At 39.5% G+C, this 277,664-nt stretch overlaps 4 protein-coding genes across 19 annotated transcripts; 2 read left to right on the forward strand and 2 right to left on the reverse strand.

Moving 5' to 3' along the window:
- Positions 1-7,879: 7,879 nt before the first annotated feature.
- TMEM200A (transmembrane protein 200A) lies at positions 7,880-67,284 on the reverse strand. The gene is made up of 2 exons (XM_080388076.1): positions 66,411-67,284; positions 7,880-10,835 (listed from the first exon to the last, which is right to left on the reverse strand). Exon 2 carries the CDS (start codon positions 10,817-10,819, stop codon positions 9,344-9,346), a length of 1,476 nt encoding a protein of 491 aa, XP_080244202.1. The 5' UTR covers positions 10,820-10,835; positions 66,411-67,284; the 3' UTR covers positions 7,880-9,343.
- A 31,308-nt stretch (positions 67,285-98,592) lies between these two features.
- Positions 98,593-146,877, forward strand: SAMD3 (sterile alpha motif domain containing 3). 3 transcript variants are annotated; one of them, XM_080390435.1, is made up of 12 exons: positions 98,593-104,195; positions 105,249-105,344; positions 106,084-106,270; positions 111,005-111,112; positions 121,399-121,584; positions 121,892-121,976; positions 129,124-129,291; positions 131,238-131,297; positions 143,532-143,735; positions 144,128-144,299; positions 145,998-146,080; positions 146,331-146,877. In XM_080390435.1, the coding sequence occupies exons 2-12, from the start codon at positions 105,266-105,268 to the stop codon at positions 146,613-146,615; spliced, it is 1,617 nt and encodes a 538-aa protein (XP_080246561.1). In that variant the 5' UTR covers positions 98,593-104,195; positions 105,249-105,265; the 3' UTR covers positions 146,616-146,877. The 3 variants fall into 3 exon arrangements, with proteins under 3 accessions (XP_080246561.1, XP_080246560.1, XP_080246562.1); XM_080390434.1 differs by lacking the exons at positions 98,593-104,195; positions 131,238-131,297 and adding an exon at positions 104,842-105,072; XM_080390436.1 differs by lacking the exons at positions 98,593-104,195; positions 129,124-129,291; positions 131,238-131,297 and adding an exon at positions 104,842-105,072.
- Positions 146,878-148,623: 1,746 nt separating this feature from the next.
- On the reverse strand, positions 148,624-232,829 carry L3MBTL3 (L3MBTL histone methyl-lysine binding protein 3). Of its 13 annotated transcripts, none has more exons than XM_080390406.1 (22): positions 232,721-232,829; positions 222,710-222,821; positions 209,941-210,052; positions 207,584-207,743; positions 206,446-206,584; positions 205,078-205,162; positions 202,677-202,768; positions 198,793-198,897; positions 197,026-197,161; positions 191,732-191,823; positions 191,028-191,179; positions 181,012-181,088; positions 179,526-179,611; positions 177,094-177,204; positions 175,516-175,630; positions 172,892-173,000; positions 164,943-165,089; positions 163,421-163,585; positions 159,363-159,454; positions 154,030-154,193; positions 152,939-153,001; positions 148,624-150,522 (listed from the first exon to the last, which is right to left on the reverse strand). In XM_080390406.1, exons 1-22 carry the CDS (start codon positions 232,798-232,800, stop codon positions 150,379-150,381), a joined length of 2,538 nt encoding a protein of 845 aa, XP_080246532.1. In that variant the 5' UTR covers positions 232,801-232,829; the 3' UTR covers positions 148,624-150,378. The 13 variants fall into 13 exon arrangements, with proteins under 13 accessions (XP_080246532.1, XP_080246537.1, XP_080246536.1 ...); XM_080390411.1 differs by having other exon boundaries at positions 172,898-173,000; positions 232,721-232,825; XM_080390410.1 differs by lacking the exon at positions 232,721-232,829 and adding an exon at positions 232,631-232,650 and having other exon boundaries at positions 172,898-173,000.
- Positions 232,830-253,914: 21,085 nt separating this feature from the next.
- On the forward strand, positions 253,915-273,529 carry TMEM244 (transmembrane protein 244). Of its 2 annotated transcripts, XM_080390455.1 has the most exons (7): positions 253,915-258,130; positions 262,147-262,242; positions 262,958-263,043; positions 263,586-263,659; positions 267,216-267,341; positions 269,146-269,190; positions 270,035-273,529. In XM_080390455.1, exons 2-7 carry the CDS (start codon positions 262,222-262,224, stop codon positions 270,127-270,129), a joined length of 447 nt encoding a protein of 148 aa, XP_080246581.1. In that variant the 5' UTR covers positions 253,915-258,130; positions 262,147-262,221; the 3' UTR covers positions 270,130-273,529. The 2 variants fall into 2 exon arrangements, with proteins under 2 accessions (XP_080246581.1, XP_080246580.1); XM_080390454.1 differs by lacking the exon at positions 262,147-262,242.
- The last annotated feature ends 4,135 nt before the right edge of the window (positions 273,530-277,664 follow it).

Consider the following 277,664-nt stretch of genomic DNA (forward strand, 5'->3'; position numbering starts at 1 on the left):
TTCCTACTGAAAATAGCCATAGTTTGAAAAGGATGGACAAAGTCAGGAGAAAAACTCAGTTAATTTAAGGATAGAAATTGGAACGGCAAGTGGCTGAAATAGGAAGTATTTAGACAGTCTGCTGGGCAAAATTATTCCCTTTTATTTTCTTATCTGTTAAAGCCAACATACACTGTGACAGGAAACACAGAGTGGTAACAGGGCTAAAAGAAAAGGCAGTATAAACCTCAATTCCTACCAATAGAAAATTGAATTTTTGTTACTATAACTAGTTAATTTCTGCTATATCCTACCACATACATGCTGTGGATGTTCATATACTTTTCAATATGTTATTTATGTTCTTTGGAGGAAGCAAATGTTGTTTTCCTTTTAGATAATGTTACAGCAGTTATATATGTCCTTTGTCAGTATTACTTGTGTAGGAGAAAAAACAGATGGTTCCTTCATACTGAAAAAGGCAAGTACTACATTCTGAGCTTTAGAATGATGCCCACAGGCTTGAGCAATGAAAGAATCCTGACGGAAATTATTGTAAATTGAACTAACGGGATTCAAAGAGAGAGACAAGCTTAAGTGGAAACTTACTGATAATTTCAGGGTCTGGATCCTGCTAGTCCTATTGTTGATTGCCTTTTCTGATACTGTTCATCTTTTCCCATGTTATTAGCTAGAAGTCCAGAAACTGACATTTCCATCAATTCCGCTAGACACTAAACATCACTTTAAAATAACTGAATCATTTGTAGTATAAGCTACCGGATTTGCAGGAGATATAGCTGACTACATGAAGACCTGTACCCAATACTGATGCAAACCTTATTATCAAAAAAACTGATACTGAATAGAAGCTTCTTTCACCTTGGCAAAGTTCCCAATGTATCTAATGTTCCTAAGATAATGCAACATTATTACACCTTGCAGTTTAGCAGCATATATGAAATAACTAAGGGGTCTTCAATCTGGTTTAGACTCTTATCACAGTGATGTTACCCCTAACCTCAGTTATTAATGTTTTTTCTACTATTAGAGAGGCATTAAAAAACCCAGAATACTTCAGTTGGTTTTATATTCTGGGGATACTTTCTTTTAAATAGAGCAGATGTCTGTTGAACAGATATGGAGAGGTCTACACTTTATGAAGAGATACTGCCATTATAACTCTTCTGACCAGCCCCAAAAATCTACAAAGAAATATATTCCTGGCAGCTGTATGCAGCAAAGAGCTGGCCAGGACACGTTTCTTCAACAGTTTCTGTTCTATAAATAGAAAAAGGAGAAAAATCATTATTTCAAACTTGTCCATATACTTTATCCAGTCTCTAAACCAGCATGGATCTAATTCTGTCAGCTGGTGATATTTACATCTTTCCACAATACCCAATCTATTCAGAGTTCGTTCAGGTTTGTGGCTTTTGACAGAAGGCGAGAGTCTTTCAAAACCATTTTCATTCAGTTTCTACAGGTTCTGTGACAGAGCTTTATCACAGAGAAGCTGGTTTTGAAAGTTACTTAATTTTTATTCCTATATGACATCATTTGCTTCTACACCCTTGAAAAAGTAAGACAAAAGACTACAGTAGTTTAAGGGGAGAAATTAGGAAAGGCAATGAAAAAAATGACTATGTTTGTCTTCCAAATGTCTACACTTTTAAATTGACTGATAACTTACCTTTTTATACTAGCAGACACTGTTATTCATTCACGAAGAAAGCCGTCTATAGACAACAAAACCACAGGCCCTGGGCTGCTTAGGGGAACATTCAGGTAAACATTTTTGCAGTTATAGCTGAGCTGAGCTTTCTGGATTCCTAGAAATTACCTGTCATGCTTCTCATTGCACTCAACCTGGATGATCTTAAGTAGCTGCAGAGATCTATCAACTTCAGCAGACCCAATTTCCCCTTTCAAGAAAGTCAGTATCCTCTTCACATCTTGCTGTGCCCAGGGTTTAAATAACACGTGTCCTTTTGTCTCCCACTGCATGTGCTTCTTTATGCTGAATCTGTATTTTATGAAATATAAAAGCTTTTCTGAGATAACATGAAGAACTCTAAGCTGAATGAAAGGTAGGTGGCTTTTTTTCTGAAGATGCTTAATTTGAAAATTAAGGTTAGCTGGGCTGTGGTCATGATCTGTGTATGTGTTTGCCACAAGTACTCATGCATTGCTTATCCTGGCACTTCTGGTGAAAGCAATTTTAAGCATTGATATTACCAAAATCAGATGTGAATAATATCCTTGCAAATAAGGTTAACTATATTAATTAATCATTTGTTCAGTTCAGTGCATAGCACAGTCTTTCTTTCCCCAAACCAAGTTTGTAGCTGTGATGCAGGCTACTATACTGCATGTCACAGAGTTTTGCAAGCAACCTACCTGGCCTGTGTCAGGTGAAGCTGATACCTCGTCCTTACCTGATGCTTTTCATCTGGCAAATCACATTTGAAAGCAAGAACTACACCTGAGGCTTACATGGCTACTTCTTACATAAATACCAATTTTTATGTTGCAAATCATTGTTCTATTATAATATATGTGCATTTAAATGCCTTTCAAGCTGCAGAAGACTGATTATCAGCATATCTGAAAATACAGAACTTCTTCACTGTTATACGCTTTCCTGACGTCTGGCTTTTGTTAAGTAGTGTGTGTGCCATAGATAAGATGCTCCTAGAAACTCAAGTGCTCATGAGCTGAACCAATGAACTTCACACAAAAAGGATAAACTACAGTAGCACTCCAAGTAAAGTGCTGAATTCATACCTGAACAAAAAGTAGTTATTGACATTGACCAAGCAAGATGGCTGGTGATTTCACTTTCAGGTACGGCAGACCTTTTTTATAAACCAAAGCACAAAAACGTGTACCTCGACTGTATGAAGCTTCTGGAGATAATTTCAGACCCAGCTGGATTAATGACAGCATCACCAAAACAAAATTAAAAACCCCCACAAACGAGGCAACATTGTGGGGAATCATATGTAATGGAGCAGAGAGTGAATGTGGGAACACACTGAGAAGTGTGGTGTCACGTTCAGCTCCCTTTAACCCATTTTAAAATTAAACACCCCCCTGAAACCCACTAAAAGTGACAGGGTCATTCCAGATTAAGCCTGTATACTAAGTGAATACTTTGCCTCATTTTTCAGCTAAGTTAACTATATTAGAAACAGGGGAAAGGTAAGGTGACTAGTAGAAAAAGAAAAAAATCTGGAAATGGGAGATAAAGTGTGGAAAATGAAAGAAAGAAAGTGTGAAAATGGAAGCTGTAAATCCTCGCCAATGAAAAAACTAAATCCAAGCCCTTAATGCTGTCACAGCATGGGGGCACATAATCTCCGTTATAGTAACCTGAAAATATTGGCATGTGGAACACATCATAGCAAGGCATCTCGATAAATCTACTGAGCTGACAGAGAGAGGGAAGGCAATGAGTATTAAGAGTAGTGACCGCAGGATCACAGAATGGTGAGGGTTGGAAGGCACCTCTGGAGATCACCTAGTCCAACCCCCTGCCAAAGCAGGTGCACCTACAGCAGGTTGCACAGAGTCACATTCAGGCAGGTTTTGAATGTCTCCAGAGAAGTAGGAACCACAGCCTCTCTGGGCAGCCTGTGCCAGGGCTCTGCCACCCTCAAAGTAAAGAAGTTTTTCCTCCTATTCAGGTGGAACTTTCTGTGTTTTCCATTTTGTGCCCATTGCCCATTTTTCTGTTGCTGGGCATCACTGAAAAGAGTCCAGACACATCCTCCTGACACTCACCCCCAAGATATTTGTGTGCATTGATAAGGTCCCCTCTCAATCTTCTCTTCTCCAGGCTAAGGAGGCCCGGCTCTCTCAGCCTTTCCTCATAAGGGAGATGCTCCATTTCCCTCATCATCTCTGTAGCCCTCCACTGGACCCTCTCCAGCAGTTCCCCGTCTCTCTGGAACTGGAGAGCCCAGAACTGGACACAGCACTCCAGATGCAGCCCCAGCAGGGCAGAGTAGCAGGGGAGGATCACCTCCCTCGACCTGCTGGCCACAGTCCTCCTAATGCACCCCAGGATCCCACCGGACTTCTTGGCCACCAGGACACACTGCTGGCTCATGGGCAACTTGCTGTGCCCACCAGAACTCTCAGCTCCTCCGCAGAGCTGCCTCCCAGCAGGTCAGCCCCCAGCCTGTACTGGTGTGTGGGGCTGTCCCTCCCCAGGTGCAGGACCCTGCACGTGCCTTTATGGAACTTCAAGAGGTTCCTTATCCCCAGCTCTCCAGCCTGTCCAGGTCTCGCTGAATGGCAGCACAGCCTTCTGCTGCATCAGCCACTCCTCCCAGCTTTGTAATCTTTTAAACTGTATTTTTGAAATGCCAGAAAGAAGGAAAGAAGGAATTACCTGTCCACTTGAATCATGTCAGTAAGATCCAGGTAATATGGAAAACTTCAGAAGAAAAAAAAATTTCAAGGCACTAAAGACAAGAATGGAAATGGGAAACAGGATAAGCTGCTGAGTAGATGTGGCAAAGACAGATCACACCACACTGAACTGACATGTCTTTTTGAAATAATAATTTTCTAGACAAAATATGCATTAGATCTCATCTGCTCTGACTTCAGCAAAGTTATTTCATACAGTAGCACATGTGCAATTATTAGCCAAGCTGGAGAAGAGAATCAGGAGGAAATATATGCTGATTTTTAACCATCAAATGAAGAGGTGACAAGTTGGGCTGGTAGGGGATGTATAAGGCTTCAGATTAGTAGAGTTTTTCAAGGATCTGACATGAAACTAATCTTACCAAATAGCATTTATTATCAGGTTTAAGAAAAATGTACATTTATGCTGATGCAATTCTCAGAAATCACTACAGGTGTTGCTAAAGAAGCACCTTTTTTCCAGGTCGGAGGTGTTCCTTTGAAACAAACCAGGTCAGCTTTGTGTACCACACTTCAGTTCATGTCAAAGAGCAATCTCATAGCACACACTGGACTCCTTTCAGAGGAAAATAAAAGGGGAGTTGTCCTCCAGGAGCATATAACACATTCTAGTTGCCCGTGGATGTTCAGTCCAACTGGCCCAGGTGGGACCTAGTCAAATAAACCTTCTGAAATGCAACCAGTATGGGAAACAGGCCCTTGGCACCAAGCACAGACCTACTCCTGTTGAGTTGCTCTGTTTGCCCATAAGCTGGAGTAGGTAAGTATTACCAGTATGAAAGAGATCAGAAGGAAAACTGAATTGTCTTAATAGGCTGGAATGAAATCGCATTTAATATTAAAAGTAAAAACCCATGTAATTGGAGCCCAAACCAAACACAGTATTGCCTACAGTGTAGGAACCTATTCTGAGAACAAAAAGATCCAAGTGCTAAACCAGCTGTACAGTGAATCACAGGATAACTCTGAGCAACTAGTGATGAATTTCTTTGAAAATATGAAAAACAAACCCCCAGAAATACCAATATATTTACAAAAGATACCAAGTTATTCCCGGTGCGTTTTTTTAATTGGAGAGCAGTTGGCTGTTGCAATGAAATTAAAGTCCTGATAAGAATTTCCAGCAGATAAGGGAAATATATTTATTGGCAACTCACAACTAATCTGCAGTAGTTTGCAAAAACAGCCTTAGTAACAGGGCTTAGTGGGATTCAGAAATGGATTAGATGTTTCTGTGAATGCTATCCTGAATAATTACACTAGCTGGAATAAAAACTGATAAGGAACAACATTTATGATTCTTCCTATGGACAATTCACAATGATTGTAAATTACCCTCCTCTAAAGCGTTATCCACCTGAATTAGAACCAAGACAACAGATCAGATATACAGCTTTTTGTTTAATACAGTGGGTTCTTTTTAAATTTCAACAAACTATTCTACAATAGAAGTATTGTAACTATCAGATTTACATTCTTTACAAGACTCAGGGTTGCAATTCTGCCTGCTGTCATTCAGGTAAGTAATACTATTAAACCCTGGGCTTTACTGAATGTGTAAAATACTCCAGTGAGGTTAATTTGAAATACTGTGTCCTAAAATACAAAACAACTCAACATCACTACCCATAGAATACTGATGAAAGGGTTAATAAATATGCCCTAAAGGTTAAACATATGATAGCTGTGATAACTGCAATTAATTTGCTCCTAAGTTTAATTTGAAAAGGTTTAAACAAAGGGCATGAACTTGCCCTTGAGTAGCTAAATCACACTAATTGAAGCATTCCTACATTGTAATAGACAATTTATTCCATTTGCTTTCTCATGCATACATGCATACAGTCTTGCTAAAATATTTCTACTTGCTCATCTTAATGCCATATTTGGTAGGAAAATTAACAAAAAAAAAAAAAAAAGGTAGTGCTGGGAAGATGAACGCAGAAGTTACTGGAGAGGGTCAGAGAAAGAAAAGGAAGGAAAGGAAGGAAGGAATTAAGAGCATAAGACTAAAGCAATCCAGGAACTCTACAAGATGCCTGAAAAGCATTTCAGAGAGAAAACTGCTGTAGTAGGTTAAAACTATTTCCCAAATTTCACTCAGCAGAAACTAAAGGACTAGTAATGCTATATATTGAAGACAAGTAAAATCAGCTCTAGGTCTGAGAAAGGCACTGTGATATGGTTGCAGAAAAATTATTTAGCTAATATATGAAGTGGGACAGATGTAGATGTCTACCTCCAGATTTGGGAGCCCTAAAACTTCTGCTCAGTTTTAAAATAAAATTTCTTTTTCTTTCAAAACCAGACTTGGTGGTGCCGTCTTTTCTGTCCTTTTACATGCCTTAGAGCATCCATCAAGGATGGGTAACACCACGCCAAAGTCCTTTTGCTGCTGAGGAAACCCATCCCTTCCCATCCATTAAGCCATGTGCAGTTGAGCAGCTGGAGCACTTGCCAGTCCCTCCTGCTGAGTTCTGTGCTGCTCTGTGTGGAAGGGTTGGGTTCATTGGCCCACAGGGAGAGTAAACTGGGCTCCCCAGAGGAGTGGTTAAAATATTAACCTGGCAAGAATCCAGTCCCTGTTTCGAGGATTTTATCCAGTGACCATTTCATGTAAAATATAGAAGCAATCCTGGAAGAAACAATGTAATCCAGCATTTCTGCTCTATCACTGCAGTCATGCTCTTTATTTCTTGATGAAAGATGCCCCATAAATGAGCAGAGTGAAACAGCTTTGCCCAGGAGGCAGGGACAGACCATCAGTCTAATCCATAGGTTGTGATTCAGATGCTTACCTGAGACATAGAAAATGTGCACTTACACAAGGACCGCTATTCCCACGTACAATGGTACCCAAAACCCAGTCTTTTAAGCTATGATTTAATGTTGCTATTAAGGAAATAAAAGCTTAAATCATTTATGTCTTTAATAGTGTTTTCCATTTTTATAAGAATACTTACTGCTAAACTGAAAAGAACAGGATGTTCTTTTTATACAAAAATTCCTTATATCAAAATCACTTTGAATACATTTCACATTACATGGGGAAAAAACCATATTCATCCTTTACATGTGTAGGGATGTCACTGAAATCAATTAGTCATAGCCAAATATCTAGTGGCAGGCTAATACATCAAGCATAATGCTATATACAATGTTATGATACCTAATTATACTTTGATAAGGAAGATTTGATATCATAGAGGAAAAATATGTCTTACAACGGATATATGTAGATAGACATTTTATTTTTTTTATTTTTTCAAAAAATAGCAAATGTCTTAAGAACACAAACCAGAAAGTTATTAAAAGCTTCATAGCAAAATATTTAGCCAACTCTGTTACAATATATAGGCTTGAGGTTCTAACAGTTAGCACTATGCCTCAGCTCACTGAGCAAGTAATGCTCCTGATACATAAACATCACTCAGTTGAAATATGAAGCTGAATATTAAAAAAAAAAGAGGGTATTTTTATCTTTGATCATTCAGCATCAAAGTAATCAAAGAACAACGACATTTTAACAGGTTTGATTCTTTTGGGGAAAAGCCATTAAAAATAATTCCTGAGTATTTAGGTTAAGTGAATATATAAAAAATGACCAATTAAGACCAACATCCTGTTAGGTGAGCCTTGCAGCTTGAAGTGACATTCTCTAGCATGGCTGTCATGGCAGGATCACAGCCTAAATACCTTAATGAAATACATGAAAAACCTGTACGCACATTCAAATTCTCACTTTCTTCAGCAATAGCCCTCAACTGTCAAATGTGAAGCTTGCTTTGCTGAGAAAAACATTGTTTTAAATGTCACTTCCTTTTGCAAAACCTTGTAATGCAAATTGCCACAGCTAAGCCTCCACTGAACCACCACACCAATAATTATGTGAAATATATAAATCCAAATTTAGGCAAGGGGCTTTCATGCTATGTTAGTATACATATTGAATTGTATGCTTTGTATCAGTATTTTGAACACGGAGATCTAGTTATTTAGCTTCTCGCTATTGTAATGAGAGGCAATATATTAATTTTCCATTATTCTCTTCAGATGCATGTCACAATAACATCTGATTATACACCATGTTTCTAAAATCCTGTTGGCATTCATCATGTTCCTATGATTTTAATTGAATCTGTATATCTTGATTGTAAAACTGCTGCCAATCAAAGTGGTTTAGAGAACTAATCTCAGAAGAATTTCAGATTTCTTGCTTTGTATATGTTTTCCCAGAATTACAGGATTAAATTACAATGGACGTAGAAAGATTATTGTACAAAGCATAGTTAATAATTCACAACACTGGTATTCAACTCGACCAATTACAATGAAATCACAAAAATTGTTTTAATTATACCCACTCTTTTCTACCCACCCACCCCAATATGTAAACAAGTTTCTCACAATGACAATGGCAAGACTCTAGTTACCGAGATGTACTGTATGTGAAAAATAATACCTAGGATAAAGGCCTGGATTTGACAATTCCAGTATGTGCTCCTGCTTAATTCCCATTCTAGACCACAAGCACCGTTTTCAGACTCTTGCAGTCATTAAATAAACAGAACTTATAGGTAAATGTAGCTTTTTTTCCAATGCAGGCTTCTGGACTCAAACTGATAAAAGTAACATGCTTATATAGAACAAAAGTAATAATGATTTGGGAAAAATTGGAATCAGTCATACCAAAACTCTCTGAGCAATGATAATGTACAGTATTGCAGCTGTATGTTACTAAGACAAAAAACTCTTGGCATTACAAAGATGAAGATCTCTGTTCACACAAGCCAATTTTAATGGGCTATTAAGCATCTGGTAAAAACAGGCTTGTACTAGTCTCACTGAAAAGGAAACACTTGTCAAAATGTTTGAGTATTTTTTAAAAATACTATATGACATCTTCTAAATTGCAATTTAAATATTAAAACCTTGTTTCAGAAGTTCCTCGCTTCAGGTTGTTACTCAAAAACTCGTCATGTTCAAAACTCAAATTATTATGAGATCTTGATATCATAAGAAGCTTTTCCTTATTAGTAAAGTCTTTCTTGACTGCTGCTTGTGGCACAAGTAACCTATCCATTGGGTCCTCTTTGTTTTCTAGTTTCATATATCCTTTACTGTTGCTCCGATCCAGTCTGGGCCAGCTGGGGTGTTTCCTTTGTTCAGCTTGGACAGTGAGTGTAGATGGACCCCTGTCCAAGTCCAGGGACTTCGAATGTGAAGACAGAAGATGCAGAGATGTGTTGGACCCGAACTGTTTCCTGGCAGCGCCAGGGGATAAAAGCTTTCCTGTGCTTGGCCCAAGAGTCATAGAAGATTTGAACTGATCAGATGGAGTGTCCACAAATGAATTGTGTCGTGGCAGCATGGCAGCAGCTGGTCTGCAGGATTCATTGGTATCAGTTAATGGAATGGCCAGAGAATCCATCGACAGATTTCTAGACTGACTCCTAGTGATCTCCGAGTCCTCAGTTATGTTGTCTATACTGGGCTCATCAATAACACAGTTATTCAGTTTAATTACTGGCAGTGTGAAAGCACTAATAGAAGATGATACAATGGATTTTGTTTCACACTTTATAGAGCCAGGGTTCTTGTCATCTGAAGCCTTGCTGGAGGGAGGGTAAATTCCAAAAACTGAGCCAGATTGCTCAGTCAGCAGAGGTGGCAGGAGGCTACCAGTGGTCCTGTCTTCGTTTAGGGTAATCTCATCTTCTTCAGCAGAACTATCCATTCTAAAATTACCCTTGAAGCCAGAGAATGTTGCAACTGTGTTCGCAGCCAGCCGCGATGCACACGAGCTCCCACTGTGCCGGAGTTCTCCTTCCCCCAACAAGCCAGTGTAGGCACCACTCAGCTGCTTTTGTTCCTTGATCCTCAGGGTGTGGATGTCTATTACAGTGGAATATATGTCTCTCATGTGTATGATTTTTGTTTCCTTATCACGGTTTTCGTGCAGAACGGCATTTGCACAAATAAAAATGAAGATTCCAATGCCCATAGTAAAAGGGCCCAGCATTTTCATCTTATCCGAGTGCACATGTTGTTCAAAGAAACGAAGTAAAATGCTTCCTTGGCTTCTCAGGACCTGGGTTTCATTTACAGATAGATTATCTTCAGATCCTAAAAGCTGTTCCTTTTGGGGCCAATATCCAAGAATGGCCATTGCAATCCCAAAGAATGCTATTAGCACTCCCAAAACAAGGAAGAATCCCGATGGAGAATAGAGACGGATTTTGCCCCTAACAATTACTACATCTGCCCTGGGCCGGCGTCTAACTGGTTTCTTCTCCTCAGAAGCTGGAGCTGTGGCAAGATTTACATGTTGCTGAGATCTGGCAGAGTCTTGCCTTTTTAAGGCAGCCAGTCCTGTTATGACTCCTCCGGTTGCTATCATAGTTCTGTATTGTGCGCTGAGAGAAAGAAAAAAAAAATAATAAAAGAAATATTGAGGCAAGCAAAGGCTGTGTCTGCAAATATAAACAGCACTTTGTTAATCTGTAGATATATCTTGATAATCAAAATATTCATGACTTTTTAAAAGCTACTATATTTTAACACAGTTATGAAATAGTAGCAGTTTTCAGATTCACATGACATCTTAAAAAAAAATTTCCAGAAGTCTTTCATTGCTGTAAATATAGGTAATAGATCTTCAATCAGTGATACAGACAGTAGCAGAAAGCTAGTGCTCTTAGTAGCGATATATCAGGATTAAAGGTTAAAATATTCAGAAGTCTTAACAGATGATTTATCTCTGGACTGGGCTGCAGCAAAGTCAATAATATATTATTACCTTGTAGGTGTTTTAGATAATTTTAGCACTTTAGCAAATAGTTCTTTTAAAAATTTCTATGACACACAGTGACTATGAATACAGCTCATTCTACATATCCCCTTTAAGAATCCTTTCTTACAGACTTCAGCACATATTAATACATATTTATTCCATAATTTTAAGTGGGTTTTATTAAACCTATTCAGATCACCCAAGTCTCTACTACAGAAACATTTCTGCCTTTCCCAATAAAACTGACTCTCTTTTATGCAAAGCTAGATCTTTTTTCTCCTCTTCTTGGTTCCTTGTGGACTACAAATCAAATAGCTCACTTTAGCTTACCAGATCAGAAATATTCATAAATTTCAAGTTCATCAATTCAAAGCTTCATCACTTATGAGGATTTTTTTTTCATTTTTCACACCTGGCTGTCTATTACATGAGAAACATTAACAGGCATGGGTTTAAAAAGAGAAAGCCATATTTGACAGTTTTGTGTAAGTAAGAGTAACAAATGAAACAAGCCAGTTCAGGATAATTCTATTTTCTTTTACAAGGCTTCTTATAATCAGACTCAGAAATACTTTCTGAGTTTAATTAATGAGTTTTAGAATTAATACTAGATAACATTATAGATTAAAATTAAGATGCTATAAGCCAGGTATGAAAAAGTTGTGATCTCTTTGGTGGCTTTACTAGGCTCAGAAATAAAGAAAGGCTGATGGTCTGTTGCAGAGGAGAAGGCTACATGTCAAAGCTGGGGATGATTTAACACGCAAAGCTAAAGTTGGGCTGGGTGAATAATGTGAGAGGCTAAAAAGCAGAGGCAAAGCAAACCAGTGACTGCTTGCAATTTACAGGCGGTAATTTTCATCACGGATCTCTTAAAATATTTCTGTTTTTAAAAAAATCTTAGCAGTGCACCCATGGGGAAAAAAAATATTGTATCTCTCATGGTACGAGAAACAAACAGGCTACATTTGGATACTATCACAGATCTCCAACACTGCAAGCAGGCGTCACATAAGCATGTCTATAAACAGAAATCAGTCCAACCCACCAATTATAAACATGATTATGAAATTAATAGGGAATTTGAGACAGCTGTCTAAGTGGAAGGACTAATCCAGAAAAAGTATGCAGCCAGTGTTCACTATTATCTGTTCAGCAGCAATTCAGGTAACAGACAGAGCAACAAACTGAACTCCCTCCCTGCACCATCACTACTAAAGGACAGAGGGCTTCCTCTCTCTCTGTGAGAAACCTTTTCTTTTGCAAAGGAAAGAACTGAAAAAAGGCCTAGGGTGCTAAGTACACAATTTCTGAAAGAGAAGTAAGTCCATAGCATTATTCAAAAAAATCTCAGAAATTTCACATATAGTATTACGTTTCACGTTCCAAATATCTCTGGAAATTCTCATCCTTTGCAATTCACTTCCTTTTTTATGCTATCTGGGCAATTTCCATATAATCATAGAATCATTTAGGTTGGAAAAGACCTTTAAGATCACCAAGTACAACCAAACCATTAATCCAAGACTGCCAAGTCCACCACTAAACCATGTCCCTAAGTGCCACATCTACATGCTTTTTAAACATTTCCAGGGATGGTGATTCTACCACATCCCTGGGCAGCCTGTTCCAATGCTTGACCACCACTTCAGTGAAGAAATTTTTCCTAATACTCAACCCAATCCTCCCCTGGCACAACTTCCCTCTCATCCTATCACTTGTTGCTTGGGCAAAGAGACCAACACCCACCTCGCTACAACCTCCTTCCAGGTCGTAGATGTACCTTTCAGAAAGAGATCAGTAAGGTCTCCTCTGAGCCTCCTTTTCTCTGGGCTGAACAACCCCAGTCCCCTCAGACACTCCTCATAAGACTTGTGCTCTAGATCCTTCACCAGTTTTGTTGTCCTTTGGACCACGCTGCTGAACCTCAATGCGTGCCTTGTAACGACGGGCCCAAAACTGAACACAGTGTTTGAGGTGCAGCTTCATCAGTGCCGAGTACAGCAGGGGTAATCACTGCCCTGGTCCTGCTGGTGACACTATTTCTGATACAGTCCAGGATGCTGTTGGCCTTCTTGGCCACCTGTGCACACTGCTGGCTCATATTCAGCCGGCTGTCAACCAGCACCCCCAGGTCCTTTTCCACCAGGCAGCTTTCCAGCCACCCTTCCCCACGCCCGTAGCGCTGCGTGGGGTTGTTGTGACCCAAGTGCAGGGCCTGGCACTTCTCCTTGTTGAACCTCATACAACTGGCCTTGGCCCATCGGTCCAGCCTGTCCAGATCCCTCTGCAGAGCCTTCCTGCCCTCCAGTAGATCAACACTCCCCTGCAACTTGGTGTCATCTGCAAACTTACTGAGGGTGCACTTGGTCCCCTCATCCAGATCGTTGATACTGATATTAAACAGAACTGGCCCCCAATACCACTTGTGACTGGACATCAATAGTTCAATGCCAGTTAATTTCATGATGGCTTCATGAAAAGCCCCTTTTTATTTTAAATGTAACAATTTTAAAAACCCCCAAAGTTATTTGACATTGATAGTCTTTAAAAATTAAAACTTTCTCATATGCCTATGTGATTAAGCATTTCTGCCAAAACAAAAGAACATTATTCTGTAAAACAAGGTTTTGAATCTCTAAACAGAAATAAATAGGACTTATCCATTACAAAAGCTGTTGTATTTTATCATGACTCAATTAAATGCAATTAGTTTTCTCTATGAAATAAATTAAGAGAATTATGGCATGTCTTTACTGAAATGAACAATCATTTAGCTATAATCTAGTTTGTTCCATTATTCTCTTCCAGATTCCAGACCTTTGGGGGCAGGACAAGGAGTTTCCATATTCATGTGGTATTTTACAGGCACACATCAACCCACTCTGTCCATTCTCAAGGCTCCAAGAAACTCACAGGCATGGCAGGTTAGTGCTAAATCCACACTCTGTTGGCAGGATTTCTTACTGCGCTTACCACAGCTACCTGGATTGCACCAAATGGTGAATGGAGTAAACTCACATCTGCTTGCAAAATATTTTAAACATATTCCTAGCAAAACCTCCTCTCTAACTCTGAATAGCAGAGCCAATAAAAACGTTCTTAAAAATTACATCTGCGGGGTGTCTTTCTACAGAAAGTTTCCATTTGCAGATTTTGCAAAATTTGCAGGAAAACCACATGTCAATTTCTTTTTTAACTGGTCTCTGGTAACTTGGAGGACAGACAGAAATGGAGATCTTTTAAAGTGAAAGTGAGAGAGAAAGCAAGATCTCTCAAGAGTCGTCCTACCATTTCAGGGGAACACTTTGTTCTCTGTTCACTTTACCTGCATCAGAACTTGGGTGTGGGGACAGAAAGTCTCGCTGCAACAAGATACAACTACATTTTATACAAATAAAAAGTCTCATTCCTATTTCTTGAGTTCACATCAATATTATTAAATCCTCTTTCATGGAAAAAATCACAACCAGGTTGGTAAATAATAATTTGTAATGAACCACAGTGTTGGTAAGGCTTATAAGCTACTTAATGGCTGAATTTTTATCTCTTCCACATTTAACAAAATCAATGGTATTAACAGACATACTGGTATAAAATGATTTCACTTCGTACAGACAGCTTTTCAGAAACCAATTAGAACGAAGTGCATATTAAGATTGAAACCTTTTTTTAGAAAATATTATAATTAGAATGAAATAACACTGTAGATACATTTGATTTATTCTGCAAATCTGTTTAGTACACATAAAAGCCATAATAAGTGGCAGTGACAAATGCTGCTTCTCTTATTTAACTTAGTACAGTGATTACATTTAGTTTTAGCCTGAAGTCTGAATTCAAACTTCTGAACAAGCAAAGACATAGAAGACTTTGACTCAGGGTTAAATGCAGATTACGCAAAGAACTCAGACAGCATCCCTTTGGTGGCACTGTGAATGACACAACCCGGTTCTAAAACAAATAGAATAATAGTAAAATGGATGTGGAATACAGAATAAAAAGAAAGGAACAGGTCTATAATTCATTTTATAGAACACAACTGTCTTGCTGGTACAAAAGCACCACAGCTGCCAAGCTCCTTTTTAAAGAGCAAATGCTGAGTGACTCTCTAACCTTGTAATGTTCTGTTTGTTTCACCTTCACCGAGAACATCAGGTCCAAAGGCCTGGACAGGTTGGGGTTTTAGTCTTGAAAGAAGCAGTGGCCCAGAGTTACCTCTACATTTAGCTTCACCTTGCATTGTGCTGTTGTTACAGAGTGGCCCTGCCACCACCCTTGTCAGCCACTCAACAATCACCCAAGAAAAGCCTGTCTTGTTAGAGATCCTGTAGAGCAGCTCCTGCTCACTCTTGCTCTTGCTCTCTCTCTGCATTGCTCATACAGAGGATGACGATTCAGGCTCCTGACACTCCAGTTCTAACCTCTTCAATGGCCATTAGCAAGATGTACTTCACCTTTCATCCAGGCTGTGGGCAAAGCCCGGTTCTTTGCATCTGGTGTGCTCTCTAGGAGATGCCTTTAAAAGAAAGAAACAGCAGCCAACGGAGTAACAGGTTATGTGCCTCCTTAGCACGAAGATACCCCTCAGCAGATACTACTGGTAGTTATCTCAAGTGATGTAGCCTCAGAAGGGCCTTCAAAAAGCCATGTGACAAGGACAGAGAAATGGGGACGAAGGGCTGTAGCCCATCTAAGAACAGAATACTAGAACCAGAAGAATAAATTCATGCAGAAAACATTTCCAGACATGATGCAAAATGCATAATGATAGAAGAAACATCATTCTGTGATGTGGAGTGGCATCTGCTTTTTCCTTACATTAAACTGGCTACCCCAGCCAAGGCTGCCAGAGAGGCTGGAAGGGATTCTCCTTTATCACCTTTCCATATGGGGAAAGGTTGCACAGATGCTCAAGGAAGGGCTGTCATAAAGGAAACTTTGGTAAAAACAGCTTTCACAGAACAGTTTGTTGTGAGAAACCACTAGACTTGCATTTGCCAAGCAAAGAATGAAGTATTTTCCTAATCAAGTCAGGGGGGCAAACAACTCAAATAAACAAAGAAACAGTAGATTCACTAAGTGATACAAAGGTAAGCCAAATTATCATATAAAAACCATAAATTATTCACAAACTAATTTAGCACAGGTGGATGAAGATCCCTCTTTTCTAACAGGACATCAGGTTATCACTGATGATCAGACAGAAACACAGTGCATTTATGCAGCAAGCATAACCCATCTCTGACTTTGCCAGCATAGAGAAAGGCAGGGATGCAGGAGGCAGGTGACCTGGGGACTCACTAGAGTAGCTGCAGAGCACAGAGCAACTTAAACAGCCTGGACACATCTACAGGGAGGTGTGGCAGATAAGAGGAGTGACTCAGAGCCTTTCTGATGCTAGCAACTGTCTGTCTACACAAGTAATACCCAGTTATCCTTTGGAAGCTAAGCAAATGACAAAATGAGTGGGATAGGATTTCATGGAATTTGAGCCCAGTTGGCTCAGTGATTGATTATCCCAGATATAAGAGATGTATCAACTGCAAGAACCTATCGCAGACTGCACATTCCTGTTTTAACAGCAATTACAGCAAGAGCTGCTATTTAGACAATGGCTCTAATGCTAGGCAGCCTAGGAAAATCTGAAATACATGTGTGCAAGAGCACAGCTTCAATGGAAGGAATTGCCTTCATAGTATGTTCTAGTTGCACCAGATAACTTCTCCAGGTTCCACAAACTATAAACTGTTTACTTCTCTCTTTTACCTAAGAGGCCACCACCTTAATACCCCTCTTTCCTCCCTGATGACTAGCATCACCTTAACTGTACTGCTGCCAACTAACTTCTTTCCAGAGCTGGTCTAACTATTAAGCAATTGTTCTCAACTTGTAGCAAGCTTTAACATTTGGGGCTTTTATTTTACATGCCTGAAAGCTTATCTAATTTTTTCAACTCTTTTGGTAATATAAAAGTTATTACTTCTACCTACAACTTAGTCTTTTGAATACATACATAGTTATTTGAATTACACTGAGATCATACACTTAATTTTAAATGTATACTAGCAGCATAGATGGGAAGCAAACTAAAGAATGCTAGAATTGTATTTCTTTAATATTATTTGTTTTATTCTAGATATATTTCAGTGTCACTTACCACTTATCTTTGTTATTTGCATAAATATTTTTTCTCATTTACTGTTTGAAAAATGATTCAAACTGAATGATGTAAAATTATCAGAACTATACGTGCTATATCCCTGTAGTTTAATGTTATGCTAAACTTTTGAAAATACAGCTCTTGTGTTTCAGAAAGAATTAAACATCACTGCAGTAAGTATGGTGTGACAGAACCTTATTTATATTACCGTAACATTTCTGATCTTACTGTTTCAGCTGATAAGGAAATTTATTTCCCATTAGTATTTGATTCTTTATCATTTAAGTGACTCACTTTCAAATTCTAACACAAGGACAAATTTTACATCAAGGAAAGTTTCTTTGAATTTTGATAAACCTCAGGTCCTAGAAATGAAGGAGGTATCAGACAGACTGTTTAGTCATAAAATATTTCTCAAAATCAAGAATGCAAATACTAAAGTAATAAGAGAGCTGCTAACATAACTGAGTAAACAAATCAATAGTAAGCATTAATTAAGCATTAAACATCTAAATTTTCTCCTAATGTACAATATGTACATATCAATGTTATCTATGCATTGAGGTTGTCACTGGTACAAACTGTTCTATTCCAAAGGTAAAAATATGCAACTTTTTAGGCCCAACGGGATTAATCATTCTGGTAGAGACAATACAGCAATAGCCAAACACAGGGTAGTTCTACAAGAAGTAGAAAAAATAATCTCAAATTACACGTTGATCTAGCAGCTCCCTCCAAGTGACGAGCACACCAATGGGACTACCCAATGATGCACCCCTCTCCTCATATCAGTTCCTCAAAATCTGACCTGATGGAACAGATTAAAGAAGAAAAGCAAGCAAGCAGAAGACATCTTTTGTATTTATGATTATGGGGTATTTAAAATGTACTTTGACAAAAAACGTGAAATGTGGAATTAAAAATCTTCATAACCTCAGCTAGGATTTTAGAGTCATGATAGAAAAGCCAAGGATAGGAAATTGCAAGCCTATTTAAAACATTAAAGCTTTGAAATTTCCAGGGGAAACAAACTCTTCGTGTTCAAATTGCCTTTAGTGGTGCCTCTTTTAGGCTGAAAGGGATCAGCTTAGGGACTAATCATGTTCTTTTAACCTCCAGTCAGATTATGGAAGCAGGCCAAATTCTGCAAGCAGTTAGTTCCACAGCATAAAAAGGAAAAGGCAAGCCACACATGGGTCAGGCAATGCAAAAGCACCAGTGGGTCTGAGTGGCTGCAGGTAGTCCATTGCAGAGATTAAAAACAGGTTCCCTGGATATTGGTAGATCACACAGCTCTATCAGATGGTCTGTACTTGCTTTACAATAGTACCATGTTAAATAGTAATATCTTTGCACTCATAAGTGGAAAATAAAAGCTTGGTATTAAGGACATGTCCAAATCTGTTGGGAAATTTGCAGTCCGACACCAACCCATTCACTTAAAAACATCTAGATCTAGCAGTGTGTTTCAAATCTGCACTGTACCAGTCCAAGCAAGACCAACCAGTTGTCTCATGTCCTAGCATCATGTGGCACTGTGAAGAGCCTGGTCCATCTTCTTGATCACCCCCTTGTAGGTACTGGGGGGCTGTAGTTAGGTCCTCCCAGAGCCATCCCTTCTCCAGGGCTGAACCAGCCCCACTTGCTTGCTCAGTCTGCTGGCAGGGCAAGAGCTTCAGTCCCCAACCACCTGGGGCCCCCATGCTGAGCTTGCTCCAGTCTGTTAATGCCTTTCTTCACATGTTACTAATAGGAAATTCCTTTTTAGAAATCACCCGGATTTTATTTGGCTCTAAACTAACTTGAAATAATCAACCAGTAACTAGGGAATGTGAACTACAAATTACAAACCCAGAAATATTGAAAAATGTAATTGTAAGCCTGTTACCCAATTTGGGGAATGCCATAACTTCATTCTTTAAATCACATCAAACAAAAATCCCTTCTGAATGCCTTCATCACTTACAGTATCTGCCATATACATTAATTATTTCAACTATTACGCCAAGGTCAAAAGTAAGGTGAACACCCAGCAATACTGCACAAAGATGAATGCCTGAGCTGCTTATCCTCTTTGCTATTACTTCTTCTTCAGCTTAATCCTTTCAGTGGGTCATATATTGTAATTCTGTGCAAAATCAGCAACATTCACTATTGGCAGCATTACACAGAGCTTGTTAGCCACTCACAAAAACACAGAGCACACATCAAAGAGAGAAAGAAGGAACCTGAGTTTTGCTTTCAAGACGCTGCTCTATGGCTTGGCCTAGATTTGGTCTACAAGTGTTTGTCTGGCCCAGTTGCACTCACTTTTAAATTTGTTCTACCCTCAACTACATCTGCATACCGCAGTAAATCGGGTGTGAGGCTACAGAAGTTCATGGATTTTACCAATGTAAAACTCACGTAACAAGACGTTGGCACCAGGTATCTTATGTCTAGAAAAGCTTCCCAGTCATCAGCAGAGTCCTGCTCTCTGTGGCTGTACCACCTTAGCTCAGGTCCTAGGTGACAGACTAAAGAAACATCTCAGGCACTGGATGTATTTGTTTGTGGAATGCCTACTGTAATCTCTATATTCACTGTATTAAATTATTTATAAATTGAGAGCTGTGACTTGATTTCAGAAGTCTGTACCGATAACTTCTTTACTTATGCAGAGAAATTTTCACTTCTTATATACAGATACATCATGTCTTGTTCCAAAACAACAATAGGCAAGAGGGAACTAAAAAACAAAGTGGGAAAACAAATATGGGAAGAAGCTTTGTAAGATTTGAAGAAAAAGTGTTTAAAATGTGACTGACTAATAAACTTTTTTCTGTTTTCTTCTTAGAAGAAAAATTAGAATATGCACACAGGAAAATAAAAGCTGGATATACTAGGCTTTATTTTTGCTTTTACTTGCTTTCATTCTCCAGTTTGTCTGAGTTTTTCTACTAAAAAACAGCTACAGTTTTTTTAACCTAAATCAAGTAAGGTGGTAACTGACCTTTATGACTAAAGTGACAAAATCTGTTTCTAAGCTATTTTAGCACCTCAGTTTGTGTAAAACCATTTTGTAGTGAAAATCAGTACTACAAATGGAAGCAGATATTGGCTATTTGGCCAAATATTCATAATTATTTTAGACACATTTGTACATTCATATTATTAAGTGTTCATATTCAGTAATTAGAAAAGATCCTGGGTTATCTATGTTTACAGGTGAAATAAGTAGACTATTTAGATCTTTTATGCCATGCAATAAAACAATCACTTTATGAGCACAATCTAAATTAAGACATGTAAAAGAAACATGTGGATCTTTAAGCATTTGTTCTAGTTTGCTTTTTTTTTTTTTAGTTTTTATCTTTTAGGCATTACAAGGAATAAAAAAGGAATTTCACATTCTTTTAGAAGAAAGTGAAAACTGTGAGATAATACTATTGCCCAGCAATCCTAGAACTGAAATCCAAAGTGCACAGAACTAATGGGAATTCTGAAGCAAGCTCTCACAATGCAGATCAGCTATCAACCACAAGTCATGAAACATATTTTATAAAGGTCTCTAGATGTTTCCGAAAGACTGAATGTGTAAAAGCAGAGTAAGAGGTATGTTCTCTGTCATCTGCTTCAAAGGAAAGGCACGACTAAGGACTCCAGGGCTCAGTGTGCCAGATAAATTCAGTCTCCTAATATAACCCAAACATGAAACCAGATTGAAAATGTTAGGAAATGTCTTCATTGACAAGCACAAGGATTGCTGGTTCTTCAGTTCTTAGGTGCAAAATTTCACATGAAACAGTGGCAGGCACTTGATGTGGAGATAAATAAACACAACCAGTGCTGGAGTGCTTTGGCTATCATTTATACTCTCATCACCTAGCTTAACTAGCAATCTGTTACCTGATTTAGTCAGAGGCGAAATCTCCAGCCTAGACACACACTTCATGTAAGCAGTGACCAGCTGTTAAGAGACCAAACAAATGTCCTTATCTGCACTACATACTCAGTTAATCATGTTAATTAGCAGGTTCTAACAACTGTAGTTTCCCACTGTACACAAGTCCAATGATTGCAAGATCAAATAATATCAGGAACAAAATGAAGTAAGAATTTCAAAGAAGGCTTAAGTAATATACATATTAGATATGAATTAAAATCTATTTGCTCCCAACTACAATGTCTGAGCAAAGCTTTCCTTCTGACCTAGAAAATACTTCTTGTTCTATAAAACACGCACACTCAAAGGAGATAGCGTCCCCTGTTTACTGTCAGAGACCTAGGATCAATTTTTCCAAAACCCTCAAATCATGCAAGAGCCTAACTCTAAAAGTACTTGGGTATCTACACTATGTAACTGTATTTGAAAATCCCAGTGCATGACAGAGGTACTGTATTTGAAAAATCCCAGTGCATGACAGAGGTACAAAAAAGAAGTTAAGTGCCTAGCTTAGCAGAACTTAAGGACGTAGGACCAAAAAGTAACCATGAAAGACACAGACTTAACCCTGCTACCTGTTCATTAACCCTGGCAGCATAGTTTTAAGCTAGTGGCCAGGACACTTGCCTGGAAAGTGCAGCATCCTGGGTGCCAGGATCCTCCATCAGTAGGAGTCTTTTCTCCTTGTCATTATAAAAGTCCATGCAAGGGGTTTTTGGAAGAAGAATTTGAATGTGGGTTTCCTGAGTACTCCAGTCACAAAGTGAGTGTTTATATGGCCAACAGGAACAGCTGCTTCAGCAAAGCTGCGGCTCTATGCTATTGTTATGCTCATCTGGTCTGTCATTGCCTTCTGAAATCTTCTCTGACAACTATGATCTAAAGAACACTAAAAAAACATGGGTCAGCATCAGGATGTCTTTTACACTGAAGACCTCTGTGCGAGTTAACTTACCCTGCCAAGAAGCAAGACAAATCAGCCCCTCCTAAGGTCTCTGTTGTTGTAACTAGCAAGGCCACAGTATTTAAGCTGTCACATTTAAAGACAGTTCCAGCACCTCTACTCTAACTTTCAGTGACTCAGGGGTGCAGGTAGACTCTCGAATAGTTATAATTATATCCATCCACAGGGGCAGAAAAATCAGTGTATGAGGTTTAGATTATTCTATGTTGGCAAACCAATTAGGCCATCATTATATCATAGCTATTATTAGGACATTAGTAATGGAATGAAAATTTTCTTGGGTCTCAGGAATCCCACAAAAATAAGTAAACTGGTTAGTGTGATGCTACTCCTAATATGTCAACAATAGTTTCAAATGCGAGATACAAAAAAGGGTCAGTCAAGCACTATTTCATAAAGAATGGAAAGCATAGTTCAAAAATACTGTTGGTATCCCAAACAGTCAAACTTTTTTCCCCATTAATGGATGTCACAGAAAAAAAGTTACTATTAAATTAACGGTAAAAAGTCAACCGTGTCTTCAACTGCAGACTAGCATGACCCAGCCAGACATCCACATGGGGGCATCAGCAGAACCTGTAAGCATCCACACTGGTACTCGGCTTGCTGACAGGTAAACACAAGTTACAAAGTACACATAAAAGCAACAGTTTCAGGGAAAAAAATATTTCACATGTATAAAATGATATAACTACCAATATGAAGGCTTAAGATAATTCCCATTATGTAAATTATCCCTTACAAACAATTTCTTCTGTACTTTTAATCAACTCCATTATCACTTGCATTACAATAACCACTCTCTTTGTGCCAAAACTAAGGATACTGCAAATGGGAAGAATCCATAGGGAGCTAAGAAACCTATGAATAGTGAGATGTTAAGAGGAAGACATGCTGAAATACTGTGGGTCACATTTATGGAATTGCATTTTATGCTTTGGAAGCAGAATTCACTTACAGAAATACAGGATTTGTTTGGTAAATCCCTTTTTTCTTTTATTATGAATGATCTGTGAACAGCATTAGGGGCCAACACCAAACAATTCCTTGGTAGTACTCAAGTAAGGCAAACTAAACAGAGCAGAACAACTGCTACCTCCTCGCTTCTGCTTGCTTCCAGAATGTCCAGATGTTGTTCACCCAGGGGACTTCACATCTAGCACAAAATTTTCTCTCGTGACCCTTAAAAGGTCTGCCTCCCTCATCTCAGACATCTACACTCCATCCTGTTGCCCTGCATTTCAAATATGGGATCAAGGCCTCTGAAATACGGCAGAATTGCTGTTACTTCATTTTGCATGTATTAATCAGCATATGCCTATCCCGCTATTCTGCAGAAAACCAGCTCCACCCAGTTGTTACAGTTACATTGAGTCCCTAATAGAGAGTCTGTGGAACAGTAGGTTGCCAGGCCTGAGAAAAATGAGAATATTCCTAATACATGAGGAATGATAAGTAGTACTGCCAGCTAAAGCATGGTGCCCTAGTTAAAGACCTATTAATGGATGCATTGCAGATAGCGTGCTAGCTTATTTAGCGTGTTGCACAGTTTCCATCCCTCCATTCATAAAGTCTACATATCTGTGTTTCAACGCACTTGAGTTACCCTTTGTAATTTAAAACATGATCTCAGCTGGCCTGTGTGATCAGGACAGATGTCAACACTATTAGGTAGTATTTTAATTTTAGCAGGTGATGACAAATTTTATTAGAACATATTAAAGGTTGCAATTTATTCACAAATGACTTGCAGTTTGTTTTTTTTTTAGCTCCCTGAGGTCTGCACTTACATTGCTATTGCTACATCATCTTACGTTATTAATATTTTACTTACTTTTCTTTAGTCTGGATATGGTCACTATTGACTACAAAGGTAAGCATCAGTTTATTTTAATGAATATCCTCCTGCCTTACACAAAGCCAGCATAATGTTCAGAATCAAGCACTTAAAAGTAAGACACATTTAAACTACAATGAATGCATTACCAAAGTTATTTGAGGCAACTTGAAAACTGTTGGTTGATCTGTGATGCAAATATAGACAGCATGCACAACTAAGAGATTATTTCAATAAGGACTTAAAAGTCAAGAAAACAGAAAATAGTGTCAAGTTCTTCCACTTAATGTAAAATGTACATGTATGTCTTACGGATTTAGGGTCTTCTCAGCTCACCACAGAGCACTTGCAGGTATCAGTGAGTCTGGTATGTCTAAACCTTTAGCCAATTTCTAAATGAATTGCTGCGAAGAGAGGTAGGTCAGCAAAACTCAGCAGACTACCGAGTACCAACAGATACAGTGTGGGTTACTTTTTTTTGTTTTAAGAAAGTGCTGTAAAATTACCAGCTCTGTGTAAGAAAAGCAGGATGAAGAAATGGGGAGAGAGAGGTAAGCTGAAAATGTAGTTACAGGTTGAGTAGCAGGAAGCTGCCAGCAGTCTGCCACAAATTTTTCAGTTCGGAGTGTAGGGGAAAGAGTGAAATACAATGTCACCAGTTAATTATTTTTTCAGTAAAAGGCTAGCAATGTGTTACCACATTACTTGAAATAGATTTATTTAGACAGCTAAAGCAACAAGCAAAAACAAAACTAAAATTATCCATGCATAATTGAAGGTATTCACTAAAATTCATAAAAAATATACAGAATACTTTTTAACAATTGTTTATTTATGATTCCTCTCCTTTCTCAGTTGTGTTCAAAAGTCACTGCTCAATGCTTGTTCCTCCTAATGGAAGACAGCAGCAACACCCATGTAAGTATGGAGTAAGAGGCAACAGACATTAAAATACAACAGACATTACGGAGCAGTTGGGACTATTCACAAGCATGCCTGGAGCATTACCAGCCTCTGGTTTTCTAAGATACTGTCTTAATGCATCGGTTCTGAAGATGGGTACAAAGTTTGCTCATTCACTTCTGTGTTGAAGCCTTAAAGGCTTTGGTTCTGCAGAAAAGGCACTTCCTAGAAAACCATGGATAAAGTAAATGGGTTAGAAAGTTGGATTAATCTATACACACACAAGTTCACGTTCATTATGAGACTAAAATGTTGAATAAGGTAATTACTAGTTTTTCAAGTCAATGAAAGTACTGCAGCAATACCACAGTAAGCCAGGCACATGAGAACGTAAAAGGACAACTGTTAATTTTTTTAAAAATGTGACCAAGAATTAGCAGAGCAAATATCAGAAGGCAAAAGTTCTGTACAATGTGAACTGAACTTGACATTTGAAATAGTGGCTGATAGAGCTGCAAACACTGAGGACCACCCAGAGTGAATAAAGAGGTAGAGAAGCATGCAGAGAGATGAGCCAGATCGTGCGACTATGTGCAAACAGCCTGGAATGTCAGGGATAGAATGTAATTTAACTAATGCAAATGCCAAAAAAAATGAAGATAACAAATGGGAGCATGCTGGGAGGCAAGGAAAAACCAGGTCAACAAAGAGACCTGCACAAGCAATGAAAAAACACGACAGATGAAACCAAAAGCAAAGGTAAAAGAAGCAGCTGGTTATGAGAACTGTATGATTTGTAGGAAATGTGTAGCGTCTGTGGGAGTTAACTAGTCATATACACTTGCAGCTGCTAGCAGATTTGGAAGCTGATCACATCCTCCGGGTTCAGCTGGAGGATAAGATTTTACAGAACAAGAACCTCCTTCTCCTTTCACATCACACTTGTTTTTCCTCTACAGAAAGGCTCAACCATCACCTGCCCAGAGGTTGAAATGACCACATCACAGGTGCTTCATTTAGGCTTCTCATCCACTCTTCAGTATTCCTTATCCTAGGAGCATCACTAAGACATCAACAAGAAACAAGAAAACTCGCTACAGTCCTCACAGATGTCAAGGACTGCTCTATGCTCATTCAGTACAGCCAGCTAGCATAGCCACCATGGGACAGAGCAGTACGCAATACCCTGGGCAGTTATAAGCACCTAAGCCTCAGACACTTATGCCAGCTGGCTCCCTTGGAAATGTGCCTGCATTGCCCTCGTACACGCATGTGGCTTCTCATGCTGCCTTGGCATCCCAGGGTGCAGTTCTTAGTGAGGCACATCCCAGCTGAGAGTGTTCCGAATTCCAGCCAACTCTGATGCTTCTGCTTTTCAAATAGCTGTGGATTTGAGAAAAGGTTTAACACAAGCCTTCTGCAATTTTTCACAGCTGAGTTGCTGAGTGGGTGAAAGAATGGGTCAGAACATTGGGCACTCACAACATCCCTGCTGTAGCCCTCAAAAGCTAATTTCAGACGAGAAAGATCCAAAGATAAGATGCCTACTACATAATTAGAAATACAATTTCTGTACTATCAGAAAATAGGATAGATCATGGTTATTTTTGTTGTTTTTCTTGCTAGCAAATTTCTATTTGTTGTAGTGTTTATTCAGGATCTTTGAAGGAGTTCTGGTGCTGCAGATTGCAACCATGAATATCCCCAGGATTTCAGATAGGCTGAAAGCTGGGTTCAGATTTTTCACTTGAGCAGTCCATCTCCATACACTTCCAAGTCACATTTTCCAAGCCATGGAGAGATGCTTGTATAGTAATCCTCTATTACATGCTTATTGCTAACGTGGAAGCCTTTCTGTGCCATTTACACAGAAGCCTTCCATACACCTAGGACAGTCAGTGACAATACTGAACCTGATGGTTCCCAAGGGCTGTTACTACATGCCTTTGCCACAACAGGAGCACAACGTTCAGCTCATTGCTGCCAGACATGGTGAAAGCAGGGACATTGTATTAGGATCTTGGCACTTGATACTGCCTGCTTTATTCAAGCTGACTTAAATCTGCAAACTGAAGCCTAGCTGTGCACACTTTTCCTAACTTTTCAGTTCATAACCCATACGTAGATCCAAAAATCTAGCCTGAAAACTCCACATCTAAAAAGCAAAAAAATGACCCATTTTACAGGAAGCTTGTGTGCGGACATTAAAGAGAGCCAGGGCAGAACCTTGGCAGATTATGAAACAGGAAAAATTCAGATGAGTCAGCCTGCTTTGGGACCAGTGGGACAGATTCCTAAATAATCCCTAAATTAGCCTGGAAGGAATTACTGCTTCCCCGGTTCATAGATCTTACCAAAGAAGACTAACCTGCGTCCAGTCTAAGTGCAGAATCTTTCTTGATGAAATATTCTCACTTATACTAAAATCATTATAGAAATGTCAGTAAAGAGTGCTAGTGTTAATGACATCATTATCCATTGGTGCCATAAATAACACCTCATGCGATCCTGCTCACAGAGGATTAGGATATGTAAGGAGATTCTAATTTTCTTTCCATTTGGGGTATGATACAGATCACACAATTCCTAAAGCAGGACCATGGTGTCACCTAAACTGCGTTCAGAACTGCTGGGACACCTGTGTCACTAATAGCCTCAAGTCCTGTGAGCTCTGAGGGATGGCCAAAAGCTGAGATACCAATGTGCCATCTTTTTCTAGCTTGGAAATTCACAACCCAGGCACGATGCAGCACCCTACTCCTCCCCTATTCTATTCTACTGTTGTTATACTTATGAATATGCATAGTGACACCTGTCCTTGGTGAGTGTCATACAGTCCTAATTGCATTACACCACCGTGTAGTACTTGTTCTGAAAAAGCATTACCAAAGAACATTGATGAAGTGCAGTACAGCCAACAGAATATTTCTATGAAACCTCCAATTTTCCAGCACTTCCTGATTATCTTCTGATTTGAGCTGTGTGACCCAGCTGAGCATTAACATTGATTTTTGAATTTAATTACAGACACTCTGGCTTGGAGAGCTGGGACATGCTAAAATGTAATTGAATCGGGCTTGCCCTGGCCTCCTCTTAATACACACTGTGCTGATTAATCCAATCCTGTTCTGATTTTCTGCAGTGCAGGCTACATTTATCTGTTCCTATTCCTTCCCAATGAATGCTGTCCACCATTTGCATCCCTGATTCAGCACTGATTAACCATATGCCCCACATCAGCTTCTTGCACTTTACTGAAACAGTTGTCACAGAAACCTATTGCTTTAAAAAGAACAGGGGCAATAAGAACAAGACAAAGGAAGGGCAAACAGGAATTCAACATGTGTTTTGGGGAGGGATTTACAGATTTAGATTTGTGTAGGCTGCAATAGGCATATATTATTCAGAACATCTTTATTCCTATCCTTTCCTTTTGTCAGCACATGTGGTTGTATTACAGCTCAGTTTTTAAGAATCTTTATTTCACCAATAATGCAGATAGATTACAGCCACCCAGTGCCAACTCTTGAGAACCAATGTTAGCCATGGGATAATGACAAATACTGGTTGATTCTACTGGCTCATCGAATGGTTAAGGAAGAGATGCTGTTCTGAGCTAAGAAGTCGTGATTCGTGTTTCTTGCCTATAAAACCATAACTAGACCCCCCCACACATACCAGAACCTACTCTCAGTCAGTATCACAATAGTCATGTTTCAGGATGTCCAGAGTATAGCTATAAAAATAATGTCATCAGGAGATTATCACCAGTACAATTTAAAACACTTTAAAAAGTTTAATATCTATTTCCTCTTAATGGAACAACTAATGCATAAAAAAGCCTACACAAGATTTTACAGAGGGATTTAAAATCTCTTTCACAAATTACCTGGGAATCTCCATTCAAAATAGAAATTGAGTTCCCAAATTACTTAGGTTTTGACACTTTTACCTTTAGGGTCTGAACCTGCAATTATAGAAAAGTTCATCTTTAAGCATTTGAGCATTAGAATTTCCCAGTTTTCATCTGTTACCTGGGCCACGGCTCTTTTTCTCTGACCCTACAACACCCTCTTCAAATTCCTATTTACTAATCACCAAGTAATTAAGTTACAACTGTTTCCCTAGAAAACCACTCCTTCCTCATTTCTGCCTTATTTTCCACATATGCCAACCTCATAAAGAATTGGGGTTTAAGAATTTCAGGCAAGCATTCAACGGATGAATTCAAATCTTCCCGTCTGTAGGTCCATGTATTTGTAGGGCTTTACTGTTGAATGTTCTTTTTTAATGGGAAAAGGAGAAAAAACATTTAAAACAAGAATACACAGTCCATATGTTCATTTCCCTCATGTGTTTATAAAGTAGTGTCTCTCATTCTTTTGAGACAAAAATCTGTGTATTTTCCACTTTCATTTCAGCAGTCCAGTCTGCTTGAGGTTTTGAGTTGCACACAAAAAGTAGATTTAAAATATGTTAAATGATACCCAAATTCAGAAATTCCTCCTTTAAATTACAGCAGGCTTTATATAACAAAATATAGGACGTATGTTTGTGTGCATTAAAAAAAACATAACTGCCAATTCAGAAGGCGTTAGCAAAGTTATTCTCAAAAATTGACCAGTCTTTTGCTGAAAGGACCTTTATAAAGTCTTTCAATTTTGCTTTTTGAAAACCTGCTTCCTTGTAGTTCACAGCCCACCTGTGAACTCCTGAAGAGCTCTCCTGTAGAAAATTACAGGGGAAGGGATAAAAGAGTATCATATATGCACATAGAAAACATCATGTACTATAAAATATTACTGTGACATATGGGCAGCAGCAGTAGTTTCTTCAAAAGCTCTCTGTCAGCTGGGTATTTAACCTGGGGACTTTGCATCAGTACTATTAACATGCTTAGTAACGCAAATGCTGAAATACATCTAAATTCAAAATCGTGCATTTCTGTTGTACAAATGCTAACACAACCGTTGCATTACTGAATATACCACACATTCAAAATTGATTGTTTACACAAACAGAAAACAAACACATTAACAGAATAAACAAGTTATATAAGGCTTTGTTTATTTTGCCCTATACAGTCTGCCTTGCTGAAATATTGAAGCTGGCCCCTAGACAGAGTCTTCTGTGTGGGATCATTTCACATTTCATATTTAATATTCAACTGCTTAGTAAATATTAATTGTGTTCTTTCTCTACACAAAAAAGAAACCCATGCTTTATCCCATGCCAACTAGAGCACTTTCACATTCAGAATAACTTCTATAAATTTAAACACTTGCCAATTAGGTGGAAATGTTTCTTCAATTATTTTTTCTTAAATACTCTTTTCAATGCTGCTCTTAAAGGCAAACTAAAATCTAGGGACAAAACAAATAGTTTAGTCCCTTTACCAACAGCAAAGATAGCACCAGATAGTGTGCTAAAAATACAAGACTGGAAAACATGTCTGGTTCATTATTTTACAATCAAAACCCATTTATAATCTCTTTCATCAAATCTACAGCCCCCACTTTAAAAGGGAAGTATGTGTTCCCACCCTCCCACTGGGATCACTTTACCCCAATGTCTAGAAATATTCTTCTCACTTTTAGCTCCATTTTATTCCTGGATTATGCTCATTATATCCTCATTTGGTTTCCTGCCACATATTCTGAGATAGTTGAAGACAACCACATTTTTGAGTTAAGCTGCATCTCTGCTGTTGGAACAACCCACTGCTATTTCTCTCTCTAATGAAGCAATTTGTTGTGTACCTTCAGAATTCCCAGTAGTATTAAGCAGAATAGTTTCACCACTTTTTACATTCTCAGAGCACTTGTTTGATCCACTAGTACGTTTAAATATATGCTAAAGTTTATGGATATAAATATTGCAGCTGACCTTGACAGCATTACAAGTGTGCTTCACATTTTTTAAGCTAAAATGCTTTGTTCATTGATGGGTTGAAGCAGTATGCTTCACAAGTTGTAGATTGAGGCCAAAGGAGCAAGAGATCAGGACCTGAGGTATCCGATACAAAGAACAGGCACAAAAGCAGGTGTAGTGCCAACAAGCTTATGCATCAAGAAATAATAACCTAGGGTCAAACATTTCAAGGGGTTACTGTTCACTTTTAATGCAGTAATTCTTGTTTCTTTAAGACTGTACCTATTAACACTAACAATCTATACCATATTCACATATGATGCATATGATGAATTAGAAATCAAAGAATAAAGAAGTACTCTGTATCAGTGATTGAGGGTTTCTTTTTGTAAAGTAGCTAAAATGTTTCAAACCAAACTATTTTTAAGCTTAAGTCTATTACAAGGAATAAACGTAAAAATATTATTTGTGAAACATCAACATATATTACAGATTTTAAAATCCTATATTCTACAGTTCAGATCTTAAGTATTAAACTCTATTTGTTCAGTCATGCAATACAAAGCCAATATTCAAGCATCACGCTGTCTGGTCCTTCTCCTGCTTTCCCAGATTCTAAACCTAGGCTTCCCTCTTTCTGAAATTCAGTAACGGGAGCAAGAGGTGGGCTGTAGTTTTTGCTGTCATCAACCGCTGTGAGGAAACACAGAAATTTAACTGAATTTCTGACAAACAAATGCAGGATCGAACACTCAGTGTGGCAAGGTGGTGGACGTTTCTCAGTTGTACAAACTGTGGTTAGCTCCTCACACCTTCCTCTTCCTCCAGTTTTTTCCTGAGCTGTAATCCTGCTGAAGTTTTTAGGTAAAAGATTCATACAGAGATACTGAAAAGTTCACACAAGGAAGTGCTGCTGGATCAGGGTGGTTCTTTTAAGTGGACTATAGGCTTTATGATTTCTACAGGTTCAGTCCTGTCTTTTGACTTGCTAGCTGTTTCAGAAGAACCTGCAGTTTACCTTTTTACTGATAGGTAACTTTAATCCATACAAAAACATTTGTGCAAATCCCTGTTACTGATCTTGCAATGTACAGTTGAAGAAGAGGTGTATTTTTCATACTTTTTTTCCTTTGTTTGCTTCTGGGTTGTTTGAGGTTTTGATTATTCATTTTTTTTCCCATGCTGCTGTGTCTTCCTCATTGTCACCCCAATTGATTTTCTCAAACTATTCAAAACTATCACGTTTGACAATTGTGAAGGAAATACAAAATAAATTAAAAAATTAGATTGTTCTTCCCAGATCCTGAAGACATTGTTACCCAGCTAACATAAGCTGAAGGGAGAATATACTGGTGTCTTCAGCAAATGCTAAGGGGTTTGAAGTCTTTTTCTAACCATAAAGGGCTGATTCCTTAGTAACAGTGAATATGCAACATTTTATATTCCAGACTATCAGTTGGTAATAATATGATGAAAAGCACGATCACTGTATAAAAAGACATTTAAAATCTGGCTTCAGAACAGAATTATCCAGTTATAACAGTGAAGGCAGTAGTAACTACCCAACTTTACTATAATGCAGAGAATCTTGATCATTTCCCCAAACTTTATTTGTAAAAACCATTCTGGTGAATTGTGGCAGTGGAGCACCTACCCTGGCATCTTCTCTGTGCCTGGCAACACATGCAAGAAGCCCTGTGTTACCAGTTGAAAGCCATACCAACCACAGAAAAAAAAAATTCTCCCTAATTACTTTTGTTATAACAAAAAGATACTTTGTTTTAATTTTCATTACTATTGCCCAAAATATTGTCAGCAAATATTTAATCCTTTGCAGCTTAGAAAGCTTTTGATTTCAAATATGAAATGTGAAGTCTTGTTTCCTTTGATTAGTTTTTTTTGTTTGTTGAATGCAGTCCAGCTCTCTTGTGGGTGAAGAGTAAACGCCCCCCGCTCATTATCAATTTGTACAACTTCATCTTGTCTACCACTGTATGTTCCTTACCTGTGGTCCAACCCTTTCAGTCTAGTTTCTTCCAATAATTATGTCCTTTATGAGAACACTTACTGTCACTTTAAATCCTGTTTCTCATAGTCCTCTATATTTTTCTCATAGTCTTCTACTCCCAGCTGCCACCCATCAGCATGAATGAAGAGTAGCTGAAGGTGTACATATTAGACTATAAATCTATGGGCCAGGCACACTGAACCTGATTCTTTGTTGTCTTCCAAGATGCGCAGGAGTTCACATCTACACACATCAGGTTTTGTACAGCACTACCACTTCAGCATGGTGGGGTATCCCTTCCCACTTTGCATTCCCTCAAGTTGATAGCAAAAAGCTAACTCAATTAAATTTTTAATCCTTTTTTAATTAACAGGTGATTTTTTAAGTGTTTTCTGTTGCTAGAAACATTTCAGAAATTAAAGCAAATACTCAGAATGAAGTTTGCTTTGGCACTAATTAATGAAATCCTTTAAAAACATAGAAAGCACAATTTTTGTTTCAGTTCTATTGTCCTCATTGGAACCATCCTGACCAGAGACACTCACAAAATTGTGAGATCAGATTGTGTATTATACTTCTCAGGGGAATGTCATTAAAACAAAGATAAACTTGAAGCCAGTAGGATTTAGATGGACTGTTTGTACTAAGCATAAACACAGATGTTTTCTTGAGTCACTGCCTGAATCTAGGCACCCTAGATACACAAAAATTAAATTCTACTATCACATAGACAAAATACAGATAAAGAACCTACTGTGTATGCTCACAGAGCAAACATCATATACTTAAAAAGAGTATCTGTTGCATAACAACAGTGAATTTAATTATTTTGTTTCAACAGTGAATTTAATTATTTTGTTTATCTACATTATTCGAAGATATATATCTTTGCATTTGCATCTTGACATGACTAATGAAAGTACAATGTTTTGCTTGCAACTAATTCGTTCTCATTTACTATGGCAATGACTGATTAATTTCATTTTCTGGTGTGGAGGACATCTTGTAACACAGTCAGTGTTACTTTAGAACCTCTGAACTTAATAATCTCCAAATAGAAAGCAGAATAATAGATACGATTTTTCTCTTTCTTTATCTTTGAAATTACCTGCTGTGCATCAGAAGATTTATGGTTAAGAAAATGCTACCCATATTGGTGCCTAATTCTCAACAGGAACTTTGCATTAGTAAGGTAAGTAAAATTTGATCTGGAAATGTCTGTTAGGATTACGCTTAGTATAATTCATATAAATTAAACTAGATTAAACTAGAAAAAAAAGTCATCTACAGCTAGAGGCCTGGTCCTACTTTTCTAAGTGCATATAAAATTATGATTGGCTTTTATGGAAGTTTGAATGTGCAAGGACTACAAAATAATATTAAAGGACACTAAATTACTCATCTAACATGAAATAGGATTATGAATAACAAATAACTACACTGTGGTCAAAAGACACTTGTGATGAGATCTCTTGAGTTTCAAGAACACAAATTTACAAATGTGCCTTCTCAATCTAGAACAAAGTCAGGTGTTTTAGTTCAACTTCTAATTGTTTTAAACAGCATTCAGAGACTTCTCACATCACTGCCTAAGTGTTTTTCCATTCCACATTTGCAGAACAGAATCCTGAATTCTGAGATATTATTGAAAAATAATATATCAGGTTTTATGGCTGAGTCACAAAAATCAAGATGGCCACAACACTACTGGGTGAAATCCTAATTATTAACATCAGCCACAAAATTTGCATTGACTTAAACAAGGACAGACCTTCACTCGTGAACTAGTTTATTTTGTGGATATTCTGAAGCTGGTGGGTGAGCCAGCTAGGGAAGGCACCCCACTGGTCTTGTTTGTGAACAGAGGACTTGGTGATGTGATGGTTGGAGGCTGTCTTGGGCATAGCAATCCTGAAATGGTAAGTTTTCAATTCTCAGAGAAATAACAGGGGGAGGGTGTCAGAAGAACTGCTGCCTTGGACTTCAGGAGGGCAAACTTTGGCCTGCTTAGGAGAGCCTGGTTGACAAAGTCCCTTGGAAACAGTCCTGAAGGGCAAAGAAGTCCAGGAAGGCTAGATATTCTTCAAGATCTTGAAGGCACAGCAACAAGCTGTCCCTATGAGCTAAAAGACAAGCTGGTGGGGAAGAAGACAGGCCTGGCTGAACAGCGAGCTTTGGCTGGAACTCAGGGTAAAAAGGAGAGTTTACCACCTTTGGAAGAAGGGGCAGGCAACTCAGGAGGACTACAAGGATGTCGTGAGGTTATGCAGGGAGAAAATTAGAAGGGCCAAAGCCCAACAAAAATTTAATCTGGCTACTGCTGTAAAAGACAATAAAAAATGTTTCTATAAATTAGCAACAAAAGGAGGACTAAGGAGAATCTCCATGCTTTATTGGATGTGGAAGGAAATATAGTGACAAAAGATAGGGAACAGGCTTGTTTGTCTCAGTCTTTAATAGTAAGGCCAGTTGTACTCAAGGTACCCAGCCCCAAATTGTCAGCAACATGGTACACCGCTTAGACACACACAAGCCAATGGGGCCAGATGGGATCCACCCAAGGGTACTTAGGGGAGTAGCAGAAGCGCTCAATGACCAACTTTCAATCATTTATCAGCAGTCCTGGCTAACCGGGGAAGTCGCAGCTGACTGGAAGTTAGCAAATGTGATGCTTATCTACAAGGAGATCCAGAAGGCACATCCAGGGAACTATCAGCCTGTCAGCCTGACCTCAGTGCTGGGGAAGGTTGTGGAGCAGATCATCTTGAGTGCCGTTATGAGGGACATACAGGACAACCAGGGGATCAGGCCTACTCAGCACAGGTTTATGAAAGGCAGGTCCTGCTTGACTAACCTATGAGAAGGTGACCCACTTAGTGGATGAGGGAAAGGCTGTGGATGTTGTCCATCTAGACTTCACTAAAGCCTTTGACATCGTTTCTCACAGCTTACTCTGTGCTGCTATGCACGGCATATTCTTTGCTGGGTAAAAAAATGGCTGGATGGCCAGGCCCAAAGAATGGTGGTGAATAGAGTTAAATCCAGTTGGCAGCCAGTCACAAGTGGTGTTCCCCAGGGATCAGTACTGGGCCCAGTCCTGTTTAATATCTTAACCAATGATCTGAATGAGGGGATCGAGTGCAACCTCAGTTAAGTTTGCAGATGACACCAAGCCTGGGGGGAGTGTTGATCTGGAGAGGGATCTGGACAAGCTGGATCAATGGGCTGAGGCCAACTGTAAGAGGTTGAACAAGGAGAAGTGCCGGGTCCTGCACTTGGGTCACAACAACCACACACAGTGCTTCAGCCTTGGGGAAGAGTGGCTGGAAAGCTGCCTAGTGGAAAAGGACCTGGGGGTGCTGGTCAACAGCCGGCTGAATATGAGCCCACAGCATCCTGGCATGTATCAGAAACAGTGTGGCCAGCAGGGCTAGGGAAGGGATCATCCCCCTGTACCCAGCAACGGTGAGGTCACAATTTGAATAACCATGTTCAGTTTTGGGCCCGTCATTACAAGGCACACATTGAGGTTCAGCAGTGTGGTCCAAAGAAGGACAATGAAGCTGGTGAAGGGTCTGGAGCACAAGTCTTATGAGGAGCGGCTGAGGGGACTGGGGTTCTTTAGCCTGGAGAAAAGGAGACTATGAGGAGACCTTATCACTCTCTACAAATACCTGAAAGCAGGTTGGAGCAAGGTGGTTATCAGTCTCTTCTCCCAAGTAACAAGCAATAAGACTAGAGGAAACAGCCTCAAGTTTTGCCAGGAGAAGTTTAGATTGGATGTTAGGAAATATTTTCTCACTGAAAGGGTTGTCAAGCATTGGAACAGGCTACTCAGGGATGTGGTCGAATCACCATCTATGGAAGTATTTTAAAAATGTATAGATGTGGCACTTAGGGCCATGGTTTAGCGGTAGACTTGGCAGTGCTAAGTTAATGGCTGGACTTGGTGGTCTTAAAGGTCTTTTCCAACCTAAATGACTCTATGATTCTAAGCATTCCTTTCACACACACTATCATAATTTGGTAACTACACAAATGCGGGCAACACCACAGAGGAAAGGAAAAACACAGCATCCCAGAATGAAAGTTTCTAACAGTTCTAGTTTTTCAAAAACAAAATATAATTATTTCTAGAGCGTATTCAGCAACATATGCACCAACCCAGCATTCTGAATTTTTAGTTGCCCATATGCTGGGAAATCTTAGGCCCAGTACCCCTGCAGCGATCCTAAAAATGGAATGATATGGAAAATTGTTTGGGCATGAACATAAATAGCTTTTAGCTTTCTTAGCAAAATCCTAACCAAGCAAAACTAGTTCTGGGTCAAACAACATCCTTTTTCTGTTTGTCATGACTGGTTTAAAAATAGTTATTTTTAGGGTGAATCTCAACTAAAAATATTCTTTTGAGAGGAAAAAAAAAAGGCTTCACTTTTAAACAAAACATATTTTGACTGCTTCAGCTTTTGTTTTCAACTGTTATTATTTTAAGCCAAAATTACCTGCTGAATGTAGTATGGATGCCCATACAGCATTTGTTTTTTTAATCTACACTGCATTTTTGGCAAACAGATTCAATTAGTAAAAATGCTGTTCTGATATACATGTAGTGTATCCTCAATTTTAGCTCCATTCTATTTACAGGTTTTGACAATGATTAAATAAAAAAGATGATGAAAAGAAACTTTACAGCAGGTCTTCTTTCATATTATTGTCAACACTGAGTCAGAGTGAAATGTTTCACACGTAAAAGTGATCTTTTTTAACCAAAATATTGCATGTACAGAATGACTCATATTATAAATCACACAACTTCTGTCAAAAGAACACTTCGCATAGAACTGACATTCATCTGATTAAAAAAAATTCCCTGTTTTTATGAACCATGATTTTGATCTCCACAACTCGCTGCTCACAAGAAACTTTTATACAATACGCACACCATTTTCAGATTCATTCATGACCAGCTGTCACAGACTGCAGCCAGGCTTGCCCCCTGAAGTTTTCCAAATTCTTGTCTTTGCTATGGAACGTCCTACAAGCTTGCAAAGATCTGAAGAGATGCTGCCCAAATACAGTAGATTTGTCAGAAGATCTGAAGATGTTTACAGCAATGACCAGTTATTTAGCTATTTTCCCTTAATGGATGCCATTGTTCTCTCACTGAAAGCTACTCTTGATTGCCAAGATTTTTACATATTCCCCTTTGCTGGGGTTTATGAAGAATGGCATTTTAAACTGTACCTGCAGAACTACTTTAAATCAGGAAGCTCCATCAAATGGATGTTCTCTAAGGGTGATTGACTTTCTGATTTTATTTTCACTACAGTTTTTTGTCACACAACATACTAACATCCTAGATAGAAGCTCAGTCAGGAAAACTTCCTTGCAGGGTATTAATCACATTTGTGGCTGCTCTGTTGCATCTTTCTCTCTGACAAGCAAAAGACAGAACTTATCCGCAGAAGCTCCAATTGCTACCTGGGGACTTCAAAGCAGCATTCATGGAACTTTCATTAAAGTGTCTCTTTGTCCCCTTTTTTGGGCTCCCAGCTTGGTATCATACGTGGGAAGATAAGCAGAGAAGTAGAACAGATGGTGGCAACAGATGCCATCTCTCGACACAGGTGAAAGGCCGTGGTTAAATTCACAGTCCCACAACTTCCCTCTTTCCTTCAGCCCTCTTCCAATATATTGTCAGAAATACGCTTCAGCACTGGCAGTAGTCCTCTGTAGCAACCCCAGTTATAACTGCTAACTTCCATGCAGTTCCATTTCCCAATTTTAACACTGGTTACAATATTCAACTAAATATTAAGACATAAAATACCATTTAGAATTGAGGCATCATTCACTGGTAAGGCCCCTATATGACCTCCAACTGAATGCACTAGCAAAATTACTACAACCTTTGGTGTGGGATCAGCCTATAAATTGCCAGGAATCAATACTGCAAGGTACTGAGCACTCTGGCTCTCAGTACTCTGAAATAAATTCTTAGCCTGAGACACATCGACAGGACAGGAAGTTGGGTACCCCGCATCCTCAGACCCACACAGCAATCTTCCACATCCAAGCAAGGCCAACACCTTGATGAGGCCTTGACTCCATGCTTAAAATTTAAACATAGCTTATTAAAATAAAAACAAACTTTAAATATTTTGTTTTACTTGTTGCAGTAAGAATTGAGAGCAACTAGAAAAATAGTATGTTTTAACTTTCTTAATTTTGTGTATTTTCCAATATTTTTTGTATAGTGAGTTTCTCTTATGTGGTCATTTAGATTGTTAACTCACAAATGAGTTTTTTACATGACAATATAGAAAAAATAAAGTGTTAACATTTTCAGGTGCACTAAGAAGTCTATCGTTTGAAACATATTAGGTATAGATTTCTAATGCATGTTGTCTCCTTTAATATTCTCTAATACACAAATAATACATAGTCAAGCTAGAAGCACTTTAGCATTATTTGCACTGGTCCTAACACCCAGCCATAAAATTGGCAATGGAAAATAAAATGTGTATGTCTTTCAGGAAAAGACTTCAAAATAACTGCATGATGCCACCAGCCAATAGGAAAATGCCAAATCCCAATTTCTAGAGCCAAAACGCTAGGAAAGACTAAAAGCAGAGGGCAAGCCTTAGCACCTGCAATTCAGCTAGCAAAATATTCATATTCTAGATCAGTGATTTTCAAACTTCTGATGTTTGTAGATATCTAAAAAATTTCCAGTGCAACCTTCTGTAGAATGTTAATTTTTTTCCTCAGTCATCTTCCATGTCTTACTCAACCCCTTCTACTCTCCATTGAGTCCAAAGATCACATGCTGAAAGCCACAATTAGAAATCCAGCAGCCAAATGAACCACTTATTAAACAAATAAAAATAATTACTTTCCAAAGACAAGTTTGTGAAGAAAAATTAAAGGGAAAAAAACCAAAACAAAACACATATATAAAATTTCTTTATTGTATTTCAGAAAGATTCCATAGAGGTGTCAGATATTGTAGCAAACTTCTTAACTTTCTAACTTCTCAAGGCCAAATTCTATTGTCCTCATCTCACAGTAAACTCAGATCTCCTATCTTTTAGGGCCTTAATGGACTGCTACTGAAAGTCAGTGGCCAAGTCTCATGTCAACTGACTTTCACATGGCAGAACTGGAGAGTGATCAGATCTCTCTCCATGTTACATCTCCACTGAGTAACTCCTGAAATCTTCATGGCAAACTGTTAACTTTAACAGCCAGATGTCTTAAACAGGCACACTTGCACTATGAAGATCTTCCACACAGATGGGTGCAGGTCCTCCATGCTGACTGACTGAATTGTGCGCTCCCTACACTCACTGCTATGAAGCCCTTGGCAGTTTCTGAGACAGCCAATTTCCTTCAGCTAGAAGGCGTTTCATACACAAAAAAAATGAGATAAAGCCTGTCTCTAAAAAGATTAGTTTTCCTGGTGTTCATGGAATTTTAGAAATATAAAAATATACAGTTACTTTTGCACAAATGTTCACATTGGTTGCTTATTATTTAATTCATCTGTGTTAGTGATTAAGCCATCATAACTGATTTGTCTTTTTCAATAGTCTCAGAATTCAACATTCCACTCCACAAATGCCGAATGGAAAAACACTTAGCCAACAAAGCAAAAAGTCCCTAAATGCTGTTTATCAATGTAGTAACATTTGAAGATGAATTCAAATAAAGAACATCTGCCACCCTGTTACAAAAATCTACAGCTCCATTATAGGCCACATACGTTCTCTCAGGGTATCTGCTGAGGTGGGGAAAAAGAAACCTAACCCTGCAAAGGAAGAGGGGCAAAAAAACCCTTCCCCCTGTAATAAAGACAGACACGGCATCAACACAGAGCTGAAATTCAGTCATACTCTTGAAGACAGGATAGAGATATACTGCCTATAGTAGCAGCCATTCTTGCAACAATCAGTATTTGCTGGTGGGGCTGGAGACTGTTGCCATGACTCACGCAGGATATCACCACACCACAGGAGAAATCCTGCTGTGATCTACAGTCTGTTCAATGTAGGAGTATTACAGTAGCTCACAGAAATCATTCTGTGGCTCATACCTTACTTCTATTAAAAATAGTTCAAGTGGAACTGACTAGGGCTGCTCATTTGAGTAAGATTTTTACTGTTGGTACAGATGCTGGGCCTTTACATTTCTTAGGAAAACTGGATTTTGTAACACATAGTATATAATGCAGACTATACTTGCAGATTATAAAATCCCTGAGGAGGCTTAAGAACAGGTCATACAACTAGTACACTTCCAACCTTTCTTTTGAATGCTTTTGGTGCTTCTGTAGAAGGTGGCATCTCCTTACTCCACTCCCAGTCCCAAACTTTCCTGTGTACCACTTTTTCATTAGGGCCTGCCAACACCTCCCTCCTTCCTCAGGCAGGATCTCACTGTTTCTCACTCGGTCACCGAGGATCCCTCAAATCATACTACCAGGCTTCTTTGCCTTACCCTTGCAGGACAGCTGGGGGTCTACACATCTCCCCTTTCCCCACAACTCTGTACTTGGGTCTGTGTGCTTCTAGCTCTTCTCCATCCTATCTGCACTACATGCTTTCTTCATTCCCTTCATTCAACCTTCCTCATTTTTTTTCCTATTTAGGAGATTAACATTCAGGATGTCAATTTTACTGGAAAGACTGTGAGATCTGAGATAGAGATCTGTTATGCTAAAAATGCTAGAAGCTGGCACCAACCAGCTCTTTGACCTACTGTAATATTTCCCACACTCCAATCTGCACACAATGGGTGTGTGGAGATCCAGGAAACAGAACAAAAACATTAAACACCACCCCCCCCAAAATTTAGCAAGATAAAACTCTAATGAAAATTTAAGAAACAGGTTACTAAAACAGTGACTGTAGCTCTTATCAATTAAACTGGGCCAGCTTCAGCTCAGCAAGGTTGGGTGCTGCCACCAGGGAAGGGCCTGGATACAAGAAGTCCAGTGGATTAAGCACTCTCTTCTGCTGCATCCAACCCCAGAACTTCTCAGTTCAGTCTTGCAGTGCCCTTGTGGAACAGCAGAATCAGATGTGCCAGGGTGAAAATTAGTACAAGTTGCAATGGAATGTATGAACTTTGTTATTCTTCATTAATGATTCATGCTAATATGCTAAAATATGAACTGTAGCAACTGAGGAGTTGCCCTGTGTTACACCTGCTGCTCAGCAACAGAGGAAGCCTTTGATAAGCACTGGGATGGACAGTTGTAGAAGTAACATCTTAAACCACCACAGCTAAACCTGCCACTGAACTGGGGTCAGAGGCCAGACGGCTGCACAGCATTTGGATAGGTTGAGTACAGGTTACTGAGCTCAAGTTGTCACCCCTACCAATGCCAAAACCTGTTTGTGTAAGAGCATGTGGAAGGTAAGAGTATCTGCTTCATTAACTTTATCCAATCAAGGACCTTTTCAATACAGAAGGGGATAATAAGCAAAGACAGAAGCAATAAAAAAAAAAGCACACAGACTGATAGACAACTAATAAGCAGAGAATGCCAAAGACCTCCAGTTACTAATTAATAAGCCATTAAGAAACTAACTGGGCATGCATGGGGTACACCTGTGTATTCACTCACACTCCTCAAGTTGAACGAGCCAGTGAGTAGCAGGCTCCAGGACCAGGCAGGGGTTTCAGGTGGGCAGAGGATTCGTGCTGGTCCTTAAGGGGGCCCACAAATGTGGGATGCCTGTGGGACAAGCGTGTAAGTGTGTGTGTCCGTTTGCAGCAAGCACCAAGTTGGACCAGCTGCCCACTAGGGGACCCATGAGGTGGATAAGGGGGTCCAGCATCCGGGCAGGGGTGCTGGGCAGACAAAGCAGCCATACTGGTGCTTGGGAGATCCACAAATGAGAGTGTGCTTTCGCTAGTGAACATCAATCCTTACCAGCCCAAGATGAGGAAGGGGACTTGGCTGTTACATCACTCCTGGAGGCGTTACATGTGAGTGCTGTTGAAGGAAGCACCTTGCCTGTGGCAGTCTGCATAGCCAGCTGTGCATCTGTCCTCTGTATGCGTGTGTGTTTCTGGGGTACCTGTTTAGCCTTGCTACTGTTTGAACCTGTAAATGGGAAAGCAGCAGTTGTCTCCATCAGTCTGGGATGGAGACCTCTAGGTTTCAGGACATGCCAGACTGGGCTCAAGCAGCCATGTAGGAGGAACTACCAGAGTCTGGAGCTGCTGGAGGCAATGGCTGCTATAATACATCGTAACTGTTTGCTTAAGGCTGACATATAGATGGCCTTCAATCCTACAATCATATCAACGTATGTAACAGTAAGGTCTTCTTTACATGCCCCACACACTACAACCTCCCATTGAAATAAAAATTGTAATCCTTGCTGATAGGTCTTAGCTCACTGCTCCTGGAAGGATTTTGGAACAGAATACAAAAGCAATCCATCTTATCCATCCCAGTAGAAAGACAGCAGCAAGTAAAGGTATGCCATAAAGATGAAGATAAGCCCACACTCTGTTTAGCCATTTCATTACAGGACTATTATATGCATTAACCTTTAGTTGAGAAAAAAGTATAGTGAGGAAGAGGTATAGAAGCCAGCAAATACTAGGGTTAACTTTCTTCTCCAGGTTTTCTGTCTATCCTTCATCTATATTCCCCATGTTGTCTGCATAATTTTCAAGTCATTTGTCCTATCAATTACATATCTGAATGTCCACATATGTGCTTTGAAAGCGTGTAACAAGACAAAAGGCCAAATCTGAGGTTCTAGCAACAGGAGGTTGCCATTAGTTTAAATGGAATCAGAATGTTATACGTGATTCAGAATTCTTTTTTTTCTTCTCAGTCATTCTTCATGTGCACCTTGCTGCCTTTTCAAAATAATTGCTACCATGGTTTATTATTTATATGCTTAGGAGTCTTTGGAGGCTGTCCATCTCAAATCTTAAGAGATCTGATCTTGTTATACGTTCTTAAACATTCATGCTTCAGCATTAAATTGGCTTATTAAACAATATGATGATAATTACTGTGGAACTTGCTGATCTTTTCATAACCCTAAAAAGTAAAAGACTCATTTTAATGTGCCCACAGGAATTATGGGAACTTAAATTATTATTTATATAGTGACAAAAGTATGCTTTATGTTTACAAAATTGGCATAAACTTCTACAGAGAGCCTGATTTGCAAACAACTGCTTACCTGCACCTACTTCCTTCTTTTTAAGGTAGCAAAACTTTTACAGTAAATTCTTCAGAGTTATTGCATCTTGTATGCAAAGTAACATTATACTCTTATAAGCTGAATGTGGAATTTTTTCAGCGAGAAAATGCCATTAGTGAACCTAAATCCTGGAATTCCCTCCACTAAAATCAGTGTGATTTTTCACGCAACTAACGGCTGCTAGAACTGACAATAGCCTTGAGGCCAGAGTACTACAGCTTTTCATTTTGCGGCTTGGCAGGTGGGGAAAAATTCTGTCTTTCCACAGAAACCGGCAGATCTAATCATATGAGTAATTTCGTATGTGTTTGCTTATCAATGGAACACAAGCTGTATGATTTTTCTAAGCTTGTATTTTAGTTTGTTTGCAGGATTGACACTGACCAGTCAGAATGAATTAATAGGAGACACATGGCCAGAAAGCTGAAAAACTGTTTTTAAAAGAAGTTCTGCTGTGTGAAGTTTCTTCCATCTTTAACTTACGAAAATAGTTCACCTCTTAAGTTACTAGCATCAGGTCATACACAGTAACAGCAGCACCTACAAGCTCCTTCACCAGCCAAGACCTTTCAGCACCACATACTATCTAAAAAAAACACAGTAGTCCACATCTCAAAGAGAAATACTGGTTTCTTACACCTAAAATGCATTAAATTTCCTCACTTCTTTATACTCTTTATTTTCCTAATAAGTTCAACTAAGAAAACCCAAACAAACAACCCAAAAACCACAAAAGAAGACAAAGACCTTCCCATTGCCTTTGCCTCACTTATCTGGTGACTGCAGAAAATAAGCCCTTCCCTCCTGAAGGCACATTTGTGTATATGCTTCTACCAAATGTACTATTACTGTAGCTCCCTTGAACTCCCCCTAGATTTTCACTTTCTATTACAGCACCATCAACTATCCTGAGTAGTTCTTCCTCATATTAAAATTAATTGAAAGGTGCATTCTATAGTCTATCTTCATACTCAGCAAGTTGACTGCAGTTAAGTATGGTATGACCACAGAGAAAAATATTTGCTCTGAATCTCTCCTTAATCTAGGCTTGTCATATGCTTCTGTACACCAAAAGCCTAATCTTGGCTTGCTCCCAGCCTTCTCTTGAAACAAAGCCTGGTCTCTGGTAGATTACTTGTCAGTATGTTAGCATACATGTTCAGATCCTAGAAGTAGGGCTGGTTAGTCCCTGGCTTCTATAGAGGAATCAAGAAAACTCACGTGCTAGTTCTTTATCAAAGTCACTCCAAAACGATACTCCCATATTTCTAGTGAATGCCTACCACTGCCTTATCCTCCTTCAGAAACACTTTCTGTTTCAGACTGACAGTAAAGGCCTCATCCAAAGCAATCTTAAGGCAAAGGAACCACTGAAGTCCACTACATGTGTGCAGTATAAAGTAGACCACATGAAACAAATATGACCAAGTAAAAGGAGATTACATTACAGGGAGAACAAGGACTTAATGAAAATACTAGCCCAGTTTGTATTCTCATTGTTCTCCTTAGCCCTCCCTGCTTCTCTTTGTCTTTCATTTCACTCACTCATTTGTTCCAAGACCTTAAAGAGTTTCACTCAGTGCACCACTGGACAGATCTTTTTGGTAAAGATAAATCATAACCATTAGCACCTTTAAATCACAAAGAAGCTATACCAAACTAATGCATGCTGTAAGTGTGCAGTGGTATAGCTTTTACAGAAGTGGAAATAACGAAAATGTACTTTATGTTTAGTGTACATGTACCAATGTACATGTATACATGTACATCAGTACAAACACAGTAATATTCAGTGAATGTGGAAGTCGCAATGAATTAAAAAAAGTGACTAAATTATTACTTTCGGATAAAACCAGAAGCTTTACAGGTAAAGCTAACATATATTACAAAATATTTGGTTTTACAACAATCATTGGATACTCTTTATTGTCTGGCCTTTGAATAGAGGATCTTTCGAGCAGACCATAAAGAGTCTTTCCTACTTTCATTATCAGCCAGAATTGCAGCCACTGGGCATACTTACACCATGCAACGAAGTGCAGTAAACGGAACTCAGCTACCATTAACAAAATCCAAAACAAAGCACCGTGCAATGGTGCTAGCTTGGGTCTTGAAAGCAGAGAAGTGAATCCTACTGCCTTTGTTGCAACATCACTTTTCTATTTCTTTTTGCAGAGGTGCTATTTTCTCCAGATGGTGTGGTGCTAGTTAAGCAGGTAACAAAATTTCTGACATTTCAATGTGTAGACACAACCAATCTTGTTTTGAACTGCTAGTGTTTAGCTGAAGGGCTCTCTGAAAACTGATAGCCCTGCCCTTCATGCGCTGGTATCAAGGTTTGCCGTTTGAGGAAGCTGCTTCCTAAAGAAAGTTCAAGAGAAAATTAGTCCTTATGCCTGTCTGTCCTCACATTTTGAGAGACAGTGTTTCTCCCTCTCCACACACATCATTGTGAGTTATCTATTAGCATGGCTTTGTGTGATTGACAGAGGTTAATTCCTTATAAACACATATGATCAAGTTGAATATGAAATGAACAGTTTTAGGGGAAGATCTTCATGGAAGCTCCACTGCAGACCACTTACTATCTTGTAATGATTTGGCATTAACTCAGATTTTGGGCAAGTGTATTAAGTCAGAATATCTCTCCAAAGCCTTGTTAATTCACTAACAAATAAGTGAAGGACTAGAGGATACAATTGTCAAAATATTTAAATTATGTGCATTAAACATAAATTCTTAGATATTCAGGAAACCTACATAAAAGCAGACCTCAAATATCTATTTTTAAACTATTATGAAAAACTTGGCAGTCTCCATAGTAAGGCTGCCTGATGTCCTCTCTGTAAAATCTCCTGCTTTCTCTGCTATGAGCATCCCAATTTAAAATGCAACCATTGTTAACGATCACTACACTTAGATACAGTCCAGATTAACAGCTTTTGCAGTTAAAGTCAAACTGAGCATAATCAAACTCTCATAGCTCACTGGAAAAAAAAAAAAAAAAAAAAACAAAAAAACAAACCCCAACAAACATACAAAGTATGACTCACCTGCCTTTCCCTGACCATTATAATGAAGAAACCGTTATGAAAGACTGTCATTCTTTGGCAATTCTTGTCTTCTGCCTGCTGACAGTTTTCAAGAATAGCCACTAAAGATATTGTGCTTCCTCAGTGTTTTTCTTGTACCTCACTCTGCACCTTTGGTTTGCAAGAAAGGTGAAATTTGGAACCAACTTAAATAGCTGTAGATCTAAATTATTTTCAAGTATTTTGCTTCAAAAGATAATCTAAGCCTGCAATTTCTAATGCTTAAAACTGCACCGGTCTTTTAACTATGTGCTGGGTATGAGAATGAAACATGATGGCTTGACAGTATCAGGTCTAGTAGTTCCAGCTGATTCTCCCACAGACCACAATAAATTATGAAATTAACATTCTCAATGGCCTTTCCTGTCTGATTTTCTGTAATACATTACATTTTGTATCATTGCAAAGGAAATGGTTTCCTCTTCCAAAGTCCATTTAAAATGCCGCCAATTTAACCAGTTGCCTGGTTATTTTCTTTGTAAATTCTTGTTTGTAACTTTGCCAGAATTTAATAGCTTGGGGCTTTCATGAAATAGGGTGGTCTTGCATCTGATGTTTTTGTGAAAACTCCACTTAAAACCTGTTCTCTTGACTTCTAAATGAGATTGGGGAAAAATACATAGCAATGATGATCATATTTTCACTCAGGGGTCCTCAAACTTTTTAAACAGGGGCCGGCGCACAGATGCAGTGGCAGGCAGCCATCTGCAGCTGCTTGGTTTCCCCCCCCAACCCCCAGCGAGGGGGGGGGGGGCGGTGTCTGTAAATACGGGGGGCCGGATTGAGGACCCTGGAGGGCTGTATCCGGCCCGTGGGCCGTAGTTTGAGGACCCCTGTTTTAACTGGTTATTTGAAAATCTGCAACTCCTTACATACATATAAATACTACGCAGACTGTTGGTATAACTGGGACATCAGTTCTGTGATTACAAGACTGCAATAACATAAAAAACAGGATACACACAAAAGAAGAATAATGATCTGTTCTGCTCAACAGATTGCAAAATACCATTTCAAGGAAAAAAAAGGTCACAAAACCTCTCTTTATACAACACAGATTTTGCACGCTAACACCTAAGTTCTCCATTATTAACCAACCCTCCTAAATAAGAATGGGGCTAATTTTTAATGTTTCACATAACATTCTGTCAACTTTTCTGATACAGATGATTTTTCTTCTAAAGAAAAATATTTCAGAAAAAATTTGTTCAATCATATTCAATCGTATGAATCTGAACAATAACAAAGTTTGATTTTCATGATTTAATATGAGCAGACCTTGGGCTGACCGTAGACTCTTTGCAAATGCAAAGGCTTTGGTGATGTCCCTGAGAGTTCTGGGTAGCAAATGAAAATTTTGCAATGAACAAATCATTCATGAAATTTAATTAGGCACATGCAATTGTGGTCCCACTGAAATTAACAGGCAAACTCCCAACAATTCTTTGAGACCACCACATCACATGTTGCTTTGTGACATGAATGAATATTAAATGACAGCTATTACCCATGCTTTGGTCTAGTCTTGCAAAAATATGCAAGCAACAGTAATTCTCCTTCATAGTACTATCAGCAGGTACTAGCTGCGAACTTTTTCAACCTCTTAATTATCCCATAAACATGTCAAATGAATTCTTCACAAGCACTGTGGCTTGTACTTTTTACGTTCTTTGTAAAAATAGCCAAAGCATTATTTCACTTATGAAAGTACATATTTCTCTTTAAACTAAGTATTTATTTGAGATAGCATCTGTATGAGATACTAGAGGAATTAAATATGTTTTAAAATAATACTTCGTTTATAGTTATCCAGACCATGTTGTCATCTAATTTGTTGTTGTTTCAGAAAAACTGGCATGACTAACCTTCCTTCTCCCAAGTCTTCCAATGGGAACAATACAATCCCTCAGCAAGAACAAACCCCAGATTTCTTAATGCCCCTCTTCCAAAGATATGATACATTGCCATCAGTGCCTTGGCCAGAATCTCCAACTACTACACATGAGGCTTACCAGGAGATCAAGCTAACCATGACTCTGCCAACAGAAGCTGCCCCTAAGAAGAACAAGCAGGAGGAAAGGCAGTCTCTTATGGTGACGTTTCTTCCTTCTGGTTGCTCTTCCAGCCGCAGAGCCATCAAGGGTGCTAGCCAACTCAGAGGGCAATTTCCACAAGGAAGGAAATAGCCTCCTCACTGACTGGCCTGCATGTGCCATCCTCCCCTCCAGGGCAAGCTTCCCATCTAGCCCTACAGTAGACAGGGTGTCTCCTTGCCTCCCCAGTCAGACTTGTCCCCAAAATTTCATGAAAATACAGGACCTTGTCACCCAAAATCTCTGACACTTGATACCGTGATGATAAAATATACTCTTAAACATCACAGATTTATTTCATTAAAAGCTAGCCTAGGAGTTAGTCATGCAATGGTCCCAGTACTAGTAAGCAACTGCTTCCCTGAAGAGTATGGTTTTCTAAACAAGACAAGCAGTTAGCTATTGCCTCTTACTGGCAGATATCTCCTGACAGTCAGAAGTCAAGACAGAATACAGAATTAATACAAAGACCACACATGATGCTCCATTTGTGTAAAAATCCATTGGAAAGGTAGCCCTGATGGACTTCTTGCAATATTAGGCAACACTGGGCATGAAAGAAATCATATTCCACTAATAAGGGGGTTTAAGACACAAAAGGAGTGCCCACCTTTGGGCTATTGTTCCTTCAGTTTCCAGGAGAAGTAAAGCTCAGGCTTTCCAGGTGAACTGCTGAGCCAATGCACAACCAGGAAATCAGGCTGGGAACTTCACAGGGCAAAAGTCAGAACCTTCACAGAAGCGTCATACAGACTGCGGACCTCATCTCCACAGTCAATAAAGGTGTCTTACAGACTCCTTCACATCTGCAGTGGCTCCAGCTATATGTATCTGCCCAACTACGTGGCCTTGAAGTGTGCAGATTCATGCTTACATGCATACAAAGCAAAAACATTTATTCTTACATCACAGAACTATAGAATAATTTAGGCTGGGAGAGACCTCCACAACTCCAAAGTTAGAACAGCAATTCACATTTATTTTCCTATAAACTGCAAAGGAAGACAAAAGAAAGACTGTTGTTTCAACTTAGAAACAGTTCAGAAAGTGCTGAAATGATCTAGTCATGTGATGTGTGCCACATAAGATAATTCAATTCTTTGTTTAACCCGTCACAAACATTACCAAACTGCTTGTATGCAGTATTGTAGATTAAACCTTGCTCCTTACAACTTGTAGTATGACAACTGCTCCTGAGCTCACAGGCTTTGTGTAAATTATCCACTCCTACATGGAAGCATCTGGACCAGCTTATCTGGAGCACACGTGTAATAGCCATGCCTGGCGCTCATACCAGCTCATGCACACCAAGTTACTGATTTTTGTTAGGCAGGCTTACCGATACCAACCCTACTTTTGCCACACACAAATAATGCACTAAAGGCATGGTGTGTCCACAGAATTTTACTCCTACTTAGACATGTTTGTTCCATTCACTACACTGAACACGTGCAAGTGCAATCTAAATTTCATCCAAGGAGCTGCATGCTGGAGAACCACATCCAATCTCTCATATTTATCAATACAGCTGGAGAGCGTTGCCTAAAATAAACATCTAGGCCATTATGTTTGTCTAAATAATGAGCTTACATTATACATTTCAAAGTAATAGCTTTGACGGAATTTAAATCCCTCTAGAGAAGGGCACTGTTTAGCTACTAACATATGACTGTTCCACCAAAAAATATACATGCCTGGATATTTTAGGCTAGAAAAGATTGTTGCCATCTGCATGCTGCATACATAACCAAAGAAATTTACCTCTGATTTCTGCATCAAGCCTGAAACTCCTCCTTGAGTTAGGTATTTCAGAAAGATAGCCTTGATTTTAAGAAAGACAACTCAGCTCTTAGAGGCCACTTCCAAGAATTAATTCTTCTCACTGTTAGGAATGTTTCCAATTTCAACTCCTTTTATTTTCAGTTTCAGCATTTTAATGCCCAATAACCTTTTGATGCATTAAGATGCCTTCTACTATTAATGAGTCTGCTCAGGCACCAACATTCACAGAGCTCTTTTCACTCAGGGTATATAATTCTGATTTGATTTTGCATAGCACCTTTCATTTAAATATTTCAAAAATTCCTCATGAGTATTTATGAGTGTTAGGGATATTTCTATATGAGGCTTATTTTGCACATAGGCAAACTGAAGGAAAAGATACTGAGGATCATATTCTCCAAAGGGATGAAAATAACATGGGAACAAGGTGTCTATGCATGTCTGGAAAGGCAAGGTCAGGCAAGATCTCCAAAGTCACAGACTACCTCTGGCAAAGCCAAGAACAAAACCTTCATTGTCAGATTCTTATGCCTGTGCTTCTATAGCAAAACCATTATGATTTGAATACATTATTTTTAGATACTGTTGTGTAAAATTTAGGTGTATTACTCTGCATTTTAAACATCTCAGAAACACACTACAAATTTCATACTGATGCTTCAACTGCATTAACAATACGAACGAACTGCTCAGCACAGGAATGCAACAGTTTTTATGCTGCTTAAGCAACTGGCTGTTCTCACCATTTCATACAACTAGACACTTTAAGTGTAAAGAATCACAAACACCAATATTCGCAGCAAGCCAAAATTTGCCTTGGCAGCTGCTAAAACTCTGACCTCTGGCAGATAAAATGAAGACTTCAGCCCAGCAGTACAGTCCCCAGTGACTGTGTCAATGGAAGCGTGCGCATTCAGTCACTTCTTTTTTCACACCTGAACCCAGAAGGAAGGGTTTTTTTCTGGATCAATGAACACTAAATGAATAGATGAAAGAACTTAATAGGTTTTCTCCAAAATGCAGCTAACAGCTATCGAAGTGTATTCTGAGAAGAGCCGCCTCAAGCACAGACTTCTTACTCTCACAGCTTCATGTAATACAAAGCTGCAAGTCAGCAGAGAAACTCACAGAAAGATGCAGAAGATTACAGTGTTTCCCATCCCAGCAAATGGGATTGCAGAACCAGAACAGCATTAAGTAAATTCGCAGTGCATTTATATAACCTTCCCCACAACTCCAATCTTATTGCTAAAGTACACTGGGACATAAAGGTTACTGAGATTTTACCATTTTTGAAGTGAGAGATATGGGCTTTCACGAATGGCCAGCTTTTTGCAAAATGAACATCTGGCCTCCTGAGATTTACTGGCCTCAAAGTCTTTCATATCTAAAAGTTCTCTAAAAGTGTTTCTCCTGGACTGGAAGAGACATCTTCCCCATTATGTTTCCATAAAGAGTTGCAATATTACTACTAAGAAAACTTAACATCTACTCCATATCTGGGTTAACTTAATTAACCTACCATATGCTTTCATAATACTCTAATCAAAGAAATTACGTGGAAAAAATTCTCCTACTTCCAAAGTTCATTCAACTCAGGCATGCTAGATATATAATTTAGAAATCTAGAGAGACATTTTAAAATCCAAATGATAAAAATGTATGTTTAGGGATGTTAAAACAACAATAAAAACCCTACCTTAACATGACTTAGATAAACTATAAAGTGTTCTTTGCAGAAAGCAGATTCTGGAAGGCTTTGGGGGTTTCCAGGATGGCAGCTTATTAGCTGAAACTGATTGTCATGGCTTTGAACTAAAACCTTTCCAGCTCCTGAGAGTTGTTTTGGCTTGCTTGTGTACTGAAGGCGTAATTCACAGAAAACGTCTCTGACATTTTTGGGCCACATAAGAACCAGCACTAGGTCCATGACTACCTAACATATTGAATGAAATCCTAACCTTGTTGAAATACACAGGAATTCTGCCTTTGATTTCACACACTCAGGATCCCACCACACTACCAGAGCAAGAGTAAGCAAACAAGAATAACTGAATCTTTTTACAGTGTTCTTGAGATCACAGGAAGGAAAGACTATTTTTTACTTGTGTCATCAAATCCTCAATCTGTAATATCTAACCCTCCACCTGTTTTGTGACATATATTAAAACTTCCATTAAAATCAAGGATTTATTTTGATGTAAAATGTGAGTAGCGACAGCAGAGAATCCAAATTCTTATGTCTTTGCTGACCTGTGTAATTTATACAACTCCAAAAATTAACTTTGCAGGAGTAATTCAGTGGTCCAATATGTAGTTTCTGACTGTGTGCACCCTAGATATAAGCCAATCTAAATACCATTTGCTTCCCAAAGCATTTGCCACTCCGATGTAGGAAAAAAGCAACAAGGGAGAAGCAAAGCAAAGGAAAAGATGGATCTCCTATGACATAAATAGAGGAGAGAGCATTGGAGGAACACAAAAAAACTCAAGTATTTAAAGGCCTGTTTCAGAGATGAACCGAGTTAAGTCAGCTGTTATCAAACCTTTCACATAACATCATGTCCACAAGATTCTTACTTGTTGTACCACACTCTGGTACCTTGTCTCTATCTACACAATACAGAGGTGGCTTGGGTTCACACCATAAAGTAGGACTACAGCATTAAGGTGCTTCTACTGCTATCCTTTGAAGCACACAACAAAACTAGGGCCTACAAGCCTCCATATGAGGCAAATCCACTACTTAATTATTTTTTTCCACAAAAAGAGGGAAAAGTTTCATAAACTTCCTGCTCTCCTCCCTATTGTTTTTATATATATATATACACACCCCTATATGGAAAAGACAGGTTTGCTTGAGAAAACTAGAAATTACTGGCAGATCTGCCAGAAGATCGATAGTGGATTCAGATAAACATTCAAATAACACAATACTAGCTTGGCTGCATAGCCATGCTTTTTTCGTGCTCCCTCTTCATGAACTATCCAGACAGAATGGAGAGTTGCTGCGCTATAAATACACAGTCTGTCTCAGTAAAAACAAACAAAACCCATACTGAGAATGAACAATAAAAAAGTTTGACAGTAAAGTGTCCTTGAAAACAAAAACATGCCAAATATAAAATTATGAACACAATCCATTTATCAGCTTCAATTCTATCATTCTCCCAAAGCTATGTCTCGGAGTCATATAATCTTTTCATTTTTGATGAAATCCAGGATGGTTTCTCTGGCTGTTCTTCAGATCTCTGCCATGGCTCATATTTTCTGGTTTTACAGTTTGATCATTATGACTGATAGTTCTGTAAAATCTGTGTAAAGCAAGTTATACTCAGCAACAGTCATCCTCTAGCTACTGCACACAATGATCTTGTTTAATCACAGATGCATGGGTTTACACATGATGTATGTGAAAGTGATTTTAAATGCTCTGTAAACAATATTGTTTTGACCGTACCTCAATTTTTTTAGGGTGTTTTGGGTTGGTTTTTTTTTTTTTTTAGGAAAACCTCACTGCATCTGCAACAGTAAGAAACGTATAAAGTAGGTTCTGTAGACAATTTCTGGCTCATTCATCTCCTTGATATTTCCATCCGAGAAGATAATTTCCTATCAAGATGGGATTTTAGGCACAGAAATTGTAGAAACCTGCCCAGCGCCTTAACTTCAAGGTCCACGTGATTACATGGTCAAAACCTCAGCTTCTGACAACAAACTGCCTCAAGATCTAGGGGAAAAAAAATCTTGAAAACCTGAACTTTGTGCTCATCTCAACAACCTCTGCAAATACCCCTTCCTCCTCTGTCTGCCTTCCATATTGTGAGCTAGCATATATGGCCTGGAGCTCGGCTGGAACACACTACCCACAGCACATCACAGAGTACATCACAGTCTAAAAGGCTGAAGTATGGTCAAAAGGCAGACAAGAAGCAGTACAAACACGCATATGACCATACTAAGGGCAGTCTTTCAGCGCAATGCAGTTGTTGCTAGAGAAGCTTTTAAGTTGAGTGTTTGGAAAGAATTAAAAGTCACAAACTTCTGGAGAATAGCAGAGACAAAAGCAGATTTCACCACTTTTCTAGGGTCCTTTTACTGCTCTGTGTCAAAGTCTCTTTTACAGCAGTGGTGCCACTGCTGAAGACCTGAGTGTCACCACTACCCTACCATGTCTTTTCTAAATTGCTAAACATGGCAAACGCCTGGCCTCATCATTCCTTGTGGACTCAGTGAAAAACAAGAAGGAAAAGAGTGCTATGATATTAACGTTGTGTCACTTCCTAGTCATGCTACATGCTAAGACCCACTTCTCATACTTCCAGTTATTCAGGTAAGAGTCTTCCCACTACTTGTCTAAGACATTATTTACAAAAATACAGTCTTGTCCCTATAGAATAATTGATGTCTATGGTTGCTGCTATACTACTGACCTATCTTCCCCTCCATCTACATTCTGCCTTCATAATATCATTATATTCACGGTCCTGCAGTTGTCAAGGAGTGAACTGTGTTTGCCTACATTTTTTTACAGAAGTGTAATAATAATTGAATGTGCCTGAATAAATGGCTCTGCTTATCTAATAAAATAATAAAAATGTAATAAATTGTGTTAAGAGTTTCTGTGCATTTTCTGTATAGCACAAAGCTACTGAATGTGTGCAACTAATTCAAATGCAGGCAGTTAGACACAACACAAGATTATTAATATAAAGCAATAGAATAATCCACACAATCATTACCCAGACTTCCAAGCACCACATCTAACCTAAGAAGCCCTAAACCCGAGTACTAGACAGGTTTCGGCCACATGCTCTTGAAAATACGGGTATTCCCAGACACAGTCTCACTGTCAAAGTGCAATATCCTCAACAAACTCCAGAGCAAATGAATCATCAGAAAAATCTTCCAATCCAAATTTCCATAATATCGTCACCCTCTCCATCAGCCATCTCTGTTCCAGACTATTTTAACCAGCCTCTCTCTGTCTCTCTCCCTCTGAATTCATAGCTTGCTGTAGTGGACCTCCCTTCTTTGCTTTTTCCTCCCCATTTGCTCCAGTAGATGCTTCTTCAACTGTAAAGTGAGAATAGCTAGATTAGGAAAGAAAGCTTGGAACTGAATTCTGAAGTCTATCTCTTTAGCCATAAGGTTTAACAAAAGCATATTGGAACCTGACGGTGATGCTGATACTGGCTTCTCAAGGAGTTTTAAGCAATGTGTTAGGTCTGTTTCCAAAGCACTCTATATTCTGGGCTGAAAATTACCTCCTAAACTCAAGCCTGAAAACCACCCATGACAAGCTTTACTCAAAATGAAACTGTGTTGAGTAACAATCAGAATATTCTGTAGAAGAGTTAGAGAGTCTTCCCTGAGACTACCACTAAACTCTGGAAGGAAGGACTACAGAAACTAAGTATCACACAGACCATTATTTATTCCAGGTTCTTTGTTTGAACTTTGCCTTCCCTAAAACAGGGTAAATACCTAGTAACATGTACACTGACAAAAATTACAAAAGCAAAGATTATTCTCAAAACTCTTTGAAGAAAGTAGGAAAAACACTGAACTTCACACGTCGTGAAGTCATGTCACAAAGCACAATAATAATGCACTTGTATTCTATGAAGGCACCGCAACAATACATTGGTAAAAGTACCTAGCAAACATTAAGAGAAAGCTATACAACATCATCTGAGCCCAGCCCCTCGTTCTAACTCTGACTCTGTGATAATCTTACCGTTTTTACAGGAATTATATAACATATACAATGCCATCTAGTCATACTCTCCAAATTCCAATGTACTGGGTTGGCATGGCAAGGTTTTGGTAGCAGGGGACTACAGCGGTGGCTTCTGTGAAAAGATGGTAGAAGCTTCCCCCATGTCCAATGCAGCCAATGCCAGCCAGCTCCAAGACCGACCTGCCACTGCCCAAGGCCATCAACAAGGGTAACAGCACCTCTGTGATAGCATATTAAGAAGAAAAGAAAAAAAATCTGCACCAGCAGGAGAGAAGAGCACGTGAGAGCAACAACTCTACAGCCACCAAAGTCAGTGAAGAAGGAACAGAAGGTGTTCCAGGCACCGGAGCAGAGATGCCACTCCAGCCTCTAGTGAAAACCATGGTGAGGCAGGCTGTTCCTTTGCAGCCCATGGAGGTCCACGGTGGAGCAGATAGTCACCTGCAGCCCATGGACAACTGCATGCCAGAGCAGGTGGACAACCAAAAGAGGCTGTGACCCTGCGGGAAACCTGTGCTGAAGCAGGTTTGCTGTCAGGACCTGCGGACCCACAGAGAGAAAAGCCCACACTGGAACAGGTTTGCTGGCAGAAATTGTGACCCTGCTGGTGACCCACACTGGAGCAGTCTGGTCCTGACAGATCACAGCCCATGGAAGGGACTGACACTGGCACAATGTGTGAAGAACTGCAGCCTGTAGGAAGGACTCATGTTGGAGAAGTTTGTGGAAAGCTGCTTCCCATGGGAGGGACCCCACACTGGAGCAGAGAGAGAGCGTGAGGAGTCCTTCCCATGATGAGGAAGGAGCGGCAGAGACAACATGTGATGAACTGACCAGAACCCCCATTCCCCATCCCCCTGTGCTGCTTGGGGGGAGAAGGGAAAGAAATCAGGAATTATGTTAAGCCCAGGAAGAAGGGAGTGGTGGGGGTAATATATATAATGTATATATAAAATAATACCATTTGAATGGTAATAAATTAAACTAATTTTCCCCAAGTCAAGTTTGTTTTGCCTGTGACGGTAATTGCTAAGTGATCAGCGCTGCCCTTATCTCGACCCATGAGCCTTTCATTGTATTTTCTCTCCCCTGTGTAGTTGAGGAGGGGAGTGATAATGGTGCTTTGGTGGGCACCTGGCATTCAGCCAGGGCCAAATCACCACACCCACAGAAAACTAAAAAAAAAACCCCCAACACCTAGCTTAATTTAAAAATTTGCAGCATTAAGAACTAAAATAAAAAGAACCATAGTCTCAGCTACAACCTATTTTCCATTACCATTTCAACTCTACAGTCAACAGAACAATAGAAAAATTTATAAACCAAAGTTCTGCAAAACACGACATTGCTTGTCCTTAACCAGTAAATACTTCTGTGTGTAATTTCATCGGTATGCATATTGTTTGCAGGCTTGGGTTGGAAAACAGTGCCTTGTGTCTTTATAATATAATATAGCCTATTGAACTATGTTCCAGCAATGTATGTAGGACCTTGCAGATATTCCACCACACGCACCAGTTAATGAGGCCATGTCCCAGGAGAATAAAACTGAATTACAAGAAGAACAGCAATAAATTCAGAACAGGCATCTGCAAAGTAATTTGAAAAGAAATTTCTTCCTGGCAAAAAGCAAAGCAAATACTTCATAGGGGTCATAAGAAGGGTTTGGGGAAAGCACTTTGGCACTGGATTAATGCAAAGTGATTCTATTGCTATAAAGTCTATAAACCGCATTAATAGCCAAGCTATTCCCAAGAAGAGTGTGTTAGGCCTCTGGAGGTTTATTATTAATATTTGCTAGCCTTTTTTGTACCAGGCTATTATTAACAGGCCAATAATTGTAACAGTAAGGAACTGCCAGCTAGAGATTTATTTTGTGAGCAAGTTTGTACTTGTTTGGTAAACCTCTTATAATTCATTCGGGAGTATGGTGGCCCAGTATGTTCCACCAATTCCACGTATTTTGTGTATCCAAACATAATGTTCCAAATTCCAGTTTCCATAATACCAGAGTTACTACTGTGATAGCAAGCGGACATCAGATTTCTTTTAATGTAATTAGAGCAGACTGTGACCTCCAAAGATAACTTAATATCTTATTTCTGCTTCAAATCCATGAATATTAGGATTGTTGTAATAAGATTGTTTAGGTTAAGATGGAAGAACACTTTAACAAGTCATGGATGTAGTGCCCAGTACCAGCTGTTATGCCTGGGCATGGCCCAGGCAGTGGTACTCCACCACATCTCTTTCATGCTACCAGAAGGATGCCGGGGCACTTGTGGCCAAAGTCAGCTTGTACCCCCTCAGGCTGAACTTAGCTAGTTCAGTCCAGAAGCAAATTCCAACCAGGCAGTTTGGATGCAACCATCGCAAAGACAGTTTAACATCTGCATGTAGGCAGACCACTCTAGCCAGCCTCATGGCCAGAGAACAGTTCTTTGCCTCATTAGTTTCCTAACACAGCCACAGCAAAAACACACAAGAAAGAAAAATCTATGCAAGTATGACAGCTAAGTATTTACTTAATAAACACCATCTAATTATTCACCTTTTTGAAGAAAGTCCCTGTTGTGCTTACTGTGCTCACTAGTCTTCTGTGAGACAATAAGAGATTACATAGATCTGCATGGTGGTAACTTTTGGGTTCAGAGTATTAATATGTTTGCAAAGAGAAACAACAGTTCACCTAATTTGCAAGTACTTCGAAATGCAGTTTCTATCTTGGTAAGCAAACTATACTCCATAGTTCCCTTTCCTTTCATACGTCTGTTTGAACTGATTTGGTTACAGTACATTTTCTGTAAGAAGTGTTTAACATCATTTTTACAGAGCATCATACTTTGATGACAACAAAGACATACCATTTTAAAGGCATCTTAAGGAGACAAGAATTAATATCTTCATTTTCCAGAGTCAGAAGATGGGAGTGCTTCAAAAAAGAAATACCACCGTATCTTTTGGTCTTACTATTATGTTCATTATTTGAGTTTATTTCTGTTTCATAACACTGAATGCAGCACCATTCATCTTTAAAAAAATGCAACTTTATCTTATCCTTTTTCTTTCTTCAATATTTTTCTTCTTTCATTTGCTCTTTTTTCACTTTCCTTTCTCCCCTGCTTTCCTCCTTGCTCTTTTTTATCTGTTATCTGTCATTTAACTTCTCCTTCCTACAGAAATATAGCCATGCCTCAGGTGAAACAAGCCAACTGTTAAATACACAGTAATTTAGAGCAAGAAGTACACACCTCCCAGGTCTCAGACACTGTATCAGGTTTATTCAGTTGACCTCCAACAACCCTGTGGCATCCACATGTCCAGGAGAGCATAGTTCCATGGCGCATCTCTTTTTCCAAGTCCAGCAAGCTGCCTCATACATTATGCCCCAAGTCTGTCTAGCACAAGATCATGCAAAAGAGAAGCTATAGCACCTAAGTTACATACACTTCGTGTGCTGCAAGCAACGCTTCCTTAGGAAAGCTTGTTTGCTGTAGCAAAATGCTGCCCCAAGACACAATGCTGCTTTTATCCCTCTTCATTAAGTGATACATTAAACGTACATCTCATTACAATGTCAATAAATGCCAATTATCACATTTGAGCAAGAGAAACATATACTGTCTGTGCAGAGAGAGGATGTATCTAGAAATAGAGGTAACAGGATCAAGTCAACTGCTAGGCTGGAATATGCTTCCCTTGACAATCCTACCAACTTGTATGAAGGGCAAGCACTACCAATACAACGTAATTATTAGGAGTTTTCCAGTACACAGGGAAACAACTTAATAGCCTAACAACTCAGAGCTAGTAATTTATCTGTAGTTTCTCACATGCTGAATCCTAAAAAATCATAAGTAGTTTTTCAGAAACAGCAAACAGAACTTGAGTAACTGGAGCTTTTTTTAATTACAAAATACTTTTTTGTATATTTCCTCTGTATTTTAGTATGCGATATGCCTTTGTTACTTTTGAGTTATAGAAAGCAGAGTGGAAACTCCAGTGCTTTGAGCTGCAATTTTACACATGCAACTAGACAGATGTACAAGAATTGGCACTTCTTTCATTCAATACATAGTGAAATGTAAGTGATAACATCAATTAGATACAAACTTGTTCTTCAATAGGCAACTGATTACAGATAAGCAGAGCCATTTATTCAGACACATTCAAATGGAGTATGTGGGGAAAAAAATAATCATATTCTATTAGCGTTACCACTATCACACCAAACTCAACTAGTAAGTGAACTTTTTTAACTGCTTCCCAATTAATCTGCTTTGAGAGTGGTTTAAATCAAGAAAATTTAAAATTACTTTTGAAATTCCCCCTATCATCGGAATAAAGTAGTCCAACTATCATTGGAAAGCTCTAAAAAGCTTGTTTTGATATCATAACCACTCTCTGAGTTTACGCTACAGATCCCAGCATAGGTCAGAGGCATCAAAGCACAAACCTCTACTATTTAAGAATTAAGTGCCACTAACCAACTGCCAGATCTCATAGGCCATTGGCACTCAACGCTTTGTTGAAAATGTCCTTCCCATTTTACAGCTAGAGTGAATTACAGGAGTATGGTGCTTTACCAGGCTCAAATTTTAGCACTTTGTATTGATGGGTTGTAAAACCATAGCACTGGGATGCCCAGTCCAACTGTCTTTGTGAAACAGCAAAGACAAAACAAATCCATATAAAAAGATATTTTTCCTCTCTAGTTTCTACAAAAAGTAACCTATGCTATACTTCATATCTCTTGTGATTATTAATATCTGTTTGATTACTGTATGTATCTAAGCATATTTCATTGAAGAGACAAAATCCCAGTTTCTCTGACTAAGAGTTTCATCATTTAGCTTTGTGGGGTAGCATTAAAAAAAATATGTAGAAAAATATGTCCTTTGTTTCTACTTATTTTAATTAGAGGAAAATGGTCACACTTCCAACAAAAGAAACAATTGACTAAAATTCCAGTGGGATATATATAATAATGAGATGTTGATATAAATGAACACAAGAGTAGTGACAAATGTCTTACAGTCCACATAAGACTTTTCAGAGACTTTATACACAAAAAAGGTAGTTAGTTCATTGCTTCATTTTCCACAACTCTGTTTTCCTGGAAAACTCAGTTGCATCATCACATCTCATTGACAATGTTCCTCAGATATCTAGTTTTGGTTAGGTGACCCTGCACCTCCCTGTCACACTAAGTAGTGAAACATGGAGCAAAAAGAAAAATAACCCTCCCCAACATGAGACACAGAAGAACAGAGAAGACTGAGGAAAATAATCCTTGTTTCTCAGGTCTTATGGTCACTGAACTATTTTCAAAAAACACCAAGTGCTCTTTGGAATATTTCTGTCACCAAAAAGACCAAAGAAGGAACTGAGTGGTAAGAAAACAGTGACACCAACATGTTCTGCTACTGCTGCAGATAGAAGGCTTCAAGTAGCTTTGTATTACAGGATATCCATCTCATCTGGCTGGCTGTGCAAAAAAAGAGAAGAAAAAGGAAAGGCACCCAGGCAAAATCATGGAGTTGAAAATCACTGATCCTGTATTAAGATTCAGGAAGCAGAACATAATTTCATTTATATTAAGAACCACTATGACCTGACTATTTCAGTACTAAGTTCAGCCATCAGGTCCACTTGAGCTGCTCCTACAAAGATTCATCTATATGAAAAGCCGTTACAGATATACACTAAGAACTGAATTGTGTTATGTGGAAATGGTTTCTTAATGAATTTCCACAAGCCAAATGGGTTCCTCTAGGTTTGCTTTAATCACAACTCAGAGTTGAGCCACCATTTCAGTGAGTGGCAACTTGAAGTTTTTAATTTTACATCTTATATAGGTTTCTTAAAACAATTACATAATCCCTAAAGTCTAATCATAAGAGTCCACCTAAAGTTTCACCTTTTCGATTCTTCTATTCTTCTTAGTCAGCTGGAAAGTACTTCGAATTCTCATCCATCAGCTGATTCTCATCATTCAATCAGATTGTCAACCACATAGATCATGCTATTCTCGACTCAAAAATCATAGAAGTTATTTATATCTTACAGTAATCATTTGACAGGCCTATTAGATTATTACTTAGTGTTTAACGTATACATTTATTTTCATATACTGACTAACTCTGTTGAAGGCTAAACCAGTCATGGAAAGTCATACAATGAACTTGGTTATATTGTTATTGCTGCACCTGTGTTTTCACTGCTGCTAACAAATAGTCAACTAACTTACTATTTTAACCTACACAATAGTGATATTAATCTATGATTAGTCTTTAACAGGTTAATGGTGGAATAGAGTAACATCTTCTTGCTGTACAGACAGACTGAAGTCCCAATATGGAAGTTTAGAACAGCGCTTATTCTTACAAACTCCACAAAAGACGGACACCCAGGAACCCGTAAAACTAGTGGGTGGGATAACAGCTGTGTAAAACATCTGTTCAGTAGGTTAATTCACTGATATTGTCAGCATTTCACCTTTCCATGCAATTGACAGTCCACTGGCTAACAGCCTAATTACCCAGAGATGGTGGGGGTATCTATTATCCAGTAAAGAAGAAAACCAAACTTTTCCTTAACATATTTTTATTTTAAAAGTAAAGTACTAACTAAAACTAAAGCACCAACTCAAGCACTATCTGCAATTGCATTTTATTTCTAGTGGGCTTGGAGAGTGTACACAGCTCTGTTTTAAAATGTGTATTAAACTTCTAAGGATTAGAAATATTCTTAAGCTGTTGATTAGCATCTTCAAGTAACTCAAAGGCAGTCACCAGTTAGCACAGGAAGAAATACAAAGATTCTCCTGGTACACAGGCATCAAGAATGGACCTCCCTAAATTCTGATAGTAAGGTCATATTTGGGATTGTCTTCCCATATACATCATACCACATCAGAAATCATAACATGGTTTTGGAGAACAGATTCAAGTCCTCTTAAAGGCTTTTATGTAGAACTGTAGTACAAATATTACCTAATAGAATATTCTACCTCCTCTTCAGCTGCCTTTCTAGAAGTGTTCAGGTTCTCCTTAGATCCCGTTTGCCAGCTTCACAGAGGTCTGAAACAACTTAGAGTGTCTAAACCGGACAAGATGCCTACATTTGTCAAGTAGTCAAGTAATTAATCTGTCAAGTAATTAATCTGTTTATAAAGCATAATAGCACCAAGTCAAATGGACACCATCATCACTAGCAAGAATATCAAGTTCCTTTTATCTCCACATTTTCTACCACTATCACAGACAGGACTGACAGCATTCTTCTGTTAAAAAAACCCCACTATTCACAACAGCAACCTTTAAGTTCCATATTTTTTATAGCATAACTTTTTCTGGCTTCAATAATTTTAGTGGGAGTTTTCACTGATTTTCAGCATTTCAGATTTTTGGCTGCTAAAATATACTGAACAAGGCACAAGAAGTAGCAGTCTCCTCCTGCTGTTCCATACACATGCTTTACTCCTTAACCAATTTCCACTTTTCACTTTCCCCTTCTGCCCTCAGAGAGGTACAAATCAATCAAGAATATACAACCTGTGACAATGTGGCTGAGGTAAGCACCTGCATATGGCAGAGGTACTTTGTGTCATATGCTCAGCATTCAAGGAAATGGATGCAGACCACACTGTGGGAGGGCTTCGTCCAGGAAAGATCCAGCAATGCAGTTAAGCTGCTGAACAGTTTCATTGGAGTTACTTGGACCTATCGCTGTGTGCAATGAACTCATAATGTACCTCATCATTAGGGATGGAAGTTGGAACTACTGACCTACTTGAGGGTCAGTGTAGGTGTCAGTGCTTTGTCAGAGAAGGGCTTACTTAGTCCATACTTCACAGGATTAAATTCAGGCAGTCCACCTTTCCTAATTTGAGTACAGAGTTTCCCTAAAAGTGAAGCTCTGTTTCTAACTCCAGTGAGGCTGCATTGGGCCAACCCATTTCCGTACAGGAAATAAAATAATTGTAGCATTCTGAACTCCTGCATTAGTACTCCTTTTCCAACTTTCACTTGCATCATTGTTGCTATCCAACTGAGGAGCAACAAACAAAATATGTTTCTATGCCAACAAAATATAAATTATATATGATTTTATTTTCAAAATTACTATTAAGTACTACATATCTTCTTCCATGAGGGTGTCTTTCTGTGCTCAGGACAAAAATCTAATTGTAACTCATGTTTCAAATTACTAAAAATTGTCTTGTAATTATCTTCTAACAAGTATTTTGCTAGAAGTACATTTCCTGGCAACACGAGTACATTAAAATGTTCCAAACTTGGAAGACCCTTTGGCTTCATTATTAAGTAATCTAAGTTATATTCAATGGAAATATAATTTCCTATTTTAAAAGCGCTTTTCTTGCCTGCTTTCTACAAAGCAGCACAGAAACAATTGAAGGAAAAAAAAAAAGAAAGTTTCTTTCTAACTGGGCACTTACTTGGTTTCCATCACATGGACTGGATGCACCATCTACTTATAGAAAAATAACAGAATAGTTGCTAGTGTATTGATCTAGCACCAGGGTAAGTCAGGAAAGACAAAGCCTTTGCTGACAGAATTTTATTGAACAATACACTCCTTACGTCCTAAAACCATTAGGAAGTGCAAGTCCACTATATTGCTACAGGTTATTTTGTGGTTCATGTTACACAGAATGCTACACTAAAAGGAATACTTTTGTCTGAATACTTTTGTCTTTAAACAGTAAAACCCATTTTATTTCTCATAATCACTGCATAAATTAGACTAGCAGTGGTTAATGACAATTAGTTTTAAGTGTCAAACAGATACAGCTATTGCCATTCCAGATCTGCAGAACAGCTGCACACGTACTGAATTCAAGCACAATCACTAACAATGGTTATGTTAATAAGATACGAGGAGTATCTACCGTGCACCCAAGCTGTTGCAGTACTTTTGTTCCAAAGTCTACCTCACCAGTAAGCTTATGTCTACCTGAGGAGCGATTTATTTAGCAGCGAGTTATCTTTGCACATAAGGGAACAGGGCTACCCTCTCGCCGTCCCCATCTGCCTCTCATCCTTCCAGATAACCAGCTCACCACCATTTTTCCCCTCAAACAAAGGTTAAGGAAAACCCAACTTGCGTGAAAATGAAGGCAAAGGGGGAACGTGCCGGGGCTGGTGCGGCGAGGGGGGCGAAGCCCGGGGGCAGCCGCTCGGCAGGGCAGGGCAGGGCAGGGCTCCCCGCCGCGGGGCAGGCGATGGCAGCACGTCAAGTGCCTCGGACCCGCGAGCAGACAAAAGAGGGTGTGTAGCAGCTGCGCGGCCGGCACGCCAGCCCGCTCCGCTCGGGCGGCGCAAAGTCCGTTTCTGGCAGGGAAAAACCCACCGACCCGTCCCCGCTCCCACCCTGCCCCTCGCCGCCGAGGGCATGGGCGCGTCCCCCCGTCCCCGCCGGCAGGAACGGCCACGGCCACGGCCACGGCCCGGCCCCTCCGCTCCCGAGGGGGGATAACGGCTGCGGGCGGGCCGAAGTTCGGGGCCGAAGGGCAGACCCCCGCCACACGCGCTACCCCCGCCCCGCCGCTTACCTGTGGGGAGGTGCGAGGCGGCCGCAGCGCTCAGGGCGCAGCGAGCTGCGGGGCCGCGCGGCGCCCGGAAGACATGGGGCTTCTCCGGTGAGGCGGCGGCTGGCTCAGGGAGCGACAGGGCGGCGGCTCCCCTCGCCCTTCCCCGGCACCGTCCTCGGCGAGACGCGGGCGGAGGGAGGCATGGCGAGCGGGCGGGCAGCGGGGCCGGGGCGGTCACTGCCGGCCGGGGGAGGACGCCCGCCGACTAGGGGCTGCGCGCCCCCCCGCCGCACGGCCAGCCGGAGGCGGCCTCCCGCTGCTCGCCCCGCGGCGACGGGCGGGTGCCATAGCAGCGGGCTCCGCGGACCGCCGAGAGCGGTGAGGGGGGAAACGGCCGCCAGGCAGCCGCCGAGGGGGGCGTGGGCGGGCGGCGGCTCCGCGGCGCAAAACTTTGTCGGCTCCTCAGCGAGGTGCCCGGCGCCGCCCCGGGGGGAACTCCGGCCCTCCCGCTCCCCTCGGGGCTGCTGGGGCTCGGTAGCCCCGCGCGGCCCCGGCGGCAAAGTTTCACTCCGAAACCTCCCGGCCGCGGCCCCGTCTCCGTGGAAACGACCCCCCCATTTCCCGCCGCTCCCCACGGGACGCGGCCGAGAGCAGGCGAAGGAAGGCGGCAGCCGGGACGACGGTCGCCCGCGGAGGCGGCAGCCAGAGAGCGGGCGCTAGGCAGGTCTAGCCGGAGGCAGCGGCCGGGACGCGGGGCCTCGCAGCGGGACGGGACGGCGGCCGGGAAAAGGAGCAGGCGCCGCCGCGGCACCGGGACGCGGCTCGCTCGCTCGCTCCCGCCTGCCGGGGAAGCGGCCCCTCGCCCCAGGGCAGAAGGGCGGCGAGCCGCCGGGAGCCGGACCGACCACCCGGCCAGCACCCCTCCCTGTGCCGCTCTGCCCCAGCCCTGCCGCAGCGGCGGATTTGTAGGGCGCCCGGTTCCGCCCCAGCGGGCTGAGGGGCCGCGGCCGCGAGGGAGGAGTCATCGGCGGGGGCGGCGGGGGGAGCCGGGGGGGGGGCGGCAGCGCGGACGTGCCGGTGCCGTTGCAGCGGCGGGGGGACAGTGTTCCCCGCGGGCAGGGGGCGGCAGGGGCCCCGGGGCGCGGGGCTGTGTGCCTGCCCCCCTTCCCCCGTGTGAGAGCCGGACGGGAACCGTGGGAGCGCTCAGTGATTCACCTAAATGGGGGGGGGGGGGGACACGACGACCTCAGATGCAATTACACTTTCATGATTCAGCTCTTCCTTTTTCCGCTTATTTTGGGGGCTGGTTTTGCGGCGCTCGCCCACCCGTCGTGCCCAGCCCGGGTCGGCGGCGCTGCGGTCCCTGCTGCTCGCACCTCCCCGGCAGGCGGGGTAACCCCGCAGGTGGGTTGGGAGAGGGGGAGACTCCAGCCTGCGTATGAGCTTTCCACAGCTGTAAATCGAAGGTATCTTTTGGGGGGGGTGGAACAACCCTGCACTTATTTTCAGTTGGTGGCAGATTTTATTTCATTTTCATAAATTTATTGGACTTGAGTGTTGCCGTTGCCTTTTATGTGACTTAGTGTAATTCTATTTAATGCATCTGCCAAAATGAGAAGAATGCTGAACTTGTCATAAGCATATCTAGATTTATCTCAGGTCGTGCTCTCTTCAACACAGACTTAGGAGCTTCCATCCGCCCTGCAACAGGACTTCAAATCCTAAGTGCATACAGTTTCTTTGTGGTTGTCAGTTCTCAGTGTACACTTTATAGTGATTATACTCCTGCCTGATGGCTGCGGTGGCTTCCACATTAAATATGTCCTCCGTTACCACCTTATTCCAGCAAGGAGACATACATGCCAGCAACTCTGGATGCTATCAAACAGAAAAGTAACATTCCTTAGAAGTTTGAAACATTGCATTTCCAGCTGTTCAGCCTGTCTTGATTCAAGGAGTGAAAAATCACTTTCAGGTGTCAGATTTCTGTCTGTTCATTCAGATGTTACTGGATCTGTAATTTGCTTTGTGCATGACGTAACATGTATTTGATGTCTGGTCGTGAGAGGACAGGTCTGCAGGAAGGTGTGTATTTCAGAGATGTCAAATTCTGTAAGACACAGAAGGAATGAATACAAGGATTACATATGCCTACCAAATCCCTTTTAGATGCAACGTCTCTACAAGTAAAAATTTGGAAATTTTTTTCTAGAATTTATGGAAAATGTCACTGTGGATGAGATACAGAAACTTCACCCTCCTGTGCTGATGAAGTGTGGGCCAAGGGTGTGATGTGAACTAGCACCAATTTCACCACTGCTCTTGTACTCTCTCTGGAAAGGCTGGGGCTTGTAAATCTGCAAGGAAAATTATTTGTTCAGTTCTTGCTAGTGTCCTCTGTTTTCCCTGCAACACTGGGCCAGGTACAGTATCACCGTATCTTTCTTGTCTATTCATATTTTCATGCTATAAGATGCTACTCGGATACTTTTCATCCTTTTGAAAGTGCTGGCATTTAAAATAAATCCTCAGGTGATTTATGCTGTCAAACAGGACCCCCAGAAAAAGACCCTAGGCAGGTGACAGTAAGAGCCGGTGTGGTTTTTGGAGGCAGAGTTAATAGGCGGGAGGACTAGTATCAGTAGCGCTACTAGGTGAGAAACATCTCCTAGGATAGATGTACCCTTGCATTTGCTGTGTGTGCAAAACCCACACTGCCACTGAACCACCCACAGGATTCTTGTTTTTATGTACAGCCCATACGTTATATGTAGGAAAATGTGACAATCAATTGTGGGCAACACATTCTGTGGGACATTGCTGTGGATCATAGTACAAGAACTGCCCATCCTAGCAGGAGACATCTGGGAGATGTGTCTTGCAAGCAGATGACATTCAGCTTTGCTTCTTACCTGTGGCGACTGGATTATTCTAAAATTCTGTCAGTGCATTCTTAAAGAGGGGTAGTGCTTGCTCCTTTTCCTACTTAAAACAGTTTTACACTGATCTTAAGACCACTGATTTAAGGAATTTACTCCTGATCTGCAGTAGGAAGGAAAGAAGAGAATAAGGCCCTGAGGCTCTTCAAATCGATGTCATCTGCACATCTCTGGAGAGTCAGCCAGTGACAAGACCAATATTCTAGGATTTAAAAGTCAGCACTGATATTGCTAATGCCCAGTAAAACAAACATTTTTATGCATTAATTATGAAGGTGGTTGCTCCTGAGATTATAGCAAGAATCTGTAATTAGCCTCATGAGTGAGATCCTTCCTATTAATTCTTTTGAAGGCACAGAATACTTTCATTTGAAACTTGGGATGTATCAGTCTTACAGTTATTTCCCTTCGCACCTACACCTTTCAGTTCATAGTATGAAAAGTCATTCATTTGCTGTAATAAGCAAGGCAGTGGGTGGATTAAACTGTAAGCATATCTTCTGTAAATTTAATGCAGTTTAAAGAGAAGGCTGGCCATTTTCTTAGTTCTCACCTTTGGACAGGAACTTTTTCTAAGATCCAGACTCCTTTCTACTTTGACTTTGGCTAGAATTTGGCTAGCATTTGTGACACTTTAACTGTCCTGTGCAATAAGGAGAAAAGTGTGAAATACCCTGAATTTGGAACATGAATGAAATTGAAGGTTGCAAGGATCCTCACTAGAGGTGAAGAGCTGTAGTCAAATCTGGACCATTACAGTGAGAATAAACCACACTGTAAGTTTTTAGTTTTTGCTAAGACAATGTAAATAGTACAGTGAATGATACAATTATCTTACATAGCTTACCTTCCACATCATATTAAACTAAAAAATTAGCCTAAATCTGTTAGCCCTTTAATTCTGATTAAGACATAAAATAAATCTTCAATTCATCATTTGTTCATACTGATTTGTTCATACTCATTTTTTTTACAGTGTAATCAGTGAGTCTCCGTAATCAGTGAATAAGGGTATCAAGAGTTCCTTCATGACAATAAATGATGTGTTAGGCAATAAATAATAAACATGTAACTTGCAAAATATGCCTAGATCTCTGGCTTAATGGCTGGTTTCTGCCCTTAGAAATACAAATTCTAAGATCTTTAATCTGCACATGGGAAAATGTTTAAGCAAAGACCTAAATAGTGTCTAAATATTAAATCACAAGCCTGTCATGTGTAATCATGTGAAATCAATTCAGTCATAAAAGACCTAGTCATCCTGATGTTTTACAGCAGGAAATGGAGTTAACAGTGTAGATATTTCTATAACATACTTTTAGAGCACACAAAATGGCCTTGCATGCTCTGCTGTATTTTCCCTTGAACTGAGACAGTGAAACTATTATTAGAGAGGAATGGTGCTACAAAGGCTGTTGTTTTAACTTGTGACTCTATCGCTGCCTCCCACTGTCTGTCTTTTCAAACAAAAGTCACCTTTCCTCACCGTCAGAGGTCTAGAAGACGTGTCTTTACCTCCTTTTCTTATTCCACACTGTACTGATATAGAAAGTCAGTTTATGTATGCCAGCATCCACTATCCAACTGCCAAGATGCTTAACAAGCAATTAAATCTTTTTTTCTGTGGTGCCTTGCACACTAATCCTACCAGGAGCTCATCTAAGTATCAGTAAAGCTACTTCACTGGTTTCCTTGCACCACCAATGTGAAACTCCTTTCTATATTGCCTAGAAAAATCTTAAAAGTGGCTAGGCTGCTGCAATGGTGAAACCACTGACTCTCAGGCTGACCAGTTCAACTCCTGGCACTCACCTGTTACACAGCATCTTTACTCAGCTGGAAGCTTTTCATGTAAGCATCTTTTTGGTTTGCATATGTATGCCACCAAGGGAAATCAGTGAGATCCAGTTCAGCAGAATTATGGTGCAAATATTTGGTAACAGCAATGTAAGCTAAGAAACACAGGGCCAAGAAAATGTCAGAGTCATATAAAAGGATCCTGGCACGTGTCACTATTTATCTTAACAATAGTTAAACAGCATGGAATACTATGTGTTTTACCATTTATTGGCTTGAGCTTTACCTTGAACAGTTTCTGAAGCTAGTGAGAATACAGATAGAAATGTCTGGTTCCAAATAATTTGTGAGCTTTCAACAATACTTAAAATGCTGATTTAACTTTATCCTTTCAAACTTTCCTACAGTCTAACTTTTTAAAAAAGAATAGACACCCAGCTCTCCAAGTATGATGAAAATGTGTATGTATTAAAAATAAACCTTTGAAAATCATATTTTGGTATTTTCTGTAAATAGAAAGTCAACTTTTTCTCTCTGCTCAGCATTGAGAGTATATATGGCTTTTTTTATTACTGGAATATCTATTCTCTTGTTGACAACCAAAGTATGAAACAAGTCTTTGAGTTTAGTAGGTTTTAATCTGTCTTGAAGTGGTTTAAGAAATCAGGCTTTCTTAAATGTGTTCCACTGGCGTAACAAAATTTTATTATGCCTTTATTTGTAATGTTTGAAGAAAGTATTGTTTTATTTTACTAACAACTTGGAATGTATAATGTTGGTATCTAATAAAAACCACAGAAATCCTCAACTAGAAATTATTTATTATGCATATGTAGGTGAAGAGAGTCTGAACAATACACTGAATAAAGTAAAGGAAGTTAAATATGTACAAATTGGAACTCCTGTTTAATGTGCAGGTTAGTGAAGAAAAAATTATTCCAGAATGGTATGTTTTTTTTCTTTTCAGTTTGCTATTTAAGTCAGTTCAGCTTAAGAGCCTTGGCCTATATCTGGAAGACTTTCTTGAATTGGCATCTTTAAATAGCAGCACCGTCTTGAAAGATGGGGAGTAATACGTAGGTTTTATGTCATTTGTAGCAGAAGCCCTCAATAAGTAGAGTGCTTGTGGAGTAATTTTTTGAAATGAACAAATATATAAGAATTGTAATCTTTTGTCAGATTACTGGGTTGTTTGCAGCAGACACTTTTTCTTCTCTGCATGTAAGGTTTCCTGATACTTCATCATGAATCAAAAATCACGACTCTTCTGTTTGGGCTGTTTCAAGACAGGTGGGTAGGATGCTGGGACCGCAGGTAGCTTAATTCTTTGTTTGCATAAGGACTTGTCTCTGCATTTGAAATGCCAGCAGTAGTGCCAGCAAAAGAGAAGATGGCTTAAAGAACTGCAATCTTTTCATCATATATTTCTGGAAAGATAACAAAAAGCAACATACTGCGTGATTTAATGTGCTAGTTTTGTAACAAGCTTCCCATGCAGGTGCTGTGGTGAGCAGCAGTCATACTATGTCTGTATAAAATTCCACTGGGGACTTATAGGAAATTAGGAGCAAGTGAAGCAGAACTATCTTTGAGAAAAGTATTGTTGTTCTTCTGAATGAAAATGTAAGTAATGGAGAAAATATAATTTCTTCATAGTTTTGAACAGTGTCACTGAAGTATTTTATATGTCATATTGTAATTATCTGTGATCATTTCAGTTGTGGTGATGAGTTCAGACTTCATGCCATTCCATGCCATCTCAAATTCTTCTCACTGTCATTGTGGGAAAAAACTTTGGAGCACTAGGAAGAGTGAATAGGTGACTCATTTCAATAGGTATTGGATATCTGCTGCAATGCATCATTAAGGGAAGTATCAAATATTGCTTCTGTTGCCCACTTACGTAGAAAAAAAAGCCATTTCTATGTAGTAAATTCAGTCTTACTGTGTAAAACATGTAATTAATTACCTCCAAGTACTACCAGTGAGGTTCCTAAATATTATTGTTTCTGGACAAAAAAGAAACTAGAACTGAACAATAGCTTACTTCATTAAGAAAGCATGAGTGTTAAAGGCCTCCTGTGATGTGACCAGATATGCATGTTTTAATTCAGCATGAATTTTACAAAGTGACAGGTGCCTCAAAGATTAAGTACACCTCTCCCATAGCCTTTATCATTTTATCCACCATCATCATGTGCCATTACTGCCTATACTTGATTAAAGAGCTAGATCTTAATGCTTAAATTATAGGAAATACTTCAGAAAAATATTGACTTTCCAGGGAAAATAGCTAAAACATCTTCAGCATAGAAAATTGGCACAAAATCATCCCTATAGATTTCCATGATGCTTAATAAAGATTGTCACAATGGGTTTTTAGGATGCCACATAACAGTGGAGTGCTGGAATGTATTCTAGAGGGAAAAAGTGTGTTTGAATTAAGTCTAGTCTGATGTCATGAGGGTCTTTCTGCGTGATGTGATTATGCAAGTCCCCTGAATAACTGAGTCCCACTGAGAGTCTAGACAAGCTGGCTTTTATTCAAATAGTTTAAGAAGTTGCACAAAATCTTAAGTATCAGATCTTCATGGAAATGTACTGTAAAACGCCAGTCATCATTTCTGAGCTTTATGAAAAACAGATCGTGATTTGTTGTTCGGTTACATTTTATGCTTGTTTCTGAAAGGCAAATGCTGAATAGTTCTGTAACAAAGACTACCAAATCTTGCAATTAAAGCAGACTAATTGATGACATCAGGAACTTAATATTTACTATGAGAATAGTTATGAAAATGGTATTTGTAATCCAACATTGTGGTTCCAACACAACAGAAATCTATAGTCTATGTTACCTGTATAGGTCAAGGACTTAACCCTGTACAAAAGATTAATCCCTGTATATTTTGTCTCAGCAATCCTCTCATTGTCCAGTTTTAGCCACCACTCTTTTTTTTAATTACAGTGAAGATTTAAGAAGGGACTGACAGTTAGCTACTTAAATCTTGAGGCAGATTTTTCAAGAAGAGGGATTGCTCTGTTTTCAGTTTTTACATTTCAGTGGTGTTAAAAGCTCGAGTATGGAGTCAGAGAGCAATGTTCTTTGATTAAAATTGAGGGAATAGGGTAAAACTAAGAGGTAATACAATAGAATTAAGGGAATTATCCCATTTCTTCTGAAATCAACAGCAATACTCCCTTTAAATTCAGTACCCCAAATATTTCTCTTACTGAAGTGTAGCTTGAGCCTCCTCAAGATGCATAGTGTTCTGCCACTATAAAGTAAAACATTTCAAGACATATTTAACTTTAAACATGAATAATGCAACTGAATAACTCATACATTGCTGTTGGACAGTGTTCTCAATGTCCTGCTGAACTGACTCAGTGATGATTATGGGGTCTTCATGCCATAAAAACAGTAAGATCGGAGCCTTAATTCATATTAGAGTTTTACTAAAATACGAGTACTAGATAAAAATTACTATTTTTTTAATTTTCAGAGTTCAGTTTAGCTCAGCAGTAATGTCTTCAAATATTTCACTTGTCCTCCTCAGGAGGTGCTCTGAATCAGTGGAGAAATATTCTAAGGTCTGAAGGTAAGAAGACAGTGACTTCATGCCTTCTTCATTTGGATCTACATGAGAGATATTTCTGTACTTGCATGCCCTATCAAGACATGCATGGTAATATGTTGTGATAACTTACTTTTATTTCACAGCTCTTTGGAAAATGTTTTATTGTTTTTTTCTGGTATGGAACTTGTACTTATAAAGAGTGGATTTTTAATACATACATACATACTATATATATATATAGTAATTATTGCTTGAAAATATCCATTGCATTCAGGTTTCCCTCCTTGCACAGAATTTTTGCAATGCTTAGGGATTTAAGTTTTCCCATGAGAATCTAGTAAGACGTACTGGGAGGTACATTACTTTTAGAGGATTATACATTAACATAAATCGAACTGAAAGATATCCCTAGCTAAAATAATTAAGTGGAAAGAAACCCTTGAAATTTTTAGCTCATTTTAAAAGTACTTTCTCCTGTCTATCATTTTTGTAGTCATGAGTGAGAAGCCTATAAACAACACTTCCCCTTTCTGAACCAGTAACCCAGAACACAGCAGATTCTCACTATAGTTTATATGAGGAAATTGTCTTAGAAGAGACCGTGGAGGTAGCTACTATGCTAAAATGTAAAAGGAAAAACTGGGGGATAAGACAAACCTCTATACAAAGATACCATTGAAGTATTTTATTTATTTTAACGGGCTCTGTCCTGCTTAAAGAATTGTCAGTGCCTGTTAGGGATGACTTAGGAGCATGTATTCTGTTGCCTATTTCCAGTAAATTATTGGCATGAGATGCTTAAGAGAGCAAGAAAAATAACAGTAGAGCCATTAATTAATGTTTTACATTTCCATTATTAATAATTATGTAACAATCTTATCAATCTACCATTCAGCAAATTTTATCACAGTATTGTCTCAAATCGCATTTATGAATGGGGTTTAACTGAATAGTTATTTATGAATATTAGATTTGCTTAAATGGTAATTAACATAGAAGCTTGATGAAGCGGAGGCCATTATTCATTATTTCCATATGTCTCCCAGGATTTATTATATCAAAATCCTAAATAAAGTGGAATTATTTTCAGAGAAGTAGTGATACCTTCACTGAAGTGCTAAAGATGGAATGGGATCATATCAAAACATATTAACCTGATCCTAGGAGAAAAATGCTTCAGAAGAACTTTTTTTAAAAGATGTATTTAAGCAATTTTCAAAACATTTAAAGAAACACTCTGGAACAAAATGCTCTGCAAGAATGAGCTTGACTACCTTAGCATATTGCTAATTGCTTCAGCACATCTGCAGGCGAGCACACAGCAGGCTGGCTGGAGCCTCTGTTAATGAAATTTGCCAAAATATCCATTCATTCTTTGTGTCAAAATGAAGCACAAGGAACTCTGTCAGTATCTGTTTGTTTATTTTACTGTCTCTTCTGAAAGTATCTTTTTTCTTCACAGCTTGACCAAACCTGGATAATGTCTTCCTGAGGAGAGCAGCTTTGTTATGGTTATTTATACATAACCAGACAGTTTGTTATGTACCCATCTGCACTCAAATTCTCATTGACTTCAGTGTGAATTTGGTGCACCGGATGGCAGAGGGAGGTACTGCCTTGTACTTACTTTCATTTTATCTGCCAGTAAAAGTCATCATGTTAATGCACAGGATAATGACATTCTCTTTCTGGTATATTTTGCATCCCAAGAAAACTACTGATGTTAATCTTGGTCTCCCAGTTACATTCCAGCATGAATATTTACCTTTTTATTATTATTATTTAAATTCCCTGTACAGTTTCTAGCTGTCACAGCACTCCTCACCAGAGCTGTTAAAAAGCATGGCTGCACACTGCTGACTGAGACACGACAGTCTCCATTTTTCCTTTAGTCATCAACTGTGTTTCAGTTCTACAGTTTATTTACCATGGGATCTGAAGCATCTTACTATTCCTATAGAGTTTCTTCCATCAAGGGAAGTTTATAATCCATATCTTTAGGGGGGGAACATACTTTGATTTCCAAAAATTTTAAAATCTATTCTGTTACTAACTTTGCTGGTAACCAGTTTAATTCAACTAAAATCCCGTTAGTTTTGATGTGATGTCTTTAAAAGCACTTGACAATGCTGAGATCAATGTCAGGCATACTGACCAGGCACATTTCAGAATGTTTCCTAATTTGGTGTCTTTCCCTGTAAGGTTAGACCATGATACTCTAGAGTCGGCGTATGTCATGGATGGCAGAACATGGTAGAGTATGATTTCATCAGTATACTTTCATGGTTGCTTCTGGGGCTTTTGTCCCCCTACCTTAGCACATGCAGTGTCATGACAGAGGAAGGGTTCAGGCATACTGGCTGAGGACCAGGTGGAGTAATGACCTTTCATTATCAAAATGTGGGATTTGGTTAATCCAAGTATAAGTTCTTGACACATACTATTAATTAGAGGGTTGGAATAAAATACGATGAAAAGGCAACGCTCAAAAATGCAGGTACTAAACATGTAAACATTACAATAGCAATGGCATCAGGCACAGCAGAATGATGTTTGCCCTCAGTTTTTCAGAGCAGCCATCTGTTGCACAATAGGGAACAATGAGGGTGGTTAGATGTTTGCTGGTATAGGAAATATCCCAATTTTATGAAGTGTTTTGAAAGTACATCGGAGTAAAAATTACTATGTAAATACAGGAACTCATTTATTTAAGGGCAGTGAGCCTCCCATGGCATTCTCAGTGCAAATTTTAGATAAGAAATTGCTATGCTGTGCAGAAAAGGAATTCACGGGAGCACAAGCTCTACAGAAGAGCGGATCAGCAGTCAGTAGTACAGCGTAATGCCACAGACAACAGAAGTTTGATGTGCCATGACCCTCAGCCTTATTGAGTCTCCAATACCTATGCCATTCCAATTTCAACCTGCTGTTAGAACCAATGTTTTTGATAAACATTTTAGAAAAAAATAACAAAGCCATTGTTTACAGATGTCTTTTTCAGTCCCATGATGTGTTGAAAAGGAATGTTAGAAGTACTGGCCAAGTACCTGCCTTTAGTCTTGTAATGATGCATATGAACTCTACAGACCTGTGAATTCTGGAATTAGGATAGCCTTTTGGTGAAAGACAGTCTGGAAGACATTTAAAACACTGAACTCCTTTAAACAGCTCTGGTTTGATGACCTGTGGAGAAATCTGAACTCTTCTCTCCCTAACATGAAAATAGCTCACCAAGAATCTCATCTCAGGACATGTGCATAGAAAAGCTGTTGTGAAACAAGGTAGGGCCTGAATTTAAACTTTGTTTGCTGCTTTACAGTCTCCACATAGATTAATTTATTTGGATTTAGGACCTCTATAGCATTCAGCTTGGTCTTCTTCTGAAGGAAAGGTATTCTGACTTCACTGTAGGGTGTCAACATTGAGAGCTACTGCAAAATGTATATTGATTGCAGTGCCCCTTTTCAGCGGTGCCCAGTGACAGGACCAGAGGCAATGGGCACGAACTGAAACACAGGGGTCCCGCTGAACATCAGGAAAAACTTTTTTGCTGTGAGGGTCACGGAGCACTGGCACAGGTTGCCCAGGGAGGCTGTGGAGCCTCCATCCTTGGAGATACTCAAAAGCCATTGTCTTGGGCAACTGGCTGTAGGTGGCCCTGCTTAAGCAGGGGGGTTGGACCAGATGACCTCCAGAGGTCACTTCCAATATCAACCACTCTGTGATTTTGTAGCTATGACTTTTAGTAAATTTTGGTTTACTCGTTGCAGGAGGATTTATCAGATGGAGGGAAGGTAGAACAAAATTTTGTCCACATTACAGAACAAGACTGATGCTTTTCTTAACTTAGATTATCAGCTAACACTTTTCATCTCAAATTAGCAAGCCAGAGCTTATCCTTTGCAAAACCTATAGAAAAACACCACTGAAGGTAAATTGAACTTGACTATTGATCTGTTTTCCAATAGGCTGGCCTGCACACATTTTTGTATCAATTGAAGTTAACTGCAAGTACTCAGCATGGATGCACCAAATTCCCTAAGGGAACTTTATCAATATATAAATCATTTATAACAATTCAGCTGCCGCCACCTTACTGATACACCCATATACCTTCCCTTTGGTTTCTAAACTTAAATAACATATTCCTTTTATATTTTATTTTATGAAAATATAAAAAATATAAAATATTTTATTTATTATCTCTGCCCTTATTGTTTTCTCAGGTTCCCTCAAAACCGCACTTTCACTGTGCGGTAGCTAGGCTTATTGCAGATATGTGTACATAAGAACGGTTATGGAATACTGTCTAGCACTTTCCACGCATTTTGCAGGAACTTCAGCAGGAAAATTCTACATTCCATTAAATACACTTTACAAAAGTTTAATACAGTTTCCAATCCCAGTGGCTTTGCATTATAACAATACAGAACCTAACAAATGATCAAGTACCTTTATTTATAGAGACAACTCCCTTGACTTCAGAAATATTACTTGAATTGGAATATGTTGCTGGGATCACAAAGTGCACATCAAATATTAACACGTGTTTATACTGTTAAATACCTCGTTGATTTCCTACCCTGTCCACTCTTTTCTAAAGAAACACCTGGTAATTTCATCATCTGAATATTTGAATGAATTACTCTGTTTTTCCTAGTCTTTGGGAGTTCTAAATTACAGATTGATTCAAATCAAGTCTGTAATACTTTGCTTTTTACTGAATATCTCATCAAATCAAATCTCACTTCAAATACGCTTGTCCAGTGGATTGTTTCTCATTGGTCTCCAAATCATGTAAGTAATTTAAACAAGGGTTTCTCTTTCATTCACTTTTTGAGTTTGACTGCTTTTTAATGAAACTGAAAGTCTCTTGTATTTAACAGTAAAGCAGAATAATACATTTTTCAGTTCTCAATACTTAGTAGCAGATTGTTGTTGGTTTTCAATGTGTTTGTATTCTCAAGTTCAACTATCTTATGTAGAATTATTCGAAAAACCTTCATCTTACAGACAAGGAGAGAAGGCAAAGGAGGGTATAACTTAATATCATTACTTATGGCTATTGTGTGGTGGTCATCAGTGATGTGTGTGTATAGATATAAATAGATAGGTAGATATACATTCCTATATAATAGGAAGATAAATGGGTAAAGGAGACAACAGAAAAATAAGTTTATCATTTCCAAACAGGTGTTTACTGGAAGAAAAATATCTGCTTTTCTTCAAATAGATGACATTTTGCAGAGCTACAGATTCAGAGCTTGAAAGCAGGTGTGAATGTGTTTAATGTTTCTTAATCCAAATTGTTTATACAGTTTTAGAGCTGTACCTTTTGGCAAGCCTTTTGCAAGGTGGATGGCATGCCATTATTATTCTTTCACAACAGCTGACAGAGGAATCATGTTTTCTTGCTTCTCCCTTCTCCAAAGCGAAAGACCTCAGTGCAGTTCCTGTCTAGTTTTCAGCGCACTCTGGGTTCTGATGCCTTGAAGCAAACTTAGGTTTCACGCCTGGCTTGATAGGGAGGGTCTGAGTGCACCACTAGCCCTGTCCTGATCCCTGTTACCCTTATTGGAAAGGAAACATCAGTTCCATGGCTAAAATACTGACATCTCAGAACATCAGCTTGTGAGATGCAGAAGGCAAGGTGGCATCTAAGTCCTGATAACTGAGAGGAGACTCAAAAAGGCTAGAGAAACTTCATGCTAGTGTGGTAGCGGTAGCAAGACTTTCATGCACTTCAATGAGAGTACCATCAAGGCTTGAAATACTGACAGCTGATCCTCTTAGTCCCTGCTCAGGAAAAAATGTCAAAGATAGTATCAAATTTCCTCAAGAAAAGAAATTCAAACAAATAAATAGATGTTTATATATCATACACCAGCATGCACAGTTTCTAAACATAAATACAGATACTTATGTGTTGTATTTTATCTTTGTTACTGGACTTCAGGAATTATTATTCTAGTTACTAGACTGTGTTATGCTTCATTTGAATTAAAGTTACTAGAGTTTCTCTAAATACACCATTTTCTGTTACTCCTATCACCTGAAAAAATACATGCACTATAAAAATACAAAATCTGCTCCATTTCAATATAAACAGCAACATCTACAACATATTGCACGTAATTTCTGAGCTATAGGTCTTCTGCTTGCCAAAAGTCTAAAAGTGTGCGTCAATCCTGATTAAACACAACTGTAATTTCATCAGGGGATGATGCTGAGATCCTAAACCGCAAGCGTACAGCTCAAGCAGTTTGTGAATGGTAGCCAGTCCCTGTGATTAAATACCAAGACTGGAATTTAGCTCAGGACTGTATCACTATCTGTCATCCACCACACTTGTTCCTTTCCTAGGGGAAAGCAAGCTGTCAGAGGCACAAGAAGAAACCCCAAACTACGCTGCAAGGTTACCTCAGAGAAACTGGCAAGAAAACCCACTAGACTTAACAGGGCAGGGATTAGTCCTAAAGGCTGGAATACAAAGTAACTGATCTTGCGGTCATTAATGAGGGGAAATTAGACAAAGAAAAGGTTGCCTCACTAAGTACTGCACCTCTCGCTTCCCCCTGAGTTAGCAGCAGCTGCGTTGCAAACATGCATTAAGCATAACAGGCTGAGAGCAGCATTGCAGAACAGAGATTATTGGATAATTACATTGATTTTTACCAGGAAAGAGCTTGCTTACGGAACATTTTAGTAAATCATTATTATCCATTCTGAATTTATGATTGTTGATTGTAAGGTGTGTACAGAGGTGAGAAGGGCCAATCAGTTCATATGAATCTTTGAAGCTCAGAAGACTGAATTATTCCAGTCCATTTACCAATGTATTTTCATATCCATTTTCCCTGCTGAGAAGGTTTTAACCTAGTTTTTGCTCTAAAGGCAAGAAAAAAAAAAAAACACCTGTCATTTACAGTAAAACCATGAAATCAGAGAGGATCTTGCAATCAGATAAGATCCATTTTCAGCCTTATACCCAACCAGGTGACTTCAGCTACAAGTTCACAGCATCAGCATAGCTTGGCAAATGGTCAGCCACAGAGGTAAGCCTCCTCCTCTGCTCACTTTGTTGTTCTGTTTGGCACCACACTGTTTGCCCTATACCTGGTTCTGGAGAGCAGAGGCAGTGATTGCATCTCCTGAGGTGCAATTTTGACTAAATTCCTCCCTTGGTATCATGGTTTAACCTCAATGGGCAACTAGTACCATGCAGCTGCTCACTCACTCCCCTCCCCTTGGTGGGTTGGGAAGGAGAATTAGGAAAAGGTAGAACGTGTGGGTTGAGATCAGAACAGTTCAATAATTGAAATAAAGTAAAATAATAATAACAGCAACAATAATAATTGTAATGAAAGGGGAGGTAACAAAGAGAGAGAGAAATAAAACCCAAGAAAAACAAGTGATGTCCAATACTATTGCTAATCACCTGCTGACCTGCTGACCAATGCCCAGCAGGTCCCTGAGCAGTGATCGTCCCCTCCTGGCCAATGCACACACACACACACCCCAGTTTATATACTGAATATGACATTCTGTGGTATGGAATATCCCTTTGGCTAGTTGGGGTCAGCTGTCCTGGCTCTGCTCCCTCCGGGCTTCTTGTGCACTTGCTCACTGGCAGAGCATGGGGAAACTGGAAAGTCCTTGGTTTAGACTGAGCACTACTTAGCAACAACTAAAACATCAGTGTGTTATCAACATTATTCTCATACTAAATTCAAAACCACAACACTTTACCAGCTACTAGGAAAAAAAATAACTATATCCCAGCCAAAACCAGGACACTTGGTTAGGGTCAACTCAGATTACTTCTAATACCTCTTAACAGTTGCATATTACCTATTTTTCCTTTGGTTTTTAACCATTCTGAAGCTGCAATTCAGAATGGAAGCTGGAAGCCCAGCTGCAATCTGCTATAGACTTGATTAAAAGCTATGATTGAACCTTTTTTAAGGAATTTCATTTTTTCTGTGCTGTTCAGGATCTTTACCACACCATAATGCATCTATGTCATTTACCTCATATAGAGACCATAGCCTTAAATTAATGCATGTTCTGAAAGAATGAAATAGTACAATAATTTTATTTTATTTGAGTAATACGGCTTTCTAAGAGGCTATTTTTCTATCTGTTTTTATATCCAACTTGGCCAAAAAAAGTACCCTTTGATGAAACTTGGTCTGGGGAGCTAAACACCTGAACTCTACTAGGATTATGAGATGGGTCAATGACATCCAAATTTCCATACATGGAATATGAGGTAGATTTTTCCGAAAATTACTAACCATGCTGCCACCTAGTGAATCTGTACTGTCTCTGATAATACTTTTGTTCATAAGGATATTTAACTCCTCTTTTTGAGGGCAGAAGCAGCTTCCTTTTAAGAACTGTTTCAATAAAATAAGACACTAAAAATGTATAAAATGCATTACAATTTTCTTTAAAATTTGGTTTTAAATAGCCAGATACAACTATTGTAAAATGCTAGAGCTTTGAGCTTGGGCACTGTTTTTTATCATTGAATACCCTTTTCTTGTAGGATCATCCTACAGAATTCCAAAAAATTCATAATCCTAAAATATAAGGCCATTGTACACATAAGCATCTCTTTTCAATCTTTGTGCTCTCTGTAATGGTTAAAACTTCACCATTTTACCAGCTATCCTGTGTTTGTTCCTGCACAACTAAAATCAATACACTTGCCATTTATTTTATGAACTGGGTCCTTCCGTAGCTGCAAGACTTAATCCGTATGTCTGCCAAACTGTTTTTAATAGAAATCATCTGCCCAATAAGCATATTGGCCCCTGTTTGCAAACACTTTTTAAAGAAGAAAGACTGCTTGGATTTCATCTAAGAAAATTACGCATTCAGCAGGCTTGATTTTTTAGTTCTTTTTTGTCTGCTGTGCATCTTAGTGCAGGAGAATGCTGAGTAAAATGATTTTTATGGGGAAACAACAGCAGCTGATCCACAGTGAAATCAATTCTTGCTAACAGTAATTAGCATTCCATAAGGAAATCCATGGCATAACCTCTTGTTATCTGACATTTAGTCTTTCCCAGATAAGTGAATGATGGCAAAGCACCTGTGCAATCTTAATGCCTTATTCAAATCCTAGAAATATGTCCTGAAACTCCTCATCCTGTACACTTATTCTCCCTATACTATATCAAAATAAGCCTAGAAAAGTAAAGACATTTGGTTGTCATAGGACTGTATAATAAACATTTGTTTCAGGGCCAATTTTCTTGTTTCCAGACTGCCGTTAACGGTTGCCTCTCTTTTGTTCTTTGTCTCCATAAAATTGTGTTCCACTTTTGCAAAGGGGAATCCCCTCTGGCTGCTGAAGCTGGGGCTGACATGTCCTGGCAGAGTCTCACACCACGCTGTTCCACAGTCTAGTAGTCCCACCACCCTTGGACTGAAGATGGTCTAAATCCAGGTCATCTGTTTCCTAGATGAGTCATTGCACGCTGCCAATCTGTGTTTTTCATTTAATAAAGGACAATCAGGATGAACAAGGAATAGGCTGAGCAGATCTAAAATGCTGGGAAGTTAATCAAAATTTGGATGTCATCAACCTATCTCATAATCCTAGTAGAGTTCAGGTGTGTAGCTCCCCAGACCAAATTTCATCAAAGCATACATCAGCATAGACACATCTGTGGCTCACAATAAAAGCATTTTGTATTGGAGATACATATATCATCTGTAAGTATTGTAAGGCTGATTTTAAGCATGTCTGCAGTAAATTAGCACTGAGGAACAAGAGGATGTAAGCCAACCTGAGATTTAACAGTCTGAAGCCTGCGTAAAATTGGAGTTTATACAAAATTTAGATCAAGAGAAGCTGATCCAATACCTCTCAACCCCTGTGTTTTATTTCCTAAATAAGTTGTCACCATACTAATCCAAGTGCTGCTATATAACCAGAGATGTTTAGTCTTAGGGCTGTGTTATACACAGGTAGCCCTACAGGATCCAACTCTGAGTGCTTAAAACTTTCCATTAGGGCCAGATTTTTAGGGAAGCAGGCTATTCTGGGTGCTGAATTTTTCTGAAATATTTGGCTGGCAGCAGCGATAGCAGGAGTTAAGCTAAATGGTCAGCCTTGCTTTGGGTTGATCATAGCAGTCATGCAGTTCAGTGGTAAATATTATCAGCTGCAAAAGCCCATGTTCAGGGTTGCCAAATCCAGCAGCCCAACGAGGCTGTTGCGGCTCTGTGGCCCTGGGGCTGACCAGTAGCATGTCCCCCCAGTAGGCACAGGCATACATGTGTTCCTAGTAGTTGTGCACACATGTACACAACATGTATACACTGCCAACTACAGAGATCAACCCAGACCACAGCACCTGCACAAGAACCAACAGCCTCATCCTTTTCCCCCCTCTGGCTGACCCAGCTGTTGGTACCCTGCTGGGAAATACATCTGTATAGATGCAGTGGGGATCCCCCTGGCAGCTGGGCTTAGGCACAGTGCACCTGGTATCTGGCCTTGGATCCTCAGTGTCCCCAGCTGTTGGCACCTGTGCACAGGACCCCCCTACACACACCAGCACACACACAGCTCCCAACAGCTGAATTTAGCTGGTGAGTCATGCACCTAGTCATGCATCCAGATCATCGCTCTCCCCACTCGTCTCATGGACGCAGGCACACACACACACATGCACACCCTCCTCTGTCTCCCAAGGCCCTTGCCCTGCTGGCATCCAGACACATGGCCCTAGGACCCGTGGTGCCACTCCAGCTGCTGGCACTTAGACCCACCCACGCACCCACACCCACAGATGAAAGTAATTAGAAATGGAGCTGAGTGAGGAGAAGCCAGTTCAGGCTGCACTGCTGAGGTGCCAGGCATGGCCAGGCAATGCACTTCTATCTCAATAAGCCTGAAGAGCATTTGATTTTCTGCCTCAGATGTAAAATGGAGATCTTGAGCACTTGTAGTCTTTAAAGTACTTTGCAGTTCATTTTTTGTAAGAGATGTTACTAACCATTATATCCTAGAATTTATCCTAACAAAGGTATCAACTGCTAGAGCTACTTTTCGTCTTATCTCTGTTAAAAAGTATCTGTGGTATTAAGAAATATTGAAGAAAGGCTCTTGTGAACAAAAGCCGCTCTTTTCTATTCAAGGTAGCTAAAAACAGGAATAGGAGAATGAGAAATTCTTACGTAGTTTGTCAAACATTTGGGAACCTTCAGTACATAATGTAAGCTCTTCTTGACCTGCCACTTTCCAACAGGCAATTATCTGCTTTTATTTCTGGTAAATCAGTAGCAGAATGTGGGATGTAATCCTAAATGCAGGATTATATGACATCCTGTGAACCAAAGATGTGGTTTATAATAATCCCATACAATATGACATTAATTTCTCACTTTAAAGAGACTTTAGAACGACTTCTGTACTTTGAAAAGCTATTAATTAGCAGCAATAGCCAAGGAGAAACTATGCCACATTCACTGATATCTCAGCTGACTCAGTTACTTCAGAATGCATCCACCAGTAATGTTATTTTATTAAGAGTAATGTCTTACACAGATATTTTTCCTGAGATGCAGTTCTGCAGGTGCATAACTCCTACGGATAGTGCACACTTGTCCACTTTATCACTGTTTCCCTGAAATAAATATATATATACATATAGAGAGTGATCAGTACCAAGCCATGTTGATGTAGAAAGTTGATGTCTTTTTTTTTTTTTTATCTTTAAAAAATATGATCAAGAGCACCTCCAAAATCAACAGCAACATTTGGCAGCCAAACGTCAGAAGCAGGTGACTGCTGGAGGTCCTGCAAGTATGAAGTCCTGAAGGAAGATCACTCTTGCGGAGGTGAGATGTCAGGATTGGTGGTGGTAAAGTTTTGGTGAGGATCAGATGGAGATTCTAGTAGAGTACAGCGATATGCTTGTCACCCTGAAGGTGCCAGTCCTATAATTGCCTAATTCATGTAGTTTAGGTGCTATTTCTGCTGATTCATCTAAAACAATGAAAAGGGAGGATGGTCAATCACTGGAGATCACAGAATCAGTCAGATCTCACAGAATCTTTTCTACAGTGAAAACACAGAGTAGGCTGAAGGGCAGGTAAACCAAGGCAGAAAGACGACTACTCCTTCACTGGTGAAAGCATGTAATCTGAATCCAAGCCATACTACTATTTCTAAACAGTCCTGTCAGGGTCCCTAAAACCAGCCTTTATCAGGCGTGCCTTGTCATGTAGGTCCAATGCTACTATTGAGACAAAGAAGAGGGAGAAGGTCTTTGGGCCATACAGCTCAGGGAGATATTATTGCAAGTTTTCTCCTGATTACACTCAAGAGATGAAAAGACATGGCAGAAATCAGTGTCAGTACAGCAGCTCAGGTGTGACATTATCCAAGTGAAATTTCTGGGAAGAAGGACCTGTGGTTAGCAAAACTTACATGAGTAAGAGGTGTTCAGTGCCACGTCACATGGAGCCCCATAAGGCAGGGGAGTGGTTTCAGAGGAAAAAATGGGGAAGCATTACATGTCTTCCAGAAGGTTCTCAGATTGGTCACACTTCCCACAAATCATATTTCTTCATTCCCTAACGGTGAACCTTTCTGTCCATCTCCCTTGGATATCGCACAGTGCCAGCAACATGGTCATGGTGCCTCTGCTCTTCTCCTTCTCAGCCTTAAGAATCCTCAGCCACTTCTGTGCTATCCAACCTTTTAGAAGCTACCAAATATTCCTCTTTTTACATTCTGCTCCTGTTATTTGCCGGATGCTGGATGCCTGACAAAGGTCATGTTATCATCACAAAGGATGGGCAGTGAGGTGGGAGGGAGAAGCATTTAGCAACTACATTTTTATACCTCTGCAGGCAGTCCTTGTCAGAAGAGACGTCACTGATGAAGAATCAGAACAAACGTCTATTTCAAAAGGTCTAAAGGGAGCACAGCAAGGTACACACTGACATCACCCACCAGCACGGTCCCACCTGACATCCTTCAGGTTTGAAAGGCCAGAGCTACCTATTCTGAAATGAAAAACATAGCAGCTCTCCTTCTGACGCTGGAGCTGCAGAGTACTTTTATGCACAGAAGTTGCATTTTGTAGCCCTTGCAGACATGCACAAAATTTGTAGTGACATGAATGTAGTTACAACAACTTTTGAAATTACTAGAGTTTGCAGTGACCTGAGCCTGTCACCTTACCAGTGCCTCACTAGTTGTGCATGCTTAGGCATTTGATAAGCAGAGCACGGGAATTGCTGAGTTTTGTATGAGACAACCCCCTGCCATACACACACAAAGTCGTCCAGTTGTCCTGCTGAAGTGCTATGCTTCTGTGCTATGAAACCTGAAAGACCTCTCACCACACTGTTCCACAGAGCTTTACAATGTACTCTGTAATTTTCTATGCAGTCATACAAGAGCATTGACCAAGTTTTAAGATAAATACAATAATTATAATTCAAAGTCTGCACTGTACATGGGACAGGCAGGAAGAAGAGGTCAGTGTTGTGAGTACAGAATGATGTACGTCCACCTCCCCCTAAGCAAGAAAAGGTGTAGAACAAGAAATAAATGGTTAGGTACAGAAAATATTTAAATGCACAAGCAAGAATGATTTGTCCCTTACATAAGCGATATTCTAGTTATGAGTAAAAAACCTCAATGTCTGTCATAGAAAGTAAACCAAAATATTTGTAACGCAAACCAAATCTGACCAGTTTCCCATCCCCCAAAAAAAGGAGTCCCATCCAGAAAATCTGGCAGACCAAGTATGTAGTCTCCTCAGAGAATAACAAAGAGGCTCTGGTTTTTGAGTGGCTGTTATCAGACTCCATGCTGATCCTGGCATCATCTCCATCCTGCAATATCTCAGGACCGTTTTCCAAACTGCAGGCAGGCAGAAGTGTCTGGCAAACAAAGCCTAGTCCAGCCCTGCATAAAAATAAATAAAGAGGAGCTACTGCTGTAGGGCCACTTTTTTTCTTTTGATTCTTAGGAGCCTGTGCTGGATTTTTTCCTGTGGCCCCACACTGCAGGGCAGACACAACTTTGAGAAGCAAACACTGCAGTGACAGCTTTGTTAGACCATTGCTGTTTGCTCAACAGACCAAATCATCACCTCTTCCCTAAAGACAAGGAGACCAGTGGGGTATTGCTTTATATAAGGCACATTTTGAGGGTGATGTACCCTCAAATTTAGAGAGCTTTCAACTGCAGAGAAAGCTTTCCAGCAGGAGATGGTAACTAGTCAGCCCCAGGACAGTAGAGGCCACGTGGACAAACCAACCAGCCAGTCATGTGAGGATGCAAGGCTGCCAGAATAGCAGGCTCTGCAAATTAATATAAGTGCATATGAAGTTAATGTGCTGTGAAGTTTGTATTCCTTCAGACAAAGGTCACAAAAGTCTGTACTTCCTTACCAGATGCTCAGAAATGGGTCATATGAGCTGTGAGCAGAAACAGCACTCCATGCAAGCAAGGAGACTGTTGCAGATCTGTTTAAACTGATCTAATCCCAGACTACCATGGTCCTCCCTTCCCTGCATCAGTACTACCAGTGGGGACAACGGGAAGAAAAACATCCATGCAGTGTATCAGTGTAGGCTACCATAGATCCCATAGCTTGGATGGTCTCAGGTGAATGTGTCCTTCAAAGAAAGTTGTGGGCTCTATTTATTGATATTTTTTTTTCTGTAATGTATTAATTTGGACAGTTCTATTTTGTGCAAGTTGCTTGCAGGTATTGACCAATAATGGTACAGTATACGTAAGATAGGAATATGATCGCTGCTGTTAGTCCTCATAAATCAGTCAAGTTCAAGTTGGAAAACGTGTCCTTAAACATCATCACCACACTTTAAAAGCCATTTAAACTTAACAGTGCCACAGAATTAAAGGGTTCAAGTTATCAAGATTTTTAAGGGCACACTGATCAGAAAGCTTATAAGCACTGGATCCAGTACCTTGGTTTTGTTTTTTTTACCAAAAAGATTTTCTTCTTGGTGTGTGTTACGATTTCCACTGCTCCCCCTGTCATGTCCAATTGTAATGTTGATCATACTCTATGAGATCAAAAGTTTACAGCACTAACTTCTGCTCTGCCCAGAAGAATTTAACTTTATGGGTTTAAGCACATTTAAACCACGAAAACTGATTAAAAAAAATCAAAGCCTTAGATTCTAATGAACTTTTCTCATCTATTTTGCTAAAAATAGATGTCATAGCTGATATGTTAAATAGCAGAAATTGTTTCCAAGATGTGAGACTAGAGGATATCTTTCACTGGTTAATATTTTGTAACCATTTCTGAGAATTTGACCAAGAGTTTGGTAATAAATGCAGATAGAAAAACCTGATAATAAAGCTTAAAAGAGTGATAAATTATCTCTAAAACCAACTAGTAAATTTAGAAACTTCTTTGTAATAAAGCGTCTGTAAAAGTGGCATAGTTGTGGTTGTCATCAGCAAAAAAAGTGTTTTACAAAGACAAAGAAAAGAAGGTAGATGTTTTTTGGTTTAAGCATCTACCCATCTAGTTTGTCCATACTGGCTGAGTTTGGCTTGAAAGAGTATGCTATATGCAAGCTGAAATGTCAAGGCTTAAAGCAATTTATCATCTGACTATTTTTGCTTTAAATTTAGTAATTAACTCCTTAAATGCTTGTATTGAGAGGATTGACACCAACATTAACTATACTACCAAGGGGGGGGGGGGGGAGAAAAAATAGAAGAAAAAAGAAAGGAAGAGATATGTAGCCAATTTTTTACTTTGCCCATGCAGACATTTTGTTATTTAGATGGAACAGGCATCTCTTAAATACCAGGACTACCACCCTGCCAAATTTCAGACCACCTTTTAACGTCTACTTCTTTGCAAGCACTGAAGCAAGTCCCCCAGGGAAGCAGTCATGGCATCAAGCTTTTAATGTCCAAGAACCATTTGGACAACACCGTCAGATATCTGGTTTAACTTTTAGGTTGCCCTGTCAGGCAGAGCAGGAATCAGGATCTGGACTTGATTTTTGTGGGTCCCTTCCAACTCAGGATATTCTGTGATTCTATGATTCAAATTTATTTTCTGAAGTAGTCATCAGGGTTTTACAAAATTTTTGGTGTTTTTTGGGGTTTATTTTTTACTTAAAATGAAATTAATCCCTCAGCTGATTTTAACATAAGGAATATTTGGGGTAGCCATTATATGTGTACATTTTTTTCCAAATATAGAATTAATAGAGAAGCTTTGTGAAATGTTAAATATGCTGTCCTTGGGCTGAAGGTGAATCACGATTTCTGATGAACTAATAACTCAAAGCTGTAAAAAACCCAGGAGCATTAGGAAGTCTGAGCTAGTAACAAATTCTTTGACTGCAGCTGATGTCTTAGTATGCACATAAATAAATAAATAGATAATAGCAGTCCACTGAGATTATAGCAAAAACAGTTAATGCATAATTTTGCATGGAATTAGGAAAATGTCAGTCATAGAAAGGATAACTGGCAAGTGTTCTGCATCAAAGCTTTAGCAAGCTGACAGATGGCTTAGTTAATACTTTCTTTTACCAGTCTACTGGACCAGTTCCATGACCCTCATGTATGTTAAGAATAGGTGTAACCGAAACTATTGCTTCATGTATAGCTTTAACTATAGCTGCTGATACAGCTATTGAACTAATCTCCGTTCTTTCAAGCAACAGTTTATATTCTTTTTGTTGGAGGAGCATAACTTAAAAGAAATCTCTGCTCTGGGAATATTTAAAACATCTGTCTTTTAAAAGTTAGAACAACTCTTTCACCCTCTACTTACCCAGTAGCATAATTATCAAGGCACCAGATACAGTTTATGCCACTGGAAGATTAGATTTGCTCTGATGTAGATTATTTTAGTGTAGGTTGGACTCTTCAAGGGGAAAAGATCTATCCCCGTGGAAATGCTGTTATCAATTGCCATGATTTCGCATCAAAGTGAACCAATTCACCACCACTTCAAAGTGTTATGTGCTTAATTCCCAGACAAATTACTGTGGCATAAAATCCCTAGTTCTGAGAGAGACATCCAGGTTCCCTACACAGTGAGCACAGCATACTGGGTATCAAATGAGGGAATCTGCATAGCCTGCTGTCAGCAAATCAAAACCAGCAGCTTCACACTGCTCCTGGCCAAACTGGGCTAGCCTGACCATGAAAGTCCCTTCAAGCAGTTTATCTGTTCCTGGCCCTAGGAAATGCCCCAGCCTGTCTTATAGCAGTCTTCCTTTCTTTTCTTTTCCTCCGTATCAATGGCTTCTAAATGTACTTCTTTAGGGTGTCTTGGGGTCCTAGGCAAGTGTCTGCAAGGCAGAAACCACCAGTATTGCCTAGCAGCTACCAGCATCAGAACCATGGAGTAGACGCCTTGACACCAAGGCTGCATGTATAGGCAAGACTGATGCCATTTTATTCCTCATCAGCTACAATGTGCAATTGCTACTGGCTCAGACCAAGCAGCAGAAATCAGTCTGGCACTTTCTGAGCAGGCACTGAGCCTGCAGTCAGGCTGCAGGACCCCATAGTCCAGGAACAGTGAGGAGCCAAACCAGGGCAATGGGAATACAAAACTGTTCCACATGATGCACGAGGCATGGTCATAGGGACAGTCCCGGAGACTTGCTTAACACAGCAATGTAGACATAGTCCTATCTATGCCATGTAGACTATATGATTTTACTTCATTATTGCCTCACTAGTGTCCAAACCCTCAACTGTAGTCAAAAATAGCCCATGATAGTAATATTTTATTAAGTAAGAACCATCAGCTACATGCACTACAGAGGCTAGCACAACGCTTCCCATCCTTTGCTCCCTTCTCTAACACAGCTTTGCCTGAAACCAGCACAGCAGAGCATGGCTTCATTGCTTGCTTCAACAAGAGCTGAATATGAAACATATTTGCTAATTGGTAGTGGCAGTAGTATGGGAACTTTCACTAATTACACGTTGTATTTAAAAATTATTTATAAAGTAAAGCCTGGTTTTCTGCCAGAAGAGGATCCAGCAGGCAGGTACAAGAAGATAGTTTATTTTTTTGCTTGGAATTCCATGGAACCCAGCAGTTTATTATTGCTGTCACTTTCAAAAGACATAATGCTGCCCTTCAACCATACAATATCAGAACTGGATGAAAATAGCTAGCAAGAATTCACTGTCAATAATAACTGCAATAAAATCCCTGTTTTGTTACCACCTGCTTATGTTGAATAAGGCTGTTAGCTCCAACAGTGGTCTATGATACTTTTTACTATGCTGAAATTCTATAAATTTGATCACTCTTTGGTCAAAACCAACAATACATGTAAGACATGCTGGACACAAAGAGGCACATTGACATTCTTGACTATAAACTTCTAAAAATAGTTTTGTTCTACATTTTCTTGTAGTTTTTAAACATTTGCAGTCGCTATCCCCAGCCACAAGCATTTTGTTTGTGCTATTTCAGCTCATGTATTAGAGTCAAAATTAATTCTCAGTCACCCAAAATTTCCCTTGACTTCAGTTCTTCTACTTTATCTTTCCAAATAAGGAACAATAGCCAGCTATTACTGAAAACTCCTACTGTAAATAAGATTGTGCAACAGTATTGCATACACACACAAACACAGGCAGCTGGAGGAACTTTCAGGGATGCCTTTTCTGAAATTTGCTATCTTTATAGCAAAGAAGGTTGAGGTGGTTGTGAAACCATTCTTAAACTAACCCAGTTTACAGCTCAGTATTTTAAAGTAATGCAAAATTAGCTGTGGCTTGCTTTCATAATTCACTACCCTAGCAGAAACATGCATTATAGAAATACTGATGAAAAGCTCTTAATATTAATCTCTTTGGAGCAGTTTGGTGTAATTCTTTAATGTCAAGAGATCCTAAGGGTCAAAACTGGGATTGTAGCTAATTATTTCCTCTCAGTAAAACTGAGCTTTGCAAAACATAATTGATAATATAGCTTGTATCTTTACAAGCATTTATAAAGACAATAGAATAATTGTGATAGAAGTATTGCTGTATGGTAGTATTTGAAACTTCATTTACCAGTCACTATGCTACCCTTTGATTGGGTTAATTACATTTTTAATTGCACAAGTAATACCAGTCAGCATTGATTATTTTTAGCCCTGTAAGATATTGCTGAGTTTTAGATACTTCATAAACTTTAAGGCTGTAAAGATACATTCAACCATGTAAACTTAACATCTGTATATCACTGGCAATTAAGAACATAGACAACCCTTAGCTGACGTAGGGCAAGGCAATGTGAAGGGCAAAGCAATCCTGAGCTTGTCAGATTTTTCAGTGCAAAAAAGAAGACACAAATAATTGTCAGGACGTGTTCCAAGGCTGCTTGTGCACCTGTGCTTTCCCCACCATCTCTCTGCTCTGCACCAGGCAGCAGAATGAAAGCACTGCTGAGCTCTCCCCAGGTTCACCCAGGACCCCAGAGCATGGGCTGAAGGGCAAACCATAGTGTCTGTGGGTCATCCTGAATGAAGAGCAACCCACCTCCTATTCTGCAGAGACGCATACACCTTTTTTTACAGCCACAAAGAACCTGTGCTGTGCTATGTTGTGCTCTAGGCACAGCCTTGCGCGGTGCTGGACTGGTGTGAGCTATGATGGGACATCTGTGCTCCAGCACTTACAGCACCCCAGACCTCATGCTGTGGCAGGAGGAGGACTCCGGACTTTGAAGATATTATTAAAGATCTTGAACTCTCAACTACACTTAGGCAAGAAGATATGAAAAGAGAAACATCTGTCTACACTTTTAAGAAATACAAGATTTGCAAGTGTAAATTGAGAAATTCCAAATGCTAGCAGTCTTAATGAATTCAAGTTGCCTAGTAATGGCTGATTTCCCCCTTCTCCCCTCATCTGTTGCTAAAGATTATCTCATCCACATTAAAAGGCTAATGAAACATGTCTGCCCACCAGAGTCTAACAACTGCAGTTAAACTAACAAAGAGGATTTAAGCCCTGACTTTATACGAAAGTGGCCATTGTCTTCCATTGACTGTTTGAGCCCCGGGAGTAAGGAGCTGCCAAGCAGCCAGCGGTAAGATGCAGCCAAAGCACTGACTTCCTAAGGGACTGCCCCAGCCTTTTCTGCTGCAAACATGTAAATGGGACTCCCGCCAAACCTAAAGACTGAATCTTGTTCTGCACTGATTAATTTGGGTCTGATGAACAGTTTTCAGAAGACAGCCTGAGTGAACAGCAGCAGTGATATCACCCTCAGAAAAAAAGGAGAAGCCATGGTACCAGCCATTGCCCAGGAATCCAGGAGAATTAAGGCATGGATGAAATTAACTGTCTGGAGAATCTCAGAGGCAAGCCAGCCCCTAACCTGCAGGAAATCCTTTCCCTCATTCACTCCTTACCACACATTCCTACCAATCTGATTTGCAAGAACTGCTGCAAATATGAAATGAGTGTGACTCTAAAGATGATAAAGACTCACCCATTTGGCATCTGAAGTTTCAGTCAGACTGTGAAAAACAGCTGTGGTGATTTAAGGTATCAGACCTGCTGTGCCAGTGATTACCTACTGCACAGCTGAACTAGCATACGGGAGTACCCGAACAGCTTGGTTTTAACAGCTTTCCAGCCAAGAAACAATAAGCAGCTGGAGGTAATGCTCCACATTAGGTCAGCTCTTTCCAAAATGACTGTTGGTCTACATCCTTATTTAAATCAGGCACCAGTTCCATAGATATTTTAAGCTAACGCTGTTACCAAAATGAAGTCGTCTTCCTCCATAAACCCCTGGGAGCTCATTGCCATCTTTGCACCACTACCTCCCTTTCACCAGCACAAGTATTCATACCAGTGCAAGATGAACTGGAGGGGAGACCAGATGTTACAGAAAACTCACCACCTTCTCAGTTTCCAGTGGTGTTGGCCCCCTGATCTGGCTGGTATGGCCAGACAGCACTTGTGCTGGCAGGGGCATAGGGGCAGTGTGGGCAGGAAAATGAAGAGACAGAAGAGGGGACAGGGACAGCTTCTTTCAGTGTCAGTGGCTTGTTTTTGAACAGTACACCCAGTGCTTATATCAGCTGAACAACAGAGCATCCAGAAGGGAGCTGCCAGGCAAAGAGATTGCATAGGGTTTTTTCTTTAATCAATGACAAAAGGGAAGAAAACATTATTCTTTTTAATTACTTGAATTAGCAGAAAGTTTTGAACCTAAAAACACGTTCATCTCAGAACATTCTTTGATTCTATACTAAGTATGGTTTCCCCTTTACAGTGTCTCATATAAATACCCACTGTTAAATATTCACCTAGGCTGTATTTGACAGCTGCATTAGTACCATCTTACAATATATCCCTGAGTAGTAATATATCTAGTAACAGATACAGTGAAACATAGGAGTAACAAATCCCAAGCAGTTTACTTACTTACATAAAGATAATATAGTATTTTAATTATATCTTGAGTGTTTGGGGAAATTCGTATTCTACTCTTTCATTCAAAAAGGAAAACAAAGTGATTTTAATAGATTTTCTCGCATTCTGATCACGAACGCTATGATTTTATGGTGTCCATAAATACTTATTTGAGTGTGCATGCCTATCTTTTTACTACTGCATACATAAAAGCTTACTAAAATGTATCTGTGTGTGAGTGTATATTTACTGGCTATGTGTGAGTAAGCTGTTTGTGCTGTCTTTTGGTATGATCCCAAGGATAATGCAAATGAGAAAACAATAACTAGAAATAGCAATACAACAATATTTTTATATATTTATGGAAAGAAAAAAATATTTCAAAATAGAATTTTCCTGGTATTTGTCAGAGAAAGCTGAAATGCAGAATATGGCAACATTGACTGTCCATCACAGAAGAACCCCTGTGCCCTTTTCTGGGTAGAAAAGTGCCTTCATGCCTGGTTTTGTTAAAGCCAGCCAATGTGACTTGGGGAGGAAAAAATATATCTTGCTATACTGGTTATCCTTGACTGCTGAACCATGTATACCAAAGTACGCTTTATTGTATTTGGCCAATGTGTATAGCTAAATACAAATAACTTGCAATATATGAAGCTGCTTGGGATATGCATTTGCTTAAAATTATTAGCATTTTAACAGCAAAATGATGTTTTGACATTAGCACTCTACTTGACACATGCAGAAGAACTTCACACCTCTTTTAGTGTATTGCTTCAGTCTGACTGTCTGCAATGCAAACAAGACCTACAATCAGAAAAGAATTATTTATAAATTGTGTAGGCTTAGGAGCCACAGAATGAGTGAAGCAAAGCTAAATCAGTGAAACCTTACATTTTCCCACAGACATTGTGCTGCCTGAGACTGAATCACAAAGCTGATTTCTTCTAGCTATTTTGGAAAACATGTTTAACTTCATTAATTCATCGTGCAAGCATAACACAAACATTATGTGGCTGTTTTCAATGCAGTATATCTACCTACCTTCAGCCTGGAGCAAAGCGTTCACTTTCCCTTGAGATTATCACCCCTGGCCCCCCTCCTGGAGAATGCATTTAAACTAAGGTTGGGCTTTCTCTGACATACCCTCCCCCCAAAATGACGATCCCACCCCATCTGTAGTGGTTGACAGCCTGAAGGTGTAAGGCATATCCCCAAATCCCTGCTCAGCCTAATCTGCAGCAGGGATTTAAGAGCAGTTTTCACGTGTCCTCTGTGCTAACCGAGAAAGAGGCTCTGCGGCAACCTGCAGCGAAACTCTGAAACTGAGGGCTCCTCTTAACCTAAATATTTCAGAAGTCCTGAAAAGCACAGATTACAGCAACCAGCTGGAATGAGGACTCCCTAACTGATAGACTGTCTAAGGGTACAATCTCAGAAGATCGTTAGACCGGGAAGCTTGCACCCTTGTCACTAGAACAAATGGTTAGACTTACATAGGTGCTTACATGTAGGGATGGGGTTTTCTTCAAGACATCATAAATTAGCATAGGTGAAAAAGGGGCAAAAAGCAGGATGAAACAGTCCTCTGAAGTGGGCCTGTGCATTCTTTTACTTATGCCATGATTACACTATCACAACAAAATAGGAGGTTATCGATGTTCGAACTTCCCAGTTCCCTATCTCCACCATGTAGACAGAGATTATTGATTACCTTTCCACTGGTGGTTTCAACTAACATTCTTCTATCAGATGTGGAATGTTCACATGACTTCTTCATCTGGATATGATGAGGAAACAATAACACACAGGTAGTGGGAAGTAATGACCATTTTGGTGTGGTAATACTGTAAGAAATGGGCTGTGTATGTCCTAAACATCAATGAATTAAATAAAAACAATGACCCCATAGGGACATCTATTTTGAATTAATACTGCGTTACTTAGTTCATCCTTTAGAACACCTTGTACATAAAGAGTTTGCACCAATGGATGCCAAATTAGTTAAACTGCTGCTTCTAGTCCATAAAATAGGCCTACGAAACAGCCCGTTTTGTTTTCACCATCCAGCTTAATCACACCTACCTCACCTAGCTTCATATGCCAACACAATTGCCTGACACAAAAATTTATGACTGACTGGATCCATCATTATGAATTAATAATATAAAACAAAGAATGTGCATCATGAAATGTGTTAAAACTTAATTATTAATCATCATCTCCATATTCATGTGATGGATAAACTGAAGGAAGAGTACTGTCAGTGGTAAGCAACCGTATTATTCAGCGATCCTCAATCATGCTAAAATACCAGTTCAGAAGTGCTAGGCGGCAGCATGCACTGCTTAGCGGCAGTGCTCTGCTCTTTGGCTCAGTGATACCTAAAAGAAATCTGTATCTCTTACCGAGGTGCGTGACTCCTGCTCAGGGGTGTCCTGCCCAGCTTGCTGGAGGACCAGCCCTACCCACAGCCACCCCATGGCTGTCTGCCTTGAGTGGGAGCCAAACAAAACCCAGAGGTGTCTTCACCTGAGCAGGTCAGACCGGGTTCCTGTGCATCAAACACACTCATCGCTTTACTCTTTCAAAGTGCTGAGGAGCTGTGAGCATCCTACTAAGTATTCATAAGGTGCAGCAAGCTCAAGTTTTCCCAGTTATACTGTGACCACCTGAGAAAAGACCTCTGGACACGTTCCCACCAGCTGGCCAAAACTGATTGTGTGCAGTCGTCTGTCTTTACTGATGAGGGCAGTGCGTTCAGTTTCATGGTTCCCGTGTACGTCTTCCCAGTAACTCTCACTCTATCTGGCTTATTCATGGAGCTGATCAAACACCAGGAGAATTAAAAAACTTTCCTGAGGTTCTTGTTTCTTTGCTGCCTGGTAAACGTTTCTGCGTCTAGCTAGTAGCTCTTTTTGAGGCTGGGCTGTCTCAGACATGTGGCCATGCCTGATGACGGTACATTTCACAGAGACTAGTGGAGACCCTTCTCAGTGACAGGTCAAATCCTGACTTTGGGCATGATTGAGTCACTGCCTGATGAAATCGTGCATTGATGCAAGGCTTGTTTTAAACAGATGTGCAAATGTTTGTTGCAGTGCCTGTGAATCTGGAAGGACAGTGCAAGTATGGAGTTCTGGGGGACAAATCCTCCCATATTTTTTTTCCACTTTGAAATGTATTCTAACCAAATTGGTCAGGTAAGATGAAACATTGCACAGGCAAATGATATAATATGAAACATTGCATGGGTCAAAAGATAAGGCCAAGAAAACCTCAAGAAGGATGTCTGTCAAAACAAAATAGGAAATAATTACCTATGAAGAGGAACTTAAAAGAGTAGGCCTGGAGACAGGGCCTGAGATGGATGAACCTAGTTAGCAAACCATGAAATTTGGCAAGAGTTGTTAAATGTTTTGATCTTTAAGTCAGCCATCCTCATTATACACTAATTTCAACAGAAAAACACACCTCCTCATCAAAAGCTACCTGCTTCCAGAAGACCACTACCCAGAGAACATGAGTAGTAAAAATTCTTGACTATACCTTTAAACTAAAGTGAGGAAAGTTGTAACCAATGATATTTAAGAGGAATGAGTGTACTAGAAACTGAAATGTAGAAATATCACAACACTGTAAAGATCTGTGTACTAGCTTTGCTAATTATCACCTAGCACCCTTCTCTGCTCAGATTTGTGAAATAAACAAATACCTCGACTGTGTGTGATTCAGCTAATGCACACTGGGTAACAATCACACGGTTGCTTCCCTGTTTAAACATGGCTGAAAAAGCCTACTTGGACTGCAGGCTGTAATACAGAATAAGAACAATTAAAGCATGTGAGCAAAATTCAGGTGATGTATTTTATAACACCTCTTGGGTATCGAAGGTCTAAGTGCTGTGTAGATCACTTACTTGCTGGGGCAACCATGTAAATGCAGTGTACCCATATGGTTCCACACGAGACCCCCAACCTATGTCACAGTCCAGCTATGCAGACTCACTCTAAAGATACACATCACTTTCTAGATGTTACCCGGGCTAAAAATGTTTCTGTATCCCTCCCTTAGGAACAACAGAGAGCAGCTTTGTCAAACATTAGCACCTTTGAGGACCTGCCAACTGAACCACTTAGAAATTGCCACCAAGCCTTTTTCATCAGAATAGGCTTGGTAAGCTGTTATTTTCAGCTAGCCTTAAAATTTTTTACAAAAAAAGAAGGTCACTATGACTGACTGCTGGTTCAGCTCTGTGAACTGATTTAAGAGTAGAGCAAGCAAATAATGGACTCTTGCACCCAACCTTCTCAGTAATTAATGGATTAACTTCATTATTTTGAGTATTCCACATCTTAGTCTTATTAACCAGGAAAGCTTGAATGGAAGTGAGAGTAACCTTGCAAGCAGTCGAGCCAGTATAATTCGAGCAAAATTATTTGAGGGAAAGGAGATGGGTACTTTTTCTGTTTTTTTTCCTTTTGTTTTATTGGAATAACTGCTACTCATAGTTTGTATTTCTGGCCTAACTTTACAAACCAATGCTCCATTAACATAGAAATCTTCATTGTTATAATGCATTGTAAACAACTATCAATCTAGGGATATGGTTCCACCACCTATTTTCACCCAATTGGCCAGGGAGTTGGTTAAAGACATTGATACATCCAAAACCCAGTATACCAAAAAAAAATTATATTTTCCGTTTAGACTGCACTGCAGATTGCATGATCACACAGATGGCTGCAAAGAAGACGGCTGGATTATGACTGCAGGGCTTAAGTGTCAGAGGTCTCTGCAGTGCTCAGTGGCAGGAGCTAAACCAGCAGTGACATGATCAACAATACTGATGGTCCTGGTGAGAAATTTATACTTCTGGAAGGAAGGAAAAATAAGGGTGATATCACTTACACAAAGAATTTTTTTTCCCAAGTTTTCTGGAGGAGTCCCTGTGTTGTAATGAAGATCTTCAGTCTGATTCCTTTCTTTGTAGTATATGAGATTTCATTTTTGTGATTCATGAATTTTTAACTTTTACTTGATTTTTTTCCTGTTCTTAATATCCAGTAACCTTGTATTTTTAATTTGACACAGTGTTCTAAAAGTTAAATATAAAAGGATTTGATTTTGCAGTGGCTTAATTTCCAGAAGTTGTGTTCTTAAAAAAAAAATAAAGACATTTTCTTCCATGTATTCTCTCATAGCTTGTGCGCTGTTGCCAGTGATAGCAAGGACAGAGTCTGATCCACATGCTATTAAATCACCTTAAAACACAGTCAAATCAACTTTCTTTTCTTCCTTTCAAATTACCAAATAATTTGTACAGCTGAAACAGAGAGAACTTTGTACTTGGGTTGAATTTTGTTGAAGTGGGAGAGCTCATTTTTCCAGTAGCACTGTAGATGGTATGGATGAAAATATTTTGAAAGTCCATATAGTAAAAACTTGGATACTAGAAATGGCATATTTAATCAGAAACACATGTAAAGAGTTGATTTTTTATTATATTCTTCAGAGTTAATTCCTACAGCAGAGGAACTTGCCTCCTTGATAAGCTCAATAGACAGCCATATTCAGAATCCTTGATGCTCCCCTAAACTCTGATCAAGGTTTAGAAGGGCTGTCTGGATTGTTCCCCTTTATCTACAGCTGAGTAATGGTTGTGAATGTTTTCTTCCTAGATCTTCTTATATAGTCTTACTCAGGTAATACAGGTTTTCTTTTGCATCTGCTGTACATTTGTGTGTCCCCTGATCTTGCAGCTGCATTTGTCTTACTCTACAATAGCACAGAAATGAGAACTGAAATGTCCACTTTAAGATTTTCTCCTACATCGGTATTCAAATTTCCTTTCCCTACCTTCATATTGCTTCTTTCGGCCACTTCTGTGAGCATTCAGTGCAGTGCTTCATGCTAGCATGTGCCTGATACATGTGGGCAATAAGCTGGCATTTTCTTCAGGGGGTGGGGAAGGTGACAGGAGTGCTTTCTTGGAGTATTTCCCTATACGGTATTGAAAAGGTTTATGGACAACTGATGCTCTTTTCCTAATAGCTCAGCACTGGATCCAAGATGACATATTCTGCTTTCTATAAAGTTGCTTGAATATATTCTTAATAATTTTTAAAATAGATTGGTAGTAAGTGAAAGAAAAATGAAGTATCTGTAATGCATACAAAGACAAAACCAAATTAGGAGAGCATCAAAGAATGCACATGGGATACTTTGCTTATATCTTTGGTATGCACTGATTCCTTACTCATCACGCTTGCAACTTTGAGACCTGGCCCTGTACAAAATGCGCTACATAGCTGTTACGTACAGATGTGCACACATCACATTTCTCATTCTTGTACTAAAATGTACTAGGATTAACCTTAATTCCAACCTCGGTAACATCCACGTAGAGGCCTGTTAAAGGCTAGGTATTTGTAGTCTGTGACGCCATAGACTCTCCACAAATTGACATGTAAAGTAGATGTAATAACTCACTTTTCCTATCTAAGATAGTTTGACATATAGGTTTATTCACTTAGAAGTGTCACTTCCAGTTGTTGGTAGCTCATTATATCCTCTTGTAAGACAAGCTGCATGGTAAATCAGTGCAGGCGCAGTGTGGATCTGCCAGCAGAGGCATGCTGGTCAGGAACCTCATCTCCTGCCATTGTGTAACCAACCACATCAGCAGAATTCTGTACCACAGATAGGTGTTTAGCTTGGTCTGATTAAAACCCAAGATTTTCATCCTGGAAAGATTTTACAGTAAAAGCAAGTGTTGTCCTGACTCATCCTAGAGAAATTTAATTTTCATTCATTTCGTTAACCAGGGCTGGTTACATCCTAATAATGGACATTCACCCTAGGTGTTTGAAGAAACGGATCTCAGTGAGTGGCTGTATTTATTAACAGGCAGGGTTCACTCACGCTTAGAACTATTCTGAATTTGACTTGAAGTTATGCCGTAATTTGCCAAAATGCTGTCTGTCTTTAAACTATTGCCATTGTTGGGTTTTTTTGATCTGACCTTTAAATGTTGATTGAAGAATATAAATATTCCTGTGTTTTACAATACCGAGCACAGGGAACCCTTCCCTAGATAGTCTTTGGATGCTACCATAATAAATAGAGGCATTAATGAAGACAAATATCAACATCCATGCTCAGTCTTTCTTGTTGCCTCCGTAACACTACTAGAAGACTGGTGTGCTCTTTTCCTAGCTCTGTTATCTGTAGTATATGCAAGTAAGTGAAAGCACTTCTGAGAAACATTTCAAAGTATTTGTGTGTAGTGATCCTTAATACTGACTTAAACCTGATTTTTTTAAAACACCTGCTAAACTGTCATCACGTCCTTCCCCCCATAAGCGTACAGCCTGCAATGCCATGTGCAGACGGACATTTTGCTGTAGAGTTCGCCGCACAGGGCTGAATGTGCACATTGTTGTGCATGGCCCTAGTTCACTTGACACTTTTTGAAACATTGGTAACCACCTGCCTGCTTCTGCTTTAGCAGGGCTGTTCTAGGATGTTAGTGTTCTTACAGGATCAAGTAGTGACCTCTCCACTCTCTACTCTCTACTAATGTATCTCTCTACTTTTGCACTCCTTGATTTATAAGGCAAGTATCTTTATGCTTTGCATTTGGTTTTATCTTTCAACTTCTTGGAGCTTTTTTTGTTTCTTTTTTTCTTTTTTTTTTTTTTTTTTTTTTTTTGTGCCCTGCTCTTTGCAAGGAAGTAAGAAGTGTGACAGGAAGGTGTGATTTTTAATTTACACCAGAGTTCTCAACAAATAATGACTTTTCACACCCTGTTGTTGCTGCTTAGCCTGGGGGAGGAGTTGTATGGCTACTGTTGTCATATCAAATTAAATCCACTCATGTAATTCAGAAAGACATTCCTCTTAAACTTAACCCTTTTAAGTTGCTGAAGCCCAGTGGCACAAGAGCACAAGCTGAAGTGCATCTGTCTGGGGGGTCTCTGCTGCTGAAGGATGAAAATGGAATGTTTTTATTCAAGGATGGTGCACGTAGCTTTTGTGGTGCAGTGGACCAGATCCTAATGAGGTCTGTGTGGGTGAATCCTCACGTTAGCTGGGAGTTCCCTGCAGGCTCAGGGTATGTGCATGGATGTATTTTAAGAAAGGAAATGTTTGGCTAATGATGCCAGACACTCGTGTTCTCATCTGAAAAACCTGCTGGAATAATTTCCTCTAACGTTGTTTGCCGGGGATTGCAAGTGTAGCCATGGAACGCTCGGTGCTCCTGTATTTGGTAGAGCTAAAACACATTGATAAGAAAATCACCCCCGGAGAGAGTTTTCTGCTGTCAAGGAGTTGGTAGAGTGGGACCAGCTTTGTCTTCATGAGAGGTCTTCTCTGGAGGGGGTTGCTGTTGGTTTTGGTGTGTGATGTACGGCCCTGGCAATTGCCGGCAGCCCATCGGCAGGAGCACAGGGCACTGGCCCGGGGGATGGGGTCCCCCAGCCCCCAGGACCCCATCCCCCAGGCCCCGCTGGCCCCTTCCCTGCCAGCCCACTGCATCTTCCCCAGGAGTGCTGGAGCCTGAAGGATGGGACTAGCAAGGAACTGGGCTAGTCACCTCCCCTCCACTTTCCAGGACCCTTATTGCCTCTGATTGCTGGTAACGGAGCGTTAAGTATTTGCTTGAGTAGCTGCTTGGTGGTGCAGAGAGGGTTAAGGTACCTGATTTACTATAAACCTCTATGTGACAGACTCTTACCTGATGGTGGGGTTGGTTTTGTTTTTTTCTTCTCTTTCTGCAGAATGTCAGCCATTTCCTGATGAGTGTGGTGGTGGTGAATTTCACACCTTTTTTCTTCTCTGTGTGGAAACTTGGGTGTTAATGGTACTGAAGCAGGTCATGTTTTTTAAGGAGCAAGGCTGTCGCTCAGAGTGGAGGGAAAGAAGAGAAGGGAGAGGAGGTGAAGAAAGGGATTTAAGGGAACTGCCACTTGTAACAGGCATTAGTTGGATTATTTTGTGCTATTTTTATTCAGAGCATGTAAATGTAACATTATTTGCTAAGTGCATTTTTTGCTGGAGTTCAGAGCCATGGCATAAAAGTAATCCTTTCTTTTCATTTCACGGTGAAATTTAGCACTGCAGCACCTGAAGATGGAAAATTGGTCAGTTGATCAAGTCTGCAACTGGCTGAGACAGAGAAATTTAGGAGAACTAGTTCCTAAGTTTCGTGGTAAGTGTTTTTGTTGTTTGTGTGGGGTTTGCTTAGTATTTCTTTCTGTGCCTTTAATTAGCACTGCCTACCTTGGTTTGGAGCATGAAAATATATATATATTCTGACTTCTATAGAAACTTACTAGGGTGAGAACTGACACAGATCTGATAAATCAGGATAAGTCTGCCAATCTGTTATGAAGCGTCTGAGAAACGCGGGGGGATGAGACTAAGCCTGTGTGTAAATAGTTGCACCTTGAGTCAGAGCTGCCAGTTCAAAAGGCTGAAAGGGATGATTTTATATTGTATAAATCTTTTGAAATAATGCAACTGTAGTGTGTAAATGTTTTGTGTCTGAGTATATAAACACTCTACAAAAGAGTACATGAGAAACTGTTGTGTGAACTGGCTATTTATGGTGTGCTCTCTTAAAAAGCTTGCTTTCCTTCATTAACAAAGTAAGTCTGCTGTGGTGTAAGTAAGGCCTGATTGAAAGAATTGCAGAAGTAGTGAACTGACTACTTTATGTTTCATATTTGGCTTTTTGTCAGGGGAAGGTGTTTGGCCAGTGATTATGACTCCTGGCAATGCTTGGGAAAGGACAGTAGCTAAAACATCATCTTTTCAGCAGTTGACCTTCAGCAGTGGAAAGCATCTTTGCCTCTCAACTGTCCTTCACCATGTTTTTAGGCATATAGATTGTTACTGTAACTATAAAGTTATTTTACAGTAATTCTGTAATCCCTTTCAATCTACAGAAGAAGAAGTAAATGGAGCAGCTCTTCTGGCTCTTAATGATCGTATGGTGCAGCAGCTGGTGAAGAAGATTGGGCACCAGGCAGTGCTGATGGACCTGATTAATAAATACCAACAGCAAAAAAGTGGGCTAGAATCCCTTACACACTGTTGTGAAACAGCTCAAAAATTTCCAGAAGTAATCAGTGGGTGAGTTTGTATGTGGCACAGGAAGTATTAGTCTGTGTATAGTTCTATTCTTTTCACAGCATTTTAAAATTGCTATTTACTAGCTCTTTAGCTGTAAGTTTTAACTGTTTTTTTATACTTTGGATATCTCTAACAGCATGTGAAATGCAAAATCAAACCTTGGGGTTTGAAACAGGACATCAACATTCCTGAACAACACTGTTACTTAATCTTAAACTGCTTTTCATTTCCAGTTCTAGGACCTAGTTTTCATTTAGTTGAAGCATTATCAAACATTTACTGAAGCTAAGATTTTCTGTATTTGAGACACTAAGCTTTTGAAGGACTTCTAAATGTTTGCAGGTCTTGGTGTAAAATCATGATTTAGCCAGAGATAGTATTTGTGTCACAGGTGTATTTACATTCGGTCTCTCAGGAAGCTCTGGACTTGATCTAGGTGTAAGCATTTAATAATCCCACTGTGTGGAACTAAATAGATTTTTAGAAAACAAATTCCACAGAGTCTGCCTTCACTGAGCACCGTTTATTTTCTTGTTTGTTTGGGGTTTCTTGAGGGGAGGGGGGCAGAGGTTGTGGGTTTGGTTTTTTTACATTTGGTGTTTTGGTGTGGTTTGGTTGGGGCTTTTGTGTTGATTGGTTCCCTCCAGTCCCTCCCCTCCATTCTGATCTATAGTAAATCTTGTAGGATTTTTTTCCCTTCCCTTCGACTGAGGAGAGACATCCTGAGCTCTGAGTGGTCTCTTCTAAGCCCACGAATCCTGACAGTAGAGGATGCCTTGTCACGGATGCAAAATGCTCTTGTTTGAAGGAAAGGACTCTAGCACTAAGCCTCCATTAGTACACAGTAGTAGCCCAGCAAGAGTAGATCTGTAGAGCATTCTCTTTTCAACCAAAACGAGTCCAGGTCGTGCACTCTGAGATGACTCCACATTGCAAACCCAAGCGTGGTAAATGGTGATGACGGCATTATTTTCAACCAAACTGCACTCATGAGCAGAACTAAACTGCTCATATCGATAAATCCTCTTGTCCTTGTGGACAATATAATAAATTGCAGAATTATTTCTCAGTCAAGCTGGTTCCCAGAACTAGCTCGCCCTGCTGGTACCAGTGCCAGGGTGGAGAAGGCATGACCCTCTTGTCCGTGTGGAAGTATTTATGAAACCCCTTGGGTAAATGGTCCTGAGAGGGTGCAGGAAGAAGACAATATCACTGCATGTGGGATTTAGTATAGACCTGAAGTATGCAATCACAGCCAGCCTTGGTTTTCTGCACTAGGGTCCTACCTGGCTTGATTTATAGGAGGCTCCTTCTATGGAGGTAGAGCAAGTGCCTGCTCTGAAGAAGACTGCTGCATGTGGGCCTTGTGTTTCATCCACGGTGCAGTAGATACATAGTGGTTTCAGCAGGGGCATTCAGAAGAAAACATGTCCCTATGCTTAGGGCAGTTTGAATGTTGCTTTGAATATTTAGATTTTGTCTGTGACTTTGTCAGGGATGTTTGGCTAGGCTGCATGTCTGATGTGACCATTCCCTGTGTACTTCCCCAGTCCTGCAGGTCAGGTGTTAGCATCTCACAAGGAGCATGTGGCTGCAGTATTGTGAGGGCACAGCTTTTCTGTGAAGTTCTGCGGATTCCAAATAAAAATCAAATGCTGAAAATCTCAAGTGTTAGTGAATATAATTTACCTTAAAATATTTCCCTACCTAGTCTTCTTGCCTGGAAAGTAAGATGCTGGTGTCCCTCTATTTACAGGGAAGCTAGGTAAATAAGCTGCTGCTTCTGAAACATTTTCTGTGTCAAATTCAAGCGTGTTTAAGAAATGCATTCAGTCATGTATTTTAGAATAAGTAAAAAAATATCAAGATATTGTATGCTGTTTGGGGTATAGAATGATGAAAAAACTCCTACAGTAAAAACAGTCTTTTATTACAAAACTAAAAGCTGTATCCTCATATGCAGGTGGCTGTAACTCACTTTTTAACTCTGGAGTGCCTTAGTGATGTACTTTGAAATGATTTTGTCTGTTCGGTACATCTTAAAAAAAATCCTGTAAGAATACTTTCTTTTGACCTAATTCCAGGACTTATGACTAGAATAAAGCGTAGAAGTCACTGTTTTGAAGTAATGTAATAACATTATTTTTTGTAAGCTGTTTTGACACAGAAGAGAAAAACCAAAAATTCATAGATCCCTGATATATGTGAAGTAACCTCATGTTTCCTCTACTGCTCAGTGATCTTAGGCTGACTTGTCATCTTAGTCATGTGAGCAAAGTCACTGCACTAAGGTTCACAGTTAGCAGCGCCCATAGCTGACTCTGTGGTCCCACAGTGGCAGGGGACAACTGTGAAAAGAGTCTGCGTGTTCCTAGCCTTTCTTTTGTGATGCTCAAGCTTGGGTGAGAACCAACCACCTTTTCTGTTTTGCAGAATTATTTCTCAGTCAGGCTGGTTCCCAGAACTAGCTCGCCCTGCCGGCACCAGTGCCAGGGTGGAGAAGGCACTGCTCAGGGCAAGGGAGAAAGCAGCACTATAGCAGTCTCTTGGGTCAGCTGAAACTGCTGTGGAGCTTCCAAGAGTTGTCAGCAGTATTTCCCTGTTATGTTTCTCGCATGAATGCTAGCCCAGTGCTTGTTGGTGCACTCGTGGCCAGCCATCTCTTTATCCTGGTGTCTTCAGCCCACCTTCTAACCGTGTGTGAATTGTGCTCAGCTCTCTGCTGGAAACAGAAATAAAGTCATTGCTTGAATGTAGAGTTGTGAGTATGGTAGGTGGACGCTGTGTAGAAGTAACAGACTCATGAAAGGACACCGAATGTGACTTAACGTCTCTAGCAGTTTCGATTAGGACACAGAAATAGTATCTTTAGTCTGTTGCTGTTAAGGTGGAAGTGTTTTGGGTCGTGCAGTAGAAACTGTATTTCTGTGCGTGAGTACCTCACACATAGATGTTACCAGGTAAATACCAAGATGCTTTCCAATCTCAAGATTGATTGTTTCTGGGAGCCATGTAGAGAACATACTGGATATTTTTTTGCTTTGTTTTAACCTGATAGCTGAAAAATATTGATGCATGAAAAGGGGAAACTCCCTTCATAAACTTGGCAAACATTAATGTCACTTCTAATAATAGCCTTTTATGTGTGACTGCAGCTGAGGCTGGAACAGTTTATAAAGCATCTTTGGAGTTCAGAGGTTCTGAAGAGATGAGGTTCAGAAAAGAAGCTATTTCCTCCCCTCTCCAAAAAAAAAAAAAAAAAAAAAAAAAATTGACTGCCATGAATTCTTGGTAGTCAGTAACGGTAGCCCCTATCTTAGCTCTGCCTTTCCCGCAGTGCAAGGTAAAACTGTTGATGCTGGCTTCTACCAACAAGAGGAGAAGAAGAAATGACAGGAAAATGAGAAGGGAGAGATGTGGACACAAAAGTTAAATGCAAAGCAGTGATTTGGACTGGCACATAGCAAAGTGAATATCTGGAGGTTTTGGTGCTAGTGATGGGCTAGACTTGGAGCAAATAACCAAGAACAGTGGAATGTGAGACAAGGTGGCATTTGGGGATCTTCTACAGTGGTTGGAGTAATACAAAACTGACTTGAAGGTTCAGGAGTAATACAAAACTGACTTGAAGGTTCAAGATGGACTTTAACCTCCAGAGAAAACAGCGGTTCAAGGTTCTGATTGAGTAGAAACTGCCTTACAATACTGCGTGAATCACTCTTTCATGCCACCCCTTGCATATTGTAATGGTTAGTTATTCCCAGAGATTAGTGTTATCAAATTTTGTCACCAGAATGCGTAAGCTAACTAACAAATACCATATGGATATATGGTTTTATTTAACAGTCTGTCATATTCTTGAAGAAACAGAATGCACACATTATTTTGATTCAGAATATCCCACGCAAAGAACTATCAAGGACGATTAACTGAAGTAATTGCTGCTTAGGACAAGGCAACTTTGAAGAATAATTACATCCTGCAAAGTTGGCAACACAAGACTCTTGCAATCAAGGTATATCCGATACTTGTTGAACAGATCGCCAAAGATGGGTCCTTAAGCGAACTACCTTCATTATAATACTAAAAATCACACCCCTTACACCAGATGCCCCAGCCCACAAAGAGGCCCTTCCTCAGTGAGCATGCCTAGTTAACCACTAAGATTGTGTAATCAATATGTAGATTACCATCCAATCAGTGTTAGAGGGTTGGAAGTTAACAAATTAATACTCATGTAATCATGTATAAATCTGATTGTGGAAACTACCAATGTGTGCTAGCTCACCTAGCACCCGAACTTGTGCAACTTTGTATTAAAAGCAATGTCTTGCATTCCTAGACTTTTTCTTAGATTTTGCACACTGGGTAATGAACTCCCTTTTGAAACTACATTAGGAGATATCAGGCTATGAAGATGGCAGCTATCCTGCAAAACCAAGAAGGTTTATTTTCTTGGGTTTTGTAACTGTCGTAATTAGAATATCACTAGGCAGCAGTATTTACAGTTTTCCTTTTATCTTGTCAGAGTTTGGTAATCGAACTGAAAGATTGATTAAGATACATCAGCATCATGTAAAATCATGACTATTCAAGATGTTAATTTTTGTACTTTTCTATTTCTACCACCAGTATTTTAGAACCCTAAAATATCTCTTTTCTATAAGCTATGCAAAACCCAACAGTGAAAATACTTAAATCCTTTTTTTTCTTTTTTCCTTCCCCCCCTTTCAGGGCTACCAATGGACAGATGTTAAATTCTTCATGTCCTGTGGAGCAAGAAAAACATCTGTGCTTGGCTGAAAATGAAGAACTAATTGATCACAGAGTGCTAAAGCAAAAGTGAGTTTATAATGCATTTACTAAGTTTTCCTTACCTCTTGAAAATTACATAAACACTTCTTTTTGCTTTGTTAAGACTAAACAGATATTTTATAAAAGATGATCGTATTTATTGGAGGCCATATCTAGGTATATGAAGGTATGTCTAGGTATATTTAGAAAACAGCAGGAGCAGGAATTTTTTAGGATTTGACTGAATGAAAAAGTCTAATGGTGTTTTTTCTGCCCTCCATCCTCAGTCCTTGCTCACTATCTCATATCTTACCTCAGGCAGAGGACAAGATACAGGTTTGTCTTTATTAGTCTAGTTTTTAAAATTCCTCTTTTACGGATGTGTTTTCAACATCAATGTAGCAAATCAGTCATTATAGAGTGGAATATGGCTATAAAAAAATGATGTGTTTGAGACATCTTAAATATAGGACTTGGGAAGGTAGGCATGCTGATTTCATTTGCATGCTCATTTTCCTTGGGTGTCAGAATGAGTCTCCCTAAAAACTGGATACAAGACCAGTTGCTGGAGTTTTACCTTTTTTTTTTTTTTTCTCCTGCATGCTTTTCCCCTTTGAGATGGGCAGTTTGTGTTGTAAAAGCATCCCGTTCCTTTTTCAAGGCAATTGTGTTCTTGTTTGTGAATATTTGTCTGCTTATTGTTATCCCTGTTTATTCCCACCTGCTACAATTTCTTCCCTTGCTACCATTCTCCCCCATAGATGTGACTGATGGCTTCACCATTCTGAGATAAGGGGATGCCTTCCTGCAAAAGTGCTTATTTTATCAAAAGTAACAAGGAGTTATGGATAAAGCTGTCTGGGAACAGAGAAGAGGGCTTAGTGAATCACATAGTTAATGCTTTTAAAAATAACTGCTACAAGCTTCAAAAAAACCAAAACAAATACCCCAAACCCAAAGATCTTGTCAGCACTGTTATCAGTGAAACAAACCCAAATCACTTAAACCCTTGGAATAAACAATGAATATGACCTTGCAGTGATGGGGTTTGGCCTGTGCTTCTAGAGCATGCTTATTTTTAATTGACGAGTAACTTGCCTTGTGCTGTATAAAGTTTTAAATGGGCTGTGTGAATCAGTGTATCCTTGAACAGACTGGCTTTAGGAAAAGTTCTCAGCAAGCGTTGTCAGTAGGGAGCTTTCAAAGGGCCATAATGGCCTCTTCAGGGAAAGGGACTGCGGAAGAGCAGGGCCAGTTCACCGTGGGGCGGAGAAGCAGGAGAGGGAAGTCTGCCACTGTAAATGAAATGCCCATTCTCTGTGAAGTAGTAGATGGCCTAAAAGTCTGTGGAGCTGTGACGATTTGTAGTCTTGAAGGCCTGAGTAAATTTTATGAGGGCTTCTCTTTAAAGGTCAGATGAGAAGCTGGCAAATGTCTTTCTCAGAAACGGCTGTTTTAGCTGACTGAGGGTGGAACTGAACAGCCCTTGCATCCATTAACCACTGCACGAAGTTCACGTTCATTCAAACGTTATTCAAATTCAAGTTAAATACTATTTTTGGAGGTGAATGCTGCTGTTTAGAGATGCCTGTGACTTCACCTACAGTGATAAATGTGATATTATAGAGTTTAGGTTTGATTTTTTGTTTTTTTTTCTTTTCTTTCTGCCTTCTTTTCCCTACAGTACTCACTGCATTTTCAACAACCGATGGAAAATCTTAATGTTTTATATGCTTGAGGAGATTATGCCACGTATAAGCAGATTGTGAAGGGTTGAACAAGACATTTGTTTTAGAAATTTGATTATGGGAATAGAAAAGCTGCTTTGACTACAGTATGATGATAGATTCTTAGCCTAGAGTGTAAAAGTAACCCACGTGTCTATTCTGCTACTCCACTTACTTTGAAAGCTGGGTTGGTTGGTTTGTTTTTCACTTAGGTTCCAGTCTATGGGTTTATGTGCCACAGTGAAAAGTGGTTTCCATTTGACTAATGGTGGCTATTTTTTGTATTTTGGTATAATATTAATTGAGATTTCTTTTAGATCAGCTAGTAGCTTTTTTCCATTGCTCTAAATTTGCAGTGTTTAAAGTCTGTGCATTTGTTTCTCTCTCCTAGTCTCTCATCTTAACTAATGGGGAAAGGGAAGCTGTAGCAATACAGGGAGGTGGTTTTGCAAACACTCTGGACTGCCTCATTCAGAGTAAGACGGAGCATAGGTATCCGTTTCTCCTCAGCCAGGCCAGATTTGGAAGAACAGCTAAGAATGATGTTGACTTCCACTGTTCCTCAGTGTTCCCACCTCACCTGTTTATTTGTCAGCAGAGCAGTTATTATAAGCACTTCCAGAGTCAGTTCTGCCAGGGGTTAGTTTAATTCAGTGGGATTCATTTAAATGTACAGTTCATATAATTGATATTTGGCCAGGGTTACACTTGTAGCTTTTGTCTCCTCATTCATGTCACCTAATCTGAAGAAGAGGAACATAAAGTTTTGTGGGTTGGGTTTTTGGTTTGTTGTCTGTCATCCTCACCCACCCTGCAACACCCATCCTTCAATAACTGGCATGGTTTTGCTCAAAATGAATTTGCGGGTGCTTTTATGGATTATTAGTGCTGGTGAATTGGTTCAGAGTTTCTCTCTCCTGAGTACTATAGTCCTAACAACATGTTAAGTACACGCTTCTGTATTACTAAATATTACAAAGATATATTGCAAAAGTATCAAAGCAGACTGTTTAGTACAAAAAGCAAGAGTAAGTAGATGCAGCAACTATATAATTTTATTTTCCTTGTGTTGAAGTGTGTATACATATAACCAGATGAGGTTTTCAGGTTACCTTGGTGGAATAACTTTTTACTAGCAACTACAGAAGTAAAAAAAGCCAATGTTTTTTTTTTTTTAATGTCCCAAGAAAATTAATCTTAAAGCAGTGCTTTTCTGTGGAGATAATAAGATTTATATTATATTTATATAATTATAGAGGATAATTCAATAAATACATTTCCCCTGTACCTGCTTTTCTGTATCGGAGTACCAGCAGTTTGATGGCTCATGGCAGCCTGGTGTTTATCTTGTTGCTAAGACAGAGGCTGTCATCACTTGTAAACATCTGATACTGCTGTGAAAAAACAACCTTTTATTTGTTGGTTTATACTTTCTGTCTGCCTTTCCTCAAGGTGTTTGTTTCTCAAATGATGTCCCTAATGTATCCCTTTCTCATTGTTTCCAATATGATGGTCCAGCTGCTTTCCTTCAGGAGTGATGTCCTGATACAGGTTTATTTGTACATTTATTCTTTCTGTAACTTTCTATAACATTTACTCTGTCTGTATTCTTTCTGTATTTCCATGTGTCCTGTAGTTCTTGAGCATTGCATAACTAATTTGCTTGGAGCAGGCTTATGTGCACAAGCAGGATAACAGATCTTCTGCCCAGCCTTGACAGCCTTGAGCTTCTCTGTTTGCTGCCCATTTGGAAGGTGTGGCCAATGCTCAACTAAACCTGGGCCTGCTAAGTGTTCAAATACCAATAAAGCCATTGCCACCACTGACAGTATATTGGTGCTGGTGCCCACATAAATTTGGGCTGATAGCAAGGACAATGAATTGGAAGATTTGTTTGAAAATAAATTTGGCTCACATCTCCAAGACGGCCATGCTGGCCTGCATGATGGCAAACCGCTGTTCATCCATCCCTCAGCGGAGCTGGCTTGCCTGCTGCAAGCCCTCTGGAGGTCAGGTACCCACCAGCGTGCACTTGTGCAGCGTTTGAACGAGTAACACCCCCCTGGCAGGGACTGGAGGGGAGCAGAGCACAGAGCCATGCTGACTATGCCGTGTGTCTCCTCAGCTAGGGCAGTCTTGCATCTAGTTCGGTCGGACTGCAGGACACTGCGCTGACTACCGGGTAGCTGCATCTGAAGTGTGTTTTAGTTTTGACAAGTCATTCTGCTAATAATCTTTATAATAGAGCTCCTTCCTTTGCTTCTGCATTACCCATACATCGGTATTGCTGGTCTGTGTTTAATGTGTTTTCTCTGAAACATGCTTTAAAAAGAAGAAAAGAAGAGGGGAAAAAAAAGAAAGAAAATAAAGAGGGAGAGTAGCTAGCCTGAAAAATTGTTGCTTAGTCAATTATTTTGGATGATGTTGCTCTTTACACAAGACAGTAAATAGTACTTTTATATGTATACGTGTATACACATATGCAGCTTTAGTCCTACATAGAAAATCTCCGCTGGAGTGCCTTTATATATAACTTAAGTTTCTTAGTTTCTATGCAGAAACCTTATTGTTGATATCATCAGAATTATTTCTAGTAGATGTGATGGTCCTTTTCTTTGTTAGTTCATATGGACGTGAACAGCAGCCATAAACTCCCCCATGTTAAGTCTCTGACAATGGTCAATAGTGAAAGAAAAGAAGTACTCTCCATTTTGCTTAGAAGTACAGACATCGGATGCTTCCTTTGATTATACCTTTTCAACAATTAATGTTTAGGTATCCTAAACCATAAATTGCATCTAGCCCATTAATTTCAACAGTGAATGATTGAATCTTTCTTCTAAGAATTTGTCTCGGTACTTCTGAAGCTATTTATTGTTTCAACAGTAGATTCCCCTGTTGAATGATGTATCCTAACAGAAAAATAATTTCTTTTTTGTTTTGATGATTCTGAAAATGACACTTAAACTGTTATTCTATCTTCATAAAAACCTGTTATATCTCTGGGGTTTGTTTTGTGTAGGGTTTGGGGGAGATTCTTTACATTTAGGTTTTCAATTTATGTGGGCATGAAAATTTCTGCCACTTTTTTTTTTTTTAAAGTCAGCATTTCATGTGTCTGTAATTGCAGCAGGAAGCCTAAGAATACTAACTGGAATTTAAAAAAAAAAAAAACAAAACAAACAAACAAACAAAAAAAACCAAAACAGAAGACTCACAATAACAACATCTCTGGGCTTGTCGCCTCAGTCTTTTAGAAGTCAACTGGACTGACAGTTTTGGAGCACTTGAGGTCAGCAGAGCTGGATTTACTGCTATGGTGCTGTGAGGTTTTCCACAAAAGTTTGCAGGGGAAAAAAAACGTTTAATCTCCTTTTTCCACACCAGAAATGAGCCAAGTCTTACAAATGACTTGCAGGAGATACTAACTGCATTGCCTTGTTAAAGTGACTTTGCTAGCAAAGCCCTTTTGATACAACATAACACATCTTACATGGGTGAATGCAAATAAACACTATTTCTTTAAAATAGCCTGATTTAGCGGGCAGTTCTGTCAATCAGATTCCCCAAGGAGCATTTTCTCTCCCCCAATCTGTAACTTACAGCTGCTGCTCTCGCATGAGTTGGAAGTGCAGAGCCTTCACTTAAGTGATGCAGCTCCGCAGAACTGAAACTGTCAAAAAATCTTGACTCCTTCTAGAAGCAGGTTGTGTCTGCATCTCACAAACATATTTTTTTTTTTAAAGCTGATTAATTTTTTCTGTAATTCCGTACTCCTACTGAATGTGATGATTTCTATAGCAAGGATACTGCAGGAAAAGCTGGCACAGGAGCTGTGCTGGGAAATGGGCAGCTGTGGTGTGTGCGCCAGCTCCCGCGCCCTAGCCTTGCTGAAGCCGATGTAACTTCTTGTTCAGCCTAAAGGATACCTGCCCCTGCGTTTAGTGGGAACTGAAAGAATAAAAGACATCATCAAGCACTATCTAGACTGCAGATCGTAGACTCTAGGGAATAACTGGCAAACGCTGGGTTTGTGCTGGGAAGTAGGAAATGGCAGTGCAGTACATGAAGAGAAAGGCATGGGAATCCTTCAGGTACAGATCTCGAAACTGTGAATAGAAAAAGAGCACCTAATTTTATCTTGCCATTGAGAGGGGGAAAATAGTTTCTTTTGAATTTTTGTCTTCTGTCATTTCTTCCTTTTAATAGAACTAACCTTTGCAATCTTAAATATTGTCATAAAGCTGAAAGCATATTATACATGTATTAGGGAAATGCAGCATGTTCTATGCCTGCAGACTTCTCTTTTCCTTCACATCTGCAAGATCCGTGGGGTTTTTTTCTGTTCTGATTCTTCCTTGGCTTTGTAGACATGGACTTTTTTCCAGTCTACGAATCTTCAGACATGAGTGCCTTGCTGATGCGTGGTGTAAAAAGACTAAACCTTCAGCTGTGAAAAATGGGACTTTGTTGAGGCCCCACCCATGTGCTGAGTTTGTCTGGGTGTACTGAACATGGGAACCCACTGATGCCAGCAAAGTTCCGCTCAGCTGCCATGTTCGCTGACTGGGACCTGGGCTGATACAGCAAGTATAGGTGTAGCAATGAGTGCCATAGGCTCACGGACTTTAGTAGACAAGAAGAAAAGCTTATGGCACACAGCCTGTTTGTGCATGTGCTTGGCCTTTAAGTCACTTTTTTTCCTAAATGCACTAAAGAGATGCAGGAAACTGATCCTTGCCAGTATGATCAAGACGCTTAAAAATGACAGTCTTACTATGATCTAGTATTTGAATGTGCTTCTACCTCTCTACGGCACTTTGCACAGCTACCTTGATTGAGCTGTCTATATTGATTACTTACTTGTTACAGCTAATTCAGGTGACTGTGTGAGTGCACAGGGCACAGGGCTCGGCGACCATGATGCTGTGTTCGCTCACCACTGTTCTCACCAGTGCAGTTTAAAACTGTCATCTAATGGCCTGAGTGACACTGCAAGTGTGTAACTCTTTGCCTTATTTGCTGGGATTAGGGATGCCAGGGGTTATATAATTCAGATAGGTGGGTTTGCTCTGTCTGGTTTGGGTTTTTAGTTGTTTTTTTTTGTTTGGTTGGGTTTTTTTCAGCTGAAGCTCTTCCCAAATGGCTCAGTCCAAAATGATGTTATTATACAGTTTTGTGTCTCAGTAAACACACTGTACGTGAGCAGCGTAAGGTTGTAATGAAGCCAAAGAAACAGGTGTGTAAAACAGTGCTGTGACTTAGTACATTAAGTAAAGTGGTTATCTACAACAGCTGAGTGGTCAAAAGCTCTGTGACTAGTTGTGCCCTTACTGGAGAGATGCTTCTTAAGATGCAGTTCCACATTGCAGCTAAACATAAAGAGACCAGCTTGCTTCATCTGTGCTGGTATTTGTCTCACCTCATGGGGAGCCATTCTGGGGACATACCTAAGCCAAGAAGAAAAATTAAGAATTTTGTCTCTGTAGCTCCTTGAAGTAACTTGCTGCAGGGTTAGAGGCTTCCCAGTACTAGTAAGAAAGGGGTAGAGACATGTGACAGCACGGGGATAGGGGAACTGACATTTGGCAGGAATTAGCCATCAGATTGATTTAGCTGCAGCACCAAATTTCTAAAGCACTGAGAGAAAACATTTAGTAATTCGCATTTTGTGATTTTGATCTTATCCCTGTCACGGGTTAGCTAGAAGACCAGAAAGAGATGGTTAGAAAGAGGCTGTGTATGTTTGTACCTAAATCTCCAAATGTAATGTGCTTCTCCGCAGTCAAGGAAGGTCTTGGCTATACGCATGAATTCCAGCACATGTACAGTTTAACTGAAGTATTGTTTTAGTAAAACAAGTTTGCATGTGAGCATTTCTGGGGATAAAGTTTAGTGTGGAGTTGTGTTTCTTTTCAAACAAACTTGTATTTCATTGTAAAATATTACTGCATATATGTAACGTGACTGCCCAACAATGATGATTTAAGCAATAGCTAGTAAAATATTTAATCTCTTGCACTGTTGCAGTGTGAAGATTAAAGGAATTTTTGGATTTTTTGGATTTTCTTTGGACAGCAAGGAACTATTTTGTGTTGGGTAAGATTAAGAGAAGTAGAATTTGGAGTGTTTTTATTGTACTGGCAAATGTGAAGGGACTGGTGTATGGGAGAGTTACCATGCCTCCCTGGCTATTAGCCATCCAAACTGCAACAAAATTTTATTTTCTTCAAGTAACTGAGTATGGTTCGGTTTGGTTTCAATGGTACTAGCAACAAAAGATATTTCACTGCTGCTTAGATACAAATTACATGTTTTAAACTTCTGTCCATTTTTGAGCTAGCTTAAATGATAGCATGTTGATAACAGTACACAGTAACTTCCAGCCTGTCTGGTACATCACTCTCATCAGTAAAGTTGGTGAAAGTACAGGATTCAAACTTACAGGCTGCAGAGCTCCTCACTGGTGCTACATTGAACATATGCACTTTATTTGCATAGGAGGGATTTCCAAGTGATTTCAGAATCCGTGTTGCATTTTATTTTCTCATTTGTGTATTAATTTATCACCAAAAAAGGACGTCAATTTGTCTGTGTGGATATGTTGGCACTTCTCACACAGCTTTTCCTTCTTTTGAGACTGCAAGTACTAATAGAAGTTCACTGCAGTTTGCATCTATTGTTAACCATCAGTGCCCCATAAAATTTGGTGAGCTTGGAGAGACAGCAGCCCTGGCCATTTTGTATCTGTTTTGTATGGGGGGGGACGTGGTAGTGCTACGAGTACTGCTGCTACTTGTTAATATAACTACGAGGATCAGATGACAGTTCCCAAATGACTATTATTTTTTTTCAGCAGTGCATTGTCATTTGCAGTAGTGCTGGGGTTGGTACGGGTATATCACGGCTGTAGAGCTGCTGCTAGCCTGCGAGCTACCAACCTACATTAAGAGATGCCAAGATGGTAGGCAGCACAACTAGGTCAAGAATATTGACAGTTACAGACTAATCTACTCAAGAAGGTATTGAGATTATAACTGGCTGTAGGGGCCCAAAATGAGATATCTTCCAGGTATATAGTAGTCTTTCAAAGTGGTGTAAATTAAGCTATCACAAATGCCCCTCCATCGGTATTGCAGTTGATTTTGCCATTGGCTACCATGAGTTTGGTGAGGTGGTTTTTTGCATCCTTATCTGAAAGAGTCTGGATAGCAAAACCTCCCAATGAAGACCTTGCTAAAACTCTTCACAGCTCTTATTTATACACCTAGCTCTTGTTTATAGGCTATCACAGAGACCTTTAGGAGTGAAAACCCGTGTATGCTGACTGGACTGAAGTCTAGTGGTATTTCTCTCCGTATGTGTTATAGATTCAAAAACTAGGGCAGCTTGGAAGGGACACTGCAGCATGCCTAGTCCAGCCACAAGTGTTTGGGGGATGTAGGTGAAAGCTCCCACACTAGTGGGGGATTCCTAACTTGAGACCTATGCAGTATAGCTTTCAACAACTGTAGTAACTATCCTAATCTCCTTCATAATTAGTGGAGAGAAATAGACGAGACAACATCTGGTCTGATTTAGATGTTTTCTGGTTGTTCTGTCATCCTTTAGTGGTGTTTGTGTCCTCAGTGAATATAAAGAGACTTCAGATGATTAATTTAGGTATAGATGTCTGAATTTTTACACCACTTAAGCACCTACGTTTGTCATCTGTAATGATAGCATGGTTTATTTTAAAAACTCTTCTAAAAGTCAGCTAGTTGTTTCCAAATTTTTCTCTGCAATTTAAATCAAAGCAAACATAAATTGCAGTGATACCACACATAGCAAGAATCTCTAGCTGTCTTTGACACCTCTCATTTTAATTCCTTTATTGGGTCTGGACTACTATGACTGGGAAGCTGTCTAGGGCTGCCAGAACCACTCCGTCTTCTAGGTGGCTCTTGATTGACTTTCAGCTCAATTTGTCTCTACTTTTCCCGGTGTTCCTTCAGAGTTGGGGTTCGGCATGCTCTCTGGAGGAGGAATGCACTTGGGTAGCCAGTGGTGATATCCTACCTCAGGCTTACCCCAGCTGGGGTGTGACATTATGGTCTTGGGGCAGGAGCTGCGGGTCCTTACAGGCTATGTCTGCTTTGTTTTCAGCCATGTGCTGGTAGCAACTGGCCTCATCCCATTCACTGCTTTCCCCTTCGGGAGGACAGTATTTTATTCAATTAAGCTGTTTGGCTTACTCTCACTAGTAAGTTAGCAGAACTGGTAGGAAACACATTATAAATTATGACAGATAAAGATATTTTATTTTGCAACAGCAGCAAGTCCTCAGTGACTTCCTCTGCTCTGCCTTCTGCTTTCAGTTAGTGAACACCTTCCAGTGTCTCCCGATTATAACTTTTCACATTTGACACCTGGTTTTAACCCCATATGTTTTGATTGCAGCTTTTGTAGATGTTCTTTATGTAGAAACCAAGAGAGTAAGCCCTGAATTTCTATAGCAATAACTTCCCTTTGTGCTGAGTTTTTAGACTTGCATTTTTCTTTCCTTCTTGCCTGCGTTCCCATAGAAAGAAGGGCATGATCATGACAATATAATCTTTTCTTTTACAGAAAAAATCTGAAATCATTTTGTGCAAGATACAAGACGTTGCAGTGGACAAGTTCTTACGCTTTGCCAGACTTCCCTTATGATGTCAAGTGCATATTAGCAGAAAAAAAATGCCCTGATCACAGTATGAGAATAAGGATAATTGAATTTTTACAAGCAGACATGACAAAATACCTAGAAGGATCACTGTGAGTAAACAGCGCTGAATCTATTTGGGAGCATTACCTATTGGCTGCAGAAGTAAATTTTCAAATGGATGTAAAGCTGTTCTCTTTCATATGCTTGCTTAATCAGAGGTGGCTAAAGGCCTGAAACCTGTTGAAGCCAACAGGAAGATTTTGTGCAAACCTTAAAGCTGTTCCCTTTGTTATTTGTGGGGGAATCAATAGTCTGAGAAATTCTCAGTTTAATGTAAATCAGTATAGACTCCAGCTGGTATCTAACACTGCCTAGAATATCAACTATTTCTTCTACATCTCCATCTTGCTTGCACAGGTATCCGAACAGTCAGCAATATAACATTGTTGTCAATGCTCTGCTGCAGGCGTACCCGTTCCTTGATGAAGATGGGAAGGGCTTTGTAAGTATTGTAAAGAATACTCTGTCTTGAAAAATACAGGTTGTATTGTGTTTGAGGTTTGTTGGTGTGTTTCATTTCCACATAAACAATCACAAGAAAATATCTTCATTCAGAGGAAATGAATATAAATTTCTTATATACTGGCTGCATTCAGAGCTGTAAGCTTTGCTTTGACACGTTTGGCAAACCACATTCTTATTTCATTATTTTAATTAAAGATTAATCCTGTTATAGCCACTCCTCAAAGCCACTGTGAGATCATGCAGACAGGTACGTGAAGTCCCTGGATGCCTGTTTTGTATTTTTTTCTGAATTGATTTATCCCAAAAGATACATTTAAGTAAATGTAACTTGGTTTTATTTTTAAAAACAAAGAAGCCAAGTCTTTAGAAAATTGTCTGTATGAGAGCTAACATATGATTGATGCTTTTGCAATGCACTATGATCATTTAGCTGTTAGGTATCTAGGCCTAATTTAAAAAAAAAAAAAGCAAACATTTAAAAACATTTGTTGGCATCTCAATGGGGACATAACAGAAAGCAGTGGAAGGAGCTGACTTAAATTTGAACTACATTTTTTCACTCTTGTGGCCCAGATTATGTATCTGTGGTCTCAGAGGACAGTGTTCACCTTCTGACTTCACATTATTGCTTTGCCATGTGATACTTTTATAGCATTCTGTAAAAGCTTGTGAGACTCAGTGGGGGTTGTTAGCTTTAAACATATATAAATATATCTCATGTGCAGTTACTGCAGAAAGCAAAATAATTCTGAAAAAAAAAAAGTGAGGATTAAGGGGTGGCTATTCTGGTTCTCCCTTGAGCCCACATGTTATAGGAGGGAAAGGACTAAAGAAAAATACATCTCAGAGAGGAGAGAGAGGGAGAAGGATCAGAGAGCAACAGTCCACCCTTATTTTCAATCAGGATACCACTTTGAATACCCCAGTGAGGGTCCTCAGCCAGGCTCCTGGGCTTCCTCTGGCTCTCTTTGTGAAGGAGAGCTGGAATGACATTCAGTTTGACTCTGAAGAGGCTTTTACAGCCTTTAACTTTTAAAATCTCTTTTTAAACAGAGATGCTTAAGCTAGGTTTTCAAAGGACTTCAATTGCAGCAGGAGCATAGAGCGGGCAAAACTACTTATAACCCCATTCTTGAGGAAACTGCTTATCGGCTCATCGCTTCCCAGATGGATCCCAGAAGTGATGGCATAAGTTAAGTGATGGGGCAGAGACTTCAGAGTTGTTGTTCTTTATCTTTTGATATTTATCTCATGCTTACTAGAAAGCATATCTGGAAGAAACCACCACAAGTAAGCGAGGAAGCTGGAATTAGCAGTTGGCAGTATTGCGAGTCTGATGGTTCTGAGCCAGCCCCTCTCCACTGCCTGGGTCAAGGCAGGAAAAAATGCTCTAAAGGTGTATGTGTGTATATTTAAGTTTGGAGGAGGGGGTGAGAACAAATTACTATTTTTATTGGCCCTACTGTTATACATTCTGTTCTTCCTTCACAATCATAAAGGCTATAAATACTTCTTTTTTCATGATCTGAGATAGTTGTGTGTTACAACAGCAATGGCTTAAAACAAACCCTATAACATATGCAGCTACTTAGCATGAGGCTTGCAGTAAAACTGAATTCACATACCTTTAAGAAACAAATTAACAACAAAAGAAAACTGGCTAACCTCCATTCTTTCATCTCTTCTTGAAAAAAGTGTCTTCAGCAGCTCAAAAAAAGTGAAGGTTTTGTAGGCTTTTCTTTTAAAATAGCCTCAGGCTAGCATGGGACTGTAAGAACTGCTGCTTGCTGTTCCTGACAACAGTATTGAATCCCAGGTCTTGTAAGGTGTAAAATATTACTTACTGAGAGGTTCTGAACACCTTAAACTTGTTTATCTATAATAATTAGACATTCATTATTACAATTTTTGAATAGTTCATTGAAAGTATTTAAGAAAACTATAATCAATAAAATAATTCAGAAGGAAAGCAGAAAGGGACTTATTTGGGGACTGACAGCTAAATGTAGAAAAGGAAAACTAACATGAGTAATATTTTAAACAAAAATGCTACTTATATTAGTTATTAAATAACATATATATAAACTTCTGGAGGTGCAGTTTGTGTCATGTGGTTTTGTTGTCTACATTGGGAGGAGAGGAATAATACTGTGGAAGGTCTTCTTTCTTTCTGTGGACTCCAAAGGGAGCCTCGGGTGACCAGCTGTGCACAGATGTCTGTGCCTGATAGATAGCCCCCCCTTTCAGTCTGTTGTAAGGCTGGAGAATGGGACACAGCAAACATGGCAATTCAGCTGAGAATAATGCTTTCCAGGACTGGTAGGTCAATCAGGTTGTCTGAGTTTATTTAGCATACCAACAAACATGTTTTCAAGCATTCAGAGGTTTAAATTCTTGACAAAGTTACAGGAAAAAGAAATAGTTGCATGCATTTCAAAAAAAAAAAAAAAAAAGGTCTGAACATAGTTTGGAATATGAAGCCTTGTGTTCCCTCTGGTGTGCTGAAGCTCATTTCTGCCATTGGGTGTTTTCCTTTCTGCCATGTGAAATGCTCTACCCCACTGTATTGTTAATGACATTAATGTATTGCTCTTTATTTATTGCTGGGCTATGTCTCATTCCTAGATTCAATTTAACTCTAAATCCATGCTTAAAAGGAAAGCAATTGCTTACCCTTTTGGGGTGGAGGAGCATCCACAGTGTCTGCTGGGGTGTGCAGAAGGCTGCAGTAGTTCTTGATGAGATGTCCTGAGAAGGTCTATCAGTGCTGTGCTTTTAACTCACAAGTCTTGTGGTTTGGAGCTTTTCACCAGAAATGGATGTGTCTTGGCTGCTGGAAGAACACAGTGGGAACGGTGCTGGGTTCTTCCACAGCCAGTATGCATGGCTGTGCGTGGCGTGGGTGGGCAGGGGCAGGCGGGTGGGCTTCCTGGCTGAGGCAAGGGAAAGCTCATCCCGTGACAGATCTAGACATTCCAGATTTAGCTTTTTCTTCTGAACAAGAATAGAAAATCAGAACATAAAGAACTTGGTGTAATGAAAATCTTGGAGAAACTCTGAACTGAAGATTTCAGCACTTTTGTTGCAACACTTTCATGGAAGTGAAGTGGCTTGGAAGATTGGAAAGGGGAAAGATCTGCTGGAAAACAGAGAGGAACAACAAAAAAACCCAAACCTTAGAGCGTTTACATTCACACCAGTATTTTCATGGCAGGAAAAATATTACTTGCAAAGCTTTGAACATTCCACTTTTGGGGGTTTCAGAGGGTTTTTTCCCAAAATACTGGACACTTTATTTACAACTCCAAACTATTTTAAACAAGTACTTTCAACAATGCATATATTATGTAGAAACTTAGTCTAATATTTTCAATCTCATACTGTTGCAGTGAGAGGTCATTAAAAGTTTGATGTTTCAAGATTTACTAGTGGGTTATCCATAATTCTGTTTTCTTGGTTAAAAGGTTTCACGTTTGATTTTGCAGTATGGAAAAATATGCTTCTGTGCCATCAGCCCTTTTGCAAAGGATATCCAATGCAGTATAGTCAGGATGATGATAATGATCCTAAATGAATAAGTTTACAAATAAGCTACTTAGGTACTATGAATTTTAAAATAATGTTATTTACTAGATCCCTCTTGAAGCAAGAATTAAAGAAAAATTATTTGAATATCTAAATAATAATTAAAAATAATGAGGCAAAACTCATTTAAGATGTCTATGGGAGACTTGGAATGAAATTAATTTCCCTACCCTGTTCCAAGATCAGCGTTTGGAAAAAAGTGCTTTAAAGTGATTATGTAAGTCATTTTTCCCATGATGATTCCTTCTACTTAAAGAACAATGCTATCCTAAACTAACACATACAAGATTTAAAAAAACAAAACACATTAAACTCCATTTGATCAGGAAATAGATTATAAGAGTTCTGATGTATAATGTAACCAACGCAACATTTGTAAGTAGTTACAGACAAAATAGGTTATACAGCAAAAGCCAGAGTCAGGCACAGCAGTCAAAAGAAAATTAGCATGATGCTGTTTCTTGACCACTTGCTAGATCCTATTCTGTTTATATTTATTCCTTTTACAAGGAATTTGGAAAGAGTCACTGCCCTTATTCCATTTCAGCCAACATGTTGAAAATTGTATGGTTCCAAGAAAACCTTAGAGGAAGGAAAAGGGAACCTTAGAGGAAGGAAAAGGGAAAAGAGAGGGCTCTTCATCCACACCGGTGGCCAGTGGGCTTTGCGTAAGCGGCTCCCTTCAGCTGGGGCTGCTGAGCAGTGCTATGATGCTGGTGAAACCCAGGAACCCAGTGCTGACATGCCCGATTTATGTAACTGCCGCACACAAAATGGTTATTCGCTAGTAAATTACTGCTTTTAATCTGCATGTAATCCTTCCCCTCCTATGTCAAATAGACACAGACTAATCCTTCTGCTCCCTTGCAAGCATTGTAAACCTTCCTGGGGTGGTTTGGGATTTTTTTTTTTGAGGGCGAGGGGAGGGGAGAATTAATAGAAAATAGACTTATCAGCTCAAAAATGGTAACGAAAGCATCCTTTTTAGAAGATGCATTACCCGCCAGGGGAAGCACATAAAAGTATGTGCTTGCAGTCTCATTCATGAAATAGGTATGTGAGAAGGGACTTGGCTAAGCTTATGAGAATCCTATTACAGAAATAATTTAGTTAAAACTCTTAATTTATCTGAGGACAGGGATATGAAACAGCTGAATGTTTTGAACTTTGAGGGATATTTAAAGCTCTGTATAGGTGTCAGCATATTCTTTCATGTGGAAGAAAAAGCAAAAATATCTTCTAGCCAAACAAAGGTTTTCAAAAGAAAGAAACTGTGCAAAACTCAACTAAGGGGAGATTTAAATTGTCAACTGCTAATATATTCTGGGCTTATCATGTTTTGAAATATTTTAACATCTGTTGAACACTTCAGGGAAGCATTAAGCTAAGGTTTTTGTTTGCTTGTTTCTCAACAGCCTTAAAATGACCATATTCCAAATAAATTTTGCTAGGCATATAACACTGGGGTATTTGCATCAAGATGTAAATGCATAGGGCCAGAATTGTAAACTTATTTGGGAATCTTAATCTCTCAGGCAGATAACAAGTGGGATTTGCAAGGCATGTAGTTACCTTACTGCTTTTGAAAGCAGTGCTGGTGTGATACTCAAATTGAAGCTGTAAATATGCCTTGTGAGGAGGCTGGGGGAGCAGTTGTGCTCTGTGTCTAATTGTTATGTTTAGATTGGTGACAATGTAACTCCAATCCCAAGTCTGAAGTTTACATACTAGAAATACAGATGGATTTGTTTTCTTGCCAGTTCTCAATGTTCAAGTGTTACTGGTGCTAAGAAGATACTTCTGTAAGGGCCTGCAGGTGGGTGGCAGAAGGTGTCCCCCAGGAAAGGCACAGCTCCCCTGGCTGGCCCAGGTCTGCTTGAGAAGAGCTGAGGTAGCTGCTACAGGGGCTGTGTTCTCATAGCTCTTCCACCATCCTTTTTCACCATTCATGGAAGTCTTGCTTTTAGGCTTGAGGGCCTGTAAGTCAGCTAGTACCCTAGCGGGTTGGGAGCAATATGTTCAGCAGGAGAAAGGCAAGGTCATGCTACCTTCATCAGTGTCTCTGTAAGAGACCCTCCTATCCATATCCTGTGGGTGAGAAAGGCAGGCATGTCAGGCTGCTGTGAAGACAGATGCTATACTACTTAGTCTATTTTTACTGAATTCTGGTTCACACCAAAGTTAGCCCTTAAAGTCATATGACCTTGACTAATAAAGGACACCATTTTGGTAAGAAATCTGGAGTAATCATTCTTCTGTTTATATTGTGGTTTAGTATGTCAGTGAGTACAGGCTTGAGTGCAGTATTGAGTAAGTGTAGTACTGGAGTCAATTCTGGAAAATGAGGTAACAGCTATTTGAATCTCTCTTGCCACATCCTGTCATTTGCAGTCACTTTTCTGACTAATTTTTATTCCCTCTGACAGTTGAAACCCCCTCAATAACTGGAACAAGCATTTATTTGCTTTTGAGGATCTGGCAAAACATTTTCAGTATTCACAACTGCAGGTTTTGCCTGCAGACTTTTTTAATGGCGTTTGATTAGTAATTGCTTCCCCACTTGTCAATGGTTAGTTAGCACGGCTGGGTCCTGCCGTGGGATGCTGAGCTGGGGACTGCAGGTAAACAACCATCTGTCCGTAAGGATGCACGAATAAGTTGCTGTTCATACAATTTTCAGAAATGACTTTTCAGCACCCAAGTAAAAAAAGATGTGAGTGTGATAGAAGCAGTGGGACCATATAAACTCCATCTTTGGCTGCCAGAGTGATGGATGGTTCCATTAAACAAGGGCTGCATCCACATGCAGTGCAGAACTACCTTTAAGTTGCAATTTACATACCTTGAAGAGTCTTACAAACACTAGTGTCTACTGAAACGATCCTCTTAATTCAGCAGTTTTGAGTTCAGTTTAATAGACTTGATGCAGTGTAACTGTAGGTTCCCTGCAAAAGGGAGTATCCCACTGTGTCTTTCCCACTCCCTTATGTTAGATATTACAATCATACAACTGCACAACCCATCAGAGACTGTCAGAAGCAGAGGAAAAATATTCCACTCAGGGAAAAAAAAAAACAAAAAAAACCCCACCCCCAAACATTAGTTTTCTGTGGCATTAGTGAGCTGATCTGATTCATGGGTAGTTTCATGACCTGATGTCACGACTGGAGCATCCCAAAGTAAGAGATGAGAAAAGGAAAGCAAACTGTGGTTTCAACTACATCCCTAGTTATATTGGCTAAATCTAACCCTTAGGGTTAATTGCTGTCATCCTTAATGAACTACAGCTGTGCCAGCAGCCCCACCGTTTAGTTGCCATAGAGTCACATACTACAGGTGCTTATGTTTCATTCAGTCCTGAAACCACCAGTATGCTGATGCTGCCCTGTGAGTCTTTTTCTCTTATTGGCAAACAGTTTTTTATAAAGTAGAGCTAGATAAAAAAAAATTGACCTGTTTTAGGAATGGGGCAAATTCTTGATAAAAAATACTGGTAATGACAGATTTATTCCCCCCCCCCGCCCCCCCCCTTCATGCAGCTGCTATGGAAACGGGCCCTTAAAGATCGTTTCAAGTATGTGCGGAGACCCATTGAAGATGATGAGCAAGTCCTGAGGAACAAATGCAAGTTTGGCCACAGGCGAGGACAGACCAGGAGATCTTCATTTGCTGAAAACAAACCTGATGATGTCCAGCTGCAGGTAGAGGTAAGGGGTTTTGGTGCTTAACTGAGTTCTGTGTCTTTCAGCTCCTCTGCTGACAGTAAGGCTGCCAGCCAGTAAAAAGGAGAACAAGGCGATCTCATCCTATTTAAACGCATTTTATATAGTTTGTCCTATAGCCAGACCCTTGACTTGCTTTCCGTTTTCAGAGACCTAAGTAGCAACAGCAGAGCTAAACGCAATACTGGTGCCTTGCACATTTGTTGCCATTTAGAGTTGTTGCCAACTGGACAGAAAGTTCTGGGGTTTTTTTTAAATGCAGTGTTCCCATTCTGCTTTAGATAATACACCTCCAATTAGAGTGAAAAATGATAGAGGTTTATGTCTAAGAGCTGAAATCCCTGTACAAATAAGAATGCAAAGTGGTATTTGAGCTGGCAGCAAGTGGCCATATCCTACTGTCGCATTGCACTTTGTTATATAAAAGCTGTTTACGTTGATGTGTGATATACATAGGGATGCTTATGAATGTATGTGTGCAGTTGCTGCATATCCCTTTAGTTAGAGAATTCAGAGCTAACACTGCACAGTAAACGTTTGAAGCATACTAATTAATTTATACGCTTTCATAAATACGTTAAGGTTCCAGTTATGCTTTGCCAATGCTCCTCACACTTCCTTGTACTGCAATTAAAATGTGGTAAAATTTAAACAACTGTAAGAATGTGATAAAGAAGATAGGTAAGCAGATATTTGACTTTAGTTTACACATGTCCATCCTGCTCTTTACGAGACACCTGTATTTAGAGTGGTTAACTGGATGCATTTCTGCACGCATCGCCCTTGTGTTTGAAGGAAGCTATAGTTTTCTACCCAAAACTTTTGGGTTTTTTTTGGTTTTGTGGTTTGTTTGTGTTGGTTTTTTTAGAAGCTTCTGTAATTTCTGTTTATCTTTTTTTGATTAACGTGTGCAGGAATAAACTTCCCTCTTTTTGCCCGCTTTATTTGAAAGGTTTGCAAAATGTGTGAAGTAAGAAACCTTTCATTTGGGTGCAAAACAATAAACAGTCTTGCATGCAGTAAAGGAGAAATGACAGGCGTCTGGTTTTGGGCATGCATTAAGAGTTAGCCATCCTTTATCTGCTAATGCTTGGAAGGGCAAATACGGGTTGGTTTTGTCACATCAGCTAGCTGGGAAGTGCTTTGCAGTGATCCTGTAGGGACTGTGTGATCAACTTTATTTTTCTATAGAGAATGTCTAACTGCACTGTGCTGTGTGTCTGTAAACTAGGAATCACCCCTCTTTTTAACTACATTACCAAAGAACCTCACTAGTCATTCCTTGTTTGCTTTAGAAATTAAAGAAGGAGAAATTATTTTCTATCTTTTCTAAGGCCCTAGGCATTTTCTGCTAACCTTAATGTTATAAGCAAATAAGGGTTAAACTGGAAGAAGGCAAGAGGATGCAAAGTATCCCTAAACAACTTTTCCTTCCTTTCTCTCATTTTTCCTGTATCCTGAACACACACACACACACATATATATATATATATATAAATAATATAGAAATATAAATGCAAGAACTAACACTTGTGGAGCCTATTAAGTCTTAAGAATGAGCCCCATAAAACTGAACGAATCATAACTTTCTCAGGTTTAAATGTGTTTCTACATTGAAAGCAGGTGTGTCTGACTCTGAGGTCCTAAATTCTGTCACTACAAATATGCACAGCTGAACAAGATGTTTGTTTAATATTCTTTTAAACAAACGCAGCATGGAGGTTTTTTATCTGTGTATTTAGGGACACACATAAAGGCACCTTTCTGCCAGTCCTTGGCACTACTTACTTTGTGATAAATTTAAAATGCTTAATAAAGAGTCTTAGCCTCAGAAGAATAAATACTTGGTCTAGAAGCCAATACCACAGGCAAAACCAAAGGATATTCAAATTATCATCAGTCAGATGCCCCTGCCTTCATCCATTTTCCAGGTCTGGAAGAACAGCTCAGCCTTGTGCGGACTAGAAGCCAACACATCACGATTATTTAAGGTAAAAGTGTGGGAAATTAATTCCAGGTTAAGGAGACCTGTGGAGAACAATCAGTGAAGGATTCCTAGCCCCTTTGTGTCACCACAGTCTCCCTTAGATAGGCAGAGTAGGACGTTCAGGGCATTATAGGTTGAAGCCAACTGGGAAGCGGTGCAGATGAAAAAGTACATCTGTTCCCAACAGCTGACCTACTTACCAGCCACACAGCTGACTTACATATTGAGCTTTAGTTTCTAAATAGTCATAAGATGTAACTCCGCCAAATGTGCTTTGTGTCAGTATAATCTTGGATTGTTAATGGCATGAAACTGATAAAAAGATTATTTACTAAAAAGAAGTCCCTCACCGGTATATCTGGTATTTGTTCTTATATAAAGAGAGTAATAAAGCTATTACTACTAATAGTAAAATCCTTAACCACTCTTTCTACTTTATCATGTAAAAACCCAGCTGCTTGCCAGGACAAGCTTTCTGTGATGTTCTGGGGTGTGCTCAGAGCCGAAGATGATGTCTGCCCCATGGTCTGTCCAAGCCCCATTACCTGCCAGCAGGCATTCCTCCTCCAAACACAGCACAAGCATTTCGTGGCCTCCCATGCAAGGCATTGCTTCCAGATGCAGCATCTGGCTTTCTCCTCCGGTTTCTTTAAAACATATGATGATGTATTCCTCATTACATAGCATTACATTCAAGGAAGACCGAACACTATACTCATTTTAGAGTGGCTAGCATCACGGGAAAGGCCTTGAACAAGTGCAGGGCTGTAAAATGGTGGTAGGTAAGCACATAAACCCATGCTGGAGGTGTCTGTTACTGAAGGAGGTTTCCCTTAAAATGGTGATCCTTACGACCACCAGGTTGAGCCGTGATTGCAAAGAGGCTTGGACTGTGCCTGACATAGACTTTAATATGAGCCTCTGTGTCTGAGGGATATTCAGAACCTGATCAGGAAAACCTCCTTAATTAACAGGTTTTCTGGCTATGGAGTGAGAGTCCTCCTCTGCCGTTTTCCACAGTCAGGCAAATATCCTGGAGCAGCAGTAATCCAAGAGGGAGTTCTTTGTAATGATAATGACCTCCATCTGCTGCAAATGGAATATACTTTCCACGAAAGGGGTCATCACACCATAAAAATAAAGAAGAAAGGCAAGCCAGTCTTCCCTCTGAAGCCAGGGTTGGATTACTGCTAAGGCAGCCATCCGGTGGCATGTTCTCATTGATCTCCTTGTTTGTTTGGTTTGGGTTTTTTTAGCAACAAAATGGCACCATAAACCTCTTTCTCTTCCCTAAGGAATTATTTGGCTTATGGTCCTTCAGGCTATGAGAGAAACCACCTCCTGCTAGTTGTAACAGGAAGGGCCATAGACTTGGGGGAGCCAGAAGGGATAGAAAGGTAGAGCACTCTCGGTGTGCATCTTTGGCTGGAGGATTTATCGAAAGGCAAAAGGCAAGTGCAGTTAGAGCTGGTGACTGGATTCCATATGATGAAAGCATGTGGTTCAAATGTTAGCTTAGTCATCTCAGGGGTGGTGACCAAAGAGCAAATTGTCCCTTTCAGAACTTTAAGACTTCAAAACTTTTGAAATCTTGTCAGGTCAGTCTTGAGCAGTGCTGTCCATGGAAAGTATGACTTCACAGCCAATTCAGTTAGCTGAATACAGACACAAGAATGCCCACAGATATCCTGCATGGCTCCATCAGTCAATGCAGAAGGGTGTGGGTCTCCCGTAGGTCCTGTGTCATATTTCCCTGCTTTCAGAGATTTCTGGGATACCCTTATGACATCTCAAAAGCCACTACATAGCTACATGTATGCAACTGAATCAAGCTCCTTCAATCCATTCCAGCCGTTGTATGAGAAAACTTGTCAGCAAAGGGACTATCCAAGGAGATCTTAAGTTACCTGAATTTGAAGGGCATATAACAGGCTAGAAGAATTTTAATAGTTCATAATCTTAGAAGTGGAGGGAGTACAGTTGTCCTTCTGCCTCCAATTTCTTACATCCTATGACAGTTCGTATATGAGATCATCAGGGTTGCTCTGGAGTTGTCACACAAGTAAATTTGAAGTTAGGTGTGAAAAGGAGAAATAGGCTCTGACAAGATGTCAGTTAAGACTGTAGATGTTTGCAGATAACTGGGCATATTTGTCACACCCAGCAGAGCTGGAAATAGCGTAATGAAAACAATTTATAAAGGGGGCACCAGCAGGCCATCTCCTTTCTGTGTCTATAGGATGGAGATAAGAAATGTTCTGGTGATTACTTAGACTGGGAGAAGTGGAAGGATTCTGCAGAAACTTAAACTCATGACCTTGGACATCTGCTGATGTTATTCCTGTACAGAGAAGATAAGTACAAATGTTGAACATGGAAAATATGCAAATCCTCAGCCAAGAGGACCAGATGAAAATCGGAGACATCTGGCCTAAGAGGCATCCAGGTAGAAGCTGGGGACCATGAATGCTTTCTTTGGTGGTATCACGTAGTACCAGAGCAGTGAAGCTGGTGAGAACATCCTTGCTGTAAGGCCAAGGTTTCCCCTTAACTAATGAGGCTCAGAGAGAGTTCTTGTCTTAGAGAGAGTGGAAGGGCCTTCTGGCTTTAAACAGGAGGAGTACTGTTGAAAAGCTGTGTGATAGGCTTCCTGAGTTTGGCCAAAATCCATACTAAGATCACCTTGGGTACCCGGAACCAGATGTAATGATGAGGTCTGGAAGGCTTAACCTGCACAAAGTACCTGGTTCAGGGCAGATGTAGAAGACGGTCCCTGAACCAACCAACATGAAGGAGCTGATTGTTGATGGAAGGAAGCCAGGCATTTAATGGGGTGAAGCAGATGATCCATCCTCTCTTTTGCCTTTACCTTTCCTCAGCCTGTGCAACCTTTTGCCGAAGTCATACTGATACCAGAGATGGGAGTCTGCTTGAGCCTCTGGGGGTGATCTTAGGGCTAACAGCAATGATAAAAATGGTGATGGAAAAGTTGCTGCTTTTGGGTGCTTCACAGAAGTTTATTTCATTGGCTTTATGCTCATCATGATCTAGAGACTCTTTTCTGATGAAAGAAGGACCCAGGATTGACTGATGTCTACCCTGTGTGCTGGAGTTTCTTTTACCTCAAATTAGGTAAATTACACAAGTTAGACAATTCCTAGAGATATGTTTTTCTTTGAGGTGATAACCGACATCAGGTTTGTCAAGGAGATTATGCCACTGCAGCAGTTAGAAACTTAAAACAGTGTTTCAGTGAGTGTGGAGAGAATAGGATTTGGGAGGCAATGGCTGGAGAAAAGGGAGGATGAGAAGAAAAGAAAGCATGTGCAAGGGAAAAAGGAAACCAAATGAATCAAACAGCTGGAAAACTCTCAAAAGATGAACAGCTTGTGCATGAGATGCAGAAACTTGGCTCAGCCTTGTGTTTGAGGGGCCCTACTGGCAGGTACAGCATTAGGTACCATCTATACTGTGAATGCTATACACAGATGAAGCAGGGGTGATAGACCCTTTTCCTCTAAGATTAAAAGCTTCCAAATCAAGTGCTTGAATGTCTGCACAGCCAGAATGTGAGCATGCATATACAAATGATCATTCAGTGGCTGTACTTTTGTACTGTGATTTTTTTCCACCAAAATTTTGATGTGCATGCATAGTGTGTGGTATTGCTTGCCTCATATTTTAAAATACTTTCGAGTCAAAGTAAAAACTTTAAACACAAAATCCTGATATACATCTTACACTTCACCTTCTTATTTATGTCACTCACTACCTCCATTGTTCTGTGAGTTAACATAAAATATGGAATACAGGTTGTCCCTTGGTAGACGAAAACAGATTTCACCCATTTGCTTATGCAGTGTATTTGCCAGCTTACAAATCAGAAAGCAGTTGTGATCAGAAATAAACTGACTTACGCGGCTTCAAAAGTTTGCAGTTAGCATTGGCATGTGAGTCTAGCTCTGAAAGTCTCTGCCTGGCTCAAAAGGGTGATTATGTGTAATTAAAGCAGAGCCTGCTTTAATTAAACATCTCATTTGAGTACAAGTCAGCGTGGATCCTGCAGTAGGTTACATGCTCATTTTGCATGAAAGCAGTCTGCCTGTGCTGGGTCACCTGTCTTTGTGCTCAGGGTTTGGACACGAGGGGTGGCACAGCTGTGATGCATTCTTAGTTCTCTCCCACCCTCTGGGACAAGATGGGCCCTGAGCAGTGTCCAGCTTGCTGCCTGCCTTTCAGGTTCAGACCTGTTCCAGATCAGTCTGGGGTGTTTTGAATTATTTTGAGCAAATCTCTGCTTTCTGATGGTCATAGCCTGGTTTGAGCATTCCTCCTGATATAAAATGCCCCAGTATTCACATAAGAAATGTCATTATGATGAACATGAAAGTCACCACAGATAAAAAGGCTGTCCGTTAAAGTAGTGGTATTAAAAACTGTTCTGTGCACTCTGTTTTTATGATGCCTTGTGTCTGTACATAATCCAGACAAAATAGCAAGACTTTTCAGTATTCAAAAATCAAGACATGAGATTAAGATTATGCTCACTTAGCTACCTGTGAAACCTGTTTCTTAACATGAAGAAGTTACAAAACCCAATTAATGGAAAAGATTATCCCAAACAAAGGTCCCACCATACTCCCAGTGTGAGTATGCAAGCATCATATTCTTCAATTAGACACAGAGAAACCACTGAAACTGCTGCTATCAGGCTTTCTTGCGTAAATTCCTTAAGCATTGATGCTAACTCTGATGCAGGTAGACTCAGCAATCAAGAAGTGTTAGCAGCTGCAACGCTCTAAGCAATAACATCAGTTGGGGTATGTCTCAGCATCTAGCAAGGAAAATTTGAAATATTCTTTCAAGGGAAATATTATTAGCTGCTTCTGGGAGCTGACAAGGGCAGCAATAATGAAAAGCAATACAACAGCTGTACCGAAACTGCAACTCATCAGCAACCCAGTCCCAAAGTATGATGTAAAAGGAGCTCCCACTCAGTGCTGGCACCACTGAATTTGTGTGGCACTGCTGTTCCAGGAGATGGTTCTCATTACCATTGCATGGTTTCTACCTTTCCAGCAAGCAGATTATTCTCCATCCAAAGGAATTCCCTCAAAGGTATATTCATTCCCAAATCATCCCAGATGAGGAACCTGAATCCAAGGTTAGCAGTGAGCAGATCAACAGCATGCACTGCAGCATCCTCATATCCATCCCTTTAACTCTACTGGTCCTATTTGAATTCACTGTCTCAAACCAGGGAGTCAGTAGGTTATGTTGGCATTCTTAAAAAAAAGGATCTTGATCTTTATTGTTAGCAACTGCTAGGCTACATTTACCATTCAGGAACTGGTGTAAACGCTTGTAAAGAGCAAGAGGTGCCTGCTGTCCTCACCAGAGGAGCTTTCATCACTCTGTGATTAGGCAGTCATGTTACTTTGGTGTTGACATTAATGACTTCTGGGATTTATGATGCTGGCTTTCAACAGTAACTGAAAGCTTAGACCTTGGAGATGCACATCATGCATAAGAATTGCTCCCTTCCTCCCCACAAAGAGATGTAGCAGCTTCACTTCCTTGGCTGTGGCACTGACTCATATAAGTGCCCTGCAAGCTGGGGCTTTTCACAAGAATATGGGGAAAAATCAAGATCCATCAAAAGGACATTAAAGAATTGGGCGTGTATTTAAAAGCCTGTCTCCAACCAAATGACTATCCTCTTGCTTCAGGAAATGGGAGACATGAAGGATTTGGAGTCTGGTTGGTTTATGTGTGTATGCTTTCTTACTTTTTGTTACTCTGAGCATCTTAACACTTGCATATGTTTCCAAGTAGAACTCTGAATATCGACTGGGGGTCACTGTCAAAAGGCATCTGGAGCATGGGTAAAGAGCCCTGAAATCTGCATGGCTCCTAGATCTAGTGGCTTTAGTCACAGATACCTGAGATGCCAAGAAGATAAGGGCAGATGCAGGCCTGGATGCTGAGGAATGGGCTCCCCTATTGCTGTCACTCATCACCTGTGAATCCAACAGAAGGGCTAAGAGCCTTGGCAGGACGGCCCCTCAGGCAAGGTCTGCATTACACTGACACACAGCTACTGGATATGCTTTGCTTACCTCATCAACTTCCTTTCTGCACCTTTTTGAATCTTTTTTTTTTCTGCTGTATTTCTCTTGAGCTTGTGACAAAAAGTCAGCTTGCTTTTTTAAAGCATTGCAGTAAATTCTCATTTGTTCCAGATTTACTTCTATTATTTAAAAAGAATGTAAATTCTTTACATTACTAATGAAGTACATACATTGCTAAATAAGACAAAATTCTATATACAAAAATAACTAAAGATCACCAATTAACATTATCCTTATTGGTGCAAGGGAAATGGATATTAACAGCGACACAATTGAAAGTCTGGCCAGAGGAGTTCGGCTGGCCTCAAGAATAAAAGATCCCTCATTTAAAGAGGCTCTTAGTTCTGTCCTGCATATATGCTGAACGGTTAGCTTTGGCTTCTTTTCTTCAGACATTGAGACAGGTTTGGCTTCCGTCTAGATAGGATTGCATTTCCACAACATTGAAGTAACTGAGCTTTAACATTATTGTCAACATTTTACTGGAATACTGCTGTGCTGTAACTAGCTTCGTTGCATCTAGAATCCTCTCTAAATTGGCATGTGACAGGCTGATGGACTTGTTCAGTAGCCAGCCTTCCCCAGATTCTTACTGTTCATACCAGCAATGTTAAAGATAACTACAGAAGATTTTAAATCACACTTGGAATAAATCTCCAATAAAGTTTAAAATACTTTGCAAAATGATGTCCCACTGAGGTAACTTCTCCAAGAGAAAGCCAGCTCTCGGTTATCTTTCCACTGACCTTAAAAATCAACTTGTTTACAAACTAAAAACTAAAAGGAAAAAATGAAAATATTTTAAGTGAATCTTGCATTTAGGTGTGACTAAGTTAATATCAATTCACTGCGCTTTACTAGAAAGAAGGCAAATTTGCAAAATAGGGAGAAGGGCTGAAGAAAATGGAAATTGAGTTATCAAGCGAGTTACATACTGAACACATTCTGCTGCAAGCATGGTATTTTGTAATTTTTTAATAAAAGCAAACCCTTTTGTGATATTAGACGCTAATAAATCCTGAGGTCAAAAATAATTTGTGTAAAATTCAAGTGGTGCCAATATTTCCTGCTCTATCAAAGATATTCAGATTTTATTTCAATGAAACTATGCTTAGAAATAACAAACAACGTAAATCAGAATGGTTTTGCCCTTTAGATTTTCAGCTAGGTTGACTGAAAACAGCTATTCATCCACAAACACCTAAAGTCACTATTCTCCATCTCCACACTGGTTCTGCTAAAGTCAGTCACTGCCGTTCAACTTAGCGTGCCGGTGAGGTCCCATTGCTCTGTTCTGTTCTTGACTGACAAACACGCCCCACTTGCACCAAACCAGTTGGAATTAGAAATACACAATGATGCAGTAAACCTGTCCTCCCAATTATCAGTTGATCGGTGTTTACATAGCGCTATACACTACAGTATAGTGATTGTATTCCCCAGCAGGAATGACACTGTCCAGACACAAAATGAGGTGTTTAGATATAAAAGGCACAGGCCTGCCACTGTATATAGTCCAGGAGTCCCCAAAATCATAGCAACTTGGGTTGCTAATGCCAACCCTAGAACTCAGTACTCACTTGCTCTTTCACTGCATGCGCAGCATTGTTTTACAACATCCCAAGTGTTTTACATCATACTTACCATTGCCCATCCTCAAGGTACATAAACATTATTTGTTGTTTCCACTGCACTTTACTAAACGAGAAGTAATCTCTGAAACAGCAGCACTGGCTTATTGCGGCCAGTTGAGAACTCTCATTAATTGGTATCCAAACACTGCTACTACAGATCTGGTACATTTCTGGAGCTCTATTACTTGACTGAAGTTTTATAATGTGTTTTATGGCTGGCTACATATATCTATTACATAGACTACTAGTTTAAACAACCTATGTTAAAGATCTTAAAGTTCAGAACTACCTTTCTTCAGCCTAGAAGTGCAGCTTAAAAAGATGGAAAGGTTACAGATGGTGATTGCTCTAAGCAAGCTGAATACTGTAAGAAACCCAGTCCTAACACTGACTTCTGCTTATGTTACTCATATGTAGCGGATGACTTAAACAACAAAGTTTGGCTTTCCATCACTTCCCCACCCCCCCACCCCCCCCGTAGATAGGTATGACAGCAATTCTTCCTTGTACTACTGCCATATTTCTACTGGTAGCTTGCCATTGGTGCTTACAAAAATGTCAGATGGTCTCATTTAGGTAATTAGTAATGTCACTAGCTAAACTAGTTCTTGAGGACAGAGCTGACTACATAAAAAGTCCATCAACGCCAGAGGTGTTTGCCTTGACAAGGGAGATGAAGATAAGCTGGAGTAAAGGTCGCAACTTGTTCTTCTCACTGTTTCTAAGCAACCCTGTCAGTTTGTCTGTGGTCACGGCACACTGGGTTGAGTTTGTTTTGCTGTTCTGCCTCTGCAAGTAAGGCACTGAAGGTGACAGCTCTTCTCGAAATAAGCTGCTGTGCTCCATGTCAGGTAGCTGAAGAAGCTCCTGCTCTACAGGCAGGAGGCTTGGAAACAGACCCACAGGAGAAGCCAGTAGTAATGGAGCTGTTTGGAGCCAGAGGCTTCAAACTAGCTCTTGCCCAGAGTAAAAAACATAAATGTAACTAAAAAGCCATGAACAATTGCCCAAGTGTGTGTGTGTGTGTGTGTGTGTGTGCGCGCGTGTGTGTGCATGTGTGAGAAAGTGTGCTTGAGATGACAAGAATGGACCAGCCCCTGGTTTTGTGCAGTGGTCGTGCTGAATCAAGAGACAGTCCTTCCAACTTACTGCAAGTGTGAGCAGGTTAAGGTGCAGCTGAACGGCCCACGTGGGGCTGTATGAATACTATAATGGTATTCAAAGTCAGTAACTGATAAAAAATAGATACCAAAACCCACCAAACACTGATGCGGGGAGCTTGCAGAGATGACACGCTAGCAGCAAAACAGTGCTTTGATGACTGTGAGCAACCTGCTGGAGATTTGCACAGAATTTTTTTGTGGTTTTCTGCCTTTTCTGCACTGCTTACAAAGGCTTTTTCAATCAGGTGAGAAGCAGGAAAAGCCTGATGCTGCTGAAGGACAGGAGTGCTCAGGGTGCGCTCTCTAGGTGCAGGAGGGCTTGCAGAATATAAAGCCCTACCAGAAAAACTAAACAGACTTTGCAAGGATTCTCAGAAAAGGAGTTCAGGTGATCACGTTACTGGGACCATTCTTCACAGGCAGCACCAAGGCATCTGTCTCAGATTGGCGTGCCAGTAAAGAGGTTACAGAATCATATACTAACACGTTCCCAGGACCGAGTATTTGTGCAAAATTTTCAGACGTGTCCAAGGATAAAATAGGTAATTTTCTAACTGTGATGTGCAATTTGTCTCATGAAACATGGCACTAGAAAATTTGAGGTAGCTAATTTGATGCCAGTTTCCAGAGTTTCAGGAGAGAGCTAGGGAACATACTGACCAAGAAACCTCTCTTTACTGGCCAAATTGGCAAGAACTGTAATGCAGACCCAAGAGATGAACACATTGGGAAGGAATCAACAACGTTTTGGTAAACAGAAGTAATTTTTCATAAATTCATTAGTTCTTTGAAGTATTCAACAACCCTGAGGACACAGGAAATCCAGCTGACATAGTTTAACTTCAGAAGAGATTTCACCAGATGCCTTTCAAAGGCTTTTACAGGATATAATCTGAGGGGATAAGCAGGAAGGTCCTTGCGTGGATAAACAGTTAAGACAGAACAAAGAAGGCAAGGCAGAAATAGTTGGGGTTTACAGTTGAAAAGATTATTAATGCTTAGTTTATGCCATTCAATGTATTTCTAAATGACGTGGGAAAAGGAGAATCATTGGCTGACCACATCTGGTGATGCTAAGGGTACTAAAGACAAAGACGGACTGAAGAATTGCAGAAGGACCCCATGCTACTCAGTGATGGGCCAAAAAAAACAGCAGGTAAAATTCAATAGTGATAGATGAAAAACGAGGCACAAGGAGAAAACCCAGTCCTAACAATTAAAGTGATGGGCTCTGAGCTTACTAGTACCGTTCACAAATTATATTTTTATGTTATGCTAAAAAAAATTGGGGACAATGCTAAGCAGTAATCCAAAATGTATATTGAATGCTCAGAATTATTGAAGAAAGAAACAAAAAGGGAAACAAAAAACAAAACAAGAAAAGGAAAGAAAACAAAAAAAAAAAAGGAAAGAAACAAAAAAATTATTTTATTGTATGTACCTGTCGTGTCCCTGCATTTCAACTAGTATTTTTAAGGTTTACTGTGCCCATTTCATAAAGGCTGTAGTGACATTAGAAAATATGCAAAGAAAATAACAATGATAATTGAAAGTATGGATCAGCTTTTATATATGGAATGATTAAATAGCTTAGGACGGTCTTGGCTGGAAAAAGAGATGGCTGAGGACAGAATATGACATAGCTATAAAACTACAGTGGCAAGGAGATGGTGAATAGGTTTTGAATCCTGCACAATAATTAGAAGGCTGAAGCAGCAGGAGAAAACACGAAAAAATTGAATTTCTTCTGACAATGCATAGTTAAAGTGTCAAATTTAACGCAGGATGTTATGGGAGGTATGATTTTATGAGAGCTGGAAAAGTGACTGGGAGAAACAATGGAAGGAGAAAATCTACTGAAGGCTGTTAAATATAAAGACATAATCCTTGGCAGTCAATGAACTTCAGTTCAGTGGAGTCTTGACAGAACTCAAGGGAAGTACCACTACACGCTCATCCTTACTTTATACTTCTTCCCAGCACTCTTCTCAGACGGGTAGAGTATGGGACTAATTTGTCTTGACCCACCAACTCTGTTCCTGCGCAGCGAGGACAGGAATGCCTGCTCAAGCTGGTCACAAACACTCCTGTTGCAATACAATTAAGACTAAACTCCTCTATTAGAAAGAGTGCAGACTGTGCTAATACAGCATCCTAGCAAGGGCCAGGTCATGGTAGGTACCTGTCCTGCATGCAGGACTTTTTTTTTCTTTTCTTCTGTGATCCCAATGGCTATTGAAATCCATGGATATACACTAGAAGGGAGACAGTTTTTTTAATTGTGTACCTTATGCAACCATTCCCGGAATACCACCTGCACAATTTAAAAAAAGGATGTTAATTAGACTGGAAAGTTTAATTGCACGTACAGAGCAGTGTGAAGCAGTTTTGGACGTTGTGTGTTTTGCAGCTCTGCATCTTAAATGTTCTGGGCAACAGGACTAAGTGTCTTGACTCCCTCTGGCGTTGACCCAGAGGCCACCACTGACACAGACAACAGCTACATTGGTGACAATACGCATAGGAAAAGCCAGTGTAAATGCAGCCTGAGCGCGGTAACTGTACTAACTGTGCATCTATATGTTGTCTCAGCTTGTTTCAATGAGCAAATTCACTGCATCCTCCGAGAGAAGCTAAAAAGCCCTAGGCGACTGCCACTGATGTACTGCTTTGGATAGCCACTCCTCCTCTTAGTAATTACTGGGTTTGGAATTACAGCAGGGACAATAATAACAGTTTTGAAGAAGGCTGTTAACGATCTTAAAGTACAGCATAACTTTTTGAAAACACTAACAGTCAAACTCCTTAAATGATGCTTAAGTGTTGCATTAAATTAAAAAAATGCATTAAGAGTTTTCTTAGTTCAGCTGGTCTTCTTGGGGGTAAATACCTCAGCTGCATAAATGTGAAAGTTAATTGTCCCGCTTTTAGGACCAGTATGAGTAAGAAGAAAATACTATTTATCTTGGTAATACAGAGATAATATTGCTAAATACTGACTCATCATTAGAACTGCCTACTAATTTCAAATAAACCACAATTAGGCAAACCAGACACAGCACAGGAATTTCATGGACATCCTCAGATATGTAATTTCAGTTTGGGAGTCTTGGCTGATAGTATTATATGAAAGCAGATCTAAATATGACTATTAACTATAAGGGTGAGCTCACAGAACTGGTACTAAACCCATACTACAGGTACTTTCTGCTGAGCTTGACCACACTTTGACTACACTCAAATCACACAAACTATGTCCGATAAAAATGCTAGCTGACTTGTTATGATTCTGTCCTTCATTTCTTGATAGGAAGAACCTATTCCTCTTGAAGGCAATGCAATGGATGTACATATTAAGTGGCTTAAGCAAGAATATATGAAAACTCAGAGGAACTGGAAAGAAGTGGATAACAGAATGAATGTGACAATAGAAATACGGAGAAAGATGATACGAAATAAGGCACCTTTAAAAGACATTCTTAGACTATTTCCCTTCTTAAAATGCCCTTATCAGGTAACAGAGCTATTTTTAATACTGACATCGAATTCTGTGTTATAGATGTGATACAACCATGGGCACATATTTTACTGGATGTTTCCAGTGAAGTAACCATCAACACTGTTCTCATTAATCTAACTCATATTTTTGCTGCTAACCTCACTTTGAAAGATTCACCAGTCCTGTGTTAAACATGCCACACACAACACTAGTGGGTTCTTTGAAGTATGGTGGTGTTACCTGATGTATTTCTTCCCTGCTTGGAAAAGAAATTAAACCATCCCCTCCAGTTTATAATCTTATTTTACTGAGCCACTTTTATCCTATCTTCAAAGTGTGCACCTCATGTTGTTTTCAGTTTTGGTTTTGAGGATTGCAATAATATCAAATATTTGTTTTTCTTTTAGCTTTTTAGGGAGTTCCAGCTTCTCACGCAAATGGACATTTATAAGAAAACAGTTGAGATTTTGGAGATTTATTCAGAAAACATATTATCTTTGTATGTGGTGAGGAATAATCCAATTAACATTATGCTGCAAGAAAATCTGAAGCGGCACACAGAGGAAGACATTCTGAAATGTCAGTACAAATCTTCTACACTCTGAATAGCAGACTTTTGTTCTTATATAACTAAACTAGCTCCAATTTCATTGCAAACACATTTTTTAAATGCCACGGTTGCTTGAAAAACATATAGTGATAGGGAAGCATTAGGAATAAAAACTAAGAAATTACTAGGAAAATTAAATCAGTCAGGTATTGGAACTTTTTTTCTTATTGAATAAAAGACTGCAGGTTTGATAAAGTTAGTAACTACCTTAAAATAAGTGTTGCTAGATGAACAGAATTATGTCTTTCTAGATACATAAGAGTGCTTATTATTTTCTAAAAATACACGCAGAAGACTAATTTTCTGGTTTAGAAAGAGAAATTGTCCCAGAAAAAGAAAGAGATCATTTCCTTTAGAAAGAGAGGTACTGTTTCTATGGTTAAAGTCTTTATCCCAGTGAGATAAAAGAAAGAGTCACCACCAAGTGTGTTTCAAGTACCTCATCTCTGCAGAGCCACATTGCAGGAACAAGCACGGGAACTGGTACCACTGGCGAGCAGGTACCACGGGCACGCAACGAGGTCCACATACCTTGATGTGTTTGGCTTACTGGCTGCCAGGGAGCAAGCACCTGCTGCTGCTCACCTTTCTGTGTGAGAAGGCTGGGGATTGCGGTTCTGCGGGGACAAAACCTTTGAAGCAGTTAGAATTGTTACCGTTCCCAAACTGCAGCTCTGTCGATGCCTGTGCCCGAGCTTGGCTCTGTGAGAAGTCCTCCTTAGACTGTCATTTTCTATCAAACAGGCATAATGCCAGGATGTCAAATCAAAGGTGACACACTATGAACATGTGCGTTTCCTACAGCAGTTTCACTCCTTTTATTACCAGGCTATTTCTTAAAAAAGCAACACAAAAGGTTAAAATACTGAGATTTTCTTTAAGCTTAAACCCACCAGTACTCAACAGGCTCACGATGGATTAAAAAGTGTCGATGAACAGCCTAATCCTCAAAGCCTTCATGGACTTTCTACTCACACCTTTGGCCTTAGAAAGCTACGGGTGCTGTCCTTTCCGCTTTTCTTATAAAACATGTCCACAAAGATTTGAACTCATACCTTAGTAAAGTCCCAAAGCCTTTACTTTCCTGTTTTTCTCTCACAAACAACTTGACCTGGCACCTGGATAACAAACGCCTGACAAACTAGGCTCAGTGAAACGTACGACACCAGAAGTCTGACTTGCAAAAAAGATGTTACAGTCAGTAAGTGCTGCACCAGAGGGGTAGCAGGTACCACGTGCCAGGAGGTCCTGCAGCATCCGACTGTACCACAGCCTTCAACGTGGAGTCCTCTGGCAACAGGACTCCCCAGAGACATCTGATTTACTGGGGAGAGAGGCGTTTGGGGATGGGCAGTGGGGGCAGGAGGACTACTCAGCTTGCAAACTCCACTAGAAGCAACCCAAAGGCCTACTTACTTATTGTGACAGAAATTTAAATGTATTATTCAGTAGCAGAGTGCATGAATGATTTGAATACTAATGGCCATTGCCAGCTCAGGTGCCTAAAACTTCACTGTGGTACAAACTACTCTCCAAAATGGACCTAACAACAGTTACACTGCTTAGCTGTTAACTATTACATAGGCTGCAATCTGCTTTTCCAGGATGATACTGCAGTGTCAGAATGCTTTCATTTGTAATTTAGCAGAAATCCTTGTCTTTGACAGATATGAAAATGACTGCTGCGTGTTTACTCCTGCCCGATGTCTTTGGAGACGATTCCAGTCTGTTTGCTGCTGTGAACGAGGAGGTAGGAGGCAGAGCACCAGTAGTCTTGGCCTCTTCCTTGCATCAGCTGCCTGGGCACATTGCCTGGCCTTTTGGTGGCTCAGCTGAGTTCCTGGAAAAGGACGACATTAGCCCGCCTTTTGGGTAAAGGCAAATATTCATAGAAATATGAGCTATATTCAAAGCACTGTTATTAGGTTTACTGAATTCTCCGACCCGTTCAACAAAGCAGTGCTGTGGCATCATTTGAAGGATCTTTCTTTTTAATTTAGGTAAAGGTGGTGACACCAGTGTTGGAAGTAAAAAATCCCTTCAATGTGAATTCATGTGAGTTTGCGCTGTATGTACAAAGAGAAGAGCTAGCCCAGCTCGATGACTGCACAATGGCCCTGGCAGCACTGGTGGCTGCATTTCATGTCTTCGATATCCCATGCCCAAAGAGAATCCACAGGACGCTGAACTTCCTGGAGTCCCTGGTCTTTGAGGTGAGGAGCCCAGCATCCCTGCCCACCCAGGTAAAGAGAGGGCTGGAGGCACCAGAGTATCCCAGTATCTGATGGCGTACACAGCGCTCCTCTCAGGAACATTTGACATTCTGTCAAAATAAATCCCTTTGTTGTGAAGATAAATCAGTGCCATTCTTTCTGGTGAAAATGTCTGTACATTTGTAATAGTTATGTTTAATAATGCCCCCCCTTTTTTTTAATTGTATTCGTTACTTTTAAAAAAATTAAAACCTAAGCATTTTCGTTATTTTAAATGGAAATTCTAAAGCAGTCTAGAGACATTACAGACAATAAACTTTTCTAGATTACTGCATGTGTCGTTTATTATTTTTCCATATGGATGGAGCATTTGACAATTTCAAATAATATTTTGACTGTCAGAATTTAAAAAACACATTGTGAGCTAACGTGAGCACTTTGCTGCTTCAGATGTTAATACAGTTAATGTTTTAAAGTGGCACAAATTAAAGATTTACTTATTACCATCATTTCATTATATTATGATCACTGAAAGACTACTATAATAATTGTTGTGTTTTAAAATGGTGGCCCTGATATTTAATTTTCAGAATTGAGTTTTCATTATTTTCTCCATGTATGCAACATTCTTCTTTTTTTCTTTGTTGTTGTTGTTTTTAACATTAATTCTGAATTTGCTAAGTAGGGATTCTAAGATGAGCTCTCAAAGTAGCAAGAATGACTTATCTGGGATGCTGCCATGTGCATTTGTAACCACAGCTTTGGTGCCGGTGAGAAAACACCACATTTTCTTTCTGAAGTCGTTCTCCAGAACAGATCAGCTTTCTTCACATGGTGGTTCTCCTGTCTGCCCACACAGATCGGAGGCCCTTTCCTCTCTTCTTCCACAGCCTCCTTTTCTCCCTAACATGCTCCTCTTAACTCCTGCATGTCTGGAAACCCCAGGGGTTACTGCCTGACAGTGCACAGCTTTCGCCAGGTGCCTAGTGATGGACAGTAGCAGCAGCCAGCAAACATGACCCACTGCATTAATTAGAAATCAAAATGGCTTTTTATTAAAACACTGCATTTTACCAAAAAGATCAACCTCCCACCATTTCTAAAAACATCTGTGTAGGCCAAGCAGTATTTGTGGTCACCACAATTCTTTAACACTCAAACACACAGCTTGGAAGACCACAGAAGCTGCGGTAAAGCTTGGCTGTGCAGGCGTGACTCCAGTGCAGGGATGACAGTGGGAGATGCTGCAGCATGAGGGCAGATGGCTGCATTTAATGTCCAAACTCTTGCTAAAGTCTCAGGATTTTTCATGTGGCTCCAATGGAAATCAGGGGACAACCTTTACCAGTGTGACAGCTGGGACACCTCCAACACTACATACAAACCAATACCAACTGACATTCTAAAGATTCAGTAGGTCTCCTGAGTGTTTTTAGTTTCTGAGTGAATGTGCTGGGTGTAGTTTTTGTAACTGAGTTGGCTACACCCTGCTACGTCATCACACGGGATACAAAAGTAAGGATTATGCATGTCCTCCCCGTTGTGACAGCTGTATGGATATAAAACTGGGCTCTGTACCACTGAAGTGAGGTTTATTCTACATCTTGCGAACAGTACTAATTTGAACCCATTTCTTAAACCACAGCACTCTGTAGGTATCTAAGAATTCAGGGAGCTGTTAACAACCCCAAGTAATCTCTGTCGAGCAGCAAATCTCTTGAATGGTTCTCACTGCAGGCTACAGACCTGGCACCGGGGAGAGGCACAGAGGGTCAAGGAAAATAAACTACATAGAAGGACAGAAGGAAAGAAAACAAGGATTTGGCATTCTAGTGATCTGCATAGGCAACCTCAGCTTCTGCCAGTGACAAAATCTAGGTCCATAAACAGGATTCTGATTCTGACAGCAAGTGTCCTGTGAGCCTGAGGAGTAAGTGCTTAGGGAGAGGGCAGACAGCGGTAGCAGAGTTGCTTTTTTAAACTCACAGCCACATTGAGCTACGGTGAGGAATTACTCTATACCAGGGGAACAGCCAGGTTCATCTGAGAATCCTGGGCACACACAAATGTAACAGACGGCTCCAGTTCAGGTTTTATTTGTTTTGTAGTACAATAAGAGTGCAATCTGAATGTACAAATATTGAACAAAATGTAAAAATATTATTTATGCAATGCCATGGAAGGAAATTAACAGAGCAATGCAACTTACTTCATACTGACCCTGTTTCACCTCTTCTTATGGCAGGTACCAGTCATCTACATGATCTGGAAGGGGCACAGAGAGTTCTTGAAATCTTAAGGAACTCCAGCCAAAGAAGAGCTTAGCAAAATCTGTGGGAAGATGTAAAATTCTCCCAGCTCTGTGCAACGGAAATGCTGTTTGTTCTCAGCTCTAAAGGCTGAGCAACTGCCCACTGCAGCACTAAGAGGGCTGCCAAAAATCTTGATCCAACTCCTCTCTCTTCTTCCAAAACTAACATTCTAGAACAGTCCTCAGTATACAGGTGGCTAGGCTTTCTCCCATAAAGTGCATCTGGTTTACATCTTACATATATATACCAAGTGCAATGACTTTCCCTGATGAATTGTTGTAATAATCCTCCAAGAAGGAAGGTTGCCTCACCCAAGTACCTGCTGGTGGCATCTGCAGCCTACTAATGACCCAGTGAAATGCATGCATTTTACATCTAGGATATGCCGATGCACCATATGCATTTAAGTAACCTTTTCCTCCACACTTTATCTTTCCCCCTATGCCTTATTCATTTATAAATAAGACTTTCCAACTAGGAAGTGGTGAGTGAAATAATTTTCCCACCACTGGGAAAACACCCCTATGTCAAATACAAAGACAGAGCAGCAGTCCTAGCTTTAGCACACAGTTTATCTCCACTGTTGTGGTAACTATACTGGAGACTGGCATATGCAGACACAAATGAATATATTTTCTTTTTTGCTGATGTCCTTACCTCAAAATACATGTATTTTCTTTCATGAGCTGAACAACTTTAGTAGGCTTCCATGTAAAAGGCTGGGACTTTATTGTGCAGCATAAACAAAAACTCTTCTATGAAGTCAAACTTTATTTTTCAGTTGCAGCCTTCTCTATACTGATCTTTTGGTAAAATACATTAAAGATGCTGGTGGAAAAACTCACATAACGTTTTTTTAATCGTGCAAAAGTAAAAACATTCAGTTATCAAAAAAGCATTATAATTTCAACCCCAACATGGTTTGTTTTGTTTTGTTACAAGCAAACAGACAGTTTTATAATCTGTAAAGTTATATGCTGTAGCATAAAGTGTCACATATGTAACGTTAAGTGTTTCATTTTCAAACTATGGCACAAATACGTATTAGCCATAACAGTCTCATCTGGCTACCTGTAGCCTAATTTTTGGCTAATCAGTTTTGATTTTGATAATATGAAGTAAAAGCTTCTGAAAAGTAAAATGGGTACATGAAGTAGAATTCAAGAATTCTTAGAAAATATTAAGGTTCCCTTATATAATACAGCATAAATAATTAATGAAGGTTTTCTTGATGTCCAGAGAAAGTTAGGGATCCTAACCATCCATGGAGAATTAGCGCCATTAGTTTGGTAAATAAGACTAGCTGACTCGGTTGTTACACAGTACCTTCTCAAAAGCTTGAACACTTCCCAGAAGGATTCACATGTACTGGCTCTAGGAGAATATAAATAGTCCACCAGTGCTGAACCTATGTTTCTTCCTTTCTGAGAGTCCTTACTCAACAGTTCTAGCAAGTCTTTGTGCTTTGAATAAAACATGAGCTCCAGTGGAGAAAGCTGGCTCATACACATTTTCCATTATCTTCAAAGTTCATTGTGTGAGTTTTTCTCTGCAGCTTTGAACATCAGAATGGAATTAAAGATTTTTAGAGCTGGTCCCAGTTTAATGCTCATTATTTTGACTATGTCTGATTGGGTCATTAGCAGAAATGCTTCTCCATCAATTTGCTTTAAAAGAAAAAAACACACAAAGTTATTAATAGGTCTGACAGTGCAGCAGTATAGATGTTTCAGAAAACATGAAAAGAAAATTCCCAGCAATTTCAGACAGTGTAAAGAAATGGCTAAATACAAAACACTTTCAAATGCTTTCAGGAGAGCTTTGATTTCAACCTTTTAGACAGATCAGCCAGTCCAAAAGAGCAGGATTACCATCCTTCTGCTTGAAAACAACCATTTGGCTAGCTATTAGCTAACCAGTTCTAATTTTTATACTGACAACATAAAGTAAAAGCTACTGAAAAGTAAAATGTGTAAATGAAGTAGAATTCAACTGTACTGCAGCACAGTAACGCTTTTTAACATCTGAGGTACTCCTTTTATGCAAGCCTCGATAAGAAGGCTTCTGGATTTCACTCCCAGCTGCAGAACTGGAACTCCCTTCAGACCACCCCCTTTTGTTCATTAAATAGCAAATTAAAATTAATTTGGTCCCAGATGCAAACAGGGACCAGGCTACATAATACTGCCTCTTTGACACAAACACAACTTCTCAAAAAACTGAGTATTTTTTCTGCTATTTTAAGCAACATTACAAGTGAATATTCTCCTGTAAGCAAATCTCTCTGTCAGCAGGAGCACTAAATCTGAACATGATGATCCACAAGGCCCTCACTTCCAAGGGCTTCAATGGGGCCAACACTTTTCTTGTGTAAACTTCAAGTCACTTGGGTATCTACAGTAAGTTTTCAGTGCAACATAAGCAGGATAGCTAGACCTAAAAGCCAAGTGTGGTTAAGTCAGGAACACTGCTTAGGCTTGAAGATACTAATTTGAGACAAGAACAGTATAATTTAAGTTTCTAGAAGACAAGCTTTCTGAATCAGACACGCTGCAAAGGAAGCCTGCAAGGTATACCCCAGCACTTTAAGTTGTGAGGAGCACTGCAGTGGGAACAGAAACATACAGTTACAGTTGCCACAGTTACTTTCTACTCATTTTGTGCACTAAGCCAGACTGGGTGGGCTCAGAACCAGAAGTGTGTGAACATGGGGGTGCCCACCTTTTTGCAGCCTCTTAATATAAGCAGGATGAGGGTTTATTTCCACAGCAAAAGTTTGAACCAGCACCTTCTACCTACTGAAAGACTTACTGATGCCAGTCAGTCCATGCCAGTTGGCCTCACTGGGAGAGGTTTCATTTACTACTCACAGACAAAGCCTGAGAGGCTAAGTCCTAAAGAGGGGAAGTACTTCCTTACACCTCTGAGAATGAAAGCATTTAGGACTCATTCATCTCTGTGGCACTTCCCACCTGCTGACTTGATTAGCAATATGCCAGTTTTTGTCGATCTTAAATTCATTGGTAAGACACCCTAAGTGACATAAGGGATGACCTAGACCTGCATACCTGTTGCAACTGTAAAATGTCTAACATCTAAGCAAGTTTAAAAAGCCCAGAAATGCAGCTTGTCAGTCCTTTTGATAAGCAACTGTAATAACCATTACAATCTACAGAACAGCCTGAAAACTTTTGTTGCACAACATCAGTAGGGCCATCTGTATGTATTTTCCCCAGTAGGTGCCTTCTCAAGTCTAAGGATGACAATTATTCCTCACCTGAAAGGCTGGCTGACTTGGGATATTACAGTATCAGACTCTGCCCATTCAGGTGGTCTGGCTGGGATAAGCACCTGAACTACTCACTCTGGCAATCTGTGATCAAACAGCCTTCTCGAAACTAAGCATTAACAGCAGTAAGAAACCTCTGAGTGGAAAAGAAAAAGCCAATCCAGCTTATAAAGCCTATTGTACCTAAAAGCCCTATCACTTCCTAATGACAGCTTTGGCACAACAATCTTCTCATATACCAGAATGCATGCGTAGCATGCTCATAAAGTACTGACTCCTTTGAACCTCATCAGAAACCTTCAGATCTTTTCACTTTCCGCTCACTCACATCACATTCTTAAACTGGCTGTATCAGAAGGAAGAGCATCAAGAGCTAAGTGCGATCAGACAAGAGTTTTAAAAGGTGGTTATCTTGAACAACTGCTCTGCTTTATTTAATTATTAACATAGTGCAGAACTAAAATAACACACTTATAAATTTCCTCAAACCAGGTGAAGAGAGAACAGTAGTAAATCACAAAGTTCCTCCTCTTCTACCATTAGTTTAACTTCAGTTGCAGCAACAAAGCTAGGGAAGCATGAGAGACCTGGCTGACACTTACCTAGTTTTATCTTCTTTACTTCTTTCCCACTCCAACCCTTCCTGCAAACCAACCTAATCTTCCATACATTTGCATATGATTTTAAACATACGCTTAATCCTACTAGTTTATATGTATTTTTAATGATGACATAAACCTAATCTTTCCACCGAGCTTTGTATTCTGTGTCTTTTTTAAATAAAATTTACCTACCTCATCTTTAAACACCTTGCCATGTTCTTCACACCCTGGTAAACTCCGTATAAATTCAGAGACCTGCCATCAAAGTATACAACAAAAGACTCGGTAAGACCCGTGCCTTCTCAAAATACTCTTAAACGTTGACAATCATTAGTTTTTTAGATACAGCCTCATATTAGGTGTTCTACCTTCTTCTACGAGTACGTGGACTCATGCAGCTGGGTGTTTAAGGACAAGATTCACAAAATCTGAAAACTAAAAGAGCATGTGCCACCCTTGTCCACAGGACATCTAAGAGTGAGAAAGGCTACTCCGTCAAAATCACTCAAGCTACTCTATCCATGCAGATGCAGAACCATGCATCTTCTCTTGGTGAATCAATTCTCACAAACTGAAACGGTTGCTGCCTTCCTCTTCTTTATTCTTTACTGCAGAGAGATCAGCAAATTCTTTTTCAAAGTTGATGCTTCTTTTTTCTCTGAAGAGATCTGACTGTCCCAGCTGCAGAAAATTTCCTTAGCCATAGATACTTCTGGAAGTAAAGCAGGAACTAGACCCTGTACATCCAAGCATTAATACGTACCTGAACAGTCACTGGGCTCTAATATTGAAATCAGGTGTCATGGCCTGACCATACCCATACCAATCCACTCAGCACTGTACTCTCACCTCCAAAACAGTGTGCCACACACAGACTATGCACCGGGAATAGCTCCTTGGTCCGAGCTGACCCCTAAACCATTCCTCCAGAATGTATGCGTAGGTACTAGATGTGGTTGATGTAGACCTTGAGCACCTGATCATCTGGGCCACACATTTAGCACTTTTCTTTCCCTTTTTAACGCCAGTGAAAAAAATATATACACACATACATACCTATCTGTATCTATACCTATCTATACACCCATGAATTAATACTTAATGCTTCCAGGGCTGGATGGCAGCTGAATGGGCATTTTGGGGTTCTGTTAGATTAGGTCTGGCTGACTCTGATCCTTGAAGTACTAATGCATTACTGCTAATCTACTCGGCTAACCTAAAGGTTTGAATCAATGAAGACTTCAAGGGCTTGTAGTGAGGTAGAAGATACAGGGGAAACTTACCTCATCTGTACTCCACTTAGAAACCTTACTGGCTGGGATCCCAGCCACACTTGGAAGGAGCTTGCTCTGCTGTTCCCAGCGCAAGGGTAGGCCAGGGATTTGCAACTTGGAAGACACAATAACGGGTTGAGAAAGAAGTCTTTGTGTGTTGGGTTCTTCAACATCTTCAATAAAAGGAAGCAACAAACAAGCATTAAATCCCTCAGTCAGTGATGAGATCAGTCACAGTAAAAGCACATTCATTTCTATTGATACATATGGGCCTCCCTACACAGGCTGTACGATTTTGCTTACATCAGAATAAGAGGGGTACCATGACTGTTCTTCCACTAGTATGAATGTGATTATATTTGCTCTATATAAATATAACTACTCTCATGTGGAAAAAGTCTCTTCCGACACAACACAATTCTATGCCAACACAACTGCTGGCATACCACACCACAGGTCACATAATTTTAAATACTTTGATACAATAAATCACACCTACATTGAATAGCTACATGTACAGTAGTACAAGAACTAAGTTAATTCCAGGGCTGAGCTGTTACAAATTCATGAAAAGCAGCACTGCACTGCTACAAAATTCCAAGTGAATCAGTTGTACAGTTTCAGCCCACAGAACATTTATGCCTCATCCACAACAAAATGTTTTTCAGTTCTGAGGAAAAAACACAAATGTCCGCAAATTCCTTGCTCCCACTTTAACTGAACATTTTATTTGGAAGTAACATGTAACTTCTCCATACTGGTATGGTTTTTTTACAAAGTCATTTCCCTTTTTATCTCGCTTCTCCATAATGGAAGGAATGAGCTTCCATCCCACTGGCCTCAAAGGTAATGTACCAGTGGGAGGGTGGCTTCAGCCACATGCTGCTGTTGCTGCTGGTGTCTGAAGAACAGCAGCAGTTGCAGATGTGCGTAGGAGGAGAGAGTGAAGAGGCATGCCTCAAATGATGTCAAACTGCGTAAGACATCTACATTTATTTAGATCCACTGCAAACACAAAAACAATGTGCCTGCTATGAACTCAGGCCTGAATGCTTCCCGACTGCAGAGTCAAATTGTAGAAAAGCTCTGGAATTAATTTCTGAATGAAACAGCCAACAAAGAACCTATACCTAATATTCCTTACTAACATGGCTTCACGCAATCGCTCACAAATCCCTGTGCTATCTCTGTTTGGATTGCTCAGTTCTATTACAGCTCCATTCTATTTCAGTTTTTGGGAAGTTGCTGTTATTCAGAGTTCTCCCTATCCTTAACATTCTAGTTTTCACACATTTGTGCCCAACAACGAAGGTACAAATTCCTACTACAGACTTTTGCCAGCACTGTGGGACTGGTCCAGAATATGTAATGTGGCCAATACAGGATATGATTACATTTGCTTGTGTTGCTCTACTCTAGCTTAAATTTTTGGTTTTTTCAATACTTACCCTCATTTTATATCAATGTCAATTATTCAGAAGTTGACTCTTAAGCCATTTAGTCAGTATTGTCAGCCCACTGATTAAATTTTTTAATAGACTTTTTATTTTTTCCTAGCATCATACTCTTACTCTTGGAAATGAGTACTCTAAATGTCTGTTTACACTTCACTGTTGTTCTTCAGATGTTCCTTAAGAGTTTCTACTACTACTAAAACTCTCAGCGAGAAAGAAAGAGTCTTGTAAGGCAGTAAGCATGCTGAATGTAAAGCCTACTTTACCGAATAGTATCTTTCTCACTGTTCCCTTGAATCCCCTCATCATCCTTATCCTGATTTTTTCTTTCTAAAGAAGGTCTCTTAAGAGCTGAAAATAGAAATATTTAGCTTTTTTTGTTTGTTTTCCATTTGCAACACATGTAATACATTGATACTATAACATAATTAGGAAACAACAATACTGTGTGAAGAAAATCCAAAGAAATTGCACTCCATTTTTTGCACATGTTTAAACATAGGTACACCTAAAAGCATATAGGTACATGAATAGTGAGTAGCAGCAATAATAGCTAAGGTTACCTGTCTATCCTGTATTTTCAATAGTGTCAAATCCTAACAGTTACAGATGAAAAATCTATGCTGGGCATCTATCCATGCTGGTCTTTTTGGAAAACTTCAAGCAAACACAGGTTAGCTGGTTATGAACAAGGTTAGTAGAAAGTAAGTTCATGAACATGACACTGCATAATGCTAAACCTTGTACTCCACCTATCCACATTCAAGAGCTCTATTTACTGACATGGGAAGGAATGCAATGCCTAATGCTTTTGAGGATGTGGTCAAAAATGCCTCTGTTCTCACCCCATCTCGTATCTGCCTCATAGGTAAAATCGACGGCACAAAAGGAGCATGTAAAGTGCCAATTTACCCAACTATATGGAGGAAAAGGAAGTCCCCAAGCCTGCAGCTGGTATAACCACATCCCTGACAAAAGGAAGTTTAGGTTTAGTGCGGGTAAGTTCTTGCAAAAGACAACACAAAGCACAGCATTTTGGCTACAATCCACATCTGTAATACCAGACATCTAAAGTTCTCCCTATCCTCATGCTCTGGTATTCCTCATTCTGCAAGCCCTGCTTCCCATAGAGAGACAATCTGTGTTTGCAGACCAGAGAAAATATGTCATGTATTCCACTTTATGTCTCAATTCGGACATAATCCTATTTGTAAGACAGCGTTTGTATATGGTACACTGATTTAAAATGAACTTCAGTTGTTCTCCAGCAAATCCTTTACAGTTCTCTTTGGGGAACAAAATTAATTTGGAGAAAGGATGGGTCGGACTTGATGATCTTAAAGGTCTTTTCCAACCTAAACAATTCTATGATTCTATGATTTAGGAGAACAGTTAACTTGAGATGCACCATGGGTTAGCCGGTTTCACCAGATCCACAAAGAGCTCCTTGAACCACATAAATGAAGAAACAGTATTTGCTTGCCAGCTACACGTGATAGCAGAGCCACATGCAGTAAGTTCACACTTTTAACCCTGACCACTGTTCTCTGCTGACATTTTGCTTCAGAATCAGCCCACCTGCATCTACACTCTTTTTCATACTTAATGCCACCTTGTTATCCTTCTCCCTGAACCCTGTCTTCCTTAATTCATCTCTATCCTCTTAGTGAGTTACCTTCCAACAGAATATAACCTAATGTTTCAAAGAAGATAATGGCATACACTTTCTGGCATTGACCAGAGAGACCATTAACACTGTTCACTCCCTCCTGCATGTTTTAGCTCCTAGCATGTATCAGGATTTGTGTCCATAAAAAAAAGCTGCTATGAAAGGGCCATGACTTCAGTGGAGCTCTTTAGCTCCAAATAATCTTCCTCCAAAAAAGGGGAAATACCAGCACACGTTTTAGAAAATATCAGTAGAGAACTGGTCAAGTATGGCAAAAGCAGACTGAAGAGTAACAATGTAAGTGACATGCAGAAAAAGTAGGGCAACAAGCACAGGTACCAGTCCCGACAGTACACAGAAGTCTGCACAACTGCAATTATTTTAGCTTGAGCTTTTTATGACTATGATAGCAAGAACTCAAATGATCCATTTTCATCCTAAAGGTTAAGTATTCTGGCACACTTAAACAAACAATGGCACAAATTATATCTATAAAAAGGAGGTAAAAAGGATAACTTTTAAAAACAATAACAGAAAAAAAGTGTTCTAGTTTTATAAATCTAATTATGCAAGACCTTACACAGAAATATATCCTAATAAGTAGAACTTGTTGGTGAAATGTTATCCAAATAGTCAATTCTGCTAAACTCAAAATGCTTCACAAAATCAGGCCGTTTCCTTAGAATAAAAAAAAGAATTGCATACAATTTAAAATGCTCCAAACTATTTGAGTGTAAATTTTTGGTATTGTGATATATAATGCAAAATCAACATCAAAACAGTATGTTTCCATTCTGGTAAAATGAAGTAATTCAAATGACCAAAACCTCTCTTTCCTTCATCTGCTTTACAGAGATTCTTCTTTCAATGCATCATTTTCTCCAGAACTCTGAACTACATCATGTTTCAAAACACCATAACAACCCCGATTTTTTACACCTTTTGCCCAGCTCTAGTAATAGATGGACTCTCTCATACTTCACATGCTTGCCAGAGTGCCTCTTAGATCTATCTGAAAACAGAAAAGTGCTGGCAGACAAATGATGGTTTAAAATAAAAGAAATATATCAGAGGTTAATAATTAAAAATAAAACACTACCTTGATTTTATCTTTATGCAATGCTCGAGTAGTCTCAGAGAATTTCATAGGTTTTACAAGGATGAGCTCACTTAAAAGGTAAGAAATGTAGACCTTAAAGAACCACAGTTACTCAAGTCTCAAGATTTTTGACAAGACTTACAAATTTTGTGTTGCACAACAAACTGCTGAAGAAAAAAAAATCTAAAAGTTTAAAGAATTAAATTATGAAATTAAGACATTTAGTTTCTCATTGAACTTGCATCAATTAATAAAATTATTGCAGCAAAAGCTACGCTGAAACAATGCACTGACTCAGTTCAATAACTAGCCTGCTATACTGTTTCACACAGGCAAAATAATTATGAAATGTAAGACCGTGACATTCTGGATTTGTGCTGTATTCTTTCTAAACAATGAGGATAAAAATGAATAATGAGCAGCCACCTCAATCCACCCAACTAGATTAGTGAACAGCCAAGAGTTTCAGCACAGCAGTACACATCATCACAAAGAGCAGCTTCTGTTAAGAGCAGGGCATCAAGAGCATTATCCAGGGTCCTGTCCTAAGTATTTCCAGCAAAAGAGATTCCACCTCTTCTCTAGGCAGCCTATTCCAGCTGTTTTCATGGTGAGCAGTTTCTTCCTTATATTCAGACAGAATTTCCCCTGCAGCAATTTGTGCTCACTCTCTTTTTTTCCCATTTCTGCATATGGGCTGCTGGAAAGTACCAGACTGCACAACAGGCTGAGGCTGGGCTGAGGAAGTCACCTTAACTTTGTGTTATGTCTGCAATGTGTAAATGCTTTAATTTTCTTTCGAAACACTTTTGAAGCAATAAGTGAATGTTGTACCTTTATAACTCAGACTTAAAAGTCACAGGAAACATATTTCTGAAATGTAACTTTTCATACCCGTATTCATTTTGCACTCATCTTTACAACTGGGACCAAATTCTTGGCAAATCCTTTGATAATTACAAGATAGTGTTAAAAGTGTTGTGCTCAATAATTTTTTGGACACAAATAGTGAATGTGGAAAATAAGCTGCAATGCAGTTTCATGAAGAATTTCAAGGGATGGCACACTTATTTAGTTCTGCAGATTTTAGTAAGAAACAAATGAAGTACTGCCAATTTACCTTTAATTTCATTTGAAATAAGCAGCTTGTTTTCTGTCTCCTCTTCTTCACACTCTTTGTTCTTTATGGAGTCCTTTGTCTGTAGTACTCCACTGAGGAAAGTAAGATGTTCATTTTTTATTAATACATCATAAAAATCACTAAGCACAGTGACATCTCCTGCTAACAATGCTATTAGCACACCAGGATTCACGCACAAAGGATGCTGTATCATAATAAAAATAAAAAAATAGAGGATCTAATTTCTAACTTACACAGATGGCATGACTACTGACATGCATTTCGCAATGAAGGTTCAAGAGTAGCGTAAACTAAGATTACATAAATCTTACCAACACACTTGACTTCATAACTGAAACTGGAAAATATACAAATGCAGTGACTGGATGGGTCCATGGCAGAAGATGGGAAGAGTGAAGAACACATATAGCTGCATCTCCCACAAAGCCTTACTGGTTTTTCAGGCCATTTTCAGGAGCTGTCTAAACATCTCCTCCTTTTTCTCTGCTCGACCTTCATCTCCAGCCTACTCCAACTCCTGTACTACACTGACATATTGTTGTGCAGCTGTTAATGATGCCACTGAAAACATGTATTCTTTTGTTACTGTTTTTGCAGTACTTCTACTCTAAAAGACCTGCTCTTTGCCTGCTGCCTGTGACTGCTCCCTCAGCTTTGCCAGCCCAAACACCTGCAAAGAGGGAACACTTTCCCCCTACTGAGAAAAATGAGGCAAAAGAGGTGGAAATCAGAGAATGTCTCAAAGCTGAGGGCAGGTGTATTTGCATCTTAAAGTCAGCCCATGGGAAGTTCCTTTTCAAACTCTGTCTTCAGAAGGTATTTCCAACCTGGTTTCTTACAGAAATGAAGCTTTTAAGAACTTGCTGACATTATGTGCGTATTTATTTCCTTCTGCTCTTAAGAACTTGAGAACCCTTTGGCCAATTCTTACTAAACCATCATAGATGCAGAGTTCTCAGATATACTAAGCAGGTAATGAACATGTTTTAAAAATATGCATCAGGCAGAATGATCTTAAAGTCAAGACTGCAAGAAAGCCCACTACATGAACTCACTGTTTACCACCTACCAGAGAAGCAGCCAACAAGAACCCCTTCACAAATGACCCAAACTTGAGCTAACACCTTGTCAGACATCAAGATTAACTAACCTCAAAACACAAATCCACAGAAGCAACAGACTTAATTCCATTGTTTCCATTTATACTAGTAACCCCAATTTATACATTAAATATTATTTATAATATTAAATACAAGTAAGCATTTGGGAATAAATAAGCTAGCAGCTGCAAATTCACTAGCATCAAGAGAAAATTATTGAACACACTATTAATGGTGAAAAATGAACACAACAAATCAGAAAATTCAGCCTTTGTAGTATGGTAGGACACCAACAATAATGGTATGACAAGCAGTGCCAGTGGAACGCATACAGCAGGCATGTCATCCTGTGCCACAAAGGACTTCTCCACAGTATCTTCCTCAGAATTATCACCTGCATTTATTTACTTAAAAATTATTTTCCTAACCTCCACAAACACAGAAAACTTCTGAAGTGAGATGCTACAAAATAGTGCAATTCATTACACAGCCAAAGTAAATGATTACTGTAACTCAATGTATAGGAGAGAGAGCACCAAAACCTGTGAGGAAACATATCTTTCTGTTTTCTTGAGGACAATTTTCATAGCAACATACATAGAGAAATTTTATCTCATCAGTTAAATACAAGATAGTATCATGAATTAAAGGTTTTGGGGAAGCGGTTGGAAGATAAATTGAATTTTCTTGTGAGAAGTAGTACCATTTGATTCCCAAGTCTGGGTGTTCACCTCCCTTCATTGTAAATATTTCCAGAGTGGAATTCCTATTACAGTGAAAGTCTTTTTCTACTCTAAAGATAGTATAAATTAAAACTGAATATGCTGCAGGCCTGTAATTTTTATCTTGATTTCTAATCTCAGGAACATTCCAGAGGGACAGACTGCAGTTTTTACACACATATTTTTGCAAAGCAAAATTTTCTAGTATAATTGTTTGTATGCACAGATACCTCTTACTAGTTTAAAAAAAAAAGAAAAAGAAGAAAAAGAAAGGAAAGAAAGGGAGTAAGTGGAACTGGAGATTAGCTGAGATTCACTTCACACATCAAAATAATCTCATGGTTGGCTTCATATGTGGTTGGTTCCAAAGACTTGTATGAAACAAAAGATTAGCTGGAATATGAAAGTATACACAACTGTACTGAAGTCAAACATAACTAAGTCCACACTACAAGCTCAGCAGCTAAAGGGCACACAAGTATACGTATCTATGTCTTCAATTATGCATGTGTACTTTGAACACATATCCAAGAAGATCCACTGGGTATTGCAATAACTCAATGTTTTATAACTCCAGTTCATATATACCTAACGTTGTGAACACTGTTTTTCATGCCTTTTTCAAAGGAATGAAAATTATTCAAATAGAAGTCCTCTCTAATCATGCTGGATACATAAAGAATGTGGAAAGCTAGGTGATAAAATGCAGATAGTCATCAGTGTATTCAAACAGTTCAAACTGGAAAGCCTCTGGGTAGTTCAAAGTTGGCAGGAGGCTGTTATTCTCTTAATGAAAATGACTCAATACAGTGAACAGATAGCACACGTATTGGTTATTTTAGGTCTTCATAAAGATAGCACCCTCTAAAAAAAGAAAGAAAAAATTGTTCTTCAATTAATTTTATGTGATAGTCTGTAAAGCTGAAGTTTATTTCTACAAAAAGATGAATTTACTACAACTATGGTTAAAGTGATGAATGACAACTGTTATTTAACACAAGTTATTTCAAAACTACAAACGCAACTGCCTTGTCTCTTTTTTTGATGTTTAAATTCACTTGAGTATGACTAGTGAATGCTGTTTATTTGTGGTATGGAAATTATATCAACACTGCTTGACGCTCCTACTAGATGTTTTTCAGTATAACTTGAACAATATGAGCTGATCAAAATAATACAAAAGAACGTTCTAAAGAATAGCTGACCAATTTTAGAAGATGCAAAAAGCTACACCTTCATTTTTCATTTTATTTTTTACTTAGGCTTTTTGGAATAAAGGAAACCAATAAGTGATATTTCAGAAAAGAAAAAAAAATCTAGTGAAAAGAGGAAGCAGTATCATAAAACACTGCCAGATCTGGTTAACCCAATTTGAAAAAAAAGTTTTAAAAAAAATCTTGCAGCAAGTTTCACAGGATTTAATTGATTCTTAATAAGACAATCAAGTTTAAATCATCAGCTTTACTGTGAGGCATTCACCATATAATACTACCTCTCCAAAGTCTCTCAAGACACTGTTATTGCTAACATTTACAGTTCATCTATTATCAACACATGATAATGTAGCTGACACTTAAATATACAACAGATGACACTTCTTGTTCCAGCATGTCTTCTATTTCTGTATGAAAATAGCCAATAAAGTAATACACTGATACTGTAACTAATTAAAAATGTAAGGAACCCTATTGCCTCACTTATCCCCATGAAAACACTGAATTGTATCTCTTTAGTTTCAAAGATAGCCTTTTAAAATATAATTTTCCAGTGCAAGCTTGGAAATGATCTCATGCCATTTTCTGTCAAAATGATACTCTGAGAGTGTCTTTTACTTAGAGAGTATCTATTATTTGAGAGAAGAAATTTTGAGAGTTAAGGAATTACATTTCATTTGTAAATGTATGTACAAATTTGTACATATACAATAACATTATTTGTACACAGAGGTAGAGAAGAAGGATCTCAACTTCCAATAATTTCTTTCTCTTGTAGTATTTTTCCTCTTCTCTCTGATAGGCATTTCTTATTTCTTAAATACACTGTGAAACTCCCTTCTTCCCTATTTCTAATAAAGACAGCTGAAGAACTTCCATCTGCCTCCCCACTGCTTCCACGAGTTCCACAGACAAATTGCTGCACTGCATTGCCTTGCAAGCTGCATTTCAAACTGACGGACTCCAAAACAACTCATACTTTGAAAGGAACTGATAGTTACCTGGGTGCCTTCTTTTCTTTCACATCACATAACAGGGGCTTCTTGCACGGAGATTTACTTTCTGCATCATCCTGCTTAGCTGTTTCAGGTACAGTTTTCCCAGATGATCGATTGTGAGCTGCAGATTTCATACCTACATGACCAGGACTGGGGCATTTTCTGTCACTGTTTAAAACAAATTAACAAAATGTTTAAAACTGAAAGAACCTGAGTTATTCAACTTATTTTCGATATGCGTAAAGAGTCACTAATGTAACTGAAGATATACAAAGTTTTTGGTTTTTTTAAGAAATACACAGAAGTTTTTCATCTGCCACCAACAAAATTGTAAACCTGGGATTTTCAGAAATCACAGTACAGAACTCACTTCCCCATGAAATCAAAGGTAAAACATTTAGGCAATTCAACAGGAAGAGAATTTGCCTAATGTTATTTTCGATAATAAGCTGTCCACCTCAAATATTTCTAACATAAGAAAACTTTGAAGTATCATTTTCTGCCTATCCCTTCTCTCCCTTCCATGATATACCGCCCTCCAGCCAGGACACTTTAAAAATGTTATTCAGTCTCTTAACAGGGACAATGAAAAAAGGAGCACTTGACATGGTCCCTGCTACAGAGAACACTGCTCAAACTGTTACTAGCTTCACTGGGACAGTACCTGGGCTACCTATCAGAGCATAATCAAGTCACGAGATTTCTACAACCCTGCATTTACAGGAACAATCAATCCAAGCAGTGCTCTTTGACAGCTGAGTATTTTGGTTTTTAAAGCATGAAGCTGAAACTGTCTCCAAGAATACGATTTAAAATACCACCTATCAAAAATACATGGTCATTACAGTGGGAACTGGAAATCTTCACTATGAACATTCACATTTACGTTATGTAGCCCTTGAAAAGAACGGAAAGCCATTCTTCCTTTCCTTTCCTTAAATTCTCTGTGGATCCCCACAGCTCAGAATAAGCACAAGAGCTGGTGTCCACAATTTCGGATAGAAAACTATCATCTGGAAATCATCATCATGGAATCACATCCCTTTGGTTTTTCCCAGGGCTCCTACTTGAAGCTTCAGCTACAGATTTAAGCATCGTTCTTGCAAAACTTACTCCCAGTAATTTGATTCCCCACTCCCACAACAACAAGAATTTATAGCGGCTGATCTTCAAAAAGCAGTATTAATTTACAGTCACATCAGTAAGGCCAGCCCAGCAAACAAAAGAAACACAAATAAATCATTTTCTTAAATGAAACCAACTAGCAAACATTCAATTTTAAATTCCAATTAACTTAGTAGTCTAGATAGTTACACTGAAGATGAAAATGAACTCTTGTTAGATCATACACAGTAAAATCAGTTATCAGCCTTTGACAGCTAGGTGACTTTTTCAATAAGCACAGATGTGCAAACAGGCAGACCCTTCTGAAACCATTCAGCAGTTACCTAACTACAAATTACATTGCAGAATACAGAAGCAAATGTGTCCAATTAGTCATGGACATCGCTTCAATTGTAATTACTTGATTACAGGAGAGGTGGATCTTTCACTTGCTTCCACTTTTCTGTTTCTGGGGACAGGACTGGCTGCTGGCATCTCTCCGCTCAACCGGTCAGGTAAGAGGCTTTCTTTGTTCAAGTTCATCTCTGAATATGGGCAGCTGACTGCACTAGAAGTTGAAGAAAAGACATCAGAGACCAGTTTTCTAGAAGCAGATGCAATTGATTAATATAAAGTTTAGAAAACAATGGAATAATTACTCATACTTCAAAATGTCAATAAATCCATGCATTAAAAACCTCAGCCAGAATGGTTTTTGCATTTCCTTTCGACAGCAAGTTATGTAACACATATATTCTGGAAAACTGCTTGATAAATGTTTAGCCAGCTTTCTCATGGTGATTTATATACAAAATACAGGGTCCCTTTGACTATACCCACCTCTCTCCAAATCATGTCATATTCCCATGGTTATTTTTTCTGTGAACAATAGTATTTCTATTATGCAATGTCTGTACAGAAGCTGCGTTGCAAGGGCACAGTATGAGGAATGGTGCACATCCTCCTACTGCGGCAAATGCCCCATCTTTGCAAATGCCATTTTGTGATATTCCATTAACAGACTGTGATATTTTCATAGTTTTTCCTATCATTCAGCACTCCCTATTTCACTGCACTCCAGCTAGGGAAAGAGAGAATGTGACACTGCACTGATATAACGACTTGTAAATATTACTCTTAACAAATGCAAAAGCCGTACCTCCCGAAGTCAGAAAGCCTGTGTTTGCATAGGAGGTAGGAAAGGGAAGAAGAGCAACACAAAACACATGGGGCTGAACTAGGATTTTTTCTTCAGAAAACCACTCTGCAGTATTCAACTGATCAGTCAGGCTACACACACTTCAAAGACAGTATCCTAAACTCTGAAAGGTATATATAAGCCACAACAGGGAATAACAACATACTCAAGTTTTCAAATCTCTATTTAAGACACAGGAGAGGCTGTACTAAACGTGATGTTCTATTTGTGGCTCATGAACTATGACACTAACTAGAATGGGAAATTATGTTTTCCTACTCACCTGTATTAATACAAGGACCTCCATAATGGTAAAAAGTAAAAAATTCATGTCTGTGATTTTGCTTACTTTCTTTTCAACAATGTAACTACCTGCCTTTCCATAAACCACTCCAATATTTTATTTCACTGATCGTTACATGCATGATTTCCAAACAGAACTGCCTAATATAAACAAGTCTACCATGCCAGCCACATCCCCTGCCACCTCCAAATTACAAAAAATAAACAGAAAACCAACAGCTTTCATTATCATGTTCATTTTACAAAGCACAGCATTAAAAATGAAAAAAGGCCTTTTAATCAATATGTGCTGTGCATTCTCCTTTTCCTTTACTGATGAAGCTTTGGAGTCAGAGAGTTAATATGTATCAACTCCTATGACAAGGTTCGACCAGTATTGGTGACCTAATTTTGGTCTCACCAACATAAAAAGCTGGTCAAAAATTACATTTCTCTCAGCTGTAGCATGAAACGAGTAAATTCCTCAAGGCTACACAGACCAAGTCAATCAGTCCTTGCTGGGGTTATCAAGACAGGAGTCCAACAGCATGGCTGATTTTTCAGTTGGCTCACTTGAAAACAAGACAGTATCAGCCTTTTTTAAAAAAATCCTTGTATAGCTGTGCTGAACTTGAATTATGGAGGAAAAAACTTGCCAGGAGAATACAGTTTCTGCTTTTCTCATCAAGATGAGATCCCTGTTTAAGCTCATTCCAAGCAGATACTGCTCCGTAACAGCCTGTACGGTGTCTTCAAGGGACATACAGCTATATCCCCAGGTGACCTGATGAAACACAAAACAATCGTCTTTGCTTTCTTCTGAGGAACTGGATGGTAGTCCCAGCACCTCCTCTGAGATACAGGCACTGATTTTTTTTGCCACGAGAACCTTCATACCAGGAGTTTTCACAGCTGAATAAGATATAGCTGAATGTGTGGCTGGACTCTATAAAGCACTACACTTGAAATAGGATACCTTTTTGTTAATAAAACTGTTTTAAAGATATGGAACAGAATATACAAATAAGATTATTATCTGAGAATATACAAATATACTTTTTATTTCTAAATTCTCTTAGGCAGAATTTGGCATTTTATTTTAGATTTATTTGTATACGTCTACTTATACTTATTTTTCAACCTACTGTTTTTGTCTGTCTTAGGACTAGCCTCTGCTAGATGTCTTAAAAGAACAAAAAAAAATTAACTGAAATATGGGGAACAAAACAGGAATACTAGGGAAGAGAGGAAGCTGTTATATAGTCTCAATTCTTTATACTGCTGCATCTACCACAACGATCTCTTTTTCCCCTTTCATATGAGCTACATATGAACTAGATGAAAGATACAGGCCTCTATTCAGAAAAAAGGTTTTAAGGAGCCAATGCTAGTGGGATTTAAGTTCTTACTGTGACAAACTCATACCACTGTGATGAAATACAGTTATCAGAAACTCGGGAATAAATTGATTCATACCAGATCTGCCATTGCTGTAAGGCAAAGCATGTAATCTTCTTTTGGCTTCCTATGCTCAGAGGGCTGTTTTGAGGCTTAGTGTTTTTAAGCAGTTAGACGGTTGTCTCAAGGAAAAACTAACCACCTAATCAGTCTTACACCACAATGAAATCTGACAATACAATTTCATCTCTAGCAGGTCTTCTGTTTACCAACACTACAACATGTTTTAAATTAAAAAACAAAGAAAAAAATCCTCAAAATTCATTCCTTCACTAGAACTTGACTGCTTATATACTGCCTTTTCTTTTAGCATTTTCTCGAAAAACAGAAGCTGAATGACAATTTCAGTCAACAGTAGTTATAATGTGATGCTTTAGAGCACTAGATTCCGACGAGCTTTTCTTTGTAATTAAACATTCCAGCTGCTGTATCATTTTTTAAAAAACTCTTTGATAGTCCTTTGATGCTACTATTACTTGGGGCAACAAAAAGAACCCTCATGGTTTCCACCATTAGCTTTGTTTCAACAAAATACAGCATGAATGAACCTGTGTATGAGTTACATGGCTTCAGATCAATCAGTAAATCCTGCTGAATCTCAATGCCTCCAGCCTTCAGTTCAGTTTAATGTGTCTACTACAAAGAATAAAAAATTAATCTTGTTATTCTTACATAAGAGAAGTATTTGATTTACACAAGACTGTAAGTTTTAGAGACAACTCATCTCAAGGGCTCAGAAGTCTTGATGTTTAGGTTACTTAATTTTAAATCAGGGTTTTTAACTCTTCTGTCAACTCAAATCTGGATTTCTGCTCCAGCTTGCAGTTTGCCTTAGCACACTATTTTGAGAAGAGCAGAGGTTCAGAAAGCAGTTTCCAAAATGATTAGATGTCCTTGACTTGGGAGTAACAAGGTCTGCCAGACGCACAGAGAGAATGCCAAGAAGCAGAAGCAGCAGCAGGTACTCAGTTTGAAACCTCTACTATACATCTGACAGGGCTGTCCACCCTCCAGCACTGCTTCACAGCTTTGAAACCAGTCCAAAATAAAGATAGTCAATTATCATCTGAGCTGCTTTAGCAGGCTTCAGTAGACAAATATTCACATTAATACCACCTGACACACACACCCACACCCCACAGGAGAGTAATCAGCCAACTCTAAATGTTGAAGGATCAACACAGCAAGCAATTAGCTATCTGCAGCACACTTTGCATCCTACTGAAATGGCAGCAGAGTGGCTGGCAATACACGTCCATAACAGTTTTCTGAGGAAAGGGAGCCAATGCTTCCAGGGTCCTGCACAGGCTAAGTAAAAACTGAGCACTAAAATAAGCTTCTGGTTTTATCAAACCAGGGAAGATCAATAAAGGAAAAATGCAATGCACTGATTACTACTTCCTGTATACCATTCTGAAGAATTCCTGTGATCATAGACCTAGGCTTTTCTAGTCAACAGAGGTTTTACATAATTAGCCCTTTGCAGAACTCTGATGTAACAGTAGCATATCCCATTTGTGGTTATTTTGCAACTCCTCTTCTGTCACTGTCAAGATCTATCTCTAGGTAGGGTTACACAAATACCTTTTTTCTCTAAAGTTCAAGAGTAATAGGATAAAACTGGGCAACTGGTGGGTAGGCATGGACCTTAGCCTTCTCCAGACATGTGGAGATGTTCCTGTGTTCTATTAGTATGCAAACAAAGTTTCTGAAGCACAGAGTCCAACTGGATTACTTGGTTTCTGCTACATCTAACATCAGAAGGGAATATAAGACAGGCTTCTCTCTTAACCTGAAGAACAGTAAGGTGATACTCTGTTTCATAAAAGAACGTTAATACTGAAGTATTTTTTAATATGGATTATTAGTCTTTATGACTGCTTGGAGTATTTTGCAAACTTGTGTGAAGCCACAAACAGGTCTCCTGGTTTAGCTGTACTGGTTGGAAATGTCACCAACCCCAGCTCCTCATTGCCTTCTAGGTACAGGCTATTGCCAAGTGTTGCTAAGGGATGAGGCTGTATGGCAGCTTCAGGAAAATTCACCCAGATTTGCTCAAACTATCTTCCTTGGTGCGTTAAACAAATAGGTTGGACTAACTGATGGATTAGACTTTATCTAAAACCGCATCTGCTGTAAGTGATACGTGATTAGCAACAAACCTCCAGCAAAAAGGTCCTGACAACAACTGGGGGATGTATGCTTTTTCTTCTGCGGGATTTTTAAGTGATGTCTTTACTTCAGTTGACTTTATAGAAACATTTTTAACTAGTCTGGAAACAAGCGACCAAATGTTCTCTTCCACAATTTACAATACGTTTATCACAATTTACAACACATGTTTATCATCAAAACATTCTTTCTTAGGAGGAAGCTGCTTCAGCAGTCTAAACCTGACTCAAGACTAGCTTATGACGGATTTGGCTGGGGCCAATGATCTTACATAAAAGATAAAATGAAACTTGAGACTGGCATCAAAATCAGATGAGAATTACTTCAATGAAAAGGTAACAACATTCTGCTGAGCTGAGGTTTCCAAGTTTCTGTGCTGTGGTTCTCTTACAACACAGCCTCCACCACGACACATTCAGTTAGTTCACTTTGACTTACACATAGTGCGTGTCAAGTTTCTGGTAAAATTCTTTATTCATGGAGAGCTGACCCAAAACACTAATGACCTGTTTACAACTGACGGCTTTGCATTACTGCTTAAACTCGAAATATCATTGTATGCATTAAACACCAGAGAGCATACAATTCACAATCATATGCAGGTGATCTGCATAATGCTACCAACCGGCACACCAGTCTCAGTTTCAGCTGCGCAGCACAAAACCCTAGATCAACTGGTGACAGATACCAAGTCCTTATCAACATCAACTTTCCCAAAAGTAAATGCTTTCACCTCACTACATAATTAATCACCGAGGCTTTCATCTAGTTCCTAAGTTACAAGCTTTCAAAATTATTTCAGAATTACTTAGCATTTTAAATTATCATCTTTTCTGCACACAGGCATTTATGCTGTCGATAGATGTTGTGCCTCATCATGAAAAAAAAGATAAGCATGCTTAAATACATTTCAAGGTTGCCAAGATAAAAGAGCCAAGGGACTGCTACCTGATGTGGATAATTATACCGATTTCAAAACGTCTTTGTTAATTCAGGAAAAAAGTGATGGTACAATGTTAGAATTTTGGGGATGACCTGGACCCTCAAGTCTGCAGACTGCAGATAAATAACAAATCTCACCGTTTTCCTCAGAAACGCTCAAGAAAAAAACCCACAATATCAGCACACAGGGCAAAATGATACAGTTAGTGAATAAGACACTTAATGGTGTTAATTTATTTGCTATGAAACAGCAAATACCTGTCTTATGACCAACAAAATCTCTTCAGTTATATTTTTATACCCTAGAACTATCAGTTAATGTGCAAATAATAGGATTGCTAAGACTGCAGTAAAAATAAACCACAACAGATTTCCCTGAGTTTGTTTCTTAATATTCAGGATAAGTAAATACAACAACTTTAAATAGCATGGAAAATCTAGTTATAAAAGCAAAGGCTACATGAACTAACTAGACATATAGCTCTTACTCATCCCTTCCCTATGAAACATATAGAAGTTTTAGTGCCAATGTTTATTTAGAGAGACCATAAATTAAAATTTTTTCTGACATAATCACTTACGGTTTCGGTTTCTTTTTTTTTTTTTTTTTTTTTTTTTTTTTCCAGTTTCAGCCTTGGGCTAAGAATGGGTTCACCTGATTCTAAGTATTTGAGATGGGACACAGTAAACAATTGGAATTTATTACCTTACAGGCCAGGTGCGTTAATAAATCACACAAGACTCAGTCTACTGGAATATGAAATAAAATGGGTCACAGCTAAGCAGCCAGGAAGCTTTTGAGGCAAGTCTAGTTTCCTTTACATTTGCAGTGGGCTAAGAACATGAATGTAGTAGGTTACCAGATGCTAAATGAAGGCTAACCTCTTAAGTACTAACTTGACTGTTTAAGGAGTTATCCTACTGATTGAGTCCAACAAAAAGGGTAAGAACAATCTGAAAGACAGCAGTGCGGCATACTGTGTCATGACACCACCACCACAGCTCATGTTGCAACAGGTTTTGTCACTGGAGCTAACCTAGCCATGCCCCTTCCTGGAGATAAAGCTTGTAATAGCAGCAGGAGTTCTTCTGCGTCCTAACAAGACAAACACAATGCCCTGCTGTGGATAGGAAAGAACTTCTTGCAGCAAAAGATGCCTTTTGCACACTAAACATGTAACAACACAGTAAGTTTTGCTGGCAGGTATCTTTGTTAGGGACGAGTCAGGACTTTAACCTCGGCTGATATGTCATCAAAACCTTGTAGCATAACTCTAGTCACCATGACAATTCTCTCACCAAAACCAAGAAAAGTTAGCTCTCCCATTGCAGAGCTAACTCTTGGATCATGGTAGTTCAGTAATACGTTTTAAAAACATGAACAGACAAATAACCAAATAGCCCTCTAACCATACGAGAGCAGAAAGTACAAAGTGATATGCCATCTGAGGATTGTATGACTGTGTCATGGAAAAAATCCAAGAGAATTTCTGGAAGCTCGAATTTGCAAAAAAGTGATAGGATTATATTTATGATACTTAAATTCTCAAATTAACATGTTAGGTTAACTCTGTATCCCTTACTAAAACATTCAGGATTCACCTCATACTGTATTTCAAAAAATCATCAATTTTTGGCTTAGTAACTGTTTCCCATTTACTGTCACTGTCTCTCTGTCCCCCATTCCATTCTTCCATGCTGCTGCTCTCCCTATGTCAACTCTTTGCCTAGGACAGCTTGGGATGCCCACATTTCTGCACTGTATTTCAGGTGTTCAACAAAAGCATCTTTAGAACCACTAGATACAAACAGCAAGTTGTTCAGGCTGTCATTCAGGAATATGTCAATTGGAATTCCCTTTCTAGCATTTTTCCAAGCCATCAAGCAAATCCTTACGCCTACCAATCAAGCAGGACAAAAACATCCAAGCCATAATAAAATTAGTGGCCTCATATTTCAAAAGGTTCAAAAGTTACTGCTTTACACATATCTGTCCACAACATCTTGCAAGTTGAACAGCAAACTGAGGAATTCTTGTAGGAATAAAATACAGAGCACCTGAACCTCTCAATTGTGACAAAAAATGATGTTCGACAAATCTTATCTCAGCACACCCTGGTGAAACGAAGTTACAGATTGCTAATGTTTATTTCAGCATGTTCACCATGGCAACTGAAATAATTGAATATTTAGGTTTACAAGATTTCCTATTTTTTTCCAGCTTGGATCTGTTTTCTTATGAACAACAGTTAAAAAAACCAAACATGTACACACATCGCTCAATTGAAAGAATAACATTACAGATTCATAGCACATACCCATACCTATGATGGCCGATATGTCTTGCTCTTTTAATGTGCCCAACTCCTTTACATCCTGCTGTGGGACACCCTCCATGCTCTAAAGCTTCCACCAATTCCAAAGGAGCTGCATGTCAGGGGAAAGTACATATGAGATTAAATAAAAGTATCTAATCCTTAAAAGTTACGTAAGTACACAGGAATAGCAGAGTAGCACAGTAAACATGAAGAATAAATAAGTAAACAAAATCTTATTTTAAAGTAATTTAAAAACACATTCTGCAAAAGCGTGATGGAGGTTCAAACAACCTAATCCACTTACTCTGTGTCATTAAGTCTCTATAGAAGAACCACATCGGTATAAAGAACGCAAATTTTGGAGGAACAGCGTGACTTCCAATTTCTCTCCTATTAACTACATGTATTTGGAACCTGCTTGTTTTGAAAAAGCACAGACAAGGTTATCCTGCTGTTCCTGAACACAGGAATCTGTTCACAATGGGTACTGACCTCCTCCATTTTTAGCTCAAGTTTTCCAGTGAACAAGACTTGAAAACAAAGGCTGAAATTGCTACTAAAAAGAATGAGCCATCAGGATATTTTTGACATTTTTACTTTCATGTGTCTATCTTTTTTTCATCAACCTGTAACAATGACACCTGCAGAGACATTAAAGCATGTAGCTGTCAAAACTAGCTTTGATGCTCAAGCAAACACAGTATATAACCCACAGGTTCACAGCAAGCAGGGGACACGTACTCCACCACAGGAAATGGAGAACACCTGCTGCACATCTACAAACATGCACTCTCTCTAGTACTCGTGTTACTTGAGAAGTACATGAACTTGTACCTCCCCCTACACATAACAATACTGACATAAAAGGTTTATTTAAATAATTTTTCCTACATGAAAGACAGATTCTTACTTGCAGATGGATAATGAAAGATGGAGAATTATTATGTATAATTAGGGCAGTCCAAAAGCATATTTTAACAGATGTTTCCACTATGCTGTTACAACACTACAACTACACTGAATTCCAAAGATTTCTATAGGCTTTAAAATGGTGCAGTGAATGACAGAGCAGAAAATTTTATCTTTTCTACCTGTATGCAGATCTGACACCTATAACCTAACAAGTTAGTAGACTCAAAGGAAGAGTTAACAGGGATGTTTTGTAAAGGAAAGCCCTGTCTTACTGATGCTCTGGTTTTGCAAAAACTAGCTTCCTACAAATGTTCTCTTCATTCAAAAAAATCAAACTCTCTGAAAATGTAATTTAAAATGGCTGTCCATATTTATGGAAGAAGCCGCTGCTTGCATCATTGTGAAACTAAGATTATTATTTTTTTTCAATCTTAGGTAACAAAAATGTTGCAACCTTATTCAGCTCTTTTGCCATATGATACAAACTGTACTTATGTGGCCACAGACTACTATTTCCCACTCGACTGTTCCTTCATTCAGTACAAGGATGCACATCTCAGATTAAGAAACAGAAATGCAGCATCCCGTCTTCTCATTACGCACTCTGTGCTTTGGCACTTACCACACTATTGAGACTCTGCTTTGAAGACAGAATGATTAACTTCCTAACAGGCAGTCATCACTGTACCACTGGAGTGCTCAGAAAACTAATGAATATACTCTGATGATGCTCCTGATAGGAGACATTTCTTCTTGACATTTCAGAGACGCTGAATTGAGGTACCGAGATTTTCAGGTAACACATTCACACAATCTGTATGCACCTTACCTCAGTTATTTTAGATTTAATTTTTTATCAGTGTACTTGGCATTGCTCAGCATTTATTCCCAAGCACAGCTCTTTCTGATCACAGTTACAGCTGTGAACACTCAGCACTTGTGCAAACCATACCTCAGAGTCACAACATAAAACAATCCCAGAGAAGATCACTCAATTAAAAAACCTCTGTTCAAAGTTTGGCTAAAGTGATTTTACTACCGTTATCCAGAAACACAATGGCATAGGCAGGGATACAGTTACCACAAAAGTCTCTTCTCCCTGCAACCTTCAGTCTCATTTATGACAGACCTCCCTCCTCTTTAACAAGTAAAACAAAATGCCCAGAGAGGGCAAGCCAGTAAATTCAGTATTATTATTGGAACTAAGCTTCTGTTAGATTTACCTTCAGTGTGGGCACCACTAACTCCTCTTTGCTCAGCTGAATTAAAAAATCAAGTTACCTGGTTATGAGGATTTGCCACAGCATTTGTGCCTTCTCAGTGCAGTCTGGACTCCTTTGAGCTAAAAAGCACACTAACCTTCAAGAGGATTTTAACAGTGGTACCCTATCCCTACTGAATGCCACAGCAGTTTCATCACTGGCTTCAAGAAGGTCAGGGTTTTATGCAACAGATCTTTGTCATCACTTCAGGTTTTGCCTGTGGTTCTTATGCAAACAAAGAAACATTTTATTTCCATTACAGTAAGGATCAATAAAGCTATCTACTAAAAAGTAATTAATTACTGACTGTTGATCTTGCACTAAATGTCACATTTACATTATTTTGCATATCCTAGTTGCTATGCTTACTTGGATAGCACTGGCAGGGAAAAAGATAGCACACTACATGTGCCTTTTAACATCATTACGTTACAATGTGATTTCTCTTACTAAGTGGGGGCTGAAGAGGGTGTCCAGTTTTTGTACACCAGCCTGCAGGATGGATATCAGGGCTATCTACATCAGTCCAATAGTCATAAATACTATCCCAGCCATCAAAATGAACCTAAAATAAAAGAGAAGAACAAAACATTTTACATCAGAAAAATTATCTATAAAATCAGTTTCCCTAAGTAATCTCTAAAAATGGTATGTCCATTATTGAAGTCACTTTAAGAGAACTGTCAGAGTTACACAAAAAATACATGTGCATTAGATTCTGGACCAGGCATACTGTCGCTGAAGTTTTGAAACATTTTTTAATCTCCTGTTCGAACAGGATTTAGGAATAGCAGAGCAGTAAGCAAAGGACTACAAAAGAATTGCATTTATCCATAAAAATATAAACCAACAAGTAAAATTTTTACTAACATCAGACTATACAAGATAAGGAGTTGAAACGGAAGAGAAAAGTATGTGACTTCCCAGAAACCCACCAGTATGGGCTATACATGTGCTTTTTTTCAGGTGAAAGCTAAGTATCTTCAAATCTTACTTGAAGTCTGTACTAGTAAATAGCTCGGATCTCTTATGCATGCATGTGTGGATGCATGTACACATAGATACATACAAATAGAGCTCTTTCAACATATGCTACAGAGTCAAATTACCATCCTAGAAGTTAAAAATCCTGTCATTTAAATAGATTAGACTGGATAAGGGTTTGGTTGGTTGGTTTTGGGTTTTTTTTGCATGACCAACTTAGAGTTTAGATAGAAAATGCGTAGGTGTAAAGATGCTAGTTTTGATGACTCCCAGACACCAGTTAATTCAGATTCAAAAATAAATGTCAGGTGTTATTTTCTGCTTGAAATACGACGTATGTCTAATCTGTACAAACTGCAAAACCAAGTATCTTTCAAATCCATCTAACTGGATATCTGGAATATGCTAGCCCTTCTAACAGTAAAGTGCTTCAGAGCATAAACTGGTTTTGTAAAACACATGAAAAATAATTCAAGCATAACAACTTCTGGAAGTTTGCAATTCCTTAAAAATACATTATCTGAGATTAATCCAATCTAAAGTCCGTAATTAATATAAACTTCAGAATTACAGAAGTCACTGGCAAGACACAAGAGATCAGGGTTATTTTCTCGTGTCTCACTTAGATGTCTCACCTCTCCCTGGATGTTTATAGAGACAGATTCAATCAACCTAGGCCAAATATTTTATGGGCCCTAACACAAACATCATAGCAGACCTTTGACACTTAATATTAAATCATTGCATTTCTTGATAGAATAGACAACTGTCTTACAACAACTATTCCCAAAGCAATTTTCCAACATATTGAACTCTGCTTTATAATTACCTACGTCAGCAAATGTAACTAAGGACAATAAAACAACCCCTTCCAAAGGAATTACATGCATATTAATCAGTGAAAAGGATGAGCAAAAGCTTAGCAGGACCCAACAATGTGACTCATTTTGTCCTGTGCTCAATTTTACAACCATAGGATTCTGGTTTTACAAAGTACTCATCAGTGACTCAAGCAGGGCAGTACAGTAAGACAGAGAAACTTACTTTTATTCTATAATCATCGGTATCTACAATGGTTGCTACTCTGATAAATACTGGATTTCTCTTGTCAACCACTTCAAGTTTCATGTTTTTCTGAAAGCCGTGAGAAGGTTTCTAGAAAAGCAGAACAATATTAACAGAAGAAAACCTCAAAAATCTCACACAATAGTAAAGTATATAAAATCCATAGAAATTTTTGTCTTCATTTTCTCAGATCTGCCCTCTCCCTCCAACAAATCCAAGCATAAAAATGTAATTTAAACCAGTGTTATTAAACTAGAAAAATTAAGTAACTACATTGGGATTCCAGCTTCTCCTGGAATGGACAGGATTCAAGCCATGCAAGCAAGTTAAATGGGGATCTTTATTTTAAATCAGTTGGTTTTTTTCCTAAATTCCCTAGAGGAGTTTTCCCAGAGATTTGGTCAATGGTTTCATATGAATGATGTATTACATACCAACAGCTTGAAATGTCTATGAAATTGTCCACAGGAAACATATTTGTGCTTTTTAGTATGTGTTTTTGCTTTGTGAATCAAATCTTTTTCAGTCTCCTACTGAAGACGTTAACCCATGCTATAATAATAATAAATACTCAGAACAAATACCTATTTTGTAATCCTATTTTGGCAGAAAAGGTGTCTTTGTTTGGAGTACCAGATTTTATCTCTGCCATCTACAGCTATGAAATTTAAAGCAAAAGATATTTCCATTTCAAAGGAACATATGCACAAAACAGATTATGTTTTTATTCTAGATTTCTAGAAAAATAACATAAACTGTCTCTTTAAGACTTTCCAGACCATTGGTGCTTTTTTTTTCAGCTCAGCTTAAGAACTCTGTTTTCTCCCATAATCCAATATAAAATACTGTGACTGCCTCAGGAAGACTTCACCCAAACTCCAACACAATCCGCATTTTATTCCCATTAAAGCTGCTTGCTTGTTGTTTATCACAATTAGTATTAATATGGTTGTCATTATATTAGTTCAGAAAGCAGGGAGGTGTTTCTCTGGCTGTGAAACCACAAGACAGAGCACAGCTAACCCACATGTAGTCAAGCTCTCCTTCGCCTCCATCCTCAAAGCCAGCCAGCCTGGTCTAAGCTAACTTGTGGGACCTACACCATCCCCAGACACTCCCTGCTAGTATGGTTTCTGGAGCAGGGCTGAGCCAGGCCAGCTAGCATTCTGCCTGCTTAATGCTGTCAATGCCTGCACACCTGTGGTATGTTCTGTTCAGTTCTCCAGTGCAGACACAAACAGACGGACCTTGCTGGCTGGAAGACCCTGTGGGCCACCGGTGGGGCATTCCCACTGCTGAGCCTGCAGGGTGGCTGTTGCCTGAACTCAGGGCGGCAACATTAAAACATGGATGCTCTGGGACAAAAAGAAAACGTTTGCTTTTAGCTTGATGTAGCCAAGGTCACAGCCTTCCTCTGTTTTGCCAAGGACTATACCTCTCAAAAAATAACCAAACATCTTCCTAATCCTCGCTCTGAGTATTCTTGCTAAGACCGCAACAATGAGTCATGTCATTAAGTCAGACATATTTTGGGGCGATAAACTGCAGCTCAGTAATAAAGTCCAGTGATCTCCTGATCCCACGAACTGCTATAAGCACCACGCTTCTGCTTTCATTAATCCAGCTCTTAGCAAAGCGTTATTCAGAATTAGTGACCCTAATTGGAAAAGCTGAGTCAAATAGCTTCAGTGCGCTGTGAGACAAGGGGCTGGGAGCTACCAGCCATCTGATGCTGGCTCCTAACAGCAATCCTGATCTGCATTACTGACCAGCCCGCTTTCCTCACTGAAATCCTAAGAGCTCATGAAAGATGGGTGTCACTGAAAGAAACTAGCAAGTACAAAGCTAAAAGAAAAGGATGTTTCCCACAAACATCATAGTTACGCCTGTGGATGCTGCCCATGTGCCCTACTCACAAGCTCACAGCTGAAAAAGCCTGCTGAAGGGTATTAAAGACAAACACCCTCTTGGCTACTGCCAGAGACAATGGACTAGATGGGCAACCAGACTGACCTCCTAGAACAGTTTTTACATTCTCACTCTATTTACTGCACCATTTAAAATGTATGGATAGAAATACATCTGTTCAAAATATGTTATGATGACTCACTACCTACCTCATTATTTCTAATAACCAGGCAGTAATTTCCCATAGCAAACTGCATTCATTAGTAATATTTTGTAGCATTTAATTCCATTTATAATGATTAAAATAATAAAGTAATAGTGATTTATAATAATAATTATCTGATTTCTAACAGTGAACTGAAAACCTGCATGAAAACAAACCACCTATTATGCAACTAATTAACTGGATACATTTGGAAACATAGGAACACCATATATGTATTCTCTTCTTTAATTAATTACATGCTTTTCAAAGCATGAAAAAAATACAAGCATTTTCTCACCACTTTAAAAGCCCTTGCAGGTGCAGGTAATGAACTGGTTTCTTCCAAATACTTCTCCCAAGAAAAATGCTTAGCGTGTGGATAATCTGGCACAGAAGAAAAATGAGCAAAATTAAACACAGCAGTACAAAACCCCAAAATTGATGTCTAATTTACAGAATGCCTAACAATTTCATAATGCTGTTCTGATTTATGCTTCAGATTTATAAAATAAGTACAAGAAAGGCTATTCTAAATTGTCTCTGACACATTCACCATGCAGGTTAAAAAAACTAACAATCTTCTCACACACGATACTCAGTAGCTAGCAGAAAAAGTCACAATTCCTTTGGATATGAGAATATAATGTGGACTGAAAAAATCTGTCCATTCAATTAAAGAAATTATTTTAAGTATTATAAAGCTAATATTTTACAAACAGTAATTTACTGGCAAGCACAATCTAATCAGTGATAGCTTTGTACCACTTTAGAGCACACCTGACTACTTGTTACTCTTTCGGCGAATTTCTTTTAACTGAATTTCTATAAAAAAAGCCTGGACATTTACAATATGAAAAATTTACAGATATCATCAAAGAAGATGTTGCCTTTCTCAGAAAGTGTCATGTTTATAAACACTTTATGCAAGAAACACAAAGACAGCTTTGCTCTTAAAGAAAAGGCAGTGCCTGTCCTTTGCCTTTACTCTGCACTAGAAGTTTGACGTTTAAACATTATGATTCATAATCTAGAACAGAACAAAACCAATTCAGATTCATTTTAAAAAGGATCTCACTGAAAAATAGGCTGTAATTAACCTCCTGACAGATTGCTTACGACTTTTCAAGATTGCTGGCTATTAGAATTTCTGTCAAAGTTGGTTTTAATTTTCCATGTTCTCAGACCACAGATGGCAGTTTACCGCAAGAGAGCATTTAGATCATCCAGCTATACACAACAGTCCACAAAAACAGTGGTGGTCTTATATTTCGTACTAATTAATACACTTTCATTCTTCTGTATCTCTCTCATTGTGTCTTCTTTCCTTCCAAAGAGCCCTTACAAATTTGATTCCTTGATCATATAAGGCAATCTTCTCATCAACTCATTATCTTACATATTTAGTTCACGTGAAGATGTTTTTCTTATGCAACAATCTCACACACCTAGAATTTGTTTCAGCAGCATTTTCAGTGTGTGTCTCAGAGTAAGTGAATACAATCAGCCAAAAATACAAACTTGTTCAGATGCTAAGGGGTATCTGTCGTGAATAGATGTCTCTCTACTAAAGCAGCATAAATGTGCATACCTAACACCTAATGCCTATTGTACTTCTACATTCACTATATTATGTCCTGTAAAAAAATGCAAAACCTCTCAAATACCAATTCTTAATCACCGAAAGAAAAATTCAGAAGTGGTAACAATAAGCTTATTGTAAGTTGTAATGCTGCTACCTCACTATAACCTCCTTAAATCTTTCAGATGTGTAATAAGATACAAACCTGGTGGAGTGATGAGAGTTCTTTTATGTTCTTTACACCATCCAACAGGATGAATATGTGGACTAGCTGCCTCACACCTGGTGGAGCAGGAAAAAAAAAAGTAATTGATAATGTAGTTCTTCAGGAAGTCCTATTATGCTTAGAAAATGAGACATGCAAAAAAGATTTAACAAATTCCAAATAACCTATGACACCTTCAATTTACACTTAAACTACTAACATAATCTGAAGATATGAACATATTTAGCACATCCTTGTTACCACTTAAACAAGCGTAAGGTTTTATTTACAATTTCAATGGAAGATCAAAAAATAAGTCCTTTAAGTCAGTGTTAGATCCATTTAGGAGATAATAATATATAATAATATAATGCTGGACCTGAAAAATTCACATGTAGACACTCTTGGTAGAAACATGTTGGCAGGTTGCAAGAACATAGTAATCCCATCAAAGACAGATGGGGTTTTGCAATGCCAAGATCAAAACTTTAAACCAAAAGCTTAAAGATCTTGATTAATGGTCCAAGTTACACCTGGGAGCAGATTAGAAAATCATGCATAACTGCAATGCACTGTCAATAACAAGTACAAATTCAAAACCAGATTCTGAGTGGTCTGAATGGAGCTATAAACAAGTTATTATAACCCAGCAGCACATAGGCAAAGTACATCTGAGAAAAAGTGTTCAGCAAAAAAGAATAAAACAGCATTTTAGGCTCCAAACTGCCGGGAAGAATCCCGAAATAATCAGTGATCCAAGACAGCAAATTGCTCTAAAAAAAGCTGATCAAACTCTCTTACTCAAGGGACTAACAACTTTTGATATCTTCCGTCACGTGCATCAAATTTTGCACTAGTGCTATTGCCTGTGGCATGCTACAAGAACCACTGAAGACTAATTGAGGCAGTGTGAGCTACACTTGACATGTGCTGGCATCTGTCTGAAGCAAGGGGAGATCACTCTCACTGTGCTCACTGGTTCAGTTACATTGTGCTCAGAAGAAAGTGGCAGTAGGTCCTGGCTATCAAGCTCTGTTAGCAATTTTTTTAAAAAAGACACAATTTTATATCAATTACACAAAGGTAATTGATACAAAAGCAGGTAAGAAAAAAACGAACATTCAGTATTATTAAATTATTATATATATAGAACGATAGAACTTTATTACATTTGTTTTATTATTTCGTATCATAGCACATTATGTACAACATAACATATAATCTATAAGATATGTAATGTATATGCTATAATTATTACATAATTATGCAATATTATTAGGAAAAAGGTAAGACTGATCTACAGGAAAAGTAAAAAGCCATCAGACTCTGCTGTGAAACATGCACCATCCCTATTGTCTGCAGCGATACCTAATAATTGTTTTTGAGTTGGCTGAACAATTAACAGTGATTTTTAAAGAAGTAGATAATACGTAGTCAAGGTGACTAAGGAACATCATGTTGACACAAAAAGCATCCATCTGATTATTCTGCACGGCCCTGCACTATGCTGTGCAAACATACCGTTTGCTTCTATTTAGCTGGAAATTATGAAATCCAACAAAATGCAGCCTGAGTAAGTTGAAATAACTAAGGCCTTCATTCCACATTCCCCAGTAAGAGATCAAGAAACCACGCTTAAGCAGCCAAGCGGCATTCTAGATAGAAACACCATCTCTCCCTCCTGCTGAAGGAATGCTGCTTTCCAAACACTTCTCAAATATTTAATGAGAAAAGAAGACAAGCAGAGAGCATCCATGCATGAAGACATGTATTTCATATACAATAATCATTGCATAAAATACTGAAATACTCATGTGATCCAGTTTCTATTTAATCCTTCACTGAAGTCTGTGTCTCAAATGTTAAGCTGGAGAGTAACATGTATTCTCTTCCTTTCCCCTCAATCCGAGTTACTAATGCAAAATACCTAACATGGGTCTGTTCTCCCTGATTGTTGTAATACAATCATTACCTGCATCTACCCAGCAAGTATTAGCATTCTGGAAGTTCATATTAATGAAGTTCCCTTAATTAGCAGTACTAATTTATATTTTTTAAAAAATATCACATTAATAAAATGTAACATTTAAGAGGGTGAAATGAACTGTGCACGATAGAAAAAGAAGTTGAAGGTAAATTAGCAGGCACCCTAAGATCTTAAGGCTCAGATCAAAATGCTAGGTCTGCTGATCTTGAATACAAACATCTTCCAAAGACTGCAGAAGGAAACACAGTACAGAAGAGACTCTACACTGAACCCTGGGCTACTACCACATTGCAGGTTTGAACCTGTGCTGCATAAAAGAAAAAGGAGGACCATATCATATTTGGAATACTGAGAATAACACTAATTTTATTTTTTTTTAAATCTGAGAAGTAATTTTACGTGATGTCTAAAGTTCAATATGGATATACTTAACAGAAACGTAGGTTGGGTGCCTCAGACGCACCATCTCCGAACAAGCACTCCTCTAGCCTTCTACCTAAGAGTCAAGCACTAATGATGAAAAATACTGGCCAACCTACTACAATTACCTTGTGGCTTTATGCATGAAACAGCTTTGCTAGTACATCTTCGTAATGACGCCAAACAGATCAACTTCTAGCAGATAAGGCCTACCTTTGATAGACTCTCTAATGGCTCTGACAACAGCCAGGGATTCAGCTTACTTCCAGAATACCGACCTTTTGTCCTACTGCAATACATAAAGCTATATTATATGTATTTATTATTTATAGTATCACACAAGGTACTCTCTAAATCACTGAAGCTGCCATTAATAAAAGGAAACAAAAGGACTTCTGTGATAATTTTGCACTGTTAAACTCAGCAGCAGACTCCTAGGAACACCTTGCCCCAAACAAATCGAAGAGAAGGTGAGTGCTTCAGGCTCCGTCTGTTCTCTTCCCTTCTCTTTACAATAAATGTGAAGGGAAGCTAACAAGCAAAGGGGGCAACACTGCTCTCTTCTACCCCTCTCAAGTCGGAATTTTACGTGGAAGAATTTTTCATGGATGAAGTATCCTTCTGCACTGGAAGGACATATACTCTTACTTCCTGAAACGTTTTGCAGTAAAGTCCAAAACATTATTATACTTAAAATTATGAGGTGAACTTGTGAAAACACTCACCAGGACAAACCTTCTAAATGCACTTGTTCTGCTTTGCTTTTTCAAGCATAGTTCGAACAAACATTTTTATAAAATTCTGAAAAGTAAATGCCACTGCACAAACTTCTTGAATAAGCAAGCATTATCATCCATTTCTCTTGATCTGAATTTAACTATCCGTATATATGAAACAGATTTTTTGGAAAAATTAACAGGACAGCTTCAAGAATAAGCAAGTGACCAAGATATGTTGCAATGAAAGATCCACTCATGGAAGGTGCTCTGCCATTATAGTACTGGGAGCAAACATGGAACACGTAGCAACAAGTGCTACACACCACAGCAGTGCAAAATAGCACTATAAAGCATCCACAACATTTTGATTTGCTTTAAAAGAAAAACGCAGTCATTACAGATGAGCCCGTTAGAAACGTCTGTAACCACGGTGGTCTCAGGAAAAAAACCAACCCTGTTCCCGCAAAACCAGGTCACACAGTCCTTCTTTACCTACTGATTGCACACAGCCTTTTAGCTTCTAACAGTCCATTTAACAATAAATGTAGGGATCAGTAGAAGTCAAACACAATTTAAGGTAAAACTATTATGCTTTAATGTGTGTTATTTCATGGACATATCATCTAGTTTGGAAGAACAACAATCTATCACACTAAGCCCAAGACTTGTCAGCTGGAATGCTAAAGGCTACTCTGACTTTTCACAATCAATTTGCTGCATCCCATAGCTTTTTATCTCCTTTGTTCCAAAACAGAAGGCAGATCACCCGGCTAATGTGCTCCATAAAACATGATGATCCATGAATTGTTAGGATGCTTCCTAGGCCAAAAAAGGTGACCACCACTAGCAGGAGCTAAGAATTTTGCATCTCCAAATCTACCTACCCCTGGACCACAGCAGAGCACCACCACCTTCCACCAAGCAGTGGAGTGGTGACACAGGCATGCTCAACTAATAAAGCAAGATTAAAATGTCCACACAATTCATGCCACTTGCCATCCATTCCTTCTGTTGTGTGAGAACAAGCAGACAGAAAAAGGCATCTATTATCCATACTGAAGCTAAACTGAAGCTGAAGTGAAGCCAAAAGCAGCAGAACCTGCCAGCTGAACCCGTAAGAGAGCCACGCAGAGGGACAGAACAACTGGCAGCTCTGCTGAGTTAAGGACAGCTTAACTACATGTTAGAAAAGATGTCAAAGCAGGGAAGAGCTACGCAATGTGAAAGGTCAGGAAGAAATTCTGCGATAAGGAAAGCTAAGGGCAGCTGATGACATGCCCCCCTGGTGGGTGTACCACTCTGTGTGAAAGGAGCATGTGTGCAGTTCAACTGTCCTTAACTGACAGCAGGACGGCACATCCCAGTGGGAGTCTCAGATATGGAAGAAGATTTAGTATTTTTCTGTTGGTCACTGTCAGCTGTCCTGTTAATTTTTCCGAAAAAAATCTGTTTCATATATACGGATCGTTAAATTCAGATCAAGAGAAATGGATGATAATGCTTGCTGTTAAAAAAATGCATATTCAATTCTTTTAGAAAATTATTTTCCAAATGGGTCTCCATCTGAAGATCTGTACAGAGTTTTTATTTAGTAATTGGCATGTTCTTTAAAATAAGCTGTATGTGTTATACTCATTTGCTGTTTTGAAATAATTTCTGAAGTTCTATTTTGTGGAAAGAAACCTTTTGGTATTTTGATTTTCACTTTATTAAATGTAGATAGAATCTATAACAAAAGTTATCTATGAAAAACTGCTCACACGTTTGTTAAACATGCATAAATAATAATATACCCTCAAGAATGCTACTTATACAGCTTCTTGATTGTGAGAAGTCAGTCATCTAACTGCATAAAAAAAATAAAAATAAAAAAAGGAAAACATAGAAACCATCCTGCAGCCCCATCTAGTGTATAAGTGAGAACACTTCATCACTGACAAGTGTAAAAGCAGGTTATTTTTAAGTAAAGGCTTCCCAAAACGTGGCCCATGGGGTTATAGTATGCATCCAGAGGTGGTTCAGCAAGCCACATAACCATATTTTCTATTTAAAGTCTGATAAGACAGCTGCATGGTGATTTCCATGAAATTGCAGAGCTTTAGGGTCAGATAATGGTCCATTACCAATTTAAATAGTTAAAAGCATGCACTGTGACTCAAGGTTGTTTAAGATTGTTTTATCTTCTTTTTGACATAAAATAACCCCTTCAAAAAAACCTGTTCCTTCCAAAGATACAGGGGAACAAAGTTAATTATCTCAAAAAGGTCATGGAGAGGTGCCTGAGGACTGGAGCAAAGCCAGCATCACTCCAGTCTTCAAAAAGGGCAAGAGGGAACTACAGGCCAGTCAGCCTCACCTCCATCCCCAGAAAGGTGATGGAACAGCTCATCCTGGAGGTCATCTCTATGCACCTGGAGGAAAATGAAGTTATCAGTAGCCAACGTGGATTCACCAAGGGGAAATCATGCCTGACCAACCTGATAGCCTTCTGTGATGGAATGACTGACCGGGCACGTGATGGGAGAGCAGTGGTTGTTGTCTGCCTTGACCTCAGCAAGGCCTTTGACACCGTCTCCCGTAACACCCTCACAGGTAAGCTCAGGCAGTGGGGGTTAGGTGAGTGGACAGGGAGGTGGGCTGAGAACTGGCTGAGTGGCAGAGCTCAGGGGGTTGTGGTCAGTGGCACAGAGCCTTGCTGGAGGCCTGTAGCTCGTGGTGTTCTCCAGGGCTCTGTACTGGGTCCAGTCCTGTTCAACTTATTCATCAGTGACCTGGATGAAGGGACAGAGTGTACCCTCAGCAAGTTTGCTGATGATACAGCACGGGGAGGAGTGGCTGATGCAGCAGAAGGCTGTGCTGCCATTCAGCGAGACCTGGACAGGCTGGAGAGCTGGGGATAAGGAACCTCTTGAAGTTCCATAAAGGCACGTGCAGGGTCCTGCACCTGGGGAGGGACAGCCCCACGCACCAGTACAGGCTGGGGGCTGACCTGCTGGGAGGCAGCTCTGTGGAGAAGGAGCTGGGAGTCCTGGTGGGCACAGCAAGTTGCCCATGAGCCAGCAGCGTGTCCTGGTGGCCAAGAAGTCCGGTGGGATCCTGGGGTGCATTAGGAGGACTGTGGCCAGCAGGTCGAGGGAGGTGATCCTCCCCTGCTACTCTGCCCTGCCGGGGCTGCATCTGAAGTGCTGTGTTCAGTTCTGGGCTCTCCAGTTCCAGAGAGACACGGAACTGCTGGAGAGGGTCCAGCGGAGGGCTACAGAGATGATGAGGGAAATGGAGCATCTCCCTTATGAGGAAAGGCTGAGAGAGCCGGGCCTCCTTAGCCTGGAGAAGAGAAGACTGAGAGGGGACCTTATCAATGCACACAAATATCTTGGGGGTGAGTGTCAGGAGGATGTGTCTGGACTCTTTTCAGTGGTGCCCAGCGACAGGACAAGGGGCAACGGGCACAAACTGCAGCACAAGAAGTTCCACCTGAATAGGAAGGAAAACTTCTTTACCTTGAGGGTGACAGAGCCCTGGCACAGGCTGCCCAGAGAGGCTGTGGTTCCTACTTCTCTGGAGACATTCAAAACCTGCCTGAATGTGACTCTGTGCAACCTGCTGTAGGTGCACCTGCTTTGGCAGGGGGTTGGACTAGATATCTCCAGAGGTGCCTTCCAACCCTCACCATTCTGTGATTCTGTGGAAAATGAAACAAGATGAGCACAACTTTTAAGGACTTAACTGTTAGCAAAGTAGCAGATGCTGGTGGAGAACAGAACTGGCCTCAGTCTCACACCAAAATCCAGTCCTTTCCAAAACTCATAGATTGGAAAATGGTTCAGAAAATCAAAAGCTGATGTGTCTTCGCAAAGCACTTTAGAAATCGTTTTATCTATGCAAGATAGACAGGAAAAGAACGGTGAGAGAAGCATGGGACATTGTATTTTCTAACACTCCTGGTAAGCTGATCCCAGAAGAGCTGACTGTAGCACCTTCTCTGCAGGCAAAGTTCAGACCACGTCGAGGATGAGGGCAGCCATAGTCCTCTGACCTAGCAAGTTTGGGCTGCAGCATATCCAGCATGGCCATCACTCCATCTCTCCTGTGGGCAAGCAACAACAAGCTAGCACAGCTTAACCCCCTTCACAAGCTCTGGCAGTGTTTAGGTTTAGTCAAAAAAAAATCAGGAAGCTGAGATGACATAAGTCTGTGTGTAAGAAAAGATGCAAGAGAATGGAGAACCGAAAGCCAGCATGGACCTGTAGTTAAATCACAGTTCAGACGTACCCAAAGATTCCCAAATGTTACTTCTAGATTCAGACAATCATAAGAAAATTTAGAAATTCCACCCACAGGGAATATCTTTGGCTCTCAAAGAAGTATTATTTGTTTCATAAAAAAAGATGGGACAGATGGCAAGGACCTGACGGCTTGTGCCATATAGGTCAAAATTCTCCTTCCTGAAGGAAAGTCTTTTAATTTGTCCATTTTGTTCACTCTGCTTCCTCTAAAAGCCACTGGCAAAGGATAATTTAACAGGATTTATAAGACACTGAAAGTATCACCACCATGCATTAAAGAACTGTAGTTATGGCTAATTCTGGCCAGGGTACTTACTTTCAACCATTAACGTATTTTCTAATGCTCAGGAAAAAATCAGGAAGGGTATCTTCAAGCTGAAAGCCTGAAGCCTAATAAGCTTACGTGATGGTAACAGATTTCTGTTGCCTGAAGTCCAGCAAAGTCAGTCAACTGCCTTTTACTTATCCAAGAAGAGGAAAGAATTTTTAACCTCAATGAAGAAGTTCAATCTACTCAAACTAACTAAATCACAAAAGGTATACAGAAAGAAAAGGTGTTTGAAAATCATCAACTACATACATTAAATACATCATTTCTCCTTCGTTATAATTCTGAGATTGAAACCTATATGCAGGCACAGGGAAACTGTGAGTCTCCACTCTGGGTAAGCCCAACAAAACTTTTCCTTTTTAGTTACAGAAATAAGTTGGTAGGTTTTGAAACTTATGCACCTAAGATATTTTAAGGCCCCTACAAACCTAGTATCTAAAATTAAAAATGTAAGTGGGATGCATTCAGGATGCATTTTCAGGCTCTCTTTTGATCAGACACTCCACTGCTATTTTCATTTGCTGTTCTTTCTCCCATTTTCTTTCCTTCCTCCTCTATTCATTCTTGATCTCCATCATAGCAATGCAGAGAGGTAGGCCACGTCACTCAGGACTTAATTTCAACACACTTCCAGCAGCATCTTCTTGCTCCTTCCAGAAAGGTATTTTTACAATTTCACCAAGAGAAAAAATCATCAGCTTGGCTTCAGTATAAATATAGCTCCAGTGATTTCTCACACACCTATACATTTTCTACTTCTATTTTCCCTCATCCTTTAAGCAGATGTTATTTCATACATTCTGCATATGAAATTCAGAAAGCCCACTTCAGAATACTATGACGGCAAAAATGTAAAGCCTTGTTATATACTTAAAAACTACTTTTCCCTCTTCCAAGATCAGTAGGCAAAATTCCTGTTGACATGGGAATATTAATGAGCCTGAAATTCAGTGTATGTCTGCTATACACAGTCTTAGAGAGATACCTATGCTACCTCTGAACAAACTACAGTTTATTTTGCATTATGTTTGCCCTAAAAGCCTCTACCTAACTGCTGTTTTCATTATTAATTAATGGAATAACTGTTATCAGTGAGCATTCAAGTATCAGGTAATTCAGAGTACCTTTTCCCCATCCCCAGTTTCCTGCTGGTTTGTGAGGAAATGTATGTTCTGTGTTACTTCTTTATAGAAATAATCATTAATTTTTCTGGTCTTTGATTCATGGCCTATTATCTTGACACTCAGTCCCTGACCTCATTGAACTACCTGTTCACCACTGCTTCAATAATTTAGTTCTTCTACAGCTTATTTGTCACGTAGCCAATACAATCATTATTTCAAGAGATGGACTCACGAAGTTTTGAAGTTACATAATAGTTTCTCATTGACGTAGTGCCTAAGCAGTCATCAAATATAGATGAAAAAGCCCCTTTCATTTATTTTTACAGGCTCAACTATGCAATTAAGTTGCCACTGCTGAACCCAAGACGTAGGCTTACAATGCTGTACATGTTCCACGGTAACTTACTCTTCGAAGAATGTAAGGTACATTACTTTGCTCTAAATGATCTGCCAAAAGAAGATGCAAGTGCAAATACAATCCTGCACTGTGACAGCCATAGGCTGAATCTCCTTCAGTACCTTTATGCTCATAGTATGACCTGCTCCATTCACTGACCTTCCTATATAGATACACAGAGCCCTCCACCATACAACATGCAGAAAGGCCATCTCTAACACAGATCAGGATAGCAGAATCCCAGTTTTCTGAGGAATGTAGAACACAAAAGACCAAAACCAGGTTTTGCCAGTATCCTGATGACTTACAGAAGATGGCTAAGGTTCAGTCTGAACAATGTAAGTGGATCAAGAACCTTATGAAAAAATGCAGCCCTTCTTTCAGTTTACAACAATATGTAAACCTAATTCCAAGTGCCATTATAGTCACATTATTATGGTGCACATTCTTCACTACAGGTATCAACCTCAGAAACACTATGTAATTGAAATGAGAAATTAATCCACAACTCCAGATGTAGCAGCACACATGAACACTCATTTAGCACAATTCAAAATTGTTTATGTGCAATTTGACATTGGAAATTTGATTCCTCCGGTCTGCCACTGAAACATACTTTGGTGGTCATGATTACAAATCTAGCAAAAGTTGGTATGGTAACTGTATTGACAGTCTGGAAAGTATCACAATAGTGCTTAAAGCTAACACATTTCTGGTACGTCTCACTAGGATACAAAACACAAACATCATACCAGTAGTCGTAACTCTCATCCCAGTTGTCAAAATGAACCAGAAAACGATTGTCCACCATGTCTGTTACCGTAGCAACACAAATGAAAGTCGGATTCTTCTTGTCTACAGCTTCCAGCTTCATCCCCACTCGAAATCCCGACGGAATCACTGTCTACATAGAGAAAGACATTTAATTGAAGATGAAGACTACAAATCCAGAAATCTCCCCAGTGTCTACAATCAATATACTCATGTCATTTCTAAGTTTCCCAATTAGCTGCTCCAACAAAGTGGCAGCAGCTTAATTAGTTGACATGAGAGATGCTCAAACACAGACTCATGGTGTATGAAATAAAAAAGCTCTAAACATGCTGCTAAAATTAAATGTGTTGGTTTTAACTGTCTTAGATACTCTCTCTGAAAGACTGTGCTTGTTCCACAACTTTATGGTGCCAGACACAGTATTAGTATCAAGTCTTAGATTTCATTTAATATACTGTTTCTGAATGTCCCACATCAGATGTTTAAACAGAACAGTTAAAAATTAATGGATCAGAATTACAGAGGTGAATTGAAGTGGAGATTGTTATTCAATTTGTTGTAACATTTTTATCTCAAACTTCAGGTCTCCAGTCTGCCATCAGCAAAATATGCTGTGAGTCTCTACCACACACATGAGCATGCTAGCAACTTTCCACACCATTAGTAACAATTGAGTACTTACTGCATTCTGGTTTTCAAACAGTGATTTAGGAGCAGCTTGAGCCTTGCATGCCTTTAGGTATGAGGGCCAGCTGAATTCTTCTTCTTTATATCCTAAATAATGGTCATAAAAGAAGGGTGAGAAATGACAGGCATCAGACACAAGGTGCGTGCAGGTGATTTCGTCATAATTGGTGAAGATTTTTTTCCCATCTAATTCTGAAATGTTTCGTACAATTTCAAAACTGAAAAGATTATGCACTGTTAACTATGTATTCTAATTTTATATAAACTACACTGATAAAATTTACTTTAAAACTACATATTAATTCTATCCCAATATGAACTCAGCAAGTCTCTGAGGGAGCACCGGTTTGGATTATTAGAAATTTTAGCACGACATACCTTAGAGGAGCTTACAGAGTTCAAAAGAAAGTTGACGAAGCTTTTCTTATTTTATTTGGGCATCTGGTATTACAAAGAGGAATAATGTTCTCTACTTATGGCTGGCTGAACTTCCTTACCAAAATGTCAAGCTTTCTTTACACTAACTGAGGAAAATACTCTGCTTTCTTGAGCTGTACATTATTAGTTTCTTATAGTTGGCTAGGACTAACATTTGAACTGTTCCTAATCTTCATCTGGGAGGAAGAACAGTCATATAAATAAAGCACTAGGCAAGAACTCAGCTCAGTCTCAGTTTCACCCTCAAAAAAAAGCTGGGGAGCATTTATTTCAAAATCACTGCTCTATCCCTTATCTCTGACCTTGTAGTCCTGGCCATCAAGGGACCTGAAGGTCCTCAAGGACCAGAACACCTAGGGGCAGCCTAGGAACTAAAATCTGTAATTCTACCAGGTATCAAAAATCAGTCTCAATAAGGTTATCAGTTTTATGTTAAATCTCTCTCTCCTTTCAAGCAATCCTCTCCAAGCGGCACAGGTTACAAGTCACCTCTGTGTCTCTCCCCAAGAAAACGGCACCTTACCTCCTCTCTGCCTCGCAGGCACCAACTAACTTCCCTTTGGTGGTCTGACTGACATGCATACAACCAAGCTCGGGGCAAGCATTCTCCAGTTGCTTTTCAGTTTGTTGCTTCTACTTCAGAAAAAGCAAAAGGCCTACAGGCCCCAAAGCTCTTCCCACTATGCCAGTCAGTCTAAAATAAAAAATTCCCTCCTCCTGCAGACTTCACCCTACTACACCCTCTACATCCTACTATCACTAATACAGCGTGATCACTGCTAGCTTTAAAACAGCTCCCTAGGTTCAAGCAAAACAGCTGCTTACACCATCAATGCCCCAGGACCCCTTATGCATTTACACTGTAAACTCTCCCCTGCATGGACTTTCTTCATTTTTAATTCTATGCATACAGCACTTGGGAAGAAATCTAGATTTCTGTTGACAGTTTGCCTCTTCTAGTTTCTTAGGGAAGAAATAAAATTATCAACACTATATTGAACTGCATAAAATAATTCCCAAGAAGCTGCTTGTACTTCAAATCTATAAAACAATGCTAATATTTGGAAGCAAATAGTCTTTTTCTTTCATTCTCCTGTTAAATAATAGTTGCAGAAACATCTATTTTAGTTCATATGTTACAATCCAGTAAAACAAGACCAAAACCACCATAAATTTCAGTGAGTAATTGCCTTTACTGAAATGGGTCACCTCTGGACTATTTGAAATGTTACTCAAATATGCTATAGACAACAGCTCTGTTTAACCTTCTGAGAATCTCCTATTTTCAAAGGAACTGCAAGTAAAGAACCCTTTAACTTCACCTTCTCTGCATATGGATTTCTCACTTTTCATTTTAAATACTAGCCAACGTAAATCAACCTCCAAGTCTAAACAATGATACTTTTCTTTATACTCCAATTGTTTCTTATTTTGATACACTATAACTGTAGATCAGTTGAAATATTTTTAAAGGAATGCGGTACCGATGCTTTTAGTTTCCCCTTTGTAATTTTAGAGGATATTCAAACTTAACTCAAAGCTCACAGCAAACACCAAACTCCCACCTACTATGTGTGATGGGATCAGGTACTGGTACTGGGACAAAGTCCAAGAAAAAAAATGGTTTTGGTAGACTGTGAAACAATTTCTGCACAGCGTGGGTCTTCCTGTCACCAAATGAGAACGGGGGATCTCTAGCTCCTACCTCATCTCTCAGAAAAGGACCAAAAGTGAATTTGATTTAGTCACTGTAGGTATGGAAGAGTCAATGCAGTTTTTATTTTGGGACCTTTAGTAACAGACAGTTTTCAAGGCTCTTCCCCTCTCTGCTGATGGCAGAACAACTCCTCTGAAGTTGGCTTCACAAGACTGGTGGCCTCTGCTGCACCAACTTCTCTCTTTCGCACCCAACTGATTCTTGGCTTAATCCAGGCAAAAGCAGTATTACCACGGCAGAGCCCATGATAATTCTGGAAACACACACATATCCATCGCCTCTCTGCAGGTTTTACCTGAGCGAGACAGAAACACAACCTCGTCTGCACAGAGAACAAACAGTGTCCTGAAACACCACCTTTTTTCCCTCCTGGGAAGCCCAGCTGGGTTTTGCTGCCCCTTCCGCTGTGGGAGCCCCACCGCAGCCACCTGCTGCCTCTGCTGTCATGAGGATGGGAGGCACCCTGCTGCGTGGCCTGTCCTGCCCGGCAGAACGCAGAACTACCCACCCCTTACGTTCTAATAAGCAAGGATATAAATACATATCAGAGTGCATCTTGACTAATATTCTTCCTTTCTCATGTCCCTCAATCTCCCCCACAGTCCTCTCCCATCACAACACATAGCCTCTCATCCCTCAACAGGAAAGATCAACTGAAGCCTCTTTGGAAAGTTACCCACTTTCAGCCTCCTCAGAAAACAAGGAGTCAGTTACTGAGCCCCCAAATCCCCCTGGAGCACACTCTCCTTACAAGCCTCCCCTGTGAAGCAAGACTCTTCTGCCCAAGCTTGCAGGAACAATTAAGCGGCGCCACACTGCACAGAATGGCAGCAGGAGTATCTCTGCTTCTTTCTCAGGCCACCAGGTTCCAAACTGTTTATGGTTTACATCATGAAGGTCATAAATTTGCACTGTATCTGGAAAACGAATGGCTACTAATGCAAACCTTTGAGTTCTTCTTTGAAGTGTCTTTTATATAAGATACTGTGCCACTATGTCCTAACTGGTATCAGCTTTAGTGTCCATATGATTTGCAATAGGCACTAAACAAAAATAGTTAGTGAAATGTCATACCACAACAAAGTATAAGCAACCTTATAAAACCCCACAACCCAATAAAAATGTACAAGAAGCCCCAGCAACCTACAACTGGCATCTTCTCCCTTCCCTTGGAACAACAGAACTCCACAACTATCAGTAAAATATGAGTAGTGCAAGACCTCCTGCTGAAAAACTAGAAAAAATATGTCTAATTGATGAATGGCTGTTCGCCCTCAGTCTCCTTCCAATGCATGATTACCATACTGCTTGCTTTTCCCTGTTCATCTTCCATCCTGTGTGCAAGTTCAGCTTGCACTGAGGACGACAAAGTCTCACGAGTACCAGAGCAGGTTTTGGCAGTCGCACGATACCTCATCAATGATGAAATGGTTTACCGCTGAGGTGAAGCAGCAGCCAAGTCATACAAAGACCAAAATATTTTGAAGGTCTTGGATAAAAACATCAGAGAACAGTCTTGCTATTCAAAGTCAAGAATATGTCTTGGAAATAGTAGGAGTACATGGCTGTGCAGGACTGACAACCAGATTCCTGACAATTCCCTTCATATCTTCCCCTAACTTGTCTCCCTCAACACCTCTGATAGGCTCCAGGACTTTCTTAAGTAAAAGATCCTTCCACCACTTCAGAATGGTGAAAAAAATAAACATAAAAGGACAAGCTTCCCACCAACTTAAAACTAGAAGAGAAACTGAAGAAACTTTTCATAAAAGTGAGTCAGAGAAAGTAACTTTCCTCCAGCAGCAATAATTCATGGTTAACAAAAGGTTAAGCTTTCTAAACCAGGCATTTAAGATGGAAAAGATAACAAACCTTTGTCATAGATACAAAACTTACTAAGCACCCTGTAATAATATCAGTAACTGTAACTGGGGACTACCCATTTGCTACATACACCTTACTAGTTCAGTGGAGGCCAGCCTTCTGAGAAATCCCGATTTGTGTGCAAGAAATTGCGCTTCGTGCACAGCCAGTTACGCAGAACTGTGCCCCAAGGAAAACTGCTGCATGGGAGCAGCAGCACAGAGCACTCCTGCCCTGTAGCCAGACCGAAGCTTGCTGAGCGCTCAGAGGAGCAGCTCATGCTCTTTCATACTCCTCCAAGGCTCAGCTGGAGAAATGCCAATCTCTCCCACACTGGCAGGTCCCCTGTCTCCATACTTCCAGTAGCTTTACTCTCACTTTCCACACCTGAGCACTTCCATCCACAGTTTTATAATTCTCCATAACACATCCTCTTGACTCTGCACACTCATTATTTTGCAGCCCTTCTAAACCACATTTTACCCCCACTGTGTATGTCAAAGCACCACATTCATATCGTTCTCTCTCCTGTCTTCATGGCTTGCTCCCTTCATCCCCACATACTTCATTCCTATTCCAAAAGGGAGCCCATTTATCCCTTTTTCACAGTACAGTTCAGTACAGATGCCCTCCATCTGCCAAAATAAAAAGTACGTAATCTGAAATAGAGTAATTAAACAAGCATGTATTTCAACACCTGTGTACCATTTACATAAGACATGTACAAATTATGCTTTCAGGCTTGTAATCTCACCCTTTTTTTCTCCCTCCTGTTCTGTTCGTTCCTCTTTTTGTCTCTATTTCAAGCTTACTCTTTGTGGAAAGAGCACAATCTTCCTTAGTCCGTGCCAACACGTGTAATAATGGTGATTGATATCTAGTAATGAAAATGTCCTAAGACCTTCCACTAAAGGATTCTCAGCTGTCTGTGAGACCCCAGCTTAAGCATGTATGTCACCAGTATGCTGCCATTTCATTTGCAATAAGCAGTCATTTGGGGGTCTAGGTTTGTGGCTTAACTTTCTTTCCTAATACCTTATGAATGACTCTTACGGTTCACTTTGTTTTCTTGTTTTCTCTGAATTTCCTCTGAATAAAAAGGTTAGGATTTCAACCCTGAGGTTTTAAGCAAGACTTCGAGTTTTATTTGCCATGTTCAAATACTCTGACTAAATGACCAAAAATGTTTCTACCAAAAATTTTACAGGATTACCTAGATAGTTCTGAGATTGAGACTATGGTAAACATGCACATTGCAGACTAAACAGTACCTTTAGGTGGGTGAAGCTTGTGACCTGTTTTCTCACACCATCCAACAGGATGAATGTCTGAAGAATCAGCATTCACCCAGAAATCGTAACAATCTGGGTATCCATCAAAATGGAGGCGTATTCTGTAGCCACAAACCTAAAAGCAGGAATGTACAACAGTGTTTTAAGATGTCTGCCCTACACATAACAGCTTCTGGTCAGTATTACATACAATAACAGTATGTTTTCAGTCAGCCTTTTATTTCTGCTCAAACCAACACTGGATGAATAAATTCATTTGATAAAAAGGAAGGGATAAAAAAGCAAAGTTATTCTCAGTCTGAGTGCCTCCTCTTCTGGTGAAAGGAATTAACTAAAAGCTGCATATCACCATTAGTGTTCAAAAACTTGTAAACTGTTCAACCCAACATCAGAATAAAACAGAAAACCTAAATAAGAGCATGAATACATCCGACACATTCATGGACAAAGTGCAGATAATGATGCTTTCAAGCTATCCTGATTAATCAATACACAAGGAAGTACTCAACAGCAACTATGTTCAACAGGCTCTCCAGAGAGATACTGGAAACTGTTGTTAAAGATGAGCAGTCAGTGGAGGTATCCCCCAGAACTTCATTACTCCATGTAGTAGTAACTTAACCACTGAGAGGAAGAGGAAAAACAGGACACAATCCCTCTCTCTCTACAAAAGTTCTCCACATCTTCCCAAGTGTCAAATGCCATAACTTTCTCGCAGTCATCAATGAAAATCTCTTGACATCAAGGTCGCTCTATTTTATATTTAATTTATACTCTGACATAACTCTCAGTTTGCCATCTCCGAATTCTGTGGAATCCAGGTCATCCTGCAGAAAAACATGACCCATCACTTAGGGCCGAGCACAAGGTACACAGGAAATACTCAACCACTGACATACCACCCGCAGAAAATGGAAGAGATACCCACAAAAATGAGATATGGCTATGGGCCATGAAGAGATCTAGAAATGGGTACACAAAAGCCTAGGCTATTAACAGATAAACTGTAAAACTACAGCTGCCTAAAATGCCAGTGATACAGAGCAGAGTGCCTACCTATTCCTGTTTCCCCATTTTAATTCACAAAACAAAACCAAAAAAGGATCCTTGGTAAAACTATATAAAAATTAATGTAAGGTATGTTTGAAAAACATACAAAATGTAACTGAGAAACAGGTTCTCATTTATACTACTAAGAGCAAACCAGCTATTCTTCAGGAAAAATATTTCATAAACTGCAGCAAAAAGACAAACTGAGTTTATACTGTATACTAACTTGTAGAAGTTGACAGTACAGGCAATTTCTGAGGCCATCAGCCTTAAAAAAATGTAGCACAACTACAACACAAGGAAGTGTTCCATATTTGTATCAGTGAAAAGAACAACTGTAAATACTACCAAACTTCTGTAAAACTGCTATATACCTGTTGTCATGTTTTTTCTACTTGTTTTCTCTTTTAAATATAGATTTAAATTACAAAATTACAGAAAAAACACAAATCATCCACCTTTTTCTCTAGCTGCATACATTAAATACATGTAAATAGCCACTGCTACGTGCTACTGGATATAGGCTTTACATGTCTGTCAGGCAAATTGACTACAGCATGATTAATTTAAAAGCCATCTTCCTACATACAGTTTCTTGTCTGCTTGTTAGGGAACAGCGAGCACTTTCAGCTGCTGCTGTTACAGTTCAGTCTTTCCTACAATCCCACACCACGGCTGCTCGCAGCCTCTGCTTACCTCAGCCACTGTGAGAACACAGTATATAGACTGGTGCTCAGGATCCACACCCTCCAGCTTCATCCCGACTTTGAATCCATTTTTGTTGTATGGGAAAGACTGATACTGCAATGGAAAAGAACAGTTTCAATACTTCTGAAAGGAGACCAGACAGACAGAGTATCTTTTTAAGGAAAAGAAAAATGATTATTTATTCTTCGTGTTTCTGAAAGAATTAATAAATCACTTTAAAATAAGTTTTATATTTTTAAAAACATATAGCAGAAAAGAGAAGTTGATGATAGTTTAAAAAACACATTGACACTGGACTGACTTAAAACTTGACAGTATGTAAAAAAATTATAAAGAATCAGCAAAAAAGTTAATCAAGGGAAAGGAGATAACATGATTTGCCCTCAACTTTTTTCACTAATTGTCAATAAAATACTTTAACAGTGTAATTATTTTTCAGCCTGTACAGTGACACTTTGAGACCTTCCTAGTGGTCATCATTCCTATAATAATCACAGCAATGATGCTCTATTTTACCTTTTCATTTCCACATCTCAGGCCATGAAAGATGAACTATAAGGCAGTAATATGAAAAATGTTTGTATATAGGGATGGCCTCTTTGATGACATTTTCTCCTTTACATGTTGAGTCCAGATTAGCTACTTTTCCAGGAATATTTTTGCATCACAGGAACACGACTACCTTTATATCACATTACAATGAACCCAGGAGAACATCTTTCAAAAAAAACAGAAAGTGAAAATAAGGCTAGAATGGATGTTTTCAATTATAAGGCATCAGCATTCCACGTATGCTGCTCCCTGCCCTCTGTTAAAGAAGGAAGGAAGCTAGTGATACTAAGGTTAAATTGGAGGGAATATCAGAAAAATAACTGACTAAAACTGAAGAGTGTTTTCCACGGGTTAACAAATTCACAGCCAGTTTTTACGTCCCAAATGGTTACAGACAAAACACAGGAGAAGCATCTTATATGCTCCCCCTTCCTTCTGCTCCTGTCTAAAAGCTACACATGCTCCCTAGCCATCTGGGGTACCTCTGCAGTCAATGGAAACAGAAGGGTATCAAGGGAGGGAGTCAAGAGAGGTCTCACCTACTTGGAAGGAAGGAAATCCTCTCTTTGGTGGCTTTGGCTGCTACTGATACAACTGAATAATATAACTGAATAATAATTTTTTTTTACAAAACCAGTGCATGGTACAGGAGCAGGAATATGCAGTCAAGGGGAAGGGAAATGGAGAACTAGACCAGTTTAAATCAGCCTAACTTGGCCACCTAATAGATGGCTAACCACAACTCTAAGTCCCTGCCTAAAAATAGCTGAGATCATTTTGTAGATCTGGCTTAAGTATCAGAGAATCTGATGGCAGTACATGCATTTGAAAAGCTATTTCATCCTAACATCAACACACTTAACGTTTTTATTACCAATGAAAGTGTAATGAAGTTACACTATGCATAATTCTGGATACTTCCTCCAGAGGAATAGAAAAGCTAAGCTTTTTTTTAAAATCAATAAACTGAGATGCTTCAAGTTCATCTTGGTGCACACACTTGTAGCTAATGCCATCTGTATCATAAATACCTCACAGATAAAAAACCTCAGTGGAAAACTGAAATGCTGGAAATACTGACACGTTGAGGAACAGTGGCAAAAAATGTAAGTGAGATTTTGCAAAAGCTAGCACAAATAAAGTTACAAAGAAAGGAGACAATTAGAAAATCACAGATCTGTTTATTCTTTCATTCTTATAATAAACATTACTGTTCAAGCAATACAAAATTCTACAAACAACACACTAAAAATTAAGCAATCATCACACACACACTTCCTGAAATTTAAGACATGAATTATTCAGTATTCTTCCCACTGTCAACTCTAAAACTTCTAAGGCAACACAATCTTTAGTTAGGTTTCTGCTACAGCAAAATAACAGGCAACTTTCAGAAGACTAATAACTTTAATACTATTTCAATTTTGTGCATTATTCTCAATATATCACACAAGGTAAAGCTATGACAAATTTAGTAAACATACAGTGTCTTCACAACAAACATTTAAAGATACTTTATAAGGAAAGATACAAGAACAAAACAAGAGTAAAGGTAAAAGGAGTCAGCAAATGAGCAGATGGCAGACTGAGGATTAGAAATGTTTATATATGGTAGAAGAACATACACAAGACTCAAAAGATTGCATCAAGGGAGTTGGAGATTGAAAAAAACGAAATTCAAAAGTCAGTGATTTTGTTTTACTGGAGCAATAACAGCTTGTCAGTCACAGCCTAGAAATTACTCTAAGATTTACCAGGAAGTGGCAAGGACTCTCCATTATCTTGACCATTCCTAACTAAGGGTACAAAAAAGGTTGTGAGAAGTACTGCTTCTGAACTGGAAAAATAAGAGAAAAAAGAGTAATTCTCACAATCCAAACCGAAATCAAGGATTCAAAATTAGTGGTGAAGTTTGGGTTTGTTTTTTTTTTTAACATTACTATCCTGTGGCTTGCTTGTCCATCTGTAAAATGGAGGAATATTACCTGGTCACTTCTGAGTGTTATTAAGAACTCCATCTCCACTACAGGCTTTAAATACTGCACGCTAAATAAAACCCCAGAGTCACCCCTGGGCTAAAGAATTTAAAAGAATATATTAAATAAGATGCACTGAATGAGAAAGGTATGCTGTGGAGAAAAATAAAGGAAAAAGTACATCATCACGTAAGTCTACACTTTACCACCATGTGCAGTACCCAGAAATGCTGGTGTATGCCTGTGTGCCACAAGAGCACTCCACCAACTTCAGACAGGCAGAGCAATGCTTTGTAAATCTACCTTCCAGACAGAGACACTAGTTATGCAGATTTTTTTTTGTTATTTTTTAAACAGTATCTAGCACAGGGGGATATAACTAAGGATGGTCAGATAATTATTGTTCTTGCATCTACAAATCTATGGTTTCTGTACATTGCAATTCTAGTTCTTTACTTTTGTACCTACTTTTGTACCTCAGTAACGTCTAAAAGCACCAATTAAAGGTCATCATTACATGCACATGTAAACTGAAAAGCTAATCCTGCACAAAAGATGTAATAGTTGAAGTATAAAGCAAACAGAAAGAAATGGATGCAAGAACCAGGCCACAAGTAAGAACCAGAATTATTAAAAAATAATACAGGATACACATAGCAGAAGTACAGTAGCTGAGACATGTTCAAATGTTTTGCCAGGTTTTGCAAGAAAAGAGAACAACATGGAAGTTTTGTGGATTTGCATACAGAGCTCTCTTCCAAGCAAGAGAGACGGCACTAGAGAAAGCACTGAAATGACAAATGACAAAGACTACCATAGCAGGCAAAGGACAAGCCAAGAGATGATGATGTGACATCCAATCAGATGACAGGCAAAATGGGAACAAGCCAAACCATTATCTGCTGTAACAAAATATCATGTCAGCAGGAGTGCAGAAAGACAGGTAATACAATCAAAGCAACAAGCCAAAAGATGACCTTTGTACCACCTTTCTAAACATATTTAGAGAGAACTATATGAAATGAAAAATAAAGAAGGTACGTATCAGCTTTTCAGCTTCAGACATCAAAAGGAAAGGCTAGAACTTGAAGGTTTTGGAAAAGCATCTGCTTTCTGTAGTCTCAGTTGACAGTATTCATCTACAACTATAGAATCTCTGAAAAAGCAGAGAAAAATAACTAATTTCACACATCCCAACTATCTTGATTGCTGATGGACAGTGTTATTTTAGTCATGTAGGTTTCCCCAGAGAAGTGTAAAATCCCCCAATTTTTTTTTTAATTCATTTCCTAGAAATTTCATAATCTTAGGTGGTTGACTGATTTGAACTTCAGGAGGTCATACCTCTTTAAAAAGCTTAGTAGGTACTGCAATGGCCTTTTCTTCCTCCAGGTAAGATGCCCAACACCATGCTTGCCTTCCTTTAGAGGGCACATCTGTAAAGCACACAACAGCAAAAGAATTATGCAACCGTTAACTTCTCAAGAAAAGAAAAAACAAACAACACAACACTTTGAAGCTTACAATATACCCAGCTCAAATCTACATTTTATTAAAAGCATTCATGGTTTGTCTCAGGACTTATTTCAGGAAAAGTAGTAGCTCTGTATGTTTAATGGCACCAGGAACATGACGGTTCCTGGTTTGTACAGAAAGGTTTCCAGCAGTTCAAATCTTGATTAGCAACAAGAAAATGCTCTTTCAGGTGACAAGAACAACTTTTGAAGTACTGCCACCTGTCCCTTTTCCCTTATTGCTCAGAAGCATCATTAAGAGACAACTTGCAAACGTGTAAAAAGATCAACTCACATCACAAAGTAGCCCAGTATATTCAGGGTTTTTTCTGAGAATTTATTTTCCTGGAAAGCATTTTGAACTGGATAGTACTCATGACATGCTTGTTAAATCACAGTTCAAATACTTAACAGAATTCAGAATGTTTGTAACCTACTCCATCACTTTGTAGATTGATGTTTTTGGGTGGAGAGGCAGTGATTTAACAGTAATTTCTACAAGCCATCAAAACTGACACTGGTGCTTTTTTCCTCACATCATGTCATTAGCATAGGACAAAACCCACCAGTTTCAGGTTTGTTTATACAGTATAAACACTTGCTTACACTTGCATAGTAATTGTAATACTGGCTACAGTCCAACTCAGTATTGGTTACAGTCACATCAGTAAGTAACAGTTTTTAGGTTTTGAAAATAAGGCACTAACTACACTGGCAAAAGCCAGGAACTTCAAAAACAGATGGCTTGTAAGGCTGGCCATGTATATATCTACTTTCATACACCTCCACTCTGCTCTACTGATCTTCACCTAAAATGCCTCCTCTGCTCACGCAGTTCAGCATTTCAGATCAGAACCTCATGCTGCCAGGAAGATTCCTCACAGTTCACGGTCTGATTCTGGCTTGATCCTGACTGTGGGCTACTCACAAGAGAAGTAAGTCCCTTAAGTAACAGTCTGGCTAAGCATTTTTATGATTAAAATGTGAACTGCAAAAACAGCGATGCCAAACTCTCCTAAAGAAAGCTGATAATGTAACCAAAAGATAACAAATTTCAGAATGACAGCAACTGCTCAACACTATTAAAGCACATTAATTTTATTTGTGATTTCCCCAGGTTTTATCTATTTCATTTAATAGATGTGTTGCTCAGCACAATAATACACAGTTATGTGCTTGGTTCTGAATATAAACTGGTCTTTTATACTAAATCTTTTGTGCTCAACGGACATTTTCCCAAATAAAAACCCACAAGAAATCTGTATAGATCATTCTGTCAGTGGACAGCAGTGATTTCCATAGAGCATCAGCTTTGTGCTTGTATCTCACACACTTATCACCTCAGCTTTGGAAACAACTGTAGAAATATTTTTTTTCTTTCAGGACTAATTTTATCTTGGGAGGGAGATCTTCCGTGACCTTTATTTGTGGCATCTTCAATCAGTATTTCACCTGCCTAGTGTGCAGCAGAGCTACTTGGAGCTCTGTGCTGATTAGTGGCTCAGCAACTTCTGGTAATGGCTCCTAGTCTACAACAACAAACTCTTTGGAGGGCAAGATGTAGGCTTGTGCTTGGTGTACCACTGAGGTATAATAGCTGCTGATTCTCCAATTCTTCCTGAAAGTATCTATCATAGAAACGGCTTGAAAAAACAGCACTCATTTAAAATATGTTTTATTATGCTGCTTGATGCAGCGTATGTCCCTTTGGACTGATTATAGGAATTATTCCTAAACAGTTCCATAAATATGTCTATTTCCAGCACATACAGTAGATACAAAATTGATCTCCAAGGAAACAAAAGCAAACTTTTACTTCTGCTTAATACATGCCTTTCAACATCTGGGAATGCAATGGGCCTGATTCCCTTTAATACCAGCACTCTTTAGAGGGATGAAAAAAACCCTTACAATTCACATCAGTTACATGTACACTCACTGTATCCTCCTCCATGCTGCCAGAGGTATAGAAACTGGCTCTCTGTAAAATGTACTCAATTTCCAAGTGATGGGTTTGTTTTTTTCCCCAGTTTTTACTTCGTTCTCTCAGTTCTTCAATCCTTAAAACTTAATTGCTATAAATAACACTGGCACTCTCTTTTTACAGAATTGAAAAAAAGTATTCAATAGGGAATACCAATGCAGTGCAACAATGCTAGCAATTCACAGTAAGAGATGTGTATTATCTAAAATATTGATAGCTGAGATTTTTTTTTCATAATCTAACTTACTTTGTTTCAAAACTGTTATTTCCCCTTTCCTTTTTCTCCTGGCTCTCTGTGAGACTCTCAAGATCCTTCCTTCAGGTTTGTCCTCCTAAATTAAAAAAAAAAAAAAAAAAAAAAAAAAAAAAAAAAAAAAAGAGTACAGTAACCTCATTATTTCAGAAGTCTAGTACAGTACAAATGGAGACACTCAAGGTTTAACTGTGACTTCATTTAAATGGCGACATAGCTCTCCCCTATCTCAAACAAGCCTGCAGATATCTAATAAAAACAAAGCAAGCCATCAGTGACAAATCACAGCAAACATGGTGAAAATGACAGACAGAAGGACTCTTAACACCAGGCACTCAGCCAGCCAGCCTTGCCTAAGCCAGGGACAGATCACGGAGCCTTCGGCAGTCCCCACTGAGCTGGAGATAAATAGCACTATCCCTGATATGTTCATGCTTCCAAAATAATTTAAAGGAAAACCTCTCACAGCTTTAGTCTGCCTCTTTCAAATGTACAATTGCCTTACTAAATAGAAAATGGCACGGATCCTTTTTATTTATGCCACTGTTTGTGTATTATCAATTTTGTTAGCACCTGAATAGATGAACAAAACAACTACTCATTTGAGAGGGCAGATGCATGGAGGCAAAGAAGATATCCCCTGACTTCTGTCTAACATACAGCTATACAGATTGCTACAAATTCCCTTCTGACAAGTCTAGCATCTTCAGCATTTTGACAATTCTGTAGTTGCAGAGGTCTCCCCTTCTCCCTCACAACTGTGCTCCTCCCAGCAGTGTCACAGCAGGAAAACAAATATTATGGCAAGGTACTGTGTTAAGTTTATTCTAAAATGAAGAATAAATCCAAAAGGAGAAAAACAAAAGATGCCCCAAAGCACATTACACTGCAACACAAAACAAAACCTTTAGCTATGATTTTCTAAGACAAATTACACTAAGAAAATCAAAAGTATTCTCTTCTTAACTGTAACGTAGCTTTCTTTGTAAATAAATCATTGGTCTACATCATTTATCCATGTGCAGAGTGACAAAGTAACAGGTGTTGGGAAATATGTACTCCTGCTTTTCTATGCTGAAGACGTAGCAGGCCTAGGTTAGTATCATTTAAATTCTTTTTTTGTTCTGTTCTTAAAAAAAGGAGGAAAATGAGATAAAAAACAGCTCTTATCAGTTCATTGTCAATAATTACCATTTACTGATGAAGCATAATTGAATTGGTAAGTGAACCAACTATTACTGCAACTCTGACAGAGTGATGTCATTACTTCTCTTTGTAAACTAATGAAGTTACTGACATTGCAATATAAGGCAAAACTCCCACCAAAATACTCGCAGGAATGGGTTTATGACGCATACTAACAATTTCATCGGGATTCTCTTTCTTCTCCCCATCATCCCTGGACTCTTCTTTGAGAGGTAACTTTGCTTTTCTTTTCCGAATGCCTTTGGAATCATCTTCCCCATTGCATTCCATGCTGGGCTTTTCCTCCTTTGGTTCTCTATTACAACAGTAACACAATGACACAAAGCCAGTATTACTTTACTTCTCATATTCTTAAAACAAGTAAAAAGTGAGTAAATCTGAAGGTCAGGTGTTTGAAGGTCCCAAGGTATTATACCAAATAAATTCTTAGAAATTCTACTGAAAATTACAACTGTCAGAATTAATCTGGAAGACACGCAATAGCAACTGCAAAAGGAAAGCTGTCAGCTTACCCTGAACAAGTTCTGTGTGTTTTAAACAGTGTGTCTTTTCCCATGTACCATCAAGTCTCACAGAGAAGCAAACTGTGAAATGTGCAGGACTGCAGGGCAGTTTACAGAAAGGAAAGCAAAGGTAATTGTTAAGACTGACAAATCCAATTGGAGAAAGCTGGTATGTGACTGTGCTAAACAAGCAATCAGAACAGAAAACTTTGAAGCAATTAGCTAAAATTGAAGGAAAATGCACAAAATCATAGATGTTAAAAACTGCCATAATGCAGTAATATGCAATACAGAATGGACATACTAACACAATCCTTCCTATATGATGACATGAACTGCACTAGCTGAAAGAAAAGGAACTGAGATACTACAGTATGCTCATGTTTTCACTCACTGTCATCTATAACAGAGCTCTTGTGTTTAATTATAATTAACTTATCACAACAACCATCTCATTACTGATTATCTTAATTCCAATGATTATGGAACAGGGTGGGAGTCTGACACTGATGCATGCATTCCATAGACTGTTTTACTGCCTGCATCTGACAGCAGAACACAGCACACTGAGCAAAAAAAGTCTGCCTTCAACATCAGTGTTAGACAAAACCAAATGTTAACACATTTACTGGAAAAACAGTGAAAGAACATTATAAACCAATGAAGACTGACCAAAACATGGCTGCTTAACATCTCCCTTTGCCCCACCGTTCATGTTTTATCCCACCACTTTTATCTCATGCTGCATTTATGCCAAATTCTTTGTTTCTATGCTTTATAATAGCACCTACTTGTTTTTTACTTGCTGGGCACATTTCTGGCTGCAAAATTTCCCTTCAGGAACAAATTCTTCTATGGTACCATAGCGGTAACAGTTTTCACAGAAAACAAGTCCATCCATTTTTGCAGTTTCCTTCAACTTTGTGGGGATCCCTGTCTTTTCTGAAAAGGCTGCACAATGAAAAAAGTAATTTCACTTAGGTAGAGCTGATACATTTCCAACCATCCTCAGCAGGCCTCGCCAAGCAAACAGAAAAATGGAAGTCACATCACTCTTGTTAGGATGAAGGACTGGGAGTTAGTGTCTCTATGGAGTCCTTATTCCTGACAAGCAAGCTGGGTTTTCATATTGCAGTACAAGAGAGAGGAATCCACTGATTTCATGCTTCTGTCATCAGTGGCACATTGACACTGCTTGATATGGCTGCTCGTGGAAGGAGTGAATTTTGTGACAGGCAGGCACCGTGCTGACTGCCCACACTGCATGGCATCCACCTCATCTCCTGCTGACATGCCTCATTTTTGACCTATGTATAAGGTCATTTGGGAAAAAGGTTTGGGGGGAGTTATCTTTCAATAGGTGAACTTATTTCTGGAAGTAAATCACTGAGTATATCGCACAGTCTCTCACAGCAGTAGCTATTGCTCAGCCTGCCTGAGGTCTACCAGAAGTAAGAAAATCACTAATATGTAACAAAGAAATTTTCAAATACTAAGTTCATCACTCATCCTAAGCTACAATTTCCCCAGAGTAGGCATGTAGCCTATGAGAGGATGCCATTTCTTTCACTCACAGGCAAGTATGAAGCACTGTCAAGTTCTCCAACTTCTAGACCAGTTTGCTGACTTTGCACCCCCCGAAAAGGCAAATTTCGAGTCACAAATTATTCCTCTTCCTTGAGCACTGTGCTGTCTTCGAAAGCTGAGGCTAATGAACTCGTGTGCAGACTATCTCCACTAGAGAAATATACAATTTATGTGCTCTATTTAAACTCCAGCATCATTAGTGATTCAAAGCAACTATTTCCTCTCACAATGGAAAATTTTAGCAGTATTTTTATTTTTATTAAATTAATCAAGGACAGTGTAAGGTAGTAGTAGGACGCTTACTTGGTATTTTTATGTGTCCACAAACACACATTAATACAGTAGCAACACTATATTTTTGTTAAGGTTTACCAGACCATAGGGGATGAAGTTGTACGCTTTACTGTAGATAACCGATCTCTCAGTCGGAGAGAGCCTGTTGTGCTACTATGCTCTCACACTGTTGCTTGCCACTATCATCACAGATTTGGATCTTGAATAACTACCACTGCCTTGGAGACAGACCTACAGAACAGAGTAGCTGTGGTCTGAAGCTTCGGACTTCACATCTGAGGCATTACTTTCTCACTGGTGTAAATGTTTCATCTATTCACAAAAGTCACATGACAATTAAGGCTTAGTGGTGGGGGAGTAGCAAAAGAAAACCTTCACTGACTTTGTTTATCATGCTGATCCTAGTGATTATTAAACCATAATTCTGAAGTCTGCTTTGCAAAGGACTTATAGAATGCAGATTTTAAAAGAAAATTGGTAAAATATAGTATCAACAATGAAAAAACCTAAGCAGTTGTAAGAAATCGCAAAACCAGTTGTATTCTCTGTCACACTACTCCATCATTGCTGGAGTCAGTGTATCAAGATTTTTCAGAATTTATGACAATGTAAACCAACTTCCCTTGAACAAAAAAGGTGCTTTCTTGTATCTGTATTTTAAATCCAGGAACCACCTTATCTGGTAGACAGATACTAAAACTATTAGAACTTTATCATTCAAGAAAAATATAAATGGTTAATACACACTAATTTTAATACTGTAAAAAAGCATAGTCAGCAGGAGCAAGGCAACAGTGCAGACATATATTGACATCAGTGGCAGCAGCTGAGCAGCAGCCAGTATCATGTGAAGCCAGTTTACAGCGTGTGGTACTTCAGTCACAAATGATCTGCAGGCACTTAGTAAAGTCTGCGGGCAGATGAGTAACATCTAAAAAATTCTCAATATTTTCCAGTAAGAAATTTTGCAAATTAAATAGAGCGAAAATACAGATTCTAAACTTAGAAAAAATTACTGTTAGAAAAAACTGTGGCTGTAACTGAGCTTCAGATGTTTAACAGTGGAATTGTTTCCTTTTACCTTAAAATGCATTTATTTTTATACTTATCACACCACAAGAAACAGGTTAACATCATAAGTGATACTCTGTGTATTAAAGCAAGTAAGATTTTTCTGTTTTGTTTTGGGGGGCAATCTTTAAAGAAAAGTGATATATTAAACAAAATACAATCTACCACAGAAAATGTTTACTGCCTTTGAACTGACCTTCTTGAGCAGTTGGAACCATCCAGGTTGTGGTAGCAGTTGCTTTTTTAACACTTTCCATCTCAGTTTCATCTGTAATCACTTCCAGGGCCCCAAATTCATTCACTCTAAACTGTAAGACAAAACAAATAGCAAAAATTAGTAAAAATGTACTAAAAAAAATAGTAAAAATTTACTAATACTCTCTTACGGCACCTTCTTCCATTCACTAAGATAGTTTTTACAGTGTCCTCACCATATTACCCAATTTCTATGTGTTTCTGCTTATCCCCAAGGAATTGGAAACAAGCCTTTCTTGCTTCTATCAAGCAAAATGCAAACTCATTTTGTTATGTAAAAATACTAATTTGCAATAGGTATTGATATAGATGCCTCCACACACAGATTGATATCTAACTTACATGTAAGAATCAAAAAATCGATAAAAGAAATGAACAGGAAAATCTCCTAACCATTATTGCATAAAAGGAAAAAGGAACCAAACATCAAATACAAATGCTTCACAGAGTACAGAAATTACAGCACCCTCCACAAACACAGTACTTCTCCGCTGTAAAGTGCATATAAACAAACATCTCAAGGCAGTTTACGAGCTGGTTAATTACACGCTGAACGTGATATTACTGTCAGCCAGAAGCAAGGCTCAACAATACCCCACACGCTGTGCTTCCACAGGAGCACCAGCAGTTATATCCATCCCGCTGCCAGCAGAGAAGCATCTTCCAAATGCCATAATGATTACAGCGCTACCAGAGAAAAACAGACTTCAGCTTCCCAGTCACTACGTGGTCTGCAGGCCCAGCTGGTTACAGGGGTTGAACTCAAGGCAGTGTTTTGTCCCCAGTCACCTGCTCTGAGCAGCGAAGGGGTGTAACTCTCTGAGCTCTGCCACAGAGGACAGGTCTCTAGCAGTGAGGTACTCTCACCAACAAAGATCAACAGGAAAAATCAGGCCTGAGACAGCCTTTGAAAGCTCCGCGGCACCCACCTGCAAGTATATTCCTTCAGGGCAGTAGCATGAAGCCTAATTCTGTTTCTCCGGTCAGGCAACCCTATCTTGGGAAAATGAGAAGGGGAACAATTGCCTGGCATGACATGGATCTTCGCTGTGCCTCTGGAGGCTGCAGCATGGGTCGCTCCTGCTCACTTTGGAGCCTGCTATGGTACAGGACTGAAAGCAAGCCATTCCGACTGAAAGCAAAGGTGAGCCCCATGGTGTACATACCACAACAGTGTGCTTTCACTAATACAGTCCTTCCAGCTTTAGCATCTGCAAAGAGCCACCGGTTCCCAAGGAATGCAAGCAGCTCAGAAATAATAAGCTAAGGGGAGGGAGAAGAAGAAGAGGAGGACCTCACACAGCCATACGATTTCTGGAGCCAAGATTTTTACTTGCACTCAGCTACACGCACAACAGATACACAAGTGGAGACAAACCGTCGATAAATCCATCTGGACTGAAAGACCAGGAGTTCAGCTTTGAAAGGCAACCAAATGCAGTTAACACCATGTGCTCATACTCCAGTTTGTGGACAGACATCCACGCTGTTCCACCCAAAGAAAAGCAGTGGAGTTACCATTCAGAAGAGGATCCTCAACTCTTACTGCTGACTTACGCACCCAGCCTGGATCCTATTTTGGTTAAGTTCGTTTCTGCTATTGGTGCTTTGCTGCTTCTGCAACAGGTGGATGCCGGAGGGAAAACCTTCCTTGCTCCCAAGAGCTCTAACTCTGCAAGAGCTGGCTTAGCAAGCAGGCTGCGAGCACAGACTAAAACACAGTGCTGCAGCCCACTGACTGACAGGTCGCAGAGAGGTTACTAACCAACTTCTGGAAACGTTCTCCTGCACCTTCACACAGTTATCAGCCAGAACGTACATACACCAAAGGTACTTCTGAACACTCAATTATACCTGGGATATGATCCAAATGATGTTCAGCCTTGACACTATACATGCTTTCCTCCTCCACTGGGTCCTCCTAGGGTATACAAGTATGTCACCCTAGCTAGCGCAGCGAGCCCCCAGCCCTTCTGGATTCAGAGGGCTGACTCATGGCAGCAAGAGCTGAACTGGATGTGAGAGCATTAAGGAAGCAGCTCTGAAGCAGTTGGGCCACCACGCTATGATGGACTCAGTGATGGAGAGTAACCACGTGCTACTGCCTTAGCAGGCGGGAGGGTGTGACAATGCTACCGGGCCGCTGCCTCGTCTGACCTCTGTATCTCCCATTTTTGCCCGCAGCCTCCCCTTTATCAGTGCCAGAGGCCTCCAGCTCCTGTTCAGACAGACCTGAAGCAGGTATGTCTGCTTTTGCCCACTGCTTCCCCAGCTACAGCTTCAGCACAATTGCGCATGCTGAGCTCTCCATAGCTGACTGGAAAAATGCCTCAGACCCGGGGAGTTGTACTCTGGTTTTAGCTGTGGAGGAAAAGCAACAAAAAACTTGTGACAGAGGTTAATTGCTTAAAAACAGGATAAATAGATGTACAGAGCAGCATGCTGCACAAAGCCATCACAGGATGAGAGCTGCCACAGCAATGTGCCAACTAGTGTCTACTGTTGGAAGCATGACAAAAAAGAATCTAGATTAATGGTGGTTTATGTGTCTATGGAAAAATTTAACACTTTCCTAAGTGTTCTACTAAGAAAGCACATGACAAAAAAACTAAAGGTAAAGGTTCTGTCATAATTTCCTCTATTTTTGGTGATCCAAAACAAAATATAGTAAGAGGAGTCATGCCTTAGACTTCCCTAGGTGTCCTGACAGTCTGAAATTTCACAGCAGTTGATAGAGGGGGAAGGAAACAGTGCCATTGAGCTAACTTCTGAGGATGGATCCATAGCTTTCTGAGAAGTAAAAACTTGTTTTCGAGTTACAAAAGTCTTTAAATAAATATACAAATTTGCATTGGATGGAAGGACTTTCCTTAAACCTGTCCTCGTTAAAGCAAACGAAGTCAGGCCATTATCAAGTACTTTTTAAGTAATCTCACAGAGAAGCCTGATTTTTGCCCCTTCAGTGTTTAAAAGAGAATAAATTATAAAGCTTGTTGGGTATGAATTTAATCCACTTGACTTCTGTCAAACGCCTGTTTGCAAATTTTAAGTAACCTCTTCAGAAGATCATTCTCTATCCCACCCGATGGAACCAATGGTCTTAAAAGGTCAAAAGGCAACAAAGAAGAGAATGAGACCTCAACAGCTTTCATGAGCAAATCCACAGTAAGATAAACAGGAATAAATATAAATAAATAAATTTGGATAGAAAATCTAACTTTCAAAGTTTCATGTACAGGTGAGCAACACAGGCAAAAAATACACATTTTCAAGTTACTGCAGTTCTTTTCACACAAAGATGTCATAAACTGAGTTAGTTGGCAGGATGAGTCCAACTATTAATGGGCAATCATAATGGGCAATCAGAAGGATCAAAAGGAAATTAAACAGTAGCTTCCACCTAAACATCAATAAGAGATTCCTTCTACTCAGAGCTGAGATACATTTTCACATTCTTTGGAAACGATGCCCTGATATACCAGGACTTCAGTTTATATGACTGTTAATTTAATCCCCAGGAACACTTCAATATTCATTCAACCAATAAAGAACACACTGAGGGAAACCAAGGCTTAAATAAATAATAATTGAGTATTATACTTTCTGAACCATTTTTGTCTGTCCACATGCAAAGTTCTTCTACAGGAATCAAAACTACTATGAATAAACATTTTTTTAAAATTAAAATTGCACTAAAATTTATACAGGACTGGAATAAGTTTCATAAGTCACTCAGAAGAAGCCTTTGATTATTGCAGGCGATAGTATAATACAAAGTATTTCATAAATGTTTCAGATGCAATGGAGAAGCAGCCAGATTTTGTTACAAGTGCCTCCACTCAAAGTCCATTCCTAAATGTTTTTCTCAAAAAACCTTCTTGTAACTTTTCATTTACATCTATTCATAGTCAGTTTATACCCATTTGTTCCTAGCCCAACATTACCCTATGGATTACACAGCTCTAGTACCCTAGCACTTACTCTCCAGGCATACATTTGAAGCAAGGAATGACGTATCCCCAAACCTGACTTTATTAGGCTAAGCACAAGCGCCTTCTGTTCTTCTTATGAAAATGGTGCTCCATCTTCTTCATCAGCCCATCATTCTTTACCCACCATGTACTGGGCTCAACCATGCAAATTCACTTTTTCTCAGTGAACGTAACTAATCATAACACCGCAGGTGGGCTTCTGCTGTCCCTCCTCCAGTGGCTTTAGGACCTTTCCATTTCTAATGAAAGATCTTTGCTTTATCATGCAGGCTGGAAGGCGCTCTGTAGTTTTATGTAGGGGAAATTATATGCTAAAAGAGCTTTCAGTTCTTTCTCTACATTTTATTAAAATACTCTTTGTATTTGTCACTATGTGGGATAAAAATAAACTTGCACACAATGTGAAATGTCTACTATATTGCAGATTAACTCTTAGAAGCTCCAACCTATTGGGAAGTAATACATACATCTAGTTTAAAATCAAGTCCCCACTGTTGGATGTGTCTAATTCAGAGCATCACAGATCAGACTACCTTCATTTGCTGTTACTTGTGCTCTTTTAAGGGTATACAAGATCTCATTAGTACCCACAGAGATCAAATCAGAATAAAGGCCGCTATTGTTTTATACAAGGTAAAAATATTACTTGGGAGAACAGGTAGAAATAAAAAGGAAGAAAAAGCAAGAACAAATGAAGTGCAAAGGTGGAAAAAGAAGAAAAAAATCCCACACATCTTAATGCAGCTTTAAAATAAATTAGAAAAAACAGCCAACACTACCATCTACTGGGCAACATAAGGACAAAGAGTTCATTGCAATAAGGACAATTGCATTCTGAAAGTAACTTCAGGAACAAAATTTATCCTGACCCCACAACAATGTGATTGTGGACTAGCTCAGATGAAACCTGCAAAATTTCTATCATTAGTTACTTTATGCCTATGAAGTAACTAAACTTAAAGTAGCAGAGTTATACAGCAGTCTGTCAAGAGGACCAACACCTGGGAGTCCAGTGATACAAGCCAAAGGACTACACTCCGATCTCTGGTTAGCAAACAGTTATTCTCATTCTTGATTTTAATCACCGTTTAATCACAATGATTTCAACGGGACTGCTCAGATAAATCAGAGCCTTTCTGGCATCTTACAGCTCTTCCTCTCTTTAAAGCAAAGGAATTGCCTAAAGACACTCTATTGTCCAGCTGCATCTTGCTACCTGCCAAACTATTTTTTACATTTTACTTCACTAAGTTAGTAAATGCCAGAACTTGTCCACTGAACCATTCTCCTCTTCTCTCTGTGTGTGACACAGTCTTTACATGCACAATCCACAGAACTCCTGCCCTAGGCAGGGGCTGGACAGCATTCAGAAAATGAGGCAGCTCTTGGGTATTTTTATATTCTTTCTTCAAGCAATAAAGCCAGTCTTATTTACTCTACACGGTTGGAAAGTAGAATGACTGTTTATTCTCTTTTTAAAAATCCCACTGAAATAACAAAGAGCATGTATCTAAAAAAGCTTTAGGCACTCTAGCAATTACTATTACAAAGCAGTGCAAACTAATTCCTGAAACAAAACGTCTGTTCTCAGCCACTTACAATAGAGCATAAAAATATCTCTTCCCAGCTCTTCATCCTTCTGAGTACTCTGCTCCCAGCATATTTCAAAGCACTCAGTAACCACGTGATCCATGATGCTTGCCTGGTCACAAAATTTTGACTCTTTCAGTGACAGAGAAGGTTATGGGAACGTGTCTCTGCTCCAAACTATTCACTTTCTTTAGTGATGACAAGGGATCCAGCCTGCACACTCCTGCTCTGTAAGTACGGCCAAAGACAAAAAACTCAAGTAGGACCCCAGGCTACTTAGGGCTCCCTAAATCATAATCAGCAGAGATTAAATTTCACACCATGACCAAGGGACAGGGACAGGCACCACCACCACACCACCACCAGTGGAATGATGCTGTCAGCAAGAAAGTCAAGCACTTCAAACAATCTTCGATTGATTTTAAGATGCTTCAGCAACACTGCATTAGCCCAATTCTGAAGTAACAAAGACGACAGAAAATTTGCATCCAAAAGGAACAGGCTTTTTTTCCTATCTGGGCAGGAACAAGCAGGAAAGGATTACTATCAAATTACAACCTTCCCCCCTCCCCTACCTCGCAAAAAAAACCAACCAGGAACATTCTCTCATCACTTCTGGACTGAAAGCTTGGGTACCATCAGAAAACATATTCCTTTAGCAAGACAGACTGACATTTCCCCAGCAAAGCGCTGATACCTAGTCTTGTCTGCAGTAACGTTTATCTACTTCATTGTTAGACAGTCCTCAGGCTCTTCCAAACTCCCTCCCTTGCCTTGAGTGCTCAAGAATTATCTTATTACCAGAGGGCTTCTCAATGACTTCTCTCCAGTCTCAGTCTGCCTTATTATCTCCACCTCAGTAGGAAACTGCAGCTAAACACACTTTCCTAAGGTGACAAATAAATCAGCGACAGAGCCAGAAGCCAATATGACACTTATTGATCCAGAAGTTGGACCTACAAAGCAATTCTGGCTCCAAATTATTTTGGCCAGAATATTTCTAAGTACCAAACACTAATATCTCAAGGGGAACCCAAGCAAGTGACGAACAAAAAATGAATGGCCATCTGCCAAAGTTTTGGTTCCAGTGAGTTGTTCAGCACCGCACAGGAAGGCTGTGGTAGAAGCAAGTGCAGCACTAAGCTTTCCTGTGTGGGATTTACCTGCATTAATCGCAAAACTATTCCTTTTCCTTCCTGAAATCCTCTGGCCAGTTATTTATAAATCTAACAGAATCTACAGCAAATGACAAAGTAGATTTTGTGGCAAAATAGCATGTGATCACTTAAGTGAAGACTCTACCATAACTACACATGAGGAAGCCCAATTAAAAATCCAAAGGCAAACCTAATTCTGGCATTTCTTGAATTTGGCGTTTTAGCAATTTTAATAGTGAAATTTCCTTTTTGGTCTTTCTTTTTCTAAACAAGCTAAAATCATTTTATGACAACGCAAACTTTTAACCAGAAATCTATGGCGATGAAGCACAGCATGAGCTAATGAACTTCATTAGACTGCAACAGAAGTTACTTCCATGTGGAAAAGACCAGGCCACTAGGTACACCTGCTGAGGCTCACATGGGGTCAGAGAACATCTATTCTGCCTTGCTTTCCCCTCCCTGTGCTACCTCTTACCAGCTTCCTTGAAGGGAATCTTAGCTTCTCTCTGGAATAATGCCTTCCCGGTGAAGGCAGTGATTTGACCAGTTCCCAGTTGCTGATGTTTCCCATGGACACTCTCAGGGACTCTCCCAAGAGAGAAATGCCTCTCCAGATACAAAGTGCAGCACATGCCACTGCGTGAGGACAGAAATAGCTCTGCACTAAAAAAGCACTGTACCTAGTTATTGCCTGAGACACTACTGGTATTTCTGACATATAATCAGGTGAGAAAAAAAGTTGTTTTCAAAATGTTAACTTATCTCAAGCAAGCTTGAACACAATTTCAAAAGGGGCAGGTGGACAGATGTACTTTATTGCTTGGAGTTGCTACACCTATGCACCCAGCAACACTGTTACCTTCTGCACAACACAGCTGGAAATACAAAGCAACAGTGGCCATTATTCCACCATTCATATTCCACTGTTATAGCTGGTTTCCTATGATATTAGCTGCCCCACTTTATTTAAAGGTTAATTCCATCATCTTTTGTTTTGCTTTGTTGTTTTTTTCCATTCAAGCACAATTTGCAAGCTGGAAATAATGACCAAAATTCTGTCCATGCAGTATGTAACAGCTCACTTTCCAAACACAAGCACCAGAAAACTCATTACAGAGTACTTCTTAAACTTCTGTCACTGCATTAGGAAGTGACTGTAAATTATTACAGCTTTTCCAATTTAATGAGTACATTTAAATCGTGAAGTGATGGTGTTACTGTGTGCACTCAGCACAGATTAAAAAAAAAAAAAAAGAAAAGTATTTCACATTTACATTCACACCATGCAGAGTAACTGGTAAGCACTGATGTTTTTCAGATGAGCATACATTACTCAGCCTGACACATGAAGGCATTCTGTAATTTGTAAACTATTTTAAACTCTACTGGAATTCAAGTTTTCTGTTTTATTTAAACATCTTGAAAGAACTAATATACAATGCTAAAATTTTTGTTCTCATTCTTTGGTGCATCATACTGTACAATTTTTAATTCTCCCTATTCCCTGTATAATTTGAAATCCTAGCATTTTCCAGAACCACTCACTATGTAGCTGTCACACAGCATGCTCAAAGCGGCTTTCAAGGAGTATTGACTATTTTCTGACTATTGTTGCTGAAGAGTTTCAATAAAATCTGTATGAGAATGTATTTCCACAGCCTTCTCCAACTACAGGTGACAAAAATCTAACAATTACACTGCCCAAAATCACAGGGAAAGAATGCTTTCAGCTTTTTACCAATGTGGGAACAGATGCAGATGTAAGAGACCATGGCATGGCTGAGCAGAGAGGCTTGGTATCTGACCCGGCTCCCTTGCTTTGATTGGACTGGGAAGTCAGTGCCCTCTGGCGCAGCCCATCTCGGTAAAGTCTGGCAGGCATGAAACTGCCCATAGGACTTTGTAACAAAAAGAAATTACACAATTTCCTAATTCTGATTTAGTTGTTCTTCTATATCATAAAGAAAGTTAAATCTAAGCAATAGTAAGAAAATACTGAGAAAATTTTACACTACTTAGAATAGTTTTCTTACCAGCTTTTATTCATAGAGGAACTTATATTCAGAAAAATGAAGTGGTTCTTGAAAAGAATGGTTGCTCAGATATACTTGCCTGATAATCTGAGGAGGCTGGATATTAATATAGCACACAAGAAAAGAGATTTCTTAAGCATGTCTGTGTGTGTGTGTGTATATATATATATATATATATATAAATAAGTATGAAACTTCACCATGCAAGCAGTAAGGAGAAGCAAATGCCATCTGACTTACATGACTAAAAATAAGGACTTCAAGTAGGTAACTCCCAAAAAGTCTATATTAAAAAGCAGCATTTCAACGTTTTGGTATATGCTTAACTCAAAGAATGCTCATACAATACAGTTTAACAAATCTGAGTGTTCAAAGAAAATATTCCCCAATATTTTATTAAGAGAAATGACCAAAATTGAGAATGTAAGCTATACATTGTCTGCAATGAATAGTTCAGCTATTGCTTATTATTTATTATAAAAAAACAATTCTATTACCAAGCTGTAAAAACAGAATCTTTGGATTTGTGCAGCTTGCTGCTAGAGGGTTATCAGTGGATTTTTCAATTGCATTTCAATGTATATACATGGCAATGGTTTGGTATCTTTAGTGGAACAAGTCTATTATAATTTTTGAAAGATACATGCAAGCTTACAAGAAGTAACTGCTATGGTAATGCCATTTTCATTTTCTTCTTCTTTCAGGAGAGAGTATCAAAACAGTTCAGGTAAACCATCCACATTAACCCTATTCTGAGAATTTGACAAAAAGTGTAACATATCATGATCACATTTACAGTTTCAAGGGATTAGCCACCCTTTTGACCATTTAGAAGCAGCCCTGAAAAATGAATTGTTACAATTACCTTGAAAGCTTAAAAATCCTTACTATTCTAATAGGTCAAATTGTTTTGGTATCGATACAAGCACCTAGACTTTCACTGAGTCTTGATGCTCCCTGGTCCAGTGATCTCCTCAGGCTAATTCTGCCTTGTTAGATAATATTCTTCCTTCAGTCAGTGTTAGAATGGCTCCATTCAATTTCATCCAGTAACACCTTGCTTTTCCATTTAAAAAACCGCAAAAAACAATAAACAAAAACAAAAGCAGAATGAGCTGTCTGGCCAATTCTCTCTTTATCTTCCATCACTCTGGACACATTATCATCGCAGTTCTGACTGTGTCTTCCCTAATGCCTGGACCAAAAAAAAGAATATCTGTCCAAAAACCAAGTACCTGTTTGTTTCTAAATAAAAATAATAAAAAAACAACAACAAAAAAAAAAAAAAACACCCAAACAACCAAAGAGCAACCTTAAAATGAAGCTCATGCTTTCCTGAACAGGTCATAGTTAAGAATCTTCTTACGTGATTTCTCAAAGTTACCCTCCACTGCACCTCCCACTCCCCTCCTTTGCTTTGTATGGAACCTTTCCCATTCCTCTACTAATTAATGATCCAACCTTTGCTTTAGTTTTGTTTCTTTTGACATAGGGTAACCAGAACTGAACAAAGCATGTACCAGTGATTTATATGAGATTATTATATTTTCTGTATTGTTCCCTTTTGTATTTCTCTGACATTTCAGTATTATGTTTGCCTTTCACACAATGTTGCTTATTAAAATAAAAAGGAATTTGAAAAGCCTGAACTGAAAGAAACAAAAGAATGAAAAAAAATACAGAACTGGTCAGGGATGTGGAGGCTGATGATACAGGCTTGGCAGCAGCGACCATGAGATTTCAGTGAAGTCTGAAATCCTGAAAGAAGCAAAAGCAAGTACTGAAACAGCAGCACTGGCCTTCAGGAATGAAAGATTTTGGCTTGTTCACAGATCTGCTTGGCAGGATCATACGGGAGACTGCTTTAAAGGGCAAATAGGCCCAGGAAATCTGGATATATCTCCAGGGACTTCACACCAGGCAAGTAACGCATGCAAATCTGCAAGAAGTTAAGTAAATGTGGACGAAAGCCAACATGAATGAACTAGGGACTCCTGACTTTGTCCAAATGGAAAAAGAGGTAAGCAGAAGGTTAAACAGGGGAAACATTATACAGAGAAGGTATATAGTGATATCGCTGTGGTGTACAATGATGGAAGTGGGAAACCCAAAGCTCAGCTGCAGAAGAAACCAGCAAAGGCAACAAGAAAGGCTTCTCTATGTGTAGAAGCAGCAAAAGTAAATCACATTGGAGGGAGTGGCTGATAAAACTGAAGGCCTACGTTGCTATTCAGAAAGACCTTGACACGCTGAAAAAATGGCTAACAAGATCTCATGAAGGTCTACAACCAAAAGCATGCACAAGGCCCTGCACCTGGGACAGAACAGCTGCATGCACTAGTACAGCCTGGGGGCAGACTATTTGAAAGCAACTTTGCAGAAGATGCCCTGTGAGCTGAACATGAGTCAGCAATGTGCCTGGGCAGCAAAGGCAGCCGTGAGCACCCAGGGCTGCTTTAGCAAGAGCGTAGCCAGTGAGTCGAGGGAACTGATTATTCACTGATTATTCGCCTCTGTTTAATACTGATGAGACTATATACGGACCACTGTGTCCAGCATAAGAAAGACACTGACATACTGAAGCAGGTCCAGTGGATGGCCACTAAAACAAAGAGGGACTGTAGCAAACGACATGCAAGGAGAAGCTGAGCAAACTTGTTTGCCTGCTCTTAACAGAGGAGAGATTTTACTGCTGTCTTCCAGTAGTTAATGGGAGGATAGAGAGGGGATGGAGCCAGGTTCTCCTCAGCTGTGCACAAGTGAAAGGACTAAAGACAACATGCACAAGCTGCAAAAGGGGAAATTCCAACAAAGTATCTATAAAAAGAAAAAAATCACTATGAGGGTGGTCAAATGTTGGAACAGGCTGCCCAGAGAGATTGTGGTATCTCCAACCCTGGAGACAACTAAATCCGTACTGGACTTGGCCCTGAGCAACCTCAGTCAAGTTGGCCTGAGGTCTGAGGTGCTCCGAGGTGGTGCTCTGAGGTCTGTTCTAAAGAAAATTATTCTGTGATTCTATTCTATGGTTGTGTGATTTACAAAAAACAACACAAAACCACACTCACAACACGTATGTCCTGAATTTCAAACACTTTTTGACTCTTCAACAACAGAAATTGTTGCACAGGCACAACAGTATATTAAGTTCTTTTAAAAAACATATTTTCTTGTGAGATTCTTTTTGAAACATAAACTATGAGAAAACCTCATCAATGTTAGTCTAAATGGAATGATATGAAAATATTGACTAAAATCAACAGGAAATAGGTGCAAGGAAGTCTCTAATATTGAAACTGTATTTTTAGCTAATACAACATAAGACATCTGACAACACATTAAAAAGTGTCACATAAATTTTTAAAAAATATATATTTTGAAAACAAAATTGTTATCATTTACTTCAGTAAATACCAGTGTGACAAATGTAATTAGAAGTACTGTTCTGCTATCATTCAAATTTCTAAACTATACCAAGCTCAGATGCACTCACTTTATTCATTTTTCTAGGCACCCACATGACAAAAGCATAGCAAAAATAAACTATTTTTAGAAATAAAAAGAACTAAGAATATGAGACTGTCAGAGTCAATGACGGTATAAAGATTCTTAATGATACAGTAATATAATGCTCTAAGTGGACTGTATTTTCACACTTTTGAGTTTTCTTTTGGATTTTGTGCACTTGATTACTTCTGTCTATATAGTGAGGCTGTGCTAATTTATGCCTTCCTACAGGGATGACGGCTGTCTGTGCCAGCACCAGAAACTGAATCAAGAAACTCCAGAGCTAAAAGGTAACAGGCTACATTAACTCAAGAGCTGCGATTCATGTTTTATTCATAAAAGCAGATACCTACACACCAGCTTGTGAAATGCATTCTTTTGCCATTTAACGTTTTTATTTCGCTTATTAAAAAAATTATGTATCTTACCTTTAGGTCACTTCCTGGCAAAGTACCTATGCCATCCTTCCAGTCCATAGCACTAAATACATCAAACTCTTGACCATTTCCACTAGAAGCAGATTCATTCATGATGCATGTACTAAAAAAAAAAAAATTAAAAAATAAAAAGATTTTATCTGAAAATGCTGTAAGTGGTTTAATGCTTTTATCGCTGGACATTTCTTCAAATGTACTTCATAGATTAACATCCATGCTTCCCTCAGCACACTGGCAATGTGGACAACTGATGACAATGCTGGTAATATACACTAATGTAAGACAAGCAAGGCAAAACCTTTTGAAAATCTTAAAGAAATAATACTTGTTTTACACATGAGGAGGCTATTAACAAGGCTGCACTGCAAAGAAATTAAAAACTTCAAACTGCAAAGAAACTGACATGGGGAAAACACACCTCAAGTACACCTAGGAAAAACATTTGTTCTGGGGAAGGCAAGACATGAGTGCATGCCTATAATAAATACATTAGGCACTGATTAATAGAACTGCTTTTCCTTAATATCAGATAACATGCTGATGTGAATGCTTCACCCAAGTTCAAATTAAAATTTCAAAATTAATTTGAAACTGTCTCATTTTCACCATCTGAACTCAAGACACCCAAATATTCCTGGTCTGTTTCCATACGTTTTCACTAAATTTTTATTTGCATTTGTGAAATTTATTTACATGTAGGTTAGAACATATACACCAGAGAAAACTACTGCTTTGCAAGACTATTTTACTGGATCCCTCTGTTTCAGAACAGTGAAATGAGAGGAAAAGAATATTTATCTTCAGAAATAGTGGATTTGAACACCCTCTTCCGTGATGAGTTTAACCCAAGTAATTTGCACAAGCAAGAGAGGTATATAACACCTGCCACTGACCCTGAGCTTTGGCCCACCACCTGTCATTGCCACAAAGATGGCACCAGTTGCACTGACCTGCAGATGTTTCTCACAGCCAGTTGTGACTACCACCAACTTCTTCCTTTCCACTTCTTACAAACCCAGCCATCTTTAAAACTGTGGCCTGGCACCTAGTTTATTATTTGTTCAATGTGAAATCTGACTCATTCATTTTCTTTCCGAAGAACTACTGCGTTATGCTTAGCAGCTGAAATAATATGCAGTAAAATTAGCACTGTCTTTGGTTTGTGAACTATTAGCAAAAGCTCACCCCTTTTCAAATTTACACTTTCTGAACTTTTTTAACAAACACTTTCCAAGTCTCATACACCGTCTGCAGACTGCAAACTTTTGCTGCAAGTATCAGTAATTGAAATTCAAATAGGTAGAGAGATTCCTCAGTGCTTGACCTTGTTTTCTAAAATGTAATTTCTAAGTGAGGTCCCACTCCCAAAATCAGCAAATATCTATTAATACTCTCTGGAAATTTGGAATTTTCACAAAAAAGAATGAGTGGTATTTGTTCACTCACAGATAACAGAAAAAGATGCAAACCAAGCAGAACTCAGGTTATCGTGAAGCTTTTTACCGAAAGTTTGAGGAGAAAAATGCTTAGCTAGTTGTCTGACGTGAAAAATAATCAAATTTACATTTTTTTCATCAAAAAAATCTAAGAATCACTGTAACACCACCACTACAGACAGATACTACTTTGGGTTTGGGTCTACAATGTGGACTCCCTTGTATTTCTCTTTGGGTTCCTCTTTTCTTTCCTCCTCAACTCTTTAAAACCCTGAGCAACACCTTACTCCAGAAGTACTTTCACTACACTACAACCACTACACAGTATCAACAGGCTAACAGGAGCTGGACGTCAGTCAGTAACCACTGCCTGAAGTGAAAGTTTCTGCATTCCCCTTCATTTCATACGATGGGTAGGGTTCACAGAAGGGGCTTTGAGAAAACTTCATGTATTTCACATGACAAGTTTGAAGTAAGAAAAACCACATGATTCAATGGGTCTTCTCCATCTCTAATTTCATTAGTTCTCCATGAGAAAGTATTGAAAACCATACTGTTAAATGCACAAAAACTCGTATGTCAATAAATCTAAATTAATTCAGTGCAAATGGATAAATTCTCCAAAGCCACAGAGCTTATCTTTTAAAATCACTCCCAGGCAAAATCCACCACCTCACCTCAGGGCACCTCCTGCAATACAACTTGGATGATCTCTGTTTGATCCAAGAGCACAGTACATTGCAGAGCTCAAGCCCACCAAGCATCCAGCTTCCACACCACAGCAGACCAACTCAAGCAGGCTTCCACCAAACTGAACTGCAGCACAATGGCAGAGGCACAGGCCTTCTCTCAAGAACACAAAACCCAAGTTTCTAAGGAGTAGCTGAGAAATTGGATCTATCCAGAAACCCATGAAATTTTAAGGACCTGAAACATGCTGGTTGAAGCACATCGGCATAACGAGCCCGCTGCGATTAGCCTGGCTAATCAAAGGCAAAGCTGTGTCTGCATTAACTGAAGTTTCTAAGTAATCTTAAACCACCACCCTACCTAGAGGACACTTCACTCAGCCCTCTTATAAAAAACATGTTCCAACCGTTTCTGCAGAAGGCATGACAGAAGATGGGAAGAGACTTGGGAGGCTGTGGGGAAATGTTTCCTCGCAGCGGCTGCTGTCCCATGGAGCAAGGCGCAGTGGACAGCTGCTCCAGCAGATGCTGGCATCTCTGATAGTGCCACTCTCATTATAGACAGTTTTTAACAGAAACAGTTGGGGGAAAAATGACATGGAGGAAAAAAAAACTTAGAGCCTATCCTACTCAGGCAAGATGTAAACTGTAAAAGTTAAAAAAAAAATTGTTAACAGAAACGTTCAGGGTATATTTCTCAGAAGAAAACATACAGATTTTAATTTAGTTACACCTAACAGAGTTTCCTCAAGTAACAATCTGTAATAATGATACATTCTACTGTTTGATAAGGTATTAATTGTTGTTTTCCTTTTAAAATTAACTCAGCATCAAAGGCATGATCTGTACATTCCCATTCTGCAGGCTACAGAAGTGTTCCTGGTAGGGATAAAAAGGTCACAGGGCAATGCAGATAGAAATGAATTTACCAAAAGGAATTACATTTAACAAAATATCTGTTTCCAGCTTTGCTGAGTTTGAACACATCAAAGATAGGGCTATATCCCTCTACTAATGATAATAAGGAGGGAGATGGAGACCAATTAAATTGTTACAGCAATGAGGTACTAAAAAAGGATTAAATCATCGCAATATATATATCTAAATCACAGAACAAAGAAAACTACAGAATGCCTTATCTGCTCATTTTCATTTTCGCTTCTAAAGCTCTGATGTAGTTCTCTGAACTAGTATAACTCCATCCATAATGATTTCATTAACTATCATTCCTGTTGCTATGCTTCCAGAACAGTAGTAAAAATACTAGATGAATAAGGGGCAAAGTAACTGCAGTACTCTCCTTATGCCTGTCACATTCTGAATGCCATCCGATGTGATGGAAAGGACATGACAGTAACAACTTGGAATAGTCATCTTCCAAAAGCATCTCCAAAATCCACTATTAAGGATGTAGCTGTATCTCAGTCTTTACAGCCATAAGCTATAACATTTATAGAGGAGTGTGCTGCATGTTAATACTTCAACATTAACTTTTAGACATATATAATAAATTCATTAGAATAAGCAAGCATATAAAATAAGATTAGACACATCCTTTAGAAAGACCTTCATTTTTATCAACTGGCTCAACAATAAATGAGTATCTCACAGAGGAGATACTTAATAACAGCACTAAAAATGAGATCGTTTCATCTGGCAAAAGACTCTCTAAAGATGTAAAGCAAAGAAACAGGAGAGAATACGCCAATTAAACTTACAAGTAGTTTTTGAAGTAATTATAGGGTTACGTACTGAATATGTCAAAAAGTAATAATACAATTCTTTCTTTCAGTCACTGCTTTAAAAAACTACCTGACGTCTACTCAAATTTTGCAAATCTAAAATGCCACCTGTGAAATGTCCGTATTTCTAGCCAGCAGGGCCAACTCAACACCAGGTCACCAGTCTTTTCTTTTTATTTGTGTTATTTTTATTTTAACTTTTTAGGACTTCTGTAGCCACAAAGACAGGACAGACTAACAGATTTGCCCCACGCTGGTCCTCTCCCCAGCCGACAGCTCCTGCAAAGAGAAGCAAAACTGGGCATGTGAAGCCAGAGGAGGTCTCAGCAAGTGGCACCAAGGAGGATGATGATAAGGTGATGTCCTTACGGAGCCAAGCCATGGACCCTCTTCCCCACAGGGCTGCATGAAACCAGCGCTGATGGATGTTCACAAAAGCAACAGATGCGGTTTTTGTCTTAATACCATAGACGGGTATTTTGGGCATCTCCAAGTAGGAGGCTGCTTGGTATAGCACCCATGGGCGACAGGGACATATTTTCCCTCCCCACACAATAAATCAGGAAAATAAATCAGGAAGTGGATCAGATGGGGACAATTCTGTACCAGAGCTGCAAATACACTAGCTTCTAGGCACCAGGATCCTGACAAGTGGATACTCACCTTCAGCTCTACTGAACATGTAAGAATGTGAATACTACCAGGGCTGACTTGTTACACCACCAGAACCAGAGGAGCAGAATTACCCCTCGCAATGTAAGCTCCCTCTGTTTCGTATGGATTTTGTATTAAGCTAGCTTCATAATGACAGCAAAAGCAGAGCCAAACTGACTGTAAACCCACTGGGGTGAGTCCTGCTTTTCTCCTTGCAGTCCTTTCTTTGAGCTGGGTACACCTCACACTTGTCTCTTTCTCACCCTTCATCTTTTGCACCTGATTCTTCACTTAAAGAAAAACAACCACAACAGGAACAGTGCAGGAAATAGTAAAATGCTTTGAGGCTATCCACCACATTTCAACATGTGCTTTGTTTTGTATCCATTTCATGATTCAATTATTTTAATGTTTCATTAAAAGAAGTATCTGCAGATTACACATTTCCTTCAAAACCTCATTTTTTGCTGTTTAGGAACTACTTTGTGTAGTTCCTGCCATGTTTCTAGTCCATGTGCTGAAGAGTTGTTCAAGTAAATTTCTCTATTTTGCCTGTTGCTCATACAGTTTAAAATAACTTACTTGTAATAAAGACGAGATATATAGCTTATACATGTGTTCACAAAGGAACCACGGCTTAAAATTCTTTGCCATTCTTGACACTTGTAACAGAAAATGGACCAGATTTCCTACTGATGATGTCCCTTTAGCATTATTTCCTCTTATTTTATGTTGCTATTCTTCTGTCTGCGAGATTCTCCAGGGATACTGTGTATGTTTGTTCCTCCTTCCCAATACTTCAGCTTAAAACTTCTCACAGAAAGAATCTGGCCACATACACATTACAAAATGCTGTGGACCCTGAGTCTGCACCAGTGCTAAAGGAGGTTCACGCTGTCCTTCCTTGAGTCTGGTCCTTGTCAGTGAGCTAACGCAAGTACTGCCATACCATGGCTAGAAACTGGGTAACACAGTTGCATGCAGCATTTATCTACTACCTCATTTTCAATTATCCACAGAACACTGTAACAACAATAGTTACCCAATACCAAAGCTACACCGTATTCTAATTAAACTTACCAATAACAACTTTTGGTTGTTTTTTTTACCTCACGCTGAAGAAGTATTTCCTCCGCAACGCTTTCATGACTCCTTTATTTCTGTTACTGTCTGTGCAGCCCTGAGTGGAGATTTAACCTACTCAGATAGTAAGACCTGAGTACAACTCTGAAATCCTGTGGCTTAATTTCTCTTAATTCCTTGAACCAGGCACAGAAAGTTACAGAAAACTGCATTTGTTTATCTGTGCCTCCATCCCTTCCCTGTGCAGACACCTCTGAGAACTGTGACGCACCAAATCTTCACGCTGAGTATCACCTGACTTATTTCAAATCGTTATTTCCTTCCCCGAGTTAATTCAATACACATCTGAACACTCCTTTTGTCTGACTCACGCCCTCCTCTTCTGCCAGTTCTTAGCAGCTTCCATGAGCTCTGCTGTCCTTATACAATTAATTCACCTTCTTCTAGCTCCTAAATGTGCTCAGCAGGTTACTGCATTTACAGTTTCCCTTCTCTCCAATTCATGAAGAGCTCATATCTCCCATTGTGATGAGCGGTCCTACTACTGGAGGACTAATAAGCCACCACTACAGAGATGCTATCGCTTTCTTCAGTAAGCCCCGTGCCAGGTAATCTCACTGGTTCCTCACACCCATCACTCACCATCCACCACCCTACCGAAGAGCGCTATTAAAAAACTCATGAGTAAATGGAATAGCCCACAAAAAGTCAACCATCTTACTTTATAGAACAGGTGTTGCCCTGTGAAACTAACAAGTCAAGAGGAAAAGGACTTGCCACATAATCATTTTCCTTAGTTATTAGAACTTTCGAAGGCAGCACTCTAGAAAAATTCATTAAACGGAAGGTGAAACACACCACTGCAACAAAAAATGGAGTTCACTGCAATTGCCCAAGTGACAACAAAACCCAAGATCACTGCTTCAGCCACCTTCATTAGAGCACCAGTTCACGAGAAGCCCAACTGGACCATAAAGCCACTGAAGTCACATCTGGAAAAATCCAGCACCCAGCACCACCCCAACTGAAGCGGGGGGGTGTTACTGCCTTCAGCCGCTAGTTTCAGGGAGTTTCTCTCTTAGAGATGTTCATCATACAAACTTCTGGGAACGTGGTAACTTCCTTGGTGAAATGTACTGGTTTTCTGAACAGCTTTTATATTCCCATTACAAAAACTGGGTTACGATCCCGAACACAGACTATTTCCTAAAACAACGCACACCAAAGTTTTTCCACCACGAGCTTCATTGATGCTCATCACCTGGTATCTAGCATAGAGCGAGCATCCATTCGCGAGCGGAAACAACCAGCAGAAACGGTCGGCCCTGGGCCACCCGACTCTATGAGGGAAACCAAAAAGAAACCCAGAACAGCACAAAACCGAAAACACAACTCGCGGTTCCATTTGCGCTTCCGCTGCAAGGCTGGCACACGCCACGCCGTTAGGCACAGGTAATCAGAAGAAAGGGAGGAGGCTGCGACCCTCACCGCCCGCCGGCTGCCGCATCTCCCCGGGCCTCCTTCCCACGCAGCGCCTGCTCCCCGGGGCTCACACCGCGCGCCCGGGTGGGACAAGTGACACGGCCGCGGGGCGCGCCCCCCGCCGCTCCCCGCGCAGCCCGTGAGCCCGGCCCACCCGCGGCGGCCCCCGGCGCCGCTGGGCCCCGGCCGCGGCCGCCCCGGAGCCGGCCCTCCCGCCCGCACGGCGCGGCGGAGCGGCGCGGCAGCCGGAACGCGGCGGCGAGGCCCGGCGGGCGCGGCCGCCGCTCCCCGGCGCCGGCAGCCCGCGGCCTACCGCCAGAGGTCCCTCCTTGGCCAGTTTTGCGGCGTGTTTTTGCTGCACTTGAAACTTTATGGAGAAAACCCGGGCTCAGGTCCGCGTCTTCCCCGGGCTCGGGCAGAACCGCCGAGACAAAAGCGCCCGCCCGCCCGTCCCAGCCGGCTCCTCGGGGGGAGCGCTCGGGGAAAGCGCTTCTCAAGTTGCTTCGTTTCTTTCCCGAATTTGGCTTTTTTTTCTTTCCCCCACGCCCCGGGCAATTCAGTCGAGCGGGAGAAGAGTGCCCCCCGGCCCCGGCGTGGGGGCGGCGGCGGGGGCGAGCGCGGTGCGGGCGGGGGTGGGAGAGGAACTGGGTGTTAAGTGTTCCTGAGGAAGTTGCACAACGAGAGAGGGACTCCGCTTGTTTACCGGGTCCTTTGGTTTTTTTTCCTCCCGCCCCCCCTCCAACCCCCACCCCTACCCCACCCTCCCCGAGACCGGGATCCGGGAAAAGGAGGCTGTCTCCGCGTGGAAAGGAAAAAAAAATAAAAAGCGTAAAAAAAAAAAAAGAAGAGAAACGTTACCTTCTCCTCCCTCCTCCCCTCCCCCAGCGCGGAGGAGGAGGAGAGGGGCGAGTTCTTTTTTTTCTAGGGGGCTGCGGGGGTTTGCTCCCCGGCCGCTCGCAGCCGATCCCCGGGCATCCCTCGGCGGCGGAGTCACCCCTTCCCGCGGGAGGGGCCGGCACACGCCGCCTCCCCGGAGAGCTCGCCCCTGCCCGGCCCGCAGCCTCCAGCGCCCGGCCCCGCGCAGCAACTTTTTCTCTCACGCTCTCGTGTGCGCCCGCTCCGACGGGGAGGGGGGAAAAAACATGGGGGTGGGGAACGGGCTCCGCTGCGGCCCCGACGCGGCGCCCCGCGCCCCGGGCGCTACAGCCCCGGCGGCCTCTCCCCGGCCCCGGCCAGCGGCGGGCGGCCGCTCCGCGGGAGCGCCTTCCCGTCGTCCGCCGCTCCCCCCACCCTCCCAAAATCGCTTTCCGCCTCCCGCCGCCGAAAAAACACCGCCTCGCACACGTTAGCGAGAACAAGTGTGCCTGTATCCTGTTGTTGCATGCACCGGCTGCGGAGACGGGGAGAGACGGGCGTGTGCGCGGGGTCCGCTCCCCCACCCCGGCCGCACTTCAGGCGCGAGCGCGCAACTTAACAGAAAAGCCGTGACCTAGTCCCTGCCCCTGCCCCCCCATCCTCGGCAAAATACGCACTCACGTGTATGTGCACTCACATACACCGCCGGCACGCCGGGGCCGGCCTCCGGCAGCCCCCCGGGCCAGCCCGCGCAGCCGGCGGCGGTGACAGGCGCCGGCCCCGCCGCCGCACGCAGCCCGGAGCGGGCAGGGGCCGTTCCCCCGCCGCCTCACATGTCTGCCGCAGCGAGCGCGGCGCACGCACCGCACAGAGGCAGGAACTGAGCACTCGAGCGAAAGACTTTTTTTTTTTTCGCCTCTTTAAAAAAAAATTGCTTCAAGCTTTTTTTTTTTTTTTTTTGTATGTGTATGTGTGTGCAAACTTTCCCCAAAATGGCGGAAATTGGGAGATGATTATATTTTAAATATCTCTCGCACACAATCACACAAAGTGCAGGAGCGACGGAAAATACAAACTCTCTCCGCTGCGCGCTGAAGAGGCCTTCGCACACGGGGAGCCACGGCACATTCAACCGGTATATCCCGGCGGCCGCCACCTCTCGCCGCTTCCGACCAAAAAAGCCGGGGCTTTTTCACACCCCTCTCGGCTGCGCATTGCCCCCTGGCAGCCCGCACTTCTCCCCGTCCTTCAGCCTGTGTGAACAAAGAGCCGGGGCTGGGGAGGGGGGGCTCCGGTGGCAGCGAGCCCCCTCCCTCCCCTCCGCTCGCTCCCCGCCCGGCGCTCACACGCACACGCACACCCATGCACCCCCCCGCCGCCCCGCCGCTGCACCCGCATCACATTGTTCCCAACGGCGCGGCGGTGCCCCGTAAGTGTCATTAAATGGAGCCAACTGACAAGCTCATTGGTGGGGCAAGTCTGCAAAATGTCTCTCCCCTTCCCTTCCCCCTCCCTTCGGAACCCCCTCCCCCCCAAAAAAGGCCCCCCCAAACACATTTCCACAGCTCCCTCCCCCGTGTGTGTGTATATATATCTATATGTACATACACATACGTGCGTGCGTGCCTGTGTATGTATATAAATATACAGCGCATATATATATATATACACACATGTACTCCCTTCATGTGTTTGGGAAGAGAAAAAGAAATACCAGGCACCTCTCTCTTTCTTTTGTTCCTCTTTCACACTCGTACACTTATGATTTAGTGAGATCCCCGGTGCCCCAGCCGCTCCCCAGCCACTTGGCGAGTCACTTGCCCACTTTCCCCGGCATTAACTTCCATCCTTTCTGCTCGAGGTGGTGGGGGAGAAGCCCCCCTCCCCTTCCCCAGATACGTTTCGTAAGGGAGGGAGGGGAGGTGCGTCTCTCCCTTTATCTCTCGCGCTCTCTCTAACTTTCATCCTCACCTAGGGGGAAAATTAAAACCCGTCACCAGCCTTTGCCACTGCAGCTCCCTAAACGGCTTGCGGATCAGATCGGAACCCGCCGCTCCTTACCCCCCCAAATTCTCTCTCTTTCTCCGTCTCTCGAGTAGTCCTGACAAATATGGTCCAGGGCTGCGGGCACCAGTGAGCATGCGCCCGCGGAGCCAGGGCTGGGGAAAGGGGAAACTGCTGCCGCCGCCGCCGCCGTCGCCGCCGCCGCCGCCGCGGCTGCTCTTCCTCCCTCGCCCGCGCTGCCGCTGCGCCCCAGCCGCCGGCAGCGGCACCCGGCACCCGGCGGCGGCACCCGGCGCCCTTACCGAAAACAGCCGCCAGCCGCGGCTCCGGCGGAGGTGCATCGTCCCCCACGACTGACTGCCGACGCCGGAGGAATAATAAGGAGACTTGTGCAGCAGCCGCGCGCTATTTTGGGCGCTTTCAAAAAGAATGCCTCGCACTTCTCGGGCCCGGGGGGGGCGTCTGGTCCCCGGCGGTCCCGCCAGGTGCCGGTGAGGCTGGGCAGTGGGCGCCGGCAGGCCGGGGAAAGCCTGCCCGCGGCTCTCGGCCCCCATCCTCGACATAAACCAGACCCGGGGCAGAGGCAGGACGGTTCCGCACCGGGGAGAAGTGCGGGAGCTGCGGGAGCGGGGCGGGCAGCCGCTCCGCAGCCTCCCCGGCGGGGGCACCGGCACCGGGAGGGGGCGAGGCCGGGCAGCGCGGCGCCGGGTCCCCCGCGCCCCAGCAGCGCGGAGGTGTGCCCTGTGACCGGCCTCGTCTCCCCCGAAACCTGGCCGGCGTACCGGCTCGGGGTGGTTTTGGACGGGCCACCTGCCTCGCCACCCTTGCCCTGTATTCGTAAAGAAAAAAGCGTTTATTTCCCGTCCCTTGTTCAGGGAACAGCAGAAACTGAAAGGCCCATCTCAGCTGGTGGGGTTGGCCAGGGTGGACCTCCTTCGCCTACCGGGAGGTCTGCTATGCATAAAAGCATTAAGCAAAACAGACCCACAAGAGGCCTAACCAGACTGGGGAAGAGGGAGGATGGAGGTTTGTAATCGGTTGTATAATTGATACCTCAAAAAATGTGTGTGTGTGTGTGTGTGTGTATATATATACATATATATATAATGTATGTTTTGTGTGTGTGTATATATATATATTCAGGCAAAGTATAAAACAACACAGAACATAACCTTAATTATACTCATCCTAAATGTTCAGACCATAGATTATGTCCCTGAGTGACTCTGTCCTTGAGGCAAAAAAATGGGCAAAATGAATTTTGAATTTTTGGTAGTTTGGCATATTATTGTATATCTCTTAAAATAACCCCCAAATGTCAGTATATCTTTTGTTAATCCCATTAATGAACAATGTGTTGCTTTCTCTTGGTTTTATATACTTTTAAAGGTACAGTGACAGCTTTGGCCCAAATTACTTGAATAGAAATACTAATAAATATCCCAGAATAGATACAAGTCTTAAATATCAATAGAAGTAAAAACATGGCAAAAATGCTCACCCACAAAGTCAGAATAACTAATAAAATGGTTTATACAAGACCAAATGCAACATTTTTGCTATTATGGATACACACTGTATTACAGTAGTATCCCGATGATGGGGACAGCACTGTGCTGGACACAGGGCAGAGGTGGTTCTCCTCAGACAGGACTTCCCAGGCTCAGCTTCTGTGCAGTAGCATACGTACTTTAGAATGTGCATTAAAATATTTAAGAATCAGGCTTGACAACTCTCGTCCCTTAAAATATGCCCATGCTCAACCAATTTAGACATGACTTTACTTAGACTTTTACCATACTATCTTGAGATATTCTCATTTATTTGAATTAATTTATCTCACAGCAATAAAATGGGGCTCACACCTAAGTGTTTGCAGGAGCGGTGCCTAAGCACAATACATGGTAGCCTACGAAGAGCATTTCTCACGCCCCTTCAGCTCAAACGGCATTGCATATAGGCTGCCGTTTTCATCAATGAACATATGTTCATTAGAAACTAATTACAGAAAACAGTATTAACCTAATTGTAATAATTAGTGATAACATACATTTAAACTCTTCTAAAACACAGATGCAAAAAATAGTAAAGGATGAGAAAATTCCTACTTCCCACCACTTAGTTGAAGAAATTCATGTGTTAGAAACAAAGAATAAACTATGACTGAAGTCATTCAGTGCTTTTCTGAAAATTATTTCCCAATGTTATTGAAATGTTTTTATGCAGATAGTTGCCAAATAACTAGATTATTCTATTGTAGCATTAAATTAGCTGGGCTTTGCAGAAGGCACTTAAAGAAAGATACAATTTGGTACTATTTAAAACTCTTTAGGACACTTGACCTATACTGGTTATTTCTCCAGATGACACCGAGGTTTTGGGGGAGGGTGTACCATACCCTGTTATGAAAAGGGATTTCTAAGAGTACAGATTTTTAAGTAAGAGTAAAATTTCTAAGGTGAGTTGTCTGCAGTTATTTTATTTACACTTAAGAGACTTTGTCCCTTTTCCTTTGAAAATCTTAAAAGGAAACACAGAACTTTAAAAACCCTGTTATATTCTAATCCATCTAATCTGCTTGCAGAAGTCATAGGAGACTTACAGAAAATGACAACACAGGTGGAAAAGCTCCTTGAAGGATATATATTGGAAGTCAGAACTGAAACCGAGTGTATGAATCAGCGCATAGCTGCTTTATTGGATCAGTAGTTTCCAATGGATAGCTCTTTGATTAAAGTAAAAGGACCTGGGAAATTAATAAAGGTACCTTCTGTTCTCTGTCTTCTCTTCGATCCTTGCCCTAATCATATTGCGGCAGCTCGGGATGTATAATAAACACATTATTTTGTCGATATAAAATTATTGAGTAAAAATAGATTAAACATTATTTAAATATGCTCTGTAAACATTAGTTCTGTTGCCATTTTTTTTAACACTAGACTTCCATATGTATTCCAAAGACAGAGAATTTCAAACACTTGTTTTCTATATGTAAGTATGGCGTTTAATATGATTTTGGCAGTATGTTTAATGACAGATTTTGGGGTATCTAAATTTGGTCTCTCTCTGAGTATTCTTGTAGCTCATTGAATAGGTGTTTGTGCTGTAGCCAAATACTGATTATTTTTCAAAGAGCATGCGCATGAACATCCATGTACATGGTTTCCAAATCCCAAATCTTGAATACCATTTAAGGTGGTGAATGGAAACAAATGTAAATTAGCAATTCAGTTTGTATATTGGGTTTATACTGTTATGTGATGTAGTGATTCCTCAGCATATATCCAAACATCAACCGAAAAAAAGAGGATCAGTATTTACATTTTACCGGATTACTTGGCACTTCTGGGGTCTTGATTTCTGCAATACAGACTGAAATGCCTTAAAGATGGCCTTATTTCTCAAAAAGGGCCTGCATGTGACATTTTATCACCCTTCTTCTAGCAATCAGTGTAGCTCTTTGTGTGACCTTTCTCACCAGTAACAATCGCCAGTCCGCCACGTGATTCTTCCCCAAGCCAAACCAGGAGGACAGGAAAGAGGGCTTGAGGGCAATCACTAGCAAAAAAATGTTGCACATGTTACTATATAAAACTCTAAGCCAGGAAAATACAAGTGTAAAAGCTTTAAGAAATTAGGGATGACGAGAGATGGTGTATGTGCCTGTCTTGCAAGAAAGAAAAATTGCAGCCCATGGTGTTTCCAGCTCCCCTCAACAGTGCTGGCTCCCTCTCCAGGGAATTTAATGTCCCTGCAGATGGGAAAAAATAACAACTGACTCATTATCAATAGAATCGTCTGGGTTTTGCCACTAATAGCAGAATAATTATCAAAGTTGATTAGAATGCCACACTAAACTGGAGAACCAGTAATAGTTCCTAGCTTTCAAATCTGAGTGTGTACCCTGGTGACATCCCAACTCCATACTAGAGTGAGACTCAGGTACGCAAGAGTCTTTTTTTCCAGAAGGGAAACCTGAGTGTCAGTACTTGAAATAAACAGCAGTGTTTTCCAGCCAGGTTTCAGCCCAATATGCACCTGGATGCACCTTAGGCGCAGCCTTGGAGAGCTTGTTTCTGGAGAAAGGAGTTTTGGGGCATTGTAAAGTATGTGTTTCAAAGATTTCATCAAAGTTACAAGACTTACAAAGATTTCCAGAGGTGGTCTTCATCCTGAAGAAATTCAAAGGCAGATAGAGAAGTTATGGAATTGTCAGTGCAGAAGTGAATCTAGAGCAATATTGCCTATGAAAAGTTTGGGAAGCACTGGACCAGAATAATGAGGTGTAAAAGCAGAAAAAAGCCATTTGTAAGAGTGCCTCAAATGCAAATTAGGACCTCTGTTGGGAATATTGATGAGAACTCTCAAGCCAGGAGAAGACTGAAGTTAGAAGCTTGGACATGTGTGTTGGCCATATGGGAAGGGCTCAGAGGACTGGCTAAATCTTGAATCAGTTGAAGGAAGTAGGAGAGGGCACCATTCCGAGTGGTAGGGAGGAGGGGTACAAAGGTTACAGCAGAGAGTGTGCGATCTGGAATGGGTGACAGGCCACAAGAAATCGGTAAGAATAAATGTCCTGTGGGAGGGGAAAGTTGGGGAGTAGTAAAATAGAGACTTAACACAGAGGGGGACAAGTGGTGTGGAAAGGGGCAGACAGAGCATGGCAGGGCAAGGAAGGAAAGGGGGAAGAAGGGAGGGGACCTGCATCAGGAAAAGCTGGAACAGCAAAAGATTTGTAGTCTTTAAAACGGAGTTTACTAGATGAAGTTTGAAGGGGTAGTCGTGAGCAATATCTTGATTATGGGTGGAGAAGAGGGCAACCACAGCAGGGCTCTTTTTGACACAGAGCTCTGCTCCTGCGTGGTCCTTTCTAAGGTGTGTGGGAACACCCTGCGTATAAGGACCGTTATCATTTCCCTTAGCAAAAGGCTTTGGCTCCAGCTGCGCATAAGATTACAACAGCCTTGCAGCAGAGCATGACATTGGAAAGCCCATTCAAGCTGGATACTCCAGACCTGTCACCCAAAAGCTGGTAGTCACTCTGAGAGCTAAGACTGTATTGTTAAGTATGCACAAAGAAGGCAAGTTGATGAGGCAGCACAGGAACAAACATTACTTTTGGGAACAGAAGCTGAGTGAGAAAGGGTTGCACCCTGCACTCCTTATGTGGAAGATAATTCTGTTGAAATAGGCAACAAATGAAGGGGTTATTTTAATAATTGTTGGTATGATTTCTAGATCTAAAACTGTTGCTGAAAAATATCTGGAAGTGAATAAATAGCTCATCCTGTGGGTCTGATTGGATGGCAAAGCCTGGCAGTGTGGGGAAAAGAAGGGGAAATCCCATCCAAGGTCCTTATGACACAATGGCAGGGTAAGAACTTGCTCTCACTGGAGAGCAACAGAACAGTTTTTAGAGCAACATGTGTCAGACTTAGTGACTCACAACCACATGTGCATGTTCCAAGCAATATATAACTTGGTCCAGCAATAGATGAAGAGGAAAGAATCCCAGATATTGCTTGTACTAGCCATAAGAGCAGATGACTCAAAGTGTGCCTGTAGACTCCTCCTTATTTTCAGTGATTTTTATCTAATAGTGTGTTCCAGCAATAAACCCCTTTGCTTAATAAAGGTATCAATGATGAAAGACAAACTGCATATAACAGGCAATACATGCTTGATGTATGGGGCGTAATGCACAGGTTTACTCTGAGCAGATTTCCCCTTGACGTGGCTGATGCACAAGCCTGACGCCAATGGTTAAAGGCAGCAGAAGGAATACAGAAATGCAGCTAGGCTGTAGCAAACATCGAACAGTCCTTTTCTGGACACTGATAAGAGGTTTTCCTTACCTGAGAATTCAGAGTTAGGACTGCAGCAGAACAGGTATCAGCTAGGCCTACCAAATGTGACTGCAATTAAAGCAACAGACAAAGCATCTCCTGTTCACTCTTAGGCCCAACATCCCCTGTAGAACAACAAAAAGCGCGTCCTTTATGACATTTTCCCACGTGATGTCATGTCACGTGGGTATGCAGCAATAGCATTTCCCTCTTTAACAAGCAACAGAGAATATTAATGGGGCCAGTTTCTGAGACCAACAACAAATGGCTTATTCAGAATCAGAGAAATTTAGATTGCATTGTCACAGATCCTGAGACATCAGGCTTTGTGGGGTCAACTCTTAGAGTTTCTAGGCTGGAATAGTGGGCATTGTGACTATATACCTGCTATCATGAATTGATACATGTAAATGTAAATAGTGGCTTCTGCAAGTAAAAGGGAGGTTTTGTTCTGGAATTTTAAGCTATGTGCTAACCCCTCATGCTAGGAAATCAATCTGCCAAAATTCATTTATTGTCTAGAAAATGAGGATTGGCATGAACTAAGATTCTTAGAAAAATAATTATGCACAATAATAAGAGGTGGGAGTACCTGCTTGCTATAGATTTCAAGGTTCAACAAACACATTTTAATGGAGAACTCAGTCTCCTGGCTACCACAACAAAGCAGGCAGGATATTCTTTTTGCTTTGAGTACAGAACTGTATACGTTAGTAGTCTGTGCAGGCTGATGCCTATTCATGGAAGAATCTACTTATGTTGGCTTACATTTACAGTTTCCCACAACATGATTTGATTTCAGTATCCAGTGATAACCAAACTGATGCATGCTTTTAAGTTTTCAAGAGGAACTGAACTTCAGAAAAGGTACTTTTACTGAAACTAGTTCATTTTCACATGTTCCGAGGCAAGCTTCACATAACACTTTACATCAAGTCCTCCTAGCTTCTTAGCCCCCAGGGAATTCTTTGCAAACCAAAACTCCTCTGAGGCTTAAATTTTAGAAAGGAGATAATGTGGCATGGGAACATGAACCATATAATCATTATAATCATTATAGTACTCTACTGGGAAGCATATCTACCCTATTTTACCTAACCTCCAAACATTTAAACTGGAAAAATTAAGTTAAAACTGAAGGAATTTTAGATTTGTAGTGCACAAGTACTGCATCTGGGGGGTTTGGCAAGTTCCCAGGGAACACATAAAATTTGTAAGTATCCAAGAAAGCACAGAAGAACTTTGAGATCTTTGGCTAAATATTGATGATGGACTTTTCTGGCTCCAAAGAGAGTGTCTTCCCTTCTCACCACTCATCTGGCCAGCATGGATATAACTAGTAATTTCATAAATATTTGATCACCTTGAAAGCACCATGCATATTCTTCACTGCTCACAGAAGTAATCACAGTGATGATGAAGTGTAACGGTACTGTTAGTGCACAAACCTCACCTAAGGGCGATTCTTAACAGCCAACTTCTGGCATCTCTCTCACATGCTAAGTTTAGAGCTAAGGCTTTCTATAAAGTCAATGGAGTGAAGAATGTTCCTTAGAGTGGGATTCAAACATATACATTATGAGTTTATTGCTTTTAATTAACTATACCGTGAATTCAGATATATGCCTAGTATTATAGACTGCGTGAATATCTGAATTGCAATTCTCAGTCCAGAAACTTTTGTCAAAAACTGTCTCCTACATGGTGATGATGATGACGATCTCTTTCCATTCATAATGTTTCTGACTTCAGCTGTCTTGGATGAGATAGCTTTGAGCGTCAATCCAATGAAAAAGAGATACTACCTAAATATATTTGCATAAGCAAGAAGAGAATATACCATATATATATATATATATATATATATATATGTTAAAATACTTAATCTTTTGGCAAGTAAAAGGGTTGCTCTTTTCTATGGAATGTAAGCCAAGTTTCAGCTGGGAACAAATAATTGAGTTATATAAGCACACATAAAAATAGACTGACCCACATCTATAACAACAGGATCACATTATAATAAAATGGTATTTGTTGTACAATTTCCTGAAGGCAGAAAGTACCTATATAAATGGACTTATATAAAGAAAGCCATGTAATATTTGGTCTATATTAGGCAGCCATGGAGCTCTGCAATAAGATGGTTTACATGTCTGTGAGCCAAAACATGAACAGTTTGTCTTCCTGGTGCAATGCTATTCTGCAGGGAAGATGAGTATCACGATCTGCATTTGTGTGAGAAGTTTGATGTGAGGTGACATGGTCTAAGAAGAAGAAGCTGCATACAAACAATATTAAGTAAAATGAATATTTTTTATATTTTATTTCTGGAATAGGCCACAGTACTGTTTGTTTACGTTACTACAACTGATCAGAATAGGGCTCTAGTGAGCACAGTTCTGCACACATCAGGGAATCTGCAGCTGCAGATTTGAATAGGATAGGAAACATTATATAAACTTACTGCACATGCTGCTTCTCCTGCTGTAATAGCTAATATGTCAAGACATGCTTATAGAAACAGACATATGCATATGTGCATCCCAGACAAGGTAGGTGCTCAGCTGGAATTCAAACCAATGTGTATTTACAGCTACTGTCACCACCCCTCTCTTGCACAGCTTGCAGATTCACAACCTGCCACAGTATACTCCAAATAATTTAAGTTGTAGTTCTCTTCAGAGCTAAAAGCTGAAAGTATAACATGGTAATTGTGAATATTTAATACTTCACAAGACTCACAAACTAGCTTTACCAAGCAGTGTCTGTTCCTAAACCAACAGACTACATGCAATAAGAGCACCTTTCTTTATAGCTACCATTACTGGTGCTCAAGGCCAGCTTCCAAATCCTTAAAGCTCAGTTAACTCAGAATTAGTTTTCCTCACAGTACAAGCATGATGTACTCCAAAGTAATGAATATTTCCATGCCAATTTTTATTTTGAATTCTTAATTGTATTGTCTATGACATATTTTTTTAAAATGTGGCAAGAATTCTTTCATAGCAGAGACTCCATATTGTTCTAATAGGTGAAAAATAAATGGTGGTAGAAGGTAAGCATGGAAAATTTCAGCCTAAAATATTTCTTCAAGTCACAAATGACTGAAAATAGGGCATTAGAACAAAACCCATTTCTAACCATGTTGCATTTGCCTCCCTTTAACTCTGCTATAGACTTTGTAATAATGGGGGGGGGGGGGGTGTTGTGTTTCTGCAGCATAGATCTGGTTGCTTAACCAGTAAGTTATAAATCTAATTGATCAAGTACAACATAGAAAGGGCAAAAACCGCTGAGTATTTTTTTACACTGGTTAGCCTCTCTGCCTTAACACAGCTGTAAAAGTAACCACCTGAGGCAAACTTAGGCTCCAGTTGCTACCCAAGCTTAGCTGAAAGATAGCTCCTTCTCAGCGTGCATTGACTTAAATGTATTTCAGCTGACTCTGTCAATAAGAGCAAAAACTAAGCATTTTCCATGGTATAGAGCCCAGTTCTTTGAAGAAGAATCAAGACTACAAGGCCATCTTGCACTGGTTATTGAAGAACCATCACAATAATTTTTTCTTTCTTCTGTTCCAATGTGGACCAAATTATAAAAGACATCTACAGCATAAATTTGCAGCAGATCAGCACAGTAGAATATGTAGTAGATCAAATCTGCATAATAACTGATGATTTCTTCAGCTAGCACTTATGATCAGATAGTCCCTATATCCCGGGAAATCATGCCAATGTTTCAGGTGCTTAGGGGGTCAGATAGCAATGCTGATGTTTTGAAATAAGGGCAACACTATAGAAAAGAAGGCACTGATCCCTCAGCGTAACTGCCTTATTCTCTGTGTATTCATATGAGATTGCAACAGCATGGTCATTGTTTATGAATTTGAAATGAGACAAAATAAAAAATTAGAAGATAAAATGTACTTCTTAACCTGCTCAGTGACTGATTATCCAAAACCCCACAGAAATCAATAGGACATTAACTTCTTGTGGGAACTGGGCTCACAAACCTTTAGACCATTTCAAAAATTGTGCCCATATCTAAAAACAATCTAATATTTCTGCAGCCAAAACCTCATAGGTTTAGTGGATCATGTGTTTATACATTGGAACTTAAGGATGTGAAAATACCTCTAACATTATGAATGTTAAGAAAAAAAAATAATTCATTGTTTTACATATGCCTGACATCAGGAAAGAAAGACTGATCTATGTGACCAAAAGCAAGCTATGTAAATTGAAGCAACTAAACAAAGTGACAGTAGTAATTATATCAATTTGAGTGTAGCCCTCTCTACAGACCGTGGTGAGCAGTAGAGATTCATCTGATCTTCTGTACATCTTTCCTACTGGACTCAAGGGCTTTGTGAAGTCTTAACTTACAACTTTCTAAAAGGAAGCATTTCAAAAACTAACCTGTAAGCAAATCAGAATTCTATTGACAGATTTGGCTTACCAGGGTATACTGTTCACTGCACTGATTTAAAATTTATGTGCAATCAATTCCATACCTGGCAACAGGAATACGTAGGAAATTTTGTTTTAAAGCATAATTTTCAAATTGCAGAAGAGAGGAATTCAATTGCTCAAACCTTAATCAAGATCTCAAATAGGTGTTTGCAAAGATTTTTATTGTAAGGATGGCCATTTAACTGCAGGGGTATTAAGTTGCAGATCACATAACAAAAATTTGATTTCCTTGGCTATATCTGTTGTCAGCTTCCAGATGTTCTGGGGCTCCATGTCAGCTCAAATATTCCTTTGCTTGTCATCCCTAAAAGTGCACCCAGTGTGATACAGCTTTATGCCAGCCCAGGGAACTGAACTTGCAGTGACTTTGCACAACTGTGCAGCATGTGAGAGCAGCTGAGGTTCACCCGGGTCTGGAATGCACAGCTGGGAGATTTCCCCAGCTCCAGCAACAGTTCCTGTCCCCAGTCACTCCAATCACAACATAATTTAAGAGATCCTGTAGACTTAGATGGCAAATTTAAGACATCTCTGTCATCCACATACAAAAGCCTCTGTGGGCCACAGACTGGGGACAGGGAAATAACTAACTCTTCAAAAATGTCCCTTTCTGACTTCTGAACCTAGCTTTTGACTGCAGTTCATCTGCTAAGTAATTACTCCCAGCAAGCAGTCACAAAGAAGAAAGTAGGTTTTGGTAAACTGGTTGACAAGAATCACTGGTTCCTCACAAAACTGAACATCTCCCATGCCCCTCTGGCAATCCAAACTCATGTTGTTTCAAATGTGAGGGTATGAATCACTTGGTCTTTTACCAGCAAGAAAAAAGAGTAAAGTCTTAATGTCCACAGATCCAAGGTACAGGAAGTCTTGATGCTCTTGGACTCAGCCGAGCCTCAGCAGTGAGCTCTTCCTGGTGAGCCTCCAGCCAGCTCTCCACTGGTACCACAGGAGGATGTCAAAGGAGTCACACAGGACGTTTTTCAGTAACATCCACTGGATGTGGGAGTCATTATCTTTGAAAATTTGGGTTATATTGTTTAGGTTAAAAAATAAGTCATACTGAGTCTTGCCAAGTAGGTTAAAAATTGGCAGTTCTGATCTTCAAGGTGAGAAAACATTTTACTTTTTCAGTATGATAATTTTTCATTCCTATGTGTAGAAGCTGAACTGAAAAACCATCCTCAGGTTTGACCTGTCTGGAACTGAGTAACTGCTATGGAACCTGAAACTAGGTGAATGAGGAGCAGTCTAAATTAAAGCATATAGAAGTACAATCTTATTATGCATGTAAGTATTATGTATATAAGAATATATAACACAGTTTTCCTATATACCGTATACACCATATTTTTGTAGACTGTTGTAGAGGTGGGCCTTAGGAGGATGGGGATATGTATTTGGAAGAACATTTTTTACAGATCCATTTTTGTTTGGATATTGATCGTCTTTATAACCACAAAGCTTGAAGTTGCTTCGAGGTTTGGCACCTTGGAAGTTATTCCACTGGAGACAATTAATACACAGTGTTTATAACTATATATTATAATTGGATATGATAGCACAATCTGTAGTGAAGATGTCCCAACATTTCTCACTTCAAGACACCTCTTTTAGTTAAAACTTTGCCAAATGGATTTTGGACTGAAAAATTTCTTACCAGATGCTTTTCCTTAGCCTAATCATTTTCTTGTTTGTTTCTCAATTTACAGATAAAATAATGTAAGCCTTTATGAGAACAAGGCTAAACAAAAAGTGTGTATGTTGCCTGTGTTGAAAATGTTGTGGGTTTTTACCTTAAAAGTTTTAATCCATCCAGTTGTTGATGTAAAATATTAAACTTGATGAGAATGGAGGGGGTTTATGCTAGGAAAGTATTCCTACAGTTCTAAAAATCTATCCACATTTGAAAAATTCCATTTTGCAAGTGTTCAGAAAAGACTTGCTAGAGATTTAGTTGAAAACTGAAGAGTCTGTCTGCTGTGGACCTACTCAGGGCTGCACAAATATAATTCTTCCTATGATTACAGCCAAGCACCACAAAAATATGTGCCTCTTATGGACCTTTCTGTTGACAGAGTGGAGAGGAGAAAACAAATTAATTTGAATTCAGTGTAGATAAAAATGGAATTTAGGAGTTAGTGATTATATACATGGAGAAAGAAATGGAAGGACTATGATAAATGAGAGGGTGTGACCATGAATTACCACGTATATATGCAGGAGAAGGGGACTGGGAGTTTGTGTGGAAGATGAGGTTTAGGGGATGACAAACAACGAAGGTGGACAAAGGAAGAGAACTAAGGTTACCTGAGCAAAGGGACCAGGACAAATATGTGAAGAGAATTAGATGGTGATTTCAGGGAATGGGGGCAAAAATGAACACCAGCTAAACCAGGGATTAGATGGTGCAAGAGGGCTAACTGGTAGTTTGGGAGCTGGTCAGTGGTTAAGTCGAATTGTTTGGGTAGGTAAGAAGACAGGAAGGTGGAAGGCACAAAAATGACTGTGAATAAGAGTCAAACAAAACATTAAAACAACATTTTACAGGTGCAGTGTAAGGTTAAATGCAAGCTTTTAACACATAGGAAATGCCAACATTGATACTGCTTTAGAAACTTTAATTTGAACCCTTGGGCACAAACATGATGATATGCTATTATGGCATGATGATAGACTATTTCTTCTGCAGAAACCCAGACTTACTCAGGGAACCCCATTATAAGAAATCTCCTCTGGGTTTACACAGGGTTATAAATTGAAGATTACAAAACTCCTGCTTCATTGGCTCTGGCAGTCAGAAGGTGTGAAATGCATTAAGCAGTGGATTGCTAGAAGGAAAGCCACCTGCATGGCGATGCTGAAAATTAGGTTCCTTCTTTGCCTCTGACAGTTCTCATATGATACTAAACAAGTAATTTTAGTCTGACTTTTCCAGATGGTCACTAACTACACATTTTCAGAGAGCCACCCGGAGATCGGAGATCTGAGATCTAGTTTGAAATAGTGTTGGCTAGTCATAGCTAAATTCTGCTGGAATGACACTTCATATGTAAGGACTTGAAAAGTCAGGTCTTTGGCACCTTGGACACTGAATATTACAAAACCATTTTGACTTTAAGATCTTGCTTTCCCATTCTATGGCAGTTAATGCTTGACACCTCAGACTGTTCCTTAGGTCCAGATGTCTCCCCAAATAGAGAAACATAATTTAATTTGGTTATTCCACAATTGATTTCAAGTTGAATACCACAATAAGCAACTCTTTTATTTATGCAAAACTACATGGATTTGTTTGTTTCAACTTGAACATTTAGTTCAATCCTACAGGGCTTTTGGCACTTTTTTCATTAGCTTGTGATTCATCTCACGCAAGGGGTCAACTAGGTTCTTGAATTAAACACATAAGGAGAAAAAAACAATAGTTCTGAAATGAGAAAACCATTGTAGCTTGCATTTACTGAATAAAAACCTATGTGGTTAAGCTTTGTAACTAAAATAGAACCTCCACTTTTGGATAGAAACCAGAGAACAGTTTGGAGTTACAGTAAAATATCATGTAGACAAATTAATTTCAGTGGAACAATAGTGCGAAGTGTTGCTTTCATTTTATTTTCAAACTCAGGAAACCTAGACTGTGATTCTTTCATACTCAAGTAGAGTTTATTAAATGACAGCTAATGTAGGAAGATACAGAGCCAAAAACCTGGGGTAGAAAATGAACATTTTTTGTAGTAGTGTGGGAGGATGAAGCTCAGAAGAGTGGTTTATATCTTTTAGTGACTCAGGTATTACATACTCAGATGAATGCTTAACAGCAGAACAGCTTGCTATGTAGCTTCTCAGGCTAGAGGACTGAAAGCAAAGGGTTACACAAGGGAAAACACAAGTATGCTTTGTTCAGCTGAAATCAAACTCAGGATACTCCTAACCCTGGAGTGGTGTTCACAGCTCATGATCTTGTAATTAGGAAAAAAAAAATCCCCAACATCAGAACTGGAGATAGCAAAGAAGCATTTAAATATGTTTTTTCGCAGAGTATTAAATTGTGAAAATTTAAACTAGAACCTGTCATTTGCTAAGTATGTGCTAATTTTTTCTTCTTTTTTATTTTATATTTTTTCTCTCCATTTTGGAGATACACGGTGTGGCACCTTGAATTAACAGGCCTAATATCACCTCCCCCTGAACCAAACGTCCAAATAACTTTATAGTAGAGGAAATATTATTCTCCCACATAACCATAGACTGCCAGCAGATGCACAGGAAGGCTCAGGCCTCCTAAATTCCGCAGAGAAAGTCTATGGGAGAAACAAGCAAACTCTTGAGACCCCATTCTGTTTCTTAACACAACAGAGACAATCCTTTCCCTTCTAAAAATGTCACTCAAAAAAAGGGAATGTTTTTTTCGATTTTAAATGTGTATAAGCATGTATGCACACTTCCTCAAAAAAAAAAATAATTCCTTTTTCATAGGAATAGTTAACAATCCATTCCAGAAAAATGACTTCAGCCTTCTAGGCTGTGAGAGGGTTACCACATTTGGATTACAGGTTGAAAATATTGCAGGAGTCTTCTTTAAGCAATTTTCCTTTGAGCGACACAATGTCTTGTATTGAAAACAAGTTCATTAGATTATAATCTGACACACTAAATACTTTTTAAACATTCATGTAATTTTATTTAAAAGAACCATGGAAGAGATTATTTAATGTAAGAACAGGATTCCCTTACCTTCTACATGAAAGAAAAGCCTGTGAAGGGGCTAAATTTTCAAGAGTAGTTCATTTTGCAAGGAAAAGGCCATAGCTGTATATTCAGGTCAATGGTTCAGCATTTTGGCCAAAAAATCTGAAAACATTGTTTTCGGCATTGCAGTAAGGTGGCCTTGCTAATTTCAGCAGGTGTGATCTTTTGCTTTCACAGCCTACAGCCAGAAAGAATTATTAGACCCCATCAGTCTGGCCTCCTATATAATACAAACTATTAGGTTTTAGCCAGATCTGTATTACATTCAAAATGAAATTGTTAAGTTAGATGAATAAGGTTTCAATGCCCAGAAGAGTAAGAGATTTGTTAGCTGCAGTCAGAAAACAGGACACAAAAGGTGACACTTGTGCCCAAGGTCACAGCAAGAGCTGATGGCCCAATAGGTGATGTGATCTCAGAAGATGGACCAGACTTAACTCTATGAGGGAAGAAAAAAGTCTTCTTCAAGTACTTGGCAAATCTAATGTGGAGGTTATTCCTTTCCACCTCCAAATCTGGTAATGAGTAAAAATCTGAATATATGAGGACACATTAAGCAGGACTCTAAAAGCAAAGATCCGCAGCACAGCCCTAAAGCATGAATTTGTTCTATGTGAGGTCCCATATTCAGGTGTGGTTGTTCTCTAGTACTTCAGAGGAAAATCAGAAAACTTGTGATAATGTGCTCACATGTTGTTAATTGTTCATGAGGCATAAAAATGCTGTGCTGATTCCTGCTGGTGAGTAACTAATGGCCCTGTGCATGGCATCCAATTGTAATGATTGCTGTACTGCCCAGCTATAATTTAACAAGCATGCTGAGGGCACTGCCTACAATATCTCTGAGGCCTGTGAAGGATGGACATAAACATCACTTCACTAGACACAGACAGCAAAACCAGAGGGAACTGCATGCCTATTCAGTCAGTCCAGTGCACCTACTACACTTTTTCTCAGGAACTGGATTAAAGCAAATCTTTTCAGAATGAATCATGCTTGTGAATCAAGCATGTCCCAAACTCTTTGCATATTTTTAAATACTGTCAATTTGCCACACCAACAGAAATTAAATCAGAACCCCAAATTTATTTTTGATAGCATAGCATCAGCAAGCTAAACTAGTGTTAAAAATAAATCCCAAGTCCAATAAATTGCCAGCCTGTTTCCATAAGAAAATGACAGTAAAAATGCTGATCCTTTGCCTTTAAGAACTGTTGAACCTCAAACAAACTAGTTCACAAAATAATGTGGGTGAAAACTCAGATTTCAAATAGAAAATAATCAAAGATGGATACCAACATCAGTTAGTAGCACAGCAAAGACACAATATTTAGGAATGCATTTGTATATATATATATACATCTGCTAATGTAAGAAAGTAAAATACAGCAAGCAAGATAGTTTTTGGCTAACTCCTGCTTTTGAAAGGGATCTCTGTTTCTGTCTGGTGGTGTCAAACCAATACACAATAGAAAAGTATACTGACAGACACAAGGCCTGTGCCAGTTGTTTTTAACGTAGGATTGTAAAATATTTTCTTGCATTTGATAGCAACAGTAAAGTGACACTGGTGTGAAACTGATAAAAACAAGATCTTGAGTAGGTTAATGTGTTTTTGTAAGTGACTGCAAATAGCACTTGTGAGTGGAAATGTGCAGCATGTACTTAGAAAAGCCATCCATTATTGCAGCATTATGAGGGAAAAGGAAAGGACAGCATCATAAGAGGTCCTGACTCTAGCTGAGGCTCTGTGTGAACAGGCAGATGCAAAACTCTCTAAATCGGAAATTTGTGGCACATGAACAATCGGGTGCTGTAAAATGTGAGCGTTTACGTGGATCCTGTATAACTGGGCCCATATAAAAGGGGATTTTCATTTTCAAGTCTCTTTTGTCTCTGTCAGTATGTGCCACTCACTACCTCTTAAGTACTGTGGAACATACCTGGTACCTAAAATTGAATGATGGGCCTGAACTCTTGCATTTTTCCTGTGTGATGTGAAGTTAAAAGGTTTAGTATAACAGACTTGATTTAGACAAGCAAACAGAAACAAATACGATATTTACTTACTGTAGGCGCTTTCAGTACCTAAGGTTAAAGAGTCATCTGTTTCTCTGGTATAATTCCACTGGTTTCAACGGAATCAGGGCAGGATAAATTTGATGCAATACGTTCACCTGGTCACCTAGCACACAGCAGAAACGTTCCCTTTGTGTGGAAGTCTGCATACAATCAGTTTGCCATCTAGTGGCAACTATTTTGAACACAGACTAATTTAAAACAGTAGCTGTTATTTTAAATACCAGGGTGTATTAAATCGTCTGAGGCGCATGAAAACGTGCATCATCAGGTAAAAATTATTATAGAGCCTCAAAGGGTAACTATGTGCATACCCAGCGTTGTAGATGCAGACTGGAAAAATTTCCTGACTCAAGCTATGTGACACAAAAACATCTCCAATTGCGCCAATACTTTCTGAACAGCGTGGCTGAATATATATCACCTGTAGCATTTTACATGAAAGAAGATGGAACAAAATACTGATCATTAGACACATTTTAATTCACCCATCTCCCACTCTTGCCGGTCTTTCTGGGATTAAAAGAAATGCTATTGCTGAAAATTTTTACATAGCCAAACTGTCCCTACTCGAGTAGTCTCAATGGGTGGAACGGCAGCTGCTCATGTGGGAAAAGCAAAGACATGGCCAAGTCAGATTGTTTGTATTAAGGTTATGAGTTACTAATAGAAAGACTAGTCACAGCTAATGACCACATGCCATACCTCCTAACCCAAAGCAGCTACCAGAATCTGCTCAGGAAATGCAAAAAAGATGTACTTTTTGATGGTGGATGGCCTGGTAGCACTTATGCAGTTATCTAAGTGGGATTATTTTCCCTGCTTTTAATGCTAATTTGGCCATTCTTAAGAGTAACTGGGCCTTTGTCTGCTTGTAGTACTTAAATGCTCTGTGTTACTATACTACTCCTTGCTTTACTATTATTACCATATGTATCACATCACAGCAAATGTATCTGACATAGGGAAATGCTGTTATCTTATTATAGAGAGAAATGTCTCATTGCTTCAAACTCAAAGTGGCAAAGACTTCTGCCCTTTCTTCTGCACAAGAAATTCTACACATTTCATAAGAAGCTTAAAAAAAACATTAAACCCAGTGTTGGAATACAGTATCCTTAGACCTGATTTTGAAATACTAAAAAGATGAGTCCTGCATGTCTAAATTCTACTGGGAGCCAACTCTGTAATGATGGAGATGAAATACTTGACAGCCAACTGATGTCAGTCAGCCTAGAAGACATGCCAAATAGCTAGCAGTAGGTAACCTTGGTGAATGACAAGAACCAAAGGGTAACAAAGGGTCAGAGATGAACGCAGGTCTTCCAATTTTAGAGTATCCTGAATTGACAGGAGATTCCCCCGAACACTGAAAACTTGAGCAAAATGATGTGAAAAATTTCATTTAGAGAAGACTTAGGCTGCTGAAATTCATATTAGGATGTCATTAGCTGTTATCCTGCAGAAAACCATTTAATAATGAATTCTATTAAACTGGAGCTATACTAAAGAGCTGTTGAAATACATTTTGGAGATGTCATAAATACAATTTCTTTTGTTTGTTTTATGACAAATATCAGCTGGCTCTAATGTCAGCAGAGCAGTAAAATTGAGTAAAAATTCTTTAGATGAGAGAATTTATCAGGTTCCTGAGCTTAATGATATGTCTGCTTACACTATAACAGTCAAAAATGTAAATATACATAGATGTTTCGTTGAATTGCTCAATGCATCTGTATTCAACCTCCTATTCGGTGATCACAGACAAATGCTCAGTTCATTGGAAATATACTTTAGCCCCAATTGCCAAACTTGTTGTGATAAAGTGACTTGCATTCTGTTCTGAGCCATGAATCATGGTCACAAGAGTTAATTAAAGTTTTAATGGCAGGGTCAACAAGGTCAAGTGAATGAGTTTGTCTATATGTAATTAGGGCAGAACGGAAGATAATGAAGTTCAACAGGTGTAACTGAGAGTAGAAGCTGCCTGTTGTATTAAAGTGCTTGACTTAAAGATTCAAAATTGCTTTCGGAAGGAAAAGTTGTGGAAAATACCTTTTTACTTCTCAATGGAAGAAATTTTTCTCCAGAAATGACAGGTCTGAAAATAAGACAATGTCCCAAAACCATCTTTACTTTTACTTTCAAACCTGCTGAACTCAAGGATATGAATAACATGCTTGTTTCAACAGCACAGATTTTTATTGTCTAAGTAAATGCAGTGTATCTATGACTGCAGAAAAATAAAGGTAAATGAGGAAATTTTGTAGATGGAAATTCACCCTGGGAATGCTTTATTTTACATCAGATCAGTTTTAGAATTTCTGTATTTTCTCATATTGAAATGATGAGTTCAAACTGAAGATGGCAAATAACAAAAATCATGAATTTGTGGCACTTTTCAATCTAATAAGAAAATACATAGTTTATCCCAGTTCCTCTATACAGCCATTTCTTGCTCACAAGCTTGCTGTTTTTAGAACAATCACTTTCCTCAAATACTGATAAACAACAAAAGCGTACTCCATGAACAGGACAAACTGCATGTGGAATAATTTACTGCATAATCCTAAGAACCCAGCCTAAAAGCACTGAGGCAGGTTTCTTTAAACTCCCTCTTTGGAGAGCAACGGGAAATGTGTGGATGTGTAAGTGTCCCAGTAGCCCTTCCCCCCAGCTGTGTATTAACACATTTATGACAGCTATCGGCAGTGCAAATTTCTTTCTACTACCTTGCCAGCGCTCAAATCAGCCCTTCAATCAGAAGGTACACTTCTGCAAATGAAAAAGGGGTTCAGTGTCCATGCCCAGTCAATCCTGGTTTCTCTCCTCAGGGCACCAGAAAGAGATGGTTAATTGGTACCGTGTATTACTGCACTGTGGACACCTGCCTGCAAAGAACAAAAATGAGACCATTAGGTCATTTCATAGAGGCTCTACAGTTACATATACCCCAGTAAATTAAAACAGTGACTGGAGACATTCATGGGCACAGAAAGGGGATCGCACATTGAATCAAATGGTGGTGGAAAAGGTTCTTGCCCATGCTGGAGCACAACTGGGAAGGCTGGCACAGGCCTGGGCTGCCTGCAGGCAGCCTGTGGGCAGCCACCCTGTGTCTGCTAGAGGACACACCAGTCACACCGTGCCACACGGCCCAGGAGTGTTCACTGCACTATAATAGTACTAGTATCAACCTAGTGTATTGTTACTTGTTAAGCTTTCAGGTAATGTGTAGACTTTATGGTTGAATCAATTATAAATAGGTAATCCCATAAAATGTTCAGCCATTCCAAAATCACCCCTTATATCCTGTGAGCTAGATTTTGGCTTTTTCAAATGGTGGAAACCCAGGCTTGATACTGTGGCAACAGCCCACCTGCAAACCCACGAGAGAGCACAGAGAGACAGTGCTGGAGAGGGAGCCCAAATAGCACCATGATGGGCTGCGCCCAGGGCCATCGGGGTGAGCCGTTGTCCATCTCCACAAGCCCAGAGGACAGCAGACACACAGTGGCAGGTGGGCACCCAAAGTACAACCTCCTGAGGAGCAAACACCTCGCTTGGTCTCCTTCCAGGTTTTTACGAGAGCCTCAGCCCCCTTGCCCAGGCGTGAAACCTGTCAAGATGAGTCACTGGGAGCAGCCCTCTAGATCGCCTTCCAGGCTAAGGGAGTGGGGACTCATCATGGGACACAGAGGAAGAATGTTTTTGGGATTGCCCAGTATTTATTATGGGATGTTTAGGGGAGGAACCAAAGGCTGGAAAAGGAGGGATTTAGGTGCTCTGGGGAGAAACAAGTGTGGAAAAGTGCAATTGTATGTGATGGTCTGGGCTGGTGGACTGCCAGTGGGGCTGCAGTCTTAGGGGCTCGTATGTCCAGGTCTCAGCAGCTGGGCAGGCTGGGACACAGGGGCCAGCTACTAGGCAGGCTGAGTGTCTGACCCAGCTACTGGGGGGACCTACCTTGTATATGTGTAAAAATATATCTTCTCACTAGTGGGTCTCCAACCCACCCAGCCAGGGAGAGGAGCAGGATGAGACCATTGGTATTGTCTGTGTTCATGTGAAGACTCTATGTGCATGTCGGTGATCTGTGTGGCACAGAGGTATATATGTGTGTATAAATATATATATATATACATACTTACGTGATGTATATGTATGCTCTATGTGTATCTGCTTACTGGGATACATTTCAGCCTTGCTGCTGTTTGGACCTGGGGGCATGGAGCTGCAGCAGCCTTGCCCCTCTCAGACTGTTTGATCCAGCACAATGTATTCTCCTCTAACAGTAGCAGAATTTTTGCAGCCCACTCCTCCATTTTTGTGGGCCTGGTCCTAAAGAGATTTTTCAGTGCTTCACTGTACTCTACCAAAAATTCCCACTAACACTAGTGGAGATGCCAGAATATCTTCAAAATGTAGGCTTGTGGTAATCAGCACATTAAGCTTCTCAGCAGAAAGGCCAAATATTGATTCATTTTTTTTTAAATACAGACAAACTTAGTTCTTAGACATACAGTGGGGCTAGGGTAGAAAGTTTACATTGCTGCAATTGTGTTATAACTTCTCTCTGGATAAACAGAAGATTCCATTTTCAGTTCTATCAGTCCCACACCATTCACAAACAATAAAATTAATTTCTAGTTTGAATAAATAAACCCTACTAAATTGGTTCCTTTGCCAATACTATCAAGCTTTATATTGAACTTGTTCACAAAGCCAACAGTGTCAGTTAACAAAACAAAAGATGTTGTTTACTGGTTTTGCTATTAATTAAGACAGCTCCTTAGATACAAGTAGCTCATGGGGTTAATTATCTCTAGAAGTATCCAATTCATTTGCAGTTTGCCAATCGAAAAGAATTTTACCAATTTTTTGAGTCTGATTCTTTTAGCACTATGAACATTTTAGATTTTGTGAGCTTTTACACTGAAATTGAAGGAGACAACTTTTCAGGAGCTGAAAGTCCCTAAAATTCACCTCTTTCTGAATCAATTATTGAAAGTTTTTTTACATGATATAATCAGAAATGAGAGCATTCTTAAAAGCAATCCAACAAAATTTGGAACTAATAATAGACTGACACATTCAAAGCACATTTCTGCTTCCACTTAATTCTCAGATCTCCCATCCCTCAAAATTCATCCATCTGCAGCCAAGGTTAAAGAAGGAAGGAACCTAATTGCTTTAATCTTCATGGAGATAGAGCCTAGACCACAGAAGATTCGAGCTCCTTCCATATGGGAGCCAAGCTGTCATATTAAGGCTGTATAACGCATGTACCATCAACACGAAACTGTATGGACTGTCTTTCATAGGATACAATTAAGTTATATTTGCTAAAGTTGTAACACATTCTAAGTCAAGAAATGTTAGTGCTTTTTACTTTTAAAAATGCATTTTAATCAAGTTCCCTTCACTGCATTGACAGTCTTCCAGTCACTGCAGTAGAAGAACAAATACAGTGGCCACTATTTATTTTTTATTTACTTTTCCAAGCTCTTCTATCCTTGAACACAGTGGAAGTATAGTTCCTCCCTATCAGCAGATGGAGACAGAGTACACATGTTTTGATGTCATCATCCATGAGTTAGTTAAAAATTTCTCACCACACAATGCAGACAGCATCCATTGCTCAATCTTCGTGTTTTCTTGAAGATTCCAGGAAAATGAATCGACATACCTTGGGTTTTAGTTATTTCCCTGATTTTAATTTTTTTTTTCAGGTTTTGGAATTACCTAAGAAATGTGATTCAGGGTCCAGCTCTGTTTCTTAAGCAACTTGTGTTCGTACTTGTGCTGTAGCAGAAACAATAAGCGTAACAGCAATACAAATCACCTGTTAACTTTCATGAGAGGTATTAATGTAATATTGCTATATGATGTAGTTCTTCAAATTGTTGTTAATTACTTTTGCAATGCTGTTTGACAGCATCATAAATTGTGGACTCAAATGGGAACATTCTTAAAAAAAACCCATAAGTAATAAGCTTAGGCAGCAAACTTAGCAGGAAGCTTTTATAAAAATTTTCTCACAGTTCATAATTACAAATTGACTTTTTGTTTTGGTCCAGGTAGTAAATAGGAACTAGGTATTGCCTGGGTAGTATTAAGTGCTGCTATCAGTTTCTTCAAAAGAGATATAGCCCTACAGAGGTATCCTTTATTTTACTTTCAAAAGGTGTTCTCCATCCTGCAATTGTCTGCAGTTATGACTTTGTCAATGTCTCTCAAATCTCATCCATTACCTATCACTACACAGCCAAATAGTGTTATTTATTAACTGTTCTCAAACATGTGAGAGTCAGGTATCAAAATCCTACCAAAGTAACTGTTTCCTGGATGTTTCCATAAAGCAAACCAGTACAAACTCTAGGGGTTCAGAAATAATGGAACACTACTTTTCCTCTTAGCCTTAATAAAAAACTGTAGTGTAAAGCTTCAAAAACCAGTCTGTGTTTAAAAGTAGGGCTTGTTGAAACTGAAACTTATCATTTCTTTTAACCTCTATTAAAACTTGTCTTCTGTCTCCCTCTGCTGAATACTTGTCATATTTCACATAGTTAGCCCAGTAAAAAAGAATTTGAAGAAAATAAGAAATACAAAAAGTGATTATTCCGTTACCTCATCATTTTTTGCTAACAGTAACACATCTCTCCAGTTAACGTTCACCATGGAGTGATTTAGTCAGTATATTGGGTCACACAGTTTCTGCCACTTCCAATTTTGATTTGCACCTGTTCATTGGGCTACTACAGTTCAGGTGTTTCCAATCTTGAAGCAGGGATACAACAGAAATACTATCCTTTCTCTTAGATTATTTAACATTTTCAGCTGTGCAATAGGAATGGGAGGAACCTCTTAGCCTCCTCAGCAAATCTGTGCCGACAGCTTCCATTACATTTCAGTCAAACTCAGTAACTTTTGGTTCCATCCTCAGTCTTCGGTTAAATTGACTCTTTGTGAAGAAGTAAGTCAGTGAATGTAAACTCTTGTTATGTTTAATAATGGTTTTAGATTAATGCAATCCATTACTTTTTCAATTATCTTGCTACTTGGAGATACTGCAAAACTTTCTGTGAATTAAATTTTGTTTTCAGCTGACACTCTGGGGTAAATAAGATGCTCTTTGACTGAAACCTTTTGTTCCTTTTCAAATATTTTTCAAATATTTTTTAATTATTAAAATAAATATTTCTTCATTAATTTGCTATTTGTGACTATTGCAATAGTTTAAGCAAACTAATTTAGTTTTTTTTCATTGTTTCAGTCTACCCCTTTGACATCGCTTAAGCTCTCAAAATAGGACTTAACTGATGTAAAGATTTTTGTGCTAGCATTTTGCACAGGAAGGAAGTTCACACAATGGTACTAGTAATTTCTCTGACGCAATCTGGAATCCATGAGTGAAAGCTCATTTACTGAGTGCAGACTATATTTTAAAGCAGATAACGTTTATTCTGTATGATTTAAAAAGGTATGAAAACCCTAATGAAACTTGCGCATATTATGTTAGTGACAGGAAAAAAAGGTCGTTCTTGGTTCAGTTTCAGAAGTGCTCCCTTATATGATCTCCTTTTTCCAAATAACGTAGCATACTGAATCATAATGTGTCTGTAAAAAGTCTAATCTGAACCCATTAAGGAACTGCTCAGTAGAAGTTGGATCTGCTCTAAAGCACGTTACATTTCTTTCTAATGAAGGAAAAAAAATATGGTTCAGGAAAAGAAGAGTCATAACTTAAGTCTGGCATTTCTTTACATAATTATACCTAATTCAATGTGAATTACACTTGATGTAATAAAGGGATAGTCAGAAGAAAAACATTAGCAAAGAACATTGTGAAGAATGTACCAGTCCACATCTACAGTTAATAGAATTAATGTTAAAAATTGTAAAAATAATTAAAAGTAGGAAGGTATAATAACCCCAAGAAACTATGATCAAATGAATGCTGAAAAAAGCAAATAGCAGGTAGAAAATAATATTAATAATGTTGTCTTTCAATAGCCAAGATGTGTTATAGATATGCTTTGGCTGACTGTAGCTACAGAAGCACCAACATTAAATGAACTGGTAGGATTTTCTCTTTGCTCTTCAGCGGCTTACGGTTAGCTTGCAGATGGCTTCTGTCTCAATTCATTTTAATCCAATCAACCCACCTCACTCTGTCCTATGCTCACCTATAAGAATGTTTTTTTGGGTGAAAACCAGCTGCTTCTTCCTGCTGATGTTGGCGTACGGAATATAGCAACAGCTCTTCCTTTCAACATCATGTGTCCATGGCTCTCAAGGTCAAAACTGCTGAAAGTAAGGTAAAGAGAACTGAGTTTGTTAAGTGTTGTATGTCACTAGATAGTATTTAGAGAATTAGCTATTTGGGGCTTGAAAGAGCTGTTGTTTTATTTTTTTACAGTGTTCTTCAATGTTCTCTTCCTAAAAACCAAAATTAAAAGGACACTTTACACTATAGTGCTGGTAGTAAGTACTGCAAAGTACATCTTATAAAAAGGATTTCAAAATATATGATGTAGTTCCGTTTATGAGATATAGTCCTTGGAAGTGTCTAATAAAATCCTTCATTTGATGACACCAGTGATTTCCTATGATTCTTTAAGTTGTTTTAGCATATAATAAATGACTCTATAATTTTTAACGTGTGCTTTTGCTTTGAAATATCTGAGGAATTAGAAAGGAAAAATAGTTTGAAAATAAAACTATTCTGGGAATTTAAAAAAATATATGTTTAAATTTCAGGGGAAAGATCAAATAAAAAAGCCCGAAGTAGAATGTGATACAAATGGAAAATTTTCAGAGGGTTTTCATTTTCATGTTACATGCATTTCCTTAGCTTACTTGACTGAGCAAAGAATGCTATACCTAATACATTACTACATCCCTAAAACAGGGACTAAGGATATCCTGGGCACAAAGAGAAAAATCCTGGGCCTTTGCTGCTGATGAAAGTTTGTCACTGACTTCAAGAGAGGCTAGGAATTGACCTACTGTAATTAGAGGTCAACAGGTCATCAACACACTGCTGGTCTTCAGTGCTGTGATTTTCACTTCAGTCCTGTCTCACCACTTTTATTACAGTATGAATCTACATCTAGAGCAGATAAGGCTTCAAGCAGGCAGTTGCTAGAGGATGGGCGGTGGATAAAGAATTACAGGAAATGTGCATCTGCTCGGAGCAATGGAATGCAAATGATTCCCACTGAAAATGTGCTAAAGATTAAACTTCTGATGCTAAGGGATACTTTTTGGGGGTAGGAGGTTGCATGGCTGCCAAACTTGCACATGACATTGTAGTCAGTTAATATTACAGTGCCATGGTGTACACCATGGAAAAGAAGGGATCAAATGGGTTATTTGGCCAATTTTCATTTAGAATAAGACCAAAGATGGTGGAAATGGGAAAGCTGTATTTAGCCCTTAGAACAACATGGCTGAAAATAATCATTCTCTGCTTTTGCTTGGCTTTGTTCTGATGTAGGCAAAGAAGAAAAGAGTAAGACTGTCCTGGGCATTTATTTATTGACAAATATGTTTATACAGGCATGATTGATTTCTCTCCTATTGCATTAGAAACTAAAGCTCCTTGCTCTCCCATAAAGAGAGAGATAGATGCACTATTCAATATTTAGAATATTACAATATTTACAATATAAAAATAAGTAGCTTGCTAAATTCACAGTATCCATGCTTCTGTCAATGTCAGACAGTTCTGTAAATATGTTGTCTACCGCACAATCATTCAAAGAACTAAGACCAGAAATGGACATTAGAAATGTTTGAGTGAAGCTTCATCCAGAGAAGCATCTGGTTTTGCTTTGAATGCTCTTATTTCCAAAGCCAGTTTTTTCCACTGGCTGATTGCCTTTACAATTAAAAATATCCTTCAAGCATCTTTTGAATTTGTCTAGCTGTAACTTGTAGCTGTTTACTTTTTGTAGCTTTTCTGATAGATTAAAGAGTACTTAAGTACCTGGTATTTTCTGCCTGTGAAGGTACTTATCCATCATAATCAAATCAGCCCTTATAGCTAAACAGATTGACCTCTTTAGGGCTGTAGCCCTAATGGAGAAAAAAAAAAAAAAAAAAAAAAGACCCCAAACCATCAGCTCCCTTTAGTTGCTCTTCTCTGCACCTTCTTAATTTCTTAACTTACTTTAAAAATTGCTGGCACCAAATTGGATGCCACTTTGTCTTTGCAGTGTTGTGTTTAAAGGTAATACTTCTTCCCTATTTCTATTCATATTCTCCCACTTTAAAACCCAAAGCCTTAAGGGCTTCTTTTGTGTTGCAGCCTTGCAAAAGCAACTCATAAAAGCTAGCTAGTGTGAGCTAATGCTCATCTACAGCCCTTTTCAGAGTCACTGCCTTCTTGAATAAGGGCTCCTTTTACCAGCATATAACGAACCAAATCAAAATGGAAATTGCACTTTAGAGCTGGCTTACATTTTACATTTTTCACTGCAATCTCACCTGCCAACTGAGGTTTATTTAAAACTGGGGACTTAAAAAAAATATTCCATACCTTTTCTTTTCTTTTTTTCCCTTTATTAATTTTGAATCACATGTCAAGAATATTATCCAAATTTATCCTCAAAATCCACAGCAATGATAAGGGCACTCATTACCAGTTTTGATAAAAATTCTTGAATAAAAGCAAATAAATAAAAAAAGCAAGTCTTTTTCAAACTTTGCAAAACGGAAATTAATTTGGAAACTTCACAGTATCATATACATTTGGGTTTTGGTTTCATTCCTTTATTTAGTCTTAGTTGTTCTCCAAATAATTCCTATTCCTTTTTAGTTATGAATATGCAATTATTTCCCCTACCTCAGTCCCTGTAACCAATATACACACATGATTCATTTTATTTTTCTTCAGAACTGAGTCCCATTCCTCTATTAGCTATTTTTTCAAAAATTTGATCCCATTGTAAATATTGTCACCATTCAAAGAGATAAACTTTGGCTTCTTTTGTGCTGATGTAATGATTCACTACATGCAGTCCACAGTCTCTACTTGCCATTCTAATACACTGAAAAATTGCATTAAACCCCCAATATTTTACTACTTCATTTATGCAGGGCCACTTTTCATGGATTTACTTTTGAATGAATATCCATATTTGGAATATTTCATCATCTTAGTGCAAATTATTTTTTATCAACATAGACAAGAAGTCCTGTAAAACATCAGAACTTCCAAACTCACTTGCTGTCAGCTCAATTCCATTCATCTTAGGAAATTCAGCATGGGATCTTGCAGACCACATGAAAATGTGCAGGGTTAGCACCCATATTTACATGTACAAGTGTTTTTACTTTATAATGGAATCACGATAATAATTATGTTCCCCTTAGATCATTATTGCATAATGGACCATAGTTTGGAGATCTATGGTAGTCTTACCAGATAAGTCAGGTAAACACACATTTGCTAGTTTCCAATTTTTGAATGCCAAAGTGGATGAAGGGCAAGAAAAATCTTAAGTCAGCACATGTGTTGTACTTAGGCTAAGAATTTATACAATACTCTAATCCTAAAATGGAAACTGGGATGCTTTAATATCAAAAAGCAAAATGTAGTCACGCATCCTTCCATTGTAAAGCACCATGTAGCACAACATTAAAGATGGACAATATGAAACTAGTAGCAATTGTTTCTACAGTCACTGTCTTTCTTATGACTGCTTTCTATTTATATTTTTTCAGAAGAAAGTAAAGAGCAGAAGATACAGGATGGAGGGGATAGGCAGAGAAGAAAATTACTACAGAGAGAGTCAGGAGTTAAAAAAATAAGCCAACAAAAAAGGCAAGAAACAGAGAAGTTAAGAAAGAGGAAAGGACAAAGAAGACAAGATAAAGCACTAGCTAGCGTAAGAAAATGCAAGACAATCTGGAGTCTATAGAAAAGAAAAACTGATTTTACTGAGCACTTTCCTGGCTGCAGTAAATATCTTCAGTTCCATGTTCTTAAGCAAGCACGCAATATTGCCAAAGCAGTTGCTCGAGTCTGGTGAATAGAGATCTCTAGTGCTGATGTCCAACATTTCCCTTTATAAAACAAAAAAGCCCAAATAAACATCTGGAATGTAACTAATTCATCACAGAAAAACAAATCAAAGTGTTCTGCATTAGCAAGACTATTATTATTACCAAAACATATTAACCTTCAAAACATAATTTTACATTATACTTATGGGAATTAATATAATCCTAGGGTCTGCATAATTCAGAAAGCCAGCTTAGATGATCAGAGGTATGTTAACCATGCTTCACTTGAAAGGATCTCAAGGCATCTTATGAACTTTATCAGGTGAAGGCTCACAGGTTTTTCTCTGGCTGCATTGCTTCTGACACTTCAGTTTAGAAATGAAGACAGCGAAATGGAATGGAAAAAAATGATACCAAGGTATCTTAGCAAATATACATCCTTTGTATAATTCTCTAGATCATGTTTCTCTTTTCTTAAAGACACAGTATTGGATCATAAGATAGTGGTTGCTTTATGAAACATATTTTTAGGGGTATTTTTCAATTTGGAGTTGGAATTTATTTAGAATAAATTCATGAACATTGAAATTTGAAAAATATTTAAAAAGATATCCCTTGTTACTCATTTAAATTGTCTACATCCTTACCTTTGCAAGTAAGCACTAGGGTGACGTTTTCTACAGGATGAGAAACTTAACTTACTGCTTTACCACTTTCTACATTTTATTTGCATACGGTTTCAACATACTTGCAAGGATGGCATTTCTTTTAAGTTAAAAACTAGGCTTATTTAAGCATCTGAATGATCTTAAACTCTCAAGGTCTCCTGTGTAATAACTGTCAAGAAATGTCCTCATTTTCTGAACACTTATAAATTCAGTAAGTTCAATTCAAAACCAAAGAGCCATGCATTACAACCACACACTAGGAGCTGAAATGTAACAGAGAGCTGTTAGCAACTTCTATGTAATCAGCAACAGCAAAAATTCTGTCTAAATATTTTATTTTCTAAATGCTTCCCCCCCCCCCCCCCCCCCCCATTATGATTGATAGAAATCTGGAACTGTTTTCTGACAATTACATACCTGATGTAAACACGGCATTAGGTTTTTACTGTCTTTTTCCCTTTGGAGGTTGTTCTGGTGAACCTGTTGATATGCATGGTAGTTTTCTACACTATGTACTATGTGGTCCTATCTGTGTGCTTCGCAGTATTCAGGTAAGATTCCTTTGTCTTTAGTCTAATATGCTGGCATACTACAACTGGATATAATGGGTAGAGTGATGACTGTTTCAAGGAGGCATCCCGACTGGAGACATGCAGTCCCAGTTATTCTGTGAACATGTTTTTCAAATTCAGTTAAATTGTACCCGAAGCTTCTTTCAAATGCACAAGCTGGCAAACAGACTCAAAACTAATGTAAAATGTTGGTCCTAATATACTTCCTTGCACTTGCACTATGTAAATAAATGAATGTAACAGAAAAGATGACATGAAAAAAGGAAACAAAAGATTTTGTAGTCGATAAAAAAGATTAATTCTATTCCCTTTTGAAGTTATTAATTAGCATGTATAGAGCCAAATGTAATGAATAAAAATGGGCAGGAATAAGACCACAATACGGAGTGGGATGTAGAGAGCTTGTAAAAGACCACAGTATTCCATTTGAAATCATATTTAAAAGCACCCATAATATGTTATATAATCGCTAAAGCATTACTGAAAATCTCTGGTTAAATTTATTCCTTCTATTTCCACAGGATTAAAATGTTGGATGGTTTGGCACCTTTTGATTTTAAGACAAATCCCTCGTGGATTAACCCGTATTATTTAGGTAACTGAAGTTGTTTGGTTTATTTCCTCAGTCAAGAAAATAGATTCTGTCTGGATTTAAATTCATCTTCCTTATGGACAGTATTTTAAAGCTATTTTAGTAATACTAATGATTTCTGTATTTTAAATGCTTATTCATCTTGCTGGCACTTCTCATTTCTGTATTGATACTTACTGTTCAAGTTATTGTCAGGCTTTTCCTTGAGTTGTTCTTCTGATCTTGCATCATCGGAAGAAAACGTGCTGCTTTGCTAGGATGCTTCTTTTTCATTGCAGAATAATTACCTATTCTCTGTGAAGTTCCTTTACAAAGTTGTTAAATTTAATTTTCATATTGCAGCAAATTTCTTAAGACTCATTGGATCCAGATCAGAGTAATATGTCACATTTAACTAACAGAAATTTTGCTTTGGTAATGCCTGTATATAGGGGGCATTAAAATTTCACGGTTTGAATATAGCTGAATCCCTAAACATATCTTTATATATCTTAATTCGAATTTCTGCATTTTTGTTTGAAGGTCTCAAAATATATCCTTTTTCCTAAACTGTTGTCCCTAAAAAATTATATGCATACATGAAATTTTACCAGATTTGTAATCTATATTACAAAGGGGAAACCACATTATCTGTCAGTAAAGTAAGTAAAGCTCAGAAGTAAATTGGTTAGCTCATCAGGTTAAAAAAGAGTAATAAAGATGCATGGATATTTGTGCAGTGTCAATACTGATTTGAGAAGAAAAAAGAACATTTCATTTGTAGCAGTGGAAAAGAAAATTAAGCCATATTCCATTAGAACTACTTTCCAGGGCCCTAATGTAACCACTGGATCTCAACATGATTATTTTTGCCCCAAACTTTATCACCTAGTTTGATGCAGCACGTTTATATGTCAAAGACAGGAACTATGTCATGCAGCTGTCCTTTCTGTCCACCCAATGAAATAACATGGAAAACCAAATATAACAGGATCTATTTAAAGGAGGCTACAGGCACAGACACAAAATGAAGGTCTCTGAATGATGTTGCAAATGAGAATTTGTTTACTCAGGAGTCTTACTTATGCCTGTTAAAAACAGAATTATGTCTTCAAAACATAACCTCAAAATAAAAATGTAAGTCAGCTCAGAACTGAGGTATCATTACTGGCCCAGTTTTGTAAAAAACTTTACAGAATATCTGTTTATACTAAGTATACTTTTTAAATTATAAAATTATTGTACAATTTTAATGGATCCTATCATTGTGAAATATGATAAACTAAAAATACTAAAATGCACTGTCAAACGTTAAGATTTTTGGAGTGTTATTTACCGCTTTCCTAACTTTATTTTTCCAGTTACTTTTTTCTTAGTTTTTACATTTTTTTAAAGTGGTGGATGAAAAATCCATAATATTGTAGGACCTAATTGATCCTATAAAGAAAAGAATAAAATTGAAAGGCACGGAATGCTGCCAAATGCATAAATTAAATACAGTGAAAAAATAACGATGGTCTCTCTAATCTCAGCTACCATAATCTTAGGTATTACTTTACTGCAACAGTAAAAGAAAGAAGTAATTCCATTTAAAATGTGACTATTATATATACCTGTGTACTTCGAGATAAGAAAAAAATGCATTTATATGGAAAATTATAAGACTTAGAAATGCACGATTATGGCCTGTTGTGTGAGAGCTCAGGGCTACAGCTAGAAGAGACCTCAGCAAGTTGCCCACGAGCCAGCAGTGTGTCCTGGTGGCCACGAAGGCCTGTGGGATCCTGGGGTGCATTAGGAGGACTGTGGCCAGCAGGTCGAGGGAGGTGATCCTCCCCTGCTACTCTGCACTGCCAGGGCTGCATCTGGAGTGTTGTGTCCAGTTCTGGGCTCTCCAGTTCCAGAGAGACGGGGAACTGGTGGAGAGGGTCCAGCGGAGGGCTACAGAGATGATGAGGGAAATGGAGCATCTCCCTTATGAGGAAAGGCTGAGAGAGCCGGGCCTCCTTAGCCTGGAGAAGAGAAGACTGAGAGGGGACCTTATCAATGCACACAAATATCTTAAGGGCAAATGTCAGGAGGATGTGTCTGGGCTCTTTTCAGTGGTGCCCAGCGACAGGACAAGGGGCAACAGGCACAAACTGCAGCACAGGAAGTTCCATCTGAATGTGAGGAAAATCTGCTTTACCTTGAGGGTGACAGAGCCCTGGCACAGGCTGCCCGGAGATGCTGTGGGGCCTCCTGCTCTGGAGACACTCAAAATCCACCTGGGTGCAATCCTGTGCAACCTGCTGTAGGTGCACCTGCTTTGGCAGGGGGTTGGACTAGGTGATCTCCAGAGGTGCCTTCCAACCCTCACCATTCTGTGATCCTGTGATCATACATTTTCCATTCAATCCCCCTGCTGTACCAGGTAGGCACCCAGCATAAAGTCAAACTTCGTCCTAAAAGTGGTTATTTTTGATCCCATTACCGTTAATAGCAAGTAAACAAGCTGACAGCTAAGCACCACTCCATTGCTGTGTCAAAGAGCACAGCTCATCAAATGCCATGATGAGGTCTGTCACCCTTGTCAGCATAGGTGCTCCATGCCTTCCAGGCTGCTTTCCTGTCCACGGGGGAGGCACGGCTTGCCTGTGCCATTACTTTTGTGGAGCTGCACCCTGTGCCAGCAGAGGTGGTCAGCACAAGTGGGTGGCATGGCATGGCTCAACACACTCCAGAGAACACAGCAGAGGACAGAAATGCACCATTCTGTCACTGAGAGAAGGAATTTTCTTGATCAGATAACTTTAACAGTCTCTTTTGGCAGCATAATGTAGTTATTATCACTTTGCTGGTAATCCCTATACACGGTTTAACACAACACAGAGCTAGCTGCTGAATGTCGGGCACAGTGACAGCATGGTAGCTGTGGCAGCCTTGCTGTCAGCACTGAAAAAAGCCAGGCTCCTGGTTGGATGTACCATGAGATCCATATGAATGGATTGCCTCTGCTCACCTTGTAGGCTCTCTGCTCTATCTCCCTTTGCAAGTCTTAAATTGTTCCGAGATAAATAAATCTATCTATCTATCTATGTTCTGGTGTGTGTGTATATACATATATATATGCAATGAAGTCAACAGGGACAAAGCCATGCCATTTCTTACCAAACATAACTCCTTAAACAAAAAATTCTGTTTTGTATGAGAAAAAAATTTTCTGTCAGTATCGACCAAGTCTATTTGGCATCATGTGCAAAAAGTGTGGATGGTCCATAAGTAAAATTTCCACACCATTTCTCCTCTAGGCTATGTAAACTGATCATAATCCTGTCATTGGTCATAATTCTGTTAATCTTCATGTTTTTACATGAAATATCTAAAATTTTAAAGTCTATAGGCAAATCAGGATACAACCCATGCAGATGTCTGTGACAAAATTAGAAATGAACTTTATAACTAAAACATTAGTGTAATATTTGGTCTTGTGAAAAAACATAACAACCTCTGACATTTTAACTTCCTATTGTTATCATTTTGAATATGAGAAAAAGCCTTCCAATACTGTTTGATGTAAATATCCTATTTTCATTTACAGTTCTTGTGATATCATTGGAAATAACTTTCTTCATTTGCGGTTTGCTGTTTGCCCTGATTGTGGAAGAATGGGTTTGGGATTATGCTGTAACAGTTACTATTATTCATATCATCATAACTTCAGTTGGTAAGTAGGTTTACTGCTAAATACATGTATAGTATCACAAACTGAAGGACCAATTAACTATGATTCATCTACCATATTACTAGACTCACTCATTTTTTCCTTACAGCTAAACAATGTATATCTCTACTTTCCCTCCATTTGATTCATGCATGTATTTAAATCCTGCCATTTAAAACTTATTCCTAGTTTTGTTGCAGAATTTTCAAACCCTATTTTCTTATTAAAAAAAATCAGTGTTTTAGTTCATAATCTAACAGTTTGGATCAAACAGCTCCAGCCTAGATACAATTTCAGCATCTGTGAGGTATGTTTTTCACTAAAACAAGTCATTAATAGTTGTCCATGTCCTGACAGTTTTAAGATCTGCTCATTAACACTTCAGCTCCAGTTCAGAGTAAAAACAAGGCTTGCTTCAGCAAAGCCAATTCAAAGTTTTCAAGTTAGATCATTTGAACTAAATCTCATCGAGGAAAATAAAGCATTTTACCATCCAAGCATCTTTTTTTTCCCTGGAACTCTTCCCCTCAAAGGAAAGAAAAGGGAAAGAATTCACTGCTGCAAATGAGACTCGCCATCACTTCTTGCCAGCACCTGGTAACCTGCTCCCTCTTCTCATGCTGTTTAGCAGAACACCGCTATAGCTGTTTAGGAAATATACTTTAACCTCATCCTTGCCAGAAGCCACTTGGGGATTCTTTTCTCTTATAACAATGTGCTTAGTATGTTTATTCTAGAATTTAGAAATGGGGAAAATACCACTGAAAATTAGGACTCCTTTCGTAGTACATCAATTCATCTTCCCTTTTCCAATGCTTTGTCCATTTGTCTTTTAGCACTTTACACAGATGGGGATTCCCCAGTTCCCATGACAAGTTAAACCAGAGACCAACAGAGTTCATCTTAGAAAATTAAGCATAATTTTTCATCTAGTGAATTTGATTTCCTGGAATGTAAATTACTGTTATTCCTTACAAATAACTTTGGTATTTTAATCAAGGAATTTACAAAAACTACAACAAAACCTGCTTTGTACATTATATATATGGGAAGGTATCTTCTATCGTTATATTAGATTATGCATTTTAATGTCCAAACAACCCCAGATTTGTTATTGTTTCTTTTAGATGGCCAACCAAAGCTCTGCTGGATGACTCTGGGCTGTCAGCATATGCAGTGTGCCTCCCAGCTCACTTTACTGCCTCTACAGTCCTGCCAGCTGTTTGTTATTTTTTGGGTTTTGTTGTTGTTGGGTTTTTTTTTTTTTGGGGGGGGGCAATATTGGGTCATATAATGGCCCTGCAGTTAGCTGATCATACAGTGGGGATGTGGGTCAGTTTGCACGAGGCAAGGGCAAATGCCTGGCACAGGAAAGCTCGCGCTGTGCAGTAGTGCTAACTTGCAGTGCACAGCTCCAGCCTGCCTGTCATGCACTGCATCGCCAGGCAGCTTAATTTATTTGGATTGCAGCAATCTGTAGGCACTCTACCAGGGGATCAGTGTCTCTATTGTACTGAACTGTGTACAGGTAAGTAATAAAAAAGGCATTTCTTCCACAGAGAGTCTAAGAGGTCCAATTAGCACACACTTATTTTAAGGTTTAAGACTTGACTTCCAGTGGGATCACTCACCAGGCTAAGCTTAATGGTATGGCCAAGTATCTGAATGATCAGGACCTAAATATGCATTTGCAATTTCAAAAATGTAAAGTATATAATTTATAAAACATAACTAAGCAGACCTTTGATAACGTAATGTTTACATGTCCCCTTCCTTACTGTTTAAAAATGTGTACTTCTCCTTGCAGTTATGTCTGAATTCCCCCTGATGTTACACTGGTGGCTGGCATTAGGTATAATTACATTCTTTAATTTAAATTGTTAGACTCTGTGTAGAAAATTAGTATTTACAGTATCAATTGTTTCTTTGTTTCTACTAAATGTTTGTTGTCTCACTAATTTGAGAATTTTCTTTTAATGACACAGGCAAGTAACACTGGGCTAACATTTGCCTTACCTTAAAAAAATCTTGTGTTTTAAGTCCAGAGTGTACTTAGCTTATGTTAATCTTCTAAAAAACAGCAGATACACTCACATTCTTAAAATAAATCATGATTAAGTCCTGACTAATCAAACCATCTGACTTAATTCAGGTGTCAAACAGACAGTTGCCCAAACTAGTCTTCCTTGCTACCTTTTATAGTCAGTGGAAAGAAGCAGGCACCTTCAGAGGCAAGTTTTATAAACACTATGCACAGGTACTTACAGTAGATGAGATAAATCCCCATTGTTAGATTTTCTTAGAGTGAATGGCAACCCCAAATTTCTGAATGTTTAATTTTCTGTAAAATGAAGAGCATAGCTTTGTACTAGAATATATTATCTTGAAAAATAGTTAAGGGAAAAGGACTGACTTCTGTTCTTTCTTATATGATGGATAACAAGGATCAACAGCTGCAATAAATTCCTAAATGATGGAGACAGGCAAATAAATTCCCTGTCCTGCAACTGGCTTTTGTATCAGCTGCTGCTGGCGTTGATATCTTTGTAGGTGGTTAAAGCTTTGGGAAAAATGTTTAAGTAGACAGGCTGTTTTTAAGAAATTGAAGATAAAAAGAATGTCTGTTTAATATTTTAATATAACATTTGTATTCCACTATAAAAATTAATATAAAACAGTCATATATTTTCTTTCAGGATCTGGAGTCATTTCAATGATTTCTGGAGGACAGACTTTGGCATATTGCTTGTTCAAAGACAACTTCATTTACCCAATTCTAGATGATTTTTGAAAAGAAAAATTAGAACTTGCTTTTATATTTATATTAATTCTATGATTAGATTAATAACATATTTAAAATTAAGTTAGCAACTGACTAATTGTAAGGCTAATGTTTAGCTTACCAGACGTCTTGTATCTCACACTTGTTTGCAGTGTCAATGTCACCACTTCTAGCTTTTGTATGTACATTTTCCATTAAGCAACTAATTAGACAGGTTATCTCTTTTTTTAAAAAAACAAATAAACCATAAGGAGGATGAGAGTAATGGTGCAACACTTGCAAAATCCTACAAGGAAAAGGAAAAAAACGAGATCTGAATATAGCGTTTTCAGAGTGCTTGTTATCTGTTGTATTTTATGAAATGCTGACTCTAATTTAGGCTGGAATCTGACCTCTCACAAGCACTGCAAAGCTCTAAAGTCACCCTGTCTGGCATAAATCACTGTAGGTTTAAAGCAGACTTTACTGGCAAAGAATAATCTGTGAACAGCACATAGCTCTGCATCTCTTCCCATCTTAAAACTCTCACCTAGAAGCTACCCAAGGAAACAGCAGGCAGACCTGCAATCCCCATGTCTGGTTGCTCCCCTTGCTTCCAGGGATTCCACACACAAATATTTTCTAAAATACCTTCAGGCTATTCTCTCATTTGCTAATGATCCATTTATGGTCTGGGGGTGCTGGAAGAAGGAAAAGCAAATACTACTGACAGCCACTTTTTTACACATCCCTTTCTCCCTCCCCCAGCTGCAAGGGGCCAATGCCAAAGCGTGAGTTTATGGGCAGTGGTAATTAAAAACAACAAACAAACCTAAGTAGTGGCTTCAAGTAATTCTTTATCTCTTTAACCATAATAAAGTTGTAACAGGAAAATTGCTTGAAGGCAACTTCATCTTAAATATGATACCAGTGATTTGATTTCAACTGCACTTTGCTTAGAAGCGCAAGACTGGATTGCTGTTTGCACAGGAGTGCTAAATGTTTCATTTGCCTTAATCTTACTCAACAGATGATGCCTCTGAAGAATCTGTCCCCTGTTAATCTAATTAAACAACTTAAAACTTATCGCAAGTTTTAAAATTTTCAATTAAGTTTTAATACTGAAACTACATATACAGTGAGAAGCATTTTGCCATTTTGCAGAAGACTCCCAAAAGAATTAATTTGTCTCTCATGAATGACAGATACGGAAGTCATTTTAGAGATAAACCAGGTATGTAAATCCATAACATTGAATAGATGTAGACTTTACAAGTTGTTCAGCATAATAGGCTGTATACTGAAGTCAGCAGAGATAATTCCAGAGAGTGAATTAACTGACCTGCACTGATCACTGGTCTGAACCAGGGACTGGTTTTAGTTTGACAGATTTGTATCTCCAGAAATATTAGTGTGCAGATAACTGACCGGTATTATTTGAAAAATGTTTGCACTTTTCTTCCAGATTTGTTTCAGTTCAGAGCTATAAAAATGGATGGGAAGGAAGTACCATCTAGTGTAAATTCATACCTCTGTCCTCGTCCTCACACTGTGTGTGTAGGTTATGTGCCATGTGGCAGAACATGAGTGGATTAAATATAAAGTTAATCCACAGGTGGAACAAGTTTCTATTTTTAACCTAACAGGATTTTCCTCTATGTGTGTCAGCCCAGCTGCACCTTGTTGTAGCTCTTTTGCCCAGTTCTGACAATCTAAACTTTTGTTTTCTATTTAAAATCTTCAATCACCAGCAAGAGATACCTTCAGACTAATAAGACAAGTGCTTTAGTCCATGGATTTCTCCCAAGCATGTGCAACTAGGCCACTGCTAGCAAAACAATCACAGCAAGAACTCCATCGAGGATTAAAGCCTTAGTCCAGCTATTAGAGTTAATAGCTTTTTGCATTGCTTGCAGATACAAAATGGTGAGACAATTTCAGCATTATTTCTTTCATCTCTTCCATCACTTTTATGTTGAGCACCAATGATAAATGTTACACATAATGTTTAAAGTGTAGAGAAAGTTCATATTATACAAATAAATATTTATCAGGTAAGCAGTATGCACTACACTTGTGTGGACATTACCTGGTTAGAAGCCTTCAAAGATAATATCTAATACTGTGTGGTCTCTATCTGATACACCAAAAGAGTACTTTTGAATATGACAAACCTGGCTGTTTCTGGAACAACAACAAAGTGACCCAATTGAGCAATTTGCATGTGACTAATTGATAACAGTAAAAACACAGGTGGGAAAGAAGAGCTGCTGGAGGAAAAGAAGCGCGTCGTATGTTTCGCAACAGACCTGCCAAAGACTACAAGAAAAGACCGCTACAGAAAGCAGAAGGAAAACAGAGAAAACAGCAACAGGGATATGTGTTTGAAAAAAATGTCACAATGAGAGCAAGAAACAAGAAGACATAAATAGTAAAGATCAGTGAAAGAAGTAAAAATCTACAGATTGAACTTGTAGCATTGGAGTCTTGTGACATGAGACTTGTATGTCAGTTGGATGCCGCAGTCTGTTTTTCTGCTGTATACATGATTTTAGGAAAGGTGGGCTCCACATCCATAGTTACAACTATAATCTGTGATGTTGTGCCTGGGGCTTCTGACCCAGGATTTTCAGAATTCTTTGCTCTCTGCCTCAGCCAGGCACAGGAATATTGTCTAATTTAGTTGGTGTGGGATCGATGTTGTTATTTAACGCCTTGTATGCCATCTAGTCGTCACGAGTTTGCACAGATATCTGTGGGGGTGTAAACAGTCTAGAAAACATTACAAGCAGGTGGAGGCTTTATCTACTCCCAGGCAGAGTTTGCAGGGAAGAAGGTTAGAAGTTGCAAACATTAGGTACAGAAATCAATGGAACAGTACATAAATGGCATAGCTTAATAATACCATACTTAAAGTAATTCTAAGATTTTTTTTCAGAGGGAAGAAACTCCCTTTCATCGTATCCAACCACCTACTGAGACTCCTCAGTTCAGCCCTCTCTCTAAATGGCTCTGCATTCATTCTTGTTCCAAATGGTGGAATTTCTTATAACAAAAAACATGAGTGAAATGTGAGTTTTTTGGAGATTCTAAGCTTGTATTCCTATGCTAATAGCACTGCATTCAATGTAATGTCAGAGTTTAAACCAATTCAGAAAGTTGTTCTGGGACCAACAAACTAACTCAAATTTGTAAAATCAGCCAAATACTGAACTGTGGAGTACAAAATATGTAATGATTTTTAGTTGGCATTTTTGTAAAAATATAGGTTTAAATACTTCTCATTTCCTAGTGAAGTAGAGAGCTGGTTATTCAAACTAAGCCTGTCATTTTTCCAGCTCTGGAAATTGCTTGATCAACATTTCCATCTCTTTTTTATTCAAACTTTTAAAAGCAAGCAAAACAAAACCCTACAGTACTCACTATTTCTGTATTCCTAAAAATACCAACAACTACTGCACCAATAAATACAGAAAACACAGTATGCATAATACTAGATCACCAGCAATGAGTGGCTGAGTCACCTGCACTGGAGTCTCCTGCATTGGATATTCAGGCACAGGATTCCTGTAGCCTGTAGTCTCTTATTAGAAACGGCCATCATAACCCAGTGAACTTCATTAAACTGAGAGAGCATGTGAAAACCTTACCTATTCCTCATCCTGTCATCTGCTATGTATGTTGTCACACCATAAAGTTAGATCTTCGTTAATCTCCATGGGTATTTAAAGCTCTATTTAAATATTTTGTATCCTCCAAATGTGACTGACTGAGAATATTTATTTCTTGGCTTAAGATCCTGTGTAATGATCCATCTGCTCGGTAATGGCTAATACCCTAATCTCTTCTTTTTGTGAGCTAATCAAGGTCCCAGACAGCATGCAGTCTCATTAGATGTCAGAGAGGATAAAGGTCTTAGGAATGGTTATAAAATTTGATGGTTTAATTAATACCTTTATTATTGGCTTTAAACCTTTTAGTGTGAGGCTATGATTTTAAGATGCAGACCCGTGTCCCAGCCTCTCCTCTGCTTAGGCAGAATGATATGGATCCCTTTAGAGTCCCTCTTCAGGTGCACTAGGATAATTATGCCTATGCTGTAGGGCAGGCATGCTCTGTGAAGGACTTACATCCTACTTCATCCATTCTCCATGAAGAGGACCGAATTATTACCTTGCAGTCATCTCCCAGTTCACACACTCTGGTTTCCTCTGCCTACAAGGGTGAAAGAAGGGAAAGATGTGTGCTTGGATGACATCCTGACATAGCTGTGGCATGGCATTGGCTTGGACTGGGAATTTGGGAAGCAAAACTAGGACACCAACTATGGACAACCAAAATCTGATGAAAGGCCTTGGCCCCAATCTTTAAAGGTTGCCTACGCCTAGAAAACAGTCACAATCAAATATGATGGTTAATTGGAGCCTGTAAGAAGTATGCAAGGTACTTTCAGTCTCTTGCTGTCATTGTCCTAAATCCAAGGTAGTCACAGCCTGGGCATTACTTTTCAGTATTTTCCAATGAAAATAAATCCTAATATGAGATTATTTCATATGTATTTGCAAAGTGATTTGTAAACAAAGGGTCCACTCCTGCTTCCAACAGCAAAGACCCCATTATCTCTATTGGAGCAATACTCTGTCAAAGAACCACTTATATGTACCCAGACCCGCACTCAGAGCTCAGAGACCCTTGCCACCAGATTTTCAGCATCAAAAGGGGAAGTGTTTAAATATAACATGGGTGATGGCAAAATGCTCATATACATTAAGAATTATGAATTTCCTAGCAGTCTTCAGACACCTTTGCACTGAAATTACATCTGTAGCTTTCAAAATACGCTGAAAAAGTGCTTAGATTAACTTCATAACCTTGATGGGGGTCCATACAAAGATGTACCATTAAAAACGACAAAAAAGATCAATGTGTTTGATATCTATTATGATATTAACCGAAAAAAATATATTGTAGATATTAGTCAAATTACATGAGCAAATTCAATAGCAAATAATATTTACATTAATATGAATTTAGTATTTAAAACTAATCTGAATTCTAAGGGATTGTTTTAACACCACTTCACTGGAAAATTATAGTGAATCCCACGAAAGCGGGGAGTATTTTTTAGTACGTTCCCAGGGGCAAGAAGGGCAGACAGTGAGTGGTAAAGGCAAAGGGAAACAGGCATTTCACGAACATAGCTGCTTCAACACCCAGAAGAATGAAAGAGAACTTGCAGGATATGAACCAACTTACCTAGCTGGGAGCAATTTTCTGTTCTAATGGGAGATATGGTGTTGGTAACTAGGTCCCAACAAAATTTTTCAGTAAATCATCAATACACAAAAATCCATTTTAAGACAGCCAAACCCACCTGTGAACACAGTTAATTAACTTTTGCTTGAAAAAGAGAAAAGGTGAAGAGTGTCAATGTCAGTCCCAATAGATCTCAGTTGTTCAGGTTAGACTCACAAGGATACCAACATGAAGAGAAAGAGAGAGCTGCAATGACTGTGGTGGATACATTCATATCTAAAGCAATAAACTCTCTAGATCAAATGAATCAGTCAATTATTTGGTGTGCCATATGTTCCAGCAGGTTTTTAAGCATGCAACCCTTGCTTTAGAAATTAATTTTATTTCCTGAACATTTGCCATTGAAACATTTAAAGAAAAATGCAAGTTGTAATTGAAAAGCAACTGCTGTTTTCCATTGTCAGGAAATGAAACAACGTTGGGTCTTCAGGTTTTGAGCAAATAAAATCAGTTTTGTTTAAAAATAAAGTTGCATTAAACTGAAATTTTCTCACATAAGTCTGCTTAGACCAGAAGGTATTTTTATTGAAAAAAGTATTTTTCCCAAATGATAATGTTTCATACCTTATTTGTTGTATGTATTTTTAGAATGTGTTATGTATAACTAGATAACATTTGCAGACTGTTCCAGTTGCCGAGGTAACTATGTTATTTTAATGATCAGTGGAGAGGATCATTATGTAAAACATTATGTTAATTTCAAACGCAGAAAATTGATGTCTTGCTGTTACCTTGAAGCTGCACCTTTTTTTTCCCCCGCAAAGTGCCTTTTTTCATGAAAATGAGTGGTGTAGCTAAGTGCTCAGATATCCTTTTCATACTGATTCAAGTTGGCTTTGGAGGCAAGTAAGACCAAAATAACACCTGACAATGAACTAACAGCAGACTAACAAATTTCAAACCACCATGGTTTGTACAGAAATAGTACAGGAAAAATTGTTCCGTATCATTTTATCTAATATACATGGACAGTTGGTGGGAATTTTAGGAAGACACCTATCTTACATAATTTCATTTTTAACTTTGAAATATATTATTGCTTAGTTGTGGAAAGCAAATTATAAAGCACATGTAAGTATTGTTTATGCTTAAGTATGTGTAAGTGTTATCCATGATACAGCCAACTGATTAAAAGATTAAAAAACTTACATTAAAATTTTTCTGCTTTTATTAAACTATGTATCTACTAGATTACTAGATTATACCAGCAGTACAAATGCCATGCATTTATGATTTTATTGCAATCATAAACGCTCTTTCTGAGGCTGCAGCAAGAACCTTGCTGATGTTAGTAGCCCATGGTGCATTTCTGTCCTCAAACCTGCTTTCTCCATTAAAAAAAAAATAAATAAATCTGTACATTTCAAAATTATCAAAACTAAGTCTCACACAAATTCTAGGACTCATAACGACAATTGCTGCTACAGCACACCAGCCTCACAAATGCAGATTGTCTTAGGCTACCAAATACAATTCAGCTTTGTCACCACAATCTTCTTTTGCCTCTTGGGAGTTCTGCCTACAGATTGTGTTAAATTATGAACACTTCACTCTTTAGGCGGAACTGCATGCTTTTATGTATTAGAATGTGATATGCTCAAGACATCCGAGAACTCCCATATTCTCCTGACACCTCATCATAATCACCTGATCCATTTTAGAGTCAGTGAACTCTTCTGACAATGCTCTAAGTGCATTTTGATGGAGACTGTTCCTCTTCACTCCATGGAGCTTACCCGAATCCTTTCTCAAGGATTTCCTCTGCAGGCAAAGCTCTGACTTCAAAAGGCGATAGCTCTTTCTCAGACTCTTTACCCATAATTACACCTATTACACTGTTCTTCTTCTATTTCAACCTCATGACCTCGTGCGAGGTTTGCTGATTTGTATACATCCCAATGAGTACTGCAAGCCAAAAATGTAAGAATGTGAAAAACCAATATTGTACTAAATCAACTAGATACTGTAAAAAGAGCATACGATGATACAGCTGGGAATAAGTCACCTATTAACTAACAGGATTAGGAATTAATTTCCCCCTTCCAAGAGCTTATGCCTCACTTGTCCACTGTGTACAATCAAATACCTTCTCCTGAAAAGCTTTGCTTTCGTTAGCATGATGAAAATAAGTGGGCTAAGTTTTCAACCCTTGTAATGGTTCAAGGTTTCTGATGGGTAGCCTTCTGCTAGAAAATGCTGATTACACAAAATCTGTTTCAAAGAAAAATTATTTTTGTAGAAATTTGTTG

The sequence above is a fragment of the Falco punctatus genome (assembly GCF_963210335.1).
Source record: "Falco punctatus genome assembly, chromosome: 5".
NCBI lineage: Eukaryota > Metazoa > Chordata > Aves > Falconiformes > Falconidae > Falco > Falco punctatus.

Coding starts and splice junctions, on each gene's coding strand:
- SAMD3 (XM_080390434.1), top strand. CDS start 104,874: ATGGTGGGGTTGGTTTTGTTTTTTTCTTCTCTTTCTGCAGAATGTCAG. Junction 111,113..121,398: donor CACAGAGTGCTAAAGCAAAA/GTGAGTTTATAA, acceptor TTTCTTTTACAG/AAAAAATCTGAAATCATTTT. Junction 129,292..143,531: donor ATGTCCAGCTGCAGGTAGAG/GTAAGGGGTTTT, acceptor ATTTCTTGATAG/GAAGAACCTATTCCTCTTGA.
- TMEM200A (XM_080388076.1), bottom strand. CDS start 10,819: ATGATAGCAACCGGAGGAGTCATAACAGGACTGGCTGCCTTAAAAAGG.
- TMEM244 (XM_080390454.1), top strand. CDS start 258,098: ATGGCTCTCAAGGTCAAAACTGCTGAAAGTAAG. Junction 258,131..262,957: donor TCAAAACTGCTGAAAGTAAG/GTAAAGAGAACT, acceptor TTCCCTTTGGAG/GTTGTTCTGGTGAACCTGTT. Junction 263,660..267,215: donor GATTAACCCGTATTATTTAG/GTAACTGAAGTT, acceptor TTTCATTTACAG/TTCTTGTGATATCATTGGAA.
- L3MBTL3 (XM_080390406.1), bottom strand. CDS start 232,800: ATGCTCACTGGTGCCCGCAGCCCTGGACCATATTTGTCAGGACTACTC. Junction 205,163..206,445: donor AAGAGAATCCCGATGAAATT/GTTAGTATGCGT, acceptor TTTTTAATTTAG/GAGGACAAACCTGAAGGAAG. Junction 173,001..175,515: donor CCCTCTTCAGCCCCCACTTA/GTAAGAGAAATC, acceptor CCTGACATGCAG/CTCCTTTGGAATTGGTGGAA.